This window comes from Taurulus bubalis, assembly GCF_910589615.1.
Source record: "Taurulus bubalis genome assembly, chromosome: 10".
Taxonomy (NCBI): domain Eukaryota; kingdom Metazoa; phylum Chordata; class Actinopteri; order Perciformes; family Cottidae; genus Taurulus; species Taurulus bubalis.
In genome coordinates this window covers 11239212-11522333 of record NC_136598.1, presented here as the reverse complement: position 1 = coordinate 11522333, position 283122 = coordinate 11239212, and the positions used below count along the sequence as shown (strand labels likewise).

Below are 283122 nucleotides of genomic sequence, written 5' to 3'. Positions count from 1 at the left end.
GATGAGGGAGGGGAGGGGAAGAGAGGGGAGGCACTTAGTCACACAGTTACACGGCACCCATCCCACCGTGGCGCCATGTTTGTAGAAGTGGGCCACTCCCTCACACATGCTGACCCCCTCCAACACACACACACCTCCCTCCACATGTCTGAGGCTATAAAAGGAAAGGGGGTGAAGACTAGCCTTTGGGGAGTGGGCCGCAAGAACAGATGCACACACACACACACACACACACACAGACACACACCTTAACTCTTCAAAGTGAATAATTCCGCTGCCCTGAACCCAAAACACCCTCAGAAATAGGTGCATGAGCTCGCTAACGCTATGTTAGCTGCTCTGCACCCAGATGTTGGGATGATTCAGACCCCTGCATCAGCTGGCGAGGTTGTATCAGTTCAATGTCACGGTCTCTGCAGGAGTAATGCCGGACAGATTCAGCAGAGATGCATGATGGGGAATTTGTACGGATCTGACTTAATGATAGGACTCAGTCCGTTTTTTTATTACCGTTAATAATTGATTAAATAAACTTGATGTGAAGAATTAAAGTGTACAAAGTCTGGAAAACTTGGTTGTTCAAAAAAGGAAATATTTGTGACATTGTATAAAGCAATCAAAGAAGAATTTAGAGACAAGAACATTCTTAGTTTAAAAAAAGTTAAATTCTGTTAATCTGCTTGATCAGGACTGTGTGGGTGTGGTTAGATCAGATTTGAGTACATGTCATTTGTCAGTGCATGGAAATACTTGACAGCTGCACTTCAAACACTTTAAACCAGCGAGATAAAAATACAGATACGGGAATCAATGTGTTCATGACTCCATCGCTTTCATCTTACACTTTATAAAATGCGATATTTGTCTGGCATCTCGTGCTTTCCAAACCCTAAATTTCGTCTGCAGATTGTTTTGTGGTTTGAATAACATTCATTTAACACTAATATGATGCAGAGAAAAGCTGCAACCAGTGAGTGTTTGATATTTCTGCTTGATTGAGGACTTAAACTTGGTCAATTGAAAACCTAATTCCAGGCTGATTGTGCAGAACAAACGAATTAACTGAATTCTAATTTCATCTTTCGGTTCCAGTTATCAGTCGTGTTTCACCTCCAGCACGACACACTCGGCGCAGATACGAGCGATGCCTTCTTGCAGTCTAATCAATGACAGGATGAGTCTCTCTGGCATTACATCAGGCTTTTAATTATCTCTGTGCTCTTTCACGTTTACCCATAAAATTACAGATTTTATGCTTCAGTGTGAAAGTAGCAAAGGTCTCCGCTGCGCTAAGAGCAAAGATTCATTGCTACCACATTATTTTTGAACTTCCTGCCCAATTAAACCTAGCAAAGTCACCAGCAAGAAAGGAAGAAAGATCCTTGCAGTGATTTCAAAGGGATGGATTCTTCCGTAATTCCCTCCTTCCATGCTTTCTTTTTTTTGTGGAGAGGGTTGGCAGGTATGAATAGAATAGTGACTAATCAGCAGCAAATACATTTCACTCTTAAAAACTTATTAGTTGTGTAAATCGATTATCAAGCAACAAATGTCAAAAACACTTGCAGGTTCCATGCAGTGTCTGCTGTTGATCACACACAACAAGCAATTTGAAGGTGTCATCTTGGGGTCTATAGGAAACTATGACGGGCATGAGTAGCATTTCTCTTATTATAGAAAGCAAAGCTCCAGTTTAATTTAACTGAAAAAGGTGTCCATCCTGCTTCTCTGTCAGTCTCCTTGGAGCCTGAATACAAACCTTGAGACTTATTCCAGCTCTGAAACGATCTGTTACACCTTGACACAACAATTTGCAAATAGGTAATGATGAGACAAGGTACCAGAAAATAGTCGTTGAAGAGTAATACAAAGGCCAAATATTCCATCTAATCTTAATATCAACAGCTCTGTCTGGGCAGCCTGAGGGGAGCAGTGGATGTGGCACACCCCTCATATCGGGCAGCAGGGATGCACCAGACAGAAAATCACACAGAAACGGTGACCATCCTAGACAGTACACACACACACACACACACACACACACACACACACACACACACACACACACACACACACACACACGCGCGCGCGCGCGCGCACACGCACACCCTTACCTCCTCTGTCTCCATCTGGTATCCTTCAGCATGCTCTCCTTCTCGCCCATCTCCCTCCCGCTGCAACGGCAGCTGGCAGCGGATACGAAGATGTTTTGGGACGCCGCTCGCCGGGATACAACTCCGTCCAGCGGGTAAAGGAGGAGGAGAGGAGGCGCAGGAGGAGGAGACGAGGAGAGGAGGAGGTGACACGTCACTGAGGCAGAACTGACGTGAATTCTGGGAGTATGAGTCCTGGTTCAGAAGTGACCTGATGTTGCCGTTTTTTGTTTTTTTTGCAGTTGCAGCGCCGCGCCGGAGGGGGGCGACATCGTACCGACAGGTGAAGTCAAGTCTCTGCACACGGTGACCTCCAGGATCCTGACCCGTGAGTGTGGCTCCAAAAGGACCACTAATTAGCAGTAGCTTCAAAGACAGTCACGGTGCAAACGATGGTAAGCCTGGGCTCACGGTCTATTGTATTTTACTTTGTTGCTTCCTTGAAATTGTAATAAAAAACAACCGGAGGAAATTAAACGATACATCCAACAGACCTTAATGTAACGCTAACGTTACGTTACGCTAGCGTTAAGTTACATCACGAGACCCGCCATTAACGGAAGTGCTGTATGCTAAACAGCGAGACACAATTAAGTAATTTATCACATAATAAAATAAGTCACATTTTTAACCTTTTAAGCCCAACCGGCCCTTTTAAATATATGTCCAACTCTCCCATGTCGTCTGAACTCAACAGTTGCCGTTCCTTCTACTTTTCGTTACCGTCAGTACAATTTCACAGACTTCCGTTTTTTGCAAGAACTATCAAAATAAAAGACCTTGAAAAAAATGACCCAACTAAACACGTTAGTCACACAACAAAGTCACATATAAGGAGAGTGCAGCAGCTAAAAGTAAAATGATGTTGAATTATAATAAACATGTGGGCCACTAGCCCTGTCTGTTTTTTCAGCATGTGTCAAATGCCTCTATATTCACCAGCTGTGTTGATTGCAACTCTTCCTGTTTTACATAACTATTGCTTAATGTTACAGTAAGATTACAACATTGCCAGGAAATATAGCATTAAAAATGTTGTTGCCCTTCTGTGATGTTTCCATCTTCCCTGTTTGAGTTGTTCACTGATCTACTTTCTAAAGCAAAATCTAAATGCTTTTTTTTTTTTTTTTTGGTGATTTGAACCCAGCGTGCATTGACTGCAGGATTACTGCTTGGTGCATCTTTCCCTGCTTTTGAATGCCATGTCGCCCACTCTCTCTGCCAGCCAGTCAGCTTCCTGCAGCGAAGAAGCCACCTCTGCAGACTTAGGGACATTAATGTCCCCTGTTTGGTCGCCTCTTCCTCTTAGTGCGTTAAAACAAGGATGCCTTTGAGTCTCCCTGTCCAGCTGCACTGCCACATTCACGAGCACAAACACTACCTCCCTGTGTAAGGGCTTGCTACCCTGAGAAATGACAGAGAGAGTTTAAAAAAAAAAGGAAGAAGAAAATGAACAAATCAGGGTGATGGACGTGATTCAGGGGACGCTTGAGACCCTGGAATGAACAAATCTAGGAGGGGAGACAGACGCGTGTCAGGATTCTACAATGTTCTCAGACATCTGACGATTTCTTTTCAGGAACTGATTCTTTTGTCAAGTTCAGGCAGTGCCCCCAGAAAAAACTGCATCCAAAAGTGACACTGAGGTGTGGCCTGTTTTTTTTGTTTTCTGTGTTGATGCTCTGAGAAAAAGAACCGCAGATGTCGTTTCCTGGAGTACACTGATGGTGCTCAGATGATTGCTCATCACTATCTCCCTCTAGCTCTCCTCCTTCCTCTATGGGTACTGCATTTGTGTTCACCACTCTCTTTCTCTCTCTCTCTCTTTCTCTCTCTCTCTCTCTCTCTCCCTCTCCCCTCCCCCTTGGGCACACACACACACATACAAACACAGTTAAACGCACACACAGAAACTGATGCGAGTTCCCCTATCTGTCAGAGCCAGTTCCTCCATTTAAGATGCTGACTTGTTCATGTTGAAGGGGAAAGTGAATTACTTTTGTTAGCTCTCGGACTCTACTTTGAGGCTCTTTTTTTGTTATTCTTTCAGCATGTCCACCTTGTTGCAGGCGGAGGGAGCGTTAAGTCTGTTTTGTCCCTGATTTGTGGTTGGTGGATACCTCCAGATAGCACAGAGAGCGAGAGGGAGGTTGACTGACACAGAGTGGATTGACAAGCAGAGAGAGAGAGAGGAGTCTAATCGATGACCGGCAGGTGGGCAGCCCTCAGACCCAGCAGCTCTCCGTCCTGTGCCCGCTCTCGCTGCCCCGGGCACATCAACTCATAGAGGACACAGAAGAGGAGGAGGAGGGTCAACCATGGAGCTGTAGGGGACACGCTCAGATGCCCGTGCGGATTACCAGTGGAGGAGGAGTGCCGCTGAGGAGAAGAGCTCTGCAATGAACAAGACCAAGAGGTAATTAAGAAGAGGGGAGCGAACCAAAAGTGAGAGAATCTGGTGCACTCGGACCTCCCCCCCCTCGCAAGTCTTAGCAAGTGTTGAGTCTGAGTATGTGTCAGCAGGCTTGTGTGCAGCAGAGACGTGTGAACCGTGAGGTTGTGAGAGGCAGTGTGGTTTGTGCAAAGGCTCTTGACAATTTGAAAGAGAAACAAGGGCATTTTAGTTGTGTGTTCTCGACCACTTTTGTTTTTTAAACTAGACAGTGTGCCGTGGAGGAAGAGAGAGACTTTTGTGTTAAAACTAAAATGTTGCACACACATCACACATGCTAATGTGTTTGACCTGTATATCAGCTCAGAATATCAACATCTCAAATGGTTTGTGTGTTTACTACACACAAGCGTGCTCTGACATTCAACAGTTGCTCACCTTTCCGTGGAAAATGTGTTCTGCGTTTTGGACCTGTCCTGCTAATCTGTCTGTTCAGTGATGTTTGTTTGTGTGTTGTTGTTTTTTTTCAGTAGATCTTAGATACTGATGAGAAACTGTGTTTTCAATGGTACTTTTTTTCTTTACTGCTGTAGTTTTGACCGCATCTCTTATCAGATTGACTGGAATGAACAGGGTTGGGTGTCAAATGTTAAGGGAGTCAGATGTGCGTTATGCGTGATTCAGCTACCTGAGTTTAAGGTGGACTGACGGAGCGGGACACACCACTGTACTTCCCCTTCAGTGGAGAGGTTATCTCATAGTGTTTTTTTAAACAATTGGTATCACGAATTTCTTAATACCGAGTTCACTTTTTCAAAATAAATCTTCACACAGTCAGCACAACAGAAGTCGATGTGAACTAAACTGTGGATCGCCTTGCTTTGACACATAATGCAAACTGTCTTCTCACTCAAACTCAAATAAAACCGCTGTGTATCTCCATTTTGCACATGTTTACACACTATACATATACATATATGCATATATACATACCATGAAAATACTGTACAATTAAACTACAACACTCTACATAGTGCTACATCTATATCTAAAATAAATCTAGAAATTGTATTTAAATAAATATAAAACTCCTAATATAACCCCTGCATACAATGCAGACAAAGTATTCCCATTCCTCTTTGTAAGACTTGTGCCAGTTGAGGAGAGGGTCCAGGTGTTTTGTAACAGTATGGGAAGCTGCGTCGTCCTCTCCCAGTCACAGAGTGGTTTACGGCACTTTCCACGATGGTGTCACCTGTGCTTCCGCCTTACTCCCCATTCCTCATCTTCATAGACATAGAGGTTGTTTTTTTTTCCCGTGTTGGTGGAAAATGTATTCCCCCCACACACACACACCATATAATCGGATGGATCATAAATATTCTGTCCCAGGAGTGTTTTGTGAGCGAGGACGTGAGATGTGGTGTGGACGAGAACAGGTGTCCCAATGCAAAATACAGAGATTACTTTATCTGTAGTAATTATGTGCAGGCTATATATATATGCATAGTTTTGTTTTGCATTGCTGGAAATACCTTTGCACATGTAAAAATAGCAACCGAAAACAAAACAACCAAAAAAGCTTATTGAAGCATGCTGCAGCATTTCTGATTCATTTTCTGTGAGGTTGCACAAACCGTCCAATGAAGGAGCGACCTTTTTGTTAATGCTGAATAAATAAATAAATACAGATACTTCAATATTGATGCATGTTGTAGTGCTGTTGATAGTGGCTTTGTTAGATCATTGTGTGATGAGTGACAAAGTGATCCTGTTTTGGTTGCAGCACTGCATTGTGGATGTTTGATTGTTGTGCTGAATTGAATATCGGTTAAGAGAACTGTGTGAACAGTTTTGTAAAAGGGAACTCAGTATAGACGAATGTGGGTCAAAATGCTTGTCCCCATGACATGAATCATTACAGGGTGAAGATTTGGTTTAAGGTTGAGAAAAAATCAGGGTAAGGTTTAGGTTTAAGTTAAGGTTTAGGTTAGGGTAAGACTAAGAGTATGGTTTAGGATTAGGACTCCAGAAAATGAATGTAAGTCCCCAAAAGTCTTAAAACCCTAGTGTGTGTGTGTGTGTGTGTGTGTGTGTGTGTGTGTGTGTGTGTTTGTAAGAGAGAGAGAGAGATATATAAGATGGAGAGAAAGCACAGATTGGTGCTGATAGCGTCAGAAGTTGCCCAGGTATGATTTCATTGTGTCACGCATTGTCTGCTTCAGTCCCAGTTTCTACTTCATGGATGATTGCTGCAATGTTCATAATGCCAACCACAATGTTTGGTACAGTGGCTTTATTGTTGCACCAAATGCATTAACGGATCAGTGCAAAAGATGCAGAGGGTTGAGAGAGAGAGAGAGAGAGAGAGAGAGAGAAGCTCACAAACAAGGCCTTCAAAGGGCCCTGGCTTCAATTAATCAATTAAGGAAAGAAAGAGAGGAATTTGCATATCCCCCAGCCAGTGTGAGAGCGAGAGAGGGGAAAAAAGGGGGGGACTGGATCTGTTGCCAAGAGTCTTGACACGGATGGGAAAGGGAGTGAGGGGGGGTGATTTCCAAAAGGGGGAAAAAAGGAGAAGCTGTTTCCTGAATGGCGTGAATAGAGCAAGGATGAAGGAAGAGGGGGGAAAAAGTGTGTGAAGTGAGGAAAAAGGAGGCGTGGAAGGTCTTCCTAAAACCAAATCAGTGATATGATTGACCCACACTCGTTCAATAGTCCTTCGAGAAGAGGCTGCTCGGGGTTTCGCCCTCATTGTCATTCATAGGAGGATTTCCCCTTTCCACTGTCAAGTGTCAGCAGCGACGTGTTTCCATGGATGCACAGTTAAACATTATTATGTTGTCTTAGGATAAAAAGGTGAATGCAAATGTAACTCAACAGTATAACAGTCCAGCACACGCTGGCTCTATTTACTGTTTACACACAGAAAAGATATACCAGCGACCTGCTTGGCACTCTGGGGGAAATTCCCCAACAGACGCTGTGACATCAATAACATTTCCCCCATCAGCATTTCTGTTTGTAGTAGCGTGTCTCCTCTAATGTTCGGCCGCTTTGACAGGCAGATTCACTCTGAGTCAAAGGAAGAGATGACAGTTGTAAAGGGCACCGAGATAAGAAAGCCACCGATTGGCCAACATGTGCGGTGATGAATCAAATCGTTTCAGTTTTGCACTTTGTAAAACACAAACTTGTAAAAAAAAAAATTAAAAGATACGTGCGGAGATGGAAAATGTATTCATCAAGCAGAAATGCAAAGCAGGCACTTGTTCCAGCTTATTTTTCATCATTGTAAAACACTTCATACTTTGTGGGTTTTGGACTCTAGGGACATACGATAAGGAGGCTCACAATTTGTCGATATTTTGAATCAATTCCTCATTAATTAATTAATTAATTAAAACATACAGTCTATATATATATATATATATATATATATATATATATATATATATATATATATATATATATATATATTAATAAGATAAAAGGTCAAGTTGGGGCCCGGTGGCCTAATAGAGAAGGTTTTTACGTTTTTTAAGATCGCTTAAGCATGATTTTTATGACAAAATTGGTCAATTTAAAACACTTTTAATCTCATTAAATTAAATAGTCTGGGATTGACTGACAAGTCGACAAGCAAGCAATTAGGTGTTCAGACACGTATTTTGGCCAATTGGGTCACGGGTGTGGAGTTTTGAAATGCAAAACAAGTGACTTTATGTCAGACTCCTGGCTTCAGCAAATTGGGTGCAAAGAGGAAAATGTGTTCAGAGTTTTGGAGACTTGAATTGAGTTGAATTCAGTTTTAAAAATGGTGCTTTATGTGTCTTTTCTGTGTGTTTTTCACAAATGAAAAAACACAAACTGTAATTAAAATGAGAAATTTCTTTGACATTAAATCTGTTTTAGCTGTCTGGAGCTTAGGAAACCCCACAAGCTGTAGGCGTCTTAAGCCCTTTTGACGTTGTTAACTGGTTGGCTAATTCTCTCAACTAACAGAGGAGTCAAGTGAAGTCAATGTTGTTTGTATAGCCTCAACATCATGTTACACAATAGCCTCAAAGAGGCTTTTAGTCAGGTTTGAAAACTACAATGTTTAAGGTTTGAGGGATGCTTCTCATCCTTCAAGGCGTCCTAAAGCGCTGACATCACAAAACATGCGATGAAACAAGTGTCACATGGGGCTGAGGGACAGAATGAACCCGGGCACCTCCACCTTTCCTCACTGCACCATAGCTCTCGGTGGTACATGCTGTGCTGTTTTGTGTTTTGAAGTCAGTAGACAGCTGATGTAATGAGGCGAGGAGGAGGAGGAGGAGGAGAGGTCTGGCTCTGTTACCCAGTTGTGTTCAAACCAGCCGCCTTGGAGCTGGACTACCAGGATGTAAAGAGATGGGGTTGTCGCTGACAAAAAACCCAACCCCATCAGGGTTTGTGCATCCAGGCATGAATGTGTGGTGTGATAACTGCGTGTAATGGCGCGTTCAGCCAGCGAGGAGGCTCGTGGTACAAATAGATCAGCTCAAGTCGTGTATGAAGATGTCCACCCGACTTATGTGCATATAAAGCAAACGATGATTCTGTATATATGTTATGCTTTATATGTGTGTGTGTTGAGAATGTGAGTGTGGGGGGGGGGGGGAAGAGCGCCACACACACACACACACAAGAGAAGGAGATGCAGGTCTGGTCATACAGGGAACTTGTCGCCAGTTCTCTGAAGTCAAAGTGTTTCCTGGTAATATTGGAACAGTATAGGCCGCAGTTTCACAGCGTTACGAGATACTAGCTGCTTCTACGAGCACCTGTGGACAACATTGAACGCTTTACGGTGGTTATTTTTTTCAAAGGGAGACACACAAACACACACAATGACCACATTTCATTTTAACTTTGGTCTCATCTCCAAAAGTGGCCGAGGGCTCACAGTTCAAACCGTTTGCCTCAACTGCAAAAACTGAGGCCGAGATGGTTTGAAGTTTAAAAAAAAAAAAACAGTATGAAAAGGGTCGGTTACTGATTATTGTGAAATGCAGTCAGACGTTGCCAAACTGAGCCCCTGATCCGAAGAGGAAGCAATCGCATCACGACACAAAACAGTCTCATTTGTCTTTTTAAGGGCATTTGAGAAGCCCTTAATTAAAGAGTCAACACTACAGCAAAGAAGCGCAGATTCCTGACCTTCATTAGCCGAAGGTTGTTGTTTTTTCTCCTTTCTGACCTCACTCAGCATTAATCCAGCTGCAACAGTGGGGTCCACGTGCTATGCACGATCTTTCGTCATTAATTTTTAGTCCAGGCTCTCTCTTGGTTCCCGACCCTTGTGGACTCAATGGGGATTCCTGGCAGTTCAACCGAGGAGTAACCTCTCCTCCTCAGATGGGCTGCTTTTAGACACCCGAGAAGTTGAAACTGTATTCTGTACATCACAGGAAGAAGACCCTCCCACCAAAACAGGAAAACTAAACAAGTGTTTTATTTCTCAGTGCAGCCGTTACGACACAGATTTTACCGTCTGACAGTGTAAATGTTGCTCATCGGCCGCAGAAGCGTTCACACACATCTCCCGTGTCCTCCACACTGTACATCACATCGCAGTAAGTGAGACCCTCTCCAGCTGTAGCGCATACGCCACAAACTCTCTTCTGCGAGCGCATGCAGGGCGCTGAAAAGGAACATGCTTTTCTGAGGAAACCCAGTATCGGTGTGGATGTGGGACATATTGTAGTGCTGACCTCAGGTGTGACGCAATATTGTACTTTTTTTCAGCCTCACTCCAGATTCTCGTTGGTATACCACAACAACTATTTCAAAGCATGCATTGCTACTACGAGTATAGTGTCAACTTTGTAAAAATAATAGCGCATTGCTCTGTCCTGCACTTGCATTGCAAGGAGTTTAAAACAACAAAAGGTATGGGCTACATGTTCCAACGAAGATTTGTGTATGTGACCAAACAGAACAGAACTTGTTTACAAGCACAGCGTGTAAAGAAATACAATAAACCTGTCTGTCGCGGGGCCAAATACTTCCTTCCCCTGAAATTGTTACAGTTGTTTTGCACATGCGCGATGCTTGAGGCCGCTGCAGCGCTGCAGAACAGCTTATCAGATGACGGGGAGCTGCGTTTCCTCAGATGCTGACCTGCACTACCTCACCACATTCTGCTCTACTTGTTTCTAGGCTACTTATACTCCTTGTCTGTGTCTGACTCTCTCGCTCTCTCTCTCTCTCTCTCTCTCTCTCTCTCTCTCTCTCTCTCTCTCTCTCTCTTTCTCTCTCTCTCTCTCTCTCTCTCTCTCTCTCTATCTCTCAGGAAGTCCAATGGAGAGAGCAGGAAGCTGGTCCCGCGGAGGAGGAACACATGTCCCAGTCCTCAGGACATCACCCGGGCCCTGCAGAGCCCCAGCTCGGCCCCCAGCGCCAGCGCCGCCAGCCTGGATGAGCTCATACAGCGCTGCCTGAACTGCTTCGGTCAGTCTCTGTCCCAGCGCGTTTGCATGTGTTCCCAAAGTTTGTCATGTGCCTTTACCCTTTATCACAGCCAGGTTATATAAATGAGGGATGAGGGAGAGTGAGGGGGGGAATCCAGGGGGAATCCAGGGCGAGAGAGACTGACAGGGAGGGAGGGAGACAAAGGGCAGTCTCATACAATCAAGCTTTGTTTAGTTGGGCTGCAGAGGCCAACTAGCTATTCCCATGCAATGGTAAACTATACAGATCTCTCTCTCCTCTCTGCTTCTCTTTCCTTGGTCTCACTCTCTCCAATGGTCAGGTCATCCAAATCACAAACAAAAAAATAACATTTAGCTACCCATAGTGGTGTCTAGCATGTCTAGTATGTTTAATTTGCAGAAAAAATAAGATAATTAGATAAATACAAATTATAATAAAAGAAAGTGATAGTAGAGAGTAAGGCACTTACGGCAGTGACTAACACTTGGTTGCACTCTTCATGTTCCATTATGGTATAATGTATGATGGAAAGGTTCATTGTATATCAAGTAAATTAGACACATTTGTCTAGACCTTTTGTTTCTTTATTTGCTTATTTCTACTCTAGGTCACAGTTGGATGTATCTCATACAGTAGGCGACAGGCAGGAAAACAACCGGGGCAGGTTGTCATTTCATCGCAAGGTTAACACAGACAGACACTCACACCTACAAGGAAATAATTATTTTTTTTTAAATAATAATAATAATAATAAAGAAATCCACCTGAGCTCGAATGCCAGAAAAACAAAGCACCTGCAGAAAACCCTGAAAAAAAACCAAACCCACCTCAAATAGAACTAAGTGACTGACAGAATTGAACTGAAATGAACTGGACCGAGCTGCTGGACCTGAGCCGGCAGTGTTTGTTGTCGCTGCTGTTGTTTCTGACCGCGTTTAATCCTGCACCGCTGTGCTTCGGTTTGCAGATTCGGAGGGGAAGCTCTCCAGCCCCAAAGGGACCCAGCTGGTCCACATGACCCTGATGATGCACAGTTGGGTGGTGCCGTCTCAGATGTTCGCCCAGAAACTCCTCGCTCTATATCCTCCACTGTCGCTCCGTGCAGCGCCGCCGGTCCCCACCGGTGTGCCCTGCTCACGATCACATGTTCGCTCATTAATCAGATCAGGGAACAGGCATGGCTTTGTTTTGTCGGGCGAAAGCAGATTTTGAAGTGCATATCCCTGCTGCCCGTGTTTAGTGTAATGTCTCACCGTATGATTCTGTGTTTGAATCCTTGACTCCGTCCCTCACTTATAAGGATTGTCCCTCGGACAAGAGGGTGCCGAAGCGGACACAGATCTGCAACCTCATCAGGTGAGTGAAGGCCCGACTGGGACAGAAACTGCTTGCCCTGTCTCCATCTGCGGTAGTTAGTAAGCATATTTATTTTCCCTTGTCCTGCTTGGTGGCAAGGCAGTGGATCAGCCAGTTCCCGGCGGTGTTCGAGGCGGACCCCCTCCTTGAGCAGACCATGGGGGACCTGTGGGCGCTGGTCCGCTCAGACGGAGAGGAGACGCACTCGCAGCTCATCGACACCTCCTGCTTGTGAGTTTGATTTTGATTCACTTCCATGCCCCGGAGGAACTTTGCACTTTGATTATTTGGCCACGACTTAAATGGGTTCTTCTATAAATAGAAAATGGAGTTGTTGTGTAGAAGAAAAATAAAGTCTATTTTTGTCCTGTTGCTCGGCTTTCTTTTCCTAGAGGCCCTCATGTGAACATATTCCAGGCGCCCTCGCCCTCTGTGAAGAAGAGGAAGGTGTCTTTGATCTTCGACCACATGGAGCCAGATGAGATGGCCCAGCACCTCAGCTACCTGGAGTTCAAGAACTTCTGTAACGTTTCAGTAAGTTTAGAGAACAACTTCTCACTCGTCGCTTCTCTTTCTTTGCTTGAAGGTGCAAAATACAGATTCAATACATTATAATTATAATATCCGACCAAAAGAAACATTAAAATGCCAAACGTTATATGAATATAATAATCGACCCCCTGCTGGTGACAGAGAGTTCAGGACGACATCTTTCATTGACTTCAGTGTGATATAATAATAACATCTGCATCTGCTTTAGCTATCAATATTTACATGGCCAGACTCTGCTTTAGCTATCAATATTTACATGGCCAGACTCGAGCCCTTCATAGAGTACAAATATTAGAAAATAGCATCCTTTCTTTGATTTAGAAGGTAAGATTCAGATGTTCCACAGATCATCATCTTCTAGTTGCAGTCACGCGGTGACAGATATGTACCTGCTTGTACACCCGAATAAAAAAACAGTGCTAGAGTTGTTTCCTGTCTGACCGCTGCTGTCCCCGACTGGGCAGTTCATGGACTACCGGAGCTACGTGGTTCGAGGCTCGGTGAGGGACAACCCCGCTCTGGAGCGCTCGGTCATGATGTGTAACGGAGTCTCCCAGTGGGTCCAGCTGATGATCCTCAGCAGACACACGGCCCAGCAGAGAGCCCAGGTCTTCACTAAGTTCATCCACGTGGCTCAGGTAACTGAGGGAAGGCTTTGAGGGATGTTTGGGCTATTGTTTGATTGTAAGGGAGTAAATTCACTGTCACAATTTCTCGCTGTCACTGGACAGCAGAATGTCTCGACATCTTCCGTCACAAACTAAAAACCCATCTTTTTCAACTATACATTGAATAAGGAAAGTAGCACCGTAGTAGCACTTTAGTAGCACTTAGATGGCACTTACTGATAGCACTTTGCAATTTAGCTTTATTGAAGAAATTGTACTTTCTTGATTCTTGTTATTCTGAGTTTGCACTCATGGTTGAATGCACTTATTGTAAGTCGCTTTGGATAAAAGCGTCAGCTAAATGAAAGTAAATGAAATGTAATGTCACTCTTTCTGCCACAGAAGCTCCGAGCGCTGCAAAACTTTAACACTCTAATGGCAGTGACTGGAGGCCTCTGTCACAGCTCCATCTCCCGCCTCAAAGACACCTCGAACCTGCTGCCCCCCGACGTCACCAAGGTTTTTCAGATATTACACATAACCACGAGTCTGTTGATGACTGCCTCACCACAAAGATGTCATGATGACACTCTTCTTTCTTGAATCCTTCTGCTTCTTGAACCGTGACATTTCTTTGGGCTCATTGTCTTTGTGTTTTCCTGTTGAATATGTTGCAATTATCTTATATCTTCTCATCAAAAAAAGTTGTGTGTCTGTTTACTTTCACCTTCTCTGTCAAGATATATCTAGTTATGTTTTAGCCTTAACTGTGAAACTAGCGCAGCACATGTGCAGGTTTCAGAAATCAGTTGAACTTATTACATATATAACTCATAATTCAGGTATAACAGCAAACTGGAGAATTATTTGGTTCAGGTTTCACATCTTGTTTCCTTTTGGGTGTCAACTCTTTTAACGCCCCTCTTGAGGTTTCTCTGTCTTGCACTTATATCTATTTTCCTTTTTAGTTGCTCTGTTATATTGTTGCACAAGTAATAACACAATTCACACCCTAAAATACATAATTAATGTGTAGCTTGTACCAGGTTCAAGTTACAAATGTGATGACTTTAAAAAAATCCAACACCTATGACTTATGACTTTACTTGGACAAAAAAACATGATTTTTGTAAATGTAAAAATGGCCGCTATCTTTATTTCTCCCCTCTCTTGCCTCAGGCGCTGAGTGAGATGACGGAGCTGCTTTCCTCGCGCAGCAACTACATCAACTACCGGCGGCTGTACAACGTGTGCAGCGGCTTCAAGGTGCCCATCCTGGGCGTCCACCTGAAGGACCTGATCTCGCTGAACGAGGCCCTGCCGGACTACGTCAACGAGGACAAGATCAACCTGAGCAAGCTGGAGCACCTGTACAGCAACATCAGCGACCTGGTGGCCATCCACAGCTGCACGCCGCCGTTCGAGGCCAACAAAGACCTTCTGCATCTGCTCACGGTACGAGACCGACACAAGGAGACGGTTTTTCTTTTTCTTTTAAAGAAATCGGACGAAAGAGCCCCTGTGAGGAACATCTTCATTGTGTTCTTTTGATGTTTCAGCTCTCTCTAGATTTATACTATACCGAGGATGAGATATATGAACTTTCATACAACAAGGAGCCCAAGAACACCAAGATCCAGGTCAGTAGGGCCACATACTCCTCTTTGAAGTCATGCTCCATCTAACGCTACCGAGCTCACACTTGTTTCAACCTCTTCTCACAAGAGGAGGGACACTTGTGTGCTCTCTGTGTGGGTGTAACACCTTTCTTCAAAACAAAAGCACAGCCTCGGTGCTGTAATGCATCAAGATCGGCCACATCAAAGCGCTGTACGTTAGAGAAGCGTGTTATGTGGTGGGCGTGCTCTTTTCTTTTTTTCTTTTTTTTTGCCTCCTTGTTTCTCACATGTGCAGTCCCTTTGTGTCTCATCACTGCATCTGTCGGTCCACAGCCCGTAGCTCCGGTTAAAGCGCCCGTAGTGGCGGAGTGGGGCTCAGGGGTCACCCCCAGGCTCGACCCCGACACCATCTCCAAGCACGTCAAGCAGACGGTGGATGTGAGTATGTGACACTGCAGCCACCTTCCGCCTTCTTTCACTTCCTTATTACTCAGCAGGCCAAAGCAGAACTAAACCAACCGCTCACTGACAAGCGCCAACTGCGTCTCTGATTTGCTCTGTCGCCCCCTGCAGTCCATCATGAAGAACTATGACCAGAGCCAGCTCGGTTACATTGCACTGGAGGACTTTGAGAAAATAGCAGCCAACTTCCCCTTCTCCTTCTGCACTCACGAAACTGACAGGTGAGGAAGCCGCCACACGCACACAGGCCTGTTACCGTGACGACATGAGGTGTTGAATGGTTTACCCAAAAAAAAAAATCCCAACTCACCCTGTTCTGCGTGCAGGGAGGGACAAATCAGCCGTGAAGAAATCACCTCTTACTTCATGAGGGGAATGTCTATATGTGCCAAGCTGGGCTTCAACTTCAACGCACACAATTTCCATGAAACCACGTATAAGCGGCCCACGTTCTGTGAGACCTGTGGAGGCTTTGTGAGTACCCATTGTATCCATTGTTTCTTTTTATATATAATAATGGCCAACAACGCTACAATATCACATGTACTGTGTCTGTCCTCTTGTAGATGTGGGGAGTCATCAAACAGGGCTACCACTGTAAAGGTAAGATCACATGTCATCAGTAATCAGCTTCATCAGAGCCGATTACAAAACACCATCACTTCGGTCCAGGTTTGAGAGGTATCTGTCTCTCAAGGTTGTGGAAGTAATTCGTTTTGTGGTGCTCCAAGCATGAAATCCACAGACCCTTTTTGTGATTTCGGTGAACTGATGCTTTACGTGGCAGCCCTCCCTTTAAAGTCTCAACATCTTCTTTTGTGTCTTCTGTCTCTCAGACTGTGGGATAAACTGTCACAAACACTGCAGAGATCGGGTGGTGATGGAGTGCTTGAAGAAACACAAAAACACGACGGGGTCCTGCCCGTGCACCCCGGCCCCCAACTCAAGAGCCAAGGGTAACAGCTGGAGCATGTCCCGTTCTCCGTCACATTGCAGAACACAATCCCCTGCCCTTCAAAATGACCCAGAACCCCTTTGATTTCCTACCGTTTACCTGACAGGTTCAGAGGAGGAGGCCTTTGTTTACCCCCAAAGCAACGAGACAGAAAACAACCAGGGAGTGTCGGACTGCTCCACTCAGACGGATCCGGGAGTGTGGACGCCGGAGAAAAAGGACAAGAGGGGAAACCACCACAACTCCCTCGTGCACGCATCGCCGGAGAGAAAGGTGAGACAGAACCAGAGTCCCTGCAAGGTGTTGTTGTTAGTATCTCATCACAAACAGCGATACTGGCTGCTTGGACTGCAAATGTTCTACTTCAGCAACTCTCATTGTTGTTTCCTGCCGATGTCGAACACATTGTAACATCTGTAGTTTACGTCTCACCGGTGGACTGTGTTACTTCTGCTGGTACAGTCATTTCAAGCCTCTACTTGTGGACTATTTCTATAAGAATGGTATCTTCCAAATGAACACAAGTTTGGACAAATTTCTGCCAAAGACAGAAAATATAAAATTCTACACACTGTATGTTTCCCCTCTTAAAGCCCCTAAACAGGTGTTTTCTCTCAGGTTGGTTATTATAACGTGCAACGTGTTGACGTTTTGACATTTTCAAACGTTTTCTCACTAGAAAGTGAAAGAGGGGTTTTCTCCCCACCACATTCAAATATTGTTTCGGAGTTTGAGAAGAAACGTTCTTGATTCTGTCTCCTCTGTTGTCCAGCTCAACACACTGCCACAGAGAAGCCGAGGCTGCTCCATGCCCGTTTCCTTCCTGCAGGAGAAGATGGAGGAGCTGCATCTCCACAAAGACAAGAGCAGAGAGCCAGACTGAGCGCTGCGACTGCCGGAATACCCCCTGCCCCCGGTCATGGACACAAACATACAGACACCGCCACATTTCTGACGAACGCTGCCTGTCTGGTGTTGAACTGATGAGATTTACTGGCTATTCGCGTCAGAACGCCAGCAATCATATGTACAGACTCTCTCGTGTTTCACTGTGACGTGTTATTTTATTTTTTGTCAGTCTTGTGAGTTCGGCTAGTCGTTCAAGCAACGACCGTCCTGCTGTAATTTATGAAGACCTCACTGTGTTTTTAGAACAGGTGCCTTGGTTCTCTGGTGCTAAGACTCAACCTCAATCCATTCGCTCATGTGTGATGAAAGACAGGAGTTTCCTGGTCCTATTACACACACACACACACACACACACACACACACACAGGGTAGGAAATAAACACTAACCTTTGAAATTGTCACTTTGGCAGCTATATGACAACTGTGCTCATGAATTTAGGAAGTATGCCAGCAAAACCTTTTTAGAATTGCTATTTGTTTGGCTTGGTGTCGGGCGACTCGAGGATGTAGACATGAGACAATTTGTCAAACAGGAGTATCGCTCAACTGTGTATGAGGTATCTATGTCTTTATTATCTCTGGTTATATTATAGGCCAGACAATTTTGTAAATCCACGATAATGGACTTTGGGAATCTTTGCACAGTGATCAACTCACACGACGTTTCCATCTGGTTCCATCTTTTTAGAAAATGTTCCATCACTTTCACACAAAAAAAAGCTAAAATAAATATGAAGATATAAAGACCATAGTGGAAGGAGCATGTGAAGTGTAATCCATAAACCACCCTAACTAGCAGTGGAAAATGTTCATTTCCTGCCCTGTCAATTTTTTTTAACTTTCAAAACAGTTCATTCATGGTTCAACAGAACAGCACTGAAACTATACTTTTGTTTGTTTAAAGCTAAATGCTTGTTTGTTTTGTCCACTATGTCAGTCTTGTTGAAAATAAGAAAGATACACCAGCAATGATAAATGATGCAGTATGTGTTGTGTTTGAGTTCACTGGCAGAGAAAAAAAGATATTAACATCTCCAGGCGTATACAATTGCATTTATTGTATAAAGACAAGAAGACAGCTCAGGTAACAAGTCATTATCAGATTTCCATTTTCAGGTAGAAAAAAAAATGAGTTTGACATCTGGATTTAACTACTTGACTCAATGAACAGCAATCACAAAGGGATAAAAAAAAGAAAAGAACCTGCACATACAACTACTCAGAGTGGCAAAATATTCGATCAAAGACGGAATTAAACGCTTAAATACTACAGTATCAACACCTATAAAAAAATGTTCCATAATGTTTGAAGTCTATTGGGAGTAAATAAAATGTGCTCATTCGGAAACTGAAAAATAAAGAGCAAAGACATAGGAAAAGGGTATGAGGGTAAAAAGCATGCATTTTGTTCTTTGTTGTTAACTTCTCAAAACAAGCAAATTTATTCAGGCCTTGCTGTATTTTTCCTGCCCAGTCACGTTTTAAACCTATTGCATCCTAGAAATATACATTAACCTCTTCAATCTGTAGGAAATGTGGAGTTTGCAGGTCAACAGACCCCCACATTAAATGCATAATGGATAACATTCATTAGATGTTTTGATACCTATCATCTACCACCTCACGGTCACTGCGTAGAGTAAGACTTCATTCAGTAAAAAAAAAAAAAAAAAAATGAAAGAAAAGACAGCAAACTGGTAACAGTTTGTGTGTACATTGATTGGTGAGGAATGAAGGCTACTGTGGAAACCCAGACAGAGACAGGTATGGTTGGAGACTTAATGTGAGACTGTACAAAAATCGATTTGCTGGAGGTCAGTTTAGGACACAGGTGGAACGCAGGCACAGGTGCAGACCGAAGCTACTGGGAACCAGATGAGCCCTGGCTGCCCTGTCCAGGGTAGCCACCGTACTGGCTGTAATACTGGTTCCACTGGTTCTGGTTCTGGTAGTACTGCTGCCACTGCTGAGCATACTGGAGGGGAGACACAGGAAAGCAAGCATAGCAGTGAGAACATGTTTACGTGTGTCCATTTCTGATGCGGAGGAGAAACACAACTACATATAAACATTACAAAAGACAGGAATATTAGTGTAGTATTCATTTGTATGAGCCATGTCAATAGCTCAGAGGGAATATTGAGTTTTTCAGAATAAGGGCATAAAACAGAATCATTTAAGCATGTAACGGTAGTCACTGTAAACAGTAACTTGATTTCCAGATGCGTGTCAGGCAGTGTTGAGTCAGTTGTTGCCTACCTGCTGATATTGCTGGTTGTAGCTCTGTTGTTGCGGCTGCTGCTGCTGCTGCTGCTGCGGCTGCTGCTGCTGCTGCTGCTGCTGCTGCTGCGGTTGTTGGGGCGGCTGCTGCTGCTGCTGCTGCTGCGGTTGTTGCTGGTGGTGGTTGTACGTCTGTGCAGTGGTAGGTGTCTGGCTGTAGCTCTGACTCTGGCTGTATCCCGGGTACTGACTGTAGCTGCCGTAGTAACTCTGGTTGTAGCTGCTTGGGTTGTACCCTTGACTGTAGCTCTGGCTGTAGCCCTGGAGGTGGAGCAAGAAGTTCAGGAGATTACATTCTTTTGTGGTTCAATTTTGTCTGAATATTTTCCAGTTTCATACACAAAAGGATTGTGTCAATTACCTGGCTGTATGCTCCCTTGTTGTAAGAGGCCGGACGATTGTAGCTTCCTCCTGACGGCTGGCTGCGGTTATAACTCCCACGTGCATCCGAGCCTCCTTCGCGGTAGCTGCTGCCCCAACGGTTCTGGTTATAGCTGCCACGATTGTAGCCTGCTAAAGAAAACAGAAATGTGGCGTTACAATAGAGATTTATATAACTTTAAAGTAAACTATATACCAGCCCTAGTTTTATGTCTGACGTATCATACCATCCAAATCACAGAACTAAGGAAGCTATGGATTTGCATGATTGCGATAAATGTGTTGACTGCTCCACTCACCTCCTCGGTACCCGCCGCCTCCGTCTCCACTGCGGTTCTGGTAGCCACCGCGGGCTCCATCACGGTTGTCATACCGCTGGAAGCTACCGCCACCGCCGCCACCAGCACCGCCACGGCCGCGGAACCCGCCCTGCCTATTGTCAAAGCGTTTCTCAGGGGGCGGGCCAGCCTTGCGGCCCTCCTCATTGTACTGCTTCAGCAGAGTTTCAGCCTCTTCGCACTGCAGCTCAGCGAACGTCACTGCCTCAAGGAAGTCGCAAGCCTCAGGGAGAGTAAAGTTGGCTTGGAGAGTGACAGAGGTGACCACAGGAGGAGGAGAGAGACAGCCCATCCAGCAAGAGACGGATGGAGAGGCAAAGAGAGAGAGAAAGAGAAAGAAAGGGGGAGGGGATTGTAGTGAGGACCAGAGCAGCCACACCACCAGAAGACAAAATGAAAAAAATAATTAAAAACATACAGAGGCAGTGTAAATCATAGATAAACTAACTTCAGATAGATGAAAGCAGATGGCATGGTAAAGGGAACAAACGCCACCTCCAGGGGAACATGGAGGAAACATTTGTTGAAGCAGACAAAGGAGAGGGGGGAGTTCAGTAGAGGTGGGGAGAGGGACAAAAGGGACAACTAGAAGGTTGGTGAGAAGAGGAAACAGCACTGCAAACCAAGGACAGCTGATGTAATGCCGTTACAAATTTACTTCCAACAACTTCAGCATGCGACTGCTTGTAAGTTTTCTATTTGGAAACATCCCTTTCAGGGAAGCAAATTGTGCAATATTAGCTCTACAGTTACATTGACCTCGGCAAGGGCCACGTCTCAGTTTGCAGTGCATTAGAATTAAGCTGTATGGCGAGGGGCAGATAGAGGGAAAAAATAAGAATCAAATTTATTTGGACTGTTTAAAAAAATTAAAAAAAGTCCAGGCCTGATATCTGACCAGGGAATATGATGGGGGGTAGGAAGGGAGGGGAGAGTAGGGAGGGGTATCTTCCAAGTTTGATTTGAGACACAACACATAGAAAAGTAAAAAGTAGATCTGGTGTTTTGTTTGTTGTTTCCACAGCGTTCCTACCTTTCATTTCTAAAACAGCATGATCGGGCACATCCTTCCCCTGCTCATTGGTTTGCTTTAATGTTCGTTCTTTTAAATCCTCGTCCGTGGGACAAATTACAATAGCCTTGCGTTGAAAACCTTCAAAAGGACGCATTTTTCGTCTCCTTGCTGATCCATATACATTTGTCTAGCAATGGTGACAAGAAAGAAGTAGAAGCTTGTTTGTTATTGTTTACTTGTTAGGGCTTTCCACTGGAAGGAAGCTGGAACCCTGCAATAATGAAGTGAGAGAGGTTTGGCTTGGATGTCAAGTCTACGCTTTTACTCAAGTTCTAACGGCCTCTCGTCACTCCACAGACTTACCTCACGGTCTGCACAGTCAGGTGTCCAGTGGCTGCTGAGGAATGTTAATTATTGACATAAAAAGGAGGGACCCCGCAAACATTCAACCTGACTTTACTAAACATTACCATAGTTACTTAACAACAGAGACATTTGTAAGATTAATAACAATAGATATGAATATATTCAAGTAGTAGTTGTGCTTACTCAGTTGACTCTTCGTGCAGTGACAATGTGCAGCTTGAAAACAACGAGCAAATGCTGATGTAGGATTCCCGAGCATTTTGTCCTCCATTTCAATAATCTAGATTATCGTCAATGCCAAGTGAGATAGTTAGGATGATGAAACGTGTGAGGCCCTGCTGTATTACCGCTTTCATTAAATCAATATCGATCCATCTTATTGTTCAGGGTTAGAACCAGAATACTGGTTCAAATCCACTGCATATTATTAAATAAAAGAAATACTGTAAAAGCAGAAAACGCCACATACAAATTTAGACTGCGTTAAACAAGATAGTATGATTATTAATGTTTACATGGTGGAAAATATAAATATTCCATATGTTGCCTTGTAATACTTAAATTAGTTACCCCAGTATTACTCATTACCATGGCATTATGGGGGCTACATAAAATGCAATCTATGCCAAAAATAGACTGACGTCTGTCAAACTCCAAACTGTCTCTGGTGCAGCATATTGTAAAAACTATTCATTTAGGTCAACATTTTGCTTCAAGAAATCTAGAAGTGGAATCGAAAACAATTCTCAACAAATCCTCCGGTGTTTTAAATATACAAGGGGTTGCAATTCAGAATTCAAACTGCCCCATGTCTTCAGTACAAACACGGCAGCTGATACGAATACAGTTAGCGTCATACGGTGTGTAGTTATTCAAAGAGAGGAGTCCACTGTCACCAGCAGACGAACATGCTTCATCACTCAACGGAAAGGTTTCTGAATGTACCTGCTGTGAAAGAACTCCCTGTTCACTTCACAACAACCAGTGATTTTTACAATGGCCAACAGATAACCAACAATATGCATTTTATAATTTCAGTAGAAAAACAATTATTTAGGAACGTCACGGCTATTGTTTGTATCGAACCGACATTGTGATGAGCAAAAAGGCTATTTTTCGTTTAGCGCCAACTTGCTTGCTATTCTGATGGGAGCCCCCCCCCCACTTACCTCGACTCACCTGATCTTCATACGGACTCTAGTCCTGGACAAGACAACAGACAGATAGATATATAGATAGATACAACCTACCTGCACATACTCACAGTTTCCAAAGAAAAGACAGTCCACCATCAGACCCACCTACCTTTTTTTTGCTGAACACAAGGATCTAAAAATCTAAAAACTGTTAGTCATTACTTACCTTCAGGGTCAATTAATTAAAAAACACACTCAAAAGTTCCATGTATCTCACTTAAAAATAGCTTTTAAAAAAGCTATCAACTCTGTCTTATTAAAATTAGCAACGGAAGGTGTTTTTCTTACTCACCAGTCAGAGCTTACTTGTTTCTCAACATCTTTACATAGTCATGGTTTACTTGTACATTGTTGAAATTCACAAGACAAAACAATACTGTATTATGACAAGAAATAGCAAGTGCAAATATACTGAGGGATGAAAACATGAAATATTCTGTCACTTATGAGAGCCATTAATCATTTTCTTTTACAGTACATGACAAGCAAGAAACAAGAGGGTGATCAATGCTTCTTCTACTCTAAAATACACAGAGCCCCCCTGAAAGATAAATAAATAGGCCATTAGAGAGTGATCATCAGGGCACATTGACTGACTGTGGCGAGTATCAGTGCAGAGTGTGGGTGGGCGGGCAGTACCTGGTCTAGGATGTAGTTGCGTCTCTTGCGGGCAGCGATCTCAATCAGCCGGTTCAGACACTGGGTGGCCTGCTGGATCAGAACGTCCCAGCGGCCGGAGTAGTTTTTCTGGCGACGCAAACCCATGACCTGCAGGACAAAGTCAAGTAAGACAGCGATGGATTGGAACGATGTGTGAAGTAGGGTTGGAGGGTTTGTGTTTTTTTGTCTTCATATGATCCAATAGTAGTACCTCCAGATTAGGAGAGGGGGGTTATGTCAATGCCGGCATGGAATACTTGGTCTCAGCGTCCACGTGACAATGTATTTAACACATTTATAGCCTTTATACATGTATATGACATTGATAATAGCATTAGTACCATAGTAGTAGTATTTAGCATTGTGACGCAATAATATAATTTGGATTAAGGATGGTGAATAATCATCTTGAGCTAGGCTCAGCGTCAGGAGCTTTTAAATAATCAAACCGTTAAGCTTTCTGCAAGTAATACGATCACATTTAGGTGAATAAACATTTATTAGAGTATGGACAAGTTACTTAAAATATTCAAACATTAAAAAATGATATTTAATCACAATGTCTCCTCTCAAAAAAAGGGCTCCTTTTCAAAAGGCTGTGTGTCTTTTGTTGGTGAGACAATATCACAGCATTGTTTACTACACTAATGAGCCGGCATATAGACAACGGAGATGCAAAGTGTCTGCTTCATGGCTTGTAATTATGGATTTTGATTAACCCGTGCTGATTAAAGGAGTTCAGCGGGCAGACATGCTACTCCATCAGAAACATCTCTAAACGCAGTAATTATTTATATAAACATCATAGTCCTGATGGTACAATGCGATCACCAACAGGCTCAAGCCGAGTGCGACAGTGTAGTTCACCTTCATTTTGTCCATGATGGCATTTGTGCCCAGGATGTTGTACTTCTTCTCAGGGTTAGTCTCTGCATACTTAATGGCCCAGGTGGTCTTTCCGCAGGCAGGCAGGCCGACCATCATCAAGATCTGAAACAAGTTAACAAGGAAAAGCGGTTAATTCTACCCCTAAAGACCCGTTGCTTTTAAAACCCACAAAAAAATATCATCTAAAATGTATTTTCTGTTGATCAGTGTCAAAAAATATATCCAATTACATACACATACACACACACATATATATATATGTGGACAGTATCTCACTATGTTTTCCTTACTTTGTGTTTGTTTTTTTCTTTACTTTTGGATTTTTATTTAATTTTCTCAGCTCATGTTTACTTTTGCCGTTACGTTTCTGCTGCTTTGTTTATTGAGCAAATAAATAAAATATCACACAAAATTCTTGGGGTGCAGATATTGATACTGTAACCAAATAAATGACTTCACTCTTTGTGAGGAAAAAACAAAACAAACAAATGCATATTGTTCAACAATTTCTGCGCTGCCCTACCTCGCATTCCGATTTAATGGTAGGTCCCTTTGTGCCTCTGATCTTGTCCTCCATGCCTAGATTGTGGATGTAGGTGTATCCCTCTGGTGGGGGGAAGTATGGCTGCGGCCTCTGACCAAAGTTGAACTCAACGGCACAATTCTTCACCAGGACGTGAGGGAACAGGGCACGGCCTGCCAGCGCCTCCTTGGTTGTCCGGAAAGCCACACCCAGTGAGACTCCATTCTTGGAATAGCCCATCTCCACTTCTTCAGTGTCAAAGTCCTACAATATGAAAGCATTTTACTTAATTGTTTTGTTGATGATTTCAAAATATCCTTATATGATTCTGTCGAAAAAGATAAAGTAATTGTACAACTGATGCCATTACTTACAATGTAACAGCCGATGACGTCGTTCTCGCCAAACTTCTCGCCAAAGTCTGCAAACTTACAGTCTGCGGATTTCTTTCCTGTTCCTCCATATCCAAAGGAAAAGGCCTCCTCACCTAAAACAAGACAGGGTCAGACGCATTCCAATGCATTGTTGCTATTTTAAGCCACAGCTCTCTTTTGTTTCTTTCATGTTAAACATCATCTTGATTGTTTGGGTGGTTGCTCCTCTCACCAAGCTGAGTGCTGCAGTGGTTGAGAGACCATCCAATTCTGACAACATGGGGATCTGGCTCACTACTGGGCAGGTGCTTTACAGGAATCTCCTCATTGATCTGAAGAGCAAGGGGACAAACCGGGTCAAAACCAAGCCTAAAGAAGACTGTTGGGGAACATCTAGTACACTACAACAGCAACAAGGCGCCACACTGCAAGTTATTTAACAATAATTGGTAGTAACATCTCCTAAATTTAGTAAAACATCAAAACAGTTCAGTTCAGGCAACGTGGAATTTTAAAATATCCCACTCAGTGTACATTTCTGTTAGTTAATGATAAACACAGTTTCAACAATAATAAATACACCGAGCCTGTCTAATGCATATGTACCATTATCTTACAGTTGAGCAATGTTTCACCAATCTAAACATCTAGCTCCATCAGAAAGCTGAGCACCATCATCTTATTGGTTGCATGCGTGAAGCCCACGTCTGAGTTTTAAAAGCACCTGGACATTACAGAAAGATCCTTTTTACTCATTACCTTCATCTCATAAAATACACGGCCCTGCGTGACACCATGTGTGGCCCGGGCTCCAGCCCACAGGTAGGCAAAGCCTTCGATGGTCAGTGGATAACCACTGTAGCGATCTCGTGACACTTTGAAATGCAGATCACAGTTGTCTGAAAAGAAAGAGATTTCTTTTAAATGGGGTTGTTTGTCGAATCCGACAAGTCCAAGATATTAAATGCAAAACACGATACAGACACGCATGGATACAATCTCAGCTGTGCAACTGTATGAGGTAAGCAGATTAAGTGTCAATTGAACCAGTGTTGGTATTAAAATGCTTCTTGTGGGTAAAATCAGCGCTTTCAGCTTCTCTTGATCCATTTGTCAGACTGCTCCGTCTTTTATATCTTCGATTTCTCTAAGGGACAAATCTGCTAAGGCATTTGGAGTTGCGGCACGACAGATTGTAGAGCAGGCCGAGGTGACAGCATCTAACACTTCGTCTGCATCAGCTGTAACGGGGCTTGTGACACGGGAGTCCACTCCTGAATTCAATTATCTCCTTCTGATAAAAGGTGTAAACGAGGCAACAACTATGACTGCAGCTAACACACAGTCAAGCTGAGAGATGCAGTTTATCCTCTTACTTACACGTATCAATTGTAACAAGAGTGTCATCTATGTTCTCCTCCTCATCTTCAGCAGGGGGCTGTGGAGTGCGGGATCTGTGGAACATGAGCAGAGTAAAAAGTTAACAGCCTTTACAGACACTTTCATTGACAAACTTCATATAAACCAGACTAGTAAACGACATAACATTTTCTACATTCTACTTTTGTGTTGTACTACCTACGAGAAGCCAAACGGACTATAAAACCATTTTAGGATGAGCATACCTCTTCTCCTCACGGTGCTCGTAGTAGCTGTAGCTCCTGCTCTCCTCATATGGTCTCTTGCGACCATGGTGGCCACTTTTATCAGCTTCCACTTTGATTTGCTCAGCCTGAGGTTCGCCATCTTGGCCGTCCTGCTGTTCTGTCCCGTGGCTGTCCTGCTGTGTGTCTTCATCAGCTCCAGGGTCGTCTTCCATTTTGACCTCCACTTTTATTTCTGAAAAGATAAATGAACAATGACAGTGAGCGATTCGGATATCGATATATAGCATGTGTTGTCTTTTCCTGGCTGTAAAAGAAAAATTATGTTAATTTCTGAACATACTACCTTGTTCTCGTTGTTTTTGCCTTTACCCACTTTGTCATTATATCCACATTACTGATGATTATTTATCGAAAACCCCATTGTGCAAGTATTCAGTGAACACACCCAAAGTCAACCCAACAATACCTTCGTAGTATCAATATATTTTGTCAAAATAATTACATATTTGATTTTCTTTACATCACCTAGCCCTAAAATAGAACTTCGTTTGGTCAAAATGCACAGATTAGAAATAAATTATATTTTGAGAGGTTTAAAAACACTGATAATATAGGAGAGAGGTGTTTATATTATTCTGTCCCCCTCCTGCCTGTAATTTAAACTGGACGAAATGTGTACACCACTGCTAACTATGGTTGAATGAAAACCTCCTGACAGCGTCACCAAAAAGTGATATTATAAACCACCAAAACTATTAATCACAGTGCTACTCAAATCCCTTTTGATTGTGCGACTTTAACTAATAAATTGGGATGTTTTGAGTTATCACCATACATATTCGATATCCAGTTGCTACAGGTCCTGCCCTTGTCTCCTTTCCTGCTGACACCATATTAGAGCACATGCTAAATGAAAAGCCTGTCTGAACAATTTAGAGGAAGCTGGGAGCCACAAAGTGAAGCAAACACAGGCGACAATACTAACCACCAAGTAATTGTTCCACCAATTAATTTATGTGTGCCACTAGTAAATATTAGTACAACTTTTGCATCGTTACTTTTAGGGGTGGGGAAAAAAAAATCGATTCAGCATAGTATCGCGATAGTTTGCGTAGCGATATTGTATCGAACACGGAAGCCAAGTATCGATCTTTTTTTTTATGTAATCAATTATGGGAGGCATCGGATAAAGAAATGAGAAATGCGCCGTCCGCGTGTAAATCAAACGTCTGGACTTCCCGTCACTCGCAGCGGCGCTGCTGCACAGCTGTTGCACGGCGCACAGGACAAAGTCCGCGACACGGCGCTGGTCAAAGACGTTAACTCAAGCATAAATCAAACTGGCTGCTGCTACTCTCGTAGCGCTGGAAGCGGCCGGTGTTACGGATTAACAGTAGGGATGGGCATCGTTTGGTTTTTTTTCCGATACCGGTGCTAAAACGATACTTTTAAAACGATACCAGTGCCTAAACCGATACTTTTTTATTGCAAAGGCAATTTTTTTTCTTCAAATTGAACAATATTATGAACTGTTTAAAGAATACTATAGATATAAATAAATACCTACAAAACACTTGACTTCAAACTACAGCTTCAAACTATAAAAATATAAATTTAAAAAAAGAACAGACACAAGCATCAGGTGGCCTGATCGGACCGTGTGCAACAGAACTCAGAAACTGTTAGATTCTACAAACTGCTGCTTTACTGGACTACACGTCATCATTAATATCAACCGGGAGAGATTTGTTCCAGCAAGCCGAGGACGGACGTTCAAAAGCTCGTGCCTCCAGCGATCTCTGTGTGCGCGCGCTGTTTGTTTGAGCGCTGGAAGCCCCGCCCCCTCGAGCCCCGCTCTGCATGCAGGCAGACAGAGAGCAGAGCAGTGCGAGTGTGCTCTGATCCGCGCTATTTTAATAATCGTTTTTAGCGTGCGGGTACCGCGCTACTCTTTTAGTATGTGTATACCGTGCAACTTTACAGAGTAGTGCAAAAAAAAAATATTTAAATCGGCTCAGGCACCGGAAGGAAGCACCGAAATCTGCGTTGCTTTTCGGTCCGGTAGGTACCGAACGTGTTGGAACGGTACCCAACCCTAATTAACATGCGGCCGTGTTAACTGGTGACTTCCAGCCGAAAGTCGCCAGTTAACACGGCTGCCTATTAATCCGTAACACCGTCATCCCGACGCAGTTCCTGGAGAAGTAATATTATGAACCCAGACACGGTGGCGTTTGATGCCCCAACCTCTTTGGGATTTCCACAAGTATAACACAGAAATAGTAGTTATGTTCATGGTGGATGGCAGAAATGGAAACTCTTTGCACGGCGATAAACCACAGAGATAAGCTCCGCCCCCTCGCTGGCGCGTCCAGCTCGAATGACACGACTATGCAGACTTTAACACAAGCAGTTCAGTTTGTCAGTTGCAACATTTATGAAAGTGTTGGTCAGTTTGTCTGCTTGACAATCACATTTTGCTGCAATAAAAATTATTGAAGGGAGATGAACAGACTGAAAACGTTATCTTCTTAGATACAAAGTTTTCCTTTGGGGACAATTTGCGGTGAAAAAAAGGGAATAAAATCGCAATACTCAATATATCGCAGAATCCTGATAGTATTGAATCGGGACCCAAGTATCGTGATAAAATCGAATTGTGGGACCTCTGGTGATTCCCACCCCTAGTTACTTTATGTATATCCTCACTACTCTGATGGTGAACACTTCAGGAGAACCATGAAATCAAGGTAACATTTGATAAAATAATTGAAAGGAACTTTACAACATTACACTGAATGTATCGGTAGGTAAAAACATTTCACGAATAGGCATATAGGTTATTGTTGCATGTCTAGTTGTAAAATAGCTGGCAATCACCTGGTTTGTTCTCATCTTTCTCCACAGTTTCTGGTTCAGGCACTGGCTTGGTCTGTTCCTCTGACATGTTGGATTTCTGTGTGTCGACATCTGGTGGCAAGTCAGGCATACTGTGACCGGAGTCTGAAGTTGGACGACTCTCATAAGGCTCACCTTCTGCCTCCTCGTCCTCATAGTAACCACCTGAATCTCGACCCTCATCTTCCTCTTGAGGGGCAACATTTTCACCATCACCATTGCCTTCAACGTCATCAATATCGCCTTCAACGTCATCAATATCGCCTTCAACGTCATCAATATCGTCTTCAACTTCATCAATATCGCCTTCAACTTCATCATCATCATCAGCTACTTCTGCATCTGAAAAGATGAGACCCAAAACATTTAGGCTCTTACATTGAGTTTTTTTTTCCATTTCTCATCTATAAGTAATCTTTGACCTCATTAATACACAGACGGGGAAATTCTACACAATATCAGTAGGCACTTCTTTTTTCGTCAGAGACTAAACAGAACCCAAGGATTGTATGCGATGGGTTCAATGCTTAAGGTATGAACAATATTTAGATGGAGGACAATGACCTACCATTTTTAAGTTGAAATACTACACCTGCACAGGAAATGCCCCTGCCTCAAGGCTGCTGGTTCACATGTACTCAGCTGTCTATACTGTCCATATCATACCTCCAGCTGATCATTCTGGATTAATGTCTAACTATTAGCATTGCTTGATGATACTTTAAAGAACAAGGAAATTCATGTTTACCACTTACAGATCACTGCAAAAGTATATGCATAATACTGTTTTTGATAAACTGCACTTCGTTGTCCCAGTTGCTGTATTCTGTACAATGACAATAAAGTAAGATCTAATCTAATAATGTATTCAAGTCAATGGTCGATAGGAGAACTATACGATAATTAAAAGACACAACATCCATTGGGCTCACCATGTTGCTCTGGTTCATCCTCCTCCTCCTCCTCTTCCCCATCTTCTTCGTTTTTGTTTAAGTCCGGGCAGGACTCATCCTCATGCTCCCCTTGGTCTGAGGTATCAGCCTCCTGAGCCGCTTTCAGCCTCTCCACCAGTTCTGCCTTCAGGCCTTTCGTGTCCAGGCCGCGGCGCTGGAGCTCCTCTTTTAGTTCATTGACTTTCAGTTTCTTCACGTCAACACTCATGGTGTCTCAGATGTTCGTAGTCTTAATTTTTTTGCTAGAAAAATGCAAATATATATATGGTAAAGTGACTTTCCAGCATACAACATTGTGTTGAACTTTCAAATCGATGACTGATCGCGCCAGAGCCAACCAGGCTAACGTTACATTAGCATCTTAGCTAGGCTAGCAGCGCTGGTTAATAACTATACTGCATATTTTACTTGTTTTCCCTAAAATATGTAAACCACCTAACCTTGTTAAATAACCACCCGTACTTATATAGTTGCTTGAAAGCCGGAAATATCATTAGAATATTTGTTACACGCTCCAAGTTGTCGGTTGGTGGCTAATGTTAGAAACTAGCCTAGCTTAGCTAGCTAGCTAACGTACCGACAACCGATGCAGAAGAAGTAACATTGAGTTACCTTCGACGTTCAAACTACGCAAGGTGCACGCGTGTATATACTTTGCACGCAAGTCTTGTAGCCAATGCATAGTTTTCTCAATGTATAATATGTTTATTATGCAGAATAAGGAAAAAAACAAGATTACGGCCTACCTCGTCTCACGCGAGTTGCGCGGGTCAGTTGTGATAAAAGATAGAAAGCGCCGCTGCTGCCCTCTGTGGGTCGGAAACCAGACCGAAACCTAGAACCGGAAGTGAACCAGACCTGCGCATATTCGCAGGCATATTCTACCACTATGTAAACACCGAAGTGCATGTGTTGTGTCTAATAAAAAAAACAGGTTAGTGTGTAATAAATAGTTACATTTGAACCCCCAAATGTGAGGAAAATAGTCATATTAGCTTAGTTTGCGTGTTTGTGGCTCATCGTGCACTTGGAACAGTCCAAAATGGGAAGTGACGTAGGATTTACAACTGATGAATTGTGGGTAGTGTAGTGTCATAAACCTAACCGCTTCATTTCGGCCTTCACGTATTATAGTATATGGTGGAAGTAGTACATTACTGTTAATATTATAATAAACATTATGAAATGGCACAGTCTACATAGCAGTTACTTCTACTTTTGGTACTTTAATTAGGCCTATATTTTGATGCCAATACTTTTGAACTTTTACCTCTGTAACATGTTGTATGCACAACTTGCTCGTAATAAAGTAGGCCTATGTATACTAGATGGCAGTGGTGGAAAGAGTACTTGAATCTCTTACTTATGTTAAAGGAAGGAAATATTTTACTTTTTAACTTCACTAATTTACAATTTAATATTTGTACAAGTGTAGCTGAAACAATTAGTTGATTAAATCGATTGACAGACAATGAATGGGCAACTATATTGATAAAAGTCAGTGTTTTCACTGTTTATACTGCTTGTGTGTTAAGTGCCAACATCTATTATCAGACCACTTACCATTTTATTTTACATCATCCTTATTACATTTTCCATCTCATCTGATGTACATGAATCATAAAGGAGATTTACAGTGTAACTATAACATAACATGTCCATGAAACTGTAGGGCCAGACACATAAGAATAATCTAACAAGACCTGATGTTTGTCAGTTATGGTTGTCCATGTTTGGCCATCAATCAAGCACACAAAGCTGTTATGAAATATATTAACTTCAATGTGCCATTGCATTTTATTGTACATCATTATATACAGTCAAATTGATTATGAACATGCAAGATCAACGTCAGAAATACACTATGAATATCATAGCAGTCCCCCTTAACAACCGGTTGCTCAAAACATGAGCTAATGACAACCCAAATCCACAGCGCACTGATTTGTTATGCAAGCACTTTTTCCTGCCACGTAATGGGCTGTGTGTGAAGCGGGGTCATTATCAAGCTGTGTGTGTGTGTGTGTGTGTGTGTGTGTGTGTGTGTGTGTGTGTGTGTGTGTGTGTGTGTGTGTGTGTGTGTGTGTGCGCGCACACAGACCAAGGCTAGGACAGGGCTAATGTCATCACTTTTTGGTGGGAACAGGATAGGACAGCAGTATCCTATTCATCTCTCTCAGCCGAGCATCTAGAGTCTCTGTGGTAAGTGTTACTTCTGCTAGTTGAGTCTGTAGGCTTGTGATGGTCTCGTTCTGCTCCTCTTCTTTGCGCCGAGTGTTAGTGGCCTGCCTGCTGTACTCCAACAACATAGAGCCACCACCAATGATGAAGATGATTGCCTCTCCGAGCAACTCTGCACCCAGCTCTGCAGCAGCATCCTCATTCAGTGGCTTGATGGTGGAGCCCCGAAAACCCATGATCCGCATCTTCGTTCTCATCTCAACCCAGTGGTAAACTGTGAGGACAGAAAGCATACATAGTTCCAGTTAGACTTTCAATTGGATCTTTGGGTGCGGCTCACATTTGCTTCAGATGACCTCAAAGGGATCAGATTGAAATACATGTGAGAATGCAACGTACAGCAATATAATAGAATATGAAATACACTACGTTATTGTATGGGTATCAATATACTATGTCCTAATATTTTCCTCACAAAGATTAAAATACAACTCTTCTTAATGTGTAATATTCTTTGTGTAGTTTCTCTCCGTTTCATTGTGTGAACAGCGTAAATGTTTTGAAAATGACCGGTGACCAGTTAAAGCTGGTTGGCCTGTTTAGGGAAACTAAAGTGACAAATGTGACTCAACAACAGAACGCAGTGTCAGGTCAAACATCTTTTCATATTGTGCAAAAGCCATTCAGACTGCTGTCCTATACGGACAAAAACTAAAGGCTACACACTACCTGTGCAATGTCACACAAAACCAGCCCTCCTCGAGCTTGCCTGGCTGCCATTGGTCGACTAGGTAGATCCTTGTAAGTGATTGGTTAAGCGCTCTCGACAACTACAACATCATTGGTTGTCGCGGCTCCTCGCTTGTCCCTCGGGTGTCTGACGCTGATATCTAGCGGTCACAGCTAGCCATTAGCTCGGTTACTCACTCTGTGCGGGCGGCAGACAGACGTAAGTCTTGAAGAACTCGCTTCGGCGGGCTCCGGCTTTTATTCGGTTTGCTACGGGCTTGCTCATCTGCCTCACCCCGAGGTAGAGGAGCTTGGCGATAGGGAAGGCACCGACAACCATCTTGGCGGAAACGCTTGACAAGCGTGGGGCGTTACACACACTCGTAGGGGGATGACGTGATTACGTTATATGGTTGACGCACACGCCCACGTGTTGATGACGTCTGCAGTTCAGAACAAAAACAGTAACGTTAGTGTTATGTACATCTTTTAATTAGCAAAATGTCACAGTCACAAAAGTACTTTGTACTTGTAAATTAAAGTTATTTGTATGTTTTATTAAAAATTAAATACAAATAATTATCTATAATTGATTTAAATATCATTGCACTGTTGCTGTCGTTGTCTGTGATTGTTGTTTGTCTCGTCTAATGTCTAATGTATGCACATTCCACCAACTAAATTCCTCGTTTGTGTAAACATTCCTGGCAATAAACGGTTTCTGATTCTGATTCTGAACAGTATACAATCCAATAGAAGTAAACAAATACAGCTGAACTTTTCTTAATTTAATTGTAATTTAATGTTTCTTACGTAACGAGGCAAATGCTTTATTAATTGACTTTCCCTTAAAATAATGTGAACTTCTGCAATGTCCAGAAAACGTATAGGTCATCATCAGTGTCAATAATACTTCAAGTTAATGCAAAGATATAAACCATAAAAAATTAAAAAAATAAACTTTTCCCCTGTTGATTCTGTTCCTAAATATTGGGTTTCATCTTTGTCCAATTTTGACATCACAAGCAATCATAAGAATACAATGACATATGATTATTTCCCTTAACGGTCCAACCTTGTTTGCTTGCATTAATGGAGGTTTTGGGTGAAACAAGCAACTCGATATACAATAAAATGTAGTAGAACTATAACATGCACACATCTAACATTCATTGCAACCTGCTTTTTCTCATACATGTATGATGCTCTTAGGCCTACCATTTGTACATCTGAGTTGGAATGTCAAACAAAATACATACTCGTTCCTACTCATGGTTATGTTTATATACATAACTATGTATACACATTTACGATCAACGAATATGTATGTATCTCTCTCTATATATAGAGAGAGATATATACATGTGTATATACATATATGTATGGCGATGGCATGCATTCACCTGGGCCAGCTGTGACAGGAGTGGCAGGAACACCTGGCTCGGGTTACAGAAGCAGAGAGAGAGAGAGAGAGAGAGAGAGAGAGAGAGAGAGAGAGAGAGAGAGAGAGAGAGAGAGAGAGAGAGAGAGAGAGAGAGAGACAGAGGGGCTGGACTCTGAGCCAAAATAACTCCACTGAACTCGGTAAGTTACGCAGCTATGACTACATGTCTGGAGCGATCGCCGCAAGAGAGCAACTCAGTCTGAGCGACCTGACTTCTTCAGGAAGACCAGAGGGCTACGCTTTCCTTTCGAACAGAAAAATAAGGAAAAGACTCTTTTGTTTGAGGTAAGGAAGTGTTTTTTAACTATACAATCGCGCACCTATCTGCTTGGGAAATACGGTGTGAGGTGAACAACATAAAGTTGTATTATGAATTCGCGTCGCGTCATTGTAGCTCTTTGAGTTCGGTAACTCCTCTGAAGAACAGTGGCGAAAACGCCCCCTCCCTTTGAATAGGACTTTCCATAGTTGTCTCGAACAATGTGAGAGGCTTTGGGTGCGAGGAGGAGCTTGTTCTCAGACTAATGAAAAGCAGATGTTACCATCTCTGCCTGGCATGCCTTGCAGTCTGCATCCGCGTAGGAAAGCTTCAATGCAGCGGCCAGCTGCTGGACTTTGGTAGACTCAGCAGTATAAGACAATAACAGAGAGTCATATACTGTACAGCCAGGGTTATGATCTACAGGTAGAACTGGGCAACAATGCATTGTGATCATGTATCCTCTTTCAATGGAATCGAGATAGAAGATTTCGGCCATATCGCTCAGCCTTATCTACAGGGACCTTTGAGGTTTTGTGACTTCATTACTAGGGATCTTATCAGATTGAATGTTTTTTTTAATGATCCATTATGTGATATTTATTATGCATGATCACCGTATGGTGTTGTCGATTAGCAATGATGATGATTTTGATAACTGAGCAAAAAAACAACAACATTACAGCCTTCCTTCTGCACTGTTTCCTGTAAGCCCTGGCTAGAAACTGGAATGTGTCCGTTATTTACTGAACGTGATTGCGTATTAGCAGGAAATCTAAAAGGTAAACCGAACCTTCATGTCAGAGCAGGATTTATATATCATGCAGCCAACGTGTTTGCTCCGCTCTTGGTCTTCAGTCAAAAACCAGCTGGACCGCATTAGTGTGATACTCTTGCTCTAACCTGCTGCCGACACACAAAAAAAGCGTTCTGGCCACCAGCTATTTTATTTTCTCATGAGTGATCAAATGCATGCATGCTCACACTCCTTGGTAATGGCCCTGCTTTACACCTCAGAATGAGCATTACACACCGCAGGCGTTAGACGGGGCCTGCAACTTGTGAGAAATCTCTGCTATGTTGTGTGGCACTGAGAGATTCCAGTCACATGCTGTGGAGCACAGCGCTGAGAGGGTTCGATCAAGAATGTAGGCGGGTTTAAGGATTAGCTGTCACCTCAGAAAGATCTTTTGGTTCGCGCTTGAATGTAGCCTGCAGAGACTATTTTAAGTTTGAGAAAATCAATATAGCTGCATGTAGAATTTATGATTGATTGATTGATTGATTAGCAATTTATGTGAGGTCATGTCAGCATGGAACTCAAATGGAACTTTTGCAATTAAGAAAAACATCAATAAAGCTTATTATAGTTTATCAGTTAGGTCATAGTTTTCTATCTGAGGAAATATTCTTTGGATAAACTTTCCTTTGGGGAAACACTCTTTCTGTGCTTGTGGCAGACACTGAAGATGAAAACGACAGACTCCACCATGAACCGCCATGCAAGAGTCACAATGTTTTTCACAATAATGACACAATACCGCCCACTTTTTACCGCATTTGCGCAATTAGCCTTAATCTCTTGTCAGAATTCAGATAGGTTAACAACATGTTTTCACATGATTCACACAACATGACGTGATGGTTGCCGATGAGAACATCACTTTCCATGTTGGCATATATATATAATGTATATTATTATATTATCCACCACATTGCACTGCACCTTAACTGCTTCTTTTCAGGACAGATGCCAACTCCATTTCGTTGTCACAGTACTTGTACTATGTGCAATGACAATAAAGTTAAATCTGAATCTGAAGCGCTGGCATCAAAATACCTCCAAGAGAAGTCAGGCAGAGAATATTCCAGTTATTCTAAATCAAGCTGTGGAAGAGCAATTAAGAAAACATATGTAAATAAAAATTAAAAAAGTAATACCAGGGGTTATGTTTTTGGACGTTATTTAGTTTATCTTATCTGCATGAGCCAGATTGAGCTTTTAAAACTCCATGGCAAAGATACATGAAAAGCAAGCCACAAAGGGAAGCCTTTAGTTGTGTCAGAGGACTTTTTAAATTTATTTTTGTATTATTCAGTTCCCTGCCAAGAGTGGACTGTGGACAGAGACAAAGCCAGAACGATCTGAAGGAGGGACCAACAGGAGGGGAGGAAACAAATGGATGCCTCAATGAAAATATGGAGTTTAGCATTAACTAAAAAAATCGGTTCGATGCATAATCTAGAATTGTTGGCAAAGGACTTAAAAGGAAGGGGAAAGAGGGAGGGCCCGCTTGTAGTCTTGGTCAGACACACCCTTGCATTGTGCAAAGCTACTGATTATTTTCTTTAAACCTACAATCTTCCTGCTGCTTCCTACAGGAGCTCTCTGCTTTTTGGAGTGTTCGTTAACAAAGTTCTTCAATTGCTTTCCACATTTTCAAAGTTTAGCATGCCGGGAGGTTTGTTACTCCTTTGTGGTTTCATCTCGGCTTTACCACTCGAGAGAGCTAATTGTTGTGCGATTTAAATGGTCGAGCTAGCTAGTAATCATGAAACCATAGTAATCACAGCACGGGAAAGGAACTGGACATGAAGTGCATTTGAGGTTTTCCATGAAACTTTTCTCAAGAAAGCAACTAAAGAGCAGCAGCAGAGGCCACACGCCTGGAATAGCAGCGCTGCAGAGGCCACAAGCTGTCAGTCCATTTGACATTTTCAGATGATTCATGTTTCTGTGCTTGAATACTTAATGACGAACACCTCCTTTCCACTACAAAGTCGGGCCAAAGCTGTTGAGATGACCTGCAAATGTATTTGCATACAACATACTGATAGGAAGAGCTGAGGAAGACAAGATGCAAAGGACCAACACTCGCTGTCCAGATATCATAAAATGAAATGAAACAAAACAAAGCAAAGCAAAAGAACATATCACCTCAAAACCAACAAGCAACCACAAAAAGCAAAAGCCCTATCTATCTATGCAAATGCATACCATGGTTGGCGGATTAGAAGGTCAAAGTTGTAAGGGAAGTTGGCTTCAGTCTGCAACTGAATTAACCTTTTAAAATGCATTATAAGTTAACAATACCATTTTAATAATATGCCCTTTCACCTCTTGTCATTAAACACAACATTTTACTTACTTGCTTTTGTTAAGACACATTAAAAGTGGAATATTGCTTGAATGATGAGAAAAATAAACTTCATTAAGAGGTCCAAAAATATGTACTAAGTAAATATAAAAGTAAATTAAACATATAGTTTTGATGGTGATCTGACAGTGTAGTAATAGAATAACACAACCAGTAAAAGTCGTCATAGAACCGGTGAAGAGAAAACTGGGAATGGGGTGGGTTAGGGCTGTGACAATGTCAGATTGTCCCAATTGGGATCGTGGCCCAAAAAAATTCACAATAGCAATAGTGTTGCTATATCGAAAATTTGAAAAAAATCAAATAATAAAGCTGACAGTCAAATCAATCTTCAACTTGGTTTATTGTGAGTTGTGTCTTTTTGTTGTTGTTGTTGCACTCACAGTACGATAGTGTGGCAGAGAGTCAGTAACCGTAACCGTGTATATCAGATGATTTAAGAGGCACTGGATTACTTTCGCAATATTACTATGCACTAGTTTAGTTTGGTATTACCAAATGTGTGTTATTACATTGATGTCAACATTTCTTAGAAAACACCACGACTCATCATTACTGGTAGACACCCCGAGGCGGGGCCAATGCATTCTGGGCAGGAAGGGGGGAGCTCAGTGAGTGATCGACCTGACCTTTGTGAGTCAATGAGAGTGTAATCTCTTTGTGTGTGAGCTGCCCTTGACAGTGATAAGCGTCCCAGACCGTGTTTGTGTGTGTGAGGTGAATGCCTCACTGGGAGGAGTACTGAGGAATGCGAGCCTTTGTGCTCAGGCCTGACTACAGTACAGCACACATTGTGAAGAACAGCTATTATCTGGCTGTGCTGTACGCTTCAATTTGACGACCTCACATAACACGTGCTTTCCTCGGGGGCCTGGCTCGTGTTCAACTGGTTTTGGGACCTCATCCTGAGGGTGATCGGGTTTTACGTGCACCTTTTGTATCAGGCAACTAAGATAAACGTCCGTCCTCTCTCTTTATGCCAAGATAAAAAAAGAAGAAAGAACAAGAAAACAATCCATTACTCGTAATGTCTGTAAAACATTACACTCAACTCATTGATTTGTTTTGTTGTTTTTGAATTAGAAAACGTACTGAAATAGCTCACAGAAATGTTAAGTGATTACACAGCAGGCCGAGCACTTGAGTCATCAGTGACAGTGGATTGGGGGACAGGTGTCTAAGGAAGGCTCAACACACTTTTATAACCATCCAATTTCACTTCAATTTTGAGATATTTTACTATCCTACATATTATTTACTGTCTAACATATTAGACTAACATGGCTGTTTTATATAGAGGCCTTCAGGAATTACTGCTCCTCTTAAAAGTATTCTCTGCAATTTAAGGCTTTACAGTACCTAAAAAGAAAACGTTTGTTTAAAATAAATGTTTTAAGTTCAAGAAGAAGATGCCACGGAGTAGTTAGCATTCTTTAAAACAAATTGTAAATATATCCCTTTAGTAACAGCTACACTGGAAAATTCATCAATGTACTGTACTTTATTTAAAAGTCTATATACTTTCTTTTAATTGTACTTTTACAAAAATGTAATTGTTACTGCAAGACAAATAGAAGCTGACAACTTTTTCTCAAAATTTGACAGCTTTGTTGTCACACATAGTATATCATTGAGCAGAACATTAGTAGTAGTAGTAGTAGTAGTAGTAGTAGTAGTAGTAGTAGTAGTAGTAGTGTATTCAGTCATCGCATACAATACAATGAGTAAAGCCTAGATACAATCTACAATATGACTGAAAAGGTATCGGCAGAAGCATAATGCTTATATATTCCTATCCTAAATTCTTATCAATTAAGTAACCCTCAAGATAATTAGATATAATCAATGCAGAAATGTTAAATAATGTAGAATTATTTCCTGTGCATATATTTTAAGTGATTATTAGGCATGCAGTGATTATTTGTCATTAACACATGGTTTGAACAGCTTTTTCTTTCCAGTCTGGAAAAATTGACCTGTTGGCAGATAGTTGTCTGGGTTATTTGTATAATATGTCATCCACTTGACTATCAATGCACTACACCTGTCTGTCTGTCTGTCTGAAGCTGGCTTTCAAACAGACCAGTCATATGTTATGTAAAGCTGAAACCTGGCATAACATATATAACGGGGTTGAGTCAGCAAAGCAGGACAGAGACTGTGACTAGTTTTCCTGAGAGAGGGTTTGTGTGACTCGCTGGTTTACGAGCGTGCATGCAATTATTTGATTTCCAGTTTCCAAACCAACTTGTTTAGACATGAAGGGTGTTCAGGTTGTGCGTTCACAGAATGTTTTTTTTCTTCTTCTGGGTCAGAGCGCCTGAGGGGGTGAGACAGCTGGGAGCCTGCAGCAGGAGAGAAAGGGTAGGGTTAAACACTCCTTTGTGTTAACATTTCTAAGCCTCGACAGGTCTAACTTTACTGAATCAAAGAGGCCGTGGCTCAGCCAGACGACATGATTGGGAACCTAGAGGGCAGACTGTTTGTGCGAATCTGCTGCATTTTTGTCGTTGAAGGTGGGAGGTGGGGGGGCGCCGAGTCCCAAAAAATGAGAATCAATCTCACGAGATCGTGAAAACGTCAGTTGAAGGTGCTGTGACGCTTTTCCTGCTCACAGGTGTGGTGTGTTTCCTTTTTTTCAGGAGCCGAACGCTGCTACCTGCCAGACATGAGTTCTCAGTCGAGCTTTGGCAGCAGCATGCTGTGTGAGTTTCCACAAACCCTTCACTTGTCTTTGTCTGGTTCAGTGTAACCCTGTGCATGCTAATTGTCTGTGGTGCTTGTGTGGTTTGTGTCTAGTTCAGACAATAAATGACGACCTGAACGCGTCGCTGGCCACAGCAGATGAGTTGTCCAAAGAGTTCAACTCCCTCCTGAAGGAGGCCTCGACCGATAACAACAACACAAAGTCTCAGGTACGCACATACCTGCACACCTGCAGGCCTGGTTTCCTCTTCAGTGAGTTGAAGTCTCCCTCCCTCTCCTAGCTAGTCAAAGCATGCCATTCTGCATACATCCTGTGTGAGAAATGCGCTCCTGAGGTTTACCCGTATTCTAAGCTAAATGGGTATCTACAACTGCACTAGCCAGTAAAAGTTAAAGACCTTGTTATATGACTGAAAATAAAACATTAGTGATGTTGTTGGTATTAAAAAACAACATATTCCATAAGTTTTAGCCACTGGCGGACTGTCGAAAGCATAAAAATAGTTTTTTTTAAAGTCTTTACAATAAAATGAAACCATGTGCAGATGTTGCTACCATGCCAAGTAGTCATTCCTTATCATATTTATTTATAACAATTACATTTTCCCTTCAGACAAGCTCTGCCACCTTCAGAGAGAAGCCTCCGTCCACCAGCTCCGTCACTGCGAGGGATACAAGGCGCAACAGCAATGGCAGCACAAATACTTTCTCCCCGAGCTCAACAACATTCCACCCCGTGGACTCCGTCTTCTTCAGCAACAAAAACACACCTGCGCTACCTGAGATTGACAGCTACTCGTTCGGCCAGTCGAGCCCCAAACATTCGCCTCACACCCCGAGGCGCAATTCCCCCTCACGGTACGACCGGAGCCCGCGGGGCTCCATCAGTTACGCTGATAGAAGCCCGTCTCTGAGCCCCACAGTTGCTTCTTCTGACCAGCCGTCTTGGTCTGCCTCGCTCCACTCCTCCTCCAACATGCTGAGTCCTTACGACAGCAGCCAGATGGGCCGCAAGTCGCCTCGCCTGGACAGAGGCCGCTCTCCTTTGACGCTTAATCCGCCCATGTCCAACACGTTGCCTCGAAATTTTGCCGCCTTCAGGAAACCTGGTGAGTGGCTGTAGTCAGATGGAGGTTCTGGTGCAACTAAAATCCAACAGAGATATGGCAATATAATGGGATTAGATCAACTATATTCCCATTGTTGTCATTTTGAGGTAACATCACATGCACAGTGTTGAAAGAGAGATACTTTTGGAAACAAGAGCACTCTGGTCTTGGGGTGGATGTTTTAACTTACAGATGAGGTTGGCACTACTCAGTCAACCTGATGAACCACCATTCTGAACTCTCCCTCAGTGCTGCTGATCTTTTCTAAACTGGTGATGGGTCAGGTTTTATAGATTTGCTATGAGCATTTAGGGTCAGCATTTCCACAGAAGCACTTGATAAATAAGTCCATTGGTATGATAATGAACCCCAAACAGTCAGTAGAGGTGGGTGTGAAGCTGCGGAAGCTGACAGAACAAAATAAATGCTTCCAATGTGCCTCATAGATGTACAGTAGTCTTACCAGTTTTTCTATTTTGCTCTCTTTTTTATTGTAATCTCTCTCTCTCTCTCTTCTAGATGAGGGTGTGCAGCAGCAAAAGAGCTTAAGCATGTGGAATGAGACAGATCTGGACGCGTCTTACGAGAGGAAACCGCACCACACCTATGACAGTTGGTTGATTCCTGCTACTTTCTCTGAGGGCGCTGCAATTCATTTAATATGATAATTTCTCTTCATTATGATGAAGTAATTTAAGGAGGTGTCGTGAGACCCAATTGTTTATTCTAAATAAATTGAGTGAATAAAAATAGGCTTTATCATGTGGTGAATTTCATATAGACTATTTATTTATTTATTGAACCACCAGATAACATGCTATATTGTGATATATATCGTTATCGAGATATCCAGTGACCTATATCGAACTATATTTTGGCCAATGCCCTACTTTCTTTAACTTTTGTTTTGTTGTGTGAAGGTCTGGAGCTAGTCCAGGGCAAAACATTTGAGCACAAGACCAGAGCAGCACTGGCGCCTTAGCCTGTACTGTACGCGGCCTCTGTTTTCTAACTCAACACTTTCCTGTTCCAGAGATAGAGTGGGTGCGGCCATCTGTGCCAAGTAGCAGCTGGAGAGAATCCAACCTCGATGGCCCTCCTCTGGCCCCAAGCCCCAAAAAGGTGGGTGGTGTTAACAGAGAGGCTTTCAAATAGGTACTGTGAGTGTTTTTCTTTACTTTCTTAAGTCACTGCCTCAAGCTCTTGCAAAGACACAGATATCCATGAAACGGGAGTTACTGCGAATGACAGGATGTAGGGGGCGGGGATGGGAATTTCACATGCTTTGTTAAATCAAAAACTCAAATCATAGCATTTCCTTTTTTTAAAGATGCACTAGACCTATACGCTGTCCGGCTCTGTAAAAAAGCCAGCTGTATCTCCAAAGACCCCACCCACCCTGGACATGCACTGTTTGCTCCCCTTCCATCTGGAAGGAGATACAGGACAATTAAAACACGCACAAACAGACTACAAAACAGCTTTTACCCATAGGCTGTCAAATGTATAGAACCCCCCACCCCCAAAAGCTGAGGACACTAGCCCGTGCACTTTATGATGATCCATTTATTTATCTGTCTACTTGTGTTGTGAATGTTTCTATGGTTGTTTTTAATGTTTGTCTTTACTGTAAGAGCTGCTAAACTGTTTTTCGTTGTTTTTGGCAATGACATTAAAGTATTCTATTCTATTCTAGTCCATTGTTGCGTCTAGGAGACAGATACTGGCTTGTTAAGTTGTCTGGAATTTAAAACAACAGGCTTGACAACTCCTTAAAGATGCAGAGTTATGTGATAATTCTCCTGACAGATACTTCACATGATACGGTCATCTGATTCAGTGCATTGGGATTAGATGAGAATGTATCACTCTTTTCTTTCTCTTCCAGGATCCTCGCTCTCTCATTTACTCCCACGCATCTCTGCCCCGTAACATACGCATAGCCGTTCCTCCAGAGGGTTTGTCCCCAGTCCACTCCCCTTACCACCCTCAGCCCATCATCTCCCGCATCTCCATCCCCCCGACTTCTACTCAATCCCGCCAGCGCAAACCCATCCCCCTCTCCGTCATCATGCGTCTCCAAAATCCCCACTGGGGAGCAAGGTTAAATCCCCACCCCAGAGTCCTGGGAGGGGAAGGCGACATGCCACAGTACCTGCCGCCTGTACCCTTCCCGAGGGAGTTTTTCCACCAATATGTGCCCCAGCCACTGCAACAACCAGCTGAGCTGAGACAGCCCGCCGTATACAGTGACGGTATAACACATTGAACATCTGCACACACTCTCACGCTCTCCGTGTTCACACGATCTTTGTTCGACTGACTTTGCTTGACAACTGTGGTTTGGTGTCCGTCTTTGCAGCGCTGAACTCGGGGGATATCGATGCAGAGTTGGAGCGGATGGACTTTGTTCATCCCATGCCCGTGATCTCGGAGAATCCCCGCATGCCAGAGGGCATAACAGAGGGCACACCCCGAGCTCCCCGGCCCCTCAGCCCCACCAGGCTACAGCCTGTGGTGGCCCCCGAGGCCCAGGGACAAGAGATTCCTGGGCTGGAGGAGCTGCTCCGCATGAGGGCAGAAATCCCACGGGCCCTGAAGAGACGGGGCTCCGTGGACCAGTCACAGCCTCTGAAGAGGGCATCCCACTACCAGCCCAACCAGTACAAGAATCTCATTGACAAGCTCTTTCGCAGGAAGGCCCACCACCAGAGAGGAGAGAAATGTAGCGAGACCAGCAGCTCTTCAGACGGAGAGGAAGCTGCTCCGCCTCCGGCTCCTCTACCTGTACCCACAATGCATCCTGATTTCAGAGTAAGAAATTAGTTTCGACCAACTGATGATGTGATAGAAAAGCAGAAATTGTCAAATTGTCAACAAAAAAAAGCCGTTATTATGCATTCAACCCACTGTAAAGGCACATTCTCTACAGTGAAGTGTTTCACTTTATACAAGCTGGCATCCTGTTTGTCCCTTCAGATTTACCACTCCATCCTGCGGCGGTCCAAGGGGAAGAGTTCTGGGAGGCGAGCTCGACTCAGCCCGCTCGTCCTGCTGCTGGACGGAGCGCTGGTCGGTGAACTGGAAATAGTGCAGAAGGCCGTGCAGGAGGTGTGTGTGTGTACTAATATACCTTATTGTATACTGTTACTGCTTTACTGCAGCCCAACGACTACTACTCTGCAGCTGCTGCTACTTACAGCAATAGTAATCACGTGCCTGAGATACTAAACCTATTGAAACCCATTAAACCAATAATTACTTCAAAATAATATTCATATTTGAATAAACAATAAGCTTTGATTTAATAAAGGAAGAAAAATCATAAAAACTGTAGACAAGGGGAATATTAATTCGAAGGAATTTGCCAAATGTAAAAACTATCAACTATTTATGAAAAAAAACATAATCTATTGAGAATGAAGATTTAAAAGAAAAGGTTGAATCAATTCATTAAAATAAAGGCAAAAATGCAGTTGGTTAAAATGTTTCCCATAGTTCCCACTATTCTTGCAAAAACAATTAATTTTTTGGAAGATTACTTATTTTTAGCTTGGCAGCTTCCATAAAATAAAAAAATCTAGAGGGTAAAAACTCTAAGACGGTAAAGTGTAGCGCCAAAATCTGCTCTATGTGATATTTAACTGCTGAGCCGGCATTCAACACATCCCTGCTGCTGCTGCTTCATACAGGAATACGTTTGTCTGGAAGTTGCTCGGACTGCACAACAGCCTCCACCTACACTTTAGCCGTTGGGGGGTGGAGAGCTGTCTCAAGCTGATCCTGATGGTAGTTTTGGAAGGAGGATAAAGTAAAAAAAAAACAGAGAAACATATTCATTTGGCATCTTTACCACTTTCTTAATATGAAACACTTCTATCCGAGAACAGACATTTTTGGAACGTACTTCCAGCAGTGTAAAATGTCCTCCGCAGATGAACGACCCCAGCCAACCCAATGATGAGGGCATCACTGCCCTTCACAACGCCATATGCGGGGGCCACTACAACGTGGTGGATTTCCTGGTTCGCATTGGAGCCAATGTCAGCGCACCAGACAGCCACGGCTGGTAAATATCTGCTTACTTTTTGCCACCCATATCTTCTCTCCAGTGGTAGAATGTAACTAAGTACATTTACTTCAGTACTCTACTTCAAATTCAAGGTTCTTTTAATTTTGTGCAACTTCATGCTTCTATTATAATATTATAATATTGAATAAAGTATACTTTTTAATCCACTTATGCTTCAGTTACTATTCAGATGACAAATTTGCTTCCCCTTCCTGTCCAGTGAAAACCTTGTATCTCCAGATGTGGTGTTGATGTTGAATGTTTGTGTTGAACTGAAGGATGTTGATCCTTTAGATGTTGAAGAAAACCCTCCTACTTCTTGAGGTCAATAAACTCTTCTAAAAGCCTCTTGAAACAGCTGTAAAATGCATCGTTACAAAGCGGAGAGATACGGGGTTGTCACAGGACAGCGAGGCTACACACATAGGATCTTATGGAATATGATGCATTAAACTATAGCCAACAGTATGTATAGGAAATTTAAAAAAAACATCCACAGCAGTAAAATGCTACATACACATTAATGCACCGTGATATTAATCTAAACATCATATATAATTGTAAAACCCTAACAGGGAACATTGTATATGTTAAGTACATTTTACATACTTTTACTTTTTTAAAGTAAGGGTCTGAATGCAGGACTTTAACTTGTAATATTATGACAGTGTGATATACTTCTTCACCACTGCCTCTCTCCGACGAAGGTTCTGTGAAAGTTTTGAGGGTTTTGCTAACAGCACTGTCGAGTGCATAACGTGTCTCACAGTAATGGGACATTTTCAGAACACATCTTGTTCTCCCACATGCGTTAACCGTCCGTTCTTCGGCCCCCAGGACGCCGCTGCACTGCTCCGCTTCTTGTAACGACCGTCCCCTGTGTGAGTTTCTGGTGAGGAACGGAGCCGCTGTCATGGCCATGACGGAGAGCGACGGCGCCACCGCGTCCCAGAAGTGCGATCCTTACGCTGTAGGGTTCGAGGAGTGTGAGAGCTTCCTGAAGGGTGAGGCAATTGAACCTACACACACACACACACACACACACACACACACACACACACACACACACACACACACACACTGTGATGGAAAGCTATAAATCATATCGAATTTTGGGGCTAATTTATTGGTATCCTAATAAATGGCCATTCCATACCAAATCTGCACTTTTGGTAGGCCGGAAAAGCTTTTAGAAATTCTGTGTAAAACACATGACACTACTACCTTTATTGTACTTTTTCTGTAAGAAAATTAAGTAGTAAAGCAGATAAAATACAGATTACAGGGGTTCAAAATAAAGCTACGATTTCCTTCATATTCAATATTTAGCCAAATGCTGATATTCTGGTACAGTACGTTTTAAACATGCATCCATGTACATGCGTTAATGCCAGGTGTGGAGCAGTCCATGGGAGCGGAGAACAGCGGGGTTCTGTACGCTCTGTGGAGCTACCCTGCTCAGGCCGCCGACGAGTTGAGCTTCAAAGAGGGAGACATGGTCACCATCCTGCAGAAACCAGAGGAGTCGGATTGGTGGTGGGCCTCGCTCTGTGGCAGGGAGGGCTTTGTCCCAAACAACTACTTTGGGGTAAGATGCCAATTTCTAAATGAAGGGGTTGAACAATTCTGCCCTCGCCTCCTGACAGCCTCCCCTTGATGCAGAATTTCTGTTCTTTTTCGCAGCTTTTCCCAAAGGTTCGACCAAAGTCTCTCTGCTAAGTGGTCTCTTGCTGATGGTCAAAGTGGTGCAGAGGACTGTGTCGAACACTAAGCTCTACAGCTTCACACAGTTGTTTGACAATAGTGTGTTTGTGTGATTATAAAAAGGCCTGTGTTGCTGCAGAGCACGGGAAATGGTTCTGATCTGTCAGTCAAGGAGAGTTGAAGGAGAAGTCTCAGTATTCATTATTCGCCTCACTGACAATGATACATCTTTCTAGAAGACATCATTTGTAGCAGCTCTGCTGCAGGATATATACAGTATATATATATATATATATATATATATATATATATATATATATATATATATATATATATATATATATATATATATATATATTGTTTCTAGTGAAATTTACATCTCTGTCATGAGCTAAACCTCTTCTGTCCAGTTGTGGCGGCGTATCCAAAGGTCACAAAAGGTTTACATTACCTGCTGTGTTCCAGTCATTCGCTGACGTTTGTGACTCGATGACTGGTTGGTAATCAGAATGCAAACACTGGCTGTTGGTTGTTCAGTCCTGTGAGGCCAATGCATCTGTGTGCTGTCTACAAACACGGCCTGGGATTGCTCAATTTAGAAAAGGGCTGCTCCGATCGGAGCGGAATCAACCTACTCATTACTGGAGCAGAGTAGTGTGCCGCTACAACAAAGAAGCGTTTATTCTTTCGCGATATTTCTAAATACTACTCTATGTACATATTACTGTTTTTGCAAATAGTTTTATCCGAGGGATCCTAATAGAAACCACAATCGTGATTGTATTACAAATTATTTTTTAAGAGTGATGTTTAAGTGTTTTTCTACCAATGTAGATGCAGACTTTACTTGGCTGGTTTGGCTCTAGTTCTTAGGGACAATGTAGGTCCATCATGCTGCCTGCATGAATTCATGTCTCTGGAAGAGAAAGTGGTCTTTTTTGGTTTGTGGATGTGTTCGTATTCACAGTGAATGTTTGGTCATGCATTAGTTTTGTGTGTTTTCTTTTATCAGTTTTCATTTATGTTGATAGGGACAGCTGTGCACTTAACCTGTAACCCCTCCCAAGGGACACACGGTGGCCAAATGTTTAAATATTCAATAAATACATGAGTCACAGGTTTTGGGGTTTCTGGTGAAATCGTCCGTCACAGTCGTGTGGAAATGTGAAATGCCCCTTAATGACCAGCAGATGACACTGTATATTCAAGTATGACTTCAACACATTTACGTCTGTCAACGCTACAGCGAATACAAACTAATATATAGTAAAGCACCATTTATTGAAGCTGTCTTGTGCAGCATCAGTCCTCTATGTTGTGTGTTACATTAAATATTGTTGATACTTTGTTTCTTCTTCTTTGAAGTGATATTTATTCTCATTTTCTTTCTCCCTCTCCTCTTCTTTCTCACCACCGAGCACCCCGGCAACTGCTGTGATTCTTAATGAATCAATTAGCTGCACAATTATGCATGAGGATAATAAAAAATAAAAAAAGTACACACATGATTAATATTTTTTTTAATTAAGTCTGACTCAAGCCTTTTGATCTGCAGACTATCTCTACCCCACTGGTATTAAGAAAACGTGTGTGTGCTTCGTCACAATCCCTGAGGAAGATGAGTGTCAGCATTGTTTGAAGCTGTCTTTTTTTTCTAATTTTATGTAGATTATAAAAAACATGTAATGATGATGACACACACACACACACACACACACACACACATGCACACACACACACACACACACACACACACACACACACACACACACACACACACACACACACACTTGTGTGGTGAGCTAACGCAGTGTTTCACATTTCCTGGTGAATAATTCAGATGGTCTAAAGTGGACCGAACTGTTCACTGGTCTGTGGCAAAATACATAATGTTCGGCTAAAACCGATCTCCTCTTGGTCTTGACTAAAGAGCCATGGTAAAGAAAAGGAGCAGCATACACTGCAAAATGCCATGTTGAGTCTAATCTTTATTAATAAAACTTTATATTTCTTCAACAGGGCACCCATGGAGGTGAGGCAATCCGACTCATACCACTGTGATTTAATTCAGCAGGTTTCAAAGAGGAAAACACAAACTCAAAGAGAGAATGAGTCATTTCATCAGATTGAATATGATTATTTGAATGTAGGGAAATCAATTTCTTTCATTTTCATGATGGTTTTTTCCACATTTTCTCTAAAGTATCTCTTTGATCTGGATGATGAAAAAAAAGATGAGTCGCTGTCATTTAATTCAGTGGTTCCTAACATGAGGGTCGCAAAATGATAAAAAGGACAAAAAAATGTATTACTGCTTTCCAAATTATGCTCGACTTTTCTTTAATCTTTTATTGTGAAGAACAAGATAAATGCTCCCCTTCAGACCTCTTAAAACTATCAAAATGAATGTGAGTGAAGTGGTGAGTAGACATTGCTTCGGTTTAAAGGGACACAAGCTAAATACAAAGTTGAGAGTATTTCTATTCTCTCAACGGCTGAGCAGGCGACTTGCCGCTAACAGTGCTATCAGCGTTAACAGTGCAAGCTACGGCGAAAGTGCTGACAGAGCGTATAGTGTTTACCTCCGGGGGAACCGGATGTCAGTCAGGAGTGAAACAGCGAAGAGCGGCGGCACGCTTACATGCAGTAAAAGTATGACAACAAAGCAAGGAGAAGCTCAGATTACAACACACGCAGAGGGAGAGCAAATTCATTCTCTGCTCAATTAGACATTACTCCACTGTATCGCACGTAGACAGTATTATTTTGCTACTATATTAATGCTCAGAATATCAAATTTAGCGCCTTTAAAAACAATTTAATGCCACTACAATACTGTGCCACAATAACTATGGTTTCTTGTTGAAACTCAAAATGAAACATTGCCTCTCTCTGAGAGTTATCAGAGTTGGAATTGTTGTTGCATTAGATTGCTTCGCATCGCATGCAGGGGTTTCTCTTTTTCCGATCACCGAGTCTCGGACACGCTCTGGCTGGCAAACCACAAATGCCCATTTTCCTCGGGCTGCTCTCTCCCCGTTGCCCTTTTGACAACTCTGCCTGCACTGGAGAAAGAATTGCAGCGGTGAAGAGTTTTGTGCTGAACAGTGATACTGTTCAAGCTGAACTCATTTGATGCCTCATTGAAACCCCATTATAACCACGGTGGCGCAAAATGAACTGTTGTTGACGTAATCTGCAGCCAGCTGGTTCGGGACGGCGGAGGAGTGTGGTTACTTGCCCAGTCTGCGGTTGCACATTTTCATTCCCATCTTATTCTCATTCTCCTCACTGCTTCCAATTCTGCCTCACTACCCCCCACCCCACCACCAGCAGCACCACCACCAGCCCCACCTACACACATACACACTGCGATTTCAGCAATGGTGGCCATTATCGGAGCCAGACTGTTTGATCCATCAGTGTCTGAAAACCTCCACTTGACATGACAGGCCGGCCTTCAACCGCTGCTGTCAAATAAAAACATAAGAGCACTAAGAGCAGATGGGCTGTGCAGGCATGAGGTGAAGAACAGAGCTGGGCACGCTCTACAGAGAGATGGGATGAGACAATGACATAGCAGGACGGAAAAATTGAAAGAAGAGAAATAAAGAGTGTGATAGAGGGAATGGAAATACCTTTTCTGAGCGCACCTCGCAATTTTCTGTCTGATGGGATACGTGCCAGAGGAACGCAAGGATAATCTATAAACCGCTCAACCGTGTCAAATGTGCTCCATTACACCTGCCCTGACTGACAGCAAGTAGAATAAACTATTACGACCTGAAATCTGTGCTGATGGTGACAAAAAGAGGGAGGAAGAGTATTTAAAAGGAGTTAATTTCTTATTTTTGTGAGCGAATATTCAAGTGAAATATACAGGTAAATACTCTGGCTGTATCCTACGCACACAGATATTGTTGCAGAGGTTTACAATGCCTCTGACTTAAGATGGCAACCAGTGGACCCACAAGTCATCAATGTTGTATGTTTTTAGCCTTTTAAGTATTGAACAGACTCCCCTCTCAGTTATACTTCTGAAGAGATTGGTTCTGTCAGACCGGCGGCAGGAAAGTATCTTCTAACGTGATCTCAGCATGGAGCTGTGCTTGATTATTTAGGGACAACAAACATGTGTGTGTATGTGTGTGGGTTTTCTGTGGCTCTACATGGCTGCGACAACCGTTGGGTGACGTATGCGATCATGCCACATGTCTGTTTTGCAACAGTCCAGACCAGAACTGGACTGATTTTCTCGTTATATTTGAGAGCATTGTATGTGACAGCGAACTAAGTGCCTTGAAGGGAGATCCTGTGTGTGTGTGTGTGGTTTTGTTGCGTGTGCTTACATGTTTTGCATGCATGCTCTATTCTCGCTCAGACACTGAGGCGGGCAGATAGATCCGTGGCCCTGCAGAAAAAGAGCTTCATTGAGCAAGCCTTGCATGAAGGGCAAAAATAGGGAAACAATGCAAACCACAAAAAAAAAACAGGGACCAGCCGACAGAAATGTCCACTCCACTTGTGTTTCTTTCTGTCTTTCCCTACTACGTCTATACTAGCCATGCTCCCTCTCTGTGCTCCTGTGGAGTAATGAATAATAGAATAGTGCTTGTCCTCCCTCGCTTCCCTAGTTAATCAGAGCTTGCCTGGCTGCCCTCTTCTCTGCCACTCCTCACTTTAATAAATCATTCAGGCCTTCAGGACAACAAGTCTGTCAGCACAAGGGGCCACGCCGGTAAAAAAACAAACAAAAAAAACCTGCCATCTCTCACTACAACCTCCTCCTCCTCCGTCTCCCAAACCAGTAACAGCTCCGACTCACTGTCAGCTCTTTCCTCTGTGTGTCCTTCACTTTCTCGGGTGCCCCCTCTCTTATATCCCCACCTCACTCTTCTATCGGTTTTGGAGACAAATCAGACTGGCAAGAAGTCCCACTACCTTTCCCTCCCAACCCCTCTCTGTCTCTCTCCCAAGGGGAACCATTTCACTTAAGATTTTCCTCTGCCAGAGTTCGACCCAATGCGTAATGTTCTCATTCCTCATCTCTCTCTCACCCTTAACGCCTCCACTCTCTCTCGCTCTGCCCTCCCTGTCCGACCAGAAATTTCGGGGGATGACGTCACATAGATGTGTCCCAAATGGATGCTGCTATATGGAGGGTCATAAAAAGTAATAATAAAAATACAAATAATAATAAATAATAAATACAAATGTAATAATAAAAAAGAAACACTGCAGGGTGTGGGGAGAAAGCGAAAAAATCCCTGCAATTATGAAATACGACTACAGTTGCATTTCATTGTTCAAGGATTGAAAATAGGTTAATTTGCAGCATCCTTGCAAAGCAATGTCGGGAAAAATTCCATCTGTAAGATTCTGCATTCCAGGAGTTATTTTGTGTCATAATTTGTTGCAGGGAGGTTCCCTCTTTGCTTCACGCTGCTCCTGTACTACACCTATCAGAATGTCTTTCCTCCTCTGTGGCATGCAGTTGTGTAGGTTACACATCGAGCATGTAAGCGATACGACCAATTTCATATTATACTGAGACCAATATTATTACCTGTGACTCCAAATGTTTGTGACATTATTGCATTCAGGTCCACTGAGGCTGGTGATGATGAAGAAAAATACCTATATTTGTGTCTGTATGACTGCTGAGCATTGGCGCAAAAATGGTGAAACCAGAATGAAAGTAGTGGAATTGGTTCAAAGTTATGAACACACTGCAACACTGCAAAACCTCCAAGTATTCCCCCCATGCTTATGCTCTGTTAAACATGAGCTGGAACATATGATCACATAACTCCTTAAGACCTATGATGCGTATTTCACACATTGTTGGCCTATTCCTTTAACAAGGAGCCGTACTCTGTAATCCGGATCAAGGACAAATACCAGCATGGATTTCTGGGGTGGAAAAACACACACAGGAGAAAGATTTGATAGTTTCCACAGAGGCCTTTGTTTGCTCCCTGAATAAATGCTCTGTCACTCTTTGCTGTTCTCCATTCTTTCTCTCTCAACGACCTCATCTGACTCTCTGTCTCCTCTTTTCCTCTCTCTTCTGGGTGTCCTCATCCTCTTTGAGTCCTTTACAGACCTTCAGACTTTTATTCTTAATCTCTCCCAACTTCCACCACCACCACCATCTCAGCGGGAGGGCATTAATCACTTTAATTGCCAAAATGCATGAGACCCCCATCCTGTCCTCTATCTCTCCTTGGATGTTTCTCTCTCACCGCGTCTTCCTCTCTCCCACTACAGTAGTGCTCAAATGACTCAACTCGAGCGCCTTCTCCATCAAGGCTTCCCTCTTACTTTGCACATCTAATCCCTTTAAATGGCCACTGAAGTATTTATGTAATTATTTAATACAACTTCATCACATCAAAATCCAGCAGAAATTCTCAAACACACTGTAAGTGCATGCTCTATGCGTGTGTGTGTAGAATACACACCCTGGTATGTGTGTACTGTACGCTGTGGTATTTTCTTGCTGTCAGATCTGATTAGTGGCACCGTCCCTTTTTAAATGTTCATAACAAGGGGCTGTTTCAGTTCACTGTGAGGTTAATGAACAAAAGGAGGAAGATGTGGGCAAATGTGCAGCATCTGGGAAAAAACTATTACAGGACAACAAATGAGAGGTGGGGGGAGGGAGAGTGAGAGAGAGAAAGAGAGAGGGACAGAGGACAATTGGCTGTGGAGAGGAGAGTTGTGTAATATCATCATTTTATGTGGTGACCTCAGTTAAATAATGCGGTCGGCCTTGTTACTGTGAAGCACTCCTCATCAGGCTGCTCTGTCCGTGGCTGTACATCATGATAGAATTCCGAGGAAACTTACTTTCAATATATTCGTGACACGCTGCAGAGAACAACTCCGGCAGGCTCTTGGTGGGAAACCTCCCAGAAACCCTCAGGCTGCACCGAGCTACATGCTAACGTCCGCATGCTAACATGCTCACCGTTTACGATGCCATCAGGCTGACGGTGAGCATGCTGACCATCGACAGGCTCAACAGTGTGTGTTAGCATGCTAATGAATGCCAATTAGCACCAAACACAAAGTACAGAGCAGGCCGACGGGAATGTCATTAATTTTGCAGAGATTTGGTTACAAATCAAAGTTTTGGATGAAGAGACCACTGAAGTCAACGTCATCCTGGCTGCAAAGGAAAAGTCAGGGGGTCACCATAATCAGGAAGATCTATTCTCTGGGGAGCTTAGATTTCTCTGCAAGATTTCATGGCAATCAATCCTAAATCTTTTGACCCAAGTGGAGGATCAACTGGCAGACTAACATAGCGTGACCTAAAAGCCATTTGTTTTTTGCTGACTGAACCTTCAAGTCTGAAATATTGTATCTGTGCATGTTTTGCTCGTTTTGGCTTTTTGGCTTTGATTCTATTTAACACAGCTTTGTTTTTATGTGTAAGCTATGATCAGATTTCCCTTAAATCAATATGTATTTGATGCTCATGTAAAACACAAAGCATGTATGGGTTAATTTTAAACTCTAATTTCAAACGGGCAGAAACATGATAGTGCTGGCCAGCGCTGCTTCAACCGAGGGACAGTCCAAAGCAATCTAAATATTTCAGTTTCCTTCCACGCTGATCATCTACTGTCTTTTCCAATTCTAATGAAGGAAAAAGCTACAAAATATGCTTTGACTTTACTGAATTCCTCCCAACAAACTAGTTACCGCTGATAATATAAATCCTTATATTCTGCAGATATTCTCCATTACTCTTCATGCCTATTAAAGTTCAGGTCAGCGAGGTCAGTATAACACAGCTATGCAGCTGGAGTTGGTTGTGTCTATGAAAGGTCCAGTTCTCAAGGGAAGTCAGTCACACGCCTGCGCACTTCAACACTCACAACTGTTTATCAGTATGTTGACATTAGTGAAGCAGACGGGTCGTTGCACGGTCCAGTCTTGTGAGAAAAGATGAGAACACGGGATTCTCCTCCTCTTGACAGGATAGAGCCAATCAGATGTTAGGACGAGGCGAGACGAACCTGTGACGATAACCTGTGTATGAAAGGCCCCACTTCCGTTTGGGGGGCAGTGGTTCTGGACCCAACCTGCGTGTTGGCTGTACCACTCACTGCTTTTGCAATTGCAGCGCTGACTACTTTGCTTGTGATCATTTAGTAAATAAATATAGAGAACGAGAGAAGTTGTTGAACTGAGTTCTTCTGGAGGCTACACCAGGCATCCAATAATTAACACGCATTAACACCGCGCCAATTGCTCAGGTTAGCATTACTCAACTGTAGAAAACAGCTGTTTGCTTCTATATTAATGTTCAGAATGTTAAATACAGCTGCTTTAACGTTCCTAAATATGGTAAAATATAATCATAAAGCTGTTAAGCTATTGGAAGCAAATATGTAAACACGCATATTCTATGTGTAACAAATACTCCATATATATAGCGTGACAGAAAATGAGTCCGAAACATTAACATTTTGGCTTATATTGGTGTTAAAAAACAACATTGGCTTTACACTGTGAAAAAAGACCACAGTTCGGCTGTTTATCATAACACTAAGCCCTCTGAAACCTTTGTATTGACATGAAACATTGTTTACTAGCTTCAGAAACACAACATAATCTCATCAATGAAGTTTACAGGACTGTTACTCTTTGGGTGGTTACTTTCATAAACACCCTTCATATCTCTCCCTCGGCCTCCCTTTCCATCGCTCTCTCTGTTGGCCGATCGTTAAAATGATACTCTACCCGAAACCTATCTTCTGAGTGCCAAACACTCATCGCTTGGAGACGTGGAATGTGGTTGTAAGAAGTTTGTCGTTCTGTCCTTTACACACAAAGAGCTGTGAACGTCTCAATTATGTCAGTTACACTTAATTCCACATTTTTTAGGACAAAATGTTCAATGGCGGGGCCTGACCTCTCACCACAAAATATGTGAAGGCAAATGGGTTCTTTGGCCAAAGACTCTCAATACTTTATGACAATCCAATGCAGTTTGGGGCAAAAAACATGCAGTTGCTTGCACACAGCCCAAATGTGTTATTCTCTCCTATTCTAAAAATGTCTGTATAATGAGGTCCTTAAACAGTATATGAATTGTATGAATTGGGTATGACTGGAAAGCTGAGACTCTGGATCCAATGAGCCTTGATGTCACCTTGTCTATAATTAATAAGGTGTTCATTTTTATTTATAATTAATGATTATAACCACTTGTTATACACTGCAGAACTGCATCTCAACTGCATCTGTGTCTGTGCCCTTCACAAATGAATGACTGAGCCCTACACCCCAGTAAATAATTTTAATTAAAATACGGGTAGATGAAATCAAGCATTCTGATTCGTTGAGAGTGAATCACGGGATGTACTTTATTGAGCCATAATGTACTGTACGCTTGTTTACGTTTACCAGAGCGTTCCATATCAGTTCGCACTCAAAATAACAGGTCGATTTTGCACGACCGTTAGTTGTCATTTCAAACAAACATGTTTTGTGTAAACTTTGATATTTTGGGGGGAATGACTATTGATGAGAATGGCAGCGGTGAATAATGGGGTCGAAGGGAGAGGAGAGCAGATAACGCTCTGAGCGAGCAGACTCGTTAGCGGGGAGCGAGTGCGTAAAACCGGAAACTAAGATAAGGAACGAAAAGGATTTGATAGCTAATCACAAAATAAATCGTGATGATTTCCATTCATCCATCCATTATCAGCCGCTTATCCGGGGTCGGGTCGCGGTGGCAGCCGGCCCAGGCTTCCTTCTCACCCGCAACACTTTCAAGCTCATTCTGGGGGACCTTTAGGCGTTCCCCAGGCCAGCCGTGAGATATAATTCCTCCAGCATATCCTGGGTCTTCCCCGGGGTCTCATACCAGTTGGACGTGCCTGGAAAACTTCTAATGGGAGGCGTCCAGGAGGCATCCTGATTAGATGCCCGGGACCACCTCAGCTGACTCCTTTCGACACGAAGGAGCAGCGCCTCGACTCCAAGCTCCCTCCTGATGTCCGAGCTGAGCTCCTTACCCTATCTCTAAGGCTGAGCCCGGCCCATCCTACGGAGGAAACTAATTTCGGCCGCTTGTATCCGAGACCACGTTCTTTCGATCACGACCCAGAGTTTGTGACCACAGGTTGGAACGTAGACCGACCAGGAAAGATTCGCCTTCTGGCTCAGCTCCCTCTTCACCAAGACGGCACGGTGCAGCGTGATGATTTCCAGTGAGAGATAATTACCATCGGTAATTTCTTGATGCGAGGCACCTTGCTTTCAACTGGCCTGGTCAGTAAATCACAGACTCTATCTCTCTCATGTGTATGTGTGCGCCTCCTCCCGTATGCAACCGCCACACATACGGGACTATTTTCTCTATCGCTGAAATGTGATACACGTTTGGTGGATACAACTATTATGTGCTGAAAGGCAGCTTACTATTTACTTATTATTTATAATGTCTCAGGTAACCATATTATAAAAGCAATAAGGTACTCGAGGCAGTACTGTATCTACAATAATGTACAGTTCAAGGGTTCAAGGGTTAACAACACCCTTGAACTGTACATTATTGACAATACAGTACTGCCTCTCGTACTTTATTTCTTAATTAGAACCTATGTCAAACATTCTATCTATTTTATGTTTTCTATCCAAACTGCATTGGCTGCATGTGGGTGCTTTTGACTGGAGTCCACCAGGATCCAAACACTCTTATATTTTCAAAAAGCACTAATTAAAACAGAAACCTGTTTCAGACCCTTTGCTCTGACACTTGAAGTGTTACTCAGGTGCCGCTCCATTTATCGTGATCATCTTTGAGAAGTGTCTTTACTTTGATCGGAGTCCACCTTGGATAACGGCTGTCGGGGGAGAAGGGCCTTCCTGGTAAGAGAGTTGACCATTCTGGCTGAGCTCCAGAGATCCGGTGAGGAGATGGGAGAAGCTCCCAGAAGGAACTATCAGTGCAACACTCCAACGATCTGGGCAGTCGGAAACTTCTCGTCAAAGCTTGGAGTTTGTCAGAAACAAGATTGTCTAGTCTGATGAAACCAAGAGTGAACAGTTTGGCCTAAATTTTGAGCTGCAACATAATGTGAAAAAAAAGTGAAGGGATTCATTCTAAAAGTACTGTGCAACCACACACCAAACCCACGTCTCGAGTGCAAGCACACAATCAGGGTCCTTTGGTGAGATACAACAAAGCAATAGAGTGGTTTGCAATTGATCAAGTCATGTGACCCTGTGTTTGGTTTAGAGTGTGACTTTTAATGGGGCAATTTATTCAGGATTGATACCTGAAAGCCTTTCAGTTTGACTCTTTGTGAACAATCTTGTACTGTATAATTACATTGCCACGTTACCAGCTATCAGCTATGATTGTAATTTAAGTGTGACCTTTTTAAAGCCGGCCTCTCCTTTTCATCTCTTGGAACAGAATCATTTGATGGACACTTTTTAATAATCCTGTCATGAATGCTATGCTCTTTAAATCCCCCACCCCCTCTCTTTCAGCAGCTTTATTGGGGCGGTCTCCTCAATTGCCAATCTTGGATCAGGTGTTTCTCAGGTGGTATCATGGTGATGAAACCGTGATCCTGATGGAGGTATTTAGACTTGTTGGTGTCTCCCAAACTCTCCTCCTCAACAGCGTATCCCTTCTTGTCCCACCCCTACACCCCTCACAGCTCGCTGTGTAATCAATTCACTGGTACATTAATCTCTCTCTCCTCCTGAGACCACCTCACCCCTCCTCTCTCGGTCTCTCGCTCTCTGTCTTCCCTTAGGTCTCTCTCCCTTGTTAATTCAGACAGACCAGCTCTCCAAATATAGAAAACCAAAGCTATCTCCGAGCACGATGACACTTCACATCACTGAACCGTGCATCTATGTAAGTGTGTGTGTGTGAGTTTGTGTGTGTGTGTGTTTATGTAAACCAGCCTGCATGTGTGTGGGTTGGAGGATGGTGTGTGTGTGAGGGGGGGATGCCTGCCATGTGAATGTGTGTGGGTGTATTTATGCATCTCAAGCTGAGCTCTCTCCATTTTTGATCGTCCTTGTATCCCTTTGCATTTCTTCCCCCTTTTTGTACGATAAATAATTCAGCCGCTCAGAGCTGAGAGAGTGGAGGGAGAACATTCGCGGGAAAAAAAATACAAATGAAAGAGTCATGAGCCCACCGACTTCCTCCACAAAGGCTGCATTTCCTTTGGACAGACAGACACACACACACACACACACACACACACACACACACACACACACACACACACACACACACAATCAGCCCTCATCAGCTGTGTGCAGCCCAGGCGGGAGATTGAGCTGCTGCATTTGCATTTTGCCCAAAGTGCTTGGCACACAAACAGGATCTCTTGTTAGTCCTTGTCTGTAACGGAGATAATAGATTACATCTTGCGAAAATATCAATATCCCCCCCGGCTGTTTCACAACAAAAAACAACAGCAGGCTTGAGAGAAGAGCATCCTGGACACTTTTGTGTCATATTTGAATTGAATAAATGAAACGAAATGTTCTGAGACAGCCGCACAGATTTAACACTTGCTCGCAATAATTATGTTTCAGAGCTCCAAAGTGATTGTGTTTCCCCTCCTCAGTGAGTATTGGATTAGCTGTGTTTTCCCTATAGATCGACTTACCACCCCAGGCTTTCAGCTAATACTCCACCCCCCCCCCCTCCACCCCCTCCTTCATCCTCTCCTACAGGATTTGCTGAGGTGGCCGTTCATGTTGAGGTGTTGCAGCCCCATTGCCCCTAAAGGAAAGAGGGAAAAAAAGAGAAACACAAGCTTTCTAACAATCTGAAGCCTTGCTATATTTCTTTGCCCGGAGCTCTTTTTTTCTCCATCTCATCGAGAATGTTATAATTGAACTCCATTTCAAGCAGTGTGGCCGCCCGTCATCTTATCACGAGGAGGGTGTTGCCTTTTCACCTATAGAAGTTGTCTCAATCTCCCGGTTAGCTCATTATTTTCTAATCGGCTTATCGAAAATGATTGACGGGCAAGGAGATAAGCGTCTTATTCTCACCTTCACGTTGGTCTCAACTATTAAACTCAAGGATTGAGACTTTACCTTGATGAATCATTATGGCCTTTACAACTCATTCTTAAGACAACTATTGTCTTAAGAATGGCGGGCCACAACTTAGAGGGTCACATAGACACACAGTGAACAGACAGCAATGTGGTTGTTTTATTGGTTTGGTTGGATTCGTTTGCATGCATTTTTACCTGTTTATCTGCTGTTTTTGTCAACTGAAAGACTGCTGTTGTTTTTTTGTCCGTCTGACTTTTGTTACAAAGATTTTTATAATTTCAAAACCAGAGCCAAGGTCATTATCAATTCAGGGGGCTCCAGAATACTTACAGTACAGTACAGATTAAGCCAGACCGTGATGTTTTTTCTCCATTTACCTCTTTGACTTTTTTAAACTGTTTCAAACTGCAACCATAATCAAAACAAATCGAGAGTGCAGCTTAGTATTATGGGAAAGTCATTTTGTAGACAGGTTTGAGCTTTTATTCTCCTATATAAACTGACCGCATGCGAGTGCGGCTGACACAAACATATTAGGGGATGAAGTCACCAAATATATAATACGTTTTGCCATATAGATTTAAAAAATATTCCATTTTTAAAACAAGCCATGCATGTGGTATTGTACTGCATGTTTCACAGGCTGTTTTATGCCTTTGTGGTCAAACACTCGATCATATCATAAGTAGGGTTGCTTTATTGTGCGATCAATACAATGTCTGATATTAACAAAGCCATACATCGGTAGTCTATGCAATATCATTAGTGCCCTCATCTCACTCCTCTCACCAAATCAATCCGCCCATCTCATTCTCTGTTCTTTACATTGAGGGGGGTGATGGGGAGGATGTGCTCAGACTAAGGAGAGTGTATTGATCCCTGCTTCATGATGGACTGAGTGGCCGCTTGTCACTCTGACAGCCAAAGACAAGTGGAGCATCAGATAGGCAGCTTTGTGGCTGTGCTGACCGGCTGGAAAGAACCAAAAAACAACAACAACAACAACAAAAACACACACACAAAAATGCCGAAAGGTTAAACCGTTTCTGGGGGAGGGGGATTCGAGGCTAAAAGCAGTGCACCTCATTACATACTCAGCGTAAGCCCTGTGGATTTCATTGATTGCTGGTGTCCAGCGATGCCTGAGCTTTATCCCATCGGCCTTCCCCTGGAAGAAGAGGCGAAATGAGCAGAAGCCACGAGAAGCAGGGATGATTGTTTTTGCATCTTGAGTCTATTTTTTGCCTGGAGATCTTAATGTGGGCTGGCCCGGGCAGCCAAAGTGGGTCAGGGGGTGAAGCAGACAGGAAAGGGCTGACACAAAGTGGAGTCATCCTTGCTGGGGGCATCTCACTGCCTCCGCTCTGGTACACCACATACAGCACACAAAGCCACTGCATAACAACCCCTCCCCTCCTTTTTTCTTCTCTCCACCTCCTGCAGCAGCATCGATGAGATTCTCATCTCATTCTTGCACCTGGCTGCACACTGCGGATATTGCATTTGCAGCTTTTCCACAAGCATCCACTTGCATCCTAATGCACACACACACACACACAAACGCACACAAACACACACATACACACACACACACACACACACACACACACACACACACACACACGCACACACACACACGTGTTTTCGCTGAGGCTAACCTTACACTCTCCTGCTACAGTCTTAACCCAAATCCCGATTCCAGCCCAAAATCAAGCCATGGCCCCGTAATCCTCTTAAACAAGTAAGAAAAAGCGAAATGCCCGCACTTTGCACGCGCGTGTTGTTCTTCCCATCCTTACGAGGACCTCAGAGCCACACACGCGCGCGCTCCAACAGGCTTTAGGACCCAGTGTTGCCGCCGTGAGAAGGCGGTGGAGCTGAGGAAAGGCAAAGAGGAGAGAGAGAGATAGAGAGGTGAAGGAGGAGGTGGAGGAGGATGAGAGGAAGAGAGCTGCATTTGTAAAGTCAAAGAAAAGCTGAGAGCGGCAGAAGAAAGTTGACACCGCGAAAGATGCGCTGCGACCGCGACGAGAATTATTAATGAGACACCTGCTCGTGACTGCGAGGACAGGAGAGCGCGAGCCGCGCGGGAAGCGAGAGAGGATGCTGTGCAGGGGGAAGGGTCTTTGACAAAGCATGCACACCGCCGCCGCTGCAGCAGCTGCTGCTGCCGCCGCACAGGTGTGAGAGGCGCGTCTGCGTGTGTCCGCCGCCGCATCGGCTCGGCCTCTCGACGGAGGGATGAACACAGGTTGGACTCTCTGTGACTCAACGCTCTCGCTCCTTCTCTCACGCGAACACGCGTAGGATACAGATACAATCTACGCACGCGCGCACGCACATACGCACACATCGCTTACACACCTTCTGCACATGCCCACGCCGAGCGCGAGCTAGTCAGCGGATCCGTGCGGTGCAGCATTCAGCCGCGTGGATGCTTCGAGTTGGGACGCCGGATCCATCCCGAGGACCCGACAGGACAGGGCGGATCCGAGAGGAACGGGAAAGGTGAGAGCAATATCTACAAAGGAACAGATATGTGTTTTGACATTTTAACCTTTTATTAGCTTAACGTTGCTTATTAAAAAATGTGGCTACCCATGCTCCTTATTTTCTCTGTTATTGTTCCATCACCCCTACTCCCTCCGTTGTGAAACAGCACCTGCAAATCTTTTTATGAACACAAATAAATAAACACAAATACGTAAGAGCATTGCTGTTGAACTGCTAGTCTTGCTATTACAGATGGTTTTACCAATACAATGCTTATATCGTAATAATTATGCTATTGATTAGTGTAATTGCTTCAACCAAGCACACTATTAATATGTTCTCTTTTTATGCTATTATTATTATGCTAACATAACTAGAGCTAAGCTTTTAATTTTTAACATGTTAAGCCCATACAGGAGCATGTTTCCGTTATTATGCATTTTAATCTCTTATAGTTAATTACATTTTCTATGGTACAGTGCATAATATCAGTATCTCAAATATGATGCATGCTACAGAAGTAAAACTTGGTACACAGATATCATGTTTTTTAAATGAACCATTATTAAGTCTTTTTTGGCAAATCAATGTGAGGTGTGATTCTTGGTAAAGTTCCCCATTGAACTGGTTACCTTTAGCGCTACCATGTGTCCAGTTAGAACACTCTTAATAGATAGTAGATTATTTACACTCAACGATAAGCATGCTTTCACATTTAACTTGATTAGCATATTGATTCCTTCGGCAGCAGCTTTGCTTAAAAATGCACATTCAGATATACACGTTTGAATTTGTCAGAGCAGGTCTTGCATTTCATTCGTTTTGAAATCAAACATTTCATTATTGATTCAAGGTGAACTGAGAAAGGCGATTGATGAACGATGATTGGCTCTCTGATGTCAATAAATCCGTCACTGCAAATGAGACACTGTCTTTATGTCATGTAATGATAAGGAGGATATATGCTTGTGGGAGCTTCTCACTTTTCATTATTTATTAAACTGAACTTTTCCCAGCTTCCCTTGTATATTCATGAAGATATACAATAGAGGGCAATCTGCTGTGGAGTGCAACCGCAACAGCAGCAGCGCAACCCGCTCTTTTACAAACACAGATCCGCTCCATTGTTCATGTTTGCATAGCTGTGTGCTGCTGTACGACAGGCCTGCTGTGCAGCGATAGAAACACGCAGCATCCCTGAAACCTCAGGTAACCTGACACATCCGCAGCCCTCCACACAATTTTCATCTGTGTGGAGTGGGAAATATGTAACGGGGGGGGGATACTTTTCTCCACTGACTGTGATCTGTGTGTTTGTGTGTGTGTGTGTGTGTGTGTGTGTGTGTGTGTGTGTGTGTGTGTGTGTGTGTGTGTGTGTGTGTGTGTGTGTGTGTGTGTGTGTAGGGGGGGGTCATTGTCAATTAGAGGCCAACAAATATGCCCTCTCTGTGATGATGAGGCCATGTAATACATCCTCGCTCATGTAAAGATCTGTGAGAGGCTAATTACCTCGCTCAGCTCGCTGCTGCGCACTAACACTTGTCTTAGTTACTTGTGAGGACATTTTCCTTGTTAACGGCTGCATGCCATAATGTAATCCTTCCCCTGAAATTAGAGCCTAAGTGCAATTCTAGTAATGTCTGGTTCTATTAAGTAATCCTAAAAACTCAAATGGTTCGTCTTATGTGGACCAGCGTTTTGTCTGCAGATAGAAAGGTGAAGCCCCACAATGTGTGTGAACAGATTTCCGTCATCACATTAATATTAATACTAGTACACACACACACACACACACACACACACACACACACACACACACACACACACACACACACACACACACACACACACACACACACAGATAAACACATACAGGGACAGTACAGGTCATTACACCAATCTGCAGCCTTTGTGTTGGGCCTATACCACATTTAAAACAATAACAAGCTGCTGTTGGCCACCATTAACAGCTTATTCTATTAATATATACTTCACATTCAAGTCAAAAATACAATTTGTGAGGGATGAAACATATATATATATATATATATGTTCCAAAAATGTCTACACATCGTCAGCCAATAAAACACAAGTGAGGACATATCTTTATAGTTTGGGTCATTATTTGGCCTTTGTTACTGCAACTCTGCACAGCATTAGAACACCGTGTTGCAAGTTACAACAGAATAAGTCATTTTTACACCATTTTGACAGAAAATTATGGTGGCGTTTGTTTTCCATTTTCAATGAGGGGTTTAGAAACTCTGGATGCGTATTAAAACCTTTCTGATTGCATGTGTTAAAGTTTTTTTCTTGCAAATCAGTGTCCAATGAAATGAGAAATGATGGCCACATTTATACAAAACAATGTAAAAGCCTATAAGTGGACTACTGGCAAATACTGGCAATTTGAAACATGTGCAAATGGATTCTGCGCTGTACCCAGTGTGTTGTATGCCATTGGGAATGTGCACAACAAGAATCTAAATAACCTTTTACCATGGTCAAATGGTTTGTCCCTCAGTAACATGCACACACGACTACACATCTCTATACATGTAAACAAGCACGCTTGACACATGCACACACCACTGGAAGCCCAGTCTTCGTACAGCGTTTGTGTGTGTGTGTGTGTGTGTGTGTGTGTGTGTGTGTCCCATGGTGACGGTTCACAGATGCACATAACAGAACACAGAGTACAACATAGAACACGCTCTGCAGAGATTGCTGGAGCCGCTGCAACACATTGTCTTTGGGTAACTTCCCATTCCTCGGGCCCCATTGCACACAAGCACCAGCTGTGCGAGCCGAGTGTGTGTGTGTGTGTGTGTGTGTGTGTGTGTGTGTGTGTGTGTGTGTGTGTGAAGTGGGTAGTTATGTATGGGAGCATGTAGGAGGCAGTTCATGGAGGGCTTCAAAGGCTTTGTTTACTGTGTTTGTCTCAAAGGGCAAAATGATGCAAAGCTGCATATGTGTTTGTGTAGCTAGTGAAGGAAATGTGTGTGTGTGTGTGTGTGTGTGTGTGTGTGTGTGTGTGTGTGTGTGTGTGTGTGTGTGCCTGAGGTTAGAGCGGGGCACACCGTGGACCTGATTAATGAGCTCCCATGTTATGCACAAATTCTGCAGGGGGGGTGTTCTAGTAAACCCAGCGCCTGGCGTGACTCATTTGTTATTATGGAGTAATTCTGTAGAAATTATCCATCCTTCGCGGTCTAATGTGACAGAAACACGTCCTTACTGGAAGGCACGGCTTTCCGCTGGAATTATCCCATCCAGTTATTATCAAGCCGAGCAGAGGAGCAGCACTGAAATGGCAAATTAGCCCCCGCTTCATTTATCCTGCAGTGAGCGCTCCACTCCGTGGTGAATTTGTTTCCATAGGAACATGATGTTACTTTGGGCTTTCACGAGCTGTGCAATGCGCTCAACGCTGCCGCCTGTTTTTTGCCTATCTTTTCTGTTCCGTTTCTTTCCTCTCTGCTTGTCAATCACTGCACACAGAATAAGAACAAGAGAGAAAGGGGTTTGGAAATGCAATCAATTGGGCCATTTAACCGCCACTTGGCATCTCAGATATGTTTTTTGTTCGGCATATCTCGAAGCCCGCATGCTCTGGTCTTATCAGCCTGACATCGCTGCTCTTGCAGGCGTCTTTTCATTTTTAGCCTTCGGGTGTTTTACGGCTCCCAATTTCTCCCCACAGCCTCCGAGACATTTTTTTTTCTCCCCGAGTGCGTTCACTGCACATGCATCGCCTTCCGTCTGTATCAGCTGAAGTATTACAGCCATTACATCCAGCTCTCTGTGCACGAGCGCGTCAGTGTGTTTGTCTGGAAATCTACAGAAGAGTCAGCCGGCGACAGTTCTCTGCTCTTTTTTTTTTGACAGTATATTTCAGTTTTGGCTGCACATTCCCACATCTTAAGAACAAGCTTTTCCTTTCATGCGGCAAGTAGAAACTGTACAAGGAGGGAGACAAGTTTTGTGTGTGTGTGTGTGTGTGTGTGTGTGTGTGTGTGTGTGTGACAAAGCACCAGACCGAAAAGGGAGAGAGAGATGGGGAGGCAGCGGAGGGGAGCTCTTGTAAAAGTGTCGCCTGTGATTTGCGCCGGCGTCCTTGCAACCTCCCCTCCACCTGACTGGATGTTTTATGAGCGTTGCAGAATTGGAAGCGGAGGCAGGCTTATAATACAGCTGACAGAAGTCTTTTTATGGTGGCTGGCAGCGGTGTAGGGGGTGGCGGGGGGGGTCAATAAAGCTGAGTGCATCTCTCCTGGAATGAAACTGTTTGGAGGGGGGCAGAAGAGAGAGAGAGAGAGAGAGAGAGAGAGAGAGAGAGAGAGAGAGAGACAGAGAGAGAGAGAGAGAAAGAGGAGGGCTGGGCTAAAATGTGCTACAAATATTGATGCGTGTGTGTGTGTGTGTGTGTGTGTGTGTGTGTGTGTGTGTGGGACGTGGCATATGTCCAGATGTGTGCGAATGCTTTGCGGGGGGGGGGGGGCAGTTTGCTCGGAGCCTTTGCTGACGTCAGTGTGTTGAACGATCACTCAGCGTGTTCAGTGTGAAGGAGGGGTATGCACAGCAAAGCAGTATCAACGCACAAGAGCAGAACGCAGCCCTCAGCACCGCGCCAGTCCAAAGACACCCAATTATTCTGTGTTTTTCTCTCTCTCTGTGCTGTGCTGTGAGGCGCGCAACAACGAGTCATTGAACTGATCTGGAGCACATGAAGCACTCCGCCATGCAGAATGACTTACTTACTGTTGAGATATCACGTGGTTTGTTGAAATGGCACATTCATATTCAACTTTTTCCCTGGTCTCTGCCATTCAGTCATGTGCTCATTTCAGATCTTTTCCACAAAGTCAGTCGGATGTGAGTTTAGCACCACTAGGTCATGTTTACGGGGCAATCAGCATCATTATGTCCAACTGTTCTTTCATTTTCTAAGTGGCTTATCCTGTGTGTTGGTGCAGGGGCCGGAGCCTATCCCAGCATGCATTGGGTGAGAGGCACGTGCTAACACCTATATGTTAAAGCAAAGCAGGTTGGATTAAAAACCGAAATTTAGAATGCAGCCACACGATCATTTTTGTCAATATGTATCGCTGAAATGCCTGAACAATATGAACAGATACATCTCTTCGTAGTCCTATTTCTGTCTATATACAGTCTCAGCTGGTTGAACCTCACTTTTGTCTGCTCTGGCTCTCTGTAATTACCCACTTCAATACAGCCTACGTCACTCGTTAGCTCTGTTTCCCTTTAAGTCTCAGTTATGAACACGTCTAAAACTGGGATTTGTTGTTTCATTCTATTTTCAGAGTGCCATTTTAACAACTGGACTGACGTCATCCTTTAAAGTCAACTCTGGCTATTTTATGTGTTTGATCATAGAGAATTGTCCCTGTGAAATAAGCAAAAATAAAATAACTCATACAGCTAATAAATACCCATTAACCATGCAAATGGTATTTCCTGTACTGCTACATTGAAATGTCGATCAAATCGATATGTTCCGATTGTGGAGCCGTCAAGAAATACATTAACACAGCTGATTGACAGCCGCTGCGCAGCCTGATTAAGTGTATTGACATTTAAAATGATAGATCACATAGAACGGTCACGGTAGATTTTTACGTCAATACAGCCCATCACCACGTCTGGTCCAGCCTACGTCACATTTTGACGCGCCCACACAAAACCGCAATGTATGTACCTCTGGGAAAACGTCACTTTCAATTAAGGAAAATGTCCATCTTAGTGTGGACGGTGGGCCAAAACCGAGAGAATAAAGGGAATTTTTCACCTCTACAAATTAGGAAGAGAAGACCACTTTAAACATAGAAAGAAATACATTTTATGGTTATAGCTGACAGGGAGAGACTCAAGTGCAGAGGCACACAAGGAAAGTTCAAAACAGAAGAGAGCCAACAAATTCAGATGGGGAGTAGGCAAAATGTAGATTGTAGAGTTTACTTTTTTAAATGTATTATTCTCCCAGAATTGCTGGAAAATCATCATGATGATTTTCCAGCAATTCTGGGAGAATGAGTAATCAAGGGCAGGTGTGGATAATCATGAGGGGGGGAACACACAAGGGCAAGAACCGAAACCACAGAAGACGTTCTCGCCAGGCGGAATGAAATAAAACAGCAACAGTGACGAAAGAAGGACACCAAAGGAAAAAAAGTCTCTACGTGAATGAAGACACAACCAGAACGTCCTTTCCCATTAGAAAACTATCATCTCTCCGTCTTAAAAAGCTTTACTGCCACGGTTTTCTGGCGGTGTCTTTGGTGTATCACTAATGCTCAGGCCACATTGCAGCGCTGCGGTAACTAACCAATGGGTCTGTTTACATAGTTACATTGTGTACTCACCTTTATTTTTGAGGGCAAAGATGGAAAGATGGGAGATGGTCCCCTGCGAGGTTAGCCATCCGTGCCGATGCGGGGAATGTGGGGTGAGGGTCAAGTTTAGGCATGTAGCCCAAATAGTGTGTGTGTGTGTGTGTGTGTGTGTGTGTGTGTGTGTGTGTGTGTGTGTGTGTGTGTGTGTGTGTGTGTGTGTGTGTGTGTGTGTGAGTGAGTGAGTGAGAGGAATAATAACTCTGGTCCAAACTGGGGCCTTGGCAGTGAAGCTTGTGATGTCTAAATATTTTGTGTGACCTTGCTCCTCTCTTAACAGACCTCCTCGCCCTCATCAAACTGGATAGAGAGCTGCCCGACTCCTCGTCTGTCCCGAATGAAACCCTCTTAAGGTGGAAGGGGGAACATTAAAAATACATGTCCCAAAGGAGCGCTGTCGAGCCAGGCTGGCCAAAACCCACAGCCATAAATCAACACCGGAAGACTTTGGATTTCTTCATCATGGCTTCCTGCAGCAACAGCAGAGGAACCGGCTTGTTGGCGGGCCCGCTGACCTGCCGACGCGCGCCATAGGATTCTATTTCTGGAGCCGCGTTGCTTTTGCAGATTAACTGCCCTCAAATATGGCCCCAATCCGTTCATTGCGCCACTAGTTTGACTGCTGTCGGAGGTTGTGTACGTCAAAGATTCAAAACAACCCCACTGTGCACGAGCCCATGGAAGGGCCACTGCTTTTCTTTTTTTCAAGCAGTGTCAGTGCAAACAAACACACGGCTGTATGTCAAGACAGGTGGAGAGTCTGTTTTGTTATTCTCTTCACAGTCATTGCTCATTTGCATCCAGAGCGGTTGAGGGGAAAGATTGCCGTCCAACGATTTCATGCTGATCACATGACACTGTGCTTAGATTAATTAGACTTTGTCTTTTATTGCATGAGACAGTTTTCATGAGTTCCTGAGGGCCGATCGCACTGAAAACCCATTGCCCAGTGTTTTCTTTAGCCTGTCAGGGGCTAATCAAGGTCCTCCATCATCGGAATTGACATTTCCATATTGTATGAGAGAGAAAGTAGCCAACATTAGCATATTCATGAACGCTGACGCACTTAATCATGGGAAATGGAAGACGCGGGGCTAACCCCGAGCCATCAAGTCCTGAAACAAATAGCTTATGACATGTGAGGAAAAGAGGATCTTGAGACTCCTGCGCAACTTCAGCACATCCCGTAACACACAGGAGACGGCTACCACTGGAACACTGAGGATATTTCATGAACCTGGCATGTGTTGTCTGCCTCTGGACAGAGGCCTGAAATAAGAGAAACATTAAACAATAGGATTACGGATGGATTATCACTGAAACACTGAAGCCACCAAAGCAGCTGCCTTTGCGTAAACCTATTGGACACTCTTCAGGGAGTCGCTCTGCAGGCCGATTTGTAGATTACGTTTGGTTGTGGATGTGGTGGTCTCTTGTGTGGTTGGTATTAAAAGAGAGGGATGGAGAATATAGATGAGCTGGAGCACCCTCTTCTGGGAGAAAGCCCCAATAACAGCCGGGCATCGGGGATGGGGATGGGGCCGGTGCCGGGGCCCGGACAGGCCCCTGGCGGGATGTACAAGGGCATCTTGGTGAAGTGTGAGGAGGACATGGCCTACCCTCCCTTAGCATGGAGGAGCTATTGTGGGCATCGTCCTGAAGTTCAGCAGCAGCAGCCACTGGACCCTTGCTCCCTACCTCGCACGATGGAGTCCTTTTACCCGCCGGCACCCATCTGGGGCCATGCGGACACCCTGCTCAGCAAAGACTACCTGGAGACCACCTTTGTGGACATTCGGCCCGGCTCCACGCTGGAGAGGAAGCTGCTGGCCGAGGCGCAGGACTTCCACAGTGCGTCCTACAGCATGGACGACTCTGACGACCTGCTCCCAGACTCTGACGTAAGACATCCCACTCATGTATACCGAAAGCAGTTTGTTTACTTGAATCTAGCATTCATTGAAAACAGACATATGTGTCATCAGAACGCAGTGCAACCTATTCACTTTCTGCAGATGCCCAAGAGAAAGACTTATAGCGCCAAAACAAGGGTTAATTTTCTCATCTATTAAGCATCAGAAAATAGTAAAAACGTCCCAGTAGGTCTGGAGGACACCTTCAAATGTCTTGTTTTGTCCAACCAATCCAAACCCAACGGTAATCATTTTATAACCATGTAAAGCAGAGAAGACACCGGAGAAGCTGAGTCAGAGAGCCATTGCTAGATACATGACTGAACAGATAATTGGAAATGTCAAAGTAGTTGCAGATTATTTTTCTGTCGATTTAATTAATTGACTAATTGTTTCACCCCAACACATAAATAATCATCATATCCGTCCATTTCATTTCTACCACGTCCTCTTTATGGCTCGGAGGAGTTTTGCATAAAAAGCAGAAGCTTCTCTCCTACTTTCAGTACAGACTCTGGGAGCCAAAGAGGAACTTAAAATAGACATAGGAGCACTGCATTTCAGGGGTAGGCAGCAATTGAATGCTCACTGTCAAAAAGCCAGATTACATAAAGCTCCGCTCCTGCTCCGGTGCGGGTAATGACACTACAGCAGCGATGGAGGATGCCAGTTCTATTTCATAGATCACTGAGCAGAGCCCACCCTGGAGTGAGATGTAAATTAGCTTTAAGATTCTTACGGTGGTCATCTGACGTTTTGGGAGTCAACATGAGAATGTATATGCTGCAAATGTCCCGAGTAAGTAGCCGCTGGCTGTTTGGATAATTATGAAAATTCTCTCAGCAAGGTTATATCACAAAGGTCTAATTACCCACCGCGAACTAAAAGGCTAAAGGCCGTTTTTACGATTAGGACTATGATGAAGAACATAAGCGAGCGGACAAATGCACAGTAGTGACACACACACACACACACACACACACACACACACACACACACTGTTAAAATCGAGAGGCTGCTGCAAAGTTTAGGTGAGGAGTTTGCTCCACAAGGACAAAAGAATAGCGAAATTACTTTTCTCCAGCTCATTCTGAAGGCTGGCAGTAGTGCAACGATGCAAAAGGCGCAGGCCAGTGGGAATAAAACCTTGCAGTGACCTCAAAGAGCCACCGCGCAACATCTCCTTCTCCCTGGTTTCACTCCAAACCTCAGTTAGAGGACTCAAACTCCATCGCTGCTTCGTTCTGACTGATCAGTACGATACAATGCCAGAGCGAGAGAGATGACCTTAGGAGAAGTTTTAAAGTACTATTGACGTACTCTGGATTTTTCTCCGACTGATCTTCTTTGATGTTTAAAAGCAGCTGCTTTTATTTAATTTTTTTAAGGGATGCTGGCCTATGAAGCATTTGCTCGAATGTTGCAGGAGCATATTTGGCAAATGCACGATAATTTCACGCACACAATGAAACAAGCGGCGCAATATGACAGGGTCCGAGTGAGAGAGAAAGTCATATTGGATGATTGCAGCTATTTCAAGAAGATGCATGAGTCATGAATCGCTTGCGGTCAGCAGAGCTAGTGCACATCCAGGATAACCCCATTCAGTCACATAATCTCACAGGCACCAGTGAAAATTGTACAGATTTTATGGAGGACGGGAGCACAACAAAACAAGCACATTTTGAATGAGTCCATGAAACAGTGACTATGTTTGTTTAATGCAAATTTTAGAATTAATATTACGAAACATTGGCCTATACTCAGTCGAACAAATAACTAAGCTTTGAGTCCAAAGGGCCATGTATAATGTACATCTTACTTATCTTACTTATCCTCGTCTGGCTATGTACATACTTTTGCTTTGTGGATAAACACACTGTGTTACACTATACGCAGTTAAAAGTAAAAGTAATGGGCTCCCACAAAGTTAAAAGGGGTTTGATTTGTGGTGCTCACGGCATTTAAAAATGAAATTCAGCATATATTCAGCATATATGTGCCCTTCATTACATTACATTACATTTCATTTAGGTGACGCTTTTATCCAAAGTGACTTACAATAAGTGCATTCAACCATGAGTACAGACCCAGAACAATAAGAATCAGGAAAGTACAATTTCTTCAAGAAAGCCAAACTACAAAGTGATATAAGTAAGTGCCATTTAAGTGCTACTAACGTGCTCCTAAGGTGCTACTTGCTTTATTCAAGGTATAGTCGAAAAAGATGTGTTTTTAGTTTGCGGCAAGAGATGTAGAGACTTTCTGCTGTCCTGATGTCAATGTGGAACTCATTCCACCATTGAGGAGCCAGGACAGAAATAATGTCCCGGTTACTCTGGAGAACCCACAGGTCTTTGAGTGAAAGAAGTAGTCCCCATGAAAAAGGTTTGCATTGTGTTCTGTGGATTTTTCAGAGTAATATGGACACATTTTATGAGAGAAGTTGCTGTTGAATTTCTTAAATGTAATTTCCAATTGCTGGTAAAAGATGAATTAAATGAATCTCCAAGACAAATATCTCAAAACCTCTGCAAATGAAACCATCTGCGAGGTAATTCCTTCTGTAGTTTAAACTGAACTCAACCTAGGTGCGCTCTGTTTGAATCCCAGGACTCATCCATTGATGACTTCAGCGATACAGACAGTGAGGACAACTTCCCTCTGATGATCCCTCAGGACTACCTGGGTCTAGCCTTCTTCTCCATGCTCTGCTGCTTCTGGCCCCTGGGCATTGCTGCTTTCTACCTTTCACAGAAGGTACACTCACACACACACACACAATTGGATTGCATTTACATGAGCAGGATTATGCCGCAAGAGGTTGGAAATTAACAAATTCAAAGAAGAAACGCATTAGGATGTGCATTGTTTTTTTTGTTTTTTTTACATTTAGATCATTTCAGAAACAGTGTCTCTCTCCCATAATTAAATCTTTAATTATATAGCATTTAATATCAATATAGCATTGTGTCAATACATATCATTGATACATTTCCTTTCCGTTCCGTTATTTAAACATCTTAACCTTCTATTGCTGCTATGACTGTCTATATGTATATATGCCATTTTATGTATTTTCTCTCCTCTTGCTGTTCAAAATCCGTCTCACTCAGTGTTAATTTGATAGCTAAGATTATCAATCTCTTGGGAGACAAGGCTGGTGGAAATATGGAGCAGACCAAATAGAAGAGGGGATAACAACACTGCACCAACTATCTCATCACTCACTATTATCAGTGACAGTGTGGAAAAGCCCATAACATCTCTATCTCTAGTCGCCAGAGGCCCTTAGTTTATAAAGGCATCCTCCCAACAGTGCGGGTGGGGGGGGGGGGAAATCCCATTAAGGTTTTTGCAAAGCTAACTGGCAGCAAGCTGCAAAGGCCTTTTGATCAGATCAATGGCCTTCGTTAAGGTTTAATTAGAGTCATAACAAGAAGCTCCAAGGTGATAGATATCCAATATTGTTGAGTGCCACCTAAAACAGAGGTCAGAGTCAATGACGAGGGGGGAGGGAGGGTGGGGACGGAAGGAGGAAGGAGAAAGTGATGAATGAGGCACAACCTCCGGGTGCGATTCAGAGAAGGAACATAGTATGGGCTTAGCGTGTGACTGGAATGAGTGGAAGAGGAAAGTGGAGGCCCAGGGAGGACATTGACAAATGATGACGAATGCCCATCTCTCCTCTTTCCCCACCTCCTGTCCTCTAATCCTTATCTCGCTCTGCTGTCTCCTCCAGACCAACAAGGCGTCGGCTCAGGGGGATTTTCAGGGGGCCAACGCAGCGTCTCGCCAGGCTCTTTGGCTCTCGGTGCTCTCCATTGTGTTTGGAATCATCACGTACATCTGTGCCATCGCCGCATTGATTTCCTACCTGTCTGGAAAACCACCATAAAACCCAACTACAACACACACACACACACACACACACACACACACACACACACACACACACACACACACACACACACACACACACACACGCACGTAAAATAATCACAGTGTTTGTCTGTCGACCCTACACCGACTAGAAAAGGACAGGAGAGCTGGTGTATAGGTCATAATCACCTCTAATTGGATCAGGACATTATGCAGCTCAGAGGTGAGCCCTCTTTGAAAAAGAAATTCTACCATATCACTCCATATCCAAGATTCAGTGTGTAAATGTGATTCATGTTGTCACCCGAGGTGAAGCTACCTGCCATCCTTTGAATTTGTGCTGTCCCCCGTCATCACGTGTTAAACATTACTCAAGTAAAAACTGGGGCAACGATTGCAGATGTTATCGCAACACTGTAGACATCACTGTCACTGGAAACGGTAAGAGAAGTGACGGGACGCGCGGCCGAGTGGAGGCAAGGAGACGGGCGATGGAGGCTGCAGATCTGTGAGAAGGTCGCAGCAAGGACGAGGCAGCAGCTAAATCCTGATGGAGCGCATTGTGCTGTCGCTTGTGGGGTGAAAGCTGGGGACAGCTTTTAGAGCCCCACAGCTTTAAAAAAAAAAAAAAAAGTATATATAATGTGTGGAGCCAGAAGCATTATTCTTTCAGAGAAGCCAGAATTTGTTGCGACTCTTCTGGCCAGAGAGAGGGACCTACAGGGAAACACTGCACATGTGCATCCTGATTTTACATTCTGCGTCACAATTGTTAACAAGCAGAACGGACAGAATCTGCTTTGTTTAATGCCAAGTTCAATAAGTATCTTTATTTTTAAATGCACTAAAAAAAAAGAAATGGAAAAAAAAAATGACATATAGTGCCATTATGTAAGAAAAATAAATATAACTTCAGGAATTTACAAATGCAAAGCAAAGTGGTGATGTGGAACACTGGCTCGAGGTAGAGGAATAAAGGAGCTGCTTCTGTATACAGTGTTCGAAAATGATGACTAGACAGGAGGTGCAGACATGCAAGGAAAAGTGCCAAAAATATGGAAGATACTCTAAGGATGATCCTTTTATGAGCTGTTCCATGAATAGAAACACCCAGGCTGCTGCTCCACGCTCTCCAAATATAGATTCTGATACTTTCTATTTCAAAAAGATGACTGAAATTCTTCAGAAAGTTGCTTCTTGCCGTATGACAAACTTGAAAATGAAGTTGGCCCTGTAAACTTATGTAAGCAAACAATAAGACTTCGTTCAGATGAGCAAAGGGGTAAAAAAATAAATAAAGACAAAAGGAAAGGTTGCCTGGCGAGACATCTTAGCGCTCAGCCACGTGGATGCATGAGTCAGTAAAATCTCCATTTCGGTCACGACAGAAACCTGCATGGCCAGTTTGTAGTTTGCCGTGTACGAACCTGTTGCAAGCTAAGATCACTTCCTTCTTTTGGTCCTGAATTGTTGCAACCCCCAGCTTTGGGAAAAGTCAAACACTCTGGCCATATTGGTTTGAGCTTAAATGTGCCATTAAGGAAGCAGTGAACAAGGGAACTCAAAGTAAATGATTTAAAAAAAAAAAGGTCCAGTAAAAGTTGACATTTTCTATTTAGATGTATAGTTTTTATAGAGTCTCCTGATGAACTCCAAATGTTTTGTTTTCTGCAAACCCAGTGTTGTATCAAGACTGAGCTGCTAATATATAATAGTCACTGTAGGTGGTATATGTAGACACAACTGTGACATCTCAGTGTCTGACCCTCGCTGGCTATCACCATTGATGTGCTGCGATACAGCTGCACAGACCGAGGCCGCACAGCGCTGTACAGTCCTGACAATCCCGAGCCGTCCTCCGTCTCCACTGGACATTTGTGTCAATGACAAAAACAGACCCTTTGTTGTTACAGCTGACTTATCACAATTAGTGATTTATATGTGAGCAGTTATTGTGGATTGCCTCGACGGATCGCGCTGGCGCCTGACGGGCTCCAGTCAGATTTGTCTCACTTTGTATTACTTGTATAGATCGTCAATAATTAAAAAAAGGTCAAAGATTGCGGCAAATGAGTTAGTACAAGAGATATTTATTCCACATCCTTTTATTACATGTAAATATGAAACGGAGAGAATAATCAATGAATCCCAATAAATGCACTTGTTTGACATTCATCTCGGCTCTTTTTCTTTATTTCACACTCACTCACTGAACACTTCACGATGTCTTCTCACAAATGTCCAAATGTAAACCTCGCTTCGCCCTCAGCACAGCTGACTACGACTGCACTGAAGCAAAAGTAGAGGTGAAGTGGTGACTAAATGTTATATTACAGGATCAGGATATATATTCATTGTAAAAAACAAAACAATACTAGAACAAGAAAAGAGCTGCTGCTTCATCAGAGGGTTTTGGAGTATCGGCGGCTGACAGAGTCTCTGTAGAACTGGAAGATCTTCTCCGATGCTTTCTGACTGACTGCGATGCACTGCTGCAGCTGTAGAAGAAAACACTAATATGAAAGGTCTGCGATATAACCAGAGGCAGAGTCTGAAAAACTTCTCATTAACAGACAGATTACTGACAAAGTGTTGACGACAATGACAAAACACAGCTTTGCTTGTACGTCCGACACACATCAGGCATGACTCCCAACAACTAATTTTTGACAATGTTGCAGATTTGCTCATGCATTTACCGACCTCGTTTACTGAAAACGATCCTTTGGTGGACGACATCATTACTCTGTGTTTTGTGCCGTCAATAGCAAAGGTCATCACAGCCCGACTTTCCTGGTGAGAGTGGACACAGACGGGAACAAATTAACGAATTCAGCGAGGATCGCGACAGTACCGACTGCACAGGGAGTACATGCAAATTGTGTTGGGATGCACAACAAAAAGGAACTTCAACAGGGGACAAATTCAGTGACAAATAATCCATCAGTCATGTTCAATGTATTCCCGAAATGATTCTGTCCCCATGCATTAAAGTAAAAATTCTGTTCTCTTTTGTTCCGTCAGTGGTGGCGCAGTGTTGGTGTGGCCAACGCTCTCTGAATCTGTCCTCCATTTATGGAAGACTACATTTCCCAAAGTGCAAACCGTAGAGTTATGCAAGTTTAGACGGTGTGAAATCCACAATTGTGTAGCTGAAAGCACAATGCACAGACATACCGCTAATTTCACTAGGATATGGACTTTGAGTAGACTGGCCTATATATATTAAATCCTTTTTAAGGATTTTTTTAAGTATATGCCAAAGGATGATTTTTTTACAAGTCAAAGGCCACTTTTGTATTCCTGTATAATGAAACTGATGATTTTACTGAGAGAGATATATATATATATATATATATATATATATATATATATATATATATATATATATATATATATATATACACATACATACATACATACATACATACACACTCAACTCTGATGCCCTTCACCCTCTGTGAAAATTGCACCCGAACTATTGAGAATTTTTTGATGTGGGATGTATTGGGATGCACCTTGGAACTTTAATTAAATAAACAAAAAGGGCTTTGGGGTGTTTTTTCCCCCACAATACAACACATGGGCGCCAGATTTACCTTTTCCTGCGCTGCAGTGGGGTCTGTGATGATTTGACCGTCTGCGTCAATGGCACAGGTCACGCCGCAGAACAGGCAACTCATTGGCAGGCCCGCGTCCATGAGAGCCATGCAGGCAGCATTCAAAATGCAGGACAAGACCTGAGAAACAGATAAGGAAGGAGCACGGACCAGGAAACACCTTATAAACATGCCGTTTCAGTGCCCTGCCAGCAGGGCTTTACTAAAGGATACCGAACCATCGTCGTGTATCAGCTGAAGAATGAGAGTGAGGGAGGAGCGAGGATGAAGTGACAAGAGCAGAGATGCCTCGCAGGTTTCTCGCACACACTGCTCTTGTGATCGCTCCCTTACACCTAGGAAATAACGAAATGTTGGGAAACATACGTGAGTCAGACTGGAAACAACCAGGCTCACTTACACCCCCTTGTGATGTGTTGTGGTACGGCCGTTATTGCACACCAAGTGGACACGGCTGTAAAGATTAACAGTTACCAGCCTCCTAAAGCCACTTACATTCCTCAAAATCACACTAAAGAAGCTTGTAGAAACATTTATTTCCACACAACATAAATATTTTTCCCATTATATTACATACGTCTTAATTTCAACACTGCATAGTCACTAGGGTTGGGTACCGAAAACCAGGCACCGGTGCCTATACGACCGGTACCTACCGGACCGAAAGATTTCGGTGCTTCCTTTTGGTGCCTGAGCTGATTTAAATACTTTTTTACACTACTCTGATGAGTCAGTCCTGGCAGCAGGTTGTATAGCTACAGTAGCTAGCCATCAACCTTTTAACAGAGAAAATGCCAAAAGGTAAACGGTCAAAGGTTTGGCTGAATTTTGCAAAAAAAAGAATCAAACAACGCGGCGTGCAGCAAATGCAACAAAACAACTGCGTGTAAAGAAGAAGAGCCGAACTCCGAGAGAGAAACGCTCCGTTTCCTCCACCAAACCTCGTTGAGGAAACGTCTGTTTTAAATGCCGGAATCTGGACGAGAATGCTGCAGAATTTCTAGAGAGGGAAAAGACTACCGAACTATAAACTCTAAACTTCCTGCTAGAAACGTCGGTTTCGCTGATGGAAGTCGACGTCAGAGCAGAGACACCGCAGCTGACCGGCAAGAACACCGGCAGAGAAATGCTCCAAGGCGCGACACAAAGTGAGATTATTAGGAGACGTGTTTGTTCCTCAGTTTAGTCGGTGTTTGTCGAATTCAAGAGCAGCTCCGTCTGGTTCAGAAAAGCTCTCCCATTTGATATTAATGATGACGTGTAGTCCAGTAAAGCAGCAGAGTTTGTAGAATCCAACAGTTTCTGAGTTCTGTTGCACGCGTTCCCTATCAGGCCACCTGATGCTTGTGTTTGTTCTTTTTAATATATTGTTTATAGTTTGAAGTTAAAAAGTTTGAAGCTGTAGTTTGAAGTGAAGTGTTTTGTATTTATTTATATGTATAGTATACTTTAAACAGTTGATGTATTGTTCAATTTGAAGAATAAAAAAGTAGCGTTTTAGCACCTGTATCGAAAAGAAAAAAAAAAACGATACCCATCCCTAATTGTTACTGACTGTGAAATATTAAAACTGAACATAACAAAGTAAAATAAGTGCTAAAAAAGTAAAGGAAATCACATTGCAATGTCACATTGCGTTAGAACAGCATTCAGGAACTGCATCAGACTCCCAACAAACACATGAAGAAAGCTGCACAGTAAGAAATGAGATAATCTCTTACTTGGCAGTCCCACTTTGGGCTGTATCAACACCTCCAGTGTGGCCCGGTCATAGATTTCCTTGCTGACCTTGACCTCAGCTGGTCCGTAAGATGCAGCCAACACACTTGTGTCTCCTGTGAACAAAGAGACAGCATTATTCAACTGGAAATACATTATTGATCCAGGTGGGGAAATTAGTTGTCGAGTTCCGATCTCTGACAGGTGTGTCTGCAACGACCACTGCTATAATGTTTGATTGTACTGTTTATCGAATAGTTGTTTTTTTCACACGCAGGTCCCACACAACAGATATGCTCTCATTTGAATCCATGCAGATCTCTCCAGCGGGTGTGTGCAGTCACTTGTCCTGGAGCCGCCTTACGAGAGTAACCGCAGTTTGAAGTGTTTATTTAGGGTTATTAATGTCTTTTATTTTATTTTTTTTTACAATACCTGTGTAAACTTGAGGTTGATGCACAAAAAAATACGCACAGAAAAACAGTGCCCCTGGCGCCGATGCACTTGGGTACAGACGTCCAAAACGATTAAACTGAGCAAATTGTCCCCCCCTATTAATAAATATCAAATAACTGGGGAGTCTAGAAGGGAGGAGGAAAACATAGAAGATCTGATCAGTGAAGTGTCCACTACGGATGTTGGCAAAAAAACAAACAATAAGAGGAGTCAAATCAAAATCATACAAAAGAGAAAGAGACAAAGGCAAGCTAGAACTGTCACTGTAATGGTGAAACATTTACGACCAATGTTGAAAGACTGCACTGAAGGAGCAACTAAAATGCCCAATTATACAACTATCATAATGACAAGCTGCCAGCATATTATCTGCAGTAGAGAATTACCTAGAGACAGACACAATATATCAAAACCAAACTCATATTTAAGGCACCAAGCTATAACCAGCAGAGTTGCTGCTGCTTACCGTTTAATGCATTTGAACACAGCATTCACAAACTCGATGTTAATGGATTACCGACCAGATTAGATTCTTTGTGAGTATCTTGGTATGATGAACGATGAGCAGTGGTAAACTGTCACTAAGTAGCCCTACATTTACTCAAAAGCCGTACTTAAGCACAATTCTGAGGTATGCTACTTGAGCATTTCCATTTTATGCCACTTTATACTTCTCCCTCGCCATATTTTGGCGATAGTAGTTATTTCTACGATGTAGATTATGAACACAAAATATAAAATTTACTCAGAAATTATGATATATTATTGGAGGTTACGCTACCCATTAATATATACAAATATAGTTCAGTATTGTATATTTGTTTATTATTTATATTACTTGTTTGGATTTTTTTACTATGTCTCTTGTGTGCACTTTACCCGGTTTGCTGTTGTAATCCTTAAAATGTCCCCACTGCTGGACTAATAAAGCAATATCTAATCCAATCTAATGAACACACCAATGCATCCATAATCATAATCCAGTTATATAATACAGCCCATGTGATTCTGAAATGGGCCACTCCGCTTATTGAGTACTTTTACTACTTGGGATATATTTAAATGTTGATCATTTTAAATGTTTACTTAATTAAGAGTTAAATGAAGAAAACACCGGGAGGAATGAAGCGGCGCACAGTCCAACTGAGACCACATGAAGCTTCTGGATGCTAAAGTATGCTAACAGCAGCTGCGGTCCGCTGCTTTGACAGCCGGCCTCGAGTCCTGTTTCTCTGCGTCGTTACCTTGACTGAAGGACGCGGAGCCGTCAGGTCGAGACAGCAAACTCTGCTCACAACCGAAGTCCCTCAGAGTAACACTCGCGGAGCCGCACACGTCCATCATGTCGCTGGTCCGCTGCTACCCATGAGCGCGAGCAGCGTGTCGCGGGAAAGTGACGCAATCTGTTTTGCCACTTGGGGCCCTTTCTTATGACATAGTGGGTAATACCTGAATGTGTATTTTAATACTGCTAAATAATTATACTATGTAGGGTATACGTATATTGTAATATTGCTCCCACTCATTGGTAATGTATTAATATATAATACGTTGTATTATTATTCCTGATGGCTTCAGTTTGGTCACCGACGTTATGTTGTGAAAGTATACACAGTATTTATAACCAAGTCATTTCTCGCCTTCTTCCTTCGCCTTTATCCACATATTTGTTCTACACTTACAAGAGCCAAGAACAAAATGCCCCCTTTTTTTGTTTACTGGTATTTAAGTTATGTATCACTATACTATATTTATTTTTAAAAGGTGCTATATAAATAAAGTTATTATTATTAAAAGAATATTATCAAATCAGCAGTAATACATGCGTTATTTCCAGTGTAGTATATAAAATTTGAATGCATTATTGTTAATTGTGTTGAAATAGAAATGTTATTATTTTGTTTCAAGGCTGGAAACGCTCTCAGACGATGATCACCGAAAAGCCGACAAGTCCATCAAGACCATGAAGCCTCTGGATACGTCTTCGCTCTGCGTCTCAGCTGACAAGAGTCCAACTTGTAGTCAGACATTTTCCATCATTCTCTGTTTGCAGCCACTATCAAGGAAAAAGTCTGTGGTGAGCTGTCTATGTTACATTATAATTGTACCTCGTGTCATATCTGATCACACTACGTTTGATGTTTCATAACTGACGTGTCCATAGATCAGCTTATGCAAGACAACACATTCACTATTATTTTGCCTCTGACTGACTCCTTATGCTCTTTTTGCATATGACTCAAAATAAAAAAATCGTTGATGTTTTAATAATGTTGTGTGTTTCTGGACAACTGGATCTGTTTCTAATGGGATTTATTGACAATAACACTCATGGTAAATTATTAAATCCATGAAGCACCATGTCTGTACTTTTTGACCAGTTGCATCCTTTAACTTATATCAGAGGCCAAAACAGAAGCACCAGAGTCAGCTGAGTCACCTGACATTTTAAAATGTTCGTTAGCACACTTTCCACGGGAGAGTAAATACATGTTCAAAAGGGGGAATGTCCTCTGGTCCTCTGGAGAAGAGAAAAAAAAAATCAGAGGTCACAAGTTTCAGTTCAGGCTCTTTCCCCAGTCTATGGATCCCAAGGTTCAAGAACAGAATAGACTGCCATTAGGTTAGGGTTACAACCACAACAGATGTACAGTACTATTAGTTACTCTTCTTTTTACGCTGTAATTATGCACACTCACTTGTTAGATCCTGTACATTAGGTTCTATGTGTCTTTCTGCAAACAGCTATCTCACACTTTCAGTTGAAGGAGTTAGTTGTTGTTTTTTAATCTTCAGGTTGTGACATACTGGCCTTTTTCAGTTTCTGGAATTATCCATGTCCAAGTTTTATGATTAAATGCATTATTTAGGTATTTAGGAACACAGCCCGACTCTGCCTTCCAAAAGGCTGAGGTCAACCGGCCTGGAGGAGCTTTTTAAGGGGGAAGAGAAGGACAGAGCTCTGAAGGGCATCACAGCAGCAGACAAGACACCAATACTGGAAAGAGTCCAGCAAGAAATACAGCTGTACAGAAAAGCTGCCCACATCACAGGACGCTCTTGCATGGTGGTGAAAAAGACGGGACTCACTGCCTCTCCTGTCTCAAGTCTCAACCTCTTATATCTGTATCTAAGCACCGTGTAATCCTCTTGAGAGAGTGTTTTCCACAGCAGGGGACACAATCAGCAAAGAGAAGGCACATGTTACAGGCAGATATGTTAAATTCACTACAATTTAGCGATGTTACAGCCTGTTATTTATGAGGTATATGTGTCAATCATTCACTGTGCTGCTAGTGTAAAATCATGTCTAGTTTACCGACCAGGAGTAAAAACATTTGTTCATATAATATAAATTAGATGTTTGTAGATCTGATAATGCAAGCAAAATGTTTTTATTTTTTACAAATTACTCTTTATAGTAATTTTAGTGAACTTTTTGGAAAGGCAGGAATAACAATGGATTACAGCTGCTGCATTTACAGGAGGAGTACTCACTTGACTTTGCTTGCTTTGAACCTCAATATGACCTTAATATGCAACCACTTAAGGGTGCTTATACTCTTTATGCAGTACTCATTCACTAGTTTTTACCACATCTTGTAAGATGCAAGTCAAGTAAACGTCTATTTGAGTAGGACATTCTAGTCAGTCAAACCCTGGTTTAGCACTGTTCTTCTCAAGTATTGGTATTACAATCAGTTAATTTCTAATGGTATCAAACCCGGTGAGAGTTTTGCAAACTATTATGGGCTGCATACATAGAAGTAAAAACAATGAAAAGAGCAGTAAGGAGAGAAAAAAAGATTGACGCAGGACAGGCACAGTGCATGCATCTAATCTGTTTCAGCCAATGTATGTTAGTACACAGAATGAATATATTATAATATATTACATTATATAATAGTGTCAACATACAGGGAGACAGCAGGTTAAGGTATTGACAGAAAGTGACACTTGTAAACTGTCAATTCAGAAAACTTTGCAGTCTAAGTCATTGATGTTGTATATTTTGTTGTATATTTTTTGATAGTATTAGTTCATACCTGCAGATTCAAATTGTTAATACAATTTATAATGAATAAGCAATGGTGTGTTATGATGATGACCGTTGGACATCACGTATCACTGCAGGATGTTCTCACAGCTTATACAATGTTCTTGCAGTTTTTACAAGGTCACTGGATGAACTGAGTCTTTGTTAGAGACAAGGCAATGTGGAACAAACTTATCAGGTGTATAATTACGCCCCAAAAACTTGTTTGAGGCATGTATATCGGAAGAGATCTGCCTTGCCTTCAAACTAAGAGTAGCCTAAAGGTTAATTAAACGAATATGCTCTGTATTGAACCCCTTTAAATAGTTATCTTACCTATCATGTGATATGCATCGAATCCACAAGCTTACGTTACCCAGTGGTACATAAAGTAGTTGCAATATAGTAGTTACATTTATCCACGCCTTTACCAGGTGATGAGTCCTTTTTCTTTTGGTACATTAATTAAGTTTTGATGTTAGTACTTTTGTACTTCTATTCAAGTAGAGTTTTGAATGCATGGCTACCATGAATAGTATACACTGTGGTACTCTTACTTTTACATAAGTAAAAGATGTCATGTATTATACTGCTCTCGATTCCCATGCTAAATACTGCGAAGTGCTTTTGCTCACATTGACTCTTAATGTGAAGGTGTGACCGGATGTCATGATTGTTGTGGTTGACGCGACACGGCCATCTGTACCTATTCGCCCTGCGAGTGTGATTGCGAATGCGGACATCCGTCAGGTCATCAGGCTGTTACTATTAGTTCACTTCTGTTCTGTCGCGTGCTTCTTACACATATATAAGCTGCTGTGGAGTTTAACGCTGCTGACGAGCGTGTGCACGAGCTATCTGCTGCGGACTGTCCCGATGGCGGCGGCTGTGAGGAGTGTGAACAAAATGTATGGAGTGTGCTTCAACGCTGCCCGTCAGGCGACAGGGCTGAAGGCGTCTCGGCTGCTTCAACACAGAGCCTTCAGAGTTGGTGTAAGTTTGATCAAGCGCAACGTTGCTGCGTTGTCGCGTTGCTGTTAGATCGCGAGGGTCAGCGGTTAGCTTGCTGACGCGAAAGGTCGCTGAGGCAACCACGAAGAAGTCGCCTGATTTGGGCCCGATACCAAAACTCGCGTTGTTAAGTCATCAACCACGAGATGAAAGTGAAAATAGTTGTGTTTCGGGTCAGGGTTAGACATGTTTGGAGCTGGTGCTCCATCAAGGATTCACAGTGCGTTGCTCAACTTCTTCAGTTCAGTTGTCAGCCAGCTTCTTGTGAGCCAGCTAGCTTAGGCGTTAGCTGACAACCTTGTCGGCTTAACGCTACGTTCATTATCGACCGATTCTCCAACGCACCCTTGTGAAGGTCGACCTGAAGGTGTCAACGTGTCTGTGGATATATTTGTGTTAAAACTGAATCCGCAGCTTGACTGGCACTGGTGCTCTTGTGTTTGTTGTTGTGACTGAAACTTTGCTAGCTAGCTAGCAGTCTAGCGCTTCATCTTAGCTGCATTCCTATTGGTCGAACAAAGGGGCGTGAGGATAACGCTTCCGCCTTCCAAGTTCAACTTGAAGTGGAAATACCTGTCACTAAAACAAACATGACATTTAAACGTTTATTGTCAACTCCCACGAAATAAAAATAGCTTTTTCTGGCGTAATTTGTTTGTGCGTCACCAAAAATAGCTTTTCTATATTATATGATAGAAAATATGTTGCACTTTACTATCTATGCTTGCGTTTTCATTCCTATAAATGCATTTAGTCATAAATGAAGTGTCAGTGAGATAATCAGGAAATAATTATATTTACAATATGAGGTATCTGTATTTAACATGAGTGTTTACATGTTCTGCTACTTTACACATCTACTCCTTTACACTTAACAAGTCATTATTGTAGTTTTTTACTCCACTACATTTTTTTGATTCCTTATTATTTACTTTGTAGATTTAGATTAACACAAAATGCAAATCAACTAATAAAGTGATATTATTATGGATTCAAACACCTCTACCAGCTGCAACATTACAGTCATGTACACAGTAATGCATCACTAATAATTATCCAGTTATGATATATTTAAATCTGAAATGGGACATTCTGCCTAATGAGTACTACTATCAATAAGTACATTTTAAGACATTTAAATATTAAAATTAAACCTGTACACCACTCCTATACTGTATAGAAATAAAACCGAATGTGATTGTTTTTATTAGCCATCTGGGAGGTACTCAAAGTTAACTGAAATCACTACCGTGGATCATTTCCTGTTAGTACAATACATTCATCTCGTACATTCTTATTGCCAAAATGGATATTATTATTATAAAGCCAGGTACTGTACATTATTGGTATGGAATTGGAACATCGTCCTATCAAATCCCCTTTTTAAATGTGGAACATGTTAAATCACAAAACACACAAGCATTGACTAACAACTATTGCAGCAATTCACAGGAAATGTGTCTATATTCCAGTAAAATTATCTTTTTGTTACATGACATCATGCAAAAAGTTCTCGACAAAGCAGCTGCTCTTTCTTTGGCTGTCATTGTTAAGATAAATCAGACCTTAGTGCTGTCCATTTTAAGAGAGGGCTCTGGAGTAACGTCACCTTGTTAACAACAACAACGCAATATTATTAATAAACAATGCTTGTATTCAATCTTTCAGGCCGTGCGCCGGCAGCAGTCCTTTGACTCAACACTGGTGGAAAAGCCCCAGTTCCCTGGCGCCTCAGCAGAGTTTGTGGATGAGCTTGAGTTCATCCAGCCCAATGTCATCTCTGGGATCCCAGTGTACCGGGTGATGGACAGGCAGGGCAACATCATCAACCCTTCTCAAGACCCTCAGGTACGATGGGCCTGCCCACGCCCCTGGTTATCAAAAGTGGCACCATGACCTTCACTCAGTTCACGCATTTTTTTTTTTGTGCGTTTGTTTCCTGCTCAGCTCTCCAAAGAGACGGTTCTGAACTTCTATCAGAAGATGACTCTGCTGAACACAATGGACCGCATTCTTTACGAGTCACAGAGACAGGTGAATTTTTCCGCTTAAATGTGAAACAAGGAAATAGCTAAAGAATGTTGTAACGTTACAACATTAACGTGTTTCTCTCACAGGGCCGGATTTCTTTCTACATGACCAACTACGGCGAGGAGGGCACACACATTGGCAGCGCTGCTGCTCTCGACCCAAGCGACATGGTCTTCGGTCAATACAGAGAAGCTGGTGAGGACGGGGCAGCATGTGGTTTTTCCTAAAATCGTTCTTCTTCAGATGTAGAGTTACTTTTTAAAGTTTTGATAGGGATCAAATTACTTACCTTCTACCTAACTTTTATTTTTACATTTACCTCTGGCGTAGTAAAACTCTGCTCCACGGCTTGTGAGGCAATTTTATCAAAGTGATCGCTTTGATAGATAGATATATGCTTTATTAATCCCTAAGGGGAAATTTGTTGTCGTAGTAGCGCCTTACAATTTACAGATGCAAATAAACACAAGATAAAATATATAAAAAAGCAACAGGGATAAAAGATATATACAAAATAAATAAAATTAAAATAAAGTTCTATCTATATATATATATATATATATATACATACATACATACATACATACAAATAAAATAGAATACAAGTAACTGGAATGAAATGTATGTACAGCTGCAGAGTGTATTCATTAATTTAGCAAATTAAATGTAAACAGTAGAGTGCAATGCAAAGTATATACAGTGGCTTGCAAAAGTATTCATACCCCTTGAACGTTTCCACATTACACGCCACAAACAAAAATATATTTTATTGGAATTTTATGTGAAGGACCAACACAAAGTGTCACACAATTGTGAAGTACAAAGAAAATGATAAATGTAAAAAAAAAAAAATCACAATTAAAAAAACTGAAAAGTGCAGTGTGCAAAATTATTCAGCCCCCCTGAGTCAATACTTTGTGGAACTGCCTTTACTTTTTGCCTGTCTTTTGGGGTATGTCTCTACCAGCTTTGCATATCTAGAGGCTGAGATTTTTGCCCATTCTTCTTTGCAAAACAGCTCGAGGTCAGTCAGATTAGATGGAGCGTTTGTGAACGGCGGTTTTCAGATTTTGCCACAGATTCTCTATGGGATTTAGGCCTGGACTTTGACTGGGCCATTCTAACACATGAATATGTTTCATTTTAAACCATTCCATTGTAGCCCTGGCTTTATGTTTAGGGTCGTTGTCCTGCTGGAAGATGAACCTACGCCCCAGTCTCAAGTCTTTTGCAGACTCCAACAGGTTTTCTTCCAAGATTGCCCTGTATTTGGCTCCATCCATCGTCCCATCAACTCTGACCAACTTCCCTGTCCCTGCTGAAGAGAAGCGCCCCTAGAGCATCATGCTACCACCACCATGTTTGACAGTGGGGATGGTGTGTTCAGGGTGATGTGCAGTGTTAGGTTTCCGCCACACATAACGTTTTGCATTTAGGCCAAAAAGTTCAATTTTGGTCTCATCTGACCAGAGCACCTTCTTCCACATGTTTGCTGTGTCCCCCACATGGTTTCTGGCAAACTGCAAACGGGACTTCTTATTGTTTTCTTTTAACAATGGCTTTCTTCTTGCCACTCTTCCATAAAGGCCAGATTTGTGGAGTGCACACCCAATAGTTGTCCTGTGGACAGATTCCCCCACCTGAGCTGTGGATCTCTGCAGTTGGTCCAGAGTCACCATGGGCCTCTTGGCTGCATCTCTTGTCTGTGCGCTCCTGGTTCGGCCTGTAAATTTAGGTGGACGGCCGTGTCTTGGTAGGTTTGCAGTTGTGCCATACTCTTTCCTTTTCCGGATAATGGATTGAACAGTACTCCGTGACATGTTCAAAGCCGTCACAGAACAGCTGTATTTGAACTGAGATTAGATTACACACAGGTGGACTCTATTTAGTCATTCGGTCAACATTCAATCATTCAGCAGTCATCAGGCAACTTCTGAAGGCAATTGGTTGCACTCGGAGAAAAGGGGGCTGAATAATTTTGCACACTGCACTTTTCAATTTTTTATTTGTGAAAAAAAATTTAAATCATGTATAATTTTCTTTGTACTTCACAATTGTGTGACACTTTGTGTTGGTCTTTCACATAAAATTCCAATAAAATATATTTAGTGTGTGAAGTGTAATAAGCATAAACGTGTACAGTGATAAATAATCCACAGAGGATCTAGCAAGCGTTGACTTGTGAAGTCGTATTGCCGTAGGCAGGAATGTTCTCCTTTAACGGTCCTTGTGACAGAGGAGCGTGAGGAATCTCTTGGAGAAAGTGCTCCGCTGTGCCTGCAGTAGGTGGTGGAGAGGCTGGACCGGGTTGTCCAACATGGACAATAGTTTCTTCAGTATCCTCCTCTCCACCACCTGTTCCAGATACTCCAGTTTACAGCCGATGATGGAGCCGGCCTTCTTAACCAGTTTGTTGTTGTCACTGGCGCCAATGCTGCTCCCCCAGCAGACAATGGAGAAGCGCAATACTAATGCGACTGGTGACGTCTGAGGCAAGCGTTGCTTCATTCAGACAACCACACACGCATGTCGAAATGCATCAGTCGGTTGTTCAGTCGTTTATAAATATCATGAATTAAAGTCTTTATTTGTAGCTCCCCTTTTGCACAAAAATAAAAACATATAAATACATCCAGAAATAAACATGTCTTAAATAAAACATGCAAGTTATCTTAGACTTTCAACCCTCCCACCCCGTTTGCTACGCTGCAGGAGTGCTGATGTACCGCGGCTTCCCTCTGGACATGTTCATGGCTCAGTGCTACGCCAATGCCGATGACCTCGGCAAGGGCCGGCAGATGCCTGTGCACTATGGCTCCAAAGATCTGAACTTCGTCACCATCTCCTCTCCTCTGGCCACTCAGATCCCTCAGGGTGAGTTGTGCACATGCATGTGTCAACCCTGTCCGTCAATGTACACACACACACAGTAAATATACACGCATGCCTTTTGTTTTGTGTTTGTTTCAGCGGCCGGAGCGGCATACGCCCTCAAGAGAGAGAACATGAACCGCGCCGTGATCTGTTACTTCGGCGAGGGAGCGGCCAGCGAAGGGGACGCACACGCCGGCTTCAACTTCTCTGCCACCCTGGAGTGCCCGCTGATATTCTTCTGCCGTAACAACGGCTACGCCATCTCCACTCCCACCAACGAGCAGTACAGGGGCGATGGCATTGGTAAGAGAAGCCTCGGTGTGGTTTTCCTGCAAGTCCTCCGTAGCTCTCATGAACACGCTTTTTCTTTCTTTCCTCAACAGCCGCTCGTGGGCCGGGGTATGGCATGCTGTCCATCCGTGTCGATGGCAACGACGTGTTTGCCGTGTACAATGCTACGAAAGAGGCGCGTCGCAGAGCCGTGGCCGAGAACCAGCCCTTCCTCATTGAAGCGATGACCTACAGGTCAGTAGAGTACACGTTCGGCCTGCATGATGTGAGAATTGTCTGAGGCACCCATGTACAATAGTAGTGTTGACAACTGCAAAAGACCACATACAAACTCATTGTCTGCAGATCCGACTGGTAGAGAAAGGAGGGGCTGCTTTGTGGCATGCTAATCTAAAAACAGTTGAGACTACATACAGGCAGCTTTTGTGTGAGTTTGTGTATCCGAGGGTTACAGTGCACCTGTGCTTTATGAAGGTAATACAATAACAGCGAGGAGGTTCCAGACGGCAACAACTTTATTACGCCACCCTTGTTGACAACAGCGCTTCACTCCTGCCGCGTTACCCTTCACGACAAATCCCCGGGCACGACCTGGCTCACTAAAGGGAGCCTTCGTTCAAGAGGCAACTCAACAAAATAGCTCACACTCCCTGGTTCTTTTCTACATTACGTTCACGCTTGAACAGGTCTATAAAACATTGAACCTACTTACAGTGACGAGCGTAGTTGTCGTCAACTGGAGTAATCTTCACTTCATGTTTGTGGAGAGCTCCTGCACAGCAGGGGAGCGGCTTCAGCGAGATAATGACTAGCCTAAAAGCCCCGGGGCCCCGTGTAATACCAGGTTTAGGCAACCATCCAAGTTCTTTAGAGAGGGAAATCTAACATTTAAAGTGTATCTTGGATATTAAAAGTACATATTTGGGAAGCATTCAAATTTAAGTGGATTTGGTGACACAAAATGCATTTTGACAAGGAACATTCAATGAGGGGTTGTAGAAAATGCGCTCTCCCCCACCCCCCCTGAAATTAATGAAGAATCCCGCTCATCCCTCAGAATTGGCCACCACAGCACCAGTGACGACAGCTCGGCCTACCGTTCGGTGGATGAGGTGAACTACTGGGACAAGCAGGACCACCCTATCTCCCGGCTGAGACATTACATGACGAGCCGTAGCTGGTGGAGCGAGGACGACGAGAGGAGCTGGCGGAAGCAGTCTCGCAAGACGGTGATGGAGGCGTTCGAGAAGGCCGAGAAACGCCTCAAGCCCAACGTCGAGCTGATGTTTACCGACGTGTACGAGGAGATGACACCGAATCTCAACAAACAGAGAGATTCCATGTGGAGACACGTGCAGCAGTACAAGGAGCACTACCCACTCAACCTGTATGATAAATAAATACCGCATTTACAGGACGGAACAAGTTTGGGTTTGGTGACTTATGTGGGTGAGGATTGGATTAACCGTTGCACATTTACTGTATTCATTAAAGTATAGATTTGATATGAAGTGTCATCTTTGAGGAAGACGAGAAAAAGCTATTGTACTTCATGCCTCTGGGTTTGGTGCCTTAAATTAACAGATTAGTCAAGCTCCTCTATAAATGCTAAATCACATTACAAAAGGTCACCAATGTTTTTTTTGTTTTTTTTTAAGTGTAGCAAAACTAGCCGGTGCCGTGTGAATAGAAACATTCAAAATCGAGCAATAAATAGTTGAAGTTGGCCCTTGTGTACGTTCCCTCTTCCTGTATCGGTCCTCTCCAGTGATTATGGTATTTAACAGGTTTCCTTGTGTATCATTGAGGTGACTGAATAACCTGTGTTATAGAACTTTGCTATTTAAATGGTTTTAGTATACAAGCCCCAATTTTAGATGGGGCCTGTACACTCATGTTACATCTTCGGTGTTTTGTGGAAAATAAATTGTAGAACTTTCAAACGTCTTGGTTGAATTAGTCGTTTTGTTTATTTCACATTCAAAATAGGAAGTTAGGCTAATGTCAGCTCTAAAGATTGTTCAATTTGACTTGAAGAAACTTGACCCCTGATGCAGAAATTCCCACTTAAGCTGCTGAATGCTTCCTCCACTGTTCACGGCTCTATTCTATCATGAAACACTCATAACTTTTAAATACAAGTGCAGTAACATAACCTCCATTTAGTTCCTGCTGGAGGTTGGAGTACAGCCAGACAAGATGTCATATGAAGTACAAAACCCTCAATTACTTCTTATCTTTAAACTAAATCATCATGAAAAAGGATCCCGAGACCACATGGCTTCCTCTTTTGGTTCAACAAGTCAACAAGGGGTTGTGAATGCCCTTCCACAACTTCTTAATCTGCCGTGCAGAGCGCCGGTGAATCAGGATAAGTTTCTTATTTATACACAGATTATCGCGATCCTGCTCGTTAATGTCAAAAGTCTGAAAGTCTGCGTTTGCCTCGGGAAAAACCCCCAAAGCCTTAAAGCACATCCCAGCGTAGACGTCGTCGATGGGGAAAAAAGGAATGACACGTGAAGCGGAATACAGGCGTGGCAGCAATGCTCCAGAGATGATAAAACCGCCTCCGCCAGCATAAGCAGGGTATGGGCCATCATAGAAGCTCGGAGGAATGTAGTATTTGTTCTTAGGGTCTCTGAGGGGACTTGCTTTGCTTATGACTTGTCCAGCGTACAGCTGAGAGGCCTTCGGAAGCTCCAGAGACTGCAGGTAGCGGAGTAATGTCGGAGTGTTGACGAATACATCGTCATCCCCGCTGAACACAAAAGAGGCTGCGGGACAGTATTTCACCGTCCACTGGAGGAACATGTTCATTTTGAGAGTCAGGTTCAAGAGGGATTCATGGAAGTCCCACTGCAAAAGGTCCCCAAAGTGTCTCGCTTCAAATGACAGCAGAGAGCTGAGGTCAGGGTCCTCCGGTGGGGAGCTACCCAGTAGAAACACAGTGTGCACCCTCAGGCCACTCAGATGCACCCCTTCTCGACCCCAAGTCTCCCGCACCGCCTGCCTCTGCACAAAGTTTCCAGGAGTTGACTTGATTGTAAAAAGCAGAAAGGTCTGGTTGTCTTCCTTCTCTTGTCCAGAGATGCACTTGTTGGGTTGATTAAGCAGGACTGGAGGGGACCTGCAGTTCATGCCTTGCACAAAGTCCTGAAATAAGACCGGGTAGGCAGTGAAGTCATGCATGTTGGTTTGCAGGTGCTCTTGATTCTGCCTGCAGAGAGACCAATCCGAGTCGCGGCCGAATAGATTGTCTCCCTTGACCAGATTCCTGAGGGCAGAGTACAGCAGGCGGTTCCAGTAGGCTCCATTTTGAGGGATGGCCTGTCTGAGGCCGTCAGAGACGGACATATTGAGGACAGCAGGTGGAGGAGTGGTGAATCTCTCCTGTTGGGACGGCTGTGCTTTCCCATCTCCGTCGTGGACCTGGAGGCTGGGCTCCTTCAGGAGCTCCTCTGGTCCCGTCCTGAGACTGTAGGCCGTCTCCAGGTGTAGGGTCGAGTAGAAGAAAATCAGAAACATGGTGACGAAGAGAACCAAAGCACTGAGGGTTTGAATATGTCTCATTGGCTCGAGGCGAGTAAACAAAGCTGTGAGGCGTCGTCCTCGGGTCACACAGACTGTCAGCAGATGACACATTGAATGTACCTGCCAGCAGAAGAAATTACAGCACACAATCATGTTAATCGACACAATACAAACATTAACTAAATTAATTAACAATTAATTTAAATAAATATGGTATTTTATACAAATCGTGAATTGTACTGCCAGGTGTTCCTGCTGTTTTGGCTAACATCTCTTCAAGAGCTATCATAATTAAAGAATACCTGTTGCATATTAAACTAAGGAATGTTTAAGAACCAGTTGGATCAATAGGGGCTGGCGTGTAGACAAAAAGTGCATTGAATCAAAGGGCAAAAAATGAAACCCAGGAATGTGTATAAACTTGAATTAAAACAAAAGAAAGCTGCACACCAAATATTATAGAATGCTATTTACCGCACTGTCTCAACCACCTCTATACTAGAAGACATAACAAGACAAACCTGTTGGCACTTTCCTTGATCGAGCAGCCAGCAACCTACCCTGGGAGTTACTGTTGAATTGGAAATGTCCTGGTGCCGTAAGTGTTTTGGTCTCACAAAAAGGTAGTGTGCAGCTTTTCTGTTGAGATGCACCTGAACATGTCGTTCTCATAATAATAATAATAATAATAATAATAATAATAACTAGAAAATGCATTTCCTGCTGAAAATGCGTTGGAATGCAAAAAGCTGAAGCTTAAATCTTTGAAAAAATAGCTGAATATAGCTAAAAATAGCAGAATTTATCTGAATATAGCTGAATTCATCTGAATATAGCGGAATATAGCTGAACACAGCTGAATGTAGCTGAATACAGCTGAAAAGATAAACTACCTGCTGAAAAGTGTTGAAGCCCAAAAGCATTGAACTGAACTGCTGAACATCCTTAATGTTTAAATGGAAAAGTTGGAAGCAAAACTGCAACATCTAAATAATCCAAGAGATCAATTAAAAGTAGTAGTTGTAGTAGTAGAAATAACAGTAGCATGAGTAGAAGTAGTAGTAGTTGAAGTAACAGTAGTAGTAGTAGTAGAAATAACAGTAGTATGAGTAGAAGTTGAAGTAACAGTAGTAGAAGTTGTAGTTGAAATGACAGTAGTATGAGTAGTAGTAGTAGTAGTATTCATAGTAATAGCAGTAGCCATATTAATAGCTGTAGTAGTAATTAGTAATAGTTTTAGCAGTAGTAGTATTAGTAGCAGGAGTAGCAGTAGTAGTAATAGTCCAAATATTAGCAGCAGTAGTCAAATTATTAGTCTGCGAATTAAGTATTTAATACAAAAATCCTCATTTGAGCTTCATGTTATGATACAGTTAATTCATTAGGCTTTTATTTTGAAAGGGAAGACAGACAGACAGAAGGCTTTACAATGCCTTTGACTGAATATCTGCATGAATATCTCCAAGTCACACACTCCAATGTATGTGCAGATTGTGTACAAAACCATCTGTTAAACCCCATATTTCGAGGCAAAAACATGCTCAAATCACCATTATAGTACATTCATTCAACAGAGAGGAGAGGAGGAGACTGATAGCTTCTCTGAGGCTCACGTTCACACACACACGCGACAGTCCGCGCGACTGTATTACCACGTGCGCGCACGCGCGACTGTATTACCACGTGCGCGCACGCGCGACCGTTCACACGCGGCCGTTCACGCGCGCGCACGTACGTACACACGCGGACATAGACACACAGTGAGCATAGCAAACTTCATGCTAGTGATCAAATTCACTCTCCAGCAACAGCCTGCTCTGTGTGTGTGTGTGTGTGTGTGTGTGTGTCCCCACAACGACGTTAAAACAAGAATGAGTGTGAAGTGGTGATTAGTTCAAACTGAAAACACCTGTGACATGACAGAGGCCGAGTTGTTTGATCTCCATAGGGTTCAGTGCATTTGTCTCTCATAAAAAGCTTCATATCTCCAGAACTTCAAAGGCAAAATACTAATATTTTCTGAGAGATAAGACTCTTGCGAACGCGTCGATGTTGTTTGTGGGTCTCTAGGCTACACGATGTGTCTGTAGTCGCAATTTCTAAATCAGGTACGGTCGTTGGAGACAGCCATTTTTGGATCAAGATTTATAATGGGAGCGGATGGAAGAAGAAGAAGAAGAAGGCCACCTCTCACATATCGTCTGATTTAAACACGTCTGAATCTGTTGGATTCAAATCGATCCAAGTTTACAAAGTGAGACAAGATTTCATACGTTTTGATGTATAAATTATGCCCAGAGACTTAGTATTGTGGAGGAGATGGCAAAAATAAAATCTAACTAATCCTCCAGGCGAACTACACTCAAACTGTGACATCACGCGCTCTGAGCGGCGCAATACACACCCATGTTAAAGGCAGAAATGGTCGGAAAAAAGCATGAAATGAAAACGCTGACAGTTAAAAAACTATTACATATATAAAAAAGCTGAGTCATACGGTAATAGCTGAAGGTTGTCAACATTTTAAAGTTGAAATGGTGTCACTACCTGTAAGCATGGCGAACCCTTAACCTTTTGAAGTTGAAGAGATTTAAGAGGATTTGAAGATTTTCCCCATCCGCTCCCATTCATTTTAATTTTCATAAAAAGCTTAATAATTCAAAGATTTTATAAGTCAGAAATATGAAAAGGTCATTGCCATCGTCTCCTTAAGTAGCTGAATATTTTAATATTTGAACGGTTTCTGTAGCTGTATATATGAAGGAGGAGATGAGGTCCAAAATACGTACGGAAGAAATAGAAAAAGTTGAATAAAGAAGAGGATAACAATAGTTGGACTGCTGAAGCATTCCAACTAATTAGGAGCGACTCGGCTGTGCACAAATAACACTGCATTAATCAGCGTGACGAAAACAAACGCACCCGATGTGAACGATTTAAGACAGCAACATGAAAGGAGCTTTTCATGCGCCTCAGCCGGGCCGTGACAGACACCTTATATTGCTTTATTTTTTTTGACGAAGTCTTGATCCCCTTAATTTAATGTTGAACCCGCGTTTACGGATTTCATTCATCAGAATTCGTAAAATTCGATCGACCAGCAAATACTTTACAACCAAGCCCAACAAACACACCCGGGCAGCCGCTGAGCCAATTAACAGGTGTGTGTGTGTAAAAAAAAAGTAATCCGTTTAATTTTCAATGTTGTAAAAATACTTACGCTGAGCGCCCACCGAACAGTAGCTGGAGCCTGTGTCTGAAGAAGAGGAAAGAGATAGTGTCCAGGAAGGCTTCAGACCCGACACACAGGGGAACAGACGCAAACACTGCATCGGGAAGTTTGCAAGCCCATTTTATTTTTCTTCTTCGGAACTTGGGCAGGGATATAAGTACAGGTTGACCACCTCACACCAGAGGAAGGCAGGTGGAGGCCACGCCCAGGATGCGTTACATCTGAGACAGGTGTATTCTAATATTCGACAGGAAACACGAATGACGTACAAATGATTTCAGACCAATTGTCTCTTAACAAAATCACCAGGAAATGAGTTGACAATGCTTTAGAAAAGCATGATTATTATTTTATTTTTTTACTTTGTCCACAAATCGAGCTACTCGCAGCCCTGAAGAGCTCTGCAGCTGAGATGAAGCAATGTTTGATTAGAGGTGCCCTGCAGCCCTGATACGACCGACAGTATACTCCAGAACTCCAAAGTACTTTATTTACACAGATTGAGGCTCTTAACCTGGAGTTACTCAAATAAAACCAGTCTTAATATTCAAACGTTGTCAAATACTTGCGCAGCAGAAAAACCATAATAAGAAGAGTATCCAGGTGCCTTCAGATCCTACAGAAGTTGATCAGGTGCATCCCTTTACTATAATTTGGGCAGAGATGTAAGTACATGCTGGTCTGAGCATCAGATCAGGTAATCACCTCACACCAGAGGAGCAGGCAGATGCAGGATGCGTTACATCTGAGACTTGTATCTCGTTTATTCAAACGTTTGACAGGAAACACGATTGACGTACAAATTTTTTAAGACCAATTGTCTCCTGACAAAATCACCAGGAGGGTACATGAGCACAGTGTTCGGATCAGTAAAGCTGATGTATTGCATCTTGTGCAGGCATTTTTTCAGCCTAGTTAGTTATGACAGGAAGAAGAAAAGAAAACACATATTATACAACCACAAAAAAGAAAACACACGCACACACAACCACCCACTTGAGAAACAACTCCTGCACAGAGGGGAAAAGGCTGCTCTTATGTTCTCATCCTTGCCAAACCTAAATGTTCACAAAAGGTGACGAGCTTCTTTCACCAGTTTGTAAAATGAAAGCACTTTAAATGGAAATGTCAAAACGATTAGCAAATTAATTGAGAAGGCTTTTTTTAAAAACTTTTTCCACAAATCGGGCTACTCGCATCCTGAGAACTTTGCAGTATAAAAAGGCAAAGTGGGTATTTTGTCGCATAGTCACCTCAGAAACTCTTGGCCTCTCTGCTTGAAGAGGAGCTCTGCAGCTGAGATGAAACGCTGTTTGATTAGAGGTGCCCTGATATGACAGACAGTGTACTTCAGAACTCAAAAGTACCAAGGACCAATGTGTGTGTGGCCTTTTGGCAGTTGGTAAGATATATTCATTCTCAAACACATTCTGGGAAAACATATTCTCTCGATCCACGTCATTAAATTGGCACGCTCTCAAAACACTGTCTAACAAGGAAAATTAAATAAAACCTTTATTTCACAAGTGTGCTGGTATTATTATTTTGTATTGGGCCAAGACCTGGATCATAAAAATATACAACTCACGAGAATAATTTCTGAGTTTAGCAGATTAAAGAGGAAAGAACAAACACTGCAGATGGTGGGAAAGAAACGCAGCATCTTTGCGGTAATATAAGGAGCTTATGGTCAAACGATTCCGATGGCTGCGAGAACAGAAGAGAGAGGCTCAAGGCAAATGAAGGAGGATGCAAGTCGGTTGCTGAGGGCTTCAGGTCAGGAGCAGGTGGGGAATTTAGCGGAGGTCGCTCTCATCGTCCTGTATGGTTTTCTTTATGCGGAGAAGCATGGTGGTGAGCCACTGGTCCAACCGGGAAATGGTGTCGAATTCCTTGACCTGCAAGTGAGGGAAATATTAACAAATTTCCCTCAGACCAAATTTGCAGCTCAGCATGAGGACCAAAGAGGTGTCGATGCAAGTACAAACTACACAAACCTAAACAGGAAGATAGCAGAAACATTAGGATTGACCAAATCAACAGTTCGGTATATTCCTAAAAAGAAGGAATATTCTGGCAAGCTCACCAACGCCAAAAGACCACAGAAGACATGTGTAGTAGATGATAGCAGAGTTCTTTCCTTGGTATAGAAAACCCTTCATAACATGAATACTGAGGTAAATAATACTCTGGAGGAGGGACTTTGTCAAAGTCTACAATCATGCAATGCCTTCATGAACCAGAATACAGAAGGTTTACAACAAGGTGCAAACCACGGGGAACACTGAAGAGAGGCGGTGTTGTGGCATAGGCTGGTATGGCTAACAATGGAACTGGGTCACTGGTGTTCATTGATGATGTCACAGCTGATGGTTCTTTAGGTCTTAACCATCTGCTCAGATTCAGCCAAATGCTGCAAAACTGATAGGACGGCGCTTCTCAGTACAGATGGATAATGACCTAAAACATACTGTGAAAACAGCGTTTGGTGATGACTATGGGTGGAAGACTTCAGGCAATCATTGACTACAAAGGATTTTCCTCCAAGTGTTAAAAAAATTATCATTATATTCACTATTATGTTAGTTTGTCCAATTACATTTGAACGTCTGAAAAAAATGGCTGTAATAATATGTAACATCCATTGAAATGAAGCTGAAAGTCTGCACTTCAACCACATATTGACTGCTGTATTTCAAATCTGTGTAAAGAGGCCCTGAGCGTGTGCGTGTGCGTGTGTGTGTGTGTGTGTGTGTGTGTGTGTACATCCGTCTATGGACCCAGAAACACTGGAGGACACTTGTGTCAGTCCAGGATTTTCAAACGTCCTGCTGCAGAAACTCGTTGATTCTGCTGAAAGGAAACTGTCCACTCACTGCATCCGTATAGGCCTCCACGTTCTGCTCTTCATAGGCATCTAGAAGTTTCTGGTTGGATAAAAACAATAATACTGTACATCAGAAATACACATAAATACACCCTGGGGGTAATACAAAAAAAACAACTGCGATGCATGGACAACAGGTTATAATACACGGTCTACATGACTTTAAGCATTAGAAAATAAAGTATTGCTTCCAGCGTTGTTAAACACCAGCATGGCTTTCTTACTCCAGTCTAAATTGTTGGGGGCTTAAACTGTACTGGTGCTTTTGTAATATTATGCTGGGGGGGTGAAATGGTTTTGGAGGAACATTTAAGCATGAGGCGTATTTCAATTAAACTGTTGTTTTTCCGTTACTAGCACATAAAAGTGAGCAAGTCATCGACAGTTCTGATCAGAGCAGGAGGGAAGCGGTCTCTCAGTAGTCTGCTGAGTTCTACTGCTCTCCACCCGCCTTGTCTCTCTACATCTAGAGGATTATTCAATGTTGGTGTTGTACATTTGTGGATTTAAACTCTAAAATAACACCAAAGCATACCTTCAACAGCTTGCATTCCCGCGAGTCTGAAAAGGCCGGAAACATCTCTTCATACTTCTGCACAGCAAGCTGGGCGACAAGAGAACGGATATTAGGACGGCGGCCCGTGAGACACTTTCTGCACACAAGTTCAAGTGTTGCTAGCCTTACTTTTGCATTCAGCATGTCTACACAGAAGTGACAGAGCGCTGCCTTGAAAAAGTGATCCTTGGCACTGTATTTCAGGAGTGTACTGTCCATTGCGTGGGTTCCGACCTAAAACCATAAAAGGCACAATTCATGTTGGATTTTGTTCACACAAGCGACTGAACAACATGTTGGTGCGAAGGCTGCTGGTGAGCATCATCTCACCTGTTCATAGATCTCAATGGCTTTTGGGTACTGCTCCAGCTGAGCCGCGTAGGTTGCTACTTTCAGAAGGCACTTGTTTGCTGAACTGAAAAGCAAAGAAGCTTCTCAGCACACATGTACTCACAGACATCAAGGCAAGTTTATTTGCATAGCACATTTCAACAATAAGGCCATTCAAAGTGCTTCACATGAAACCATTAGAAGCATCAAAGAAGAAGAAAAAAACAACTGTTAAAAAGCAAAAAATAGAATACAAGTTGCAGTGCAGTTTAAGAAATAAAATGCAGTAGTGAGATGCAGAAATTGATATCCTTGAATCTGGTTAAATTAAAAAGCAATCAAGCATTCATAGAAAGAAAAATCACCTTTAAAGCAGAAAGAGAAAACATTGCTCATCTAAAATAGTCACCTGGTGGACTCCTCCCCTTTGTAATAATCTGCTGCCTGTTCATAATGAGCAATGGCCTGAAATGGGAAGAAAATTTAAATAAGGTAAACAGAGCTTAGGGAAGTTTGAAACATTATCAGCTGTTCAATTAGAAGCAATATTCTGCATTTAAAAAAGGTACAGTAATACACATGAAACACAGATATCTGACCTTGTCGATGTCCACCATCTCAGTCTCGTATATTTCAGCAATGGTGATGTGATGTTTGGCTGCGATGGTGAAGCGCCCCTATAACAAAAGAAAGATAAACGCACATGGGCGAGGGGATCAACAGGTTTTCAACAGAGTCTCATGTTACATTTTGTTTACACGTAAATATTGTTTAAAAATAGTTCCTCGTCAGTCCACTCACCATATCAGTGTAAATCTCAATAGCTCGATTTAGGCAGTTTATGGCCTCTGTTGAGAAATACAATGTCATTAATATTGTCAGACACGTCAAGGAAAGGACAAAGTGAGAATAAACTTCCCCGTTCAATCAAAATTAGAAGCAACCAGATGCGAGACGGTTCAAGTCCATTTTACAAGGGTGCCGTGCCTCAAAAATGGTGACCACTGGGCTTGATGACGTCATTATCCATTTTATTTTTTTCTGGTGCAAAGCCCTCAATTATCCACATTCCCATGTTCTAACTGCACAGTGGGAGAAGCCATAAGTAATGCAGTTAAACTATGGATGACCCCAATGACATTAGCTGACACTGACTTCAAGCAAATGTGTCCTTTGGAACTGGGAGAGCAGCTTGTAAAGGAAGCGTGTCAAATACTCCCGAGGGCAGTCATGAGTAATGATCACCTTGTGGATCTGCTTTTTTGAAGGCGTTTCCAGCGTCTATGAAGTTGGTCGCCGCATCGTGTTTGCTCTGCATCTGGAGGTGCAGGCGAGCCGCCTGGGAGAATGCGTTTCCTGCGGCTGAAAAGACAACGTTGCACGTGAAGGGCTAAAAGTCTGCAGAGAGCTAACATAATACAGGTGGGAGGGGTAACTGGGGGGGAGGGGACTGGGGGGGGTCGTTGCACCCATTCATATCATTCTTACCACACCAATTTTTGGCCATTTTGTACATGTTGGCTGCCCTCACATACATGTCACAGGCCTCTTCCGTCTTGGAGGAACCCCTGTGGGAAAGCACAATAAGCGCCATAATGGTTAATAACTAGATATTGATAATATATGGGGCATTACAGAGAGGCATTCACTGATCACTCAGCCAAAACAGTCCTAAGAAGTTCAGAAAGTAATGTATATCATATATTATATAAACCGATCTAATGTAACTCCCAATTGGGTTTTTATTCTTTTAAACTTCTGTTGTCTAAATGAATAATGCTGAGCAATGCAACAACTGTAAAATCCTTAACCCTTGTGTTGTCTTGGGGTTAAAATGACCCATCAACACACATACATATACACTCGTACACGGGTCATTTTGACCCCAAGACAACACAAGGGTTAAATAGGTATCATTAGCGTCAACAGTTAGGTTGTGCTATTATTATTACTACATTGCACCTCATCAATATTTGATATCCCATACTTTATCATAATTTCAAATTTTTACTAAGTTATTCTATTTATATATCAACACACCGAACATCCACTACTTAATTACATTAGATAGATATAGATAATTTGTTTGTAGCAGCAGCAAGCAAAGTTACAGAGCAAACATAAAAAGATTAAGTATGACAAATACATATCTTTCTGATGCACTCTGTTCATATAACTGTTTACTAGACTTGCTGACTTCTTTTTACTCCCAGCAACACCTGAATTTCCCCGTTGGGGATCAGGCTTCTCTTATCTTATCTAATCTAACTCTGGGCAGGAATGTAAGTTTCTGAGTGAAACAGAAACCTGTTTCAATAACAAACTGGTATTGGGACTGCTACATCCATTCTAAACAATGTCGGTGGGCCAAGGCTTAACTCACGAAAACGTCCCACCCTGCTACTGTAAACAAACAAGGGATTTGCGCCGACAGGCTGAGTGACCATGCATGTTTTCTCCCAGTAGATGGCGCTAGAGCAGCGACAGTAAATTCATACTAAAGTGTCTTCACGTTACACTGGTCATTTGGATTAAACTACAAACTCACTGTTGTATAGCCATTGCAGCACTTGGCGTTGTGTAACTGAGCCTCGTTCACGGCTGCATTTGGGTTATCTATTTGAGTCTGTTCTGTTCAGCAGCGATCTGAGCGAAGATAACGCGACATAAAAGCTAAACTGTAGCATTGACAACTCTTGCATAATCTTGACCCCGACAACCTCACGTCAGATAACGTTTAACGCAGCACATTGTGGCAGTGGGTTCACTGTGATTGTTTCTGGACCTTAGGTGGGCAGCTAACCATCTTCCACCTTAGTTGGCCGTTAGCTTTGACAGAATTAGCTCCATCGCAGCTAGCAGCTAGCTGACACACTCACCCAAACATCGCTCCGAAAAACGACGTCGACGACTTCATTTTCTTCTCAGCCTCGGCCACGAGAGCCATTGCCTCCTTTTCTTTCCCGCTATTGTCCATCTTTCGTGTCCCTCTCTGATATTGAGGGGAAGACCGAGACAAAGCGAAAGTCAACAAACTTGCTAATCGGCGTTAACAGCAGCGGAGTTGGTTCGTCTTGTCACGTCACCTGCCGCAAAGTACCCATCACCCCTGTCATGTGACACGATGGGCTGCTGCGTTCAGTGCTCATCGTAAGAGTCCAACTTCTCGCCTCCCAAACCACAACACCACGGTGTATAACATTTACTCAAAGTCATGCATTCAACATTTTACTTGTGTAAAAGTAAAACGTATTATCATTCATATATATAATTCATCATTGTGCAGAATGTGCCAGTTCAGTTGTGCTTAAGTACATTTACTTTGTTACATTATGAAAATGCTAAATAAGGATGCTGGTCATATTTATGTCACTAATTTACTTCATACATGTAATGCATAAAGCAATACAGAAATGGGAATGAACCACAAAAACATTCCCTCTAATGAACATAAGACCAGTCCGATATAATACATGCATTAATTTGCTAAATACCCGTTTACCCGTTGAAAGGGTGCTGGGTCCAATCCCGGCTAAGGCCACCATGCACAGGGCTGATACCCACAACCTTCTTATTGCGAATAATATTGTGATTTGTTTTTCGTTGTCATGTAATGGTTATTTTATATCAGTAAATTATGTAAAGAGAGTAGAAGTGTATATCCACTCAGGATGCTTATTAGTCAACTGCAAAGATGAGTAATTGATTTGACATGCTTGGGTAATTGTTTAGGAGTCCAGCCCTTGATTAAGTTGGTACAACATATTTAAATAAGTTAAACAAAAAGGAGAATGCAATTCAGCCTATTCTTCAGCTGAGTGAACTGCAAAACTGCAAAGCACCATGCTTGATGTTTAACAATGTTTTGTCACATTGCTAAATAATTGTGTTAGTTATGATCCTTTTTAATGACAATAATTATATTCCACAGTGTTGTAAAACATGTTTTTTCTGCTTCTCTATTTAATTAAAAGAATCATAATCATAATAATTGATTGGTCAAGTTCGTTGCACATACAAGGAATTTGCCTCGGTGAAAGGTGCATAACAATAAACATACATATATATATATATATATATATATATATATATATATATATATATATATAGAATAATAGAAACAATAAACATAGTGCAGTAATAGATACATGTAAACAACAAACCGATGACAGTACTTTAGAACAATCCTCTGATTATTTAAAGTCTTGGCACAACATCTGCAGCATTTCGAACCAAACATTGACTTTGCATTCCCATTTTAACCTACTAGACAACTTTGGGTTAGATGGCCAAATACTTCCTCTGAAAGGGACTAGAAAACGTGACTGTAGGTATTATGTAAGCCTTTAACCAGATGATTTAGTTATGCACAGCTGCCCTAGGGTTTAGAGGTCCCTTCCTGCCTGAAAAAGAGACTTTTCAGAAACATATGATTCTCCCAAATGCTGATCAGCAAAGCATTCCCAAAACATGACAGTGTCACTGCCATATTTAATACTTGATCTAAGAGGTTGGAGAAGCATAGATTAATCCTAGTCCAACTGTCTGAAAAAGCTCCCTGTACAGATTTATCTGGCCAGCCGCTGTTGTTCCAGATTCCAGTTTAAGCTTTGGATCAGGATGTTTTAGCTCTGCCAGGCAAAACATAGTCGGTTAGTTCTTGGATAATTCAAAGTATAGTCATTAGCCTGACAGCTATTATGAGGAAAAGTCCCCACATTTACAACGTTCCAAACTAATTGGACAGTCTATCCAGAGACTGTGCAAACCTTTTGTATCTAAAAGTGACAACACGTGCAGGTTTGTCTCAATAGCTTCTCAGAAACGTTTCAATTATGTGAAATATATATTAATGGGGCAGTTCATTAATGAATGTATTGTGCATGACTCCTCTTTGATGATAAATGTCTTCATACAGTGTTTTGCTATTGGTTAGGGAAACAAATACGGCTGCTTGTTCACCAACCTTCCAAGCATTCATAATGTGTTTAGCATAGATGATTAGGTTTTCCACGAGATCCACTTACACATACAGTACATATATTTGTTTTACATCTCAGATTCTATCCGCAGTAAAATGCATAATACACATTAAAGGATCAGTAATATGAATCCAGAAAAAATATCTCGTAAAATACTGACCGGGAACATTCTAATCAGCACTTTTACTCGTGGAAACGTTAGTAGCATAATTTGCTGACATATTTAAAAAAAAACTTACTTTTACATACTTAAAGTAAGGTTTTGAATGCAGGACTTTTACTTGCAGTTGAGTATTTCTCGACGTGTTATTCGTACTGTTCTACTTCTATATAGGTATTACTTGTATTACTGAAGTACAAGATCCTCTGAATACATATTCAGACCATCGCTTCAGCTCTCGACGAGGCACAACAATTTCCATTCAGGCAAAACGGAAGTCTCCTGTTTCCTGCCTGTAGTTGGGTCCTGTACAGCAGCCCGTGCGAGGCTGTCCTGGAGACCCCGCGCTGCCTGCACCTCTATCGTCTCGGGTGAGTTTGTTACAAATGTTGAGATTTCTCTATTTATCCAAATAACTGTTACAAAGCTGCAATTTTCGCGTACTGCAGCGAAGCCGCAACCTGCACAGCTCTCGCAACCGAAACGCCACATTGCTGCAAGGCCCGACACACATAGTCATTTCCCACCGAATTCCCAAGCATACCCCCCTTCATCCAAGAGTATTCCTACATTTACTCATATTTTGCTTGCAAGGAGAGATAGATAGCTCGCTACGCAATTGCGTGTATACTACCGAGCAAACGGTACTGTCACGTTGAGGTTGAATCGAGGTGCTGCTTTGCAACACGAGTGTTAAAATTGTGTCACTCGGTGGTTTGTTTTGAATGTCAAAGGCTCAAGCTAGCTGTGCGTCTGAATATTGTTGATAGCTGGGTTGGCTTAGCTGGCTAGCTAGCTAGGCTAACGAAATTCAATCCAGATGCATCAAAATGCTGGGAATGGACGTAAAACGGGGTTTTGAAATTTAACGTTTTATTTAATTAGAGTCTTAAGCCACTCGCGTCGCTGTTTAATATTGCGTAATGTAAAGAATGGCCAAAATATGCATGCAAAAGCTCTCTGAAAACAGCAGCTAGCATGTAGCAAGCCGCTTGCAGTCTCCATTCATATCCTGCGCACTGGCTGCTCACACCGAGTAATGGCTACGATACGCTGCCTTTTTAGAGCGGCAACCAGGGATGCGTTTCCCTCAGGACCGTGACTACATCGTAGACTTGTTGTTTTGGTTTTACTGGAAGCGCCATGCACAGTTTGTGAGGACTTGGGAGTGAATTCAGCGAGAGCCCGCACTCTTAATCTGTCCAGGTTGTGTGAAAACCGCGCGTTTTCAGTTTGTTGTCTTTTGCCGTCCGCTGTTTCTCAGTTAGTTACATTCACAGCTTCTGCTTGATCTCTGTAGTTCATACCGGGTTTGTGGAGACGGATTTTTTGGTTATTGAGTATGTGTGAAAACATGACATGTTACAACTGATGATGACTATGGGCTTATGCTTTACAATGTACACTCATTGTCTTTATTAAAGTGAAGTTGCCTTGTTCCTTGCTTTATTTTCACAAGACTAACTGCAAGCTGCAGAGATGTCTGACCGCAATTCTGATGTAATGTGTTGATTTATTACTCGTAATTGTGAAAAAACAGGTCATGTGTGATGAACTATTCACACTTGGCATTGATTTTATTTTTTTTAAATAAAAAATAAGTTTATTGCAAGGGAGATTGTTGTGTTGCAGTGAAAAGTGGAAGAAAACAATCTAAATCTAAACGATAAAGAAACAATCAAGAAGGTGCAAAAAAACAAACAAATGTAAACAATGCCAAACATGTAGTTTACGAGTAGTTGAACAACTGGTTTCTATATTTGGTTTATGGTACAATTTGTATGAATGATAAGGAAGTAAAGTAATTATTTCCTAACAATAGAAAGTTGAAGCTGAGTTGAAGGACTCGCGTTGCGGTTAACCAACCATGTACCCACATACTCTCTTCTCTGAGAGTAATTAAGAAGCTTTATTAAAAGTTATTTGGAATGATATTTAGTCTTCGGTGGTGTTTGTTGTAATTCTACACCAAGTGTAGTAAAGCATCAACACAGCAACAAAAATGTGCGATAATGATATTCTACAGAACTTTTCTGAAGGAATCCAATAAGTGACATTTTAATCTAAATTATTGTTGATAATGTATAGCCACGTGACATTGCTCCTTCTTACACCGAGGCAGAGGAGCATTTGAAGAAGGTCAACATAATATAGCAGCACTCGTATCTCACTGTCCCACCAAACAACCACAGCACTAAATATGGAGCTAGAATATCCAACACGATGTGGAAAAGTTATAATAGAAATGTAACTGGACATATGCTTGGACATTTTAATCTGGGGTAGGGTTCATTTTTGTGTTTTTAAATTAAAATGTGTTATTATTGATAATGATATGTAAGCCAATCAATGGACTTAAAACCTTTTCCATCTTTAACAGTTGTCATGGATGATGAAGATGGCAGGTGCCTTCTAGATGTAATTTGGTAAGTTACTGCTGACACGGTGCAAGATCAGTTTCATATTGAACAAACCGGTCAGTCTTCTGTGTCATCTCGTCTTGTACTGTTGTGAATCACATTGTTTTCTCCTGCAGTGACCCAGAAGCTCTCAATGACTTTCTTCATGGATCTGAGACCCATGTAAGTATGAGAAAAGAAAAAAAGTGAACAAAGACACGTATGTCAGGCTTGTGATTTATAGTTACAGAAAATGGGTTTGTAATTGACGGGATGACGAGTCTTAGGTGTGCATATTTTAGTTGGGGCTTGCATGACGTCGTACTTAAGTCACTTTCGGATTACACATATATGCACCCTGAAACCCACGCACTACCTTCATTTATTCTTTTTTTCACGGCTTCCTCTGCTCAATGGTTGTCTTTGCTTTTTGATTGCACTATTTATGCTTTCAGCCTGCCTTCCCTTTTTATTAGGCTAATTCACAAAATGAGAATTGCTAATACTAACGCTTCCCAACTCTGTGTTATTCCTATCATTTTGCCCCTCTGTCGCTTATCTTTTTGCTGGTTCTTAACAATCTGGGTTCTCTGGACTGTTTTTCTGTCCTTTCCTTGTCCTCCTCCTCCTCTGTTGATGGTCTGTATGTTTCTCTGTCCTGGTGGCTTTTGCCTGCTGGTTTGGGTGCCTTTGGTTTCTGTCTGTCCTATCCTGGGTGGGTGTGTCTGTAGTTGGACACTGACGACCTATTGGATGGTTCGAGTGACCCCTCAAGCTCGTTCTTCTCTACCACTGGGGTGAGTAAAATCCCCCAATCCTCCTCCTTCTGTTTTCTATCCGTCTATGTAGCATGCACCTCCAAATACCCTCCCTTTCCACTAACATATCTACACTCCAAGAGCTTTGACTTGCCGCAATGTTACGAGAGGTTTTTGTGGTTGTCACAATGTAACAGGTTTTTTGTGGGGTTTTCGTGTCTGTACTTCTATAGTAACTCGGTTGCTCTGCTCACCATCACATCGAGCCATCAATTGCATCCATCACCTTGTTTCACTTCTTTCCTGCTTTCCTTTAAGGGCCTTGTTCCAGAGGTCCAGCCTGTGGTCCAGCTGTCGGCCAATGAGCCGGCAGGCCTACCCAGAGTCAGTGTTGACCTGGACTTCCTGGAGGATGATGACATCTTGGGAGGATCCCCGGGTGGTGATGCTGGGAGCAATGGGATTGGTACAAATCACGAGCCATGTGACATCCTGCAGCAGAGCTTGGCTGAAGCCAACATCACAGAGCAAAGCTTACAGGAAGCAGAGGCTGAGCTGGACCTGGGCTCCTTCGGCATTCCAGGCCTTACGCAGGTGGTACAGACACTGCCTGATGCCAGCCTCTCTGGGGCTGCCGTTGGTGTAGGCATAGGTGTTGGGGGAGCAGCAGCAATTTTCCCTGGGTCGGCCCAGGGCATCACGGCTACTCCTCCCAATGCCACAGCTGACATGCTGGGGTCCGTGCTTGCTCAGCAGGGCCTTCAACTCCAATCCCAGGTCATGAACAAGGCCATTAGTGTTCAGCCATTTATGCAGCCTATGGGCCTGGGAAATGTGACGCTTCAACCCATTTCAAGTCTCCAAGCTCTTCCTAATGGGAGTCAGTCTGGACATTTGGGTATCGGACAGATTCAGGTTGTGGGTCAACCTACAGTCATGACTATCAATCAGGCTGGGCAGCCAATCCTGGCTAAAGCCATGGGTGGTTACCAGCTGCACCAGTCTGGGCCAGAGGTATCGGGTGCAGGTTCTCAGACGGGGCTTGGAGGCTCAGGGGGTGGACTTCTGATCCAAGGTAACAAAGCCACTTTGGGATCTCCAGCTTTAAATGGACCGGCTGTTTGTGTCAGCAGCACCAACAGCAGCAGTGGCGGTACAATGACTGCTCCTGCTGGGCTTCTTGGTTTTGGCAGCACCACTCTAAGTTCAGGAATGGGACCTCAGGTGCAAACTCAAGGCCAAATCATGCAGAACGTGATCATCCAGCGCACACCAACACCCATTCAGCCTAAACCCCCTCAGGGGGGAGCCATCCAACCGAAACTCTTCAAACAGCAGCACCCGCAACCAGCACCCCAACCCTTGCAAAACGATGCCCACAAGGCTTTAGGGCTGCAACAAATTCCAGTTTCTGCTGCTCAGAATGTAGCCTTCCTGACAGGAAAGCCAGGCTCAAATGTTGTCCTGAGTACTCAAGCCACAACACAAGGCCAACAGTTTCAGCAAACCCTATTCAAGCAACAAGCAGCACAACAATCTGGCAATCCCCTCAGTGTACACTTGTTAAACCAACAAGGCAGCATCGTTATGGGTCAGAATCACCAGTTTCTCCTGCCACAGCTACAGGCAGGTGGGCAGATCCTGACCCAGCACCCTGGGGGGCACATCATAACTAGTCAGGGACCTGGTGGACAGCTCATCGCAAACCAGATTTTAACTGCAAACCAGAACATCAACTTGGGTCAGATGTTGACGTCACAGGGCCATCCTGGTGCCCACATCCTATCTGGATCCATTCAGCTGCAACCTGGCCAGATGGGCACACCCACCCTCTTTCAGATGCCTGTCTCATTGGCCCAGAGTCAAAGCCAGACACAGACCCACACTGTCTCAGGTCATACCCAGACAGTCATACAGGGCATGCCGATCCAGAACTCCCTGACCATGCTTAGCCAGGTGGAGGGGCTGAGTCCCGCGGTCAGCCTTCAGCCAGCCCTGCAACCTCAGCTCGGTGGTGTTCCCAGCAGCAGCAGCAGCAGCACAGGAGCAGCAACCATGGCTCAAGGCCAGCCTGGAGAGTGTGTTACTGTGCTGGGTAGCTCCACAGACCAGGCTGCTCATCCCACTCAGCAGCATGCAACGCAAGCCTCTATCCTCACCATGCAACCAGGTTCCTCTGTGTCCACTGTTACCACGGTACCCTCTTCTTCTCCGTCCATGTCTGTGTCCACCTCTTCCTCTGTCACAGCAGTGGGGCTGGTCCCCCATCAGGCTCAACACAGTCCAGGGAGGTTACTGTTCACCAACCAGGGCTCCAGTATGATCCTGAGCCAGGAGTCTCTGCAGATGTTCTTGCAACAGGTCAGTGTTCCACTCTTTGAATGTTTGTTTTAATTATGTACTGAACAGTTAACATTGTCTTGAAAAATATAAATAACATGCACGGAGTGTTATCTTGCTCTGACCTCTTTGGTGTACTATTTTACTCCCCATTCCCTCCAATCCCCTTCTTCCCTCCCTCGTGCCTGAAATGGTAAATGTGCTCCTATCAGAAGCAGCACCACCAATCAGAGAATGAGTCAACCCCTTCTGTGGGCGTACCAGCGTCTGTAATCGTCAGCAGCAACAGCGTCACTGCTCCGGCCCCTGCTGTCCATGACAGCCAATTAACTGACTCTTGGGTGGGTCAGAGCCACAGCCCTCCCCCTGGCCCCTCCCACATGACAGCTGTGGTCAAGCAGGTAGAAATGCCCCTTTATGTTAAGCCCCACCCACTTGTTGCTGCTGCTGCCACCACAGTGTTAGGGTATATCTTACCTTTCCCCGTCACTGTTCTGTTCTTCTCTTCTGCATTAGTCATTGCTTCCATGGCTCTCACATGCAATTCCTAAGCTCAATAATTACTCGCTTGCAGCGTCTGTGTTTTTCTAACATTGCTTTGTTAAATGTAAAGGCATGAACATTCCAGTTGTCTATATGTATTGTATGTCAGCCATTGGGCCATTTCAATATTTAGCTGTTTGCACGGCGATAGAATGTAGGACTGGCAATTAAGAGCCAGTTTTTTATTTTTTAATTATGAAATTGTTAAACTAATTTGGTATGTTTTGCATCCATTTTATTTGGAAAGTAAATACAAAAAACAAGCTCATACTTTTAATATATGAGATACCAAGGTGCCAGGAGTCCCTTTTCACAGCTGCCATTTTGACATGTCATTGTCTGGGAAAGACAGGTGTAGTTAGTAACGTTAATTGTGGCCCTGTTTCATTTAGGTGCGCCATCACCCTGGTATTGTGCATGCTGGCTCACTGGAACGACTGTGAAACACTAAATACAATGGGCCCATAATTAATTTTATTAATAACACTTGTGTTTACCCGGCTGTGAAGGGCTTCGGGCAGCTTGTTTACCTCATCACTAACACTCTGCTCAATCAGAATCACTCAACTCACCCTCATCTGCTGCACTACTGACCAATGACTGATCAATCAATCCACACCTCTGTCAACCCTGCCCTTATTGTTTAGACTGTCATGTGCTTCCAGTGCCACTACCCCGTGTAACCCTTAGTCTGACCCGTGTAATAACCCCAAAACGATAAGTCATGCTCCCCTGACCCCAGTCCCTGAAGTCTTCAGGCCACCTTCTACTTCTCCATCACAAGCCCGCAGATTTTTGACTTATTGCTTTTGTCAACTGTTTTTCTTTTTGGCTCGCCAAATGATCATCGCTCCCTTTTTATGTGTGATCCTCTTCAAACGCTAGAAAAAAAATCAGTTGGCTACTTCTACTTCAGCAGCTGCTAGATTTTAAAGTCTAACACTTTGCTTTTGTATTGTTTGGTGTTGTTTTACCCACGTTTGTGTAATTGTGTATCGAGTTCGGGTTGGGCGATAATTCCATATTTTCATATTGATTTCCTGTGGAATTGCAATAATATTGATTATCATTTTACTCTTGTGCAAGTTAACCATTTCAAACAAAGTATGATTAAACCTCAACAAAATAATGTGTTGTGGTGTTTGTGTGAAGAGTTTTGTCTAATGCAATGGATTGTATTAAACACTTTACACGTAATCATGCATATGTTTGCATGCATATCATAATATATATTTTTGATTTTAATTGAGATTCTCATATCGCCCAACCCTATTTCTAGTGTCAAATTTTGAGCCATAAACTAGAATCTTTACTATACTGTTTGCATGCAGAACTATTAGTGTGTGATTTTGTGCTTGTTTTTCCTCTTCTGTTAAAATAGTGTTTGCGTTCTTGGATCAAATAAGCATATCAATAATTTGTGACTCCGCTACTTCAGGTACCCTCCAGTGGACATCAGCCGTCCCTGAAGATCCAGGGCATGTCCCCAGCATTGTCTGCCCCAGTGGCAGACAGCCCCCAGCCTTCCCAGTCTCCTCTCACTCTGAGCCAACAGATCCAGTCACCACACCATCAACAGCAGTCGCGTCCTCCCTCCCAGCCTCAGCCGCAGTCTCAAACTCCCTCACGCTCATGCACACCCTCAAATCATCCTCAGCTCTTTATTGTACATAACCAGATGGCAGAATCCCCCCAAACTGCTCAACAAGGCCATCCGCAGCAGACACACATTCAAGTTCAGCTTCAGCCTCAGCCACGACCGGCCTCACAGCCTATTCCTTATCAACAAGAAATGCCTCCCATGTCACAGTCGCCCAAGCCTCCTGCCACACCACCCGCACAGCACCAGTTTACCGCTCTTTCTGTCAGCACTCCTGTCACTGCTGTAGTTAAAGCCCAGGTTCCCATCCATGGCCTGACAGCAGAGCAGCAGCATCACCTGCAATTAATAGGAGCGCAACTTCAGACCCTGTCAACCATCACCCAGCCCTCACCTCAGCAGAAACAGCTGCTGGAGAAGCTACACCAGGTATAGTCCAAGTTCAACATAAACATCTTGAAAATGCATGCATTGAGAGGTTTGGGGTATTTTTTACATTATCCTGTAGTAAACATGTGCTGTAAAAATATGATCTGACACAGCTCATACTGTTGAAGAATGTAATACCCATAGGTGTAATTGTCAATATTTTTCACCATTCAAACGAGTTTAATATATTGAAAAGAGGGCAACATCCCATAAGTTGCTATTTGTTAACCTGGTATGTGTAATTTCCAACTTACCAGTACAAACCAGTAGTCTGAGTAGGCTTTGTGAAACCAAACTGGTTCATCTAGAATCTCTTGGGTCCAAAACGTCTTTTAAAACGTAAGAAAACTGTCCTGATGTGCTTTTCAGGTTCAGCAGAACATTCTGCTGCAGGCTAAGCAGTCTACTCCTACGCCTCAAGTCACCAGTCAGTTCAGCTCCCAGCAAGACGTGCCTGTTGATAAAGTGTTGATCGCACCATCGGCCAACACTGGTCCACCTGCTCAGCTTCTCTCAGTGCTGCAGCCAACGCCGTTGCTCATCAAATCTCCTGCTACAGGTCAGACACAATTTGCCACAAATGATGCAACACGGCAGGGCCCTGCACACACCTCAAAGTATTCCCCCCTTGTAATGATTTGTTTCCTCTTGTTTTAGCATCAAGTGACTTGCAGGTATTCTCAGGAGCCCAAGGGCAAGCTGGAGCAATGGTGAATCAGACTGTCACTCCTGCCAGCCTTACCCAGCCTGTACAGGTACAAAGCACATCTCAAAGCTAGTTTCTTTGTAGGACATGCACCTTGCACCTTGGTCATTGTGTGCTGTAAAATGTGTACTTTCATGTATTTTGTCAGTTTCCAATCCTCCTGATTTTCCCCACAGGTTCAGCCAAAGCCAGGGGTGATCAGCTCAGTGGTAGGGATGACTCTGGGGAAAGGTGGGATGCAGATACAGGTGTTAGGAGCTAGTCTTACTCAAATGCCTGCTCTACAGCCCCTCGCTCCAGTACAAACTCAGGTAAAAGGAGTGCCCCTGCATGCTAGTGAGATCCTAAAAAACTCCCTATACGCTTGAAGGTGTAACTTCTGTTTTTGTCCACATCATAGACAACAACAATGAAGATGCCTTTCAGTGCAGAGCCCAGTAAAGAGGCCAGGTATGTGCCGCACTCATTTGAATGGCTCATTTTTACTGTCTCATAATAGCCTTTTTGTAAATCGTATTTCTGTAAACACATGCAGGATGCTAGAACAGCTGAGGAAACAGCAGGGTTCAGTGCTTCACCCAAACTACAGTGATCCTTTCCACTCTGTTGAGGACACACTGCACAGACTGCTGCCTTACCATCTCTACCAGGGAACTGCCAACTCTTCTCAAGACTATCAAAGAGGTAACAAACACCGTAGCTTTTAGTGCAGCCAATTTACAGTTTAGTACCTCCCCCTCTCCCACCCCCCTCAATTTTTGTGATCTTCATTAACATCTTGGTTCTCCTGCACAGTGGATGATGAATTTGAGACGGTCTCCAGCAATCTGCTGAAAAGGACACAGGCCATGCTGGATAAGTATCGCCACCTGCTCTTTTCAGAGTCAAAAGTAAGTTTATAAACCAGCATTCTTACCATTTGCCTTCTTATGTCTTCTCCGTCTTGAATTGATATTGAACTGATGTTTTTCGGTGTTTAAACCCGAGCAGAGACTAGGTCCCTCGGCAGAGATGGTGATGATAGACCGGATGTTCATTCAGGAGGAGAAGATTGCGTTGGGTCAGGACAGGATTTTGGCCAAGGAGAGACCAGGTACCCTAACACTGTTTGTGGCCATAACTGGCTTTGTGGTTGTCTTGATCTAAATGAGGTGTATGCTAATAATATACTTCTGTTTATTTAATTGCAGAGGAGTTTGTGGCAAACGCACGCATGTTGGAGAGTGTAGTTTCATCCCAACATAAATCCTCTTCTGCTGCAGCCACATCCTTGAGTGGAGGTGTACCTGCTGCTGTCCCTGCTCCACCACCTGCTGCTCCTGCCCCAGCCCCTCTCCCAAACATTGCCCCAAATATTCCTCCTGCACCCACCCCTGCTTCAGTTCCTGCTCCAGTTCCTGCCCCAGCTCCAGCCCCTCCTTCTAACAACCCTTTCCCCCCTACCAAACTAGTAATAAAGCAGGGTGGGGGCGGAGCTTCTGTGTCCTGGTCCAGCAGCTGTCCTCCAGCTGCAGTGAGCAGGCGGGCTGAACCCACCAGCCAGAGTTCCTCCTTCAGTCGCGCTTCAGCAGCATCCTCCTCCTTCTCCTCTTCGTCCTTCAACTCTCCGGCAGCCGATGATGACGACGCTCTCCCACAAAGAACCAGCAAACCGCCTATGAAGACCTACGAGGCTCGCAGGAGAATTGGCTTGAAGCTGAAGATCAAACAGGATCAAACGGGGTTCAGTAAGGTGGTCCACAACACTGCCTTAGACCCAGTGCACACACCACAACCTCAGCAGAGCAGCCAGTCCATACCCCAGCCTCAGACTCAGCCCCAGTTTGAAGCTGCCGTACCGCACCCAAAGTCCCAACCTTTATCAACCCCTCCTTCTACAGTCATCAGAACTCAGTCTCCTGTATGCACTGCTTCTTCTGCCTCATCGGTTACCATAACAACCACTCAGTGTAACCCGTCACTGAGAGGTAATGTTGCCCCCACTGCAACCCCATCTTCCTCTACCTCTTCCTCCCACACGTGGTCATCGTCCACCTCCTCCTCCTCCACTCAAATGAATGGGACATTGGATCACGACAACGTGGGTCGGGTCAAACACAATTCTGCCTCCACTGCCACTCCCTCACAGACAACGTGCCGTCTCCCCCTTCGAAAAACATACCGGGAAAACATAAGTCCCCGGGTGAGACCTGGTGTCCCAGGGGGAGGAGACGAAAGTTTGTCCTACCCGAGACCCACGCCGTCACCACCCAGGCAGGAGGCCTCCCCCTCTCCCCCCGCAGAGCGGACAGTTATAGCCAGTGTGAAGGTGGAGAAAAGAGGCAGGGAGGCCTCGCACACTCACGCAGAGTCAAGCCACGAAACGAGCCGATTAGGGAGTGCAATGCAGGGGCTGGACGAAATGGACGAGGTGTTTAACCGTGGTATCAAAACCGCACAACATCATCATCATGTCCCACAGCTCCTTGACAAGGAGAGAGGGGAGGAGCACAAAGACCCAGAAACAGATGTAAGTAAATACAAGCGGGCGAGTGGGAAAAATAGACATAGGGCAGGTGGGACATTCAGAATGGACCCTCATGCCCCTGGTCCTCCCTCTCCGGAGTCCTCCTTCACACGAGACTCTTTGCTTCCTGCAAAACGCTGCAAATCGGACTCTCCCGACATGGATAATGCCAGCTTCTCCAGCGGCAGCCCTCCGGATGACTCTCTGAACGAGCACCTGCAGTGTGCCATCGACAGCATCCTAAACCTGCAGCAGGAGCCCTCTGCCCGCGGGCACCACATTAAAGGGGGCCACAGCAGGTCACACCAAAGCCAGCGCCCAGGGGGCTCGGCAGCCTCGTCCCACAGACCCTCAGTACCACCCTCCTCCTCTGCTTCCTCGTCCTCCTCCTTGGCCCAGCACCCTCAGGTCGGTGGCCGTGGCCACAATGGCAGCCTGGTTCCCCAGACTCAAAGCAGATAACAGCCCCTCAGCCCCAGGCCAGACTGACATGCGGGAACTAAGAGACAGATATGGAGGCAAGGGAGGGGGGGGGCTTTGTGAAAACAGTATCACTGTACTACTCTGCCATGCTGTGTTGGCTTTGTTTGTCCATTTGAATTGTCCAGACATTTCTTGTCATTTACAGCTCGAGGAAGACCTGTGGTGGAATAAGTGAGAGTGTGGTCAAAAGTAAAACTGTCTTTGTGAATTGCAGACTTTAAGATGTCTGGCATTTTGTACGTGTTCCCTCAGCCAAGCTCAAGTAACAAGAGGAAATTGTCAAGAGATTTCTTTCTTCCTTTTTTTGCTTTTGATCTGTTTTTCTGATTTTTCTCATTTGGTATTCATACATTCCTCTCCTGTGGCCCGAGTCTCTTAACCACATTGGTTCTTTTCCTGGTGTACACTCAATGTCTCAATGAGCATAAGGCAGCTCATTTAAACAGTTATGTTGTCAACAACTCTTCTTTTTTTTCATACAGAAGAGAATACAACCAGGTTTATACTGCAAAATGTCATAATACATATAGTGTCTTCTCATACCAATCAAATTTGGTTATCTGATCACAAAGGGTTAACAGCCACCTCTTTATCTCAAATGAATGTCCTTAGTCACACTGCACACAAGGCAACTACTCTTTGTCTGGAAAAAATCAATTACCCTCAGCCTCCCTTCAGTCTGCATTTGGCATCGCATGCATTTTAAAGTGTTGACATGTTGAGGAAATCCCTTTGAAAAATGTTGAGGTTGTTTTCCTTTTGACTTCTCTTGGGTACTGCATTACTGTACTGTCAGGATGTAAATGAAATGTGAGGAAAGTTGGTTCTTTTCTGCATTCAATGTCAGATGATTTTCCAGGTTTTAGTTTTTCGACCACACACACACACACACACACACACACACACACCTACCTACACACACACCTACACACCTGCTCTTCTGATGCCTGAGATGCCAGGTTAGGCGTTTATGCATTTCAGTCAGCAGGGGGCAGGCCAGCTTGAACCGTTTCTGTGTTCTTCTTTCTGCTAATGTATCCCTGCCTCCCATCTGTTTTTTTTATTTTTTTTATAGCCTGGTGGACAATTCAAACAAACACAGCACAAGCATTGAAATGGGGAAAAAAGGAACAATAATAATGTACAAAAAGACAGTAAGAGAATTTGAAGTATAGTATTACAGATTAATTTTGTATTGTATTTATTGTGTATAATGACACTTTTTAAAAAGAAATGTACATTTAGTAAAACTGTAAATTAAACCGTGCTTCTTTTATGAAACATTGCAGGGGCTTTTAGTCATTTGTCCAGCTTCAGGGTGCATTCTTTTGGATGACTAATGATGACAGAGATGGTGATGGTGGTGGGCTGTGTTTTCTATCAGACAGCCAGCAGGCGGTGTGTGTAAGTGAAAAAAGTAGAGCTGGTTTGTGTGCTTCATCGCCTGGAGGGTTCACAGAGTTTGGGAGGAGCAAGAGAGGTTAGACTGATGAGGGGAAAAACATCTGTAAATGCATGACATTTTACAGTAGGTCAAGTAAAGAAACCAACACTGAGTTGGAGGCAACAGTTGGAGGGGTGCAGCACGAGGATGTGTAAATTGTTCAAAATATGCATAAGGACGCTGACGTTGTCATGTTTAAATAAGGAAGAAGAAAAGAAAAAAAGAAAGATGACTCCACCCAAATTATTTATTCACAACCCCCCTCCTCCTCCAGGGCCACGCCCTCTCTCCACAGTGCTGCTCATCCCTGTCCTCAGCAGAGTGTTGTTGCTGCCCACAGTGTTGCTAGGCATCCTTGGAAGAGGAGGTGCATTCAAACTTGGGGAAGCGAGCAAGGGGAGCGACCCATTTGCCTGCGTGGGGTGAGCCTGTTTGTCTTACTGCCTTGTGTTCTTTCAGCAAGCCGAGTAAGGAGCCTTGCCAGATCTGGAGCTCATCTGAAGTACATTAAGCCCTGGAGAAGAACGATCCTCTGTAATCCAGCTGCGTTGACGCTCCACGGAGGGCTCCTATTCGCTGTCAGACGTACACCCATACATGTAGCAGCAGCTCCTTAAGTCAAAATATTTTCCAGAGGGCAAGACTACAGAGAGCAAGAGAGCGAGAGAGAGAGAGATCCAGGCGCTTCATGAAGTCCGTGCTTTCTCCATAATAACTTGGTAAATACTCTTTTTCAAACTTTAAACATGGATTTAGTGATCAGCATGTATTTCAACTTGTATTCAGATACAGATTGTAAAACAGTAGTGGAAACCGAGACTCGCTGGTTTTTGATGACAAATATGACAACTAAGCTGCAGAATGAATGAAATCGCAAACTTTCTAACTCTCAGTAGTGTGTGAGCTTTTTCCATTGCTCCATTTAGATATTAAAGTACGCCTCCCCTGCTGATACTTGTTGCTCCTGCGTGTTACATTTCTTGTTTTAAGTCCAAGACTGTTGCAATTGTGGTGTGCAAACCCACAAGGCATTTTCCACCATCCTTAAACTTTAGAAATTGATTCCAGAGTCTAAACCAAACCTTTGATTCTCACGGAAACCCTGTAGAGCAACTTTTACTCGTACAGCTCGGCTTGCACAGTACTTTTTGTGTGTAATGGAGGTCAAATCCCCTTTAATGTCTCTCCTGTAGATCTCCAGGCTTCGCCATTTTGACAAAAAAGTTTTTCCACACTGGTCTTGTGACATGGCAGGACTGTGTCGCCTATTCTTCTCTGGCCAGATTTTTCCCGTTTAAATGGGAACAAATCTGTCAACAGATGAATTAACATCATCTGACACGTGTTTCACCCTTGTGCCTTTGAGTCACTGCTTCTAATAATGAGTTGTGCCTTCAATTCCTCATCCGGTGTTTGTACTTATGTGCACTACGGTTTAATTTGTTTTACACGTAAAGGCTACCCACAGAGATTTATTTTCTGAAAGGAACAATTAAGTTGTGCACGTATCTCATGTTCCAGCAAGAGGAACTGCCAGGGATAAAAGGAATGTCTTACTCATTTCACTGTCTTAAAATGAGCTGCGCCTGTGCAAATCCTCGCGCAGGGTTGGGTTTGCAAGTTTTCCAGCATGAACACCAACATTTTCCAGGCCTTGGCAGGCTGCTGGTGGGCTGAAGCTTACTCCAGATTCCACATCCTTACTCTAGGTTGTGGCAGACGATGAGCACCAGGTGCAAGAAGAACACAAAGACACTTTTTTGCCATCTGGATTATCTCCTTTTCTCTTTGGATTAACCTCTACTATTCTACTCTCCTATTCTGTCCACATTACAGGGGCTAAAAGGGAGCAGCGTGGCGACTGTTGGCAAAGGGGAAGATTCAGACTTCAAACCCTGTCGTCCCTCTCGGCGTGCGCAGAGGAGGTTTCAAGGACGAGTGAGCAGCGTTCGCATAAATACAGGAAGCACCTGAAGGTTTTCCAAGGAAATACAGCTCCAAACAACAGACACTCTCTGACATTGATTTTTTTGTAAGAGGCTCCCTGTCTTCACGTTAGTCAATCAACATGTCACGCTGGGGGAGAAAGGATGTGAAGAAGACGCCAGAGGTGATCCGCACCGTCACAGAGGGGCTCAAGTCCTTGTATCGTAAGAAGCTGCTGCCTCTGGAGGAGTACTATGGTTTCCATGACTTCCACTCTCTCAGCATGGAGGATGCCGACTTTGATAACAAGCCGATGGTGCTTGTGGTGGGTCAGTACTCCACTGGAAAGACCACGTTCATCAAGTAAGACTATGCATCAAACATGTATTCACCGTTAAATGGTTGTGTGATCCAGTACTTAAATAATCACAAGCTGTATATATGTGTGTGTGACAGGTATCTACTGGAGCAGGATATCCCTGGGAGCAGGGTGGGACCTGAACCCACCACCGACTGCTTCACTGCCATCATGCATGGGGAGGTGGAAGGAGTCATCCCCGGAAACGCCCTTATCGTAGACCCCAACAAGCCTTTCCGCAAACTCAACCCTTTTGGAAACACGTTTCTCAACAGGTGAGAGCGGGGTTATTCAGTGCGTTGTGTCATAATTCCAGACTGAGGGAGCTGGATAGACGTCAACACGAAATGGACAGACTATGTGAGAGAACGCAAGAAGGAGGGGAAACAGGGAAAAGGAGAGATAACAGAACGTTTTTTTTTTAGCTCTTTGGAATTTTAAGTCCTTGTGCCAAATTTCAGAGCGGGGAGGCACTTTCCTTATTTGTGGAAAAATGGAGGAAGGGAGCGATATCACCCGAGAGGGTGATGAAAGCTAATGTACTTAGACAGGAACTGCAATGTACCCAAGTTCAAAGACGAGGTCAGAGGGCTCTACGGCCCCTCGGAGCAAAGGCAAATAGATGAAATCACAGACTTTGAGGCCCAGGGAATCTGCAAGAGAAAGCTTAACACTGAAGCTCTTTCCTCTACTCTGTGTACTGTATGGGCTGCCAGATTTTGGTGTATGTTTTTCCACTAACATAAACCAAGAAAAAAAGTCACGTGTTTTAAAAAATAAAGTTCTGTTAACCGTTAGAAATGTGGACATGCAGGCTGGAAGTTAACATACAGTCGCGCTGTCGATGGGGCTCCCAACATGAAATTTCTGATACCAGTTTTCCAGAGTCCCCCTTCTCCCTCTACAGGGTGTGTTTGCGAACCTATGTGCGTCTCTCCGTTTGCTTTGACTTCCTGTTTGGGGACCGGTGGGCTCGTTAAACTCATAAGCCGCAGGAAGTGGTGTTGTTGATCTAAGCCACACATCGTTAGCGGGCCTTATTGTTGTATTCTGGCAGAAGTGGTCATTTTCCTTCAGGAAGCCCTGAGCAATGAGAGGCCTGCTTGAACACAATGGCCTGCGGTGGGAGGGGGGTGGGGAATGGGAAGGGGCAGCTTCCAATCTACTCCTCGGATCACATTGGCTTCTTTGATAAGCGTTAACTATTTTTCACATGGTTTAGATTCTTTGCCCTTGCTCTGATTTCAAACAAAACTGACCTCTGAACTTGGTCTAATCCTTGTTTGTGTGACTTGACTCCTGTCTGATGAAAATAACAGGTTCCAGTGCGCCCAGATCACCAACCAGGTCCTGGAGAGTATCAGCATTATTGACACGCCGGGGATCCTGTCCGGTGCTAAGCAGAGAGTGAGCCGAGGTGAGAGAAGTTACAAAGGTGAGGAGAGGGAATGGGGGGCCCGCAGAGACACGCATCCGTGACCATCGCCTCACAACTCATGACCTCGGTACGCCTGGCTAACCCATGGGACCAGCTCACTCTGTCACCATAACACTTGGCAGCGGGGCAAGGAATCCTCTCAGCTGTATACTGAGTAGCCAAAAAACATCCTAATCAGGAACAGAGAAGGTACAGGCGAAGATTCTGTCAACACATCTGGAGGAGGAATGTGCCGTTGCAAAAATAACTATCATCATCATCTCACAGTAGTTTCTTCAGTTTTCTCTCCATCCAAGCTTTAATTAAATAACCCATTATTACTCAAGTCAATCTGCATGAGCAACTAATACATTTAAAAGGCCAGTGCATTCAAACTGTGAAAAACATATTTCCTCACTTACCACTGGTGGTATCTTGCAGCTGGTTTTAGTTTATCTGCTGAGTTTTTGAAATATCTCTGAGATGTCTGCCTCCAATCAAAATACAATAGAGGTGAACGGAATGTTGTCTGTGGAACTCACAGCCGAGCAAATTAAAGAAAAAGAAAAACAAAGTCCCAGTTTCTCTGGATAATCCAAACTATTTCTTTGGTACGACGTAGTTCCAGTGCAAACTGCTCCCAAAGACGTTTACTGGTTATCCACAGTAATTGGGACATTGTTTTTTTGAAAAGATGCTGCTGTTCCATCGTGTAGAAACAAGAAAAGGTTTTGCATTCAAAATGTTATTAAAGCAGAACAAGTAAAAGTTTATACAGAATTTCATGGCCCAAAATGGCCCATTTCAAAATAATATACTTCTAGTGTATTGTTGAATTAGAATTGATAGATTAATGTACATATCAAGTTAATATTGCAGCGGATACATGTCGGGCTCATTTAAATTCCTATATAAACTGCTGTGTAGCTTAATCTTGAACACTATATATTATATTTATTTGTTCATGCTATTTTGTGTTAATAGTCTGAATCTTTAAAGTGACTATATAATTATCAAAAAAATGGAGTAAGAAAGTACAATGTTTCCCTCAGAACTGCAGTGGAGTAGAAGCATAGTGTAACATAAAAAATACTAAAGTGTAAAGTACATCAAATTGTATTTGTGGACAGTAATTGAGTAAATGTAGTTTGTTATGTCCTATCACTGGACAAGTTCCATGTTAAAAGTCTAAGAATCGTGATTACAAAGTGGTGTCTCATGGACAGTGAAGCCCTGGTGTCTGAGCGTGCAGCTGGGTTGGACAGATACAGATAAGAGGTGTGAAGGGTCTGTGTCGACCTTCTCCCCTCTCCTGCGCCCTTTTCGTTCTGTTCAGTCCACACTGCTTCAGTTTTTTAATAGCTTAGTTATTTAACCTTGTTCTATCCAAACAGGCTATGACTTCCCAGCTGTGCTGCGCTGGTTTGCAGAGCGCGTGGACCGCATCATCCTGCTGTTCGACGCCCACAAACTGGAGATATCAGACGAGTTCTCCGAGGCCATCGGCGCCCTGAAGGGCAACGAGGACAAGCTGCGCGTGGTGCTCAACAAGGCAGACATGGTGGGCACCCAGCAGCTGATGAGAGTGTACGGTGCACTCATGTGGTCCCTGGGGAAGGTGTTTGGCACCCCGGAGGTTCTGCGCGTCTACATTGGCTCCTTCTGGTCCGAGCCGCTGATGGTTACAGACAACCGGAAGCTGTTTGAGCTGGAGGAGGAGGATCTATTCTCTGACATTCAAAATCTGCCTCGCAATGCAGCTCTGCGCAAGCTCAACGACCTGGTCAAGAGGGCGCGTCTTGTTCGGGTGGGTTTTTATTGGCCTGTCAACATGTGCTCACTCAATGCTTATTGACAGGTTGACATATGTGCACTTTCATCATGCTAGTCGCGCTAACACCTTGGTATGTGTGCTGTGCCTTTTCTTAATCCCAGGTCCATGCCCACATCATCAGCTATCTGAAGCAGGAGATGCCTTCTGTCTTCAGGAAGGACAATAAAAAGAAGAATCTGATCTACCAGCTTCCAGTGATTTTCTCTAAGATCCAGCTGCAGCACAACATTTCTGCTGGCGACTTCCCAGATTGTACTAAAATGCAGGTGAGTCTTTTTCTTTTTTTATTACTAGTGGGCACATCTGGGAGGCAACTATGCAAATACTTTTCTTTGACTTCTAACAGTTTAGTTATATTTAAATGAAACTTGAAGTGTACCGGCTAACACATTTGAATCATTCCCTTTTGGAAGGAGCAACTGATGGTTCATGATTTTAGCAAGTTCAAAACCTTGAAGCCAAACCTGATGGCGGCCTTGGATGAATTGCTCTCCGCTGACATCGCCAAGCTGATGCCCCTCCTGCGGCAGGAAGAGCTGGAGGCAGGCGAGCAACTAGGTGTGCAGGGTGGAGCCTTCATTGGGACCCGGGCCGGGCCGTTTGGAGAGGGCGACCCCTTTGCGCACGAGAACGGAGACGGATGTGAGGAGGAGGAGGACTGGGTGGTGACCAAAGACAAGCCCAAATATGACGAAATCTTCTACAACCTCGCTCCCAATGAGGGCAAGCTGAGCGGCAACAAGGCCAAGGACTGGATGGAGAGCTCCCGCCTGCCCAACTCGGTGCTGGGGCGCATCTGGAAGCTGTCGGATGTGGACCACGACGGCATGCTGGATGATGAAGAATTTGCCCTGGCCGGCCACCTGATTGAGGTCAAGCTGGAGGGCCATGGTCTACCCCCTGAGCTTCCCACACGTCTGATCCCGCCCTCCAAACGCAGGCAGAAGGGCTCTGATGCATAGACATGTCACAAAGTGGAGCTGAGAGAGACTCTTCTCTATTGGCTGTGCTACTGTTTGTATTTGCTCGTTTTCCCCCCAGACCTGAGTCAAAATGTTTGTTTGTAATGCGTTCAACTTCTCCTCCAAGAATGGGTTTGGTCTCGCACAATGGAACATACTGTATTAAAGGTTAGTCAATCCTTTAAGACTGACTGCAAAAGATTGCGCATTAAGCAGTCACGGGTCTGGTTGCTTCTTCCCTTTGACTCCTCAGAGTTAGCTTTTTACGATGAGTTTTTAAAGTATATCTACTTGTGTTTGCATAGCATAATTAATTAAAGGCTAGCACCCTCTAAGTGAGCAGTATTCAACATATATTTGAAAGAATACAGAGCTAAACTTTTCTGTATTAAATCTTTAAAATAATACATTCCTTCAGTGACTAGGTTAGAGTTGCACAGTATTGATCATTTGTAGGATTTTACCATTTTTAGGTCTGGTTATTTCGGAAAAATGACCAGACCTAAAAATGATTTGTTTATAACATTTTCAACTCAAATTGGCAGCACACGTCTAATAACCTGAATGCATTTCACCTTTGATGCTTTACCTGCCACAGTTTTGTGCATAAACTTTTTACATTATTTTTGTAACGGTTGCTGTTGTTTTTTATGTGCCGGAGCTAGACATCAGTTGTGTAAAAGAACTTGACATGCTGAGATTAACTTTTGACTGATCTATTATACTGACTACTGTACACAGCTCCACCAAATGTTCTTATGTTAACTTTTATATGTAACCAAATAAAATTCCCTGACTGTGTTGTGTCTTCAGTGACCATTTTATAACTGTAAAAACAAAATGGACAAAGCTTGAAAGAATTGAGTTCTTAAAATGTCTGCGATGAAACATACAGTATGACACAGACCGGAGAGTGTATATACATTGGCGCTCTTTTAACAAGATTTGCTTTTCTATCAAGCTCACTTTGGTCTCTCAGTGACGGACCAGATAAACAGTGAGTCACCCTCTCCCCTGCCAAATCCCCATACCACCATTTTCCAAAGCTCTCTACCCTCTCATTCCCACCATCTGAACCTTTTCTGCGCCTCTCACACACCCGCACTCTCACTCACTCACACACACACACACACCTTTAACAATCCATTCCCCTTCATCCCTGTTTACTTCTGCATTCACTCCCTCGGCAGCACGCCTGTTTATGTTTTTGATTTCATCCTGCGTACACTATGCGGCATAAACACAGAACTATGTGCCCCGCGTAGAGCCGTGTGTGTTTCACATAAGGCATTCGAGGTTCGCAGGAGAAGGGGTGGCCTCTCTGCCTCCCTGTTCCACTCCTCCATGGAAAGATACACAAATGAGAAACAGAGGCAAGGCAGCCCTTTTCCTCCCTGCTCTCTGGCTTACAGTGACTCACTTGTGAAGAATGTGGTGGGTTGGCCCAAGAGTTATTAATATCTCCTTTCCTAGGGTCCGCTAAGTTTCCTCAGGCTCATACACAGGATCTAGACACTGTACCTTTATGAAAGACTTTAACAACATCCCCCTATTTGGAGAATTCCTGAGCCAGACCTGAGGCACACCACACCCTTTCCCCTGTATCTGTGTGTGAGAGAGAAAGACGGAGGTGATATGTGGAAAAAGTCAAGTGAGGTGACAAAACAGATGAACAAAGTTCTAGAAACAAAGACTAGAAATTAAGTCATGTTGGTTTCTTGTGGATTTTCAGGTCATTGCTACCGACTGCATTTTAAAGAGTAGATTCAAATATTCCCATAGCGGTCTGAACAAAGCCCGCCTGTTAGTCAGGCTGTGCTGAGGCCAAAACCATCTCCACTCAAGCTCCAGCCACGGGGGAAAAGTTGCAGGCTACAATAGAGGATCCCCCACCAGCCTCAGACGTCCCCAACAATGAAGCGTACTCAACGAAACCGGGGTCTCCGTATACGTCACTCAGTGTTTAGGTGGGGGAATTCCTCGCTGGCAAAGCTGCTGTGTGAAAGGATGAACTGAGGTCTACAACTCTGGGGAGGGGAGACATCTGGTGGTGACAGGGATCCTGGCACCCTTACACTGAAACTGTACACAACGGGGTCCAACTTGAGGCGGCAGACTGCAGGCATGCAGCTACATGTACGACTCGACAGGTTCACAAGTCTGTACATATTATGCAGCAATGGTCGCTGCAATTGTCCCTCCTGTCAGTACTGGCCTGAAATCTATCTGTTCTTCTTTTGGGAAAAACAACAATTTGTTGTTCAGCCGAAACAAAAGAAAGAATTCCGCTGAATGCAACAAGGACTGGATTTGGACCGTCTATCATTTTCGGAGTTGCATAAGAAAGGGATCTCTTCATGGCCAGCATGGACTAAGGTGATTACTGACAATAATGTTCAATTTACATAATGGACATGTGAATATTGTATTACGATAGACTAAATAAGATGGAACCTATCATTTAATCTCCCCTTCTGTTTTTTCTTTTCTTTGTATGTTATTATTTAAGTCTGTTTTATATGCAGTTGTACATCAGTTATTGGATGATATGTGTCACAAATGAGTAAAGACAGTTACAGAGAACTTTAAATTTTATTGTCGATCCAAAAAGCGAGCAAACAATGTTGAAAAGCTCAAATATCTCCCATGTTTCCTGCCTATACATGGCATATTCTGCTGTGACTCAACCCCTAACATTTAGAAAACCTAAAATATGAAATATGCAAAATGTTATGCAAGGCATGAAGGAAAACTTATCGTATCCCCATTAAGAGACAAACATGTGGGAATCAAAAGGTAAAGTTAAACATGTGTATATAAAATATATTTCAATTCCAGTCAGGGCACATTAAGTCATAACTTAATCCAGCTTCTCATCAAATGTCAAAAAGCTGATTTAAATCACTGTAGTCAAACAAGCATTTCAATTATTTCCCTCAATTGTTTGCAATACTTTTTCCTTTTTTATTTTTTACTGTTTTCTGAAGTGCTTAGAAACTGAAATGGGTTTTGATGTCTTTGATCTGTTTCATCATGTCACCAATTTGCTGTCCCTGTTCTCTGAGGACATCCTGAACAACCTTCTTCTGCTGGGCATTGAGCGAGACCGTCGACCTGGCTGTCGGCACATCCTTGTCCACTTGTGTCGTCTGGTATTCCCTCTTCATGTTCACCTGTTTGATGCAGTTGTCGAGGCGTTTCAGTTGATCGCCAATGGTCCGCAGCTCCTTCTTCATATCCTTTTCACTGTTTGACAGTACGGGCAGTCTGCTTTGCAGGCTGCCCAGCACTTTCTTGACCCCGTTCATGATGGTCTCCTGGCGATACTTTGCGTCTTCGTACTTGTCGGCCAACCTCTCTGCTGCCTCCCTCAGACTCTTTCTCTCCTCCCTGCACAGAGTCAAGTCCTCCAGCTGCTGGTTCTTCTGGCTGGTCAGGAGTTTGACCCTTCTCTGCATCTCTTCACGGGCCATGTCCTGCTTGAGAATGTACTCCTCACGGAAGACCTGTGTGGCTCTGCTGAGGAGCTGCAGACACTCCGGAGGTGGCGGTGACGTGTCCTTGTCCCCGGCCTTGAGTACAAGAGGATTGGTGGAGCTACGTGCCAGGATGTTGCGGATGTGCTGCTCAAAAGAGTCGTCGGCCAGCCCGCGCAGAGGGGAGCTACCAGAGCCAGGCCCTGGATGCGTACAGAGCAGGGGCGGGGAGGGAGGCCGAATGGAGCTCAGCAGGGGCAACAGGATGCATTCGTAGGCGCTGGTGATGCAGATCATGGTGGCGCCCAAGGAGAGGTCAGACACAATCACAAAGCCACGAACGGGAGCGGACTGACTAGACTGGAGTGGTCTGGTACAAAGAATGTGCTCCACAATACAGCGCTTCTCGGCAGCCAGCTCCTGGAGATTGTCCTTATCCTCCTCACCTGACTGGAGGAACATCTGCAGCTTGTTGACCCAGATTAGACCCACACTGTGCACTCCTGCTTCGTGGGTGCAGTGATACCTCTGCTGACAAAGGGGGTCTCTGTGCAGTCTGATCGGGCAGGTGAAATCAAACTCTTGAGGTTCCTCATCCTCTCCTGTGGCTACTTTGAGGGTGAGCTCCAGCTCAACACACTCGAATACATAGAGCGCCGGCACCGCCTCTGTGCCTCGGATCCACTTTGCCACTGCCCTGGTCTCTTCCTCCTCCTCAGACTCCAGCACCACACAGTGATACAGGGTGCCCGTTTCTGTGGCGATGACCAGGATGCTGGGCACACATGGCAGGCAGAGGATGGCACAAGCATCGTAGCCGTAGTTATCCTCTGCTGCGGGATACATCGGGAGGGGTCCAATGGGTTTAGTTAGACTCACCCCATTTCCCTGGCTCGTGTAGCTCACATAGGTCTCCCCGTTTTCGTAGAGGATGTATAGAGGGTAGACCATCTGTTCTTTGGAGCACTGTGCTGCTAGCTGTCGAAGCGGGGACGAAATTGGCCCGAAGTCAAACGCCACCGCTATCTCGCCTAAAGATGCCGCGTAGGAGCGGGCCGGAGGATGGCCGCTCGTGTCATCCTCAGACTGGGACACTGACAGTACTTTGGCCGGCGTCTGGGGCGACTTCAAGCCGTAAAACCTGACTGTGTTGTCGGACGTGAGCAGCACCAGGTGGGGCTCGTCGGTCTCCCTGGGGTACCAAGCCGCCTGTCGCAGACTCACGGACGGCGAGCTGGTGAAGAAGCGCTCCGCCACCGGGATGGTCTTGCAGTTGATTTCGCTCCGTCCGCCCTCGAACTCGGACCTCTTCCCCCAGCGCTGCGGGAGCTCCAGCACGGAGACGCCGCGCAGCCCGACGAGCGCGACGTGGTGCTGAGTCGGGCTGAGCAACACTTGGCACAGCTCGAAGAGAGGTGGGTTGATACACAGCAAGGTCTGGTGGTTCCCGCTAACGTTGCTGAAACTCTCATCCGTGTTGAGATGTCGCAAGTTGGTCGTGTAAAACACGCGGTCTGCATCGTCCCACACGAACAAGTCCCCGCCCAAACAAAACGTGAGGTTTTTAGCGACTCCTCTTTCATTCGCGTTGGGTTCCAAATACAATTTATCTCGTATCTTTTGGAAGATAGCGTGGTTTGGGAGGTCATTCAACCACCGCTCTGTGCCGAATGCCGCCATCTTGATCCACCGTATGTCTCCCCCAAAGGAAATGCAGTCCATGGCAACGAGAGCGCTTTACGACAGTTATTTAACGTATTACGGTGGCCGGTGTCGTATATTTTGCAGAATCACCATGGCGTTGAAAGAGACTGCAGGGCTGTATGAGACGCTCAAAACTGAGTGGAACAAGAAAAACCCAAACTTGAGTAAATGCGGAGACCTTCTGAGCAAACTTAAGGTAGAGTCACACATTGACGTGTCTGTCTTTGTCTTTACGAGTCGAATCAGGAGTCTTTTGAGAAGCCTCGGCGCTGTTAGCAAACGGAGCTAAGCGTGCTAACTCAGGCTCGCCATGCTAACGTTGTGTATAGTTTTCTATGAAGTAACGCTACACTTTAGACACCGAGCGTTATACACTGTTTCTTTTGAGATGATAACGTTGCACTCCATGTGTTACTATATGTTAGTGTTCAGCTGATGAGACACTGGGATCATATTAGGATATCTGTGTTGCTAACGTTAACGTACCGCTGGCTAATTCATTGTCCAGCTAGTGTCAATCTGGAACTGACAACCGAGATAAACATTTGAACGGAAGATAATTGAGACGTCAATCCGCTTCTTTGGTTCTCTCACGTTACCGTTTAGCTACTTTTGAGGTTATTCATTTCCGACCCCTCTGTTAAAGTGACGTCGTTCAACGCTAGTTTATGTTTTTATTTTACAAAACCACTAGAGGTAGCAGGAAGAGCTGACTACACAGTTCACACGGTAATAAAGGACAGTGGTGGAACAAATACAGCATACAACACGCTGTACCGAAGTAAAAAATACGATTTATAAGTCAAAATCCTGCATTCAGAATGCTTGTTGCAGCTGTAATTGGTGGGGCGAATTGTAATTACTTTACTGCTGGGTAACTTAATTTATTATGATGTATCATAATGTATTAGTCGATGTACATGTTGTGTTCCAGATCTGAATCTAGTTCAACTACTAATTAAGTCAAATATCAAATATATGTAAGGAAGTAAAAGTACAATATTTGTTTAATAGGTAGTAAGTATTAAATGGAAACCATTTTTTTGTAAATTTTTATAGAAAATGACATCAAACTTCTTTTTTGCAGGTTTCATTACTGGAGCTGAACTTCTTACCGACCAGTGGGTCTGCGCTCACTAAGCAGCAGCTCATTTTAGCCCGTGAGTAAAGGCGGCATGTCAAACTAACTAAGCGTTTGGCCAACTAGTATGTCAGTTATCGGAAAGATGTTTCCAATTTAAGAACAATTTGTGTCTGTTTTCCAGGTGATGTCCTTGAAATTGGAGCTTTGTGGAGTATTCTCAAGAAGGACATCCCCTCCTTTGAGCGATACATGGCCCAGCTTAAATGTTACTACTTTGATTACAAGTAATGTTACCTTTTTAATTTTGTTATGTGTAGTAGGATTTTGCTACATAGTAGTTACTGGGCTATTCTAACATTACTCCTTCTTTAACTTTGGTCATTAAGGGAGGAACTGCCTGAAGCTGCCTACATGCATCAGTTACTTGGACTGAACCTGCTCTTCCTGCTCTCACAGAACCGTGTGTCTGAGTTTCACACAGAACTTGAGAGACTGAGTGCACGAGATATTCAGGCCAACGTATACATCAGACACCCTGTGTCCCTAGAGCAGGTGCTGCAATTTCCCCTGTGACAAAGCAAAAATGAAGGGCTTGATATTGGCCTGTTGTAAAATGTTGATATTCTTGTGTCCAATTAGTAGTTTGTACCCTTGAACTGATATCTTTACATTACTACTGCAGTAGGAATAGGTTGTGGGTTGTCCATTTAGGGAGCAACACCTAGAGCTTTGTTTGCTGGCTACCAGCTATGTCTTGGTGCCCTCAAATTGTCATATTAATATTGCAATGGTTTGATTTTGGCCTGATATACATGAATACATATCTATAATATGTTTTACTCAAAAAGTATAAATTAAGTACTTAATAAATTACTAATTAAGTGCAGCACAATTTTGTATATAAATGCAGGACTTTTTGTAATTGTCTATGCACACAAATATATCAACATTGGTATTTACACATTATTTTTACCCAATGTGATGTTTTATGTCCTCTCCTGGCATTTTCAGTACTTGATGGAAGGAAGTTACAACAAGGTCTTTCTTGCCAAAGGCAACATCCCTGCTGAAAGCTACACCTTTTTTATAGATATTCTGCTCGACACAATTCGGTAAGACTCAATATGGTAACTGTCATTCATTTATACAATTCTTTTTGTGTACTTTATAGCCATATTGTAAATGCCTTACACTTTGCTAAAGCTTATTGATCATTTTGATCAGTTCACCTGTGCACCGGTTGATTGGCCATCGATAGATATCAGCTGATACTCGTATATATGTATATATATATATATATATATATATATATATACACACACACACACACACACACACACACACACACACACACACACACATATATCTTCTCTATGAAGGCAGATCAAAAGAGTCAATCAGAGGCCAAAGCTTTCATTCGGAGCCCATTTCAAATGTGTTAACAAAACAGATGGTTTATGCTATCCTTATAGTTTACTCAACATGCGACCAAACCGATTTAAAGATCTGAGACAATTTAAATCTATGGTCCCTTTTCTTTCCTTTGGTAAGATGGCTTAATGTAGAAACTTATAGAAAATAACTCGATCTGTTTTCAATTATCAGGAAGGACACCTTTATTCTTTATTTTACTATGTTTAATCGTGATTGTTGTAATCAACAGGTAAAAAAAAAAAAAAAAAGGTGATGAAATGCCGTCGTCTTGAAAGAACACTTCAACTAAATCTGTGACCTTCTCAATTGCAGTGATGAGATTGCAGGTTGCATAGAAAAAGCATATGAGCAGATCCAGTTCAGTGAGGCCACCCGTGTGCTTTTCTTCAGTTCCCCCAAAAAGATGACAGATTATGCCAAGAAGGTATGTATATTCCCGTTTGGGAAATGGATTTAAAGTTAATACCAAATGTTATTTGTATGCAGAGATGGTTTTCCGCAAATTTAATGAAATCAACAGTGTTTAAATTTTTCCAGTTACATTTTAATATAATGGGAGGGTAACTTAAGTGTCTCAGTTACAGGCTTGTAGGCCACTGTCCTACTGAGATTTTATTTACCTGAAGAAAAAAAGATGTCGTCATGCTGATTAAACACACAAAAGACAAATCTAATGTAAACTATAAATTAGAACGTGTTAGAACATTCCACCTTGTAGGTGTAATTTCTGCTGCTTTTTCATACTTGGATTGTTGCAGATGTTTAGAGCCCAAACAAAAACATGTAATTTGCACTGACGGGAAAACCCATGAAATTTAACAAATGTAAACAATAGTCAGCCCATGCCTAATTCAGAGCAACATCTATAATGTGGTTCAACACGTAGTATTTCATTAAATGGAAGAACATTTAACATATTGGGTAAGGTGGGGTAAAAAATGTCAGGCATTGAGTGAAATTGCCGACTGCTGATTGTTGAACTTTCAGATTTTCTTAAAACAAGTTTTCTTATTAGTTCTGTTCTGAAATTGAAACAAAATTCTGTCCTAGATTCTTGCCGACAATGCTTATTGTTGATTTAATTTCAGAGAGGATGGAGTTTGAGCCCAGATGGCTATTACTCTTTCACCACTCAGCAGCAGCGGACAGAAGAGGTGACCATCCCCTCTACGGAGCTGGCACAACAGGTCATCGAATATGCACGACAGCTGGAAATGATTGTGTAATCCGCCCCCAGGAACGCACTCGGACACACAGGCCGCTGATCCAGTGTACATCCAGTCAGCTCAAATACAGTTTCCTTGAGGAATATGACTTAAATGAATGCAGAGTGGTTGGTTTGTTTCCCATATCTCAAAAATCAATCAACATTTATTTTTCATGTGCTCCAGTTATCTGTAGGTCTTTCTGTCTGGAAGTTTTCTTTCATTTTAAAAGATGGGGAACAAAACAAAAAGTATCACAGGTGACCCTGTCTGTTGTCAGCAATTGCTACACATGTACCTTTATTGAAGACATTCAAGGGTTTCAATGTTCCAGTTAGTTATTTTATCCAAGACAACATTCAAACTGAGCTTTTTATGGGTTATGGCCACAACAAAATCCAGCTTGTACATTTAATACCCCTGGGCCTCAGCTCTTTAACAACTATAGAAAGTTAATTACGATCACCATCCTGTTACTTTGCCTGTCAGTGTCACACAACTTTCAACTAAACTTTTTTTCCCTCCAAATTCAAGCAAATTCTTTTTGTATACAAAGTTAATTTACTCTTCAATAAATCTCACAGAAATGTATCGCCCTTGCAGTGTATCCTAGCAACTGAAAGAATTTCCATTGAGGTTTGTGTGTTTTCTAAGTGGTAATGCCTCTTTTGCCCTACATGGTTTGTAATCCAGTTGATATTACAATGCAAATCTTTGTCTGCAATAAACGATTCAGAAATGAATGAATTACTGTTTCACTTTCTTTACACTTCAGTCTACACTCTAACTTCCCTAGGAAGCAAGTCTTTTGAGTGAATGTACTAAATGCAATTCATTAACATAAAACTCTAGGTCTAGCGAGAAGGTTTTTTTCTATTGAAGGAAACTTGGTCATATTATTGTTCGATATCCAGTTCTTAGTAAAACAAAACCATGTTAAGCCTGTTGCTGTGTTCATAACAGTTCAACATCCTGCACCAGTATTAGAAAGAAGTGCAATTCTCTGAGGCCCATGATGCTGATCTGGATGTTCTTTACCCCTTCATTGTCAACGGGTTAGTTTTCTTGCCTTGTGACCCTCAGACAAGTTGAAATTTTAAGAGATATAGCGTTAAAGCAGTCTATTATTCCAGAAAGGGTTTCGCCATTCCCTGAAAGATCTGCTGTGTGCACTTGGTAAAGGCTTTGTAAAGTGTGATGTAATGTAACCTTTCCCTTGCACGATGTCTCAGGGAGTCCGGCTGTTGAGGGGCACCTTCATTTCCTGATAAAGGGTTTTTCTATTGATGCTGATTTGGCCAGTGGTAAAGTATTGGTCGCTCCAGAGGTAGTTATTTTGTCTGATGCTCAGGATGAGCTTGCACATAAACATCCAGAGGTGATTCTTGTTTGTCAGAACAGGCAGTGCCCGATGTGTCTTCTGAGTATTTTGTCAGCAATGAGTAGACATCTCCTCAAATGCCTCAAGAAGAGTGTTTTCAGATTGTGGCTCCAGTTGAATATTTTCCTGATATTTTGCGCCTAGCCCATGATAATCTTTCTCGACATTTGGGAATGCAGAAAACATATACTATCCAGCTTTGTTAAATTAATGCTGACCATCTCAAGTAGGTGCACTGGTAAGGTTCCACCCGACCCTTATATCTATGCTGAGGGATTACTGCATGGACCTTCAGAAAGACTGTGATGATGGCAATTTTAGGGAGCTAATTTAGTCTGGATTTAGCCCAGCTGAGTTTGTATTTGTCCATATGTAACATAGGCCTCTTACATGTAACATTAGATGCATCATCCATCCATCCATCCATTTTCAACCGCTTATCTGGGGTCGGGTCGCGGTGGCAGCAGGTTCAGCAGGCCGACCCAGGCTTCTCTCTCACCCGCAACATTTTCCAGCTCATTCTGGGGGACCCCGAGGCGTTCCAAGGCCAGCCGGAAGATATAATCCCTCCAGCGTGTCCTGGGTCTTCCCCGGGGTCTCCTACCAGTTGGACGTGCCTGGAAAACCTCTAATGGGAGGCGTCCAGGAGGCATCCTGACTAGATGCCCGAACCACCTCAGCTGACTCCTTTCGACACGAAGGAGCAGCGGTTCGACTCCAAGCTCCCTCCTGATGTCCGAGCTCCTTACCCTATCTCTAAGGCTGAGCCCGGCCCATCCTACGGAGGAAGCTCATTTCGGCCGCTTGTATCCGAGACCTCGTTCTTTCGGTCACGACCCAGAGTTCGTGACCATAGGTGAGGGTTGAAACGTAGACCGACCAGTAAATGGAGAGCTTTGCCTTCCGGCTCAGCTCCCTCTTCACCAAGACGGACCGCTACAGCGCCTGTTTTACAGCTGCAGCCGCACCGATCCGCCTGTCGATCTCCCAATCCACCGGTTTCCGGCAGAGCACCATGCTTCATTTCAACCTTAAATTGTTAGTCTCATAGGAAAAACTTGTAATACAGTATTACATGTCACTCATTTGACCTTCATTTGACAGTTGTATGGTGTACATATTTCTGTTATTGTCATACTTTTATGTTTTTTTTATATTTAATACTAGGCTACAGTATGCAACGATTCAGCTACAAAAACCTATCACTGCGGGAAAAAATCAGACTGGGCTTGTATCCTGTCTGTCCACATTCAGAGGGCAAGAGTATGGGCACTAATTCTGCCTCTAGCAGTTCAGATGCAGATAAACTTCAGTAAGTGCAGCTACTTTTGTGAATGAGAAGGAGATGATGAAGTGATTTTTCAAAGACCACAGAATTGAATGAACAGTGGCTACATGGATTGCACTATAAATGCTGGGCGAGAGCGCATCTACCTGCAATGGATCAGACATTTGCAATGTTGTGATATGGAGGTTCTAGCATCTATGACTTGAACATGTGTGTGACATTCAGATGATGGTTCTTGTACTTGTAATACTTGGCCAGGTTGACGCTTTCATCAAAGGCACCAATGTCATAAAACACCTCCGGCACTGCATGAAAAATTACCAGGCTTAGGTTATTTCATACGTGTCCAGTAAGGACACGTATGAAATAACCTGACACTGGAAATGTGGGAGAAAGGGAGAAAGTTCATGGGGCTACATCATATTCCTGACAAGAACAGTCAAGTTAAAGAAGAAGAAGAAGAAGAGAAGAAGAAGAAGAAGAAGAAGAAGAAGAAGAAGAAGAAGAAGAAGAAGAAGAAGAAGAAGAAGAAGTGCTTCTCCTGGAGACTTTTAGACTTCTCCTTAGACTTTTTAGACTTTTTGCACTGTTGCTGTCGTTGATTGTTGTTTGTCTCGTCTAATGTCTAATGTATGCACCTTCTGCCTAACTAAATTCCTCGTTTGTGCAAACATTCCTGGCAATAAACGGTTTCTGATTCTGATTCTGGGGAGGAGGGGGGTGGGGGGGTGAACTTGACTGTGGAGAAGAAGGGTATCCATCTTTACAATCATATCCTTCTCAAGGATGAGAGGCCCATCCGTCTCCCCCACAGAAGAGACTCTCCAGCAGACTACGATAAGCTCAACGTGGTTTTCAAAGAGATGGAGTAACAGACAGGGTATCATCAGAAAGTCCGGCAGTGAGTTGGGGTCTCCCCTGTTAGTCTGGAAGAAGAATGGGGATCTTCGAGACTGCATTGGTTTTGGGAAGCTAAACAGACACACTTTCAAGGATGCTTTCACTCTGCCTCACCAGTCTGATGCACTGTCTGCTTTTGGGGTAGGGCTTTTTTAGCTCCATGGATCTGACCTACAATGTCCCCCTCCATGAAGGTGACTAAAAGTTCACTGTGTGCACAACCTCTGTTGCCTTATATGAGTTTAATAGACTGCCACAGGAACTCTGCAACAGCCAAGGCTCCTTCTTGAGGCTAATCTTGTCTTGTCTTGGCACCATATGATGAGCTAACCCTTGAACAACTTTAGATGCTCAGTGCTCAGTTGCCTGCAGAACCGTGGCCTCAAACTTGCACCAAAGAAATGTCACATTTTGGACAGAGGCTGATGTCCCTGGGCCATATAATTACTGAGAATGGTGTCCACAGATCCAGAGAAGGTTGAGGTCAGATCAAACCTTTCAGAGAAGGACCTGACGAAGGTGGATGGATGTACTCCCTCTTGTCGGAAACTTAGATCAGTGTTTGGCATGTTCATCTACTACAACCCTTCATTGAAGGCTTTTCTACCCAAGTGAGACCACTATAGACAAGCTGACATCTGAGCCCAAGTCCAAGCCTCATACCCAGCGTAAGCTTTCTCCTTCTAACTGGACTAGAGAATGACAAGAAGTCTTCCTCTTCCTCCAAAAGGCTTTCTTGGACACCATTGCATTGGCTCACCCAGATTTCAATATGCCCTTCATTTTGTGAGATGACGCTTCAACTGGGTGCATGTTTGAGACAAGTAGCAGAGTGTGAGCAGAAAATAAGACCTGTATATTTTTCCACCAAGTCCCTGATCCAAGTCTAGTCCAGATATTCTGTGCACCTCGTTGAGTTCCTGGCTTTGAAGTGGGATCAAACTCAGTCATTGGTTGAATGGAAAGCCAACCTCTTCCGCTTCATTGACCAGTCTCTTGTCAATGATGCAAAGGTGGTTCAGCCCATGATGTCCAGAATGCATGGCACATGTTGCTCTTCTTGGGGGTCATCTCTTTGTTGTATTGAGGCTGTTTGGATCAGAAGTTTGTGGGGACAAAAAGAATTTGCTGTAATTGACTAAAACTTCTTTGGTTTTGGGTCAGCTCACCATCACGTAAAAAATACATTATAGCATTTAAAACATTGACTTAACTTTAACTTTAACATTAACTTTGCTGCCCCGATTACAAGGCTGGAATTAAAAAGGTTCTGGGGGATGGTAGGTTATTACAGGACTTTCTGTAAAAACCTTTCTTCTTTTAACTAACCTGCTCAGCCTAAAGGTCTCTTTCTTCGGGTCCAAGTTTTGTCGGTTGGCTTATTAAATGTCAAAGCACCTTTGGTTAGGGCTTCCATTCTGGGAGCCTATTAGTCTGGCTTTCAAACTTGCGGTTTATGCAAGAGATTTGGATGCTAGAGCTGTCCTTCTCCAGGATGACACATCTTGTTTGCTACAACCCCAAGAAGTTAGACTGCCATCATCACCGTTACTCCACTATTGAGAAACAAGGCTCATGCCCTAATCCCACTTTGGTGTTTCTGTAGGTTCTTCCAGTACTTGGTTGTGATTTATACTGACCACAACCCTTTGGTGTTCCTACATAACATGACCAACTTGAATCACCATGAATCTACTGCAGGGTCTCAGCTACATGTATCTTTCTTGCCAATGCGTAGATCTGCTGAGATATAAGTGTCGTAAATGCCAGTTAGATATTTACTCATTACTCAAGTGGCTAATGTGCCATTTTGGTAGGTATTATAGGTTTGCTTTTTAGGTTGCTTAGTGGGCATCCATAAAGGTAGGGTTGTTTTGTTTAAGGACATTTCTTTGTTGGTCTGTTTCGTTGCCAGGTCATCCAGGGACAGATTATTGTCTACCAGTCCTAATTGTTGATGCATGGCACCTGCTCTGGTTACCTGAGTTCAAAAGCCCATCCTCCACCCATCAGCAGTCTTTCTCAACCACTCTCCCTGGCAGCTGGCTCAAATAGTATGCTCCTGGTTTTGTTTATGTAATAAATTCAAAGTTGTTCCTTCCTTCATGTTGCTTCTCTTGAATCAGGGTTGCAACAACCTGTCCCTCGGTTATGTCGAAAGCACATCATGTGCAGGACTGATTCACTATAAACGGGTGCCAGTGAACCTCAGCACCAACCTCAGAATCAGAATCAGAAACCGTTTATTGCCAGGAATGTTTTCACAAACGAGGAATTTTGCTAGGCGGAAGGTGCATACATTAGACGAGACAAACAACAATCAACAGTCAACGACAACAACAGTGCAATGATATTTAAAATCAAGTATAAGATAAAGATAAAGTGCAATGATATTTCAAATCAAGTCTAAGATAAAGATAAAGTGCTCAGACAAACATAACAGATAACCTGATCATTCTTTCCATTTATCTCTCCTTCCGTAGAGACATTCCCTGTATTCTTACATTGATTTTAATAAATGCTTTATGGAGTTAGTTCAGTCTCAATAATGACAAATGCGCACAGAACAATTCCCAAATATATTCAATTTATAAATGTACACAGAAGGGTTTACAAATACATTCCAATGATTTATATAAATGTAAAAAAAAAATCACAAATATATTTCTGCATTTGTTTGTGAAAAGCTTCACATTTATGAATGGCTTTTATGAGACTCCCCTGCCATGCTTGGATTTGCAAATGCATTTTTTTTCAATATGGACCTATCCGTAACCAATCAGATGTCGCCCTCATTTTCAACCAATTACATGAGTGCAGCTCCCCCCTCCCCTACCCAAGAGGGTGGTGCCAGCGTTACAGTTACGGAATTTGCGCAGGTGATGAGGGAAAAATTGCTCATTGAAAATGAGGGCGACATCTGATTGGCTACGGATAGGTCCATATTGAAAAAAATGCATTTGCGAATCCAAGCACGGCAGGGGAGTCTCAAAAAAGCCACTCGTAAATGTGAAGGGTTTTTTTAATTTAATTTTTACATTTATATAAATCATTGGAATGTATTTGTAAACCCTTCTGTGTAACACATTTGTGAATTTAATATATTTGTGAATTGTTCTGTGCGCATTTGTGAATCTTTCTGTGTGCATTTGTCATTATTGAGACTGAACTAGCCCCATAGGTATCCCTTTAAATACTGGGACCTGTGATGGTGGTGCTTTTACGTCTGCTTATTGTATGCATGTGATCCCATTGATGTCATTGTCAGCTTTGTTGGGTTATTGATAGTCCACTGCTATGATGGGGATACTGTTGTGGTTCAATCAGTGTTTGTGTAATGCTTTTGGCTGACTTAATATTTGCCTTGAATGGTCAGTTGGCTCTGTAGGCATGGTGGCAGGCACTTCAGCAATACCAAGTTGTGTGGTTGTGTTTAACTCTGAGAAGTTGTGAGCATTATCTGTTGCATGGCAGCGAGTCAGTGCTTGCTTTGTTCACATGAGAGAGAACACAATTGGATTTTTTACTTGGTGATCCTTCTTTGTTATCCTTTGTGTCACTACTTTTTTGCTGTGCATGTGTTATGTAGTTACACCTCTGATCACCCCTTTGCATGTACAATGCACATCATTTGAGATGCAGGAAGATGAAGGATCATCTCTTGTTGCTCTTTCCTCCCAAAGCTGGTGAAGTTGGCAGATACAAGTTCATATATTTTCGTTTAGATAGAGGCACTTACAGTGCATACATAACTGCGTACAAGAATACGAGATTTAACACAACATTATCACTATTTTGTTTCATCTATAATATTTGTGTGTTATGCCTTTCTCATTTTTGAGAAGGTATCTTTGCAGAGCATTGTGGCAGATACGAATGAATTATGGAAGGAGTCATATGGTGCAATCATCATTATTGTCTGTAATGGTTCCTCTGTGGTTTCCTTTGCTGCCGGCTTCTGCTGTGACTAACCTATGACTGACCTAGGTGATTAGACAGGTGTGATTGCACAAGCACCCACGTACATCATTGGTTTACATAGAACACACCCAGTACTGACTTTTTCTTTTTAGCCCAGAAACTTCATTCTCCTGTTCGTGTCAGTCAAATCAGTGGCACTGCATTTGGTTCTAAGAAAAATTGTACTCACTGCTTTTCACATTTTCAAGTAATTTGACCATTGTTGTGACTTTGATGAAACGAGTGGGGCAAACTAAGCTAACTTATTGCTTAGTGCTACATTAACATAAGTCACTTAGTAAATGGTAAATGGACTTGTATTTGTATCTCGCTAGTCTCTCGACCACTCAAAGCGCTTTAACACTACATGTTCATTCACTCATTCACACCCATGTACACACTGATGGCAGGGGCTACCATGCAAGGTGCCACCTGCCCATGAGGACTAACTAACATTTATACAACATTCACATACCGTAGACATAGCTACGGGAGCAACTTGGGGTTAAGTGTCTTGCCTAAGGACACTTAGCTCCAAATTACACATTAAATTAAATTTCCTTGTAGTAATTTGAATATTGTGGTGCATATTCCTAAATTAAGTTTTGTTTTACCAAATTGCCTCAAACTATCTGGCAAAAATAAAACCAGGTGGGCAAATGGTATTTTGTTTGAAAACTTGTTTCTGGGTGCCTAGGAATGTAATGAAGGTGACATGTTTATTCTGCTGTATCGTTGTTCCCAATGGGAGATTGAAGGTAACAAGTTTATTGTGGATTTCAAGCATGATCTAATGTTAGTGTTCATTTTATAATTGTATTATGTATTATTGTATTATTGTATTATTATTAAAAATTATATCATGATTTAATTTAATTTTAGATGATGACATCCAAAAATAGCTTTATAAAGTTAGTATTATAGTATATTGTTGCCTTGGATAACCTGTTGCTTTAACACAATAACATCATAGTTCGGGATTAATAGAGTGCATCCATCTATCTATCTGTCAGTCTGTGCATGTGCAATTGTGGTATAAAGGCTATGTTGGTGCTGAAATATATGTGGCTCTAATTGAAGAATGGAATGGGAGATTAACCAGTATAACAATGTAACAAATTAACATAAACATTATGGTTGATTTAAGCAGAAGTGGGTCTTATAATATTGTCTTCTTTTGAATGTGTTAACTCGAGAAGCAATAGGGTTCGGAGTTTCCTCCGAGTATACAGTTTTCTGTTCAAAGAGACATAGTGGTAGATGATGGGCTCGTCCGGGGTTAGAACCAGGGACCTCTTGCAGACTAAACGAAAAGCATCCACAGTTGAGTTTCTCAATAATTTGTGTCCCACTCAAGAAGTGCTGAAGCAGTTACTTGTAACCCACTGTGCATCGAAATATAATATGCTGTGTATGCTTGTAGCCTGTAAGATATATCTGTTTACTTTTACAGTGGATTCCTGTGACAAATAATGCTGTCATTCTTACTCTAGTTTAATGTTTACTCACGAGTCATGGAGCACACTATGCCTAAAATCAACAATACAATATCACGAGAAGAATACAATATCACGAGAAGAATACAATATCATTCGGAGATGTTTAGTTTGGCAAAGTAACCTCGAAGTAACATACTGTAACTTTACACGTTTTGTTTTATTAAACAGGGGCAGTGATTTCATCAATCAACAAGCCCCAAACCAAACGTCGAAGATGCTGTGTCTTTATTAAAAAGAGGCATCGCTGTCCATGGTGCTGGAACCTTTGCTGCTAAACCAAACTTATACTTATACTTAAAAACACAAATGTCAGCAAAGATGCAATGAAGGGCAAATCATATTTTATTTTACTATAGATTGCTCCCCCCACCCCCTTTACTCTTTTATATTTTCAATGATTTAAAATGACATGGACAAACCCTATAGCCCACCTAAAGCCACATGCTGTCAATGATTAGTGGATGTGTTGGCACAGGGCAGGTAGAGTGAGAAAGGGAATAAGAGAGAGAGAGAGAGAGAGAGAGAGAGAGAGAGAGAGAGAGAGGGAGGGAGGGAGGGAGGGAGAGAGAGGGAGGATGCTGCCAGCGGAAAATGGCTGCTGCAACCTCAAGCCTATCCTGATACACCGAAACGACATCAAGGTGGAGAGAGCGAGCGAGAGGAAGAGAGAGAGGAAGAGAGAGGAAGATTAGGAAAATGAGAGCAGATAGAGAGAGAATGTGAGTGAGCCTGTGAGTGTTTCCTGAAAGGAGGATAAAAAGAGAGAGAGAGAGAGAGAGAGAGAGGGAGAGAGAGAGAGAGAGAGAGAGAGGAGACCCTGGGGTGGGCTGCTGCAAGCGGCGGGCAACACCGAGCCATGGAGGGCGAGTAAGTCCTTACATTTTCATTTTTAACATTGCACATATATATTCAGCCATCCAAAAACGGATAGAAAGAACGCCACCGCCATCAATGTTACACCAATCCAGCATCATGCACTATTATCACAATCGGTGCTCTTCAGTTTAGCAGGTTGCCGAGAATAAAAACACCATTACGTAGTCTTGAATCAACAGCATACACCCCATTTCCGATATATCCATGCCAATATGTGATAAACGTTAAGCCACCTACATGTGGACCTGTGCTTTTAAACGACGGGCACACAATACACGCAAACATTTTTTTTAACAATAAAACCGTATTACACAAACAACAGAAGCTATGCAACAATTCAGAACTAAATGCGTGGTCAGCGATTGGTTAAAACAGTCACGAAATAAGTCAATGTGTAAAATGTATGGGGAAAAAAAGCGAAATATGGCGAGTTTGGGGCCAGCATCGCGTCATTCAAGACATGGCTACAGAAAAACGAGGGAGGGATGGAGGCGTTGTGATTTTTATCAACGTGTCTCGGGGTTTCATTATGATTTTTTAAAGCCAAACTTTATGAATGAAATGTGATTTTTTTTTCTCTCTCGCTCGCTCTCCCATCCTCACCCCTCCTCTCCTCCTTCCCTTTTCTAATCGCCCCCCTCCCCCATCTCCCGTTTCCATCCTCTCACCCACTCGTTCCCTTTTCCTTGTTTTTTTTTCACACGCGATTGCATTGTATTTAGGCCTTATATTCCCGGCGAAACATCTAACCCACCGCGCGATGTCGAAGCCAGTCTGGCGCTCCCCCATTCATAAAAACATATAACATAATATCGGGGTGTGTTAATGAGTGCGCGCAGCAGGAGCGGAATGGAGGAAAAGAGCGTCTGGGAAGAATAATTTCAACACTTAAAATTCAGTGTGATTTGAAAATAACAAAAAGACGCGTCTGTGCATGTATTACATGCACATGTCGAACTGCGCTGCTGAATTATTCAGCCGATCGGCGAGGGCAGAGCTTCTTTTTGTAAGAATGCCGGGGCCTGATGGCGAATGGGTGCGTTCATTGATACATCTATCTGGGAAACATTCATTCTTCCTCTCTCCTCCCATTTGGCCTTTTCTCTCCTCCTCAACGCTGGCTTTCTTTCTATCCATTTGCTCAAGATACTTCCTTTATTCTCAGCGCATGTGCAGTCAGTCCCAGGTTTAATTCTCATAATTATGCTCCTTAACTACAGACATGCATTAATAACGCCAAACCATCTTCTCCAAATATTTCTTGATTTTTCATATTTGTTTACCGTCACTGCATGCTAATTAAAATCGTATTTACCCCAATCACATGATCATAGATTAGTAAATACTGCCCTCAAGGCAACTGTATGAAAGGCCTTTGAGCTGTCACATGTTACAACGTCAATACTCATAGGGCAAACTGTCAATTCTATCTTCTTTGTGTGAATTTCATCATGCAATCTTAGTTCAACAGAGCCGATACACTGGAATTAGTACTGCATTTTTGCATTGCGCAAGTTGATCTCTTTTCCCCCCTCAGCTGAATGAATGTGCGTATCAGTGCATGCATGATGCATGTTTGCGTGTATTTGTGCGTGTTTGACAGTGTAGCCTCAATCATTTTTTTCCTCTTTTTTTTTCCTGATCCAATGTGAGGTCCCGGGACAGGGATGTCATGTATACAGATTGTAAAGCCCTCCGAGGCAAACTTGTATTGTGATGTTGGGCTATATAAAATAAATTGAATTGAATTGAATTGAATCATTGCATTGTTTAATCAGCCTGGGCCTCTGCTCACTCTCTTGGCTTCCTTGGCAGTGTGCGTGTCCGCGCAGTGGTGATGACACGTGATGACTCCAGTGGCGGTTGGGTGCCCCTTGGAGGTGGCGGCCTCAGTCATGTGGTGATATGTAAAGGGCGGAGTCATGACGGAAGGGGGCGGAGAGAATACATCATACGTGGAGAACGGCTGCGAGATCGAGCAGTGAGTGTGTGCGTGTATGTTATGGCTGTCTTTGGTGCCACGTTGCTCCTCAACACCGCCCAAAGACTTCATGTTATGTTGGGGCTATTGTTTGAGGAAAGGATACATCGTGGCTGGTGAACTAACTTCTTGTGTTGCTGCGATTGCCATTTGTGTTTTCAGCCAGTGTTGGAGTGTGCAGTGCAAAGGGGGTTAGTGTACAATAAGGTGAACCCCATCTTCCATCACTGGCGAGTAGAAGATCGAAAGTTTGGCCTTACGTTCCAGAGCCCAGCCGACGCCATCTCCTTTGAGAAGGGGCTGCAGCTCGTCATAGACAAGCTCGACAGAGGTAGAGACACATGAGTCACATATAAGAACTTTCACCATTTGCGTGTGAATTGGAAAAGCCTAAATCCTCTCAATTAATGTTATCAAGGCTCCGAGTCGCCCTCGTCCTCCACACCAGAAGAGGCCGACACTGAGGATGATGGACAAGCTGTGAGTATCTGAGCAGTTTGTCGGTTGAGCATCGATTCTCTAGAAATGGCTCATATACTCTGTCGATTGGGCCCCATGCAGTTATTGGTGTTTGTTTGACTTGTGGGATGACATGTAGCCTCTGCCAGTCTCATACAGGAAGTGAGTCGTCGTCCAACAGCAGAAAGGAGATGCTTCCCAAACCCATCACCATAGTGACGAGCGAGTCGTCGTCTACCTGTTTCGTACTGTCGGAAGAATTCAATTTTGGATCCAGCCATGCTGTCACAACTCAGACACCTGCTCAGGTAACCTGCCGCTCCGAGTCTCCCATTGGTACTTCATTGTGATAAAAAGATGATCAAAGAAACAGACACATTTTTCAGTTGATCTGTCAAGTTACATGTTCCTGCTACACTCTATTGATGATTACTAAGAATCGTTCTGGGAACCTCCTTGTGTTCCCTGCAAAATCAGTAATATCTGAAATGTAGACATTTAGAGCAATACAAAGAGATGGTGGTTGATGCCCCCCCTCTGTCTCCATAAATACTTTTAATTATTCTACATGAAGTAATAATATCATTTAAACAACCCATCCTATTGAATACAAGCCTATCAAAATGTGTGCTTCTATTCGAGACATGCTAGACAAAACCTTCTGTAACTGCTGCCACAGTACACACTGTTCCTGACTCACACTGTAATTCTATACCCTCTCCACAGATCCACACAAGGCCGGGACAGCACCAGCTCTCACAAATGACGGCTGTGTTAAATCCGCCATCGCCCCCGCCTCCACCTCCTGCTCCACCTAGTCCTCCTGTGGGTCAACCATCATCGTCTCCTCTGTCCCCACTCTCACCCACCATTTCTCTGCTGGAGGAGGGGGACCTACGCAGTGTGGATCCTTGCAAAGACCTGTGGGGTTCTCGAGGTTATGAGGACTACCGCCGGGCGGGGGCCACTAGGACTATGGTTGGTGGGCTGACCGGGGGTGTGGTGGTCAGTGGAGGAGGGAGTCTGCAGGACAAGTCAGAGCTGTGCGTGGTTCGCTTTGAGAAGGACCTGGCAGGAGTAGGGACGGCAGGCTGTGACGTGACAGTAAGCCTGGACAGTAAAGCTTCCCAGCGGCTCTCCTCGTCATCGCCCACCTGTATGTCCATGCCCAACGCTGTGTCCGGCTCGTCCTCAGCTGCCGGCTCACCCCAAGAGACGTGCAAAGGATCACCCTCTCAGTGCTGCATCCACACCTCACTGGCCACGCCCCGGTCGCGGACTCGTAAGAGAGGAGGAGGGGCCAGCAGCGGCGGGGGTGACCCAGGGGTCATCTCACCCGACGACGACAGCCCGTGTCCTCAGGCTTCATCGTCATGCTCATCACGCTGTGTGTACTGCCGCTCTGTTTTCAGCGTTTCGGAGAACGGGCGGGGCCGCTGCAGAGATGCCCCGGACCCGGCCCTGCACTGTCTGCGCCAGTGGACCTGTGTGTGGTGCGCAGAGAGTCTGCTCTACCACTGCATGTCGGACTCCGAGGGGGAGTTCTGGGAGCCTTGCTCGTGTGAGGACTCGTTGGGGGGCCACCCGCACCCCCTTTGCTGTGCCCGCTGGTTGGCCCTCCTGGCCCTGTCGCTCTTCGTGCCCTGCATGTGCTGCTACGTGCCTTTGCGCGCCTGCCTGCGGTGTGGGGAGAGGTGTGGCTGCTGTGGGGGAAAGCACAAGGCGGTCCGATGAGGCCAGGCTAGGGGGTGGGAGTGGTTCCCTGGACCAAGGAGGTCTAGGTGTTGAGAAGGGAGAGCATCTGTAGGGACGCAGGAGGTGGAGCTTAGCAGGTGGGACAGTGCTCTCAGTAGACCCAGACCTCCGACGAGGCCCTCCAAAGCCCCACGGCCTTTCACTGCATTCCGCTCGTTCTCTTTTCAACCTGGGGCCTTCCTCACTGGCCCTTGCCTGCTGATGGTGCACTACACTCAGACCAGGCTCCATGGGAGTCATCTGGAGCCTTCATAGTGGATTTACTGAGGGTGGGCTGATGTAGAATTAGCGGTCATAGACTTTATTACAGTAAAAGGGTGGAAGAGGCAACGATGTGTACACTGTTTCAAATGTCTGTTTTTTATGTTTTTGCTTTATTTAGAAAGAAAAACACAAAAAACTAAAGATGTTTATACATATGATTGTTATCATTTTAATTGTTATATTTGATTAAATGTAAAACATATTGACATAATCTCCCAATGGCACACACTATCACGTATTCACAAAAAAGAGATCTTGGGGAAGTTATTTGTTTCATGTTGGCATGTTTATCAGTCAGATGAACAGATGTCACCCTTTACCTCTAATTTTACCTCAGATGTTACTCGAACCTGGTTAAGAAAAGAAAAGGAGGAAGGGGAGAGGGGTTTGGAGAGAGTGAGCATGAGTGAGTGCAGTCTTCAAGACAGTACGAGCATCTGAGACTACTCGGTTAAAGTAGTAGACCACAGTGGAAGAAAGGTTATCAAATGCAAAGGGTCAATTCATGTTAAGGGGAGTTGCAATGACAACCACAAAGACTTAAAAGTCATAATGTGATTCAATATGGTTCTATGTAACCAAACAAAAGGTTATTTTGTTTTCTAAAAAGAAAAGAAAAGCAAGTTAAGAATGTGTGTCGAACATTAAACACCCTCACTTTACACATATTTTTTCATCTTTCCATGTATTTTCAATATTGACAATAGAAAACACCCCACTGTACTTGTTGAATCAGTCAAGGTGCTTACAACTGAGGCCTCTGAGCGAGTCTATCCTACCTAATGTACACAAAGACCATACAGTCCCAACCCCAAAGACAAACAAAACAGGACCCCATGTAACAATCTGCAGACGCTTCTAGGTCTTTGGATGAGACGCCACCAAAAAAAGAGAAAAAGAAGTGCAATGAACAATGTATTGAAAGAGTATTTTTGTACCAACCGCTCAAGTAAACATAAAAAAAAACATAATCGAAAAGTGTTGGGACTGAATAATGTAGTGTGTTACTGTGCTTGCTATCAAGCAGGAAGGATGAATAGGAACACAAACTTGTCTTTGAGCAGCAAGCTCACATGTGTGACATTTACAGGTGCATGCTGTAGTCTTTTGACCCTGAGATGAGAAAAGAGACACATTCATTTGAAAAAGATGAATGGTGGAAGGTCTTTGTTTGGGCACAGTGGCAGATGTGTTTGCTGAATGTTGCTTTAAGTATGAAATCAAAAAGCTGCTATTTTAAGCCCTGTTCGAACCCATTCAAAGTGTCCCGCTGCCTCTTAGCAATCGATGAGGTTGTGTGGCAAAGTCAAACAATCCTTGAAGTTCTTACTCAACTCAAGGTGCTGAGGAAGCTAAATCGTGTGTGAGGAAGGTTTTTGTAAGTTTAAAGCTGGGCGTAAAGATGAATTCCATTTTCTTTTCCCGAAAAAAAAAAAATGCTTCTGGTGATGTACGTTGCATTTCTGTGTCTATTTTGCTGATTGGTAGTATATTTTTCTACTCTAAGTGAATATCTGGCCAAGGGTGGATTTAAAGCTATTTCGTCACAGCTCCAGAATGTTAAAAAAAAACGCCAGAGTTTAACAATCATGCAAGGTAAATCATTTATATATTCTAAAAAAAGGTAGAGACACCAGTTGCTTTAAAGAAAATTGCCCCTTGACCAAAAATGCAATGCATACACAAGATTCATAAAATCCAAATGTGTCTCGACAAAAAAAAAAAGGCTCTAACATCCAATACTGAAAGCAAAATTACACCTGGTTTTGAGTTGTTGAAATATTTCCTGAAAAAACAAGGTAGACACTAAACTGGACGATGAAACAAACATTCTCAAAATAACTCGAAAATGCATTGAACATCACAGATTGATGATAACCCAAGAGTGTAGAGAATCTTTGGGGGGATTACTCTAAATCCTTTAAATTGTTATATGGTACTACGCTGTGTATAAGGAAGTCACCTGGTAAACTTTGAATTATGGCAGAATGAACCTGTCAGAAGCTTCATCATATTATTTACATCTGAGGTTTAGCCAAGAACTTTTTTATCCAAAGTGACTTAAAGTGAGAGAACAGGCAGTGAGTCGGGTTCAGAGTCAGGACACACAACTGCTGATGAACACGACCCATGACCTCTTGCTTATGGGACAGTCATCTTCACTTCAAGGCCAGCCTGCCAACAATGTGATCCACTTAAAAAAAAAAAAGAAGAAAAAAAAAGAAAAATACATGCTGTTACAATGGCAGGAAACGAGACTGCCATTCCCTGATCCTAAATTAACCTTTTGCCACACCCACACCCACACACACACACTGGTTGAGAAATGGTGTTAGGGTATAGTACTGACAGTCATGCGGTCACAATTGCAGGCCCAATTCTTACATCTTAATAAATGTGCCTTTTGATTTGAGTAATCAATAACTTATGATTTTTAAGTAACTCTGTGTTAAGTACTATTTACTTTTGGGGTTATTGATTTCTGCCAATGTGCATATTTTCCAATGTACGTATTTATTAGTTTCAAAGTAATTAATGAGATATTACCTGTTTATTTATTTATTGAGATATTTATTCTGATTCTTTATTTTTTTTAGACAGGTTTTTATCTTCCGTGCTGTCTTACTTCTGACTTTGTGCCAATGTGCTGCTTTGAGGTGTTACATATCGTGGGTTTGTATCATTATTAAACCCTCACTCTATATTTTAAATCAGTGTCTTCTTCTCTCTCACATGTGCATGTCATTCACTTACTGTACTGGGCCTTCTCTCTCACACTGGATCAAAGTTATGATCTTAGTTATTCAACAATGCTGTAATGAATTTGAGAAAAAATAGGAATTAGTTCTTTTGTTTGCAGCCTTTTGACTAAATTGGCATTTTTGAAGTATTCTTTTGGGAGAGTAGATTTGTACTTATGTGGAAATCTCCTAAAAGAATAGAACTACAAAGAGGGCTGCTGACAAAAAAACACATCCAGTGACCATTAGAGGAAAGTAATAGCACTTTAATACAATTCCTCAAGTACAAATGGGAAGAAACAATGACACAAATGTAATAACAACCTCAGTCTATGAACTCAAATCTGTCTTCGACAGAACAGACACAAGTTGTGAGAAGCTGTTGCTCGTCAGATGCTGAAGTCAGTTACTTGGCAGAATACATGTGCTGCCTTTTGTGTTTGAGGATCTCAGTGGAGGTGAGGGTCAGGTCTTCATCACAGACGTCACAGTGATAAACTCTGGTCAGGCTGGACACTGAGGAGGAGACTGCCTTTACACCTTCTGGCTCTGAAAAGACAAACCCACCATGAGCCTCAAATTATTCATCTCTTAAGTGTCAATCAGCTGGTGCATGTGTTCGAGTGAGCGAACACCAACAGATACCTAAAATGAATATCAACATAAGAAATTGCTGACCTTCCTCCGGCTGCTGCTGTTCTTCTGCTGGCCTGCAGGAGGCTTCGTGCTGCATGCGTTCCAGAGGAGTCAGAGGCATGTAGAGGTCACAGTTAGGACAGCTCCAGAAAGTGCGTAAACACTCACTGTAGAGATCCTTTGAGTCCTGCAAATTATAAAGTGGAAAACAGAAAGACCAAAGACAAAGATTTGTTAGATGTGAAAATCAGTTTGTTTCAAGTTAAATGCAGTTAACAAGGAAGGCGGAATGATTTGATTACAAAATTGAAAAAAACGGTATATTACTTTAAGGAAGAGCTGACTAGCTAGCAACTATTTTGTTAGTGGCCAATATTTAGTTTGGGAGTTAAACTCCTCTGTTTTATTTAACAGTAACCTGTATTTATTCAGGAAAAGTATGTTGCCACGTTACCCTATTTTACATTCATACATTAGCACAATACTTCGCACATGGAAGCTGATCTGTTCAACCTGTAATCTGATATCAACCAGCAGCTCTGCTGGGGCAGTTTGGTTTAGCTGCTGAGGTAATGTGGAGCTCTAAGCTGGAACATTAGCTATGTCCAGGCTACGCCTTTTAAACCTCTAACAATACACTGAACTGAGAGAATACAGAGAACTAAACCAGGACTTTTTAGGATGGTGACAGCAGAACCGCCTCCAGATAAACTCCAGTAAGACCAAGGAGCTGGTGGTGGACTTCCGCCGGGGTAAACGCTCTCTTCCGGTACCGGTGAGCATCCAGGGACTCGACATTGAGATTGTGAAGTCTTATAAGTACCTGGGTGTTCACTTGAACAACAAACTGGACTGGCCTGACCATGCACATGCGCTTTATAAAAAAGGGACAGAGCAGACTCTTTCTGCTGTGGAAACGGAGGTCTTTTGGGGTGCAGGGAGCACTCCTGAAGACCTTCTTTGACTCTGTGGTAGCATCAGTCATCTACTATGGAGTGGTCTTCTGGAGCAGCAGCATCACGGCAGCTGACAGGAGGAGATTGGACAAGCTGGTAAAGAAGGCCAGCAGCGTGCTGGGGCGTCCTCTGGATATCGTGGAGGTGGTGGGAGACAGGAGGATGATGACTAAGCTCTCGTCCATGATGAACCACGTCTCCCACCCCATGCAGGACACTCTGGTAGCGCTGCACAGCTCCTTCAGCCACCGGCTGATTCACCCCCGGTGTCTGAGGGAGAGGTACCGAAAGTCCTTTCTTCCCGCTGCTGTCAGGCTGCACAATACGCTGGGCTCCCAGTAGACCACTAACTAACACTTGACACTTTATCATTCACCTGGTGCAATATCCAATACGTTCAAGTACTTTTTTTAATATACTTTTTCTATTCAGTCTGTATATTTAATATTCTTCTTTACTGTTTATTTATATTACTTGATTTTTATTTTATTATTCTTTTATTCACTTGTGAGCAATGCTGCTGTAATCCTGTAATTTCCCCACTGCGGGACTAATAAAGGATTATCTTATTTTATCTTACACAATTTCCCCAAAAAACAAACAAAATGGTAAATATCATATCTAGACATGGGACACTATTCCTGGCAGCTACAACTGCCAGGAATGCTATTTCAGACAAACTTACAACCAGACAGTTGTAGTTGAAGAAGCTGGTGACCCGCAGGCCTCCTTTAATGGGGTCCGGCTTGGCCTCCACTCCTGGAAACAGCGGGTTTACGTCTGGAGCTTTGGTGTGAGACGGGTCAGACTGAGGGCCGATGTACAGGTTTTGGGTCTGGAAAGCTGTGAGTCGCCGTAGGCTGTAAGTTATCTGGGAAGAAAGGGAAGGAGTATATTACTAAACGAGTATATTAAGCTCCTGAAGTTCGAGGATGACACCACCCTCATTGGACTCATCTCTGGTGGGGACGAGTCCGCCTACAGGTGGGAGACTGACCACCTGGTGACCTGGTGCAGCCAAAACAACCTGGAGCTCAACGCTCTGAAGACAGTGGAGATGGTTGTGGACTTCAGAAAGAATGCAGCCCCACCCACCCCTCTCAACCTGTGTGACTCCGCCGTCGACGCTGTGGAGTCCTTCCGCTTCCTGGGCTCCATCATTTCCCAGGATCTCAAGTGGGAGCTGAACATCAGCTCCATCACAAAGAAGGCTCAGCAGAGGATGTTCTTCCTGAGGCAGCTGAGGAAATTCAACCTGCCAAAGAAAATGATGGTGCAGTTCTACACTGCCATTGTTGGTTCCATCCTCTGCTCCTCCATCACCGTCTGGCATGCTGCAGCCACTGCCAAGGACAAGGCCAGGCTGCAGCGCATCATCCGCTCTGCGGAGAGGGTGATTGGCTGCAATTTGCCATCCCTCCAAGTCTTGTTCACTTCCAGGACACTGAAGCGAGCAAGAAAGATCACAGCTGACCCCTCTCACCCTGGACACAACCTGTTCGAGTCCCTTCCCTCTGGCAGGAGGTTGAAGTCCATCAGGACTAAGACCTCACGCCACACCAACAATTTCTTCCCGTCGGCAGTCGGGCTCATCAACAGGGCCCGGGTTCCCCACTGACTGACTCTACATCACAGGACTATTCTTTCGGACCATTTTTTTCTTCCTTTCTCTCCTCTTACCGGTCACTCCACTGCACACTTCATATTTAAACACTCATGCCACATACACTTAACTTTAACTTAAACACACGTCACAATAACATACACTTATATTACTGTTATCTGTTGTCTGCGCACTTTATCTTTATCTATAATTGATTTATGATTTAAACATCATTGCACTGTTGCTGTCGCTGGCTGTTGATTGTTGTTTGTCTCGTCTAATGTCTAATGTATGCACCTTCCGCCTAACAAAATTCCTTGTTTGTGCAAACATTCCTGGCAATAAACGGTTTGTAAAAAAATGTAAAATGTGAGTAATTGAGAACGTCAGAGAGGTAGAAATAAGCAATATTGATGCATACAAACAGTATTATTTGCATCAAGAAAGGCCTGCTTTTGGGCTGCATCATACTGCAACCACCAGGTGCATCCCTACCTCAGTGTAGAGCAGGAAGCGGACCAGGCCTTCGCTCAGCTTCTCCATGACTTTGCGGGACACCCCCTCGACTGCAGGTCCCTCCATTGTGCTCTGTCCCAGCTGGGCCAAGAGGAGGCGCTCCCACTCACCCCGGAGTTTAAGAGCTGTGGACAGCACCTTCAGGGCCTCCTCGGGCTCCCTCAGCTCCAGCTCCAGCCAGCCGTCCACCACCAGACGCGTACAGTCGGCGTTGCTGTCCACAGAGTTTGCTACCAGCAGCAGAGCCTAATGAGCACACAGAGATGTAATACTACTGCGTGATGACATGAACGGACCAGTGCTGGGAATATGGAGGAGATCATGAAAGAAAAAAAATACATGTTACCCAAAACAATAATGGTCTGTTACACACTATGATTTTCACATAATATAGAAATGTCAGTAATCAATAATACAAAAATCTGATTATAAAACGTAAAATCAGGTGTTCTACTACAGGTTGCTAACATGCCATGAACAGCAGCATCTTTGTTTCCAGTAATTTTCCTTTTCTCTCTTTGCTGTACAATAAACAGCTTGTTTGCATTTTCTGCCCATCTGTATCATATACCCGTAACATGAAAGCAATGTTTCCCAATAGGAATTATTACTATACCACATTTTCCCATTATTACAGACATTTCTGAAATGAATACATTTTAATTTGTGAAAGAGAATTGAAACAAAAAAATATCAACATCAGTACAAAAAAGCTAACCTTGTAATCCATTTTTCATTAAAACAGTGTTACTTGGTGCAGATGTATCAATAATGTTGCAATACTGGAACCAGTGAAATGATTATGGAGCACATCCCACATCTGGTACTAACTTGCAGTGCTGGAACCCGCACGCAGTTGGACAAATATGGCTTGTTGGTCTCCAACAGAGTGACGAAGGCCAGCAGCTGGTGTCTGCTGCTGTCCCGCCTATCAGGCCCTGCAGGCAGGAAACCAAGACAAAGAGACATGATGGGAGACGTGCACAAAAAGAAGAGTGAAAGGAAGAGACATGTGAGGGCAAAACAAAAAGACTTCATCAGTGGATCAGGAGAACAAGGAATATATGTTACACAGAGAAATGTGGAGTGCATTACTTCCAGTACAGTTGTTTAACTGCAAACACATAAGACTACTGCTGTTCTTCAAGTGCAGAACAAGCAGTTGGAAATACTGTAATGAATTTTTTTGTTGCTTTCATATTTGTCCATCTGCTCCATTTTGTTATACTCACCATTGTCAGACTTTCCGTGAAATTGCATGAAGACGACATTCTTTTCTTACCTTACTTATTTAAAAGGTGTGTTTTGTTCTTATGAACAGTACATGTATACAAAGCATGACTTTGTACGTGTTAAATGTGCCTCTCTTGTTATGTTCAGTCTGTATTATTGGTGTTCATTTTCTTTTCCCTTGGGAGAAAGTGGAAATTATGCTTCTTTTTTTTTCATGTTATCTTGACAGTGTTACCTTTTTTAAGTGTTGGTTATAATAGCAGAGTTATGAGTTTTGACTATATCTAAATTGACATGCAGTACTTTTGACAGACGTTGTTAGAGAGCTTTACCAATTTCCCTGGTGTCATCCTCAGGCACTTGCAACACCTCTGGGTCGCTGGCAAACACGCTTGTCGGGTGGATCACCACTCCCTGCTTATTCCTTGTGTGAAACACCTAAACATTGGAAAAGGGAAAGTGGATCAATACAACACTATAGAAACAACTGGCACACACACACACACACACACACACACACACACACACACACAACTTAGAAGCTGGGGTAGGTGCAGCGGGAGGCCTCACCTGGTCGGAGTCCTTGCGGGTGGAGTTGTGTTCATCGGGCAGTGCCAGCTGAGGGTAGAGGCCGCGGCAAAGCAGCAGCTTGAGCAAAGCCTGCTGGCGGGAGGACATGTCCTGACTGACATTGGCCGCCTCCTGCAGCTCTGACACGTTGTGACGCAACTTGAACTTCACATCCTGTTGGAGGCCAAACAGCACCACAGAGAAACCACTGATCAGTGTGACTGTGCCAAACAGGCGGATCAATTACATTTATATTTAATTCTACTCAGTAAATCACGAGTGTCCCACAAAATAGCACAAAGAAATGACGTAGACAGAGATTAAAGTTGAGTGTTAAACGTTGGTGTTGAGGTTCTATTTTACCTGTATGTCCAAGTTCTGTCCTGATCCCCCCTTGTCCTTCTGGCCTTTGCCGGTTCCCTCTGCATCTGATCCTGAGGAGAACTCTCCGTCCTGGCCCTCATCCATCCTCAGGACTTTACGTCTGTCACTCTCCTTCTCCTCATGATCTCTCTTTAGCTGATGCAGCTTCCTCCTCTCTGTTAGCCTCTGCCTACGCTGCACGCGGTCACCAGCAGAGGGAGTGCTGCTCTCCGATTCCAGCAGGCCGTGGCTCTTCAGCAAGTCCTTTCAACCAGAGAGGAAGCTCATATAGTTAAATACTGTTCACACATCAGAAAATTGTCAAATGTTTTTTTTTTCAGTGTCCTACCTTGAACTGCCTGCGTAGGTTGACCATCTCATAGAGACGCTGCTCCTCCAGGCCTCTCCTCCTGCACCACTTCCTGGAGCCACCACCTCTCTCTCCCTTCACCTGTTGATGAACAGTTTTAAGTACAATGAAGACCATTTTATATCAAATCTGACTATTTTGTTCACCAAGTAGCCAACGTCAAACAACGTTTCCATTACTGACCTCCACCCAGGCATTGAAGGTGTTGAGCAGGGTAAAGGGGTCCCCGTGGTTGCTGTGCAGGGGCTGGCATGCAGTGGCACAGTCTGGGTTGTGCTGTGCGCTGCGCAGGAAAGGCGACTGAACACTGAGGGCTGCTGCTACCGTCATCACGGGATCCACCAGTTTAAACAAAGAGCCCAGCACCAGCATCTTCCCTGAAGACACACACACACACACACACACACACACACACACACACACACACACACACACACACACACACACACACACACACACACACACACACACACCTGAATCTAGCTGCTACTGTATGTGTAGCACTTTTAAACTCCAGTACATCATGGAAACATTTATTGATATTTTGTAAACTAACTTCAAGAGAAACCAAGCCTGAAATTATGCGATTTACACTTTAATCAACGGTTTTACTATCGTTGTGTGTTCTGTTGTTAGCAACACAAAAACTACAGTAGGAGTTTGGTGAAGGAAATCTTACCTATGACCACATCCACAGGCAGCTGTGCCAGCAAACTACCAATAGAGGTCAGTTCAGCGCGACTGTCCAGCGCTCCCTGCTCTTTCAGATAAGTAATTGCAGTCTGGATACTAGCAGCTGGAGGTGGATCGATGAAGACAAAAGAAAGTGGATCTCCAAGACACATACTCTTCATCTGCAGAAACAAGACAGCATAAATGAAGCTATAATGTAACTATGGAAATTGAAGAATTTCTATGCTGCTTTCTATGGGATATTGTTACCTGAAGAATGAGGGAGTCCAGAGCCACTCTGTGGATTTCAGGCACCGGATAAGGTGCGAAGGCATCGTAATCGGATTCGGCGTACAGGCGGTAACACACTCCTGGACCGGTGCGACCAGCTCGACCTTTCCTCTGCTCAGAGCTGGCTCGGCTGATCCAGAACTCCTGCAGACGTTGCATCTTGGCCTTAGGATCAAAACTCATCTCCTTTACCTTCCCTGTTAAAAAATGAATGACAAAACAATCTATTTGTGTGGGTGTTATTTTACTTCTGAGCCGTGTATTGTTTTCCCCCTTCTTTGCTATTTACATTTCTTTAAAGTTATAAACCATCTATTTCTCCCCAACATTTACCATGACAGAATTGGTATCTTTTAAAACTTTGGGATATTTTAGGACAAAGATTGGCTGCACAAAATGAGGTAGTAAAGATGGACACATTGGGAGGTTCCAGCTAATAATAAAAAAAATACGAGCGTACTACTCGTGCCACACCTGAGTCTACGACAAAGCGTACGCCATCTATTGTAACTGAAGTCTCAGCAATATTGGTAGAGATGATGCACTTTCTCACTGCCGGAGGAGAAATGTCAAACACCTGAAGAATAACGTGACAGAGAATTAGAGCTGGTAAACCATATCCATAAACCAAATCATATCAGAATCAAACATTGCATGTCCACTCAATCCAAACAAAGCTGCCTGTACCTTATCCTGCTGGGCCAGAGAGAGTGTGCTGTGCAGTGGCAAGACAATCCAGCGACGCGTGTGCGTGGCATAAACCTGACAGGCCTCCTGGATGGTGGAGATCTCCGCCACACCGCTGAGGAAGAGCAGCAGGTCGCCACGCTCCTCTGGAGGGTAGCGCTGATCGATGCCCTGCAGGATGCGCAGGTAGGGTCTGGGATCCAGTTTCTCTGAGCGTGAGGCCTGCTCCTCATTTGGAATGGGCTGGTATATCACCTTCAGGAAACATGGAATTTAAAAGAAATATTATCCAACATATTTTCACACCCTGAAAACACTGAAATGTTCAACATTTCCAAATTGAATGCTTAAAATGTGTATTGCAGGCAGCTATTTAAAAGTTGTAAGAAGAGACAAAGCACTGGACTACCAAGAATATGTCAAACTAACATACTGAATATTTTTAACCAGTGTCCATTAATTAGTGCATTGGTCTTTGAGCATGCCTGCGTCAAGGCCCAGAAAACACATTTCTTCAAGTGAGATTTATATTTGCACCTGTGATCGATGGTGTCCTCTGCTTACCTGTATAGGAAACAGCCGGCCTGGTACCTGCAGCACAGGAGCACTTCTGAAATAGTCAGAGAAAAGTTTGATGTTGATGGTGGCCGACATAAGGATGAGACGCAGGTCTGGGTTGTCAGACAGCAGGGAGCGCAGGACCCCAAGAAGGAAGTCACAGTGGAGGTGCCTTTCGTGGACCTCGTCCACGATTAACACCTGGTACTGAGACAGCGTCCTGTCCTGCTGGATCTGTCGGAGCAGCAGCCCCTCAGTCAGGAACAGCAGTTTGGTGGACGGGGTCTTGGTGGTCTCAAAGCGGATCTGGTACCCCACCTGTAAAACATGACTGCATTTTTTAGCTTATTCTGATATGTGATTTATGCATTTACGATCGAGTCAGTGCTGCAAACAAACAAACTAGGAGACTGTAATGGACTAAAACGCCCAAAAACTATTTTCTATTACTTTATACGTGTGCTGCCTATTTGATTTTCTGGTTGTAGCCTTTCACACATTATGGAGTCTAGGTGACCTCTTCAAATGTATCTTGGTTTTGCAAAAGTACTCTCATTACTCAGAGTGGCCCCTGTCAGAATATTATATAATTAGTGATTAGCTCATTTTAAACTACTTGATATACTGCTGGGTAAACTGTGAGTAAGTCATTTTAATCGATAATAATACGTCATATGTTATTTGTTGATTCTATTTTAAATTATTGATCTGAATCTCCAAAGTAAATACTAACAAAATGTGCAGGTAAATTCCAATATTTAGGACAATATTTCCTTTTGAGTGGAGTGGAATTTTGAAGTAGCAGAAAAATTGAAGTCCTCAAGTAAAATATAAGTAATTCAAATTAGTGCTAAGTACACCACTTGAGTAAACGTACTTAGTTACTTTTTACCACTGAGAAAAAGTTAATTTGCCTTTGATGCCTTATGTGTTGGATGAATGTTTGTAGACAAGTAAACAACTAGTCTAAAATGTGCTTGATAAGGCTGCAGTCAGCGAAGGCCCATGACAAACCTTGGAGCCGTACTGATTGAGACTCTCAAAGCTGACCCTCTTCGCCAGGGATATACAGGCGATACGTCGAGGCTGCGTGCAGGCGATGTGGCTGAAGCCAGCCGAGAGAAGATACTGAGGGACTTGGGTGGACTTCCCGCAGCCCGTGTCCCCTGCCACCACGACCACAGGGTGGAGGCGCACCAGCTCCACGATCCGGTCCCGGTACTGGAAGATGGGCAGACTCTTCTGCTCCCGGCGAAGCTTGGCCAGCTTTCCAAAACTCTGTCTCTGGCTGAAGTCCAGGAAATGCAGGAGAGCCAGGCGGCAGTCGGAGATCTCCTGACTGCCCGGACCCGAGGGTCTCTGCCTGCCTCTGTGCTCCGACGTGCCGAGGCGCTCCTCGACATCCTTGGTGCACACGGACACATTGATGCGGTACCGAGCGTCATAGTCTTTCGGAAGGCCGAGGTCTACCTTTCCCGTGCCCGTCTTTCCCCCGTTTTCTCTGTCTCCATTTGCTCCTGACCCAGACATGTCCTTCTTGGTTTTAAACCGCTGGAAGCGGTCAAAGAAAGACCAGAACTCTTTGTGCTCCGAGCGTCCCGCCTGGATGTAGTCATGTCGGCGGAAAAAGATCTCGTCCAGCTGGGCTCGGCACTGCGGACTGTCCCAGTCCCAACTGCGGCCCTCCCTTCTTCGGTCGGAGTTCATGTTTGGTGTAAAATACGTTACTCGCCTTCACCACGGAGTTTATTCACAACTATTAAATTAAATCGACATGTCTACGACTTTGCAAACACGTAACAGCTCGCGGACGCCTATCCATAAACAATAAACTACATCCATGTCAAACCGTTTTTAATGTTTTGAATCCATGTGTCCGAGGCAGACAAAGCGCGAGTCCTCAACATTGTTTTAAACTTCTACATCTGAGATTATTGGCCAATAAAATGTTACGACTGAAGGAAAAGGAAAACTGGTGAACACAAATCCTGATAGAAACCGCTGCGAAAATCAGGGGAACAATAATACGGTAGGACCGTTTCCGGTCCGTTCTTAAATATCTTCCGGTGAAGGTGCGATTCAATAGTTCTTTCATAACTGAATACAAATTATATTATACTGTTTTTGTAATCAGCAACGTAATCCATTGTATTAATGTAAATGTAGTCCAATCCAATACTTTTGGATTACTTCAAATTCTAACATTAGACTCAATAGAGGACAATGGAGACACATGTATGAAACGCAAAATACAAACACGAAATATAATTTGCATTTAGCACTTCTTTCTGACATCCCATCACGTCAATGTCCATCACATGCATAGGGTCAATCTCCCTCCAGTACCTCCTCAATTATTTTAGTTTATTTGCACACAAAAAATTAAAAATACTATAAAGAACATAAAATGAATATACATAAGATATGACTATGTACTATTGATAACAAGTATCTGAAAACTGTATATGACTCATAATAACAACACATTATCAACAGCGAAAAAGACGTGTGTGTGTGTGTGTGTGTGTGTGTGTGTGTGTGTGTGTGTGTGTGTGCAAGAGTGAGCATGTGCTATTGTACAATATTATAAATCTTTCTTTCTTCGTACAAAGAAGTACAATATTATAAATTATCTTTGTTCTGAAAAAACATCCTGTTGAAGTAGACAAGCATGGTCTAGACACACATACGTTGGAATGAACATATTGCAGAGGTTATAAATTATAATTTTTTATTGAAAAACATCTGCTATAAAACCACATGTACACAGATTCAAGAAGAATTAAACTGGAAAGCCAATATTGTGCTGGATGAAATATATTAAACATGAAAGCTTAACCTCAAACAAAACCTACTTGTTCATGCTGATGTATTTTATGCTGATAGAGAAGCAGTTCATGGCTGTTAATATAAAATGCCATCTATGATGAGCAGGACAATGCTTTCCAAAGAGAACGATCACATCACTAACTCTTCAGCGATTTCTGCTGAACGAAAAATCACTAATGAGTAAGATACCAAGCCATAGGAGGTAAGATGGAACGAGCTTGTGGTCATTTTGCTTTTTAATTTACAAAATTCAGAACAAAGATAACAAGGAAAACCTATAAACTTATATCTACTGATAAAACACAAGACAACAGAGATGCACAATTCTTTTGTGTACATGTGTAACAATCACACCTAAAATCTATTTAATGTGCAGCACATAACATTATTCTCCATCAAAACAAGTTCATAAAACAAAACAACAACAAAAAATAAAAAATAAAACCTTTATTTACATTTTAAAACATTTCAGCAACCCCACCCTCATAAAATTGCAGTCATAAAATTTGTTTCAATTGCTTTTCAAGCAAACGGTTTTTTCACTCATTTCATTTTTCACTGCCGCTGCGACTGAGCGTCAACTCCACTACATCAGCTGGAAAGTCAGAGTGGTGAAGCAACAATCCGTACTTTGGTTTGTCATCATTTCATGTCAGTAGGACCTGGTTGGACCATTTTGCAGTAGTCTACACTCCTGTCTTTTCTTTGATCCACCCACGGAATTTGGTGACCCTTGTGTAGATGCCAGGTTTGTTCCTGCGGGCACAGCCATCACCCCAACTGACCACTCCTGCCAGGAACATGCGACTGCCGGCCGGACTGGACAGAGGGCCGCCAGAGTCCCCCTAACAGAGACAAATACAGGTACGTGTGAGAGTTACTACATGGGGGCAGTGTGGGGCATTTTTCTTTTTCATTGTCTCTCTGCTCCTTTTCTACACCTTTCCCTCCTACACCTCTTCCTTCTCTGCAATTTTAAAGTCAGAAATGTTTTTCCCCCCCATGTCCGTGTTATCAATTCAATGAACTGAATGAACAAGCCTAACACTGTTTAATCACCACAGTATAATTGGCAACAGTTATATTTCTAGCTAATTGTCAACTTTGCATGTTGATAAAATATTGATATGCCTTATTCTGTCAAACATTCTGAGAGAAAGCTGAAACGATAAGAAAGAAAGCAGAGCAGCATAAGGTTCAAGGGCCTTTTACTACCTGGCAAGCATCGACTCCCCCGGTCAGCACTCCGGCACACATCATCCGAGATGTGATCTGCCCTTCCATTAAATCGTTGCATACCGTGGGGTTGATGATTCGGACCTGGGCCTTTTGGAGTATTTTTGCAGCAAATCCTGAATCACAAAAACAAAAGAAGGACACAGTTATGTTGAGGTCTAAATGTCAACAGGTTGGGGCTCTAACCTAAAGTATTGGCAGGCCTCCATCAGAGGAAAGTTATAATAGATCTAAAAATATGTATGGTGTGTATTAGTACCTACATGACATCCATCTGTAAGCAAATATAGAGCTACAATTTAAACATTTTAGCAGATTATGAATACCCAGTATATAACAGAGCACCACCAAACAACAAATTAAAAACGTACATTTTGATATTATTTCACTCACTGGATAGTTAGTTCATCTTAAGTTTTGGTCTTCACATTTATTAAAATGTTTCAGTACTACAAGTATTCATCACTACTAGAAATACAGAGTTTGATTTTGGTGCGAACTCACCTCCTTCTCGAGTGGCGCCCCACCCGGTGATCCACACGGTGTTACCCGCTGGAAAATCATGTTGGGGAGCCGGCATGCAGATGGGCCTGATGTAATCCGAGTATGTGACAGGACTGTCCAGCTCCATCAGGGCGATGTCATTGTCATAGGTGTATGCGTTGTAGTTCGGGTGGGGTATGATCTGCTTCAGGTTCCTCTTCACCACGAAATTTTCAATAAACCCTTGGGTGTGAAGGCCATTGTAAGCTTCCCAAGTGCCAGGCTGGGAGAATCTGAAGACGAACACCAAAAAATAAATTGCAAAGTGAATTCTCAATCTACGATAACAAGTCACATGAGAAAACATGGATGGAAAACCCGAGTTAGGCTTATCTTGTTTATCCATTACAGTTAAATTGAGCGTGGAAGAGTATGTGATGACTCAGACTGATTGTTTGAAAGTAGTTCAAATATATTTTAAAATATATTTTATAAGAGGGCTTTAATGTCAATCTACTGTTGCACTCTTTTCAAGTTTAGAGCATCTGATAAATCTCTGCAAAAATTAAAGTTGAACAATCACCAGACATCCAGTGGTTGAGCTGCCGAAAGATCTCGTCTCACTTATTCTGATAGAGCTGCGAGTGTGAGCTTTAGTTTGACACACGATGCGATATTGCAAAAAAAAGAAGAAGAAAAAAAAAAACATTTCTTGCTGCCAGTGAGAAAATAAAACACAAAGCAAGGTGCTACCTTGTCCGGCCATCATCTTGCACACAGTGGGCAGCGGTGACCAGCCATTTTGGATTGATGAGGGACGCTCCACACACGTGACCGAATCCTTTGACGTGGAGGCTGACCTGCCAGGGAAACTCCCCTGCTTCTGTATCCTCACCGCCCACAATACGCGACGTCTTGAACATGCTCCTCCCGCAGTCTGCAATGTAAACAATAAATCAGTCACAGGGCTGGCTTGTTGCAGCTTGTTGCAGCTTGTTGTTGTGCCTGAAGTGAGTGGAAGTTCGCATCTGTTTTGTCATGCAAGCTCAACAATGCAGATGGCGACAGTAACTGGTTTTTAATATCTGAGGCGAAGTACTGGCGATCGTTCAACTTTGAGATTTATCAGATGATCTAAACATACCGCAATTCTGCTCGTCAGATCCATCTTCGCAGTCCTGCGTCCCGTCACATTCTGGGTTCACTTTACTGATGCATTTATTGTTTTTACATCTATAACTGACATCGCTGCAGCTCACACCCGTGCCTACAGACAGGGGGAGGAAAGAACAGTCAAATTAAAACTATGAAACAGACACTGTATACATTCCTCAAATGTTGAGGGGGTAAACAAATTTCAGTATCATCAATTATGTGTTCCCTAAAATTTATTCTTTACACATGTTGCAAACTGTAAACTAATGAAGACAGCAGCGTAAATCAATATTTTCTTTTTAGAAGAGATTACGGCTAACACTTCCTCAAACAGTTGCCACAAACAGCTGACATTGAGCAACGTTAGGATTCATTTGGAGTTACGTTTGTGTCCACCTGATGAATGTTATTTTAGCCCTGCTTTGGTCTCCACTTCCTCCTGAGGCTCTTTTGCAGTTAAATGCTCCACTTTGTTCACATATCATTTGCCAACTTTTTATGTCTGCCATTTAGTGAGCAGATAGTGTACAGTAGGTGTACCAGTGTTAATGAGTATAGGGCCTACTGCTGCTGCAATGAAGTGGGACTCCACTAAATAGCTAAATCAGTCTGCAGAGGAATATGGTAGAAGTGCTTTACTCCAGTAAGATTTTTTTTTTTTTTAAAACACTGGATTTAGTGACGTATGTCTGGAGATATTTGAGCATTTTAGAAAAGAAGTCTTACTTCTCTCACAGTCGAGCTCATCGGACCCGTCCCCACAGTTGTCTGTCCCGTCACAGCGATTCTTCTCGGACACACATTTTGCATTCCTGCAAGTTATTTGTCCGGTTTTGCATCCACCTTAGATAAGAAAAGAAATGGAAATGAGAAAAGTGACATGTCAAAGCTCATGTAAAATTCACCCTCCATGAGTGCAAACGGGTCTTACCACAGTTCTGCTCATCTGTGAGGTCTCCACAGTCATCTACGCCGTCACATTTCCAGAACATGGGCTTACACAAGCCATTCTTACAGCTGATGTGCTTTGAACTGCACTCTGGAGGAAAACACAGAACTCACTTTGTGTGCCAACGATGCAGAGAGTAATTACACTATCGATGTTGACTACTCTTTCCGAGTATAATCTGAGTACTCACTGCAGTTTAATTCATCACTCATGTCTCCACAGTCATTCCAGCCATCACACTTGAGCGCCATTTTAACGCAGCGCTGATTCATGCACTGGAATTGACTTGGACAAGCTGTGGATGACATGACGGGGTTAACATGAGATACACTTGCTTAGTGTCAAGAAGTCACCATGATCAGGGAGTCACTCACGGTCTTTGACGTCGATGGCCTCATATGACGCGTTAAAGCCTCGGTCCACATAGGAGGCATCGGAGAAAAACACCACGCTCATTGTGTTGCCGTTGCTGGTTTCCGTCACCGATCCATCAGGCTTTTCTCCGCACAACCTGAGGATGACGTGCACAAGTAGTGAGACACCAGCTCTGTTATGTAATTCCAATGTGGCTTTAAGAGATACAAGCATGGACTCACTTCTTTCCATTGACCTCCACGTAGTCTTTGCCACAGTCCTTACTGTTCTCCTGCCCCGGCTCAGACAAGAGGAACTTTCTGAACGTCAGCTTCACCGACTTCCCAGCAGGGACCTTAATGATTGATAGAGACGAATACAATCTAACTGGCATGGTGATTTGTGACCTTCTGAGGAGCATAACTGAACAGAAACCTGCGTGAAATATATGATGCGGCTATGTATAACGTGTCGTCTCACCTGGATCGACCACTGACACGACATTCGAGGAGGATAGTAATTTGGGAAGTTGGGAGAAGTGAAGGTGCCTTTTTGGCCTGTCAGCTGGCCACCGCATGTCGTACCTATTAAAAACATGTTAGTGTCAGGATTTGTCAAAATATCAAACATTTATAATGCAGCGCACAACAAAGAGGTTCAAACATTAATCCCCACCTTTACTTCCCCGTCGGATTTGAGAGACTTTTGCCCTGAAACCTGGGTAGTTCTTCTCCTCATTTGAGGCCATCGTCACCAGCATGACATTGCTAGAAGCCAGATAAGTCAATGGCTCACTAGGTGAGTAGTACCCACACATCCTGAGGAAGAAAAAAACAGATATTTTCTATATACACTGTTCATTGGTGTGCCAATATCTAGTTTCTAATATAGTTTAAATTGCATTTACATGACAAAATAAATCAGTAGTTGACGAACTGATTTCAGAACATATTTTTTTGTGAAACACCCATGGCAATATTAGTGTGCAAAATGCTGTTTGAGGTTTTTCCTGCTAGTAAAAAAATGTATTCCTTTATTACGGATTCAGTTAAATCATAAATTAAAAGCAAAAAAAAGTTATTATACAGCACATAAACTGAGGCATTTTATCTCTTCTGTGCAAGAATGCCACAAATGACTGTATCATGAACACATTATTCCTGGTGGCTACCTGACTGCATGTTTAACGGTTTGGAAATACATTCTCAAATTCTTTCATCCGATTTGATACCATATTTAAACTCAACTGTATTTTGAGGCTTAACCCAGGCAATGATTGTATGCACCTTTGCATGCAGCACAAGTGTACATCAGAAACACAGCATCTGATCAGCAGAGGGCCTTACATACTAGATCCTACTAATCCCCTCTATCCCAATCTCAAAATATGTACAGTGTGCCACTGCATGAATGCAAGTACAGCAGGCAGGCGAGCATCGTATCGGCTTGAAGCTGTATTAAGATGAGACCAAAGGAAAAACTCACTCTTCCATAACGCGGCTCTCGATGGCCACCAGGGAGTCGTAGATTTTGAGAAAGTCATTCTTGCAGTTCTCTTCCAGATTCATCGTATCAAACTCAAGCTTGATGACGTAGCCAGAATCTGCTCTCAGCTGCCACTGGATGAAGGTGTTGGGGGGATATGGACTGTTAGGAAAGCCAGGCGACTGGATCTGCCCCATTTGTCCGGTCTTTGTATGTTCTGAATACTTTAAAAATTCTGAGACAGAAACAATGACTTTTAGGCTTAATGACTTAATCACAGGACTGCAGTCGCCCAGTTATCTCAATACAAATTAAAGTACAGCCTATTCATTAACTTATTCTGATATCACTGTGAATGCTCAATAGCAAAAGCTGTCTAATTTGTACTTCAGTATATAACATTTTATGAATATGACAAAACACTGTACTTGAAGGAAACAAGTCACAATTATGCTTTTACCAAATAAAGAGAAGAGTTTCAACCTTGTACACTCCTAACATCTTTAGATTAAAAAGAACAAATGGCATGCCCAAATATGGCTCCACTACATGTTTATCGTGCCAGTCAGACTATTTTAGTATAAATTACATGATTTCTAATTCTTGCTGGGTAGAAAGATAAGCGGCAAATAAAAAACTATTTCTGGCCTGTCAACTATATGTCAGAAGAATGTAACGAGAGATGATAGTCAATAATGATTTCAGCTCTGGTAACACGTTTCAAACCCCATGAAGTATGTGTTATGTTGCTGTTCCGTACTTACATGGATGAGTTGTCAAAAATAAATAGATGGAGATGAGCACTTACTGCTGAATGATGATGTCAGCAGTCGGGCATCAAGTGCTGTGAGATGACACACATAAATAACTTAGATGAGGATGCCGACCGCAAAACAGACAGAACTTGACATTCTATAACAAACATAAACAGCATGATGGATTATTGACTGAATCACAAACAATGCCAGTTTGGGCCTCCGTTGCTTTGACTACCTGAAGATATCACATCTTCAAAGACCAGACGGTTGCCAGGTCTGGCCAGGGATCGCTGCTCTTTGTCCACTAGCTTTTCCATCGTAGACATGGCTTTGTCGACAGATGCCTCTTGGCCCGCAGGGACATTGAACTCGGACAGGTAGTAGGCAATAACGCTGCCTTCACTGAGAGCAATGATACAAGAATATAATAATTAATTGTTACTCCTACTATAAAAAGGGTCAGACAGATGTAGTATGGTGCTGGTATATCGAGGGTCTTATTAGTTTTATATCAAATACTGGAAATTGGTCTCTGATATAGTCTCTTCCCAACCACAGCATGTCAGAATTGTCTTTTTTTAAATGTGTTTTTCCCAGATGTTATGTTACAGACTAATACAATTTAAACTACACAGAACTGAAAAGGTGAAGGCAACAGTAAAACCATTTCTGGAGACAGAAATCTTCAAGTTGGCATTCAAAAGATTGCACAAACTTTCAAAATCTTCTGAACTTGCAATTTTAATTCCAGACGATGTCGGAGATTAATGTTTTAATATGGTGGTGCTATTGGATCTGCATGCATGCACACCCCAAAACAAAACAAAAATACATCCAGTAAGGTAGTTTTCCTCCAAATTTTATCGTTTTTTTTTTTTAAGATATTGTGCTAACCAACACACAAACAGACAAACCCTCTTGGGAGAGGTAATAATGAAGCAGCCTTACCTGAAAGCCTGAACTTTAGAACCAACATAGTATTTGGCCAAGTGTGGACTTTTGGAATAGATGGATTTAAGCTGAAAGACACAGGAGCATCATTGCAACAGAGAGTGAACGAATGCGGTTTGAAAATCCCCAATTTCCTTTTTGAGGAGAGGGCAGTGGCGTGGAGGCCTGAGCAGCAGTCTCACCTGTGAAGTCACCTGCTTCGCCAGCGCCTTGAACTCGGAGCTGTTGGACTTCTCGTAGGCCTCTTCGAACACCTGGTTGGTGATCCGCATGGAGCCGCTGTACATCTTCTTGAGTCGCACATCTTTACGGACTGCAGGATCACACAGACAAGTGAGGATACACACCCACACTCTTGTCGCACAGTAGTTCTGTCTGTTTTATCTCAGTGCTGAGGCTTTGTTAACTTGCATCACTAATGTATCCAAAATATTTTGATTTGTGAAGTTTTAGGTACCCAATGTGTACTTGTTTCAACTGATGTAGCTTTGATCCCTCCTTCTAGGTTTCAGTCATTTGCATATGCAAATAATCAGACCTACCGAAGAACATTTAACAAAAAATATTAAGTTTTCGTATGTTTTTTTTTTTTTTACCTCCACCCAAGAGGGTAGTTTTCTTGTCCTCATTGTTTGTCGATTTGTTTTTTTAATAATATATTTCAAAACTTCAATGTTAAACCAGAGGCTAAGAACTAAGTCTTAATAAGGATCCAGTAAATAATAAACATTACAGTTTCAATAGGGCCTTCACTGACCCGACGTTGTCGGAGTTCGGGCCCTAATAAAAACAGTCTCAACAATGTGCACAAGAGCCTTTTTATTTTCTTCATTAGCTTGAATAAAACCAATCTGGCATATCTAAGAGCTCTGCACAGGGCATATAAAAAGTACACATGTTCAATTTATCCAAATTTAAACATTACGTAAAAATGACTTTACCTCTTTAACTTTGATAGGGTTACTTCAAAGTTGACATCCTTTTTCATTAATTGTTTTCTATTGTGTCCTATTATTAAATTAACATCAAGGAAAAAGTTCTTACAGTGGAAATGCCAGACGAGCAGTCCGGTCATCAGCGCTACAACGGCAGCAAAGATCACCACACCGATCACAGCCCCAACTTTCCCCGGACCCTTTTTCTTCTCAAGCTTTTTGTTATCCGACGCTGGCAGGAATTGGACAGCGGTGTCCCAGTCCTTGTCCTAGAAGACAGACAGTATGGATGGATGAATGAATGAATGAATGATGGACACATACAACTGAAGGGTTTATATTAAGATAACGACAACCTCAAAATATGAATACCAACCATTTCATAGGAGCGGGAAGACATTTGCATGCAAATAGACAAGTTTCAACTCCACCGGAGTGGAAAAACAGCTGAAGATAAGTGACAGCAGCAGACAGCTAGTATGTAGTTGTGTAGTTTAGGAATGCCCCAAGCCTGTGGTAACCTACATAAATCGGTCCTCAACCAGATAAACTATGTTCTGATATATGGCAAAAATACATTCTTTGACTTTTGGAAGAAATAGGAGCCGATTTTCATTCAAAATCTACTCACAAACCAGAAAGGACCGTTTCAGTGACTGTAAATTAATTAGAAGAGAACTTCATGAGTCACGGCCCCGTGGTTGCCTTTAAGAGGTGAGACAGACGGGGGAGGGAGTACAAAGGTTTCACCATGTAAAATCCTGTCAAACCTGCTGGGAACAAACCACTTGCTGATCTGGAGGGGAACAACAAGTTTCTGTGTGTGCTCACTAACGTAAGGTCCATGTACAACTATAAAACCGTATGGGCAAACAAAAGATCATCCAATAAACTTTAATAAAGCCTGCCAGTTTTACAGTTACACGATGCTTATAGAAGATCGTAAGCAGTGCAGAACTAAAACTCAATTTAGGACTTTAAGATTGAACCAAGGACAACACAGTCTCTGCTCGTATAAACCTGATACTCCGGCTGAATGACTAGAATGAATCATACTGCACCTACGATTGCAAGCGTTTGCCTTAAACAAGCAGGTTTGACATCTGTCATTCTCACTTCAAAGGCTATGCATGGTTCTGTGTTGTTTGTTCACCAAAATAGTGTTACGTGCTGCACACATTTACTACCCAAGGCAGTTTTTATGTTTTTAAATAACAAGCTACAAATTCAAAAAGAGGAAAAATATAAGAAACAGAGAGAACATGTCAGAACACCCAAACAAAATGGAACTTTCCTGGCAACAAATCGTTTTTAAATAACCAGAACGGTGACTCATAACTCTTCAAATGAACAATACAGATTAACTGATTAAGTATGCATCTTTAGTGAGCTTATTAACAGTATTCATACAGTTCAAATCAATATAACTACAATTTAAAAAACAATCCGTCACACAAAAAAGTATATTCTTTAAAACGTCAAATACCTAATGTGTCCACCTTTGACAGGAATCTGGTTATTATTCTTGGAGACAACAGAAATGCAAATCTAAACACAAACCATGTAATCAATTCCAACATATTCTAAATGCTTTTAATTATTATCCAGCCTCACTGTCAATGACCAAAACACGCTGAGCACAGCAACTTTACTCCTCAGATCTGTCCCAGTGTGTCCTGACAAATCCTCCGATTGAAATCTGGAGGGCATTTCTAACATAATGCATTTATGTTTACCACCATGCTGTGATGCTGTGTGTAGAGTAATCTTGAATGGATGTTAGTATACAGAATTGAAGGACTCAAGTGAACAAGTCACAACAGGGCAGAGGAACTTGGAGGAATTCAGGCGTTGATGGCTGCCTGCTTTGCTTTCTGAGGACCTTCACTCATGACGCTAAGCCAGGTTCTACAGAGAGACTCACTATTTCAAAAAGGTTTTATCCAAAGCTGCAAGTTGTTTTTTGAGTACGTCTTACTTCAACCCGCAGGTGGTAAGATGCCTCAATACTGTTTTTTCTTCTTGGAAATTATGCACCATGCAGAGAAAATGAGCTGGGCCTCAAAGGGATAGTTAGATTGGAGGATATCTCAAATCTATTACATTTACAAGGAAGTTTGGTCGAAAGTTATACCTAGGGACAACGGACATTTTATTTAAAAAAAAAAACGATGTATGTTATTTTCTGATGAACTACTGCTTTTACTTGAATGAGGGGGAAAAGAAAGAAATGAAAGCAGATTTTTTTTCAAGCTTCTGAGTGCTGGATTACTTTTTCACTTCGTAACATGTTTTTCCTGAGGCAAAACATGGCTGGTGAGAAGCCTGGCTGAAAAGGTTGATGTAAAAAAAAAGAAAAAAAAAAGAGGTAGATTTGGATATAGTGTTTTGTTCCGAGGTCCATTTACATAAAGGTCACACACTAACTTGGACTGATCTTTTAAGTCTCTGTATCAGATTGGTTCACTTCCTGTCTAATGCTCGCCACTGTCACACAAATATGCACCAATTTTAGGAAAGAGTGTCATTCAGGCAACAGCCAAACTCTTTTACAAAACACAAAACATCACATCCATATTTCAGAGGGTAAAACAGAGCCTCCGCCCGAGTTGGATGACCTCGAGGCTGGACAGAAGTCCTACAGGTGTCTTACCGACTTCGGGGTGTATCTCAGTCCACTGTCCATGTAGTCCATCAAGGCCCAGACGGACTGCTCAGATAAAACCAAAACGACCTCAAAACAGCTGAACTACTTCCTCTCTTCTTGTGTATTTCTTTCAGTATGCCGGATGCACCCACTGGCTGTTTTCCGAGGTGAACCTGCAGGCCTTTGGTTGCCGAGAGATGCGTCTTGTGTTTGCCAACGAATTCAAGCTGCGAGCAAATTAAATAAATAAATATAAATACAAATCTACAGCAGTCTGGTTACAACGAAGAAATATGTCTTCTGGTGTCTTTGAAATAGGTTCCCTCTCCAGTCGATGTGCTCACGAATCTGTCGAGTGGCTCCTACGGAGAGAAACTATCAGGCGGCAAAGAAAAAACTCTTTCCGAGAGCTTCAGGTTTCTGTGGGCGTGTCTCCCACACCTGTCGCGACTTCCTGTTTACCTGCCACAGGTACAGGTTTTAAAAAATATACTTTTTATGGGAAACGAATACAGAAAGATGCTGAAATAGGTAAAAGCACGCCATCACTTATATTATAATACTGACAGTGCTTGGAGTTCACAATTGTTTGTCATTTTTCGAAGTATTAATACCATAATACTCCAGTCTGGACTCAATTCAAAAGCGTGATTAAATTACAAAAATATATTATGTGAAGTTGAAAATCGGTACCTTTAATGTGCATATGTATTAATTTTGCGAGGTGTGAACGTACACGTGTTCAAATTGCTTGACATTTGTGTGTCGATTGGAACAGGCATTTGTGAGTAGCCAGAATTACGCACAAATCGATTTTTCATTTGAAGATTATAATAATAGACATCTGTGAGCATTTTGAGACAAATTCCACGCGATCTTGAAGGTTTCATCCTGTTTGAGTATCAGGACGATGACCGTATCTGCGCTTCTGCTTCTTCTTAATGACAGTTTGTGCAATACAATGATGACTCACTCTTGAATCACCTCTATTTCTGTTACTATCATGATGAGCCATAAGTTTCTGTTTAAGAACAAAACATCCCCCTCATAATGGAAATCCCGCCTAATCTGTGGGGAAATGGATCAATATTTCTGTAGAAAATAAATAAAAAAATTGCTCAAGTAATGTGTGGCAGGGTCGTTTCTAGGATTCAAGGAAACCCTTTAGCCCATAGCCTCATATCCGCGTCACTCCCAAATCCAATGGATAGAGAATGTAAATCTGTAAATCATTTCGGAGACTGTATTACTCCGCGGAACAGGCGGATTGATAGAACAAGGCAGCACTACTTCTTCTTCACAAGATAGAGGACAACCTTTAAAGGGCCTTTAAAAACATCCATAAACAACTTGAAATAAAGAAATTATTTCTGAAACGAAAACTAGCCTTAAGGGAACTATTAGTTAACTAATTAATCAACAGACACAGTTAACTATTTGATAATTGTTTGCTCCATCAAGTCATTTTTATTAAATAATGCCCACACTTTTCCAGTTCTAGTTTCACAAATGTGAATATTTGACTGTTTTTTTTTTTTTTTTATGATAGTAGAACTAATTAGTTTGGCGTTTGGGAGTGTTGATCTAACAAAACAAGCAATTTGAATATTTCAAGGCAAGCTTTGAAATTAAGTGATTTTCTTTTGTTGTATTTACATACCAAACCATTTTATCTGTCTATGAAAAGATGACACATCCATATGGAAGTTGTGAGTTTATTGATGTGTAACCCCCCCTGTAACCATAAATCTGTTTCCGTTGGTGTCAATCTTTTTTTGTTTTGGGAAAATCACTAATATGCATATTATATTAGTTCCCAGTCTCTTCCCACAATCAAGCAGGCGGTTACAAGATTGAAGCCGTTGGGTGCATAGTGAGACAGTCACATACAGAGATACTGTCACAGGAAGAGGAAAAAAATAGAAAACAAGAAAACAAACTTAAAAATATATATCATATCATTTCATATAAGAACAATGCACACTACAGGTAATCCTCCGGGAAAAAAAGCCATGATTGCAACATCAACTATACAGGCATACAAAGACAATACTAAGAGAGAGAGAGAGAGAGAGAGAGAGAGAGAGAGAGAGAGAGAGAGAGGAGGATACAGTTTCGCCTACTTGTCTGTGTCATTCTCTACCTGTAAAAATACCCAAGTCAGCTTTTTTTTTTTGCAGAAACCAGCTCTCCAAGCTTTGTCTTTCTGTGTGTCTCTGTCTGCCTGCACAGCCCTCCAGCTCCAAGTTGCCTTCAGTTGGCAAAGATCCAGGGCCGGCCCAAGCCTTTCTGGGTCCCCAAATCCAGATTGTAAAATGTGTTTCAGGTCCCCCAAGTCCTCCAAAAGGTTTTTAGTACCCATCAGAATTATTTGTAATAATCTCAAAATGTGATATATTCAGGTTCAGAAAAAAAAAACATAATTTATTGTTTGCCATTTGTTGTTATACGATAATTATTTATAGTACCCCCAAATCCACAAAATTGTGAACATTTTGACTTCATTTGGGAGACCCCTGGTGACAGATGGGCCCTAAGCAGCTGTTTATGTTGTTAGTGCCTCTGTGCTGGCCCTGTTTTGATCTATAAGACTGTTCTACGCTTCATGACCAGCAAAGCCAACAGTTGTTCCAAAAACTTGTGTGTACATTATCCCCAAAGCATGTTGCAGAGCAGTTTTTCTGGTACTTGGTTTTTGCTTCAGATAATTTGTGCAGGAATAATACAAATAAAAAAGCACTTGTTTGTAGCATGTCATCGCCCGCTGTCACAGTGTTTGTGACAATGCATAACAAATCAAAGCCTCATAGGAAGCGGTCAGATACAAAGTATGAAAAAAAAGATACATTCAACTATGTAACATCAATAGGTATTAATTAATCTATCGATTTATACTGTTTTCCTTTTGATAAAAGGTTGTGTTTGTGTGTAGGAGGGGATATATCATCACATTCACTTAGTAAGGGGTCAGAGTAGGTTTTTTGTGATGTGTTTGAGCTGGGGGTCTGTGCACAGCTTCACCTTCTCCGACTCTGTCTAACAGTGTGCCTGCAAACACAACTCATCACCACTACGCTAAGAACCCTAAACCAACTCAAAACCTCTTTCCTGGGAAAAAAAAGGCGGAATAAAAACATCTATTCTTATATATATATTTGAACTGTATATGTATATTTTTTCTGTTATCATAACAAAGAACGGAAAGTAAATAATTCATGATTTCATTTTTTTTTCTCATTTGTTGTTTCACTATACATTTTAATCGGTACAAAGAACCTTCATATACAAGCAATCTATTGAGAGGAAGAAGAACAAAATAAAACACCAATTCTTTTTGAGGAAACCATCAGAAACGGCATGAATGACACTTGCATGATGGGAAACTAAAGTTAAGTGTCTGGTATGCTGGTTTGATGATGGCCACTCAAAAACATCTACATTTTGCTTGATTTGCCTTTCACTTTAAAAAATAAAGAAAATGTCTGAAGAAATGTTATACACCTTGATCGGAGAAAGCTGTATTGATAATTACAAAGAAATCTGCAGAATCACATTTTCCATAATGCAAAATGGCAGATACATCACCTTCTCAAAAGAAACATGATCAAAAAGAGCTCTATAGTACAATAGTAGCAGTAGTAGAAGTAGTAGCATTATTTAAGGATTGTTATTGAACAAACCAGTAAATGGAGTTTGGATGTATGCAGATGATTTTAACAATAGCATGTGTTATTGGTCAGTAGTATGTTTCCCCTTGGTTGTTGTCCTCTGTCAGACTCTGCAGCGCCCTCTGTGGGCTCTGGTTAGATCTGCATCTGCTCCAGGTATTTGTAGGTGGGGTTTTCATAACCATGGTTCTGCATTTTGCTGAGGTGGCGTTCCTCTGGCGTTAGCATGGGGTCAACCTGCGAGACAGACACACAACACTCTTTTAATGGTTGACTTATTCATGGAAAGAAAACACTAACACATGCTTTGTGTGTTGGATGCAAATGTTGCAGGGTCAATAATCGAATGTGCCTTGCATGATGATCCCGATGCTTTATTTACATAACCCCTGATCATGTAATGTGAATCTGACACTTGAAATAAGACAGACAGCAGTTCATTGAGAGCACTGGTGTGTGCGGCTCACACCACCGCCCAAATCCTCACACTCTGCTGCAAATGCCAGGTGGCTTACCTCCACGATGCCATGACTGATGGTGCCGTATTGCCTCTTCCTCAAAAGCACCAGACTGATCACAATAACAGTTGCTATAGCCACCGCGATCACCAGCAAGCCAATCAGTGCACTGCTGCCGAAGCTGAAGTCCTCTCCCAGGGGGCGGTAGGACTCCTAACAGGTTGAAATGGGTAAGAGGAAGACAGAGAGAGCAACAGTGAGGAGACAATACATGTGCAGCTAACCACTGAAGCAATACACAGTTATCTTTGCTGTTATAATGAAGACATCGTACACATATACTACAGTCGTTACCTCAATCAGGTCATGTTCTTATGCTGAATGGACAAGTTTTTGTTATCCTGCTGCTATGGGACCATTTTTAATAAAGCTTCAGCATCTAAAAAAATCAATGTGAACTATTCTTCTTCTATTCTTTATATTCATTATGACCAAGGAGCATGACAACTTTGATAACAACATTTAGGCCTGTCACAATAAGTACTTTTGTTGGGCGCTATTTTCCAGAAATAATTGAAATAAATGTTGCCACTGATATGATGCTAAATTAAAAGCAAAATAATGTGAGTAGCTGCTTTCAAAGAGTAATTCACTGAATTCTGTAATAAATACATAAATATCCTAAGGAAATAAAACATGGGACTCTCAGCTCGGTTAATACAATTGTGCAATGCCCAAGTCTAAAACCCTTGAGGTCATGTCCATATTTAGTACGATAAGTAGATAACGTAATTATCATGACCACATTTAACATTTCCCTTTTGTAATTTGGAAACTCACTGACACAAACTATCTCCTTGTGTTCGCGGCTGCTACTTCTCTAACCTGCATGACGTGGATCTGCTTCGTTGTGCTGTTCCCTTCAACAGCTACAGGGACTCTCAAGGCACAGTTATCTGTGTTGACTTCAGTCTGACTTAAATAGAACTATTTGCAAGGTCATTTTGCAAAGCTGCAATAGGCTCGCACTTCTAATCTGATCAATATTGTTCCTGCTGGAATCTGTGTTCCCAAATATCTCCAGTGGAGTCGATGAGTGAATTGTTATCATGGTCAATAGTCATAATGCAAAGACATAAGATTAGCACCCAGGTTGACAAATACAATAATTTCCCTTGAAAACATAAGCCAATGTAAGAAATGATCGACTTGTGATAGTGTGTCCACATGCATGAATGTGTCTTTGTGGAAGATCGTGGAATATCTTGGCCAATTCAGTAAAAACACACAAGTCACCTACACTCATCTTCAATGTAATCTGACACATATGACACAAACTAATCATATGCAGACTTTTTTACTGCTCATTCTCACACATAAACTGAGCACACTCAGTTTGTGTGGATTAACATTCATCATATCATGTCACTGAGATTTAAATGTGTACATTCATATACAATCACATAACAAACATGCACCCATGCAGAAATAACCAAAACATATTAGCCTGAACAGAAAAAAAACAAGAGAGGGGATTTTAATCTGTTCCCAATCTGTGTTTTTAATGTTTAATTCAGCTGCAGAGCTATTATCTTTGCACACTCCCTCCTCCTTTCATCCTCTCCCCACTACTGATGACTACAGTTCCCCAAAGAGCCCTGTGGAGGGCACCGCTATACTCACCAGCTCATCATCATGCATAACGCTGACTCTCTCTGCACTGTAAACCACTTCTTTAACATCCAGAGACTCATCAATCACCTGTCAACACAGACAGGGGAGCCCAGGTTACACTCACCACAGTGTGTGTGAGATATAGAGAGAGATAGGCAGGCGGAGAGCGAGAGGGTGTGAATGTGCAGCGAAGTAAACTGTAAAGATTATCTGTGTTTGGGTGATGGTACACTTGGAGCTGTCTCGGACAGACTAGAAGTAGAGAGGGAGGGGGTTTGCAAGCATCAACAACAGACTCTCATTTCGGCACACAGTAAACATGTCTTTCTAAGCAGCCACTCATTACCGAGAGCTCTCATCTGAAGAAGAAAATACGCTGTGCGTGGAAGTGGGTGTGTTCAGAGGCAGAATTAAAGATCTGCTGTTAGCAGAGACAGAGCAGTCCAGAGTCTGTTCCCCACAACAACAAAACAAGTTTTTTATCACAATAAGACCATTTTCGGTGTCACCGCCAGACTGCTCCGTCCAAGAAGACTGGCACTTCCAAAAAAGAAACATGCATGCATTCAAAAACGTGCACGACTCATATTCACACATGCACACACAAATACACAGCTTTGCAGATGGGTGTTGGATTAGCATGCGAAACACAGCACGCATTCTGCAGCCAAGCATAATTTGAAAATCCAAGAGGAGGAATAGCGTGTCTGGCAAAGGAAGGTAGCATGCGATGACTGACGAACAAAGCGTGGAGTTGATCAGAATGAGGGTCGGTTGGCGGAAGCCAAAGGGATGCATGCAAATAGCCCAGTTAGAGATAGTTGTAACTATGACAACATAGTCACTGGAATAATCTGTCTCATTAAAAGCTGAATTTAAGAGAGCTATGTGAAAGCGCTGTATGCACTAATTAATAACTCAATCATCAGCTCCATTGCCTCTGTCTGAGGTCGAGGTTATGAAATGAAACTGTCTAGAGGAAAAACGGAGGAAATACAATTATATATCTTGACAGAATTGATCCGACTTTAACAATGCTGCTCTCAGTTCACATGTTGAGCAAGTTGGAAAGTTAAAAAAAATCTTTGAGGCACAAACAGAATAATAAAAGTGGCAGCGAAGCTCTTACCACATTGTTGCTGATTTTGGGTTTGCTGTTGATGATTCTCTCCTCAGCACCGATCAGGCCGTCTAATCCAGACATGGCGGAGCCTGCAGGAGTTGAAGGAGCGCAGTCAATAACAGCAGAGCAGCACGAAACAAACAAACAAACAGGGATGGTGGTATTGATGGTGGACAGCTGCACATAGATATCCAGCTCGTCTCCTCACAAATGTCGCGTCAGGCTCCTGAGTGCACTGTGGACAACAAAGCCCTTTCTTCCATTCTGCACAGTGTGAGCACTGTGACGCCAACATGACACTGACGAACATTTTCTACAAAAGCCCTCTCAAATTGGTGATTCGCATAAAGCTGCTCTATAAACAGCCATTGACTAATTAAATGAAACACTCCTAAACAATTAAGGGTCACTCAGGTATTTTGTATTCCTCACTTATTTCCAATTTCATGGTCAAAACTCTGCATCGCCGTAGTTTCTCATTTACAAATGCTTCATAGTTAACAAAGAACTTTGGGTTTCAGTGAGTGGCTAAACCAAATATGCATGTTCGACTGATGGTTCTGGAATAAGCATAGGATCTATTAATATACACACACACACACACCAGATATTCCATGAATAAATCATGAACTGAGAGAAGAGAGAGCAAACAGGGTAGTGAGGGCAGGGTCCTGCTGAGCAATGGACAGCAGCAATGAGTCTGGCGTCGCCTTATTGTCTGCTGCTGTTGCTGCTCAGCCAATGCCAGACGCTCAAGATTAGTACAATTGCCTTTGGAGTAAACGAGAAACAAAGAGGTGTATTTGCGGTCCTCACTCAAGCAGGAGTGACGTCTGAAACTCTGGCAGGTTATCAGATGGGACTGCAGGCTGCACATAGTGTCGTAGCGAGCCACAATAACACACAGTACAATGGGAGTGACCTCTACGGGAGCAATGTGACCTCTCGTCTGCACGGATTTGAAAAAGTGCTGAAACAATCCGTCCATTAATCGACAATTAAGCATTTATAGGCACGTGTCAAATATTCACTGGGTCCGAATGCTGAAACCTTTGCTGCTTTTCACTCTTGTTTTCTATCACTGTAATGTTGGACTAGTATAAATGCAAAAAGAGCAGTAAAGAGACAAAGTTCTATGGAAAAAGAAAAAATAGCAGGAGGAGATTGTGCATCAATTTAGAGTCAACAGCCAGTGGAAGGTGTCTCTGTGTTCACTGAGTAAGATCACAGAGTTAAGCCTAGATCAGACCAAACACGTGAGGTAACCACATCCCTGTCTCAGATTTTAGAGGACAAATTGGGCCAATTAAGATTGGGCCGTGGGTCAGCAGCGGAAACACTGAGCCTCAGACAGGGCCACTAAATCACACAGCTCCTGTCAGAAAGAGGGCGACTGATGAGGGGAATGAATGTGCGGGAGGAGGAATAATTAAGCGAGGTGGTTTGACAAATACACTGCGGACAGGGTGACAGCGAGCACACGACTGAAGAGTCTCTCAGAGAGGGGCAGCTGGCTGGGACCGTTCTCTACCACTACTTTGCTATTCAGCATGATGTGATAATCCTAGTATGATGAAAAGCAAATGAGCAACTGAAACTCAACCACGCAGCCCATTTGAGTCATCAAAGAAAAACAGAAGTAGAAAATAAACCACTAGATGGCTTTTGATAAAATAGAAATGGTGGGAGAGAGAGGATCCCAAATTCCACCAAGGGAAAGAAGAGCGGTGGAACAAAAAAGAAGATGGGAGAAGGAAGGAGTGGGGGGGCTGCAGAAAAACAAGACGCAACAGAGGCACCAACCTTTCTTGAAGGCACGTGGGGAGTCTGATAGGTCGCCTTGGCGTTAGAAATGAGCAACAGAAAAAAAGAAAAGAAATGGGGAAGGAGAGAAGAGAGTTAACTTAGGTGAGAAGAGAAAAGGCAGGATTATCAAGCTGTGTTAATTGAATAATAAAAGAGTCCAGCAGGAAAGAGTCTGAAAAATAAATTCCAGACGGAACCAAAAAAAGGGAGCAATATCCAAATTGGCTGGCTCGGTCTAAGCCCTCTGGGGTGTTGGCATGTATATCAAATGTTCCTTATTTAGTTCCTCATTTACTTGTAATTTGCCTTCCATCTCGCTGGAAGCGTTCGATCCATCACTTTTTCTCTCTTGTTGAGTATTCAATCTTTTGTTTGGCAGAGATGTGACTAAGACGAGAGCCATAACTGCTCGTTTATTACCCAAAAGCTTTTGGCTCCAGCTCAGCACCAAAGCCTGAGGCTTTGCACATTGATCTGCACTACACTAGTGCTCCGTTGAAGGCCACAGGGAACTGCACAGATAAGGCCAAACCCATGGCTTCACATTGTAAACTATTCTCGCTAACTGTGCAATAGTTCTGGCGCGCTTCATCACCAATCTCCTCCAGAGAGACTTATGTGCTTGGCCCTATTGTCCTCCACACAGCCACAGTGTTGTTCATGATGCTGCTAGTGACTGTGTGTGAGGCTGGAGCTGCTCACCCTCCGGCTCTAAACGGGACCCCAAGGATGTGACCTGGAAGGGCCGGTAGGGTTTGCCCTCGGAAACGGTGACTTCCACGCTTTCCTCTGATGACACGGTGACATCCGGCTGTGATTCAGAGATGGACGACAGGAACTGGTCCATGTCAGCTTTCTGCTCCTGGAGTAGCTCGTCTGCAGAACAGGGCAAATGACAGAGTATGAGATGGCCTGTCAGCGTGGGACATGGCAGCAATGTGCAAAATGATTAGTTTCACCAATTATTGTGAACAGAGCTGCTGCTGCAAGAGACGTCTGTTCCCATTTCTGCTAACTACCAATTACTATGTTTCTGAGAGCTATTTTCCGTGTAAATCTGCACATCTCCCACCAGGATGTTGCATGGTGGAAGCTGTGACCCAGTTCTGTCACTGCACCCGCTCCACTTTAATCTGCGCCGCAACACCATGATGCCATGGTTCTTTTAATGAACCAAAATACCAAATTACTAAAACACGTCTTAAATTGTAACACTGGAGATAAATACATTCCAAACAGTTTCCAGCTTTAGATCTAATTGCAAAAACGAGAGCTGGTGGGTTAGCAGAGACCCTAAAAACTTAGCGGAGCAGTATTATATTTCCTCGCACAAATTCACACTGAGAAAAAGACAATGCTGTTCGCTGTGTCTATGATAATTGGTGTCCAGGCAGCGCTAAAGCCTGTCTACGAGTCTCCAGCTATATTTGTGTTTCTTTTTGCACACGGAGAAGACAGGGTCAGAGGAAATGTGATGTATTGGCTTTATCTGTCTGGCACATGTTCGAATTCCATCACTGTTTTCATTTCACTTCATTTTTATTACAGCATGCTGTCCCTCCTCCGAGCTGCCTTGGGGCTTCTGACTGAATACGACTCACCAATTTCATCCTGAATCTCCTCGGCCACATATGGTACTTTGTAGAGCAGAGATAGACTCTGGTTCATCCTCTCCTCGATCACACGCAGATGGGTCATCACCTGGTGTTGGAAAAACAGACAAAGAGGGTGTCATGTAACCAGAATCCTTCTGTCTTTTTATGATAACAACAATAATTCATGGATAATTGAAAACAAAAGACAAAATGATCAACATTTGATGTACAACGTTATCATTTACACCCAAGACTGTAGCAAATTATTGTCATGTTAGATCAAACTTAATTCTATTTATTAATGGATGAATTGTTTGGTCTGGAGAATGCCATAAAACAGGGAAAGGCCCACAGCCCAGGGCTTTTTCTTTCCAGGTCCACTTTTGTCTGAACTATAGTGAATATTATGTTTATAATGATAGATCATAGAGAAAAGCAGAAAATCCATCTATTGGAGAAGCCAGAATTGTTTTGTAAAATTATGAATCATTCATTAAAATGGTTGACGAATAATGTTATGGCATATGAGAAAACCATTAACTGAATACTAATACTTACAACACTAATCAAAGGACAACTACTTTCAGAGTGATTTGTCAACTATTACAATATAACATTCATCACAACAGAAAGTATTCAAAAGCTAAGACTAATAAATCAGAAAATAAACACCTATCCCAGAAAATCCCACTGAAATTCTCTTGAGTTTATTGGTTTACTGGTGAGGATACACGGTTTGTCACCTAATAGATTCTTGGCTTTCTTGTCTTGGCTGAGAAGCAGGAAAAACATGATGGTGCAATGAGATAATGCATGTGAGAAAATTGAAATTCATCTTCAGAAACGGGCGGAAGAGAAAATACAAACGAAACAAAAATATAAATAACAACACCACAACACAGCAGATAATGAAGTTGTTATGCATGTCAATTCTTCATTTAGTAAACAACGTCAGCCATTGCCCTGATGTCACACAAAACAAATATAATTGTTATTAATCGGTGCAACCAAGAAAAATCAATTGCATATAGGTAATGAATGACTATATAGCACAAATGTGAGGACAGACAGCGAGCTGTTCTCTGACCAGAATATAAATGTTCCTCAGCGAGAGAGTGGCACATGTTCACAAATGTAACCAGAACCGTCAGAACTGTGCTTTCCGCTTGAGAGCATATTTTTTGAAGATGAACTCAGACTCGCTCGCAGCCAGCCAGCTTGCAGACATAAAACAAGTTGCTGCATGTGATATTCAAATCAGGCTTGAGTCTCTGAACTGACTTGACAGGATCTACTGCCTGTCAGTCCCAATGAACACCAGGACACTCTGAGTAAAACAGCAAACTCTTTTCATCGAGCAGATACAAAACTTGATGTATTCCAAAAATTCTCCAGTCTCCTAAATATGGTTTCTACTCGCAATATGATGTTAAGAGAGGAAGAACATTTCCACATTTATGCTGCCAAAGTGGTTGGCAGAATAGGAACAACTACCAGCCACTGAAAAAGCTGACCAGCTCTTGGCAGGTAGCTGGTGTTTATTTCCCACTATGATGATTGACTGTTTTAATCTTCAGACACATTGCTGCAGTGCTCCATAGCCGACAACAGATGGCAACAATGCACCTTTCCCCCCTGCACGACTCATCCCTTGTGGCACCTTCACCTTGATGTTTAACAAACAATCCTCATTATGAAGATTACATGTCCCAGTGTTGGAGTAGAGATATCAATGCATCAACAAACCCCTCCTAAGCTAAGCATGCTTTTATGAAAGCAAAGAATCCTCTTGAGCCCAGAAAGCCATATAACACAGTTACATAACGCCCAGCGTTATTTACAAAGGAGTCTTTGTGTAATGCACTTCTAAGTCAAATGTCAAATCCACAAACAGTTGCAAACCTGAAAATGCAGATTTGAACATGCTGAAGGATTGGCTGGGGGAAGAAATACACAGGAGCTTTACAAGTAAACACTGTGAGAGCCCGGCAATAGAGATTGGCTTCCCATAACTGAGCACAGAGGCTCCCAGAGCCTACGATTCATCCAAATAGTAACCCTCTGGTCCCTTCCCCTCCTCACAATGCTGTTTCATCCATCTGCTGTGTTATCTCTAATGGTGGAGGATGACTAAAAATGGTGTCGAAGGGCTCTGACACAAACGGGCGAGTACATCTAACAGAGGGGCTTCCAGCCAAATCCCTGCACAGCGGCTCAGAGTCCAGCATTATACAAGACCTGCGCAATGTTAATCTTCAGCTGAGGCTTAAGTGAATGAAACACTCGCCCTCCCCTGGGCTCCTGGGCTTCAACTCAGAGAAACACACACTCTTTCTACCTCCTACACACTTAGAAACAGGGCAGAGGCGCAGGTTGAAACATCATTATCTCTCCCCTGTCTGAGCAGGAATAGGAGGAGTGGAGGAGGTTGAGCGACTCTGCATGAGCCTCTCATACAGTTTGTGGAAACTAGCGTAGGAATGATGCAAAACATAAAATTCTTGCAAGGTACCAATTAACCAAATTGAACTATAAAGACCGAGGACTTCACACAGATAAAAAAATAATTGTATACATCTGAGATAATAAATTGGCAGGTTACAGCTTATCAAATGTGTGGATTTTATGCTTTTCTCTCTTTGTACATGGAATATTTTGGATTTTTGATGGATGGATTGGACAAAACAAGCAACATCGAGACGTCCCCTCGGGCCCTGGCCATTTTCACCAAAGTAAAATTTGGATAAAACACTGACCTGCGACTTCATCTGAGCAGCCTTCTCAGGATCCACAGCCAGGACGTGCTGGTAGTGGCGGATGGTGTGTTGGCGGTCCTTGTTCTCTGCGCGGACGTACCTTCTGAGGGCTTGCAGGATGCGGTGGGGCTGAGCGGGACATGGAGTGTGAAGAAGAGGGGTGGTTTAAAAAACATTTCTGTATAATACTGACTCTCAGAGACATCAGTATGAGGTCTTGTGTCGATATACAGTGATGACGATAGTTTCTTCTCGTATCAATCAATTGTTCTCTTCCAATTTCATAGCTCTCAAAGTGATGTTTATTGTTCTCACTCTCTTGACATGTTTTGATTCAGATTTCAGGTTTATTTGATTTTAGCTAATAAACCGTGAAAGGATAAAACGATATGACCCGAAAAACCACTTAGTAGTGAGCACATTATGCGCTACTTGAGATGAAAAATAACTATAATCATTTTCTTTCCCCCACATAGTCAAATGGGATGGAAAAGAAATCAGTTATATGACATGACATACAATCTTCACACCACAGACGATGCAATTACCACTTTTTGAGGTGTAACAGAAGCAGGATTATAATTTACTACAGGTCAGGTTAAAACATTTGAAATATCAATATTTTAGTCCTCTTTGGGTGACAAGCCCAACACTGGTAGTTAGAGAAGCCACAAGGCTCAAAAGACTATTAGGTTAGAGGACTATAAAAAAAAAAAAAAAAGAGATTATAGCTGTGGGTTCAAATGTGATTGACTTTGTGCTCCTGGAGGATTTTGGGATGTGCATTTTTCTGGATACAGCAGTACCTTCTCATGATGAATTGCCAGTGGACAGAAGGTCTTTTGACAAGGTATGAGATTAGCCACAGGCCATAAGTAGTGTACGGTTTAAGTGTTGTCTGATAAAAAGGTGTGTGTGTGTGGGAGAATGTGTTTGCACATAAACTGAGGGGAGGGAAAAGCAAGAGACAGGTGGAGAGGTGAGGAGAGGATAAAAGATGAACCCAGAGGCCAGTGTGTGGTGTTTACCCTGGGGGGGTCGGCCTGCAGGGCAGCCAGGTAATTCTCCAGGGCCAGACGACGCCGGTCATTCAGCATGGCCTCCACCCGGGCGAGGTGAGTCTCCACCAGCTGCTGCTTCTCGCTGGCAGCCTCCTCCTCCAGGGACTCCACCATGGCTTGGAAGTGCTAAAAAAAAAGAAAAAGAGAAAGAGGAAGGAATAAATACGTCTCCCGGTTTCACTCATGTCGCCTCTCAGACTTGTCAAGAGAGTTGGAGACTCATTTAGAAGTCTCCTCATTCAGACTGTGCTCTAATTTAGCCTTTGAGTGATAAAGATAGAGCAGCCGGGGAAAAGGGATATTTAATGGCGCAGGGAGTGAGGGACCTAAGCCGTCATATCTCACCCAAACAAAGGGACAAAGGAGGGACTCCCGGGGGGAAGGATCAGTGTCTTACCTGGATCAATGTCTGCCTCTCAGCCTTGGGCAGGTTCTTGGCCTGGCGATCAGCTTCTTCCCACTCTTTTCTTACCTGGAGTGAGACGAAATGAAGCCAGATATAAGGTGTTCCTAATGCAGCTGCTCACTCAAAGTGCATCCAACAGTGTTTTTTGTAAATGTAGATGGACGGAAAAGAAAGCCTTCCATTGCACAAAGGAATATTTAGCGAGCAAACCGACTAGCTCAATTATTTAGCCCTGAATTCTCTCAGGGAGAAGCTCCTCTCAGCGGCACTCCAAAACGCTTATTTTAAGCTTTTAACGAATTTGTTTTTCAGTCCTGAAAAGCGGAAGCGACTCTCAATCATTATTGAACACAATGTTGCAATTGGACTCTAAATACTTTAGGAAGCCGCTTTATCAGTTCAGTGCTAACACTACCTCAACTTCTATTTCTACTGTGAAGTTTGAAGAATAGCTCTGCTAAAGCAACACACCTGTTAATTCGACCTGTTCCTGAATGGTTGTTCATATTATGTTCATATTGTGTAACACAAATTGCAAAAACATATTGCCTCTTTAATTAGGGGAACGGTGTCCTCAACTCGACCCGATAACTCACCCTCTCCATGCGGTTGCGGTGCCTGATCTCAAGCTGCTCCTTGGCCCTCTGGAAGCGACTGTGCTCCTTGTCGTCGGCTGGTGTCTCAAAGTAGATGTCCACATCATCGGTGGGCTGAGGAGTCGGTGGCATGGCTGCAAATTCAGAAACAGATGGTGAGTGGTCAGAGCTGCAAACTGACAGTCATGCAGACAGATGGACAAACACAGATACAGACAGAGAGGCAGACACAAGTAGGGAGAAAGACAAAGACAGAACGACAACTGGGAAGCGAGAGAGAGAGAGAGAGAGAGAGAGTTAAAAGTAAAAGGCAGATTGAAGTTGGACAAACATCCTCACAGAAGCACTGCTCTCATTGGCGTTCGTCCACCCTCAGTAACTCTGATAAATGTAAAAGAATCTGACAGACTTTCCTTTTGAATTCTTTTCATCTTCCCATTGGCTTTCTGCTGACAAGTTGTGCCTCCAACACTAATGGAAATATCTCTGTGTTTGATGGCTGGGTCATCTGGGGCGAAGCCAGAGGGCTCTGTTCTGGGTTCCTCGCTATACAGTCACGCAGGACTCACTCCCTGCGCCGCTGCAACTCACAAAAACGATCACGCTCCAGGCTCGCAAACAGGAAGAGACCTCATCGTTTCACCTCACCATCAAAAACAGGAGGCACAGGTTAACGGATAAACGCATCGCTCGTGCTCTGACCTTTACTTTGCAGCTTCTACGATTTTTTTTATTTTCTGACGTGCAAAAGACCAAGTGGTTTTGTCCATGAACTGTGCTTGAACTGATGATACGCGAGTCATCGTAAGGTGCACAAAAAAAAGGTGATTTCTGACACATGTTGGGGGGTTTTAGCAAAACTAGTGGCAGTGCTCTGTGAGCGGGCAGACAGACAGGTGGTTTACAGGCAGACAGAAACAAGAAATGAATGGCAGGAGAGAACAGTGACAGGTAAACAGAATAAAACAAAACTCTTGCATGCATATGACTAAAGAATAAAATAAGAAGGAAGAAGAATGTCATATTTTTGTTATTTGGTGTTTTTGGAGTTTTTACTTAAATTTGAATTTTACTTTTGTATCCCAATTGATAACTTTCTTGAAAGGTAGTAGTTGTGACGGTTGGGCGTCAAGATACAAAAAACATACTTTGTTCGATGTATTACTTTGAGTAACTTGGGACACATAAAGGCAGCTGTACAAGACATTGGCCAGACATTGACACAATCGTCTAAAATGTATAGAATCATGAATAAATATTGCATGGTAAGTTAAGAAGAATATGAATCTGAGCAATAATTCAATGGAATAGCACATTGATATGAACACACTTCTTTTAAAATAGATATCTCTGAAATAGGCTTCATTTATTTCTGCCAGATATAGTTAGCATTGAACAACAGTTCCAGTTTAGTCGAGAATTAACTCAAACTAATGAGCCAGTGTGTGGCATAAATGAAAACGAGTATGAGTATCTGGATGCTAAGTGACATTTTATTCATATATTATAGTTATTTATCAAGTGAAAACACCAAATATGCTTCTGGATTTAAATGGGAATTTAAAACTTTGTTATACATTTTTAAATAAATATGTGAGTTTAGAACTGTTGCCCTGAAAAAGCAAGAAACATGCAAGCAACATTCAACATTTTCTATAAGAAAAGAAACACATTGTAATGATACTGAATGATCATTGGTGGAAGCACTTAATGTATCAGTGGAATAATATAGGAAATTAAAATGATCTTGAGTGAATTCAGTGGTTGTTGTGGAGGTGACATGGTAACACCAGCGGTCGTGATTTGATGAGTAAAAGCTGAAGGCTGCAGAACAGGTGTTCTGCTTATAAATCAGTGACAGATTATACCTAAATTATTCTGAAGTGAAGAGTCTGCAGCAAAGACACAAACAGAGAGAGAGAGAGAGACGGGTGCTGTCAAACCAGCCTCTGTCTGGTGAGACTTACTCAGGCGCTTGCACACGGACATGCAGTACTCCTCTGAGTCGAAATTGTTGCGGTTGCCGGCACAGCCCCCGTAAATGAAGCGAACACACTTCCTCTGGCTCATGTCGAAGTGCCAGCGGGGCATGGAGGCACGGCAGGGGCCAGTCTCAGCCTCCAGGGTGCACACCGCTGCCAGGGGACAGCTTGTTAGATCGTCCGGCCACTAGGGGCAGCACTTCATTCCAGTCTCACTTACTAACACACTCAGAAAAATACCAATAAAAACTCCTTACCTCGGCTACATCTACAAATATGATTTAACAAAGTAAATAAGTACTGGAGCAACTTCTTTTCGCACATGTACAGAAACTGGCTACAAATAAGGCTTTGTATTTGTCTTTGTATTCTGATAAAGCAGCACAGTGCATCCCAGTGTCCACTGTGAGCTGAAGAAAGGGGTATTGCTGATGCATACACTTAACTAATTACAATCTGGCTGAGATTTAGAGATAACTGCCTATAGATTAAAAGTTAAAAAGGTTTGATTATATTTAAGTGGCAGGCAAAGAGCCCATATGAGAGAGAGAGAGAGAGAGAGAGAGAGAGAGAGAGAGAGAGAGAGAGAGAGAGAGCGAGAGAGAGAGAGAGGGCAGTACATGATAATTGAAAACAACTCATTACAAACCTTTCACTTCCTGCAGAGTCTTGTCCTCATCTTGGCTCTCTGACATTTTGTTGCTCTCTTTCTTCTCATACTCGTCCTCCTTCTCTGCCTCCTCGTCCTCATAGACATAGTGGTACTCCTCCTCATCTTCCTCGTCTTCGTCCACTGGCTCTTCCTTATGTGTCGGCTCCACATCCGCTGGTGTCTCACTGAGGAAGGGAGAGAGGGAGGCGGAGGTGATTGAGTGAAGGGATGGAGGCCAGGACGAGGAGTGATTTATCAAACAAGTCAGAGCAGCTGCCATAGGTCAATGTCAGACACTTTAATTCATCCAGATGGCCAGTAATACCTGCCCTTCGCAAGAGACAGGATATCACGCTCGCAATATTTCAAGGACATGCCTTTGATCAGGAACAGAACCACAGACTGCTCACCTGTCCTCGACGGCATCCTCGTCGCCCAGGTCGGTCTCGTCAATTACGTCAATCTCCTCATCCTCTATCTCCTCCTCTTCGTCCTCGTCCTCCTGGGAAGACAAGGAAGGTGGGGCGGAATCCACGGCGCGAGAGGAGGGGCAGCACACGTACTCGGTGCCGTGGAACTTGTCAATGCCGCAGGGCAGCAGCATGCCGTAGCTGTGCAGCACCGTGGAGCTCTTGGCACAGGCCTGACAGGGTGGAAGGAGAGAGCTAGAGATGATATCCACTGAACATGGGTACAGGCGCTCCAGACTGATGACGCTGCTGTGGCTTCTAGGCCTCTCACTACGTATCAACTGTAGCTTTGACATTTGTTTAACCTTTATTCATCAAGGGAAAGGACAACGTCGACAGATGGAAGAGAGTGGGAGTCACGGTGGGAGGAAAGTGTGGAAGTTTAATTCCAGTCAAGTGATATTAATGACTTCCTACATTAATGTTTCTTAGCTTTTGTTTTGTATAGATTAGAGACCATAAATACCCAGAATTTAAAACGTGGTGATTTTCACAAATTATTCAAGTCTTCACTAATAATACTGAAAAGTGGCATCTTATTCTGCAAGAAGACAGTATTCTCTGCAGTTTGTAGTAAATTACATTGTCTTTTCCCAAGCACAAAACATGGTTCACGTAAAGAATGAAGAAGTCAAATGTTTGTGAAGTATGAACACATCACAACCCTCAAGTCAAAGAAAAAGTCAGAAAAACATCCTGGTTGGTAATCCAATGTTTACTTGTTCATAACTTTTCATTATTTTATTACGTATGTTAAATGTCAAAGACAACATTTGTTATCTTTTAGGTGTACCCATCTTGGCAGGTGTATACTAGCTAGTCTCTTGCATCTATCCACCAGAATACAAACATACAAATGATTGAGGAGCTTGTTCTCTTGTCAAATACTGACTAAAACCATTAATGGGCCACACTTCCAAAATGTCATGCATTCCTTTAACTGAAGTGCTATTTTTCAACAATGCTGTGCTTTACATAGCAGCTGATGGCTGCTGAGAAACTGCCTGTTTAAGAACTCAGAGTCAGTCGGTGAGGTAGATGAGATTGTTTTGGAGTCATTTTTCGAACCCAGATTTTCCCATCGGTAACATTTGTTATTGCTTGGCTGTAACAAATGTGTTATTGAATGTAGGTCGTTTGGGATGTCACACTATCTAAGGCTGCAGATGATATTTGGATTTGTAAGAGTAGTCTTGAAGTACGAGGCAGGGAGAGACAAGAGCAGACTGTCGTCGTCAGAGTGGCCCCCAGGGGCCAGCTATGAAGCTACCCATGGGGGATTAGCTGTATTACAGGCAAAACAATAATCTGATTAGGACCTGATTTGTGAGGGCTCCCAGCCAGCCTGAACCATCTCACAGAGGCAGGTGGAAAGATATTAAGGAGGGAATAAGAACGATTGAAAAGGAATAAAAGTGTGGCCAACATGACAGCGAGAAGGGACAAAACATCTTTTGAGTTTAATTTCTAAAGGTCAAATTGATGCTGAACACTTCCTCTTCCCACACAAAGTTTGTTTTCCATTGCACTGCTATCTCGGACATTCAGCCTCCCACTGTTTCCTATGAAGTAATTCCTTCCTTACCTCTTTGGCCACACCGTGCCACTGCTGATGGCTGACGCACATGTCCATACGCTCCTTGTGGAAGAACTTGCACTTCTCTGGAACCAGAAGCACGTCACTCACAAACTCGCCCACTGTAACAGCAAATCACACGGACCAATACGCCGGTTAGTCACACCAGCAATCTGTCCAAAAACTGAAAAGATTACCCGACCTGTCAGGGTCACTGCTTAACAACAGAGCCAGGGTTATAAACAATAAAGCGTCTTGAGGGACTAAAAAAAGGAATAGTAGATGAGAGGAGTGGGAAAAAAGGGCATGATTCAATAATTCATAGATGCCTGGTCCTTTACATTTCATTACGGCACTATAACAGAAAGGGCATTTGACACTTGAACATCTGCCAGTGCACCTGAAGCCAAGAGGGATTCAACCCAGCTCTGGAGCCAAATCTATAACTCTGCAATCAAAATGGCAGAGGAGAAAATCAGGTTTCACACCGACTCTTTTAAGGTACTCTCCCTGCAGGTCAATGATATCATTTCCTTGATGAATTCAATTCGGTGATGTTTTATTCATAGAACGAGCTGACGGAAAGCAGATCTTGGGAAAAATAAATGATATGAAAGGTTGTGAAATCCTATGAATAGTTGCTGGTTGAAAACCCTTCGTGTGTGTAAGCATATGGTGCAGAGGTCATAAGAAAGATTAAAAAGGACAGCGACTGCTTATTGGCTGGCAGTGTGACGAGACGCTCAGTGAGACACACAGAAACAGATGGAAATTCAGGCGGAGAGAGAGGAAGGGATGAATAGAAAGTTTGGGGCAAAGTCCAGAGCCGAGTGGCTGAGGAATGGGCGGACTGAAAACACACAAATGAGGGTCTAAAGGTTTCACGGCGAGGGCTGGGAGCCGTCCTATAACTGCTCATTTAGTGGTTTGCTGGGACCTCGGCCCGAGGCAGAGCTGCTGGATCGCTTCATACGAGCCAGACGAGGCAGGCCGGCAGAGGGTGAAAAAGCAGTGTTTTGGAAAATGAAAGGGTAGGATAGGAAGAGGAGAGAGCTGGAAATAGCTAAAGGCTCAGCAGCTGCTTCTCATCTCCGCCCAGGAGATACAGTAACCCCCTCATCCCCCAGACCCTCGTTCTCCTGCCCACCACTGGTGGGAAGTGACTTCACACATTTACTCAAGTACTGTACTTGAATACAGCTACACATGTTGTCATTGCAAATGCTAGACCTTGTTTGGTTCCAGCTTGTCAAATAATACAATTTACACTTTTTCTGTTTATATTGTTGTTGTTTTTAATTAAAAAAAACAACACATTTGAAAAGGTCACCATGGGATCAAGATTGTAATGGACGTTGTTCTGACCCATTCTCAGTCACTACACTTTAGCGGGTAATATTGTATTTCTATTCCATTTATTTGGCAGCTATATTTTCTTTGCAAATTAAGAATTTGAAATGTTTAAGATATGATATTATATAATATGATGCATTGTTATAGCTTGCCTAAACTACCCAATAGTATATTAAGCTAAATGTACCGTCATCTTGGCTTGCTGTGGCATTTAAAGAGCATAATATAATAAAATATTACTATTATTAATAAAGAGTACATAAAATAACACTTTGAAAGTGTCCATTCTGCATGTGTGCTTTTAGTGTTAATAAGAATCATTCTTTACATTTATATAAGTCACATTTTGATTGCATAGCTTACTGTGTAAAAGAGTAATTTTACGTGGTTTTATTGTTACTTTTGCTGAAGTAAACGGATCTGAAAATGTCTTCTGGTGCCCACCTCCCTCCCTCCTCTCTTCACACCCAGAGAAAACACACACACACACACACACACACACACACACACACACACACACACACACACACACACACACACACACACACAGCGTCTCTTCATTTCATCTCTGTCTCACTCTCTCTCCTTCCCAGGTTGCTTGGGTTGTGAGGTAGTAGACTGGGTCTCAAGCAGACGCCATATGCAGTCACACTGCAGTGGGTGATGGATGGTGGTGTTTGGAGAGCAGCTGTGCCTCGCAAGCACTCCTGCTCGGTGTGCTTCTGTGCGTGTGTGATTGTGTGTATGAGAGCATATACTCCTCTTTTTCTGTGACCTCCTCTCCACCTACTCTATTCATCCGCCTTTCCTTTAACCTTCCGCCTATCAGACACCCTCACCAACACTCTCAAGTCCACACAATTGGCTGCCTTGCCGGCATCTCGGGAGTGTGAAGGTAAGAATACACCCGATGCACCAATGATACCTTCAGTACTGGGAGGCGGCGAATTAAATTAAGCACCAACCAAAATCTGCTCATCGGCAGCACGGCTATTGTGTTTCAAGGACTTTCCAAAGGAAGCCCGCTGTAATTCAATTTAGTGCAATCAGTGTGAGATCTGAACATGAAAGTGCACTTAATGATTTAATCTGTAATAGATTATATTACATCTGTATTGTGCGTTTCTCATACAATACTGAGTTTTTATTTATTAACACTAAAGATATCAAAAATCTTAAACTATTATTGAAATGTTAATGTAGATGTAATTGTTGTCTAGTGTCAGTCCTTGCCATACAGTTTGAGAATGACATGAGGTTCCAGCCTCGTGCTTTTTTTTTTTTCCCTTTTTTTTCCCTTTTGCTTACATTTGCAGCATGGATTGCACCTTTAAAGTAGAAGACATCTGATCCGCCACCATGAAAGGACTAAATAGGGGAGACGTTACTGAAACCAGGAAGAAGCTGGAGGTTGATGTTGCATCATGGAAATACCATTTGCATTGGGTTCCAGTTCATGTTAATCTCTTTTATTTTATTTGAGCAAACAATTTAAAAACATAGACAACACTGAGCCTTTACCAACACTGTAGCACTTCAAGTACCAAGTCTTACCTTTAACTAACCTTTCACATATGGTTAAATATGTGATACTGTCACACAATCTTACAATTGAGAAGGAATGTGATCACATTTTTGTCCACAAAACTTTATTTAAAATCCAGGCTCATTTCAAAACGAGTGTGTCAAGCCAGAGGTGTGGAGCTCTTAAAACAAGTCTGAGTGTGTATCCATTATCAACTTATTCACAATCCCAAGACCCAGCCCCTCTGATGATATCAGGAGTTGTCGTTGTGTGCACTGCACCTTCATTAACTCAACAGGCTTAGTCAACAGGAAAAGCAAAGTATGTGTCATGTTCCAAATTCAATTCTTATCAAAACACGGCCTGAAGAAACTTTGTTACTGAAAGAATCTACAGGGTAGAAAGTAGCTCAAAGGTTGAGATCAGAGCTAAGAATAAGCCTCCTGTGATATATTGCTGATAGCTACCAACAGCAATAGCTATACACAAAGGAAGATAATCTAAATGTAAAATATTTCTTTTGAAAGATCTATATAAATCTATATTTACCCAGAAAAGGTTTTTTGCACAAATGCATTTTTTCCACAAGAAGCAGCTGCAGTCTGTATTGTCCCAGCACATTTCCCCCACAGTTTAGAAGTCACACAACTGCCACTGACTGTTCTCACCATTCTAGACATAATAATAGAAAAAAAGTCTTCAAAATAATCCTCTGCTGTTTGACAAAGACATCATGCTGCAGGGATTAAAGTGCCATGGGACAAAAACCACATTCATTTCCAATGCCATTGTTTGGGGACAGGGAACAGGGAGGGATTGTGGCTCTGAGACTGAGCCTTTGCATGGAGAGATGGGATACAACATAACCCATCTCTCCCTTTTTACACTGAGCGCTTCCATTATTCATATAGACCTATTAACTTGACATGGGTGCTGGTCTGGCTCTTTTAATCACATCCTTCAAGCTACAGCCCACCTCCCTTTGGTCTATTTGATTTATTTTTGATTCTACTATAATTAATGTACACTGATGAATATAAGGCAGAACCTCTGATGTGCACTTTTCTGTAACACTATGTGAACATCACGAATAATTAATAATTCAGAAGGACACCTCATCGCGCTTAATATGATAGAGAGGCCTGACAAATACTGAGCTGCAGAGGCGAGGCATGGTGAGGTGGCGGAGGCCTGCCGTGGCTTGTAGCATATGATCAGAGCCCTCAAATTAAGCCCCTTACATGCTCCATTACATAATTAAGCAGAAACCCTCTCAATAGCCTTCTTCTCGCCAACACCTTATGTTTATTGCTCCTTCTCCATCTGTCTTCTCTGTTCTCTCTGTCCAGACACCTCATTTGCAAATCAGCAGAGCAGCCGAGAAGGCCTTTGTAATTTGATGCACATTTGAGTGCATAGACCGTTAGCAACGATGACAAACAATGTGCAAGAACAAGCAATTTAGCTATTCAATTAGGTAATTTGACTCTTTTAATTACATGGCACTGTTGCTGAATCAGGATCAGAGGTCTTGTTTTGTTGATAGATGCAAAAGTCGGCCACAGTGAAGTCAGAGGCTGTCAGGTGTGGCAGGTAGTCAGAGGGAAACAGCTTCAGGATGTAAGATGAGAAAAAACTGAGGGAACACTGGAGTCCGACTCTGCAACTTTTCTCATCTGTATTCCTGTCTCAGCCACAGAATAGCCACTCCAGTTGTGGTGTTTGCTGTCCCATGAATTTCCCAAAAGCCTCCTCTCTGCATTTGCCAAAAATGCTCTTGAATGGTCGCCCATTTCACAGTCCAGTGCGACTGCTAATGGCTTTTCCCCCAGAAAGCGGCACAACTCAATCAGCAAGAGGCTTTCGGACAGAGGAAGGGTGCCGTGAAGTATTTGCAGCAGAGAGGAAGATGTTTTTCCCTTCCTAACATAGCTGGACAAGTACAAAGAGGAGTCTTGTTTCAGAGCTGAATTTTTCTGTTATTGCAATCCTCCGAGGCAGCAGGAGTGTGCTGTGGTTTTATAAGTTAGGGAGCACAGAGACATGTGGCCTGCAAAGTCTGAGGCGGTATCTGGCATTTAATAAACCAGGATATAGCCATGTTGCTACTGGTGATTACATTGAGGCTGCAGGAGACAAAGGAGGGAGAGAGGTGTGTCTGATAGCACAGCGAAATGGAGAAATGGGGAGTAATAAAGCAAGCCTCCTCACAGACCTCCCTCTCGCTGACCCTGTGTGTCTGTGTGAGTTTATGGCCAATGTCTGAGGGGGGAAATAAGATTGTGCTTTATTGCTCAACAAGCCTCCCCAGCACTAATGCCCCTCCCTTTGGCATCCATTCACATTAGCTGCCACCCAGCCGGGATCTGCTCAATCTGCAGCTGAAGGCAAGGATTAGTCATCTGGATCAGACCCGATATTACTCTTTGCCTGTAGCTAAAATGTGTCATAATGCATTCTTTCTCTACATTGAATGAAGGACCACTATAGAAGAGGAGGATGGGACACACTTGATATGAAGGGTCATTTACAGCCGTCAAAGTGGTTTCCGCCGACACTTGAACTACTTATAAAAGTAAAAGCTTACCTAAGCATTTGTAAGGCACCACAATGTGGGCGTGTCCTTTGCACACCTTCTTCTCCTTCTTGCACCAGTTCTCAATTCGGATCGGCTGGTTGGCTTCCACCACGTTTGTGATTTGGAGCTCGGGATACATCTGTTGGAAGAAGAGGCAGAGAGTGGGTACTAAATAATGAGAGAGGTATTTTGTATGTGTGTGAGAGAGTGAGAGAGAGGTGATAAGTAGAGCTTCAATAGGATTCTTAAAACCACGCTTTATAGTCTCTATGCCATCTGCTCGACCATGAAAGAGCACACAATTTACACTTTCCCAAAATGCCATCAAAATGTCATCAATAAATGTAACTGAAGCTTGTGGGGAAGGCTTCTTGAAAATATACAACCCTGTTTTTTTCTTGGACAGCTGCATAATAAACTGAGATACTCGGTTTAGGAGATGCAGTAGGATCAGATCATTAAGAGCCAGAATATCCATGTCATGGAAAAACATGTCATGAAAGACAGCTAGCAGCTAGAGGAAATGACAGTTACAGGAACTGCTAATTGAAATGCCAACCACTATACTTTAAATCATGTATGTCTTTCAGGAACAGCTCAATAGTCTCTCACATGACAAATCACAGTGAAATTAAAACTGACTTTTTCCACCTTTGTGGCCAATTCCTCTCAATGTAATTTGCCCGGTCACACAGAATTACATGAAATGACCCGACTACGTGTCGGCACCACAAAAACAATGCTACTGTAAAGTCAGTCGAGATCCTTTTTCGGGGTGGACACACAAATTAAACGCTTACACATGTCTATGCAACAGCCAGAGCTGGTGAGGTAGTATTACACACTGAGAAAAACGAGTGGGGAGGTGAATGGGTCAAACAAACACAGGGCATTGAACCAGGAGACCGGTGTTCACATCCCAACGTGTTGTTGTGAAGTGATGCCTTCGTGACGTTTTTCCTAAACCTAGTGACGTGTTTTTTCCGTTTTGTTTGAAAGTGCTAGGCGACATAAAAAAATGGAAAATGCATTCCACGTACACAAATAAATATAATACTTTCTGTGACTATTTCAAGGTACTTCCGTGAGATTGGGTTGATATAATCTAGCGGCATTTATTTGATCTTATCCCAAAAACTGAAAACAGGGGAAAACAACTAAATGTTACTAAATGCAAAAAAATTGCCAGCACTTTTCAAAATAGAATAGGGACAGCTGTGGCTTAGAGGTAGAAGGTGTCATCCCCGATTCGGAAGGCTCCCCCAGTCAAAGTGTCAAAGTGTCCTTGGGTACAAGATACTGAACCCAAATTGGTGTAAGCGTGAGTGTGTGTGAATTTAATGGCAGCATCTGTCATGTATACATGTGTATGTGTGTGTGTGTGTGTGTGTGTGTGTGTGTGTGTGTGTGTGTGTGTGTGTGTGTGTGCAAAATGCAGTGTACAGCACTTTGAGCGATCTCTAGATCAGCTAGGTGCTTTATAAAACTCCAGTCCATTTTCCCTAGACAGCCAGTCGTAAGACTTAATACTCAACTAGATATCATAAAATTAGGACCTTTAAATAAAATTAATATTACATATTAAAATTTACATCTAAAGCAAAATATTTTTGTAAATCTCACATCACCAAAACATTGTCATGTCAAGCTCATGGACTACAATGAAATAATGATAATTGCACCTCCGTACGAGGACCCCACCTTCAATTCTCCCTAAAGCAATTTCCTTGGCTGTACCTATGATGACAACTCACTTTGTTTCTGCCCTTTTATAACTGGCTTTGGCGCTTGAATATCACCACTTTGCTGAGACGGATGGGATAGAGATTAGAGATGTGTCTGTGTCACAGTGACTCACCTCCTGGCAGTACTGCAGCACGCCATCTTTGGTTCCGACGCAGCTCTGGGTTCCAGATGGGTCGGGTACCCAGCGGCCGGTCTGAATGTTGATATGCATGTTGAGCTTTCCGCAGAACATTGCCACCTGTGGCTCCGCCACGGCAAACCCTGTGCCTGCATTGGCTGCTAGCGCCTGTAGACAGACAAAGGTAGAGATAGAGATAGAGAGAGAGAGAGAGAGAGAGAGAGAGAGAGAGAGAGAGAGAGAGAGAGAGAGAGAGAGAGAAAAATGGGGGTTAATGCAGTCGATAATTATAGAGACCATAAAAGCTGGGTAGTATTCTGGTTAACTTGACTTGTCTGCCCTTCTCACTTTTCTCATAAACTTCTTTAGGAGCCTGATCACTTAAGTTTCAGCTCATGTACTGCAACGGATAACTGTGCTCGATGGGATGGAGCAACATCAGAACTGCCTGTCAGCGCTTGGCTGCTACTGTGACTCAACGCTGCAGTACCGAGAGCAGAGGGGCTCAGACAGGAGACAAATTAATTGCACCTTGGGAATGTTTGGCTTGGTTGATGGTTAAAGGAGTATGGGTTTGATTAGATTTGTGCACAAGGCTTTTTGCTCTGGTGCCCATTGAGTGACTGAGAGGCTGCACACAGAGAAAGGGAGTAGAAAAAAAACTGCAGTCCGTCATGCCTCACAAACCAGGACATTCCTAGTTGAGGGCAGACCTTCGCTCATCCAGCTCTCCTGGGACCAAAGGCTTTCAACAAAGAATGGATCGTTTATTCTTCAAGGTAAACACTGATGGTTCTTCATCGACTATACTACTACTGTGCTTTACAGACACATGTGAACAGCAATGTATATACATATATAATGTAACATAATATGTCTTCTAAGATACTACAGGATTTGTTGAATACATTCTGTGATTTACTCCCACAATTTGCCATCATTGTTTACCTCCCAACCCGATGAACACAAGAGGAAATCTGCTATCTTTCCCCCGTTGTCCTTCCTGTCATCATTAACTAAGCCCTGTGGTTCCTTCAGCAAGCAGGAAGCAGGAACACCCTCCGATATACAATCACCCTGCTTGGAAAATGGACACCAACTGTCCAAAACTACTGCGTAATCAGCTTTGACACAATTGCCCCTCAAATGACACAGGGCTGTGCTTGCATCCGTCAACTCATCAGTTCCTCATTGAGACAATAAGTCACGGCCTGCTAACACTCGCCTGATGCTATGGTGTCACAGCGCAGGAAACTCTTATGAATCAGTGAGGCGATGTAGCTCTGCATGCCAAACTATCACAAAACACACACCAGGGAGCCTCCAGACAGGAAGTGGAACGGAACTGATCCCCTCTTGATGGTCATAATGTCATCAGGCTCGGTAAACAGGCTTCAGCCCCATAGAGAGATCAAGGGAGTGAGCGCGGAGTGTTGGTCTCAAATGTCTGACCGAGACGCAGGCAGAGGTGTCCTCTGCAGCACAGAGCCAAGGAGAAACCAGCTGAAGTGGAGTCTTGAGGAACAGTGTGTTAGACAAAGCTCTCCATCTAATTCTGCGCAGGCTACCGGGCTGATAATAGTCGCAGAACAGAGTAGAGCGAGGACAAAACAAGTGCTGTGTAATCAGCAGTTGGCTGTAGCGTGTGATGAGCCGCAGAGCCAGCCAGAGCTGAGTCTGCACGCATACACATAAACTGAATACAGCTCCAGCCACATGCATATATTCAGCCGCACAAGCTCTTTGGTGCCCGCGCAAACACATACGAGCCAGCCACACATGCACATGTTCATGCATGTAGGCAAGCGAACACACACACACACTGGACTTTCTTGATTTGGTCCTAGAGGCACAACAGCCTCAGATTCAACCTCATTCCCCTTCTTCCTCCATCTCCATGTCTTTGTGCTGCACTCCTCCCTCTCTGCACCACCACAGGCTTGTTTGCTCGCCTCCCTCTCATTCCTTTGTGAGATTGGCTCGGGGTGTGTGAGAAGCAGGGAGGTGGGGAGGCAATGAGGGACACAGAGAAGCACGTTAGGGAGGAAGACAAGGGAGGTAGTGACAGCCTGACCACAACTAGATTCTGCGGCCGGGAAAAACAAGTGTTGGAGGCTTTTCTACGGCCCTTTGACTGCACTAGAGAAATAAAGTCTCAGTGTGTCTCGAATTCATCAAGTGCAACAATCACAGTGGAGGCAGAGTGGAGGCGGTTTATACCACTGCCTTAAATCTGCAGTCACATGCCTGTTCAGTACTTAAGAAAAAAGCTACTCTGGGTCAGAAGCGTCATGGGGAATGGGGGGAGGGGTCAAGGGCAGAAGAAATCTGTCTGTGGTCCGTGTCTCATCACCACCAATACCTGAACCAGAGCGATGGCTGGCCTCAGGAAAACACAATGGATAATCAACTTTGTTCTTGAGACATGTTCAGAGTTTTGGCCTCATCTCAAAGCTTTTTCATGGGTCGTAACTCAGACTTGGACAGTCGTGACAGAGAAATTTATTTCAAGACCAGTGGAGCACACAACAAATGTCATCCCCACAATTTTTTTACATCATCCCAGACTGATTTGTTTTCCGTCAGCGGAGGCCGCTGAAATGGAATCAGAAGGAGAAGAAATAGAAGTTATTCTGATTCAGAGGGGAGCTTTGGATGAATACAGAGCACATGCCACAGAGTTTTGGTCTTGTTTTTATTTTTTTTGCTGTGATTTGATGCTACTGAACTCCTCCCTAAAGGTCACATGAAATAACTTTGACAGTAATTTGCTTCCACTGCTTGCCATGTTTCCACATGAAAGGTTCGGGAGAGACTTTAGAGACTAAAACAGCCCTTGAGGACCATTTGTCTTATATTAGGTAGGTTGATCTAGCTGCTGATGATATTGATGTCTGGTGCAAACCAACGCCTAGGTACACACCTTAAGACTCATGTAACTGTCAGCGCCAGTCAAGCTTGAGGCTTTTATGTGAGGAGAAGGGTTGGGTGGATTGCCCCAAGATCTGTAATCACATTAATCCAACTGGGATAAAAAAAGATGAGTCATCATCAACATTCCGAAAGGTTACGGGAAGAGAGAAGGGTGGCATGTGGATGTAAAAATACTTCCAGTAAAAAAAGTTCTTTTGAGATCTAGTCAACAAAACATGGGTAAGAACAATGTATTTTCATTGACTTACTTTTCTCTTGATTTAGAGCTCTTGTTTTGGTCTCGAATGCAGCATAGATACACACAAACACACATTTACGAGAAAGATATGCCACCACACCTAAAAAGCATAGTCATCCCATCTCTCATTACTGACTCACCATGAGATGTTATATTATGTGTAAGTGTGAACACTTGGTGCTATGTGGAGGTTTAGTAAGTCAGAGGGAGAGACAAAAGAGGGGGAGAGGGAGTGGAAGTTGGGAAAAGGGAGAGGCAGTAAGTGTGGGGGGAAAACACAACATTAATAGGTTAAATAGACAATGGCAGCAGGCAACATGCACTGATTGGCTTATGTCTCATCTTGACATATTATTCACAAATGAGCGAGGACTGTATTGAAATAAAAAACGACGTGAGGCGCCGTGAATGCGGAGGAGACAGGCCTGCCACCACAGACGCTTGTCAAGAGCTATGTGGGTTGAGGATCACTTCGCTCGTTTTCACTCTTTACTGCAAACACACCAGTCTGTTGCTGCTTTCCCAGTCTGCCTCAAGCACACAAACACGTTTTATTAGGCTGCTCTGTGTTCCGAGCCAGGTTTCACATAAAACAAGCTAAGACACGACAGTGCTCGTCAGGAGAAAAACAAAACGCATGGAGCATTGCATGTACACACAAACTGAACTCCTTTTAATCCTCGCAACAGAAAAGATATCACAAGTCTGTATCTTTAATGACAATTAATTTCAATGAAATAACGCTAAATCATTCAGAGATTTCGACAAAATCAATAAAAAGTCTCTTCTAAAAGATTCAAAGGAAAATTCAAAGGAAGGAAGAGAAGCCTGGTATCTTCAACAATTCAATTACATTTATTTTGTATAGCCCAAAATCACAAATTACAATCTGTACACATGTTGATTATGCTGATTGCATGCAGTCAGAAGCAAAACATAATAGAAAATGACTACGACTACTGGCTCAAACTTTCAAACAAAACAGGGGTAATATTCCTTAATACGTTTTTAGAAAATTCTTCCTGGACCAGTGCGGGTCAGTTATTACATGACCTACCACACAGCATCTGGCAAACTCCAAAGAGGCTAATCCAATCTGTGTGTTTGTGTGTGTTCAAGCATGTGAGTGTGGGTGTGCGTGCGCGTGTGTGTGTGTGTGTGAGTGTGGGTGTGTGTGTGTGTGTGTGTGGTCTCAGGTCAATCACTCAGGGCAACATGATTAGCAGTGTGAACTCGGAATACACACTACAAGAGGATAGTGGGAAAGGGTAAATAAATAAATGAGCGCCATGATGTTCAAAACACCTGGGCTTGAGTCCTTGTGATGATCCTCCAAAACAAACACAGAGACTTTGAAAAAGCCAAAACAAACCAAACACGAAATTCCTCTGTCACAGTCTAATGAACAGGTTCGGTGCTTACGTCTGGCTGACATTTCGGACAAACATAACTTCTGATAAATCGCCTGCGTTGCAAACAAAACCAAGAAAAAAACACGTGGGTTCCCAGAATGCTTAGTGTCCATGTGACTGCAGAGAAATGCCTGGCACCGTTAATCCACTTAATCCATCCCTGTGGTGACTTAATACTTAAACAAGATAGGCAGTGGTGAGAAAGCCACACACATGTACTTCTGTCTGTGATCTGTATTTACAATATGTGTGGGCACAAAATTTACATTGATTTCCTTATTGCTTGCAATAAAAAAGTGTTGACGTGTATGAGGGAGCAGTGTTCCCTGCGAGTGGAGTGGAGCAATTAAAGCATTGTTTATTTCTTCATTAGCTTCTATTTCAGTGTTTGTATAACAGCTTTTTGAATGGCAAGTTCTTTTTTATTGAGTCTTGTGTTTATTGCTTCTTAAAAACGGAATTTCCCTGTTGGATAGTTTAAAAATACAATGTTTACGATTTAATGCCTCATAAAACAAAATAACCACAATATGTATGCAGAGGCTGGATCATTAAATACTTTACCATGTGCTACGATTTCTGATTGTCTAAAAACATCCCCAAAGTTTGTCTGTTCAAAAATGGAGGACGGTGAAAAGGGAAAAATTAGACATTTTCATGTGCTTTAATAGCACCATTACTGAGTAAACAGTAGTACACAAGGCTGTGGGTCAGCCTCCTGACAATGTTTGCTCTAAAGTGAAGGAAATGTTATACGGACTTTGGTGTTTATTGTTTTTCACGTTTAAGAAATCAGAGAGCAGCTTCGCTCAAGTGCATTGACATGAAAGCTGCTCTGCTGTCGCTGCAGTGAAATGAGCTGTTTCCCACCACTGGTATCCATGCTGCTCAGCACAGCATTGCATTTGGTTAATTTTGCTTTGGGAAAATTGTGGCACAGAGTAATTAAATCACCAAGCACAGACCCTTGGGTTTATTTCCTGTTTTATTTCGATAGTCACTCTCCTCATGCGTAATCTCTTATTTTACTTCCTGCCTTTGTCTTTTTACCCGCCCGTTTTCTATCTACCTGTGTTTTATTAGTTGATTAGTTCCTTGTATATTTATCCTGTGTGGTTTCCCTCGTTCAGTAGTGAGGTTGTCTGCCTTAGTTGCGTCTTTGTTGCAGCCTTGGTTTCTAGTGTTTTTCCTTCCAGTGTTTGTTGTTCCTGGTGTTTTCAAATTTACTTGACAACCTAACAAGTAGTGGCGATCGAACAATGAACTCATTGACTGAACAGTTTTGTGTCACAAGTTACTATCATTGTCATTATTGAATAATCTGCCAATTATCTTTGTAGATCAACCGATTGATTAAAAAGTGTGAAAGAATGCCCTTCACAACTTTCTTTTGTCTAAGGTAACATCTTCAAATGTTTTGTCCAACCAACAATCCAAGAATCAAAGATATTATAAAAAATGGTTAATCTTCTCGTTTGAGAAGTTGTATCCAGATATTGCTTTACATTTTCCACTCTTGTTAGGCTGGGAAAATATCTGAAAGATCAATTGGATACAAAAATAGTTGTTGATAATTTGTGCAGGTCTCTTATGTGATCGTTTCAGCTCTAGAACAGTTAACAAGACTAAGAAAAAAACTAATATGGTATCGTGACTAAAATGTGAAACAATACCTACTGTAACACTGTATTGATAGTAATACAGTATATTACCCAGTAAACCCATGCCAACGTGTGTCTGGTCATGCTGGATCTACACGATCTATTTTCACAATCTTACTTGAAAATGTGATTTTTACATTCATGTCTTTTATAGGCCATCATACATGCTGCCCTGCTCAGTGATGGAGGCCAATAGTAGTCTTACATTACCTTAAGTTGGAGCTGAACATCAGCTCCATCACTAAGAATGCCCAGCAGAGGATGTTCTTCCTGAGGTAGCTGAAGAAATTCAACCTGCCAAAGAAAATGATGGTGCAATTCTACACTGCCATCGTTAAGTCCATCCTCTGCTCCTCCATCACCGTCTGGCACGCTGCAGCCACTGCCAAGGACAAGGCCAGGCTGCAGCGCATCATCCGCTCTGCTGAGAGGGTGATTGGCTGTAATCTGCCGTCCCTCCAGGACTTGTTCGCTTCCAGGACTCTGAAGCGAGCAAGGAAGATTGTAGCTGACCCCTCTGACCCTGGACACAAACTGTTTGAGTCCCTTCCCTCTGGCAGGAGGTTGAGGTCCATCAGGACTAAGACCTCAAGCCACACTAACAGTTTTTTCCCGTCGGCAGCCCAGGCTCATCAACAGGGCCCGGGTCCCCCACTGACTGACTCTGTCACCCCCAGGACTATTTTTTCTTTCATCTTTCTTCTTACCGGTCACACCCCTGCACACTTTGTATTTAAACACTCATGCCACTTAACATACACTTTTTTTTAACTTAAACACATGTCACTTTACAGTAACATACACTTACATTAATGTTATCTGTTCGTCTGAGCACTTTATCTTATACTTAATTTAATACCCATTGCACTGTTGTTGTCGTTGATTGTTGATTGTTGTTTGTCTAACGTCTCATGTCTACTGATGCACCTTCCGCCTAGAAAAATTCCTCATTTGTGTAAACATTCCTGGCAAATAAACGGTTTCTGATTCTGATTCTGATATATCAATATCCAGACAACACATGCCGAGTGAGGCTGTGTGACATTGGTGTGAAGCCGATGGGAAGGCCAGGGCCTGAGCCACTGAAACCATCACAACCCAAACAGCCCACCAGCGACAGATAACAGACGAGAGGGACTGTGACATTTTCCTACTGACCAAACACCTCCGCCACCTCCAACCCTTTAAAAAGGGCAGACAGTAAAAGCAGAATAATAAAAGGAAAAAGGTGTCATGTTCTTAGACTCTGAATCAAAAGGGCAACCCCTCACTGCAATGCAAATGAGCTCCTCTGTGTCAGTGAAATGGCCTTTTGTCTTCACCATTTGAAGTGTCCCGAGACTGCTCTTAAAACGCCCTATTGGAGTCACTGCTCCCACAGTTTGGGGAGCAGTGAAGTGGAGTCCAATCAGTGCTACTTTACTGCCAAAGAAAACAACATAAATCTGTGAAATTTACAGTACCACGTAAACTCAGCGTGGGATTCCTCTTCTTCTTTAAAGAAAGACGCTTTCCACTTCTGGGAAAGCTAGTCTCTTGAAAGATAACAGTAAGGGGAATGTGCATAGATATTTAAGTACAAAAAAAGTAAATGATATTGACATCTTCATACAGTTAGTTACAAAGTCATAAATTGTATGACAGTTTCCTACACATGTTCAAAGGGGATTAATTTGTAAGCTTGTGTGCGTCCTGGGTTTGTCAGAGTTTGAGGTGACAGAGAGATGCACCACAGAAAGCTAAACATAATGTTTCTGTTCACTAGCAGCCACCTCTGCTTGGCTCATTAACCTCCCATCATTCATAGCCAGACGGGAGGAAAGTCTGCTGTTCCTTCTCCCTCACAGTCACAGGGGAGCAGAAAAACCCTGGTACGGCCCTGACCTGCCGGTACCAGCCTCGGTTCAGACGGTAAACCTATTTGTAATCCTTTCCGCTAAACCTGTGCTTGATGGAACGTGTCTTTGTTAATGAGACTGTGTGGAGCTGTTCCAAAGTGCGAAACACTGCATGTACCATTGATGCAGCCGTGTCATATATGTTCATGTCTCAAGCCTCTACAACTATTTCAGAAGGAAAAGGAGTTGATCGAGCTCGGAGAGGTCTAAGCGATGAAGGATCTGAGGGAGACTCAATAAGGACATTTCTACATCTTTGACTCCTCATATCAGTGAACTGTCATCAGATTAGCGTGCCACCTTCTCAGCAACTCAATTAGAGTTCTGTATCATTTGATTTCAACTGTACCGCTAAGTGCAAGCACACGTATATTTTACTGCATTCCTGAGCAGGTCACCCTTAAAGACAAGAAACTGAAAGGGGCCTACTGAGTTGAATGTGCTACTCCTTACTCTATGTATTACTCCCACAACTACAACTAATAATACTACAAATGCTACTACAAACAACACAAATTGCTAATATTATCATCATGATAAACTACAGTGAAAACTTCTTACAGTGACCCAGTCTTTCCGGGTCAAATTGATCACTATATTTTTTATGCAGAATACCATCTAATTCACCTTTGTATACTTCACACAACGTCATCAAATGGACAGCTTTGCTATTTACATAATTGTATTAATAGTTTGTAACACAGATTCAGCTGTTTCAACAACAGCTGCTTCCCCTGTGTGTATTTGTCTTCCGTCTTCATCACTAGCGGCCATGAGTGTTTCTTGATGTTTGAGTCAACAACACAAGGTGATTTCTGAGCTTTTTGAGCCATATAAGCAGTTGATCGCTGTTACAGTGATGACTGTAAGCGGTTTCCACTGTATTTAAATAAGAGAACTCATTGAGGTTATTACTCCAATGTTCCAATACACACAGACGGAATAAACGATCCAAATGTTTCCTCAAGGGTAAACTTGAATCCTTTGTGATTCCCATCTCGAAGAGGGTGTTTGTGTCCAAGGTTAGGTCCGTTTTCGAGAGCAAGAAGATGCATGAAGTCATTAATAGTCCTTGTTTTAACTATTTTAACTCAGCAAATGGAAACAGTATGGTTGTGTATTAACTGCAAAGTGAAATTTTATTATTTTTAGCAGTAATTACTTACTAGCGTTAATAGTTTAAATGTTCCACCTTGAAATAAACCTGACGAACAATGATTGAGCTGCAACGTGATATCGCTGAGCGTCGCCCTGACGTCGCCATGCTCAGTGAAGGGAGGTGAACAGAAGCGAGACGTGTTCGCAATTAAGCTACGGTTAGGATCTGGGTAGCGGCTCGCTCCCAGGCTAACGGTTGCACTGATTGAGAGGCGTAGGTCTGCCTGTGTGTCAGGGGAGATAACATGGCCTCGCTCTAGCTTACAGCGAGCAGACGTGAATGACAACTTGTTCAAATGGCCCGTCACTATGGAAACCTTCTACAAAGGCATCCCAGCTATTCACACAGAGGAACATTAGGCTGCAGAAGAAAGAGAGGCAGAGGGAAACAGAGTGAGAGAAGAGGGGAAACATGAGGGCAAAAGAGAGAGACAGATTGAAGAAGTGGAGCAGTGAAGAACGAGGGGAGGCGGAGAAGAAAGCAAGGAGATAGATAATCAGAAGCTCACAGCGACAGCGGGGGATAGAGAGAAAAAAGAAGAGCAGTGATTCAAGAAAGAGGAAAAATAATAATGGAGAAAGAGGGAATGAGGCCACAGTTGTGAGAGACTGGCATATGAGACAAGGAGGGAGAAGAGAGGCGTAGTGATGAGCGCTGTGTGAACGGCACAGAGGACAACACTCACAATAACAGCTGCTCTGCCCTGTTTGGTGCATTTAGCAACACCGTGTCCTTGCGTGCAAACACGAAAATGACCCTCAGCTCCATAGGTTTGCAAATATCTCCCCTGACACACCCACCCCCACATATAACAGACACACAGTACACAAAGCCGTGCCTCTGCTCAGTCCCCTCCTGAACAAACAAGCTGTGCCCATTGCCATGGCAGTGTGCATCCGTTTGTTCAGCAATGTGCTCCTGGGCCAACTGCCGCTTGTTTCTCTTAAAATATTTACAAGACAGTAAGTCACAGCTTGACTTCTGAGAGGAATCCTGAATAGGAAAAGTGAAACCCAACAGTGGCTTTTTGGTTGTGTTACAGCAAGTTTGTGCCACATAGAAAACCTGAAACACCAGCGTCTGGGTAACAGTCAGACTGCTTCTGCAGGTTTAGAGGGGAAGGATTGTGGGAAGTAGGGATGTAACGAAAAGTGTTGTTACAGGCACTCACAATATACCTTCCAAATTGTAAAAAAAATATATATATATCAATTTCACCATCCACATACAATGCTCTCCCTTAAATGAATTACCAACCTTGTTGTACAACCAGATCCTAAACATCATAAAACAAAATTTAAGAACAAAAACAAACTGATCTTGGTTTGACCTACCCAATGACCATAGCTGGTTTCAAATGTGGAGAATACTACCTTTCTGTTGCATTATTAAACTTGAAACAATATTTAGTGGCGACATAAATGGAAACAACATGGCTACTGTCATGCACTGAAGTCAAATTGTCAATTGTATAAGTCCATGACAGGAGCAGAAACGAAGCGGTCTGGTTGAAAATAACTGAAATCGGAGTTCAAGGTAACGTTGATTGTGACTTTCTGTGGCCAGAAGAAACCGACTGCGGCAACGCTTCAGCTTTCAAAGGGACATTTCTGCATATAGTCTAATTTTAGAGAGAAACTGCTTCTACTGATGTGTCCACAAACCCTGTTTAGGGGCCAGTTGTTGAGATTTACTTGGTATTTCGGTCCACACCAGTTCCACAATACACATTGTCAGATTATGACGATCATGCATCGACTTGTTGTTACAATTCTAGTTGGTTTATGAGGGTTTAAAATGATCGGGTGTAGCAATAAGAGGGTGGCACAAGGTGAATAGTACTATGGGTGTTTCTTTAATTCATGTTTGCTCTTAAAATATGTGTTTTGTTTTGGTCCAGAGCAAGCATTGCAGAACAACTTGTATGTATTTAAGAGTTTACTCTTATCTCACACTATCAATTTCCCACAAAGTATCCAGTGAGTGTACTGTCGAGCAGCGGGGCACCCGTTAATGGGCCTTCACAGTTACTTCACATTTTCAGCCTGAAAATGCATCTCTTCAAGAAGAACCTTGTGTCACCCTCTCACTGCTCAATCACATCCTCTCTCAGTAAACTTTCTTCCCTGCTTGCTATAAATTGCTCGCATAAAAAATGAAGCCTTCGACATGTCTCTTTAGCTCATTTTCCCGCCTATCCCTGACACACCTCTCTTAAAGGATCATTGTCGTATTACATGAATACTGCCCGGGCTCTGTCACTCCACTCACCCCTGCACTCTTTACTGTAGGCTGCTTGTAATCGTTGTGATCTCGTAATTATTCCACAAGTTCATTTTAAGTGGCCGTGGATAAGAGTGTCAACTAAAAGCCTGCCATGTAATTGTAAATGTAGTGAAGTGGAGAGATACTAGGCCAAGAGAAGAGTAAAAACACTGTTAATTAGAGCAAAGTACTTTTTCCCGTCTTATGGCACACCTTCTCACCAGTGTGCCTGGGCTATTTATAAGCTCCAGTTGGCTGACAAGTGGGGTCTTGTCTTCCAGGCCTGCCCTCGCCACTAGAGCTTTTTCAGAGTAAGAAATACACCCTCATAAACACAAGGATTCTGACACCTTTTTTTGTTAAGTGGTGTCATCCAGATTAGAACCATATTTAATCTTAAGAGGTTTTATATGTGAGAGCTCAGAAGGAATTTCTAAGGCAAAATTGAGCTAAAGGTATATTCTATTTAATGAAACATTCTGTCAGAAGACTGATTAAAAGGGTAATAACCTGCTCATGTGGCAGTCATTTATTCTCTGTGTCAAATTAAAGATTCACAGTGATTCTGATGTGCAATGGTATGCTGTCACAGCGGGTTCACAGTGCGATTATCATGGTTTCAGAGTGGGTAGTGCAGGAGTTGTGACGAAGAAATATCAGAAATGTAGAAATATATATTGTGTAAGTTTCGGTATTATCTTTAATCTTGCTTAATTTTGATGACACATAAACAATACTGCAGCCATTGTTTTGGGAATATTTACAGAGCGACTCCTGCGGGCCTGGTGTTGTGTGTGCTCGCTCTGTGACACATGGCGTTGACAGTTGCTTCCTTTCATCTGCCAGTGATGAGCTTCAGGAGGCCTTCACACAAACACCACGTACACCAGCTGGTTATAACAAAGGAAGGGGCTGAACTGGTGAGGCCGTGGCGCTTCAGGTACCTTTGAGACCTTTTGAAGTCTAGTTTAAGCAATAAATCTACGAGTTGAAGGTTTATCAGATGCCGAAATGCTGCACATCAGTTTATGACACAGACTCAGGAGTTCACAGCTCTGGAAAGTTATCACATGCTGTAATCTTTTGTTTTAACAATCACAAGGTAAAAAGAAAAGTATGGCGTTCAAGTTACAACGAAGGAACGTGCGTTTGCACATATTGGATTGTCCAGCATAGCTCCTTGCTGAATGACTGTGTTGCAGTCTAAAAGAAGTTGAGACTGGTTCAACATGTTTTTGTTGCCAGAGCCTTCTGCATTGGAAAGTTACAAGAGTTATAATTGTAGTGTCAAGGACAAGAGCCCCCACCTGTTTCACACCTATGAACATGATCAAGGGCATTTGTTGGAAAGCACAAGCAGGGCAGAGGTACTGCTACTGGGAGGGAGCTAGGAAGCTAGGCTGAGGACTGAGAAAAGTGTGTTGACTTGTTCACAAGCCAAACATCAGCCAAGTTTGCTTGGTCTCTGAGCTATAATGGAAATAAATAAATTGACTTCAGGGTTCTTTTTTTTCTTTTTTATTCACAGCTTCATAAGTAAAAAATGTCTAGAGAACATCCGAGAGGACTGTTATGTTAGTGGGATTTTAACAAGTGGGGTTTTACTGCACGAGCGTTTTTAAAGAGACACAAATCAAAGAACCAATTAACTCATGCAAAGTACAGCTCAGATATTTATAATGCAGGTCCAAGTGATCGAAGGGCATTCAGTCATGGGACAAATATCAGTTGTTAGAGATAGCTAAGCCACTCTGTCATCACAGAGCAAAGGTCCTCACTTCTCCTCTTTCCCTCCCTCACTTTACATAGCTTCTCCCTGTGACACATTTCCTCACACACCCAGTGGTGTTCATACTGTGTTTGGTTGTTGAAGCTGCTCACACAGACGCACAGACACACAGAGCTGCTGTATAGATGCCTGCTTGTGAAACGAGTGCCTGACGGCCGACATCAGCATCATTACTCTTTTATTCTGAGGGCAGGAACTGCACTGATGCGAGGAGAGCCATTTCCCCTTGGGCCCCTCTTGACACAGATTTCAGTTGCACACATCTCCCTGGAATATTATTCCTCCCCATCCAGCACAGCTGTGAGGGTCATCCACAGCCGTCACAATATTGCATTTGGGTTTCCTTGCCCACCTGCTTAGATTAGATACAGAGCAGATTGGTTTATGGCTGGTGGAGGAGCAGGAGGCAGAGAGGACAGGGAATGTAGGGGAGGAGGCAGCAAGGGAGAAATTATTAATATTTTGATTCTGCTCTGGGTGTACTATTGCAGTATATGCTGCCGAATTTGGGAAAAGACATGTCAAGTGGCTCAACTTCAGTTTCCTCGTTAGTCCAATCACTGTCACGTCCTTTTGGGAAGGATGCAGGAATAAAGATGGGGAGTGTGGCGATTATCCAATAAAACACAGACTCTGCTATTGGCCATCTCCATAATTATCCATCATGAAAAATGCATCTGCTTCTCGCTGTGCTAGCTTGTTCATAACAATGAGTTGTCACAACAGCAGTAAAAAGAGAAACAAAAACAGCGCCAGGCTCAATAAATTGTGAATAGCTACCTAATTACGGCAGTTCTGACTGAGGGTTTATTAGAGGCGTACTTGAATATGAGCCAATATCAAATGTCTGAAAAGAATACAACAAAACAAGCCAACAAGTCGGCGTCTCAAGGTGTGTGCTGTTGTATTTCAGAGACGGTTAGTATCTACGAATTAAAGTCAGTCAACTGATAACTGATAAGTGTGTGCTGCGGCGATAAAGAGATAATTACACAGAGGGTTTTACCCAGAGCTTGTTGTTTAGTTGCTAAGCTACGCAGGTGCATGATTGCATAAGTACGGCGCTGGAGTGCAAAACCTATTTCTTGCAGGAAGAAGATAATTGCTTTTCATTTTGCGCTAATGACTCGAGGATTGAGGTCCATTTTTAGGTGATTTTTCACAGCTGCATGGTGTGCTGGCAATAGGTTTGAGGATGCCCTGTTCTCCTGCAGCGCTCCTGTCAGCAAAACGACCATTCACTACAAGTCCTTTGCATGAGCAATCCCTTCCATCCTCCATCTCCCTCATCTCTATTTACTTTGAGCACTCTGGACAACTCTTTGTGCACCTCTCTCTCTCTCTCTCTCTCTCTCTCTCTCTCTCTCTCTCTCTCTCTCTCTCTCTCTCTCTCTCTCTCTCTCTCTCTCTCTCTCTCACTCTCTCTGAGCCATGTGAGCTGGGCCGACCCTCTCTATCCGGGCTTACCGTCCACGTGGCCGAGAGCGGATTACATTCTTGACATCACTGTGCCAGATGTTTATGACTAAAATAGACAGAGCAACTATCCTCACCACTAAGGCAAACAAAGCATTTAGCCAAAACTTGACACCACAGTTCCCATTTAAGCTCAAGCAGGTTCCTCTGTTTTAATAGGACAGATTCCATTTTGCCTAACGATCTCCCCGGCTTCCTTTGTTTCTAATGTCCACCTTTTTCAATTGGAATCAGAGCTGCTGACTTCATGACATTGACTAGCTTTTTCTTGTTTTCTTGTCATTGCTTCCTTTCCCCCACAAGCTTACACTTTTCCATTCTTCCTCCTGCAGCGCCTGCTCCCAGCTCTCTCCAGTGAGCCGAGATGGAGATCAAGTAGCCGATAAGCCACCCACTGTAACATACACATTAGCATGATTAAATTGGCCATTGACTGTCCATTTATTAAAAGCCTCTTGTTGCTGGGTGAGCTGTGTGAGCTGCGTGCGCGCGCGTGTGTGCCTGTGTGTGCGTGTGCGAGTGTACACGGTGAGTATCACTGTCATGTGTGTGTCTAAGCCTGACATCACCATGGTGGAGAAGTTAATGAGGGTTGCGAGGGGTATTTCTGACACAGTGCCGGCTTTCTGTGGTGGAGTTTCAAGTGAGGTGACGAAGAGGGGGGCCTGCTGGGAAGCAATAGCTGGGCGGGAAAAAGCCAACAGCTCTGGCAGTGGATGTGCGGGAGATTTAGGGCTTAGGCAATTGTTAGACAGGGCTCAGTTTGTTTTGAACTGTGGACCTGTGTTTTCCGCGGGGCGCTTTATGTGGACACCGACTCTTCCCCCACTTTGTACTGCACTCTCAGCAGTTTAAAAGAGGAGGATTAGACACAGGAGTGTGCCTCTCTCTTGTCTGCCGGAGAGCACTGCCTCCTAATCTCTGGCGCTGAAGAGAGGGGATTTGGAAGAAATGACCTGTGCTCACTCCTCTTGCTTCTCTTCCTCTTATACCCTTCAAGTTGAGTGAAAACACAGTGCCGCATCCTTCCTTCCACCCTTCCTTCCGTCACTCCCACTCCCGCTCAGCTGCCCGGACTCCCTCAGTTAATGAGCATGCAATTGTTGAGCGAGCAAAAGAGAAATTAGGGAGGCAAGGAGGGAAAAAGTGGCCATTATGTGAGAGGTGTAATAGAGAGATAGTAGAGTGAGAGCAGAGGGAGGTAAGGGAAGCACAAGGGCAGAATGTTCCAGCGAACAAAGTAAGACATGAAATAGGCATTTTCCCCCCGTAAAATGTGTGGTGCAGTACAGTCAGCGACGAGAGACGAGGGGACCAAGAACACTGTCTCTAATCAGACGGACTGTAGGGGAATGCTGCACAGTGGGCGCTGACATTGAGCAGGCGGTGGAAAGCAGTTTCAAGGACAACATGGAAATATCACATTCAGTCGCTATAAGGCAGCCAGGAGTTGTGGTGAGGGCACGCTGGAGCAGGAGACCCGCCAGAGAACTGCAGGAGAGGGCGCGAGATCAAGGACACGCAATGTTTCCAAGATCTGACAACACAAAATGATAGCAGGTGACGGATGTACCGAATGGGAATGCTGAAGGAGAGGAGAACTGTGTTGACCTTAGTAGTATTGGCTTGATAGCAGGGGTTTGACTTTGATGCCACTACTCATTTTCGATACTACAAAAACTAGAGCAAGACATCCAGCAGCATGCTCCCACATTTTACTCAGACATGTCTGCAATCAAAAGAGTTATGGACAGAAAATGGGTCAACAATTTTGATAATGGTTTCAGTGATTCATCAGAAAACAAACAAACAAATGTTTGCCGTTTTAAATGTGCACTGGTAACCCACAAACTCTGAATATTTCCGTCACGTTTGAACTGTGAGACAGCTCTTATTACTCACATATTCCAATTTCACTTGCACTTAAAGGCCCTGTTGAGGTGATGTAAAAATGATTTTTCAGCTCGCAAAAGAAGACAAAATTAGAACATATTGAACTTGTAAATCTTTCTGTTCAATTTAAAAAATATTTTTTCATCACCCCCGTACAAGGCTTTATTACAATTTGCAGTCCTAGTGACGACACTCAACCGCTGTGATTACCACTTGGAAATAAGTTATAGACAGCAGCTGAGTTGGACTTAGGCCCCTGCATGCTCTCCCATGACCACCCACGCTGATTTTAAATGAATCTGTGCTCTGATTGCTGCTCCCTCTTCTCCCCTGTAGACACCGAGCAGTGGAGCAGAGACACAGTCTACGCGCCTGTGATGCTCCGGGCATTGCAAGGGAGGCCATCTTCACCTGGGAAAAAGATGGATGTAATGTAGATATGCTTATCTGTCAATAAGCCCAGCTCTGTCCTCCCTCGGCCTCTCCTCTGGGGAGGGGGAGGGGTTTCAATCAGACTAGTGAAGAGTATAACTCCGGTGAGACATGCTGAGGCCAACAGCTAATCAGTAATGTCTCTCTGGAGAAGACACAGACTTCACAGCAGGAGCATCCGTCTCTGAGTCCGTCTACTACACTGGCTTTTTGTCAATCGATTGACCTTGCTCCCCCACCTCCTGTGTCTTTCCCAACAGCGGACGGCCCAAGTGGGACCCCTCTGCTGCAAGCTACTACTTCTCTGGGAGGAATACGAGTTCCAAATAAGCACAATGACAGCGATTGTGAGGCAGACGACTCCCTGAGCCCTTGCATGACTGGGCTGCCTGTCAGCTCGCGGGACCTCAATAATAGCGCAGTGACGCTAAATAGGCTCCTGAAACATAAGGACGGGATGTGATGAACACTGAGGGGAGCGGTTGGAGGGTAGGTGGGGAATGGAGGGGGTGGAGTCCAGTCAAGGCGGCTTGCTGCTCAGAAGGCTCTATAATTAGCTGCAGAAGATCAAATGACTTTTAATGGGTTTGTCTGAAAACAGCAGTCTATTTCAGATTTCCGCTTGGAGCTATATTCATATCTCATCAAACTAATGGAACTCTCTAGAGTGTTTGATTGGTTTTTATCTCAGATCAAAATGGCTAATAGAGGTGCATGGCTGCAGCAGCATTCCTGAGCTGCAGCTTTGTAAAGAAAAAAAGAACAATATCAGGGAACTATTATGTGGATGTGTGGAACGTGGAAATGGTTGTAACCAAAAACGTACACATGATGTCATGTGACATGAGTGCTCCTTCAGCTGGTGTTCAGAGAACACTCATAATTCATGGTTTGATGCACGATTACATATATCATTGTTGCTATCAGAGTTATTTCCCCCGGATGTTTAAGTGCAAATGGTTTTCCAATAACTTCTTGTGACAGATAATGGAAACTTCTAGTTGTCATTAGCTAGAGAATTAATAAGAGAGATACTACAAGAATAATATCAGGGTCATAGCTCAGCAGACTGCTAGCTGGCAACAATTAGGGTTTTTTCTATCTTTATTGAGTTTTTCCTGATCCGATGTGAGGTCCCGGGACAGGGATGTTATGTGTACAGATTGTAAAGCTCTCCGAGGCAAACTTGTAGTTGTGATGTTGGGCTATATAAAATAAACTGAATTGAATTGAATTGAACAATTAGGCCTTTAGCGTGCAGTAACACTCAGCACAAAAACTGACACACACGTTGGACAGGCTTGGTGAACCCTCTGATGCAGAAACAATTATTCATTTATAGATTAGTCAATCAACTGGCAATGAACTCATCATTTAGATCATTGATTAATCTGTTATGTCGGTTAAGCAAAAAAGGCCAAACATTTACTGGTGTCAGTTTCTCAAATGTGAGGATTTGCTGTTTTAATTATTGCAATTATGTATTGTATATCTTTGGTTTTAGAATGGCCGATTGCCAAAAAACAAGCAACCTGAAGAAATCTTGGGCTCTAAGGCCTTTTAATAAATTTAAATCAAAGAAATTTGTTGAGAAAATATTCAACATATTAATCAGTGGTGAAAATAATCATTACTTGTAACACTGTAGCTGTCTGTTCTACATTTATGACTCCTGCAAAGTTATTGTTCCTTCTCCTTCAATAAACTGAATTATTGAAGCGTATGCACAGTGGATGCAGGGGAAATAAAGGACTGAGGCAGAATAGGGAGTTGCAGCACACCCTCTCAGTGAAATTATACGTGTCACAATCTGTTTGTGCCCTTTATTTCCCAGGGTTTCCCTCTAGCATTCAAGCAACATTAATTTCACCCATTCAGTCATCGGATGTTTTCTATTTTAGAATGAGGAAATCATCAAAACACAATCCTTCTTTTTATTATCTGTGAGGGCAGGGAGGGAATCTGCAGGCTTTAGCTCTTCATGCTTGAACAGTTGGATTAATTACAGTAGGAGTTTAAGGAATAGTAGGGAAAAAACTCAGAGAAAAGAAAACAGATCTAATTCATATTACAAACTCTGTTCTCCCTCAGACATCTAAGGTGGAACGCTAGTATCCTGTTCCCCAAAGGTGAAATCTCCCCCTTGTTTAGTCTGTGTCTCAAGCGGACCGACTGTTTGCCCTTGGCCACCTTCTCCTTGAGAAAGTGCTGTCTCAGACAGGCTGCTAACAGGGCCGTCACACAGCTCGAGTACCAGCAGCAGCAGCAGCAGCAGCAGCAGCAGCAGCAGCAGCAGCAGCAGCAGCAGCAGCAGCAGCAGCACAGGCCTCACTCTGGGGCTATACAGTTACACTGCACTGCTTCCATCTCTTTCCCTTCTGACATTTTCATTCCACCCAACTCTCTTGAGGGAAAAAAAGATAAACTCTAGAAAAAAGAAACATGACTTCGTGCCACCGTTGGTTCCAGCCTGGAGGATACCATTTCCACTCCAGGCACGGGGGTAAAGAGAGGAGGGATATGAAGGAAGCTTGATAAGCAGGAAGATGGAAAGGGAAGGAGCTGGAACTAACATGCTGTGTTTTCCCTGGCACTGGATGGCGTATTTGTGCTGTGTTGCTCAGCAGAACAGAGCACTACAGCAGCCAGGCAGCCTGCCAGTCATCCAGCCAGCTTATCAAGAGCCCCACCTCCTTCCCCATTCTCCTTCAGCTATAACACTGGCACTGTGTTTATACCTGGACATGCAGATAAGTTAAGAGAGGGACTTTCAGTGGCTTTCAAATCACCACAAAATGTGACACTGTAGCTCTGACTATCCTCAGTCATGTCCTAAAGCATGTTGAACATGATGCCAAGACAGAAAACATCAAAATAAAATGGCCCACCGGCGTGGTGCATGCACATGCAGAGAAAATAAGGACGGACAAGTATGATGCACGAAGATAGACAGGCAGGCCCATCCGCACATTCAAGCTCTCACACGAAACAAAGAAGCAGATCAAGCTAAGAAAAGACACATCTATTATAACTGAAGTTTAAAAAACTGGGTCTGATTTGAAGGCTCTTGTTCGACAATAGAGACAAAATTCCGTTGAAGATGGGTTCAAACAACCCTTGAGTAATTTATGCTGATACATTTTCTGGTGCAGTTGAGCAGGGAAACAGCAGGAAACAATATATGGCGCTCAGTTAAACTGGCTCTTTGATTGTTAGCTGCCGGCCTCCATTCAATTTCACTTTGTGTGCAGGCAAAAAAAGAAAGAAAAACTCAGACAAATCAGTGCACAGGCCTCACCAGAGTTTGCATGTGACTCACTGATCTTACAAAAATGAGAGCTATGCACCTGAATAAGACAACAAGAGGGACCGTAGACAGTCTTTCTCGTGCTGCGTTCACACCAAAAGCGTTGCAAATTTTCCCAACGCTTTTGGTGTGAACGCAGCATCACATGTGGACAGGCGGGGACTCAGGAGGAGACAGGCGGGGCCACAAGCAGGGGTGCAGGAGCGCTATAACTCATAGATAGCACACCAGATTTTTTATTCATGGGAAGAAAAACCCAAGCAGCAAGAGTGACTCACTGAGCCACAGGGACACACACACACACACACACACACACACACACTGAGAAGGGGGGGTGACAGGGTTTAACCCACCTACGTTGACTGCCTTCTCATTCTCAAACAGAAAGCACATTAAAAAATAAAGTCTGAGATGGCAGGCCTCCTTTCAAAGGGATTTAAAGGAGATGTTTTTGTCTACTGAACTAGTCAGTATAGTTGCTCCCTTTTTCTCTCCCTTTCCCTCTCGCTCTCTCTCTCCCTCCCTCCCTCTCTCTCTCTCCCTCGCTCTCGGCGCTCTCAGAGGAAGAGAGCCGCTCGCTGCACAATACAGAGAGCCGTTTGCACTTCTGGCGATGCATTCCTGAGCACTCTGGCATATGAACCGACAAAAGGAATTCTCCTGCAGCCGTGCTGAGCGAGGCTATTGTCCACAACACAGACTCAGGTGTAGTGGCGCTCACGTTGGCCGCGTGTACAGGAGGAGGATTGGCCTACATATGGCAGGAGGCCTGGTGCAACTTAAGCGGTGTGCAGTCATGAGTGTGCCGATTTGAACTCACTCACTCCGAGTCCCCACCGCCCAGGATCTCTCACTGAGAAATAACTGACTAAATATGTGATGAGCTGAGCTGTAAGAGGATTTGGGCAGACAAACACACGCACATTGTGGAGCAATATACAGACACAAAAACATGCATTTCCAGTCGCAGAAGAATAGGAGGCAACGCCGCTCACTTTGGATAATTAGAGCGCACGCAGACCCTGGGAGACAAAGCCTGGCATCGTGAGAACAAGGCCCGCCATGAGGCCTCTCTATTTAAATCCCCAGGATGAGCTGAGAGTGTGTCTGTCGATGGATTCGCTCCAGGAGACATGCACAGGCTTAGAGGAAGAAACAGCCACGGCAATGAAAAGAAGACGGAGAGACAGACGGAACGGGAAACTGTAGATGAACCGAGCGGCAGGAAGGTGTCTTTGAGGGAAATGAAAGGACGGAGAATAAGGGCTTGTATTCAATCAGACATCCCTTCCTACTGTTAGTCACAGAGCACAGATCAAACATCCATGTTGAGTGAACACCACCAGGTGACTCACATTGTTCTGTGCCACTTTGAAGTCAGTTGTGACTGAGTGAGTGGGCGATGGAACCGAGTGAGCGTATGGCAGGGCTTCGGGATTAGCACCTTTCCCTTCGCAGATCTATAAGCACCCAGAGTTTCTTGTCGCTAAGAGGATTCCCTGGGATACGGGGCTGTCCCACTCAACAATTATAAGCAAGGTTTTAAGGCACTAATCTACAAATGCAAGGCAGAGTGAGGCTGATTCTCGGCCGATGGAGCGCATGCTGCCGCCTTTAATTTGATTGACACGGCAGAGCATGGAAGTCAAAGAGGTAATCTCTGCGGCTATGAGGAGAGTAGAACAGCAAACAGAAGGCTTTATTGGTGCCCCACCGCCCACGAGGAAGCATCGAGAGATCGCATTATCAAATGCAAGTGCCACTGGATGTTGACTTGGGTTTTATCCGGGCGTGAAACGTCACCAACAGTCTGCCCTCGCATGCCCTCGGTATCTTGATCACCTCTGAGTTGTAACAACACCCTGGAGTTGTCCCGGCTATTCAGGGCCACACAATAGGCTCTCATGGGGAATCACTCAGCCCTGCTAACGGGCGGCTCCCCGGCACTCGCCTTGACAATCACAGCCAACTCTGGGCATTCATTTACGTGCAATTATTCACTATCACCCCATATCCAGAGCAAATACAGACATGGGAAACCAACGTTAATATCAATGCTCGCCTGCGAGCAAACACAGCAAAGCACACACAGACTTAAAATGATGAGAGGAAAACTGCTGCTGCAAGAGCACTGCAACCAAAGCGCAATAAGCACAGCACCAAAGTCATGTTTTAGGCTGTGCTTTTCCTTCTCCAGTATTAAGCATTTCTGCACTTTCATTGATTGTATCTGCTCGTCCACTCCTCTCAGACCCCTAAAACGTGACACCAACATTTTTATTTAAGGACAGGCACACATTAGAAATGTAATGATGTGTTGCGTAATTTTTCTTTTTTACACTGTGTGTCATGGCTGTGATAATCTCTGTGCTTGCTTGAATCAGAAGAGAATAACATGTGCCGAATGCATTGACTGTTCCAGATTTTCTGTATTCCATTAATCCGGTGGGAGGCACAACAGCGAATGCCTCAGTATGATGCAATTCTCTGGGTATAAACCTGCTCTGTGGTTCTTGCCTGCGCCAAGTTTCTAAATTAGCTTCAGGAAAAAAGAAATAAAGCTGCTCACCCTGGATTTTCCACAGGAGAGTGAAATAGAATTTTAAAAACGTCTTACTGATTCAAAGAGGGATATGAAATGATATGGCAAGAGCTAGACATCAACGAGGCAGAACCTCTTTTGAAGCCACTGCAGACTTTAAAGCCTGCGACACGGAGATGGTCAGACGAGAGAGGGGAAACAGCTGAAGAAACAAAAGCTCAGGCCCTCTCGCAGGTATCTGACAAAACAAAACCGTTTACACAGCTGAGGTTGCGAGCTAATCCCAAAACGCCTGACAGGGAGGAACTGCAAAACAAGAGGGCCGCTTCGGTCCGATGACACCTCAACATACAAAGGGATGAGGGACAATGGGAGGAGAGAGGTGCGGGAGAGGGAATAAACCATCCCAGACCAACGGCGAGGAGCTCTCACCGGCTCGTAAATTCAAGCTCAAGGTTCAGGGGAGTGCGTTCAGTCAGCATCGCAATATCCAGCTCAGCCGTGTGTCCACACGCTCATCAGCAGGAACCAGACACACAGCAGCAGCTCCACTGACAAACAGCAGGCTGTTGTTTTTCTGCTGTCCAGTCCTGACATGGTTCAACAATTTAGAAATGTACGGAAAGGCTTTGGCTGCATTTGTGTCCTGGCTGAGACAATGACATGTTAATGTTTAACTCCTGTAATTTAGTTGGGATGTAACCTGACATGAATCAAATGTATACAGTCATCTCTTTGGATTTGTTGTCTTCTTGCTCCAACTCAAAAGGTGTTCATATTTAAATTGTTTCTTGATTTCCTCTTCAGTCCTCAGTCTTCAGTTTCGGTGTGCATTTGGAGGCATGTGTGCAAAAGAAAAGAAAGGATGTGAATATCCATAAATGCAAGTGATGTTTTACTGCAAATAAAAAAAGGCATATCAAACCAAGAACAAAGCCTTGCCCTTCAGAACAGCCATTGATTAAACCAAAGTCAAGGCGCACAGGAGCCACCAGACATTTCTCCATTAAACCTTGGTGACTGATCAGGAAAATTCATTGATTCCCTCCATTAATCATCTCAGGAGAGTCTGTCTGGCATTGGCACGTCTGTGCGGTTAGGAAGGCCGGCCGTGAGGAGGCAATCATTGCAGAAGGGACAGGTCTTTGTAGAGAGAGTGCAGCAGCTGCATAGATTTTGTTGGGGACATCATAACCATTATTTCTTCCCACACACAATGCCGCCCGATATACTGCCTCAAAATGGCCGAGGCTTTTGTTGCAAATGCGGGAGAGGGAGACACATTGCCTGATAACCACTTTGCAGAACAGTGCCAGGAGGAGACGTCTTGTTAAAGTGTTTTGTCATGGTTGCTTCAGCAGTGAGCAGGAACACTCGTGTTTACCCTGTGGGGAGGGGTGCAGGGGGGTGTTTGCTCTGAAAATGAGTGCATTGTTATTCGATGACACACACGTCTGAAACTGCAGGCTTCAGTGTCCACAGACAATAACTGGCCAGCCAGCGGGAACATGACATCGGGTAGGTAGGGAGTGTGTACACGTGTGTGTGTGTGTGTGTGTGTGTGTGTGTGTGTGTGTGTGTGTGTGTAAGTGGGAGTCTTTGTACAGAAGGACCTGCATATCTAGACTACTGGGCAGTATTTTAATGGTTCAAGTTGTAATAAGCCCTACATAGACCATTAAAGAGTGAGACCAGGGGGCCAACCTGTTGACACAGGAAAGGGTGGCATTTTAATACCTAGGAAAAGGATTTCCTCCTCTCTGTAGAATAAATAAACTACATGATGGTCACAACTGTTATGCGGAGCAGGAGTGTGTGGTCCAACGTGTCACCAGAAGGCTGACAAAGCTCCTGCTGTCTTTCATTTGATCTCTGCAGCAAGCCCTGCTGTAATTCTGGTTAAAGCAGCTTCCGGCCGCACGCTGTTCAACTCCCATCAACAAGCCGCAATCAGTGCTGAAGAATGAGGAGAAGAGGACCTGGAAGCCAACCGGATTCACATTGAACCAGCTCTGGGTTCATGACCGCCTCCAGGAGCACGTTTAAATAAACCCTGTGGAGCCACATATAACGGAATTGTTGTTTGAATCCTGCCATGAGCCGATCAACGGAAATCAATCAGATCAATTCCGCTACTTGTGTGGGAATCTTGTCGGGAAGAAGAAGAAGAATGAGAAAGAAGAAAAAGAAGAAGAACAAGTCAAAGCCCGGATCACATACTTTACCCCAGGCGAGATCAAACTGTGTCTTCAGATCAGAGAGCTTTATTGCCACTAATGTCTCACGTGAGCAGAGGACAAATATACAGGCCGAGCAGATTTGCTTCTGCATGAGCCGAACACGCTGCTGTTTTATTTCTTCCTCCGGCTCAGACTAAAGCTCCCCAGAATAAAGCAGAGACCATTTCAGACCACATACCTCTATGTAGCCGGCCAGCGCGGGGACCACAATGCCCAGAATCAGGACGGATATCGCCGGGACTGGACCCATCTTCCACGATCTTCGGTTGCAGCTACTGTTACAATAATGTATATATCCTGGGAGAGCTCCGTGCGGTCCGCGAGAATAAAGAGTCCTGGGGAATAATATGGTAATCTGTCCCGGAGAGCGGGACGAGTCCTGCTCCGCTTGTTTTGCTACCCGAGCTCGAGAGAAAATGTTGGTGGCAGACTGAGTGTCGGTGTCCTCTGTGAATGTGGACTGAGGGTCTATGTCGTCTCTGTGGCGGCTCTGCTGCCTCCTCCCTCCTCTCTGGCTCAGCGGATCCACCCGGAGCGGCGCGCGCTGCGCCACCTGGCGGCCGGCTGCGGGAGCGTCCATCCAGCAACGCGCTGCTCCTGCAGAGGGAGCTCAGTCATATTAATAGGTCTATAATATCTATGTCGATGGGCGAAGAGCAAAACCTCCTATCTGAAAAATACACTTTTTTGAGAATACAAAAAAAAGTGTGGTTTTCTTGCAGAATGCTATTTGTTAAGGATACCCATTACATTAAAAAAACTACACAAAGAAAAAGAAAAATATACAAAGGGCAGATGGGAGGTTTCCCCCCACTTTTCCGAGATAATTTTGCAGATAGGAGGTTTTTCACTTTGGCCATCGATATGATGGCATCTGTCGGGTCTACTGGGCTCAAGTACACTACCGCGAGTATTTCCGTCCTTTACTCAATGCATGTGATGTTTTACTTGCCAAATACTCAACATATACATTCTGCAGGGAAATGATTTGTAGCCGTCCAGTAATGTGCTTTGACATAAAATTCAAGAAATTCAAGATATAGCCTGCAACAAAAGTAGTAGAAATGACAATAAAATAAGATACACTGTATTGATCCATAAGGGCGTCAGTATGTTGCAGCATCACGATGACTGAAAGAAGTACAGGTAAAGATAAAATATATATGTATTTAGAAGTATATAGGATAAAAACAAGAATATAATGCAAATAAGAACAACTACGAGAGAGCCAAAACTAGATTTATTAAATTACAATGCATGCTGGGAGGGGGCTGGTAAACGCTCCAAATTCAGGCTCAACCTTCGCGAGCCGCGAGGGAAAACTGGCATGGTGAGTATTGGAGGGATCCCATGACCTCTTCCCGTAAAAGTGAATGAAATTGATTCTATTGAGTCTCCCCTTTACAGACAAACATCTGTATGATAATTCCATGCAATTTTGGTCAAAATTCCGTTGTTTTCATTTAGCCTAAATGTGTTATTTTCTCCTAAAATGGTGTATTTGAATATGTCTTCACACTGGGGGTCTCTAAACAGTCCTGGAATGGCATGGGTGTGGTATGACTGGAAAGCTGAGAGTATTGTGGATCCAATGAGCCTAGTTGTATTATAGGTGATGATGTTAGTCCCCATAGTAGCCTATTTAAACAAGAAAATGTTTTCCAACTTGATATCACTCTATAAAATGACCGGGTGTGACCTCTAATGATAATTAGAGCCTCATGAAACGTTGCATCCACAGACTAGAGACCTCGGGCATTCAGAGGATGCCGGGCTTAGTGACAGTGGTTTCTGTGCAGTTTACACAACAGAAGTGCTTGCTGTCCAATCACAGATAAATTACTAAGACTAACTATCTCCCCCTAGACCCCTCCCCCACCCGAAAAAGAAGACAAAACAGGTCTGTGGGTCTCTTAGAGATGTATTTTACTGTAAATACGTATGTGCTTTTGCTTAAGTAACAATTTAAAGGCAAGAAGTTTACTTGTCATGGAGTGTCTGAATAATGTATAGGGTGGTATTGCTACTTAATCAAGAGTCAACATACTTCTGACACCACTTCTGTTTGTTCAAATGCGGCTGAAGAGGTAATGCCATGCTTTTCTTTTGGGAAGAAGAAGAAGAACGGTGCATTCAAATAGTTTCTTCCTGATAGAATCTCATTTGATTCTAATACCAGTGGATCAGGCTTCTCTTCTTTCATTGAATAGACACAGAATATTCTGGACATTAAAGACTGAGCAAATGATCCAACCAGAGGGAACATTTTCTCTCTTTTGAAGGTAATGTAATGGAAAAAGATCTAATTTCCTTTGTTCAATTGGTTGTATTAATAGGGATATTGGCACACACACACACACACACACACACACACACACACACACACACACACACACACACACACACACACACACACACACACACACACACACACACACACACACACACACTTCTTTTCTTCCTAAATTGTCAGTTGTATTTCTCTCTGATGTCTTATTTTAAAACAGCATCCTGTGAATGTGATCTTTGCTTCAGGCCTGGCACTCTAAATGGTTATTATTTTTTTTAATTTAAATTCATTTTTACATTTTAGCTCACAGAGATTCAGTAGGAAAAGGGTCAAACTCTCTCCAAGTGTTTTATTTTCTTTGGCTTTAAACAAATAGTGTGCAATGTGGCTCTCATTTTCATTTATTGAAGTTATCCAACACCACTTTCCTCTCAACAGAGACTTAAGTAGCTGCACATTGGTCATAAACAAACATAATAGGATTAATGTTGTTTATTAAAGTAGTACAATGTGTATTATTCATAGAGCGTTTTATAGAAACGCTACTTAGTCATGTGGTTAAAAAGCACTATAGTCGGAGAGGATTTTTATTAATTTGACCTCAAAACGGTCATGGATGGATAGTATGTGGGAAGTCTGGGGAATAATTCCATTAGAAACGTCCATTAAGGTAGTCCTATATCACCAACTCCTTAAACTCAGCTATGCTGTCTGACTCACAGTTTTGTTCAATAGCTTACACATTCAAATTAAACACACACACCATTACTGAGAGCAAAACCTCTGCTCAGGTCTCCAAAACTCAGAACTCATTTTCTGCTTTTCACCCAATTTGGAATTCAATTCAACACACTGCACACATTTCTCTACTGAAGTCACTTATTGTGCCTTTCAAAGACTGCCATTCAAAATAACATACCCATGGATGACCAATTGGCCAATACCATTGCCACCTGGCCAACCACCTAATTGTTTGACTGTCAACTTGTAATTCAGTATATTTGCACTTTAAAAAGACCGCAGGCGAGTACCTCTTTACAACAACAATGGAAACCAACGAAGCAGCAAGAGGCCTGTTTGCAAAAATGTGTATGAGAAATAGAAAAATACAATTCATGTTTACTTTTTGTTTCATCAAATGTTTAGCTGTTTGTATTGACTGTTTTTAACAATGTGGGGATAAATAAATATGTTCATCAGCGTGCAGTAGCTATTAGTCTTTTGTGCTGTGTTTGGTCAATGCATCATAGAGAGAATCATACACTCACACTATTGCTGACAAATTTAACTCAGACTATATCATTAGTAAAGTAGAATGTTAAACGGGTTTGAGATATATATATATATATATATATATATATATATATATATATATATATATATATATATATGTGTCATTTCTCTCTCTCTCTCTCTCTCTCTCTCTCTCTATATATATATATATATATATTATTATATTATTATTATTATATATATATATTCTTTTGTGACCATTCTAATCACTTGTTTTGGTTTTGTCACTGTATATTAAATGTACGTATACTATTGTAGCTGAGACTATTATATCTGTACAATATTAATACAAATGAAATTTGTTCCAACACAATTGTATGTCTTTATTGACAGATCTATAAGTACATTAACATTGATAATTAATATTGAGATATACGATCACTTAACCTGTCCTGGCCGTTTGTGCCATTGCTTCAGTTTGGTAACTGTATAGAACCCTGAGGTCAGAGAACCCTGAGGTCAGAGCATAGAACCCTGAGGTCAGAGAACCCTGAGGTCAGAGCATAGAACCTTGAGAAGTATACTGTCCTGTCTGCACTGACGCCAACTTGATGAAGTTAGTGAAGTTATATATATATATATATATATATATATATATATATATATATATATATATATATATATATATATATATATATTCCATTCAAAAGCGATCAGAATGGTCACAAAAGCACACACATATATATATATATATATATATATATATATGTATATATAAAAGCACATATATATATATAATATATATATATATATATATATATATATATATATATATATATATATATATATATATATATATATATGTGCTTTTGTGACCATTCTGATCAGACAGGACAGTAGTCAGACTACAATGGATAGTCAGGTCTGCAGATAAACCATTGGTTCCAGCCTCCCCTCCATTCTGGACTTGCACACCGCCAGAGTCAGGAAGCGGGCTGGAAAGATCACTGCAGTCTCCTCACACCCTGGACACAAGCTGTTTTAACTCCTCCCCTCTGGTAGGCGCTACAGAGCACTGTACGCCAAAACCACCAGACACAGGAACAGCTTCTTTCCACTGGCCGTAAGTCTTATGAACAGTTAATCAGACTCTTCCATCTGCACTATCTGCACTTTTTTTTACTACTGTCTTTAATGTCTTTTTTTTTTAATCTTTTTTTATATTTATCTAGTATACTGCATATTGTGTGTTAAAAAGTACAAAGAGCAACCGGAGTCAAATTCCATGTATGTGCAAACTTACATGGCTATTAAAGCTGATTCTGATTCTGATTCTGATATATACTGTATGCTTTTGTGACCATTCTATTCGCTTGGGAATGGAAGTATGCTTTTGTAGCTGAGACTATCATAGCTGTACAATATTAGTACAAATACAATGTGTTCCACCACAATTGTTTGTCTTCATTGGACATACACTACCGGTCAAAAGTTTTAGAACTTTTGACCGGTAGTGTATGTCCAGATTTTGCCAGTCTTTATTGAAATTTAAGCAGTTCAAGTCCAGCGAATAACCTGAAATAGTACAAAGGTAAGCGGCAAACTGCCAGAGGTTAAACAAAAAAGTTTAGGTTACTAAAAACAGAAATAAATAATGTACATTTCAGAGTTATACAAAAAGGCCTTTTTCAGGGAACAAGTAAGTGGACAACTGAAGACTGAAGACTGGAAGAAGGTCTTATGGACCGATGAATCAAAATTTCAAATCTTCGGTTCATCATGCAGGGTTTTTGTATGCCGTCTAGGCGAAAGGATGGTTCCTCGGTTTGTTACACCAACTGTAAAACATGGAGGAGGAAGCGTGTTGGTCTGGGGCTCTTTTGCTGGATCCAGAGTCGCCGACTTGCACAGAGTGACTGGCACCCTGAACCAAAACGGCTACCACAGGATTTTGCAGCACCATGCAATAACCCCATGCAATACCCTCTGGTATACGCCTAGTTGGTCAGGGGTTCATCCCACAGCAAGATAATGACCCAAAACATACCTCCAGGCTACGTCACAACTACCTTAGAAGAAAAGTAGAAAGAATGCCACGAGTGTGTTCGGCTGTTATATCTGCAAAAGGTGGCTACTTTGATGAGTCAAAAATGTAGATTACATTTTGTTAAACAAAACGATTCCATGATTTATTTTTTATCTCCAATTGTGTATTTGTTCTATGCTTTCATTTCAGAGTGCATTGAGAAATTAAACTTTTGACCGGTAGTGTACATGTGTATGAATCATATATTAACATATACGATCACTTAATGACCGTTTGTGCCGTCTAGTTTTTGCATCGCTTCAGTTTAATAACTGTATTTTGAAAGTAGTTACCGGAAGTATACTGTCATGTCTGCACTGACGCCAACTTGATGAAGTTAGTGTTGCAGTTCATCTCTGTGGCCACCGGAGGGCAGTAGACACACGTGGTTCAGGTGAAGAGATTCGTTCAAAATGAACTGCGCCCGGAAAGTGGACGAGAGCAGGCGGCAGCAGCAGGCGGGATGACGAAGAACTGCAATGAAGTTGGACAGTTTTCAGCTGTCTTCAAAGAATAAACAGGAAGTCACAGAAACATGGACTCTGTAGGCTACTTGTAGTTTGCAGACCACGTTTGGATGTATTTATATGTGTTTGTAAATATATATTTATGTAGAAATGTGCGTGTATCGGCATCTGTGTATCTTTTGTTCTTGTTATGTCTACCTGTGAAACTCTACTCTCTTTAAAATGTGTAAAACAAATACACATAAGTATTATCAACCACACACAATATGTCTTTAGATTAAATTTGAGACTATTCGCCCACAATCAAACGTTAAATATTACAAATACACAGAAAATAAGGATTGTCTACAAAACGTGGTGTTTGTTGCCAAATCTAAGAGCCAATCAGCTCTTTGATCTGGAGACAGCCAGTCGTTTTTAGACTGTTGCGTCTAAAAACTGCAGCCGACTCGATCTCGTGAGGTTATCCTTGACCACGTGTTCAAGACGTCAGAGCCAATCCGACACAAATCTAACCGGCATCGCCGGCGATCGATTCTGCGCAGGACGGCTCCTCTCCAGCGAGCCGACTCAAAGGTCCCATTGGTTGGCCGACAAAACACACGTCATCCCTGCACTGCTGCAGGTTTAATTCAATTGGACGACTTGGGTGTTTCATTTTTCCAATTGGCTGCACTTAAAGTGACCGTTAAGATATATTCACGATTAATAAACACATCGGTAGTAACATCGTTAACCTCCTCACAATATTGTTAAATCCCGACAGCAACATATACTGTTTTTTGTGAAGATAATCTTAAAATATCCCGAATTGTTTTAGCCCCGGCGTAAATAACCACCAATCAGAAGCCGCGCTTCCGCGCGTTGCTAGGCAGATTATGTTAATATATGCAACGCAGCCGTCTCTGCAGCTACCATTCTGAGGTAAGAACAACTTGTACGCTTTCCACTAAATGTAAGAAAAATAGGATTTGCTTCAAGACTACTTGTGTAGCTTGACTCCTCGGTCGTATTTCTGTTAATCTACATTAAATGAGCAGGATGTTTTGGTGTATTTGAACCGCTATAACGTGTATGTGTTTTCTTTGGGTCTCTTCGATGTGGTGGTGGTTGTTGTTAGTCCCACCCAAAATGGAGCCCGTTCTTCCTTGTTCACAGTAGTCTTGAAGGGCTGGGCTCAACTAGAAATGGGGGACGGGTGGGTGTACCCAAATAATTGTGTCTCTTGCCGCTTGAAATCCCACCGTGTGAAACATTGCAGATTGCGGCCCCGGTCCTGGGCTCAGTCCAGTAGTGGTTAGCTGTCGGGTCAGCGCTACTTTGGGACGATACGGCCGTAAAGCGTATGTTGCGCTGCGGTAAATGCCCGGGTTTCGAAAGCGCTGGTTTGTGTGGTATGGTCCAGTTGGGACCGAGAACCTGCGGGGTTAAAATAGGGGGGAATTGAATTGTGTATTGATTTTACCAAGAAGATTTCTGTATGAGTTTATAGAGTCGTGATTTTCCCCGGTGGCTTTTGTGTCGACATGTGGCTGTATTTAAACCCCGTGAGCGAACGTTGAGCTGGTTTTCCCTCGTACCCCCGCTGAGAGTCCCGTGTGACCGCTCAGAGCCCGAAGTGTCATGCTGCTTTATTTTGGCGTGAACCTCCTGTCAGCCGAGCATAAATAATTGTGTCTGGAGAACCCCAAAATATCCGTGTTGCAGATTGCACGTGGGGTTAAATTCAGTGTCACTTTGCTGAGAGAGGGGGAGAGAGAAGCTTCTGCAGAGCCTCGTTATTGCAGCGAAACAGCTTTTCTGTGTTTAGTGCATAATAGGACTGTGATGAACCTGTAACAGTAGAGGCTCCCTTGCATTACATTGTTATCATTGCCATGATTATTGAGATGATACATCACCTGACAGTCTCAAATACATTTTTAAATCAAGCCATCCATATTTTACTTTACATTACCAATAAATCACCGTGTAGCGTTATTATTAATATAATTATTGTTATGATTACAGTCCTCTTGTCTGTTTGCATCACAGGCGTCTCTGGCGGCCTCAAGTGTGAAGTGATAGGTGACGTGGTTGGCAACAGGCCTGGCAACGTGCTGCCATGGAGACCATGGAGACCAAACAGGAACCATCGGCTGTGTGGAGTCAGACTTCTGACAACGATTCAGGCAACGGCACACAGGTCTGAACTCTCCCTGAAGTGCTATATTCAACCAGTCATTTGCAGTAGAAAAGAGTACAGCAAACACACTCACCAGATGCATCCTTCTGCCCACTCCCCATAGTTTATGCTGCATCCCAAAATTCACTATCCACATGCATAGTTTTAGTTAGTAGAGTATAGTGGGATTGTTGTTGTTCGCTCAGAAAGGACTTGAGGACAAACATGCCCCATCATTTGTTCAACACTAATATGGAGGATTAATGGGGCCTTTGTGTCTCCTGCACACATGTTGCAGGTGCATTTTGAAGGCGGCACCGTGGCCCAGATCGTGTACAGTGACGACCAGACGGACCAGGGACAGCAGCAGGTGGTTTATACAGCAGACGGGAACTCCTATACCTCTGTAGAGTCTGCAGAACACACACTGGTTTACATACACCCTGCAGATGGCACTCAGGTAAGAACAGATCTATTTTTTCTTAACAGAAGAATAACATGCATTTATGGGCGGGTGGGGTTCAATGTTTTGTTTAAGGATGCCGTGGCACGTAGTGTTGGGAGTTATTCTTGACTGCACGTTTGGCACATTTTTGCAAAAATAAGCATTAACCCTCTCAAGAGTTTGATTTATTTTCACTGTCTTAGTTCAAATGTGCCTTGTATACATGAATGAATACGTACAATTCCTTGCATATACTCGTCCCTGCAAGAGTTGCTCACAGCTCAGCATTAAACTTCTCTTTCAGACTGTATTTGCTGACCAGCCACAGGTGGCTTACATTCAGCAGGATGGTACCACGCAACAGGTAAGTTTACCCGGCACTGTCATGTCGCTTCTGTGTGCCACCTGCTTTTCTTCAGCCTCAAAGCAATGTGATCTCATTCGTAGGTCACAGTTCTGCTGCCCAGTGGACAGAACATGAATGCTGCCAATCTGCATGTTCTCAGTAACGTAGCCGAGGCTCCCCAAGCGATCCTGGAGCCGGTTTCCCAGGTGAGGACACATGGCATGACAACGACATGTGATATGATGAACAAAAATAGTCTTCAGAAATATCATGGGTGAAACATTTTGATTGATGTCAGTCCCTCAGAAACAAATTATAGACTGATGTTTCTTGACTTGACAATGGCAACATTTGTTTTTACATGCACACAATATCATGAATGTATATTCTCTGCTGGATGCATTTCTTTTTCTATTGTCTACATTCTGATTGCATTGTTGGTGTTTGTCACGTAAAGATAAACGGAGCGATATTGAAACTGTGAAACGATCAAACACAGGAGCAGCTGTCGGTGGCCAATTCGCTCCCATCCATGTCTGACATCGCGGACCCGCCCATCAGTCCCCTCGGGGCCACAGATTCCACAGACGAGTCGGACGAAGATGAGGATGAAGACTCTGAGATGGATGAGTGGGAACCCCGTCTGCCTCAATCATTCAACCCTCACAGCCTTTGTGAGTGAAGTCGTTTGGTCTGTCAGTCACTCATGTAGAGCAGACAGCAGAGGGTGTTGAGTCTCTTTCTGTGTCTCGACTCTGGAAATTATGCTTTATATAAAGCACTCGGCTCACTGACTTTCAGAAACCACAAAACATGACAAAGTCAAAATATAGAACATTAGAACGGATCTAGTTTTGTCTTACAACATTTGTGTTTATAACTTTTAATTAAAAAAATCTACCAAAATGGAAAAACAATGGAAATGATCGGAGCTCTTTGATATCGCAAATGTTATGTCCAGTGGTTGTGGACACTTTAAAATTAACAAATTATATTTACTCCTCCATTAATTGTGTATATATATTTAGCTGTTGTGGTGATTGTATCTTATTGATCTTTTTATTTTTTTCTGGCTTCTCAGGGTGTGACGAGTGTAATAACGCCAACCCCTCTGTGTGCCTGAAGCACGGCCCTCTGCACCCCATCCCCAACCGGCCTGTGATGTCCAAGGCCCGGGCCAGTTTGCCTCTGGTCCTCTACATCGATCGCTTCCTGGGCGGAGTGTTCTCCAAGAGGCGCATCCCAAAGCGCACACAGTTTGGTCCTGTGGAGGGACACCTGGCTTCTCAGGGTGAACTGCAGGACCACTACATTCATCTAAAAGTAAAACGGCACTCTGCATGACGGATCTCTGTTTCATTGCTTTTCAGCTCTCTGTAGTTGTGCAGTTTTTTAATTTTGGTATTTAGCTGCTCTGAGTAAAATGTTAAAGTAAAAATACACCTGCCATGTTCTGTACTAAGAGTATATTGGCCCCTCTGGTTAAATATGACATTCTGATTTTAGACAAGGATACTTCAAAATCCAAACTGTCTTTGAGTCGCTTCTCATTTTGGTGCTGTTTGGAATAAAGTTATCGTGGTTGTGAAATTATTGCTTAACAAACAGCCAGAAGCAAAAAAAAAGGCTGAATTTGTAATATGAGAGAGTTTTCTAGGAAAGTCCTAGGCAAGTGAGAACAGAGGGCAACATACGGTTGTACCCTCCCTGTCTGATCTCTACTCTGTTCTCCTGCTTGTTGTCGTAGCTGTGCTTGCTGGATGCAGAGAAAGAGGGAGAGAAGTCTGATGACATGTGGTTGGACCTTTCTGATGAAGAAAGCTGTAACTGGATGATGTTTGTGAGACCTGCTCAGAACCACCTGGAGCAGAACCTGGTTGCCTACCAGTACGGCTCAGAGATCTTTTACACCTCCATCAAAAACATCCAACCCAAACAGGAGCTCAAGGTCAGGCCTGGGTCATGCAGTTTGTGTGTTGTGGTGTGTGTTTGTCCGGCGTATATAGAGCTACACCAATGCCATTTTCTAGATTCCAATTTTTTTTTAAGTCTTACCTGCCGTAATTCACATTGTACACAACCAAGTTAAACAAATTAAATAAATATATGACAATTTAAATTCAATTGAAAGTTCATAATTTAACATTGCATGTTAAATACATTTTTAATAGGCAATACATTTTCGTGTGTGTGTGTGTGTGTGTGTGTGTGTGTGTGTGTGTGTGTGTGTGTGTGTGTGTGTGTGTGTGTGTGTGTGTGTGTGTGTGTGTGTGTGTGTGTGTGTGTGTGTGTGTGTGTGTGCTGCTGTATGCACAACTTAAAAGGTTGATGCAGCAGATTTGACCGACAAAAGAAATCTGATATATGAGAATTATGGTCAATCAGCTGACAACCGACTGGTTTTGACCGGTGGCCAATCCATCAGTGCATCTCTGGCTTCATGTGCTGTTCTTTCCGCTGTGTGCGCAAAGTAATGCAACAAAGCTGTAGCTCCTGTATGCTCCCTGTCCTGCACATAAAGTCTGGTGAGAAAAATGTAGTTTAGTTCAGTCAAATATCTAGTAACTTAAGAGCCAGATATTTTTCTCATGTGGTGGCCAAGACAAGTCAGAGCTGAAAGGAGAATAAATGAAGGATATTAGTCAATTTGTGTTTTGAATGATATTTCCCTCTGCAGGTGTGGTATGCGGCATCGTATGCAGAGTTTGTCAACCAGAAGATCTACAATGTTACAGAAGAAGAGAGAAAAGGTGAGTCGCTGCACATCATACTATATCAACATCTGTTTAAAAAAAAAAAAAACGTATTTACTGAATGTCTCTCACATTAACATCTCAGATCAGGATAGCAGAACCAACAAAACTCCTGTTGTTTGCGGTCAGAATGCTCAGAGCAGAGCGCTGTCTGTTCGCTAAATCGTCTATTTAGCCAGGATTTTGCCACCGGGCTGAAACCGGTACCACAAGGCACGGTGTATTCTGTGCAGGAGGTTTTTCAAACTCGCTCCAATGGGAATCAAGGCAGTCGAACAGTTTTTTTTGTTGTTTTTTTTTGTTTTTTTTTTCTTAAATTTTGGTTATTAGAAAGATTCCGATTGGCATTAAATCTAACTTGCATAGCTGTAGGAACCCTTTGTGAGAGCATGTTCTCACAAACTGTTCCAACAGTAAGAGGGGTTAGTAGTAGTGGTTGATCCTTGTTCTCACTTTCTGTTCCTTCAGTGCTCCGGGAGCAAGAGAAGAACTGGCCTTGTTATGAGTGTAACCGCCGCTTCGTGAGCTCTGAACAACTGCAGCAACATCTCAACATGCATGATGACAAATTACATTCTGTTACCAGGTAAAACCCCCCTTTGCTCATATTATTCTACATTTTCTCTTTCATTTCTATCACATTGGAGCCCAAATGACCAGATTCCCTGTTTCTTTCCTCTCTCAGATCCAGAGGCCGGGGTCGAGGAAGAGGCAGGAGGAGATTTGGGACAGGAAGAAGACCGGGACGCCCGCCTAAATTTATACGTTTGGATCCACCAGTCGACGCCGCTGACGAAAAGACAACGGTAAGGGATGATTAATGTGTACCGGGTTGATTAATCAAATTGATTGGCTCTGAAAAATTGTGATGGACCTTTTTTTTTGTTTAGCTTTGTAATCAGGAGATGCTGGAATTGACAGAGACGCCTCTGGAGGAGCGAGCGGAGGGAGCTCAGAATGGGTTGACGGTGGTGGAGATGGAGTCGGAGGCAGCATCTGGGACTGAGGCAGAGGGACAACTTAACCCTTCAGCAGGGCAGCCGGTTTCAGAGTCCATCACCCCCCCCTCCAACACGGACCTGCTTGTTGCGCTAAAGGAGGACCCAGCACAGAGCAGCCAATCGGACTCCCACCTCACATCTCAGGACATGCGGCGTGCCAAGAGGATACGGGTAAGACTGCTGTGGTCAGGGAAATGCAACAGCGTTTTAGATGAGAGTTTCTTATGTGGTGTCCTAGTGGCCATGTTTGCTTCACTATAGTGTGTCTCTCTTCCTCAATGCGTGCGTCCCTTAAAGATGGATGTGCAGGTAGGTAGGACCAGGAGGATGGCAGAAAAAATCTATGTGCTTCAAAGATTCCTTTTGTCATTTTCCATGGTGTTAATATTCACGTGACATTTCTGGATATTCCCCCTCCTTGCACACTCCATTGCATCCATTAGCCTCATCCCATGTCAGAGCAGAACCATGTCGGTAAACACTGCCACTAGTTCCTCCCTCTTCCTCTCGTTTGTCCACCTCAGAATGCAGCGCTGCAGCACCTTTTCATCAGGAAGAGTTTTCGGCCCTTTAAATGCACCCACTGTGGAAAGGCCTTCCGGGACAAAGACAAGCTGGAACAGCATCTGCGGGTCCACGGCCGGGACGCCTACGCCTTTTCCTGCCACATTTGCAGCAAGAGCTTCACGAGTGACTCGGCCCTGGAGGACCATCTGCTGGTGCACACGGAAAACCGCTCCTACTCTTGTCTCTTATGCACGGAAACCTTTGAAAGGCTGGACCTGCTCAAAGACCACGTAGGGATGCATGCTGTGAACGGCTGCTTCACCTGTCCTTCCTGCAAGAAGACGTTTACTGACTTCATCCAGGTTAGTAATAAATGTCTCTTTGGCCCGTCTGAAAGTGTCTGAGAAGTGAAGTCAATCTAGAAGTGCCTAAAACATTCAATCCAGACCCATTTGTATTGGGACCATGATAAAAATGAGCCTCCTGCTTACTTTATTTATTACCTCAGTAAACATATGTTCATGTTCTCAATCGCTAGTTTGAGGTCTTCTTCAATACAGCTGGTTAGAATTAAGCAAAGCAACATTCTGTTTTGAAATAGTAAATTCAGATTCAGACTTCAGATGACAACGTGTTCTCTTCCTTAGGTGAAGAAGCATATCCGCTGCTTCCATTCAGAGAAGATCTTCCAGTGTCCAGATTGTGAAAAGGCCTTCTGCCGGCCGGACAAGCTGCGTTTGCACATGTTACGCCACTCTGACCGCAAGGACTTCCTGTGCTCAACATGTGGCAAACAATTCAAGGTAATAAGAATAAGAAAGGAGCATTGAAAGATAACAGTAAGTAGCAAATAGAGGTCTCATTTCTTACGTGACAATTAATTTCCTGTGGCATGAAGAGAAAGGATAAGCTGCGGGAGCACATGCAACGCATGCACAATCCCGACAGAGAGGCCAAGAAGGCGGACCGGATCCACCGATCCAAAACCCTCAAACTGAAGGTGCCCACCACGGACTTCGAAAGCTTCATGTTCAAATGCAGAGTGTGCATGATGGGATTCAGACGCAGAGGAATGCTGGTGAGCAACAATTCACAGAAAGCTTTTTGTTTGTTGATAAAGGAGTTGGAGATATTCCAGTACACTTTGCTTTATTCCTCTGGTTCCAGGTCAATCATTTGTCCAAGCGTCACCCAGAGATGCGTATTGATGACGTGCCTGAGCTCACGCTGCCCATTATCAAGCCCAACAGGGACTACTTCTGCCAGTATTGTGACAAGGTCTGTTTCCCCCATCCTGTCATGTGCACTTTGAGTTTTGTCATTGTTATTTATTTAAAGTTAATGTCTCCAACCAACCTTCCGCTTCACCTCAAACTTTGAACCTAAGCTTTCAGTAGATCAATCTGATGGATCTCTGTGCAGGTGTATAAGAGCGCCAGTAAGAGGAAAGCACACATACTGAAGAACCACCCTGGGGCAGAACTGCCTCCCAGCATCCGTAAGTTGCGCCCGGCTGCTCCTGGTGAACCAGACCCCATGTTGAGCACACACACACAGCTGACTGGCACCATCGCCACTGCACCGGTCTGTTGCCCACACTGTGCCAAACAGTACAGCAGCAAGGTTAGTATGAAGCTCCGTCAAAGATATTATGAATATTTCTCATTCACAATTCTATGCTGTGACTTGGACAGTCCCGATATCTCTCTGTGCTTGTGTCTCAGACTAAGATGGTTCAGCACATCAGGAAGAAGCATCCAGAGTTTGCCCAACTCGTCAACACCATCCAGACTCCTCTGACGACAGCTGTCATCAGCAGTGCACCTGCAGTCATCAGTGCGGACGGTACCACAGCTGAGGCTGTAGTGGTAAGAAAGAGTAACACACATACAGGTTGAGCACCAACACTCAGTGGAGTTCTTAAAATGTGTGTAAATAAATGTGAATATGAAAGAAAACTGGACTCAGCAGCAGAATCAATAAAGAAGGAAAGATCAACTAATATACATCAGATTTAACTTCATGGTTTTATTTTCTTCACAGACTACAGATTTGCTGACCCAGGCCATGACGGAGCTTTCTCAAACACTGACTACAGACTACCGCACAGCTCAGGGAGACTACCAGAGGATCCAGTACATCCCAGTGTCTCAGACAGGAGGAAACCTGTCCCAGCCGCAACACATTCAGCTGCAGGTGGTGCAGGTGGCTCCGGTAAGATCCAGGAACTGATCAAGGACTTTGATGTGTTCCTGAAAGTGTGACTCATCATTTAAAAAAACAAAACAATAACAACAGTATCACAGTGCTACACTTTGACATCTGGGAGCTGCCTGGTATAAACACTCAAATTAGAAGGATTAGAGTAGCTTGTTCTGTGGTGGATTGAAGTGAATGTAAGAACGTTTTTTTTCTGTGTTTCACAGGCTTCCCCCCCACATTCCCAACACCCGACAGTAGATGTGAGCCAGCTGCATGACCCACATGGCTACAGCCAGCACTCCATCCAGGTACAACACATCCAGGTCAACGAGGCCTCAGGCACCGGGCAAAGTGCCAACCAGGTAAATCCTATGATCATGACACACGTTGTGAGTCCCATAATGTACAGCTTGATAACAGAATATTGCATCTGTTCACTCTCTTTTAGGTCACCGGTCAGCCTCTAAGCCCCACCTCCCAGCAGCCCAGTCAGGAGCTGAGCCCCACCCAGCTGACCCCTGTGACCTTAGCTCAGAGCCACACCCTGCAGGCCAGCAGCACCCAGCAGCAGCAGCAGCAGCAGCAGCAGGGGACTGTGCAGCATGCCTACATACCAGGGAACTGGAACTACCGAGGTTACTGTGAGTAACATGCTCCCGTCCAGTCAGACTCTGTATGTTTTGTACAATTTGATTCTCGGGTTAATATGTAATTTTTTTCCTGCGACAGCGTCTGAGATCCAGATGATGGCTCTGCCTCACACGCAATATGTGATAGCTGAGGCCAGCCCTCCTGTTTCTGGAGTCAACGGCAACCAGGTGAAAACGGTGAGTGAATGCTGTCTGATACCCGTTAGATTAAAGGGACAAGTACATTATTGAGGAAATACTGTGATGCTGTTTCCCATGCCCATGTTCCATGGGTAAGGCTTACGCTGCAACTGCAATAATCAAATGCGATGAAGTATGGCTATTTTTTTATAATTTCAGAACATTGTAATATTTACCGTTACCCTGATATAAAATGACAGAAACCGGGATAGAAGATGTTGGCAATGTTTGGCCCCTTCTCTGCAGAAACATATTTTAGAACCATGTCTGCTGCCAGATGCTGCTCATCCAATAAAAATGAGAAATTAGCAGAAATTCTTAATTGAACACGGCGGCTTATGGCACCAAATGAACCCCTAATTGTAAAACTAAAGACGTTCTCATCCCTGTCCTGCAGACGCACTATGTTATTTCCGAGGGTCAGACTGAGCTGGAGGCTAAACAGACCGTTCCTCAGAGCACAACCCAGGGCCATGTGGAACATCTGGAGCAGCAACCGGTCAATCAGCAAGCCACCACGCAGTACATCATCACCACAACCACCAATGGCAGCGGCACGAGTGAAGTTCACATCACAAAACCCTGAAGTGTACTGCAATGAACTCTGCAAACCACGGACTGATCCTGCATGTATACCTCAGCAGCCTGTATGCTCATTAATGAACACGCACACAATCGCACATGGATACATACGGCGCTATATCGGGGATGACTTGATGACCAGCACAGTTTTATGTGTCTGCAAGATTTTGAATGAGCCGTCAGAACTTTGTGAGAAATCAAAGTTACAGGAGAGAGAAATGCAAAGTTTAGTTTTTAACAGAATATATAAACAAAGACGGAACTGAACTTGCTTTAAAGACGCAGCACTGGAAAACGTTTTCATTAAAACTGCTGAAAACAGGGACGTTATATACTTTTATTAAATACAGGGTCCTGTACACATTTGGAAAGTATGGACCGTAAAAGCAAACATTTTACAGTCTTACTGCGTGAGCTACTAAAGTGATGGAAATTATTTATTGCTCAGTCTTGACACATATTCGAGTGCCCATTTTACATATTTGTAAAGTTACATGACTTTCTTAAATATAGTATTTGTAATTAAATCCTGGAATGGAATACATAACTGAAAAATACTATATATGTATAAAAGAGTTCTCCGCTTGGCTGTTCAATTGTGTATATTCCCAACACCATCTGCTGTGTTGTATGTTACCATATTGTTGCTGATCTCCAATGTGATTTGTCTCCTTAAATTTCCTTTTGGGAAATGCCTCAGAATTTTGTTATTCACGTAGTGGATTGTCCTAATTAAAGTGTTGCAATTATAAATATTAGGGGCCAGCATCACAGGTTTGCAACTAAACAGCTTCCATTGTATTTATGTTCACTGAAATACAAACAATCTTGCAAGTACTTCATCTGGGGCTGTTGCTTCAAGAACAGCACAGTGTCAGAGTAAAGAAGGGGATATTCCTCTCAGCACTCATATTTCCTTCCCAATAAAGTGAGAAAATAGGAAGTTATTCAGAAGGAAGAGCTCAAACCTTGTGATAGCAATCACCTGGCTACTGTGTGTTCATGAGCAAGGCATCAAGAGCTGCAACTTATAGTATTACATTACTTCTGGTACTTAGATTTTCATTAAGTACTTGAAAGTTACCCATGAAGACAACACCGGTTAATACACAACATGTAGGCCATTGTAAAATGCTGTTAATGTGCCCGTTATTTATATTAGTCCTTAGACTTGTACAATGTAAAAATATTGCAGGAATATTATGAGACTTTGATCATGTACAGTGGCGATTTTGTCCTTTTGTCTACGTGTTGAGAAATTACATTCTTTTATATCTGCACACTGTTTTCTGTTCAATTCATTATAAAAGTGTTGAACTCGGGGAGCAAGCAACGCCCAAACAGTCTGTCAGGTTCATTTTCAGATGAATTGTGGTCTTGAACTGTGTGGATATTATTCCTGCTCACACTGCTAGATGGCAGCATGGCCACAGCAAATAAACAAGGTTTGTAGGGCAAGCGCCTGCCCCCTCAGAAGAGGGGAAGGCTGCGGGGGATGTCGTCCGTCCGCTGGGACGGTGGACGGGCCCTCATAGTGATGAAGGATGAAGTGTATGCTCTGGGAAGGGCTCAGAGAGCTCCCCGTGTTGAATTAAGAGTGGCCATATCAAATCTACAACCCTGTTTTAAGAAGATTTGTAGAGGAAAGCAGGCTCATTGCAGACACAAATACTGATAAATCTTGATGGCTGACACGTATCTGCACTGGTTTTGTTTTGTTTTGCACAGGTTGAACGTTATCTTAAAAAGATATTCAGTGAAAAACAGGTTAATTGCAGCCACAATAAGCTATTTTTTTTTGCCAAATATTAGTAATTCTTTGCACAGTCAGTTCTCTGGATAAATGCGTGTGCCCGCTCCTCTTCAGAAGGGATAATAATCGAGCACTGACACCACGATGTTCTAACAGTACAACTCAGAGGAACTTCTTTTTTTCTCTCCGCTGAGAAGCAGGAGATGATCATGAACGCATATGAGGAATTCAAGACCTTAATCATTCACAGCAAACGGGTTGCAAATATTCACAACGTTTTTGCAACGTTTTCGGTGTGAACACAGTTTAACACCGACCTCGCTGTGAGACATAAGCGTCGCAAATATATCAGACAATTTCAATGCGTCAGTGTTGGGAAAATGTATCGGCTAATTTTAAGTGCTTTATCACCCAAATCAATCAGATTATATTATTTAAATGTGCCTGCTGGCAGTAGTATATATTAATACATAGGATATATGTACTGTATGTGCAATACATGTACAATATATGTGTATATTCATGTAGGTGTAGATTACCATATAACTAGGAGTTTGAACATGTGTATGGGCGGATCAGTATGTATGTATTATTCATAATCAGAAATTCAATCAATTGAAGCAGTGAAAATAAATTGTGTGTGACTCTGTATTCTTATCACGATCACCTTAATCATTTTCTACAATAATGATATGTATGGTGTACTAATAACACTGTCATATAATGATGAGTGCTTTCAACACATCCATAAGTTTCTTAAGCGCGACATAAACTTAAGAACAGCGGCATGCAGCGGCTGATAGTCTGTGTCTGAGACGGGCGATCAGCTGCGCCTGTGGTGTTCAATGTCCGCGGCTCGAGAAGCTCTCGTAAATAAATGATTTCTTGTCGGCAGAATCTGTAGCGCCGCGTACAGGAAGTCATGATGATGTGAGAAAGGATCTTGGAGATCTGGAAGAACTCTCTCCCTATAAAACTAATATAACTAATATCGCTCCTTCAGCAATGAGGAAGGGAGCTGCCTTTTTTGTCCGGTGGGAGTGGCCAATTTATCCAGTGAATTTCAGTAAGCCTGCATGGAGCAGATTAAAATGTTTGGCTGTGTTGCTATGGTGATGGCCGAATTAGCCCGCTAACTCAGTAAGCCAGGTACGAGAAATAGGGCCCAGGAAACAATCAGAGACAGGGCAGACAATCAGCAGACAATCACACAGGGGCAGGAAGTGCAGGGAACACACGAGACAAGGACTTCAAAATAAAACAGGAAACAAGAAAAACTAAAACCATGACATTTTTAACCTGTCTGATAAAACAGCCTACACAGTGATCCAGAAGATGAAGTCTGTTTTTGCCAGGCACGGGATTCCTAGGGAGATAGTGAGTGATCATGTCCCATTTGCTAGCTATGAGATGAAGTCATTTGCAGCGTCATGGGAATTCAAACTCACACCCTCCAGCCCAGGTTTTCCTTCTTCAAACGGAATGGCTGAGAGAGCCATAAAGACTGTAAAACATGCGCTGAAGAAGGCAACGCAGACTGACACCGACCCACATCTAGTGTTGCTGTCACTGAGGAACACACCGGTGACAGGACTGAATGAGTCACCTGCCCAGATGTTGATGGGAAGAGTTCTACGGAGCACACTTCCGTGTTCCAGTGCCGTGCTGACACAGTCAGCCCCACGGCATCTTCACAGCAAAATGCAGAACCTACAGTTCCGCCAAAAGCAACACTACGATCAGCGTGCAAAGCCCCTGCCAGTGTTGACCTCGGGAAACACCGTACACATACACACACGACGCGGCTGGGAGCCTGCTGTTGTCATCCGACAGCGAGATGAACCACCGCTCCTACACTGTGCAGACGCCGGCAGGTAGGATGCAAAGGAGGAACCGGCGACATCTGAGGAAGATACACCCGAGACACTGACCGCGATGAGCAGTTAGACTCATAGGTACAACCCTCTCAAGTGCCTGTATCAGTGGACTCACCACCACAGGACCTGCCACCACACAACCCTCCTTCTGTGACTATGGGAAGTACACCCACATGCTACACAAGGAGCGGCAGAGCGATTAGACGCCCTTCCAGATTCAATGACTGATTTCAGGGATGTTTATGTACTCATTCAAATGTTTGTTTGTAAAAGAAAAGAGAATGAGGACTGTTTAGCCTGAAATGTTTCAAGAGTGTTGAATGTTCTAAATGCTTAAATGTTTCTGCAGAATGCTTAGCAGGAAAGTGATTTGTAATGTTCCACTGATAACCAGGGTTCCACTGCATTCACTCTCACTCTCAACATTTTAGCAGATTGAAACACAAGTCTTCGATCTTTACTGCAACATATTTTCACAAATATTTCTGTTGAGGAACTTTACAAAAACAACATGGATGCGAAGACATTAAAGACTCTTCATTCTTTGGACTCATAGAAGGATTTAGGTGAGAGTGAACTCTTGTTTAACAGCTGCTTTTCATGCACTGCAAGCAGTTTCTCACCAAGTCACTTTGCCTGTAGTTTAGTGTGTTTTCTTTAAAACCAGTTAAGTTGCCTCACTTTTTGGTCTGACTGGAAATTTTCTTGAAACAAGTTGACTGTTATTGAAACAGATTATACAGTATACATATTTTATATAGTGTTAATTCACAGTTAATTACAGACAGAGGTAACTTGATCAGCTGAACTGTAGTTGCAGAGTGATGATAATATGATTTTACTGAAAGGCTGTGTCCTACATCAGAGTTAGTAATGAGTTGAAACTCAAGTAAAAGTATAAATACTGCCATAACGCTGGCACCAGTAACTCCAACACCAGTGAACCCACCAATGTGTCAGTGGAGAGCATCAGAGAGTCAGAGGAGAAGAAGGCCGGTTCTGAGCTCCTGCCAGCGACAGAGACCCCCAGAATGACGAGGATGGAGATCGACTGTGACCTCTCCAAGAGCTCCAGCAGCTCTTCAGCCTCCCAACAGAGCAATGGGAGCATTTCCACCTCAGTTACGATATGCAAACGTAAGCTGATAATGTAAAAGAAAATGAGATGATTGTGAGAAAATTCACCACTCCTGGCTAGTGCTCGGCCAAGGAGTAGTCCGGCACATAACTCCCTGTAAAATGAAAAGATGTAGGTTTTTTTTAATACACGTTTTGTACGAATTAAAACAAGCCAGATCAAATGTCTTAATAAGTGAGCTTCAGAGATTCTGGTCAAAATATTTTGCTACATTTGGGCTGCACCATGGCAGCTATTTTCCCGTTGCTTACAGTCTGCAGCTACGCTAACCTGCTAATGGTGGTGGCTTCATATTTACCGCACATACACAAGAGTGGTTTCCATCTTTGCCTCTAACGCTCAGCAGAAAAGCAAGGAACTGTAGTTCGCACAACAGGAAAATATTCCTTTTGTAATTTAAAGCAAAAGTTTAGCTTTACATGTGAAGAACTTTGCAGGCTGTAATATAGAAGACGAGTTTGACTAACCTGCAGATTAACATGCTCTGATTTCAACCATAGCGTCTAGCTTTAGTTTCAGCAGAAGTTAAGGTCAGATGTTCCTCACAGATTTTGTGTTTGTGTTTGTAGCCAAATTTGAGGATGCGTACCTGCAGCTTGAAGAGCTTGGAGACGGGATCTTTAGATCCGTGTATGCTGGGAAAAGAAAGACTGATAATTTACCAGTAAGTATTACGTTCGTATACTCACATCACACACACAGCTCCGTGCTCTAACCAAAGTACTGCTGATTCTGTCCTGTAGGTGGCCATCAAACGCATCGTCAGAGTTGATGTGGAGGGTCGGCCAATGGTGAGTGTAATGAAGACACTCCATTACCCTTCACTCAAATGATTGGAGTATAAACTGTTCCTTCGTGCATGGTCAAAGATGCAATGTGTTCAAGTAATTTACCTCTTGTCTCTCCTTTCCAGGGTGTTCCATCTAAAAGAGTCCCTGGGGTGCCTGACCACCAATTTATAGTTCAGTGATAACTAGTAGAGGGGGGTTTTGTTGATTTGATGTAAAGTTGATTTCCCTCTTTCGGGCTTATACGAGGGTGACATGTGGCACGAATAGAGATCATTCAGATTATTGATATTAAGGGATAGGAATGTATATACATGTATGTATTAGGGTATAGGTAAATGTGTGTTCAGGGGAGGGGCAGAGTTACCTGAACTGTGGTGGGTTTGAGGGCCTAATCAGTAACAGGCTATATAAAGCTGCCTCATGCCATAGAGCTGGGTCCATTGCTGCTCGGACCATATGCTGCCGTGGTACACCACAACTGTCTTGTTTATTGTTAATGTTGGTGAAATAAACACCAGGTTGGCCACCATGTAAACCTCTGTTAACGTCATTGTTGAACTTTTTTCATTTCTAGTTCCTAGTAAGAGGGTGTTTTACAGCATCTTAAGAGGCTTAAACATTACAACACAACATACACGTTTCAAATGTGTAAATGATCTCTCATCCATTTGTGAACCTTTCTTTTAATTAAGGTTGTAATGCAATTCGGATTCAACAAGTTGTTACCATGGTTGTTCACATGGTGTGACCTAATAATAGCTTGGTGACTCTTGGTGCACGTGGGCGGAGCAGGGCTTGTCCTCACAATGCTGATCAGTATGTTGCACACATTCCTTTGTGGATGGAAGGTAGGAAAAGGAAAAAGAAAACACCACCTCAACAAATCTTCCAGTAAAACCAGTTCAACACGCTGAAGTAATCACATACCAGGAAGGTGTATGGTGTTCAACTAATTGTTCTGGTGCAGTTTCAAACAGCATGTCTGGCTCTGTGTTGCTCTCATGCCTTGTCTGACAGTTTGCCATCCCCAAAATCGAGGGGGTACGGGACAAGGAGGGAGACGGGGCTGCGACCCGGCCTGTAGATGGATGGAGGAGGTAAAGCAGGACGAGGGGGGAGAGCCAGCTGAGAGAAGGCAAACACGGCAGAGGTAGGTCGGTGTCATTCAACTTACCTTTCACTAGCGTCTGAATGGCAGGAATGCTCTCCTGATGCTACAGGGGAGACGGTCTGAGTGGAATCTGCTCAGATATGCTGACAGCAAAGTTTTTTCCATCTGTCATCATGGTATCATCACATCTACCTGCTTACCAGAAATGAGCAAAAATAACTCAATACAGTACATTGCTGGTTGAGGGGGAAACCTCTGTGACTCAACTGGAAGCAACAGCTGGTCCGTCATTATAAATGCATGTTGCAGGGCAGAGTATTGTTCAAAACTTTATTTTACATTCCAATGTGGATCCCAGAATTAACCAAACTGTATGAAAAGTGAAGCAAAATGATCTGTAACTTTCCACCTCCTGTCACGTGTTACTATAACAAACATGCCTTCTCAGACTTGAGAGACTTCCAAGTGCCACATGCGTTTGATCTAACTTCAATGCAAATTAAAGGAACATTCCAGGGACCATATCTCATAAAAGAGATCCAATAGGAATGCTACAGTGAAATGACTTTAAGGCTGCGCTAATTCTCACAACATGTTAGAATTACATTTATATTTGCATGACAGGTTATCCCATTTTTCTTCCCATTTAATAATTAATAGTGTTCCATTTCATTTCCAATAGAGCAGTTCTCAAACCTCTCTGTGTTGCTTGTTTAACAGTTTGCTGTCTACCTCTCTGTTGCTATAGCAGTTCAAACCAATCACCAGTTGGACATCAGCCACAGCAAACACCTTGGTTCCAGACTCTGAGGAAACTGAGACAAGGGTGGTATAGTTTTGCTCCAGCAGGTGTAGTGTGGTCCGTCTGCCAGGTGGAGGCGACGCTGCACCCCTCTCTGTTACTGGTGGATGTGCTCTGGAGGCTCCTGTTGGTGTGTCTGCTGTGGATGGTTCTGGGAGGTTGTGTCCATGCCCTGAAGTGCTGCCTGCGGCCAGGACAGAAGCAGGTGAGCGCAGCGGCATGAACTGAATCACTTGACCCTGTTGCTGGATGTTTATGCGGTGAGTTTGCTTTGATTCAAGGAAGAGCTTCCACTGAGCATGCAGCAGGAAGTTGTCACTGAAAACAAGAATTACCACTATTTAAGGTAAGACTTCATTGTACAGCCATTCCTCCATTATATTATATCTTATTTGGCGATTTGTATTTGCAAAATATAGAGACAATAAGGACCAAAGACCATAGGACAGATATTATCTAGAACAGTGGTTTCTCAAATGGGTCTACGTGTACCGCTGGGGCTACGTGAAGGCACTCCAGGGGGTACATGAGATTTTCTTTTAAATATATTTAAAATTAGCATCCATTTAAAAAATCCTTTAAAAAAGGTAATTTAATAAATATTCAATAAAATAAAATATATATATATAAAATCTTTCATAGGGGTACAACCACTGACCTCGAACACTGTAAGCATCAGGCATTTCCTTGCCCCAAGTGAGCCACAAATTGGCCAAGACATCAGAGCATATCAACATGCGGGTGAATCTGTAGTTGTGAGGCAGGATCACATTTCTGCATTATTCTGACAGGATGTCCCATTCGAGGAACCTGGGCCACAACGTTCCTCTGGCCCTTGCCCTGGTTGACAGCCTGCTGCTGTGTGTGCTCCAGGAGCCCCTGTCAGACCCCAGTGGGCCCCACATACAGGCTCTCCTCTCCAGACTGGAGGTAAGAGGGAGAAAACCACCTTGAAGAAGAAGAAGCAGAAGCAAAATCTCTCTCTCTCAGCAGCCTCGAGCAATACCTGTCATCTCCTGTGTTTTCACTCGCGCTTTGCATGTAGATCAGTGTGAAGTCTTTGTTGGTGATATTAAATCCGACCTTGTACTCAGGCATGCGCTGGTATTCTAGCCCAAGGCTACACCCTGCTGCTGTCTTCTGCACTCTGAATCAATCAGATTCTGCTTGAGTATTTTCCTGTTTGCATTTCAGCACTTACTATGAATGTGGCTCTACGATAGCAGTGCTAGTGCGTCTGTTAGCCTGTCGGCCTGTTGGTTAAGACCCCTGTCCTCGCCTCCTGCATCAGCCTCAGACGTACCTTTTTGTGCCATGAACATTACGGTCTCAAAAACACACTATAGTGAGACTTAAAACCTTTCGACGAGATGGAGCGGTTTCCCTTTTCTTTTATTCTAGAAAAATCCAAACATTTAAGACTTTAAATTACTATTGCAGTGTCGATTTTATGTGTTTTGGCATTTTTCAACTGTGTGAAAATATTTTTTTGGACGGTTGCATGTGTAGAACAGATGTTTCAGAGGAAAATGGATATCACATTCAACAAGTAGATTGCAAGACACTGTCCCTATCTCTTGAAAAAAAAAAAGTGACAGAATTATAAATGAAAATAAATGTACGTATGACTGTCGATGGGTGTATGTATCCCAGGCGCTGCACAGCCACACAATGCATTAATTTTGCAGACCAAGCCAACCCACAAAACTAAACCCGGCCCTCACACTCCTCTATGTCTTACTGTAGTCTGTGTGTCACACACTTGAAAAGGCTGATATTGAATCAGAGGCATCACTGGAGGATGTGGGCCGAGACTCTATCCTGATAGACAAAGTGAAGCTCATCCACACATACCTGCAGCAGAGGTAAGGTTCGACATCTAGTGTACATGCCAGCTGCTTTCTTGGAATCTTTGTTCAATCGGACTAACATCCCACGTTTCCTTCTGATAGGTCAAGCTCCCTGTGTAGACTCCTCCGGGTGCAGGGGGAGTTTGAAGTCAGTGTTAAGGATGTGCTGGAGGGCCTCGAAGGCCTCTGGGCTCAGCTGGAGGACCTCCACACTGGGGTCACACTCACTAAAGAGGAGAGCAGAGGCCATGCAGACCTGGCCTCTGCCCAGACAGATGCAGAGGTAAGCAGGTGTGAAGAAGACCGGTCTGCAGTTCCGGTGGTGGTACCGGTATTATAGTGTATTAGATTGGTCAGGGAGACATCTTATTTACAACTGATAAATATATTGAGTGGTTTTTCTCACGTTCAGTTTTGCCTGAGCCAAGTCTGTTTATATAAACACATTATCCTCAAATAGGGGATTCAACGTGTTTTAAGAAAGCAAAAAAAAAGTACAAAATAAGATAAATAAAAGTACAGACAAGCCGACATCAATGATAGTTGTCTTCCTCGTTTTAGTTTCTTTTAAGAACCATGAATCATGGACATTTTCCTTGTGCTTGCCCTTGAGTGTTATTTGTAATACTCTTGCGTCTTTGGAAAAGACTTTGTTTGCAGTCTTGGGTCACTACAAGAACAGACTGCAGTGCTGCCAGGCTCACCTGAAGGACAGCACACAATTACTGCAGGTGAAGTTCTCCTCATGCAAGACAAGTCAACTTCTGATATTTTGGGCTGTCCTCACTCACAAATCCCCTCTTCCCTGTCGCACAGGAGTTAACATGGCGTCACATGCAAACAAGCAAAAGTGTGAGCAGCCGCAGTGAGTCAGTCTGGCCAGAGATTTTGCTTCAGTCCAACATTGAGCAGGTACAATTAACTCCAACATTGTTCATAGGTTTAGAAACCTGCCAGGACTAAAAACGTCTACTCTCTTTGCAGTTTGACAAGGTGCAGGAGAGTTTAATCACCCTGGAGCAACAGACCTCTACGTTCCAGGCTCACTTGGAGGGACTTGGAAAGGGGAATCAGGAGGGACACGCGGGGCCTTTCGATCTCGCCAGCGGGGCCAATTCACGCTCAGCTTCTCCACAGATTTCCAAACATCTCCAGAGTGGAAGCACAACTCACGAGCGGCACCGTAACTCGACCTCCGCGTCCACATCTGTCTCCTCAATGGAAATAGACACAGACACAGAAATAGACAGTCTGCTCATGCTGTGTGAAAGGTCGGCTCTGCAGTTCACCTCCACCATCGGACGCCTGCGTAAATCTGGGAGAAGGAAGTGAATTTGATCGGACTATACTTGGTACATGCCCCAGAAAGTTTGTAAAAAGAAAGGTTTTAATTTACAATGGAGATTATTTTCAAATGTAGATCATTTGCTGGTTGCCTGGAAAAGAATATGTATTTATTGATTTCTGTGTTTCTGTGAATTTTTTTAATTTAAAAAACAGGGATGGATAGAAGCAGGCAAGAGCAGCTTTATTTAAATGTTTTAATTTACTGAATATTTCCACCACAAGGGGGCACACTTTCACCAGTTATGACAAACATAAACTTTCATCTCACATTGCCTAATCAACATATTTATCATGATATCGAACCATTCATATACAGGAAGGGCATTTTTAATCTCTGTCTGCAATAAGGGACCATTGCCCAGACCTTTTCCTTTCAATCAACTTTATTTGAGCAAATTGTTGGACAGGCTTCTCAAACATATGGTCCATAAATGTGTTTCTCCAAGATCAGAACAGCCAGCCACAACTTGTGTCGGAAGAATCACAAGTGTTTATATGAAGTGTTGATCGACATTCAGGCACGTTTCATTTACTTATTAATTGCATCATCCATCATATTTGTAATATTGGATCTGATGATGCGTTTTTTTCCGTGATGGCACCACTCTTTTAACCAATGTTGTAAAAGTGAAAACAAGTTTTTATATTTTGCTATAAATTTAAGAAGCATGTTCTTCTAATGTGCATGAGGAATAGGCTTCAGGTTAAGACATCGGAGACGTTTTACTATTCCAGAACAATTTATTTCCTTCTATCTCGAGTGGCCGTGATGACTTGAGCTTTTAAAAGCAGGGATATTATTGGGCAGAGGGGGGGAGGAAGGTAGAAGGGGGCAGTGGAGGTCAACGCCGGAAGCGTTTCTGTTATTACTAAAAACCGAGCAGCCCTTTAGACCTTTTTGAAAGACATGAATGTCTTTGATCCAAATTAAATTACCCTGCAGCTCTGACACTGATGGCATAGAAGTCAACATAGTTTTCTCAACCAGATGCTGACTATTCTGGCCAGACGGAACAGGGTTCCTGATGAAAAATCAATTCATTCATTGTTGCCGTTATGTGCTAATTGTAGGGAGTCTGTACAGTCTGCATGACATGGATGTAATTTGACCATGAACTTGCTCACCATCTGCCTGATCCTGCATCTGTCCGATTCCCTCACACTTGGGGCAGTGATGGGAAGAGGTGGGGACGACCCCTGGGGAATCTGGGATGAAAGGAATGCAAGCATAACGCTGCAGGGTCCGCGCTGTCACAACACCAAAGACACAACCACACCGTGTCGGGACAGACAGAGGGACGTAAACACTGTAGGAGGAAAGATGATGTGTAGTTAGACGCGAAGTTAGTGAGCTTTTCATGAACAAAAAGCTATGTTTTGACATGTCACATGAATATGTAACATTTTCCACGAATCAGTCATGAATACACATAACCTAATAGTCTTGGAGGCTCGCTTAGAATAACAATGACCGCATTTGCTTCGAGGTCCAATAGTCAAAAGACAACAGGACTTTTTGAATTGATTTATTAGGTGCTTACATAAATGACTAGAAGGATTAGGAGCTGATTCTATTAAATGTGAATGAAAAACAGTGCCTCAAATTCAAAACAACTTTGCGAGCTGGTGGGGAACATCCCGGTCCAAATTAACTCATGCTTCACATTGCTGCATGTGAGGTCATGACCAGCAGAGGGACAGCGTCTGGAGAGCAGGGCACCAACCAGCTATCCGCTCTCTGAGAATGTAAGAGTACGCTAATGAAATTACCACAGGCTTTGTTTAGTTACACTAAAAAGTTGATGACTAGCTTCCTCATGGGCCACTCTAGTCCTGGAGGAGAGGACATTTCAAAGCTAGCTCAAGTGTGTGTTGTTTCAGAAAATATGGTTCATGGCAGAGGTCAATCCCTTGCCTTATCCTGACAATTACTCAAGATCGTGTTTCACTGGCGTACACACAGCACACATTTGTGCTGATCCCTCCTCTGATGGCACTGCAAGACACCATACAGTAGTGTGGACGCCTGCTATCTGATATAAACAAGCTCATGGAATGTTTCACAAAACTTGAGAGCGCAGTTAAATAATCCACCTTAAATGCCAGTTAAGCACAATGTAAATGTACTACACTTTATTCAATAAAATGTTGAGTAGGAAGTTAGAATGTGGATAAACACACACAGAGCCACCAGATAAAGGCAAGAACAACTAAGCAGGCTGTAACTCAGAATGATAAAGTGTGTGTGTGTGTATATATATATATATATATATATATATATATATATATATATATATATATATATATATATATGATTTTATCCTTTTTCCATTGTGAAACATGTTTGTGTCAAACATGAACAACACATTTTTGGCATTATAGTCTACATAAAACTATTTGATGTCAGCATATTCCTTTATTTTATTATTAAGAACTGGATGTCAAATTTAAGACTTTTTACCTCACTTGTATTCAAGGGCTGGACACAGATAACCGAGGGCCATGCCTCTTTTAACCAGAGGCTGTTGGAAAATGAATGGACAGCTGCACGTTGAGACAAAACATCAAAACACCAGCCACAGATGTACGCAATTAGCAACATGGTAGACATTTGGGGAGCAAAGGTCCATAAACTCGCATGTTATTATGGTTGATCTAACATTGCTTGAGGGAAGCCCACACTCAACAACATTAATGGGCCTTTAGTTTGGGTTGAAACATTCCACTATCCAGAATTTTCTGTCAAAGAAAGCTTGACTCACAAAAGTTTTTTTTTTTCTTGTTCTAAATCTTATGGCATTCAGTGCATGCACGTGTGTGTGTGTGTGTGTGTGTGTGTGTGTGTGTGTGTGAGTGGATGTAAGTGAGAGAGTGACACAAATAGGCTCAACGTGTTTCCAATCATTAGCAAATTCGAAGCTTCCTGTTTGTGTAAATATTTTCTTATTTTGTTTTTCCAAGAGAGCAGGGTAGAATAATCAAGCCTGACCTCCCTGCCCTCCTGTTTCCTATTCATCACATGGCTCACATGGCTCACCTTCTGCGTCGACACGCCTGAGCCCAGAGATAGGAGCCCGTTGTGACCCGTCGCTGGCTGGTGGGAGAGGTTTCAGGAATGGACGGACTCTCCAAAGGTCATACCAATGGATAACAGCTGTGAGACCGGTTTAAACTCAGCACAGCCAGCTTTTAAACTCCATGCAAAGACAAAAATACCTTCTTTCAGATATTATTCATTTGCTAATATTTCATTATTTCATGGAGTCAAAAACTATAATTCAAGGGAAGGTATAGTTACAGAATTTATTTGAAAAATGAGTGACACGACATTTGAAAGAATAAAATCTCACAAACCTCTTCCAGATATAGCTGTCTGCAACTTTGAAATATGACATGATAAATCTTTCAACCCAGTATGTTTATTAGCTTTTTGGAATGATGCCCATAAAATCCCAGTATCTTTTACATCCCCTGGCTTTCATCTTTCATTTGTAATGTACAGTTACCAAACGTACCGAGAGTTTGATTTAAGAAAGGCATCTGCAACAAAGATGCTGTGGCTCTGAACTCACTCTGCACTAACCATTACTCTTAAAATACTGATTTATTTTCTCCGTTCAGTAAAAGACGCTTACATCAATAAATTTACCATTAATAGCAAATGTTATGTAACTGTCAGATTTTGTGAAAATGGACCAGCTTTTCAAACACTATTCTTTTTGTTGTTGTTGTTTGCTGGTCTTATTCTGTCCCCTCACCTCTCAAAACTGGAGCTTGTCCCTTCAGTCCTCTGATGTGTGAAGCAGTTCTCTGAGGAAAGGCTAAACAAACAGGCTGGCCCAGGCACAAAGAGGCCGCCACTCAGAGACATGTGGCAGCAACCCCCCCTCACCCTCAGCACAACTCTGAACGCCTCACACTCCTACCAGAGCGACACATAGGCTACCCTGAGCATGGAGAAGGAAAGATGGAGAAGGAGGGGGAGCAAATTCTGATTCCTATTCACTGAATGTCACCACCTCACAAAGGGGACCGCATGACACTGCCACTAAATCAGAGTTAATGGACTCCTTTCTCAGTCCCGCGAACATGACAGGGGGCGTGTGTGTGAGAGTAAAGGGGTGTGGGAGCGGGAAGGGGGCTGGTGAGGGTGCCTGCTTGCCCCATTGAAGGGGCACATAGGCCAATGAGCCCTGTGTGATATAGTGTGAGCAGATTGGTCTGAGAAGTGTGTTTTCCAGGGGCATTAAACAGCTTCCCCATTGAAAGCCCTGCGTCTCATTCAACACCTATTTGTTTTGAGCAGTCCGTAATTCAGAGGACGCACTGACTTCATGCTCTCTATGAATCGTTAGTGATTTAAAAAAGGTGAGTGTTAATCACATGTTCTGTTTGACTGCTCTGTCAAGACTCTTTCAGCGCAGATGATTTGTGTGTAAGAAGCGAAACAACATAACATCAATCACAAGCCACTTTAAGAGTACGCACAACGCTACACAAACCATGTTGGTGCAAAGGCAATCCATCAAACTCCTAAAGTGAAGGTACAGGGGCCGACCATCCACGGGGCTTGTGAGGCGATTGTTGATTTGCATGTGAACACTTATTTCACAATGAGGAGCCAGACTGGGGGACAGCAATTTCGGAGCCGTTTGTTATCTTCCCAACAGGGCAGAACCTAATATGCCTGAACCCCTCCCACCCTCGCAACAACGCGCCCCATCTTGGAGGCCGGGGCAGAGATGAGTGAAGATGGCATTGGTGTCACTTGGCAGGCATTCATAGCCGCCGCTCCCCCCGCCTCGGACTGCACAGGGGAGATGCGGAGAGACAGAGGCGGAGAGACACGGAGCCCCAGGTACCGACCTCATTAGCAGATAAAAGCAACCTTTCCCCGTGACCCCTGACCCTGGAGGTTGCCATGGAGCCTTCCAGTCGAGACCTAGATGGAGCATGCTGGGATTGCTCACAGCAGGGTAATGAATATGGGCCGCTGTGAGAATTATTAAGGCCTACCCCACCCCCTCCTGTCTCATACACAAATCCATATTCGTCTACTTCATGCCCTTCTGAGCTGTTGTGCTGGAGCTCCCTTGCTTCCTGCTTTGTTTCTGTTCCGTCGCCCTAATACCAGTCAAAGAGTTAAGCTCATTACATCCCTGAGTTCACCTTTGATGTGCAGAGAGGACAAAGTGTGATAGCTTACTAAGACTACCCGCAACCTTTTTCTCTGCTTGTTTCTTCTCAGCTGTGTGGCCATGTATGGTGTTTGTTTGTTGTGTTATTGTTGCATACATTTATTGTATTTAGTCCTGAAGTTAAAGGAAATTGTACATCTGCTGTCAGAGCCAGACTGTTTTTTTCTACATCAGTGACTTCCTTTAAAAAAAGTTTTTGGGGTGAATGAAGTGGTCTTTTTGTGCTGTATCTGCTATATCCCATTTGATTAGATATTTTCAGGTGTGTTTTTCTCTGTGAAACACTTTACTTTGAAAAGTGCTATCCAAACAAAAGCTATTATAATTTTTGCATGGGAATGTGTTCATACATTATATAGAACCAAGGAGATCTAAGATTGTGTTGTCATACTTTGTGCTCTTAAAGGTAAAGCCTATGGCAGGAAATGTATCAGTATATGTTACAGAGCGCGTGTTCATGTATGTATCTGTGTACGCATGAGTGTGTATGTGGTTGTTAGAGAAAGAGGAGGGAGGGGTTATATCTTGGTCATGCTGACTGAGTTTCATAAGCTGTGGCTAACCCCACTCCCCACAGCTGACTGAATATTAAATAAACAGAGCCAAGTGGATGAATTCAGCGGAGTGAGTGCTCAGGCTGGAGAATCACTACTTCACCAGCGCGGGCCTCCCCCACGGGCCTCCACATCAGCCTGTCTTATTCTTGGCAGCTGCAGCCGAGAGAGGCAGCCTATGGGGTAGATGGGATGTGTTTGGGGTTGTGTACAAGGGGGAGGCAGGGGAGTCACCTTTAGACGAGGGGGGAGGTGGATGGAAGGGAAAGTTGGAAGGAGTGAGGAAAGAGTGATGTGGGCAAAAGAAAACTGGGGGCTGGCGTTTGTTGCTGCACAGCTGTAGGATTAAAATCACTACCAGCAGCAGAAGAAAACTTACCGTTGTGTCTCTGGCGAAATTGTCTTGCGGTTTTGTGGAGAGTTGGTGGAATCTGTGAAAGTAAGGCAGTGTGTCAGAGTCAGTCAGTCAGCCATGAACAAACCTCCTGCCGGGAACACCACAGGCCTTCATGCCTCATAGAAAATTGCTTCTCCTATATAATGTTTTCCGACTTGAAATTTCATATTTTGGGATGTGTCTGATACCAACATGAATAGACAGTGATGCTAAAAAGACAATAACAAATGAAATCACATCTGTTTTTTTCACTTCCAACTCTCATTGTTGTTTCCAATGCATTTGATGTTGGGGATGTGTTGGAGCGACGGTTTGGTTGGGCATTGTTTGGCCTTCTCTTGCAGGTGCATGTGATTGGTAGGCGGGTCCATCCATTGGGCCTGACGGAGCACCTGGGCCCAATGTTCTCAATCAATACATAAATTGCTGCCAAAGCCCTCTCAGGTTTCGGTCCTTCATGGGTTTCCCTTGCACACTAATTAATTGCATTCTAAGTAATTCATAACATTAACAATGGCTCTGGCAAAGTAATCTCAAATGAGCCACGAGAATGCACCTTAAATTAACATTAATTATTAAACCTGTGATTTTCCTGCTGTGAAAAATAAAAAACTCAACTGTGATTTAAAAAAAAGCCTATCTTAAACACAGATGTTTGAAATTTAGAAAAGTTGCAGGAGTAACTAATAACATGATTGCTGGCTGAATACCAGTTTTCTGCTTCAGTTTCAGGGTCTTGGTTTTCTGCACTGTTACACATAGCTTATAAGGACACTTAGATACAACAGAGCCATGTTATAGTAACACCTGTGCTTCATTTAATGAGCCAAAATGTCTGGTGTGTAAATGGGGAGCTACTTGGGGTCATGTCTTGCTCATAGACACTTGCACATGGAGACAGTAGGAGCCACTCCTACCTTCTCTCCAGGGTCATGTAGAGGTACACACACAGACGCTACACACTGCTTCGTCTGGAACCCCGTCTCCTCCCCACTCCCCAAACATTACTGACTCCCTCGAGAGTTTCCTGTGTTGTGTTGTTTTCATCTCACAGGATCTGTGGCTCAACCCCAGATTACCCCTCCACCACCATCAATGCACCAAATGCTTTACACACACACACACACACTGTACTTGGTCCGTCCTTTGGGAACCCAAAACCGACCATCCCAGACTGAGTTTAATCATTCCAGACAGTGAATAAAAAGCATTTGATATCAAGCTCCTGCCTGATTTATCAGGCGCTCCCACATGAACGCTATCGAGTCTCATCGAGCATCTGGGCAGGTCATGGGAGACATTTTCTGGATGGAGTGAATCCGCAGGGCTCCAGCCTCCCACACCCTGCTCTATAAACACAGCTGTCAGTCTCGTGTCTCCTATCATTGGCAGCTCTTGTGTTTTATTCTCTCCTCTTTCATAATTTCAGCTTTAGGGCTGAGCAGGCAGAGCGCTCCCTGTCAGCATCCTCTTCTGTTGTTAGAGGAAGTGGGAGACTTTCGCTTACTTGCTGACTAAACTGATTACGTAGCAAATACATATATTTGGTTTGCTCCCCCGTGTTTACAAAGCAATCCTCGCCAGGAATATACACTGCTGTGACGCACTGGCCCTCTCTAATGACTCACACCAAAATCCAGCGAAGCACATCATGAGAGTTCTGCTAATTGAAGCCAGCGTCTATGTTTTTTGATGAATTGTTGTCCTCTTCGTATCCCTCCCTAAGCGTCCTCCCACACCGTGCTTTAAACCTCCCACAGAACACTACAAACATGCATTCACATGCACTTACAGGTACACACATTCATACACACACACAGGTAGGGCTGTAGTCAGGGATGTGGCGTTTCATCTTGACCCCAGCAGGAAAGCAGAGGCACGAGTGCGGCTCATTGGTTTTCAAAGGGTGAATGAAAAAGGAAACACAAAGATTGAGAGTGATAGACAAAGAGAGAGTGTATTTGTGTGTGCGGTGATGGAAGAGGGAGAACGAAAGAAACAGTGAGAGGAAGCAGGGAGCTTGATAAAAACTCTCTGCGGACTCCCCTCTGCTTCCCTCTCCTGCTGCCTCAAGCAGGTCGGCGGTCCCTTCGCTCTCCTTGTGTGGTCCAGAGCTCCGAGTCATTCCCAAACAATCAGCATTAATCCAGGGAGCGACGGGCCTGGAGCACAGTGCTGCCAGAGCACCCTCAACCTGCCTGCACTGACACACGCTACACTACACCCACTGGACAGACACACTAATAGACTCATGCTAGTGTGTTGTGTTGTACAGCATGGCTTTGACTTAGCATGAGCAACATCACACATCACACAGCACACTATGACACATCTTCATAAGTAGAGGGCAAGTCGAGATGCAAGTAAAGCTGTAAATTACCAATCACTTTGCTGATTCAAATCATTTCGTTCAATTCAAAGATTGACTGATTAAATAGTTTGCTTTTCTAAACTAAGTGGTGGCATTACCGCTTCAATGCACTTCAGCACGTACGGCAGTAAGCGACGCACTGCGGTCGGTCTGTTGCTAGTTCAAGTTACCTTCAGCTCAGTACAAAGCTAGGCCTATACGCAGTGTGTATAAGCTTAATGGCTTAAACAGACACTTATTTGTGACAGTAATCTTGTTTTGCTTGTTTCAGTGTTTTTTTCCTATTCTATTAATACGCTTGAAGTATAAACATACAGTGTTTCACGGTTGAGCTGACAACAAGGATCTCAGTTACCAGTGAGGGGAGATACACAGCCAAAAGTTAAAGATCAGACAATTTGACGACTCACGTTCTCGGTTGACTCTGCCATAGTTTTTGTGCACACAGTTCTTATTATCGCCAAATGAAGTGGTTTAAATAATCTGGTTTGACTGTGTTCTACAGCCTGTCCGGTCGTCTGACTTCGCTGTAAAAAAGCCAGTGTCCCCAGATCTCAAGAGTCACATTGGTGCATGCAATGTTGTCACAACCGATACAAATGATGGCCCAAAATAGAAAAAATTAGACCCATCTTGTAATGAACTGCAACTGGAGACCATCTTACGATAGGACAACACGCGCCGCAACACCAAGCGGGCCAAACTGTTGCGTCTGGTAATTATCTTTTAAGTAGGTCTTAATACTACTTTAAATCATAGAGATGCTTAATATATTAAATATCATTTACATTTATATTGGTTGTGCTATCAGCTTCTGTGAAGTGCTCTCATAGACCAGTACCTGCCCGACTCCCATCTCACCCCTTCACTCATATGCAGGCCCAGGCATCTGGGATTCGCCAGCATCATGTGCTGCGTCCTGGAATGTATAATTCCAGCAGTGCTCAGGGTAAATTGCTGTAATTGGCCATCAACCATTACTCAAATTCAGTCATTTACCTGACTTTACATTCATCACTTTTAAATAATTCTATGCACACAGATGATGAATTGGAGTGTTTGTCTCCCCCTCCCTCGACCCCTTTGCTGTAACAGCCGAGAAAACACATTTTGCTTGGGGACCAAATGGACCCCAGCCCCTTACAGACTAATCAGCAGCTCTGACCAGCCATTAGTCAGTCAGTTCAGACACCCTAACACTACCTCCGGTACCCTGGCCTCACCACATCATGCTCCCCAGCACACAGGCCAGAAGGTGGGTGTGCTGCTGGGAGGTTGGCTCGATGGAGTTATGGTAAGTAACCAGGTCACTAGCCACCTTATGACTATTACTGTAATTACAGTTGGCATTGTTAATTGTTTTTTTTTTGGTTGTGCCTAATGAGGTGAGGGGCTGGAGCAATGCAATTCGGGAGGCGGGAGGAGGCGGTGGGAGGTGAGGGAGTTTCGGGTGAGACATAGGGGGTGAGTGAGTGGGGAAGCCGGAATGGGAGGAGGGAGCAGGCGATGGAGTGCTGGATTGAATTGTCAGTCCAGGTTATGATTAGGAGGCCCGGAAGCGGCCATGTGAGAAATGAATTTCATGCCTGTTGATTCTGCGATTTCTTCTGGAATGTATGGGTTTTGTTGCTGCAGAGAGAGAGAGAGAGAGAGAGAGAGAGAGAGAGAGAGAGAGAGAGAGAGAGAGAGAGAGAGAACTCCTCAGACGGAGGACTATCGTAACTCTTTGTGCTCTGAAGCAGAGAGATAAAAGGGATGAGAGGCTGAGCTTCTTCATGAGGAAGAAGTTCTGCTTTAATATCCTCCTCAAATGTATTATTTTAAAAATACATAATAAGGTGGTTATAAGGTTTGCAGAAAAAACAAATGTATGTAATCAGTTAAATATTTAATGTATTTTATTTCTTCATTGATTTTACTTTGTTATTTCAGATATATATTAGCTGTTATTGCAAAGCACTTCAAATGTGCATTATTATTATCATCATTATGAATGTAATCATTATTTCACAATGTGAACAATTGTATGCATCAACGAAATTACTTTAATTTTGCAGTCAAACATGTAGCGCTGTAAAATCCTTAAGAAGTTGACCGAATGTGACCCCTCAGACAAAGCCGTTATATTTTCTTAGACACACATGAGAGGCTACACAACGAACTCGACTAGTTATGTGACAATTAATCAAGAACTTCAGACAAATATTCCCTGGTGTTTTCGCAGGGATGCGTCAGTTTGGATTTAGGGGCTGAGTCTGAAGAAAAGGCGGGAAGCATTATGTATCCCTCACTGTGGGAACAATAAGGCCCTATGTACACTTCTCTCCCCTTTGACTCCTCATGTGAGCACATGTTTTTCATTAATGTTTGGAGTGTCATCAAAATGTGACACAAGGAGAGAGCAGGGTGTCTGGGGAGGGTGTAGAGATGGGCTGCCAGGCGCTGTTTACTCTGGCCAGCTGCAGTTGTGGATACCAGCCTAAAGCCAACTGCCAACCTGCCATCTCACCGGCAGCTTGCCGCCCCGCCTCGCTCCCCCACCCTGCTCACTCTCCTGGGCCAAAGTTGGACGTAGACTGCAGGATTACTTGGACGAGACAAGCAGCAGAGGCGCTGGCCAAGTGAACGCCTCGTCATGAGAATGCTAGCCCCAAGGTTCGGATTTATTTGCCCTAGAAGTGAACAATTATCGTTGTTATCGAAAACAAAACACCAACGATGAATGAGAGATACAGTTCATGGTTCAGTGAAAGTGATTAAGACAGTTACAGTTATTCCAAATTGCACTGGATTTCCCGTTATTGCACAGTGGTGTTGGAATAAATGATGCTTGTAATTATTTCTCCTGACCAGAGGAACCAGAGCGTAGAGGCTGGAATTAAGAGTGAAGGGTGAGAGTGATTTGGTTGAACTTACTGACACGCCTCCGCCTTTTTTTCCCTGCAGCTTCAGTCCAGTGCACCAAAAAAAAAGAAAATCCAAGATAAACAACTGAGCCAGCAAAACTTTCCAAAATTGTCAGGGTTTTAAAGCCTTTATAGAGGCGTCATTGAATAATAAAACAGCATAAAATAAAAAAGATCTATAAAGATCTCTGTTTGTCAGAGCAGCACTTACCAGCAGTAGAACTGTCGATGGGAGACATCGTAGCAATTAATTAAAAATGTGAACACACTAAGAAGTTATACTGGCCGATTTTCCCTCGAAAAATATAATTTTCTTGCAACTCCAAATCTGATATTGTCTAGATAAACATTTTTGTCGAAGATGCATTTGTGTGGAGATTTTCTCCAGGCGTAGTTTTCTCTGACCACTCTTCTTGCTGGTTAGTCTTAGTCTTCCAGTCAGTCAGAGGTGGTCAGGGTCTGAGCAGCAGGTTCCTGAGCAGTGAGGTAGTGCACATGCTGTAATAGGGTGTCACAATGAGACATAGTGTTGTGTCTGTCCATCGGGGACATCGCATCATGGAAAACCGAGCACAGAGCTCACGCCTGTGTGGAGCTTGACATTTTGTATAGTTTTCAGCGGCCTTGTCTGAAATGAGTCAACATACTCCAGAAAGCGTTTGTCGCACCCTCGGCCCTGTCTGCGCCTCGTGGTGTGGGTGAACACACAGGTGCAAATCACAGTCAATGTGTGTGTGTGTGTGTACATGTGTTTGTTTGAGCATGGGGCTGTGCACAGGGTCCTGTTTGTAACTCTCCTGCTGGGTTTGTTAACGAAGGAGTCTAATTGGATTTTTTGGGTTGGTGCTGGGGTGTTCAGGAAGAGGGAGGGGCCTGTTTGAACCCCCTGAAGAGAGGAGAGATGAAGAGGACAAACCTGCCGCCTGGATTACCACTGTGCCCTTTTCTCTCTTTTGCTCTGTCGTCTCAAGCCAGGGGATTATTGTCCGTATGAGCAGGGAGGCTGGTCAGAGAGCATTTCATGAGTTCAGCTTGTTAAGATAAAGGGCAGGTCATGCAAGGCTACACAAATTCCGCTTTCAAAGCGAATGGATAATGGATAATCTAGTGTAGGTCAACTGCTGCTATTCAAACCACAATATCCATTACGTCCATCCATGAACCTGCACGTGCAAAGTTATTCTCAAAGGAAAATCTCTGCTCGCTCAAAGAGTGCTAATGAATTGTACAAATTTGATTTTTATGACATGAAACTAACACTTCTGAAGTCCACTGCAGATGAAAATGAACCTTAATTGGCGAGTTCATTTGCTGAGGTGTTTACTGCCATGCTCTCTTTCCTGTTCAATTAACCGACTGAATAAAAAAGAAAATGGATTTTGAGCCTCTCACATATGCAACAATGGGAAAGAGGGAGGTTGTGCAGCTTTTTTTTCCACTAACAAAAGCAATGAAACAGGGGGAGACGTGGAGTGAGGGTGAATACAGGTTCGCTGTCCCTCACACCACTTCCCACCCTCCCTCGTTCCCTCTCTCTCCGCTGGGCTATTGTCCACTGTCCTCAACCTTCCGGCTGGGACTGGAGTGGTTCCCGATGGCCGCAAACAGGATTAGGAGCACCCACGGCTCCGGCCATTCTCTCTGGATTTGGGAGTGTTACTGCAGCTTGGCTGGGCTATGGTACTTTAATTACCCCACCACCAGGGGGCCTCAGAGCGGCCCGGTGGGTAACAAATGGGAAACGGGGGAAAAGCTTCTGTCTTTACATGGGAATAATCCCTGAGCCCCTCTCATCAGGTCAAGTTGTACTAACCACCGACAACCAGTTTGAACCCTGACTGCTCGGCTTTAGTGCACACTGCACGTTAGTTTGGTATCGTTTAAAAATATTTAGAACTTGACTTTGTTAACTGCTTTAAAAAATAAAAACAAATGATTGTCAGTAAAGTAAATTTGTTACACAACTTTGTATGAAGCACTCCATGAACACATTGTTGCAATATAGTTTTGCTTCCGGCGGTGTAGGTCATCAATGGGCTGCAGACGGATACATGACAGTAAACCAATTACGTTATATTAATGCAAAACACAATTACATTTATTATCATTTATAAGATGTTCGGACACACCATAACGATTTATTTGTCCTTCAGCATTGCGTTGTCTGCACAAGAGAAGGTGTGTCTGTGGCCGCAGGTGTGCAGAGCTCCAGAGAGGAGACACTCCGGAAATGGTATTCTACGTCATAAATGTTTGCATGTATGAGTCAGGCCGGCCGGGGCTAGCACAATCAAATTAAGGATCACATATGGAATGTGCTTGTAAATAAATTATTGTAAGCTGGGACTGACTAAAATACTAAATGCAAACATGCATGTGATGGATCATTGTTCTCTAAGGATTTTTTACTTTCAGCGAGGTGTGTGAGGACAAAAATGAGTAAATTGATTATTTGATAATTTCCTCTCATCTCCTAAAACAAGAGCCTGAAATACATTCAAATCAGGGAGCAAAACATATAAAATATATGTCACAAAGTGCTGTCCCATTTGTATGTACACCATTTAAAGCCCCAACAGCCTCTCATACTCCACCATTTACCAGGTCAGTGAAGTCCCTGAGGGTTCAAAGTTTAAGGCCTTCGGAGGGACAAGGGATTTGGCCTATACATTGCTATCATGTGTGTGTTTGTTGCTGCAGCCTTGATGGAGTTTATATACTCTTTACATGTCCACGTTGGCTCATTTGGTGTTTTATTTTAATGTTATTTCGAAGAGAAGTTTTTGGCAATGGTGTCTACATCTGGTTTTATTTATTGTCATCCTTTTTTTCTAATTGTCTGAGTTTAGTCTCTTTTCTGTTTAATTCGTGTGATGCTACTCTGAATAAGGCAAGTGTATATTTAATGATAATCTATTGTTGGGCTTGTCTATTGTTTTGGACATTAGGGTTCTCGTTGCTGATTTTGTTGCGCATAAGGTGACATAATATATGTATTATGTAGCCTAAAGATGCTCTTTAATTAAACAGTTTTACTAAATGTTACTTGAGTAAATTGTATTGAACATAGCAGTATTTTCAGTCTGTGTGTGTTTGTGTAACATGGCAACTGTATCACAGGCTGTTTGTTTGTCTGTTGTCTAAGTGACAAGATCCTTGCCGAAAGCAGAGCTTAGTGCTCTGCTTTAACATCTCTTTGTTTGCTTACCTCTACATTAGGTTTATCTTCCTGTGCCTGTATGTCCAGACCTGACCTGCTGCACCTGCTAATTATTGACAGACTTCATAAACAGAAAGAAGATTGTTGTCTGTACAGCCAACTCTGATGTCACATAGGAGCGCAGCTGTAACCATAATTGATTTGATGTATTTCTCATTGTGCATTGTCTTTTGAGATTACAAAGAGACTCTAGCTGTTTTACTATTTAGAAGATGCCAAGGTGCAGGCTAATGAAAGTGCATTCATGACCTTGCTATGTGTTTCATGGATGCAAAATACAGCTTGAGGCCAAGCTACAGTAGACTCAGAATGCCAACATCTGGACCTGACTGAATGTCACTGTTTGCTATGTGTGCGAGTGTATTTGTGAGTCTGTGTGACGGCAGATACAGTGTGTCTGTGTCTGCGTGCTTGTAAGAGAGCTGGGTCTGCAGAGAAGGAGGCAGAGCGCGGGCACAGACAAAGGTAGGCCTGTGTGCCCCTTCCACTGTCGACCTGTGGAAAATTCCCCGTCAGTGCTGTGCCAAGAGGCCTGGCCCTACGAGGCGGGACTCAGGAGGAATGTGAGCGGCAGACGTGGCCAGGAGTGCCAGCATTTAACCACAGCCAGAGAGGGTCGAGGAGACCTGTCCTGAAGGGGCGGTCAATTTCAATTCACAGATTTCTCTTTGTGATGAAAAAAGGTGTGATGTTTCCATCAGAGTCAATAAAACCTATGTAAAAATCCAAGACATTACATTATTTTTACTGACTCACCAACTGGAGTTCTAGCCAGCATCATCACAAACATATTGCAACAGTACTTCTTTTGAATGTAGAATAATAAACTTTTTTGTTGGATCATAGTTCAGTACATCCAGGTGTGTTTCTGTTGGCTGTCAGTGCAATTCACAGGCCACATTTCACCAAATTAGATTCTGGGAAATGAAAAAGAGTAAAATCAAACTTCTACCAAAAAAACATTTGTAAAACCCTCCAATTGAGGTTTCGCTGAAGTTAATAGTGAATGTAGGAGCTGATAGCCCTGCTGGTTGTGTCCATGTGTCCAGTTGCGTGTTTGTCTTGTAGTATTAAGTATGCATGTCAATATCTGGAAAAAAAAGTCTGAAAGTCAGAAATAAAAAAAATAGATTTTTGTGCATCTATCAGGAGTGGAAGACGGCCTTGTGTTTTTACTTCAGTGGCAGATGGAAATACTGTGTCCTTTGTCCGTTGTGGTACTTGTCTGGCTGTCCTGTGGCTTCTGGCAAACGCTTCTTTAAAAACCCATCTTTTACCGCTCAATTAAACAGATCAAGATCTCCAATCAGGCCTCTTTCTTTTGCACCGAAGAGTGCAAGAGAATTTTAGGCAGCTGTCCTCATGCAGCTCACCTGGTTGCCTGAGCCCAAGGTGGTATTCTGGACCAGGTGTCCCTTTCTACCCATCAGCCCTTTAGTGAGGCATGTCTGACTTACAGAAGTTGCCAAAATATCACACCCCACCTGCACTGGAGGCCTGTATTTCCTTTAACCTCCATCCCCACCACCCTTGACGTCTGCAAGATATGCTAGACTGCAAACTTCCAGGAACGGAACTGTTTAAATGTGCAACTTCACTAATGAGCATGAGTTATTACCTGAACTGATATTAATAATGAATTATGAAGCATTATTAGGGAAGTGGGGTGGCATAGTGATTAGAGAGTGTGTCTCTCAAGCAGAAAGCCCTGAATCCAATCATGCTAGACAGCAAGATCCCTTGGGGTGCCATTCTGTAGCTGATTTGGAGCTTTAATGGCCTCGTAGTGGTGAAGCAACATGACCAGATTTTTCCTCCCTCAAAATGTCACAAAAAGTGTATAGGTGTTACTCATATGTTCCTTTGTGGTCTTTTCATATGCATATCTTTCCCAGAGAAGCATTTAGCAGGACAGTGATCAGGTGCTGTTGTATTCACTGTGGTGTATGGGGTGCAGAGAGGAAATTGTCCCGTCTGCCAAGCCTCTGTGAATCCTGTCAGAGGCTCCACTGGGGCTACCGAGTCTCCCTAAATCAGGCTCAGGAGCCGCCAGGACCCTTGCATCTGGTCCTGCTTAGGGCAGCCCCCAGCCTCTCCCGAATAACAAAACAATCATTTGCTTTGCTCCAGTTTTCTACCACAGTGAAGCTGCAGAGAGGCGCTAAGACAAAACTGCTGGGTGTGCTCCTCTGCCGTGCAACCAAAGCATGCGTGAAAACAGTCAGGGTTTGGAGAAAACACACGCGCAAATACATAAGTAAACACACATATGGAGACTCACATACACAACGGAGAGAGGGAGAAAAAGGTCAGCTTTGCCTTGCCCCCTCTCTTGAAGACATTCCTTGAGCACCTGCACTCACTTAATATTTTGGCAGGAGTGGAAAAAAAGCTCCTCTGCTCAGCGCCTGTCATGTTTGTTCACTGAAGGAAACAAGCTTGGTTTTAATTAGAGCCCATGCCAAGAGCTGAGGTAATTGCCACTCTGTATGTCTTGCTTTCTTTTTCAAATTTATTTTCTCTCTTGTTGCCTCATGTACTTTAAAACAGAGTTGAACGGAGCTCGAGCTTACAGAAAAAACTGTGTTTGTCTGAGCATGCGTACATTCTGGTCAGTGGGTGCATCCATGCTTTCAATTGAAAATATAGGATGGTCAGCAGCCCCTGAGGGCAGCCAGACCAGTATTGGCACTAGTAACACAGGACATATGATGAGGAACATAATCATCATCAAAAACTCACCTCTAAATCTTTGGCTGTTTTGGGCCCAGACCGAGGTTTTGTCCTCGTGGGGTCCAGGGGTTCCGCTCTGACGTCACCCCCAATCCCACCAATTGCCCCAATCCTCCCAGTCGCCCCTCCCCCTTCATCACACCTGTAACCCAGCTGTGGCCTTGTGCAGCTCAGGAAAATTCCCACCAAATTATTTTGACAAAACACCAACATCTGCTGCAGGAAGACACGCCCCTTCATAACACACACATACAAACACGTTCATTTACATATAGATGATCATGCTCTACTCTGTTTAGAGTTATCGGTGCACACATGCTTACGTATACTTACGGTGGCCAAGAAAGCTCAACTCTTTGCTTTGTGGTGGTGGGTACAGTGTTCAGCCTTTCTGTGCACTGCATTTTGGTATGCTACATACAGTATGCACTTTCTTGCATCTATTTACTTGTTTTAAATGCAGTGTGTTGCCCTCTCTCTGACACCTTATGTTTTTCATTGTTAATACAACAAGATGAATGTAAAACATAACAAAAAATGTGACTGGCTCACCAATTACCCTGCTGCTCTGCTGTGTTTCTTCACACTTTGTGCTGCCAGTGACAATGCTGAGATTGAGAAGCTGAGCTTGAGACAGGAAGAGACTTTTGATTTGTCTGTCTGTCAATATATGGATGGGAATCAGGGATGTATTTTCTCGACAGGGCCTCAAATGTCTTGAGCACATGCTGAGCCTTTCGGAGGAGCTTTTACTTTGATTTGCACCAATCGGGGAAGGAATAGAGCCGACTTGGTCTCTCTCCATCTGAGCCCCTGTGGACCCGTCATGGCCGCGCTCTGGTCCAGAGATGAGACGCCACAGCACTGATTTACTATTCAGAGGTTATTCATCGCCTGTGGATAAAAAGACAATTGAATGATGTTGTTGGAATAGCCAATGCAGGGCCGGCGCAGTTCAGGACAGACGATCTGCATGAATCGAGACAAAAAGGAGGATAGAGAGAGAGAGATATGTCTGATGCCTCTGATTGCTCCAGGCGACTTCCTGTTTCTCCGATCTGCTCTATGTGCCAATGAAAAACAGAAATGGGAGTGCTGTTTGCATTCAAGGCTGCTGACATTCCCAGATATGTCATGAAAGCTAATGGTCAAAGGTGAGACCTGAGCTTTGAGAACATAATTGTGCTCAGGTATTTCATGTCCAGAATGCAATGGAATACATTGTTTCAAACTACATTTTTCTTGGTTGTTCTACATACTTAAATTTTCTCAATGACATCATGCTGTTAGTGTTGACCAGAGCAGAGAGTGGCCCACATGTTCTGCAATTATTATTTTTTTGCCACAAGAGACACTCAATAGGAATCGCTCCCCGGGCTCTGTGGCCACATTCTCCATGTTTCTTAATAAATTGCTTTTTAATCACTGCTGCAGAAATGTCTATGCCAGATGCACTGAGGTGTTGGCAGGACATCCGTTGATTTTGAAGGACAGGGATGTTTTACCCATCTCCCATCACCCATGTGGACTCACTGATATTAAATTGAAAATGCACATTGAAATCCCCGGGACACACACAGATTGCAAAAATTTCAAAACATCAACAAATGGAAAAAACATTTAACAGCACAAATCTCTGTATCCAGAAGTCAAGTCCATTGGGTGGCCTTTTGCTCAGGGGGTGGCCCACCGTGGCATGTTATGAGTGTTGATTGTATACAGTATGAGCATCAATTGTAACACCCCCTCCTCTGTTCGCCAAGGGGAACACAACTCCCTGTGCCCCTAACCTCCCTGGACACAGAAGGTGAGCTGGACACCGGCCCAGATAAATGTACCGCCTGTTCCAGCTGGGGTTGTGTCAGGATCTCCCGGCCGGCTTGGACAGGCCCGTCTTTGTCCAAAAGGAGCTGCGTGTGGTTCAGTATCTTAAAAGTGTCATAATCACATTGGCGATCGGGGTGTTAACAGGCCCCCACAGCTGTCAGAAAGTGATGCACCTTGGGAATGCATGACGAAGGAACCACTGGCCCTCGGCGTGCGGGTTGCAGTATGTGTTATGTCCGTACACACGCAGCATGCATATGTCTATCCATCTCTGCGAGTGTGATATGGGTGGACGCCTCATTTCTTGTCCAAACACACCAACACCTATGGCAGCACATCAACAGCTGTATCTTGTAATGTAACTGTCTTATGAAAAGCATCTGTCTGGGATGTTGTGTCAAGGCATTCTGAGCGCTGTTGTGATATATCATAAACAAATGGCGAAACACAGTAATTGACTGGATTAAAAAATAAACATAAAACAATATAATTTCAGAACAAAAAAACAAAACAAACATCATCTGCTTTAAATCAACCCGAAGACATTCTCTCTTCGCCGAAGAGACATTTGGAGGCCTTTTGATGCATGGAGTGACCCAAAAATAGCCTGGTGGTTAGGCAAGGGGATCTATATGGCATTGCAAGGTTCCCTCTGTTCATGACCCATGCTAAAGTACCTCCTGTCCAGGGGCTGATTCATGAGCAGGGGTCAGTCCTTCAGAGTATATATCAGGTTCACAGTTTGTTGCTTTTAGCAGCTGTTATTGCATTTAAGAGACTGAGCTCCCCCTGCTGAATCACAGGCATGAGTTGAGGGAGGGGGGCGTTGCCCTCAAGAGCCTCAGCATGCAGGCAGAACAGGATTCAGGACCTTCACTACGTACCACAACCCGGCCCAGACGGGGTTACATTTTCTTCAATCCACGCCCACACCAAGCTGTCTCCAGGCTGGCAAGCAAGGCAGCACAGGCTAGGTGGTCCGGCCATGTTTACCCCTTCAGCCGTACGCACAGGCTTGTTTAAACAAAGTGGGTGCCTTCACAAGCTTCCCCTCAGCCCATGCACGTCATAAGGCAGGCGCGTGTTGATGTGGCCTTTTCCTGGAGGACCATTGACTGTGTCCTCCAGAGAGAGAGAGAGAGAGAGAGAGAGAGAGAGAGAGAGAGAGAGAGAGAGAGAGAGAGAGAGAGAGAGAGATATGTTGCAGGACTCAGACCACAGCACCCTTCTTCCCAGTTGTTTGACCAGATAACTGTGGGCCAAAGAGATCTTGGAAAAGTCTTGGCTCTGTGAAAGCCCTGATTAAAATGTGGTTCTTCAAGTCGAACCCTCCAGCCAACGATTCAACATTCTTTCACTCCACAGTACTGCCAGCTCTGTCTGTGATCACTGCATACACACTCCATCACCTGTTGCGTACAGGTGATCCTCACTGAAACCATGCTTGAAAGTGCAAAAAGTATCTTATGGAAGGATGTCAAACATGTTAATCTTAAGTTTTGAAAGGTTGTAAAATAGTTTTGCAACAAGCAAAAACTAAAGTCTCCAATAGAAGCAGAAAAACGAAAATATCTCACTTTTAGCTCATCATTTAAATGTCAAACCTAAAGGATCTGCAAATATTTCAGTTATTTCTAATTAATCTCTGGGGGACATTGATAGGAGCAATGCTTGATAATCTAATAACAATGCAAACAGTGTGAATTGTTCTGCCTTTTCCGGCGCCACAAAACCTAATCTGTAGGCAAACAAAAACAAAAAAGTAGATCAATCACACCCACACAATTACCTGACATAAAAAAAGTCAAATCCAGAAAAGAAGAAACATGTTCTTTGAAGGAGCTGGTATTTACTGTATCTCCAGACAAATGGTCTAATCAGCAGAACATATGACCTGCACTTTATCTCTTGAAAACAGGCTGTTGCTATCTAGTCATGAAGCTGTTTCAGAGGAATTTTTAGCAGCAGAACATCTCCTTCTGGTGCACATTGTCACTGATACCAGCCCATATCCATATCAGTCAAGAGCAGTTGAATGACTCATTAGTAGATGAAGGCCACTTGGCTGCCCACTTTATCATTAATCAAAGCACTGTGTCCCTAATGGCGACCAATAGTGTGTAACAAGCAATGCTATCTGAGTGCTTTGATCAAGCATCGGCCTGTTCTCTATCACTCAGTTGGCCCAGGGGGGCCCTGGGTGGCCTTGTGTTGTCGGCCCTGCCTGGAAAAGGTGACTATCTCAGATGTCCTCCCCTCCTCCACATCGTTCTTCTGCCCCCCCTGTTTCTCCTGCACATGAAAGCTTGAAGAGGGCACGCGGGTCTGATCCCAGCCGCTGACATGAATTTTTGATCAATGGTCGGTGCCTCTGAAGGACCTTTTCTGACACTGCTCCTCTCGCCGGGCTCCTCGCTCCTGATGGCCACCCCTCCACTCCTCCCCTTTCCTCTCACTCTAAAGTTTGGGCAACTCTAAATGTCAATGATGTTAGTTTAGCCATTGTACACGGCTGGCCGCATCTGAATGGGTGACTTGTCCCCAGGCCAGCCCCCTACAATGGCCTCCTTTCTCACTCTGACTTGTTCTCAGCATTTTCCCCCCTCCATAAAGAGAGGGCTCTCTCTCTGGCTCTCGTAGCTCTTTGGCTCTGCTGAGAATCCTGGAGCCGGAGTTAAACTGGAAGAGAGGGAGCAGGAGATCAAGAGAGAAGGCCAGAGAGAGAGGGAGAGAGAGGGTGTGAAGGAGAGATGGAGGTTGAAAGGTCAGTGGGGAGGTGGACCGTGACAGAGCAGTAAGCGGGTTTATAACCAGAATTGTTACAGTGTGCTCTGCCAATAATTACCAGCATAGAGGAACAGCGGTAAATCTGGCTTTCACAGACTGGCTAAGCTTGTTAGTGTGCTTAATCGGACAGGGAAAGAGTGTGTTGTAGTGCTGATAGCTTTGGGGACTGAGAAAATGTGCACCCGTTTCCCTAATGAAGAGTGAAGAGTGATGAGAGGTGATGGGGTGGGGAGGGGGAGGAGGGAGGAAAAAGTCATACATGTATGGTGAATGTACAGATCAGGATGGGTTGAAATTCCTCATCCGTGAGAGAGAGCACAGCTCAGACTGCTTGTATCCACTGTCATAGAGCTGAAGGGGAGCATGGGTGTGGAGAAAGAAAAGAAAGCAGGGAAGAAGGTTGGGGCCTTATTAAGGTCCACAAGTGTGAGTGAAGCCCAATTTCTTAAAATCTTTGAGGGAAAGTTCATATCAAGGTTTGAGTCAGTTGAGACAAGTTCAAGGCAGCAGTGTTGTCCAACCAAATATCTTCATGAAATTTGAAATTTTTCCTTTCAACACTGTGTGAAACCTGTGTGTTTCTCAGAACTTATACCAGGAACTCCAGTCGATTATGTTATTTCCTCCCCTTTGTTCTGCTTTTTCCTCTTGTCTCAGTTCATTTATGAAGCAGAATCATACATTTACAACCCCTGCGGATTGGTCTTCCTCTCAGTTTGTGTTGCCTTGGGGCCTCAAACCTATATTATGTGATGCAAGACTGACTCGGGGCCTTCACCGCCAGTTTCATCGCCGCTACTTTCCTCACTATCATTACGCCACGCAGAACAGATTTATTTTAGCTCATTAAATCAAAAACAATATGAATGTAGTGCTTTATTGAACAGGTGCTGGCTGGGTCTAGTCGGACACACAACAAAACACACACACAAAATAGCTTACCCCCACTTTTTTCTCAATGAGATTTTTTATAGACCTCGAACATCTGGAGCAGGATCACATATTGTCGCTGACTTTCTTTGTAAGCAACGAGGTCATCATTTTGGCTTTAATTATGATTATCTTGTCATTTTTGAAGTTTTGAATCTTATTTCATGCTTTCTTATTCAATCAGTGCTTCATCATTCTCATGAAAAGAAAGGTTATATGATTTACTTTGGCCATACACCGACAATCTGTCACGTGTCTAAGAGCAAAGTGTCAAGTACAAACTGGTACCTGCAGATATTTAGTTCCCAACCCATATGCGTATTAAACAGTTGAACATGAAATGGAAGAACATGAAATGGATAAACATGAAATGGAAGAACATTTCACAAGAACATTTCACAATCCTTTTTTAAAAGTGACTTGGAAGAATTGCACATTTTCAAACAATGGCCTGCTTTCTGCACTACTTTGTGTGCTGCCATCTACTGATGCTTAATTGAATTGCTTGGATCTTTGCAGTGTGGGAGTCAGGTACGTCCACATCTGGAAGGCACATGCCTTCTGAGACAGATGTGTGAGGGGTCAGGGGTCACCAGGGTGCTTTAATGCAGATTAAAGAAGAAAAGTGAAGAACAACAGAGATGAACAAACCTCTGAAGTGGCTCCAAGGCTGGACAGCGCAGAGGGATACTCTGATCAGCATCACTCAGGTATATGTGATGACAGGCTGCTTGATTTCACAAAAAGACAGGAAAAAGGCTGCAGGAACGGTCCAGGACTAAAAAACACTCCTGTTGTACACATGTGGTTACGTTTATGATATAGGGCTAAAATCGGACTCCAGTGCTTTCAATTCAGGTTTTATTGCAAAGTTATTTTCTGCTAAACACTGGGGATTGTTACAACTTCTGATGGTCCTGCTTTAAATGTAGATGTGTTAGGTGACGTGCTGCTTGTGTCGACTCTTTGTTCCCCCTGGTCCTTTGCTACTCGCTCTGCTCAAACATGTTCCTCTCTCCCTCCCCTAAATTCCCTTCTTTCAGAGGGAGGTCAGAGGCCAGGGACTGTGACCTCCCCTGGGGGTAGGTGAAGGACTCAGCCCTCCCTCCCTTCTTTGAGAGATGGGTCATTCCTCCCCATCTCTTTATTTTGTATACACCTGAGTCCCTTATTCTCTCTCGGATCAACTGACAGAGTGCAGAAAGAGCTGCAGTATCTAGTTTCCAGCCCTATTTTGGATAGTTCAGACAGATCAATAAGGGCTCCGCAGCCGGTTGTGTGGAGTCATTGTGCATGCCAAAAAAGATGGAAAAACAGAAACAAAGGAAAGTTTACTGATCATGGAGCTGAACATAAGTTTACAAATCCAATGGACATAATGGCGCCTGTGTATAACTGAATTACGTCCATTTGTGTGATTACGTTTTCTGGAATATGTTTCTCGTTAGTAGTAATCTCTTTAAGTCTTCCACATCCTAAAGAGAGGTTTTAACATCATTACCTGATTCAGGAAAGTTATCTCAGATGAATTCAGGCCTCAAAAGTAACAGACAGTGTTTGATTGTCCTCTCATACGCACTCATACGCTCATGTGTTTTGATGTTGACACCCCTCCCTCCTCCCGTGCCCCCGGCCTCAACACTGGCACCCGTGTTGGCTGAGAGCAGTTTTCTGGAGCCGGCCGGAGAAAACGATTGGCATTACATGCCACTGAATCCTGCCCAATCGGTCCTAAGCAAAGTGATGCTGGTCTCTGCGTGTGCTTCTCAAACACGTTTAAACAACTTGCCTGCTCTCCACTCCTCATTCCACATCCTGACAAGCCAGACAAGCAAAGTGTTTTTCTCAAGATTCTGTCTCCTCACTCTGCCACAAGGGATCTGGACACTTTTTGAAATCTCTTGTCTTTTATATACACATTTCAAAATGTGAATGTTATAAAAAACAAATTCAAGACATTTCTTCTGAATTGATCATTTTTCTCAACTTCACTTCCTTTCTTTCAATCATTGTATTTTAAGTTTTTACAAGTTACACATCACCTCACATTACTAGACAACAAAAAACAACAACAAATAAATAAAATTGAAAAATAATACATAACAGCATAACAGAAAAACATGGACATAAATCGAACATAAATCATCAGATAAGCTGAAGATAAGAGTCCTTATAAACTGTTGAATTTATACTTTTAAAGAGCGGGAGATTTTGCCCTTGAGCTGGTGGCATTCCTTTGCTCCTCAAATGCAATTATCTTTTCCCATTTGTCTGTTTTTGTTTTCCCCGTCCTTGCCTCTTGTACTCATTTCCTGTTTTGAGCTACGCCAGGCTTCTAGCCCCCCTTCCCATAAGTATGGGAGCATATCTGTTATTTACAGCCCCCAGGGGATACCTGTCATTCTCACCGCCCCATTGTGATTGCCATGGTGACACCCAAATTCCACAGAGCACAGGTCCCGACCTTCCCCGCTCCACCATAAAGCGCTGACCCCTCACCTCCACACCTGGGGATGCAGGTCACAACACTTATTGCTGTTGATTAGAGACTGGAGGAGACAGAGGCAGAGCAAAGCAGACACATAGATCGATAGATTGATCTCGTTTGGTGTTGTATTGTTTCTTGACTACTTCATGTTTCTCTTTACTATCATAGAAGATTCATTACACATACTAAAGTAATTATAATTCACGACAAAATAATGGATTTTTTCAAAATGTCAAAACAAACTCACTACTATTAATCATTCATTTCATGTGTTGCCCTTCTAACATCATAAAAATACATTTTGTAACATCAAGGATTCTATTGTCATGAGTTGAAACAGCTTTTCAGCGACAATGACAGTGTGTGCAAATATTAAGATCATGTCACTGCCTGTCCCAGCACTGAAACATGTAAGCACGTTTTAGAATCACAAGTACCACCACAATTGCCGAGTAACTTGCAACATTATACAATTTAATAAATAGATCATCAACATTTTGGGAAATATTTGCGAGAGGAGCACACAACCACGCCATTTTTACTTTTTATACGGATTTAACACAGAAGATATATAGTACGGGAACAAAACAAAAAGATTATAGATAAACAATAGATACAGCCGTGATTTCTTCTTCAACACGAAGCAGTATAAATAAATATCTGAGGGATCTGTTTCATCCCTGTGTGTGTTTTCCTCTGCAGTCTTGGCTTCATCTCAGTGCAGCAGCTCGAATGTGTTTGCACACGTTCCTTCGTAGTGTGAGTGAGCGCTTCTCAAGCCGGTTATATCCTTTTTTCTCAACCTGTGTGTGTGTGCATGAATAGGTGTGTGTCGCCATTTCACCATTGTAGACCTGTTGCCATGGATACAGAGGCAGCTTGAAAAAGAAAATACATCAGAAGGTGATAAGAGGCCGCATGCTGTGAACTCATGACCTCCTGTGGGAGGCGAAGTTACAAAGTAACAGACTGACGCTGAGTTTAGTCTGTTAGCAAAATCACAAACTGTAAGGATATCATCTAATATCTTCCATTTATCACTGGAAAATCACACAGCATGGGTTTCATTTTCCTCTTCAGGTCTGACTCATGCTGCTACTGTTACTAGAAATGATGATATGTCTGACTGTTATTACAGAAAAAAGGCTTATCCCATTAACAGGCGCCATGGAAGTCTGTTGTGTGAATGGAGAAGAGATGTGCACTCGTGCAACTGTTAACATTTAAACATGGCGAATTAACCTTCCAGCTCCTCAGGCTGCATTACTCCATAATGACATGGTTTTATGCTTTCCCTTTCTCATATTTAGCCATGTAATGGTTTACTCCTGCAAATATTTTGGTCCAGCTGGCGCTATAGTGTAACTGTAGAAGGGAAGCGCTGTAGTGCCCTCTTGTCTACTCATGAATGGACTGTGTAATGCTCGAGAGAGAAACCCAGACAGGCATAATAAAGACATAGAGGGAACATATCCGGTACAGAGAGAAACACATGTCACATTTAGGAATTAAGGAGGGGGGGAGAGAAATATTAAACTTATTTTGGAGTGTTGCCTTTGAAAGCACCTCGCTATAAAATCCACCATCTGATGCGATGTTCAGTGCAATTCAAGTCTCTGATCAAATAGTGTATTTCCTGTTTTGGTAAATCCACTTTTTTGTTTCCTTTCTCCAGTTTCCTTTTGGCACTCGGTACCTTTTGATATCTTGTGGGTTGTGTGCATGTTTGAGGAAGATGATGGTGATAGCACAGCAAGGGAAAGACAGACACACCCCTAAAGCACCATGTTTTCTGGCTGCGTTGCATCGTGGGTTATTGTGGCTTCTGCCTGTGGAAGCATTTCTACATCCATCTATTCTAAGATAGATTTCCTCCTTAATAGTTCAACGTTAGTGCAAAGTAGTCAGTCTTTCTTGGAAAAAGAGGAAAATTGAAAATCTCTTTGATTCAGGACCAAATCTGTTTTTCTCTTTTTCTTAATGAGCGAGACTCACTGTGACGCCACA

At 43.2% G+C, this 283122-nt stretch overlaps 19 protein-coding genes across 22 annotated transcripts; 10 read left to right on the top strand and 9 right to left on the bottom strand.

The window, feature by feature from the left end:
* Window positions 1–10915: 10915 nt before the first annotated feature.
* rasgrp4 (RAS guanyl releasing protein 4) lies at window positions 10916–17498 on the top strand (the record flags this gene model as incomplete). Its single annotated transcript, XM_079224627.1, is given in 17 exon segments — window positions 10916–10993; window positions 10997–11025; window positions 11975–12258; window positions 12261–12363; window positions 12463–12594; window positions 12756–12897; window positions 13380–13553; window positions 13926–14042; window positions 14703–14978; window positions 15083–15163; window positions 15476–15580; window positions 15716–15825; window positions 15931–16078; window positions 16171–16207; window positions 16441–16560; window positions 16666–16832; window positions 17332–17498. Coding segments are annotated over 17 exon segments (2214 nt in total). The 3' UTR covers window positions 17443–17498.
* Window positions 17499–18501: 1003 nt separating this feature from the next.
* Window positions 18502–31155, bottom strand: hnrnpul1 (heterogeneous nuclear ribonucleoprotein U-like 1; the record flags this gene model as incomplete). The annotated part of the gene is made up of 15 exons (XM_079224616.1): window positions 18502–19443; window positions 19728–20009; window positions 20110–20258; window positions 20429–20710; window positions 21501–21669; window positions 23684–23812; window positions 24572–24694; window positions 25116–25379; window positions 25490–25602; window positions 25722–25821; window positions 26249–26388; window positions 26870–26943; window positions 27115–27328; window positions 29977–30237; window positions 30909–31155. The coding sequence occupies 15 exons, from the start codon at window positions 31153–31155 to the stop codon at window positions 19330–19332; spliced, it is 2661 nt and encodes an 886-aa protein (XP_079080742.1). The 3' UTR covers window positions 18502–19329.
* A 1417-nt stretch (window positions 31156–32572) lies between these two features.
* On the bottom strand, window positions 32573–34206 carry opa3 (outer mitochondrial membrane lipid metabolism regulator OPA3). Its single transcript, XM_079224788.1, has 2 exons — window positions 34056–34206; window positions 32573–33402 (listed from the first exon to the last, which is right to left on the bottom strand). Exons 1-2 carry the CDS (start codon window positions 34195–34197, stop codon window positions 33074–33076), a joined length of 471 nt encoding a protein of 156 aa, XP_079080914.1. The 5' UTR covers window positions 34198–34206; the 3' UTR covers window positions 32573–33073.
* Window positions 34207–41370: 7164 nt separating this feature from the next.
* ppp1r13l (protein phosphatase 1, regulatory subunit 13 like) lies at window positions 41371–48512 on the top strand. Its single transcript, XM_079224504.1, has 12 exons — window positions 41371–41423; window positions 41518–41633; window positions 42038–42533; window positions 43053–43145; window positions 43567–43655; window positions 44422–44788; window positions 44896–45347; window positions 45513–45644; window positions 46469–46602; window positions 47443–47609; window positions 48000–48193; window positions 48289–48512. Exons 1-12 carry the CDS (start codon window positions 41387–41389, stop codon window positions 48322–48324), a joined length of 2313 nt encoding a protein of 770 aa, XP_079080630.1. The 5' UTR covers window positions 41371–41386; the 3' UTR covers window positions 48325–48512.
* Window positions 48513–71737: 23225 nt separating this feature from the next.
* Window positions 71738–76088, top strand: tmem91 (transmembrane protein 91; the record flags this gene model as incomplete). The annotated part of the gene is made up of 3 exons (XM_079225292.1): window positions 71738–72178; window positions 74804–74950; window positions 75933–76088. 3 exons carry the CDS (start codon window positions 71738–71740, stop codon window positions 76086–76088), a joined length of 744 nt encoding a protein of 247 aa, XP_079081418.1.
* A 1938-nt stretch (window positions 76089–78026) lies between these two features.
* exosc5 (exosome component 5) lies at window positions 78027–83235 on the bottom strand. Its single transcript, XM_079225287.1, has 6 exons — window positions 83112–83235; window positions 81414–81527; window positions 79906–80027; window positions 79672–79812; window positions 78776–78865; window positions 78027–78570 (listed from the first exon to the last, which is right to left on the bottom strand). Exons 1-6 carry the CDS (start codon window positions 83209–83211, stop codon window positions 78475–78477), a joined length of 663 nt encoding a protein of 220 aa, XP_079081413.1. The 5' UTR covers window positions 83212–83235; the 3' UTR covers window positions 78027–78474.
* A 3436-nt stretch (window positions 83236–86671) lies between these two features.
* Window positions 86672–93837, top strand: bckdha (branched chain keto acid dehydrogenase E1 subunit alpha). The gene is made up of 8 exons (XM_079224703.1): window positions 86672–86896; window positions 88583–88762; window positions 88862–88948; window positions 89032–89140; window positions 91658–91819; window positions 91916–92122; window positions 92203–92344; window positions 93168–93837. Exons 1-8 carry the CDS (start codon window positions 86780–86782, stop codon window positions 93508–93510), a joined length of 1347 nt encoding a protein of 448 aa, XP_079080829.1. The 5' UTR covers window positions 86672–86779; the 3' UTR covers window positions 93511–93837.
* Window positions 93838–94178: 341 nt separating this feature from the next.
* b3gnt2l (UDP-GlcNAc:betaGal beta-1,3-N-acetylglucosaminyltransferase 2, like) lies at window positions 94179–95683 on the bottom strand (the record flags this gene model as incomplete). The annotated part of the gene is made up of 1 exon (XM_079224503.1): window positions 94179–95683. The coding sequence occupies one exon, from the start codon at window positions 95681–95683 to the stop codon at window positions 94406–94408; it is 1278 nt and encodes a 425-aa protein (XP_079080629.1). The 3' UTR covers window positions 94179–94405.
* A 3937-nt stretch (window positions 95684–99620) lies between these two features.
* On the bottom strand, window positions 99621–105730 carry napab (N-ethylmaleimide-sensitive factor attachment protein, alpha b). Its single transcript, XM_079225130.1, has 11 exons — window positions 105529–105730; window positions 104138–104217; window positions 103895–104011; window positions 103451–103497; window positions 103249–103326; window positions 103059–103114; window positions 102650–102734; window positions 102449–102553; window positions 102299–102367; window positions 101753–101803; window positions 99621–100774 (listed from the first exon to the last, which is right to left on the bottom strand). Exons 1-11 carry the CDS (start codon window positions 105624–105626, stop codon window positions 100673–100675), a joined length of 888 nt encoding a protein of 295 aa, XP_079081256.1. The 5' UTR covers window positions 105627–105730; the 3' UTR covers window positions 99621–100672.
* A 4441-nt stretch (window positions 105731–110171) lies between these two features.
* On the top strand, window positions 110172–120816 carry bicra (BRD4 interacting chromatin remodeling complex associated protein). Its single transcript, XM_079224712.1, has 14 exons — window positions 110172–110217; window positions 110328–110373; window positions 110922–110987; window positions 111267–113309; window positions 113501–113689; window positions 115270–115860; window positions 116230–116419; window positions 116518–116615; window positions 116743–116877; window positions 116967–117016; window positions 117102–117250; window positions 117362–117456; window positions 117554–117659; window positions 117757–120816. Exons 1-14 carry the CDS (start codon window positions 110177–110179, stop codon window positions 119532–119534), a joined length of 5577 nt encoding a protein of 1858 aa, XP_079080838.1. The 5' UTR covers window positions 110172–110176; the 3' UTR covers window positions 119535–120816.
* Window positions 120817–121338: 522 nt separating this feature from the next.
* On the top strand, window positions 121339–128297 carry ehd2b (EH-domain containing 2b). Of its 2 annotated transcripts, none has more exons than XM_079225071.1 (7): window positions 121339–121421; window positions 122836–123288; window positions 123382–123558; window positions 124603–124700; window positions 126095–126507; window positions 126636–126800; window positions 126948–128297. In XM_079225071.1, the coding sequence occupies exons 2-7, from the start codon at window positions 123068–123070 to the stop codon at window positions 127494–127496; spliced, it is 1623 nt and encodes a 540-aa protein (XP_079081197.1). In that variant the 5' UTR covers window positions 121339–121421; window positions 122836–123067; the 3' UTR covers window positions 127497–128297. The 2 variants fall into 2 exon arrangements, with proteins under 2 accessions (XP_079081197.1, XP_079081198.1); XM_079225072.1 differs by lacking the exon at window positions 121339–121421 and adding an exon at window positions 121607–121718.
* A 1804-nt stretch (window positions 128298–130101) lies between these two features.
* nup88 (nucleoporin 88) lies at window positions 130102–132661 on the bottom strand. The gene has a single exon (XM_079224393.1). It carries the CDS (start codon window positions 132650–132652, stop codon window positions 130487–130489), a length of 2166 nt encoding a protein of 721 aa, XP_079080519.1. The 5' UTR covers window positions 132653–132661; the 3' UTR covers window positions 130102–130486.
* Window positions 132662–132730: 69 nt separating this feature from the next.
* On the top strand, window positions 132731–137142 carry psmd8 (proteasome 26S subunit, non-ATPase 8). The gene is made up of 7 exons (XM_079224394.1): window positions 132731–132872; window positions 133764–133836; window positions 133942–134044; window positions 134147–134312; window positions 134772–134872; window positions 135507–135618; window positions 136283–137142. The coding sequence occupies exons 1-7, from the start codon at window positions 132768–132770 to the stop codon at window positions 136418–136420; spliced, it is 798 nt and encodes a 265-aa protein (XP_079080520.1). The 5' UTR covers window positions 132731–132767; the 3' UTR covers window positions 136421–137142.
* An 11729-nt stretch (window positions 137143–148871) lies between these two features.
* spred3 (sprouty related EVH1 domain containing 3) lies at window positions 148872–150477 on the top strand (the record flags this gene model as incomplete). Its single annotated transcript, XM_079225115.1, has 2 exons — window positions 148872–149051; window positions 149470–150477. The coding sequence occupies 2 exons, from the start codon at window positions 148872–148874 to the stop codon at window positions 150475–150477; spliced, it is 1188 nt and encodes a 395-aa protein (XP_079081241.1).
* Window positions 150478–153804: 3327 nt separating this feature from the next.
* On the bottom strand, window positions 153805–163742 carry dhx34 (DEAH (Asp-Glu-Ala-His) box polypeptide 34). The gene is made up of 16 exons (XM_079225370.1): window positions 162973–163742; window positions 161965–162276; window positions 161401–161655; window positions 161188–161290; window positions 160693–160910; window positions 160430–160604; window positions 159934–160127; window positions 159730–159831; window positions 159381–159644; window positions 159018–159191; window positions 158780–158885; window positions 158046–158152; window positions 157194–157460; window positions 155781–155966; window positions 154182–154326; window positions 153805–154052 (listed from the first exon to the last, which is right to left on the bottom strand). The coding sequence occupies exons 1-16, from the start codon at window positions 163663–163665 to the stop codon at window positions 153910–153912; spliced, it is 3444 nt and encodes a 1147-aa protein (XP_079081496.1). The 5' UTR covers window positions 163666–163742; the 3' UTR covers window positions 153805–153909.
* Window positions 163743–164649: 907 nt separating this feature from the next.
* Window positions 164650–175877, bottom strand: st14a (ST14 transmembrane serine protease matriptase a). The gene is made up of 19 exons (XM_079225145.1): window positions 175747–175877; window positions 173203–173362; window positions 172341–172471; window positions 172156–172226; window positions 171443–171609; window positions 171258–171293; window positions 170450–170684; window positions 169640–169782; window positions 169445–169548; window positions 169207–169319; window positions 168985–169121; window positions 168801–168905; window positions 168593–168700; window positions 168388–168504; window positions 167651–167773; window positions 167260–167443; window positions 166528–166799; window positions 166003–166139; window positions 164650–165632 (listed from the first exon to the last, which is right to left on the bottom strand). The coding sequence occupies exons 1-19, from the start codon at window positions 175786–175788 to the stop codon at window positions 165474–165476; spliced, it is 2544 nt and encodes an 847-aa protein (XP_079081271.1). The 5' UTR covers window positions 175789–175877; the 3' UTR covers window positions 164650–165473.
* Window positions 175878–177222: 1345 nt separating this feature from the next.
* On the bottom strand, window positions 177223–228436 carry aplp2 (amyloid beta (A4) precursor-like protein 2). The gene is made up of 17 exons (XM_079224854.1): window positions 228308–228436; window positions 202878–203051; window positions 201029–201158; window positions 195573–195685; window positions 193928–194160; window positions 193515–193702; window positions 192851–193018; window positions 190884–191017; window positions 190279–190353; window positions 189849–190007; window positions 188821–188949; window positions 186071–186170; window positions 185172–185345; window positions 182670–182752; window positions 181550–181627; window positions 179924–180079; window positions 177223–179645 (listed from the first exon to the last, which is right to left on the bottom strand). Exons 1-17 carry the CDS (start codon window positions 228377–228379, stop codon window positions 179544–179546), a joined length of 2268 nt encoding a protein of 755 aa, XP_079080980.1. The 5' UTR covers window positions 228380–228436; the 3' UTR covers window positions 177223–179543.
* Window positions 228437–236318: 7882 nt separating this feature from the next.
* On the top strand, window positions 236319–246433 carry prdm10 (PR domain containing 10; the record flags this gene model as incomplete). Of its 3 annotated transcripts, none has more annotated exons than XM_079225214.1 (22): window positions 236319–236390; window positions 236668–236829; window positions 237119–237178; window positions 237262–237366; window positions 237660–237834; window positions 238242–238483; window positions 238908–239108; window positions 239838–239910; window positions 240382–240499; window positions 240599–240719; window positions 240816–241085; window positions 241439–241783; window positions 242069–242224; window positions 242320–242499; window positions 242589–242699; window positions 242844–243044; window positions 243146–243289; window positions 243465–243635; window positions 243848–243985; window positions 244072–244264; window positions 244353–244450; window positions 244851–246433. In XM_079225214.1, the coding sequence occupies 22 exons, from the start codon at window positions 236319–236321 to the stop codon at window positions 245037–245039; spliced, it is 3525 nt and encodes a 1174-aa protein (XP_079081340.1). In that variant the 3' UTR covers window positions 245040–246433. The 3 variants fall into 3 exon arrangements, with proteins under 3 accessions (XP_079081340.1, XP_079081339.1, XP_079081338.1); XM_079225213.1 differs by having other exon boundaries at window positions 240813–241085; XM_079225212.1 differs by having other exon boundaries at window positions 240804–241085.
* A 2192-nt stretch (window positions 246434–248625) lies between these two features.
* LOC306742161 (uncharacterized protein) lies at window positions 248626–255792 on the top strand (the record flags this gene model as incomplete). The annotated part of the gene is made up of 13 exons (XM_079224502.1): window positions 248626–248662; window positions 249626–249802; window positions 250373–250467; window positions 250547–250583; window positions 251612–251744; window positions 252454–252712; window positions 252789–252853; window positions 253299–253437; window positions 254254–254372; window positions 254460–254640; window positions 255005–255088; window positions 255174–255269; window positions 255342–255792. 13 exons carry the CDS (start codon window positions 248626–248628, stop codon window positions 255687–255689), a joined length of 1770 nt encoding a protein of 589 aa, XP_079080628.1. The 3' UTR covers window positions 255690–255792.
* Between the last annotated feature and the right edge of the window lie 27330 nt (window positions 255793–283122).

Coding starts and splice junctions, on each gene's coding strand:
- opa3 (XM_079224788.1), bottom strand. CDS start 34,197: ATGGTTGTCGGTGCCTTCCCTATCGCCAAGCTCCTCTACCTCGGGGTG. Junction 33,403..34,055: donor CTGTCTGCCGCCCGCACAGA/GTGAGTAACCGA, acceptor CTGTCCTCACAG/TTTACCACTGGGTTGAGATG.
- ppp1r13l (XM_079224504.1), top strand. CDS start 41,387: ATGAGTTCTCAGTCGAGCTTTGGCAGCAGCATGCTGT. Junction 42,534..43,052: donor TGCCGCCTTCAGGAAACCTG/GTGAGTGGCTGT, acceptor TCTCTCTTCTAG/ATGAGGGTGTGCAGCAGCAA. Junction 43,146..43,566: donor ACCGCACCACACCTATGACA/GTTGGTTGATTC, acceptor TTCCTGTTCCAG/AGATAGAGTGGGTGCGGCCA.
- exosc5 (XM_079225287.1), bottom strand. CDS start 83,211: ATGATGGACGTGTGCGGCTCCGCGAGTGTTACTCTGAGGGACTTCGGT. Junction 79,813..79,905: donor TGATACACGACGATGGTTCG/GTATCCTTTAGT, acceptor TCTGTTTCTCAG/GTCTTGTCCTGCATTTTGAA. Junction 78,866..79,671: donor CCACTGCAGCGCAGGAAAAG/GTAAATCTGGCG, acceptor CACTCTCACCAG/GAAAGTCGGGCTGTGATGAC.
- bckdha (XM_079224703.1), top strand. CDS start 86,780: ATGGCGGCGGCTGTGAGGAGTGTGAACAAAATGTATGGAGTGTGCTTC. Junction 88,949..89,031: donor TTTACGAGTCACAGAGACAG/GTGAATTTTTCC, acceptor TTTCTCTCACAG/GGCCGGATTTCTTTCTACAT. Junction 91,820..91,915: donor GGCCACTCAGATCCCTCAGG/GTGAGTTGTGCA, acceptor TGTTTGTTTCAG/CGGCCGGAGCGGCATACGCC.
- napab (XM_079225130.1), bottom strand. CDS start 105,626: ATGGACAATAGCGGGAAAGAAAAGGAGGCAATGGCTCTCGTGGCCGAG. Junction 103,115..103,248: donor AGATGGTGGACATCGACAAG/GTCAGATATCTG, acceptor TTCCCATTTCAG/GCCATTGCTCATTATGAACA. Junction 102,554..102,649: donor CCATTGAGATCTATGAACAG/GTGAGATGATGC, acceptor TTATGGTTTTAG/GTCGGAACCCACGCAATGGA.
- bicra (XM_079224712.1), top strand. CDS start 110,177: ATGGATGATGAAGATGGCAGGTGCCTTCTAGATGTAATTTG. Junction 116,616..116,742: donor GCCTTACCCAGCCTGTACAG/GTACAAAGCACA, acceptor TTTTCCCCACAG/GTTCAGCCAAAGCCAGGGGT. Junction 117,660..117,756: donor TTTGGCCAAGGAGAGACCAG/GTACCCTAACAC, acceptor ATTTAATTGCAG/AGGAGTTTGTGGCAAACGCA.
- ehd2b (XM_079225071.1), top strand. CDS start 123,068: ATGTCACGCTGGGGGAGAAAGGATGTGAAGAAGACGCCAGAGGTGATC. Junction 124,701..126,094: donor TAAGCAGAGAGTGAGCCGAG/GTGAGAGAAGTT, acceptor CTATCCAAACAG/GCTATGACTTCCCAGCTGTG. Junction 126,801..126,947: donor CAGATTGTACTAAAATGCAG/GTGAGTCTTTTT, acceptor CCCTTTTGGAAG/GAGCAACTGATGGTTCATGA.
- nup88 (XM_079224393.1), bottom strand. CDS start 132,652: ATGGCGGCATTCGGCACAGAGCGGTGGTTGAATGACCTCCCAAACCAC.
- psmd8 (XM_079224394.1), top strand. CDS start 132,768: ATGGCGTTGAAAGAGACTGCAGGGCTGTATGAGACGCTCAAAACTGAG. Junction 134,045..134,146: donor TGTTACTACTTTGATTACAA/GTAATGTTACCT, acceptor TTGGTCATTAAG/GGAGGAACTGCCTGAAGCTG. Junction 135,619..136,282: donor TGACAGATTATGCCAAGAAG/GTATGTATATTC, acceptor ATTTAATTTCAG/AGAGGATGGAGTTTGAGCCC.
- dhx34 (XM_079225370.1), bottom strand. CDS start 163,665: ATGAACTCCGACCGAAGAAGGGAGGGCCGCAGTTGGGACTGGGACAGT. Junction 160,605..160,692: donor TGGACTCCCTCATTCTTCAG/GTAACAATATCC, acceptor TTGTTTCTGCAG/ATGAAGAGTATGTGTCTTGG. Junction 155,967..157,193: donor GCTTCCTGCTCTACACTGAG/GTAGGGATGCAC, acceptor CTTTCTTCCCAG/ATAACTTACAGCCTACGGCG.
- st14a (XM_079225145.1), bottom strand. CDS start 175,788: ATGGACTACATGGACAGTGGACTGAGATACACCCCGAAGTCG. Junction 167,774..168,387: donor TGAGCTCGACTGTGAGAGAA/GTAAGACTTCTT, acceptor CCCTGTCTGTAG/GCACGGGTGTGAGCTGCAGC. Junction 167,444..167,650: donor ATCTGACGAGCAGAATTGCG/GTATGTTTAGAT, acceptor TTTACATTGCAG/ACTGCGGGAGGAGCATGTTC.
- aplp2 (XM_079224854.1), bottom strand. CDS start 228,379: ATGGGTCCAGTCCCGGCGATATCCGTCCTGATTCTGGGCATTGTGGTC. Junction 194,161..195,572: donor GGCACGGTGTGGCCAAAGAG/GTAAGGAAGGAA, acceptor CCACCCTGTCAG/GCCTGTGCCAAGAGCTCCAC. Junction 179,646..179,923: donor TCAGTCATGGCATCGTGGAG/GTAAGCCACCTG, acceptor TCTGTCTCGCAG/GTTGACCCCATGCTAACGCC.